This window comes from Heloderma suspectum, chromosome 2, assembly GCF_057233095.1.
Source record: "Heloderma suspectum isolate Gila_16-S chromosome 2, 16-S_ref, whole genome shotgun sequence".
In the NCBI taxonomy this organism is placed as follows: Eukaryota; Metazoa; Chordata; class Lepidosauria; order Squamata; family Helodermatidae; genus Heloderma; species Heloderma suspectum.
Window position 1 is genome coordinate 376926016 of NC_139459.1, and position 227468 is coordinate 377153483.

Here is a 227468-nt window from a genome sequence, read left to right on the forward strand (position 1 = left end):
TCCCTCGCTAATCTCAGCTCGTTCTCAGCTTTAGCCTTCCTGACGCCATCCCTGCCTGTACTCTTCCTTTGTTACTTGGCCTTCTTTCCACTTCCTATATATGTCCTTTTTTGTTTTCAGGGCATCTCTAAGTTTTTTGTGAAGCCGCATTGGCTTCTTCTGTTGTCTTCCACCTTTTCTTCTTGTTGGAATTGTTTGTGATTGTGCCTTGAGAATTTCCTTTTTTAAAAGCTCCCACCCATCTTGGACTCCTTTTCTCGCTAGCATCGCTTGTCGTGGGACCTTACTGATCATTGTTCTGAGTTTATTAAAATCAGCTTTCCTAAAATCCAGGGTACGCGTTTGGCGCGTTTGAGGGGAGATATGATAGCATTCTTCAAGTACTTGAAAGGTTGTCACAGAGAAGAAGGCCAGGATCTCTTCTTGATCATCCCAGAGTGCAGGACACGGAATAATGGGCTCAAGTTACAGGAAGCCAGATTCCAACTGAACATCAGGAAAAACTTCCTGAGTGTCAGAGCAATACGGCAATGGAACCAATTACCTGGGGAGGTGGTGGGCTCTCCCACACTGGAGGCCTTCAAGACGAGGCTGGACAGCCATTTGTCAGGGATGCTCTGACTTGGATTCCTGCATTGAGCAGGGGGTTGGACTCAATGGCCTTGTAGGCCCCTTCCAACCCTACTATTCTATGATTCTATGATTCTATGACTACACTCGGCTTTTGCTTCCCCTAGAACCAAGAACTCAAGTACAACGTGGTCGCATTCCCCCAGAGTTCCTGTAACTGCTACTTGATCCACTAAGTCATCTCTGTTGGTTAGGATCAAGTCAAGGATAGCCGATCCTCTAGTTCCTTCCTCTACTTTCTGTAGGAGGAAGTTATCCGCCATACAAGTCAGAAATTTCCTGGAGGGGCTATGTTTTGCAGAATTTGTCTCCCAACAAATATCGGGGAAACTGAAGTCCCCCATTACTACTACATCATGCTTCCTTAAAACATTGGCAATTTGCTTTTCAAAAGTTTCATCCTCGGCTTCTCCTTGACGAGGCATATGGTCAAGGAACACCTAATTATTTTGAATGAGTTCAAATCTTACTAGGGCGTTCACCATTTTCCCAATATACCTGTTGTAAACAAGTCAGAGCAAATTCTGCCTGCTGTGAAAGAATATTATTCAACTCGTGCTTAGCATTTTGCAGCTCTTGATAAAAGTTGTGCAGTAGGGGAAAATGGCAAACTGAGTTGAAGAGATTTCAACTTATTTAAAAACATCTGTTGAATTTGTTAAAAAAAAAATTGGTAAGAAGCATAAGCAATAATTTGACTGCTTATAAAAGCTTTACTGGCCTCCCACTCAATGGCACATGAACTTGCCGTACGCTCATTAGTATTAAAATACTCTGTCAGTTCAGCTAATATCTGAGTTTAAACTTCCCATCATTAAGTAGTGAAATGTTAAGGCACCAAAGACTGGGGGCCCTAGAGGTGTCAGAAAATTGCAGTTCCAAACATACTGGGGTGTGATCTGACACTACCAATCTTCAAATCTTTTATTTGACTACCAAAGATGTACAAATCAAGAAATAATCTAATATAAAACAATTATGGTGAACTGGTAAAATAAAATTATACGCTCTGTCAGCAGGATGTAAAATTCTCCAAGCATCAGTTAAACCATATTCCATCATGTATGCCTGGAGTGCCAGTCTCACAGAAGATTGGGTCTTAGGAGGAGGTCTACTCCTAACCAACAAAGGATCTAAGACTTCGATAAACCCCACCACAATCAAATAATTATAAGCGCAAAACAATCATGAAACATAACCAGAGAGTCAACATTAGGCCCATATACATTGATCACAACAATTTATTTATCCATATACTTCCCAACCAGGATAAAAAAATGCCGCTCAGTGTCAAGAATCACCCTCTGAACTGAAATAGAAAGTTGCTTACGAATTAAAATTGCAACCCCTTTATACCATGTTGAAGTATCTGTAACATAAACCGCACCAACCCAGTCCTTTCACAACATGTGTCCATCTACAGCCATCAAATGGGTTTCTTGTAAAAAGCTGTATCAACATTAAACTCTTTTAACTTAGAAAGAACTCTTTTCTGTTTATTTACATTTTGCAGCCCCTTGACGTTCCATGAAGTCACGTTAAGCATTGAAAAAGCAAAAGCAAATTCCTTGCTCCTCCTCCCAAACACATCTTTCCAGATTTGCAAAAAATAACTAAATTTGTATCACTTAAGTAGGATAACAAATACATTGTTAGTTTACATTTAGGACTAATCACTTCAAACATCATCAGAATAATTTTTAATATAGAAACTGAGAAACTTTTAAAAATTATTCAAAGGTACAAACAATAATTGAACATCCCCCCCAATAAAAATCAAATAATCCAACTTGTGTCTAAATCTTTTATATAATTCCAAAAATAAAGTGCCAAAAAACCCTCAACCAAAATAAAACAACTTTAACAAAAAGCTTTTGCCTTCCATTTGTGCTTATGAATGCATGCACAGAGAAAGATTACAAAGAGATTTAACCAGCAAGAAAAATAATAATAAAAAAGAATTAAAAAAACAAATGGGTATTTAAGGTAATGTTTTATCTGGAGAGAGAGAGAGAGAGAGAGAGAGAGAGAGAGAGAACACCTTATAAAACTATGTTCAATGTGATAATTACATATAACCTATGTTTAATCAAAATATGTAAATATTCACAAACAGACACAAATTATGTATGTGTGGTGATACATATGCAAGGGGGAAAAAGAACGAAAGAAAGCAAGACATAAAAAGGGGAAGAATAGAAAAAGAGAAAATAAAAACAAAACAAAAACAAAGAAGCAATAGAATGCGATACAATGAAGTCTGGCCTGTCACCAAGACTTGCTATCAGAAAACGCCAGTGCGAAGCCAAAACAAGACATGGAAATATTGGCTAGAAAACAAAAAAAACTAGCTGGAGATTCAAGAAGCTTAGGAAGACCGATCCTTGGTTTTACTTTTCAAGCTAGTGAGAAATGATTCTGTAATGTGAGAACATAAAATGTCTTCAGCTGGCCTTAAAAAAAAAAAGCAAAATGTAGCAGGATATATGATATGGTATTGCAAACTGATTTGATTTGCAAGATATCTCGTGCTGGTAAACTGTCTTCTAACAGCAATTTCTTTAGTATAATCAGGGAAGACCATAATCTTATCATTGGCTGGCCCCCAACGAAGCTCTCCTCCCTGCCTGGCTGTACGCAGCAGATATTCCTTACCGGAGGCACACAGAAACTGAACAATAATCAGCTCTGCTCTAGAACCTCACGCAGAACCAGGAACACAATAAGCACACTCAGTATCAAGTGGAAAATCAGAAGGCAGTGCCAATAACTCATGCAGAAATTTATCCATAAACTCAGCAAGATGGAGGTCTGTCGCCAACTTTCTAAGGCCAAGAATACACAGATTAGCTCTCCGAGCCACGGCTTCTAATTGAGAAATTTGTGCAGATAATGTGAGAAGCATCCATTGCAGTTTCATGAGCTTCAAGCAAATCGATTTTTGACTCCATCTGTTGAAAACAAACATCTATCAAATCTAAGACCCCTAAAGAGTATTGATGGAATCCTGAATCCATTTCAACTGTTCAAGCTGCTTTGACTGAAAAGATAACTGGGAAGAAATGTTTTTTATCATCAAAACAAGTAACTCTTCTCCCACAGTCGCAGCTTTAGAAACCTCTGCAAAGCGGGCCAATGGTGGCATAGGTGGTGTTCCAGACACTTAAAATAGTTTCTCCTGCCTCACACCTGTAAATGGAGTCAAAGAGCTGTAGGGGAGCTGTTATGTGTACTTCCTGGGAGAAAGGGTATTCTGGGAGTAAGGAACGCACTGCCACCATGACTCTGAGTATCCCACCTGATACACTGGGATCGGTACTCTGGTAAGCCATGGGTCGCGGGAGGGGAATTTGGAATTATGGCTGGACTCACGACAGAGTTGAATTGTTTGCTGGGAACCTCAGATGAGGTATCACTGTCAAAGGATCCCTCATGTTGCCCCAAGTCTATTGTGGGAGAGGGCTGTTCCAGACCATCAGACCCCTCCTCCTCCTCCGAAGACGTGTGCATGTGACGTCCTTGGTGGTATTGAAGGGCACCTCTCTGGTGGAATCTGTTTCCACACTCCAAGCATTGAAATGGCTTCTCCCCTGTATGAGTTCTTTGCTGGCACTTCAGGGCACTTCTGTCCCAAAATCTCTGCCCACAGTCCACGCACTGATATCGTTTCTCCTTTGTGTGCATTCTTTGGTGGTAATTGAGAGCAGACTGGGAATTGAAGCTCTTTCCACACTTGAGGCATGGATATTCTTTTCTCACCCGGTGAATAAACTGATGTGTTGTCAAGGCACCCTTCAGCCTGAAACTCTTTCCGCACTCCAGGCATGTAAATGGTTTCTCTCCTGTGTGAGTCGTCTGATGGCTGTTCAGGCTTTGCCTGTAACTGAAGCTCTTTCCACACTGCAAGCATTCAAATGGTTTCTCTCCTGTGTGAATTCTTCGATGACTGGCAAGGTCATGCTTGTCGCCAAAGCTTTTTCCACACTCCACACATTTAAATGGGTTGTCCTCTCTGTGAATTATCTGATGACGAGTAAGGCTGTGCCTGGTGAGGAAGCTCTTTCTGCACTCCAGGCATTTGAATGGTTTCTGCCCTGTGTGAATTCGCTGATGTGTTGTAAAGCACACCTTCCACTTGAAGCTCTTTCCACACTCCAGGCACTTAAATGGCTTCTCCCCGGTGTGAGTTCTTTGATGGGATTGAAGGGCACCATTCTGGCTGAAGCTCTTTCCACACTCCAGGCACTTAAATGGCTTCTCCCCGGTGTGAGTTCTTTGATGGGATTGCAGGGCACCACTCTGGCTGAATCTCTTTCCACACTCCAAGCATTTAAATGGTTTTTCTCCTGAGTGTATTCTTTGATGGACAGTAAGTGCCTCACTCCGACTAAATGCTTTTCCACACTCCAGACACTTAAATGGTTTCTCCCCTGTGTGCGTTCTCTGATGGCGGAGAAGGACAGAACTCTGCCTGAAACTCTTTCCACACTCAAGGCATTTATATCCTTTCTCTACTGTGTGGGTTTTACAATGATCATCCAAGGCTGACTTATGAGTGAGCGTTTTTCCATACACATATTTCTCCGCTCTCTTTTCTTTGGGTGCTTTTTGTTGTACCATAATTTCATGGTGGTCGGCATCAAAGACATTTATTCAACTCTTTATTGATTTGTTTTCCCTCCAGATTTTTCATCCCATATTGGTTCGCAACATTTTCTCCCAGGTCTGGCCACTTATTGCTTTCCTCTGACATGTGCTTTTTCATTTGTTTTCTCCCACACATCCCCGACTGAAAGCAAAACAGAAACAGAACATGAGTACAAAAGAGAAAGGTGCCTGCAACTTGGGGAATCAATTAGAAGGGAACACCTCAGTTCCCTAAACCTAACGAAACTTATCTCCAAAAGCAAGATCAAAAGCCACGACACCAAAGAGGTGCTCTGCCCACTGCAGAGTAAATCAAAATACTTTCCAAGGCCACATTCATTTCATTTCTGTGAGGCTGCTGCAGCATCCATACACTGAAATTCAGGAGTTTGCCCAATTCCTCCCAAGAAGGAACTTCTAGAACAAGGGAGAGGAGCAGCCCACAGCTTTACAAGGCCATGATCTAGGCAAGCCAAGAATTCACAGTGACTTTCAGGATCCATCTGAGCCATCTGAACTGCTTTTTGCACTTTCTGATCCCATCCACCTGCATCGTTCTCTTCCTTCCAAATCTGGCACCCAACATCCCGTCAATTAACTGGCTGATCTAAGGAATATACTATCAGGCAGAGGTGTATTGCTACCAAGAGAAAAATTATGGCTACAGTGTGAAGGATGCTAGGGAGTTGAGCTTCTTCACCGCAGGGATGTGGACTTTATATTTAAATGTAACTGTACCTTAATGATGTTTTGTGAATTTTCTATACTGCCATGAGAGAGCTCTTCTGTCGTAGATGTTAAGTATTTTAAAATCAATACATACAATGATATGCAAATGTTATGGTAATACAGTAGCCTACAGTCTTCTGGCATACTTACACCACTGCTCATTCTACGTTGAAAACATAACGTCCAAAATCTGAAAGTCAAAATCTCCTGGGAAAAGGATTTCCCCAGAGTTGCAGGGCCAGAAAACACCACTGCTTGAGATCTTGGACAATGTAGCTATAGTGGGCATTACAGAAACCTGGTGGAATGGAGAGAACCAGTAGGATAAGGTCATGTCTGGATATAAACCATACAGGAAGAACAGGGAAGGGCATACTGGAGGAGGTGTTGCTGTATATATCCAATAGAGCATAGCACAGAGCAGAGCAGAAAACCTAAAAGGGGCAGAGTCTTTCACAGAAGCATTGTGAGTGAGAATACCAGGCTCCAAAACTAGTTAAGTATTAGGAACATTAGCTCTGTTGTTTTAAATCTGTTATTCTATCTTAAAGCTCTGCATTGCTGCTAGGTTTTATTGTGCTTTGTACTTTTATCTTGTAGTACTAAGTGTTTACATTTTATATTGCATTTTATTATGTAATATAAGGTTTTAATTGTTGGGAATTGCTCAGAGAGCTTCAGTTATAGGGTGGTATAGAAATTCAATAAATAAATATGTAAGTAAATATCCTACCATCCCCCAGACCAGAAGGCTCAGGGTGATCTTGAAATGAAAATGAAATCAGGGAGGACTCCAAATGAGGAAGTGTTGTAATAATAATGGGTGTCTTCAATTACCCCCACATTGACCGGATAAATACATGTTCCAGTCACGACAAAGAAGTTAAATTTCTGGATGTCGTAAACGACTGGTAAAAAGAAAGTACAAAGTGGCGGGTCAAGGGGTTTAAAATGAGTAAGCACATAGGGATAAAATCTCTTGGATATGAGCTGACTTGGACAATGTTGTGGGGTCAGAAATCAACAGCAGGGTGTCCAGCAACTCTGCTTGCACAATTAAACTGGATTATTTTCTGCTTGTGACTACTGATAATGTGGACAAGCTGCTTGGTCTGGTCAAGAAGACAACTTGCCCTCTCAATCCCTGCCCATTCTGGCTTGTAGTCCAGGGAGAGGAGAGTGGGTAAAGCAATTTTTGCTATTATGAATGCCTACCTAAGGGAAGGTAATTTTCCATCATGTTTAAAAGAAGCAATTGTTAGACCGCTTCAACAATTTGTTTCCGAGCAAAATATAAAGTGTTGGTTCTTACCTTTAAGGCCTTACGTGGTCCAGGTCCAAGGTACCTTACGGAGCACCTTCTCCTCTACGTCCCAGTTCGCCACCTAAGGTCCTCTGAGGGCTGTCTGCTGCGGCTGCTTAATGTGAGACTGGCTGCCACATGCGAGAGGAGCTTCTTTTTGCCGCCTCTCAGTTGTGGAATGACCTGCTGGTTGAATGCGCCTGCTCTGACCTTGCTGAAGGTTTTTAAGCAGGCATTAAAGACGCTGTTATTCTAGCAGGCCTTCCCTTTTTAGAACTTTTGTTCCTTTTGCTGATTTTTGCGTGTTATTTTTAAGCAGTGCTTTTTTTTAATCTGTGTTTTATTGCTGGATTTTTTAAACAAATTGGTTTTAGTTCAAAGTTGTTTTTAGTTATACGCTGGTTGAATGTTTTATATAAATGGTTTTTAAAGTTTGCATATTGTCTTTTAATGTTTTAACTTTTGTAAACCGCCCAGAGAGCTTTGGCTAAGGGGCAGAATAGAAATATAAATAATAATGATGATAATAATAATAATGTACAGATCGAAGCGATTCTCCCACTCACAGCAGATGGAGAGGGACACGTGGGTGTTTTCAGGTGTGATTAAAACGATTCACGGAGCAAACCAGAGGAATCTGCCCAGGACGTCTTTACCACCAGCCCTGACGTCTTGCTGCCACGGAGGCCAAAGAAGGGCAGCCGAGCCCCTTCGGCCCCGAACCGAGGAGGAAGCACTCGCGCTGCCCGTGCGCAGCTCCCCGCGCGCGCTCAGGGAACCGGGCGGCCAGGACTGCCGGCGCCGCCGTCCGCGGGCGAGTCAGGCGCGCCCGTCGCGCGGCCCCTGCAGAGGCCCCCGGGGCCGGCGCTCCTTGCACCGCGGCGCCAGCCCGGGCGCCCGGGAGGCCCGACACACAGGCGCGGAGCCGCCAGCGCCGAAGTGCCGGCCGGGCGCGCCTCCAGCCCGGAGCGCCCAGGGAGCCTCGCCGGCGCAGCCCTCCCAGGGCGGGGCGGGGCACTTCCGCTGCCCCCCGCCCCGCGGACGGGCCTTCCGCCTCTCGGGAGGCGCCGCGCGGGCCCTCCAGCTGGGCGGGCTGCGGCCCGCGGGCTCCGGGCTCTCTCCCGGGGAGGCCGGCCGCGAAGCAGCCCTCCGGCCGCAGGGGGGCGGGAGGCGCTTCTCCTCCTCCCGCACAACTACCCGGGCGGAAGAGACCCGCGGACCGCCCAGCAGCCCCGTCCTTCGCCTCCGCCTGCCCGCGCCCGCCAGCTGCGCTAGACTGCGGCTCCCATCGCGCCCCGCCGGCGGGGCCGCCCGCCCTGAGTTTTAATCGCTTCGGCTGGCCGGGAGGGATGGGAATTGCGGTCCACCTATCCAGAGGGAAGGCCAAGTGGTCACAGCAGAGCGCGCCTGGCTGGCAGCTCCCGGCGCCCGAGGCTCAGCGAAGGGGGGCAGGCCAGGTTCTGCCCCTCAGCCCCCTCCCAAGGGCCTAGTGGCCCGCACTCCGGCTTTCCCTTCCTTGCGGGGGGCTGCAAGGCTCGTCCCTGTTTCCATTACTCGCCTGAACGGGCGGGGGCAGACAGGGGATACGTGGCTAGCGGGTGCGCCTGAGCCATTCGGGCTAAGCGCAGCCCTTCCAGTGCTGTTTTTTCTGGGAAGGCTTCGGAGGTTCTTTGCAGAGACTGGAGCCCGACTGTGGGAAGGTCCCATGCTCAGGAGGGTGTTGGGAAGAGCAAGATAAGGGAAGACAGCCTTTAACTGGGGGATAAGACTTACTCCCGCCCCCCAAACCTGACCGCATTAAAAAGGGCTTACCGCCCATGTAAAAGGCAAAAGAGCTCTCTCAAGGCAGTGTACAGAATTCAGAAAACATCCATAATTCACAACATGCTGAAGCAGAGAAACTCGCTTTCCTAGCATTCTTTACGCTGTAGCCCCCCTTTGTCTCTGCCTGGCAGTAACACACCTCTTGGCTTGATTGTGTATTCATTCGACCAGCATCAAGTATCAGGAAGCTGGGTCCCAGATTCGGTAGGATGAGGAGGATGCAGTGGGATGGCGCATGGCGCAACCACAAAAGAGAGCGCAAGACACAGTGCAAATGGAAGATGTGGCAGACAATGTTTGGACAACACAAACACCCGAAGAAGAGAGAGAGAACATACCCTGTGTGGAGAAAAACGTGTGCTTGTAAATCAAACCTGGGCGACCCACAGAGGAGAGAAACAATAGAAATGCCTTAACAGTCTACTTCCCTCACACAGGCCTTAGGAAGGGGTAGAACATAATTTCACTCCCCATTTAATAGGGGAATTTTTCTTGGTGGCTCCCTCCAGTCAGCATGGCTAACGGGAGATGTAGTCCAACACATCTGGAGGGAGGCAGGTGCAATATCTGGAACACTGCCAGCCCTTCAGAAGCAGCAGACCACTCTTCACCAGCATCCCTGAGCCAGCAGGAGTCCGCAGAATCCCAGAAGGGAAGGGGCACACTAGATGCATGCAGTGCAGGACTTCCCTAGGGATTCCTTGAAGGGGTGTTGGACCTCTTTCCAAGGTCCTGAGGGCCAAATTTAATTCAGAAGCCCTTGGCGCAGAGCAAAAGAAGCTGGCCAAAGATACGAATATATTTTGGCTTCCGGTGCGTTGTGCCAGTAACCAAGCCTTTGGGGAGGCACCAAGCCATTGGTGGAACTAGAGGCAGCACGCAGCCCGCATAGTGGCCACTGGCAGCCTTTCCCTTCATGAATTTGAGGTATCTACTCCATACATTTGCCCGAGCAGGAGAAATTGGTTTGACAAATGGTGGCTAGATCTTTTATACAAAGGCGCAAACATGGCTAGGAACAGGGCGTGTTTTGTCAAAGGCCTTTTCTGTATCCAAGGAAATGATGGCAGCCTCGTCTGTTCTTTCAGAGTTTAAGGGTGCAATCCTGTGGCTGCTAGTCAGTGACCTAACGGCCATTGGATAGGTTGGTTCCCTGAGAACCAACATACACCCCCTCCCTGTGCTGCCTCGTAGGCAGCGTGGATCGGCCCCACACTCTGTGCTCAGAAGAGCACGGAGTGGCAAAAACACGGTGTTCCTGGGGGCGGGGAGGGCGGAAGTGTCGGAATGCGTCGTCTGGCATCCACCCCTCCCCACTCCGACGTCCCACAGCTAGACAGTGCCAATGCACCAATCTTGCAGTCTTTTCTTTGACATAACAAAGGTGTAGAGACCAAAAGATCATCTAATCTAAAGCAATGATGGTAAACTGGTGAAATAAAAGTATACTCCCTGTCAGCAGGACGAAAAATTCTCCAACCATCCGTTAAACCATATTCCATCATATAAGCCTGGCGTGCCAGTCTCACCGCAGATTGGGTCTTAGGAGGAGGTCTACTCCTATCCAACAAAGGATCTAAGACCTCGTTAAAGTCCCCACCCACAATCAAATAATCTTAAGGGATATCAACCAGTTTAGCAAAACAACCATGAAATATAACCAGAGAATTAATATTAGGCCCATATATATTGATCATAGCAATTAATTTATCCATATATTTTTGTGAACCGCGCAGAGAGCTTCGGCTATGGGGCAGTATAGCAATATAATACATGAAATGAAATAATACATTTCCCAACCAGGATCAAAAAATGTCCCTCAGTGTCAAGAAACAGCCGTTGAACTGAAATAGAAAGTCGCTAATGAATTAAAATCACAACCCCTTTATGCCGTGTTGAGGTATCTGTAACATAAGCATCACCAACCCAGTCCTTTCTCAGTATGTGTCCATCTATAGCCATCAAATGGATATCTTGTATAAAGCCATACCAACATTAAGCTCTTTTAACTTAGAACTCTTTTCTGCTTATTTACATTTCGCAGCCCCTTGACGTTCCATGAAGTCACGTTAAGCATTGAAAAAGCAAAAGCAAATTCCTTGCTCCTCGGCCCAAACACATCTTTCCAGATTTCCAAAAAATAACTAAGTTTGTATAGCTTAAGTAGGATATCAAATACATTGTTAGTTTACATTTAGGACTAACCATTTCAAACATGATCAGAATTTTTATTATATAGAAACTGAGAAATTTTTTAACATTACTCAAAGGTATAAACAATAATTGAAAATCCCCCCCCATAAAAATCAAATCATCCAACTTCTGTCCGAATCTTTTATCTAATTCCGAAATGAAAAAGTGCTAAAAAAAAAACCCGCAACCAAATTAAAAAAAACTGAATAGAAACAAAAAATAGAAGCACTTGCCTTCCATTTGTACCGACATGCAACTGCAGTACTCAGCTAGGCTCCTCTCACATATTGAATGCATACACAGGGCAAGATTATGAACAGATTTATGCAGCATGAAAAATAATTTTAAAAAGAATTAAAAACAAATGGGTATTTAAGGTAATATTTTATCTGGGGGGAGAGAGAGAGAATGAACACCTTATAAATCTATGTTTGATCGGATAATTACATCTAACCTATGTTTAATCAAAATATCTACATACATATATACATCTACTTGTGATTATATGTATGGAAGAGGAAAAAAGAAAGAAAGGGGAAAAGAAAAGAAAAAGAGACAGAGAGAAAGGAAGAAGCAATAGAATGTGATACAATGAAGTCTGGGCTGTTGCAAAGACCGGTGCAAAGCCAGAACAAGACATGGAAATACTGGCTAGAAAACAAAAAAACCTAGCTGAGGATTCAAGGAACTGAGGTAGACAGATCCTTGGTTTTAATTTTGATGCCAGTGAGAAATGATTCTGCAGTGTCAGAACATAAAACACCTTCAGCTGGCCTTCGAAAAAATGCAAAATGTGGCAGGACATTTGATCGTTGTTGTTGTTGTTGTTCAGTCGTTCAGTCGTGTATTAAGATTGCTGGGAGAATTATCAACAACCTCCGATATGCAGGACATTTGATATGGTACTGCAAATTGATTTGCTTTTCGAGATTTCTCACCCTGGTAAAAGAGTCTTCTTCTATCAGCAATTTCTTTTGTATAATCAGGGAAGACCATAATCTTATCGCTTGCTGGCCCCCACCGAAGCTCACCTCTCTGCCTGGCTGTATGAAATAAATATTGATTTATTTATTAGATTTATTAGCTGCCCATCTGGCCAGCTGCCTGTCACTCTAGACGGTGTACAATATAAATAACAGCACAAAATACAACACATTTACATAATCAACTGAACAAAACAACATTGCTCTAAAAAACCCTAACCCACCCCAAATGCCCACCTGAACAGCCAGGTTGTCAAAGCTCAGCAGACGCTCATCAAAGAGGGGGCATGGCGGAGGTCACTGGGGGGGGGTTCCAGAGTGGGGGCCACCACAGAAAAGGCCCTTTCGCTAGTCTTTACCAGCCTAGCTGTCCTGGCTGATGGGACAGACAGTAGGCCGTCCGAAACCCATCTTGTTGAGCCATGTCCCTCGTGTTGTTGGAGGCGCTCCTTAAGATAGACTGGGCCAGAACCATATAGGGTTTTAAAAGTCAATACCATCACCTTGAATTGGGCCCGGAAAACAACCGATAAACAGTGTGACTCCTTCAGTACTGGAGCGATGTGGTCTCACTGACGGCTGCCTTTATTCAGGCGCGTTCTGCACCAGCTGCAACTTCTGTCTTCATGCGTAACTCTCAGTAGACCCTTCCTCCTGAGTAGGCCCTTCCTCATGTGTATTTCCTGGACGAAAGGGCATTCTGGGAGTCAGGAACACAGTGCCACCATGGCTCTGAGTATCCCACCTGATACACTGGGATCGGTACTCTGGTAAGCCATGGGTTGCGGGTAGGGAATTTGGAATTATGGCTGGGCTCACGACAGGGTTGAGTTGTTTGCTGGGAACCTCAGACGAGGTATCACTGTCACAGGATCCCTCCTGTTGCCCCAAGTCTATTGTGGGAGAGGGCTGTTCCAGACCATCAGACCCCTCCTCCTCCGAAGACATGTGCATGTGACGTCCTTGGTGGTATTGAAGGGCACCTCTCTGGTGGAATCTGTTTCCACACTCCAAGCACTGAAATGGCTTCTCCCCTGTATGAGTTCTTTGCTGGCACTTCAGGGCACTTCTGTCCCAAAATTTCTGCCCACAGTCCACACATTGATAGCGTTTCTCCCTTGTGTGAGTATTCTGGTGGTAAATAAAAGCAGACTGGCAACTGAAGCTCTTTCCACACTTGAGGCATGGATATTCTTTTCTCACCCGGTGAATAAACTGATGTGTTGTCAAGGCACCCTTTAGCCTGAAACTCTTTCCGCACTCCAGGCATTTAAATGGTTTCTCTCCTGTGTGAGTTGTCTGATGGCTGTTCAGGCTTTGCCTGTAACTGAAGCTCTTTCCACACTGCAAGCATTCAAATGGTTTCTCTCCTGTGTGAATTCTTCGATGAGTTGCAAGGTCACGCTTGTCGCCGAAGCTCTTTCCACACTCCACACATTTAAATGGGTTGTCCTCTCTGTGAATTATCTGATGACGAGCAAGGCTGCGCCTGGACAGGAAGCTCTTTCTGCACTCCAGGCATCTGAATGGCTTCTCCCCTGTGTGAATTTGCTGATGTGTTGCAAAGCACACCTTCCACCTGAAGCTCTTTCCACACTCCAGGCACTTAAATGGCTTCTCTCCGGTGTGAGTTCTTTGATGGGATTGAAGGGCACCATTCTGGCTGAAGCTCTTTCCACACTCCAGGCACTTAAATGGCTTCTCCCCGGTGTGAGTTCTTTGATGGGATTGAAGGGCACCACTCCGGCTGAATCTCTTTCCACATTCCAAGCATTTAAATGGTTTTTCTCCTGAGTGTATTCTTTGATGGACAGTAAGTGCCCCACTCTGACTAAATGCTTTTCCACACTCCAGACACTTAAATGGTTTCTCCCCTGTGTGCGTTCTCTGATGGCGGAGAAGGACAGAATTCTGTCTGAAATACTTTCCGCACTCAAGGCATTTATATCCTTTCTCTACTGTGTGGGTTTTACAATGATCATCCAAGGCTGATTTACGAGTGAATGTTTCTCCGCACACAGGGCATTTCTTCGCTCTCTTTTCTTTGGGTGCTTTTTGTTGTACCATAATTTCATGCTGGTCAGCATCAAAGACATTTATTCATCTCCTTATTTCTTTGATTTCCCTCCAGCTTCTTCATCCCCTCTTGATTCCCAACATTCTCATCCATGTCTGGCCATTTACTGCTTTCCTTGGACACCTGATGTGCTTTTTCATTTGTTTTCTCCCACACATCCCCGGCTGAAAGAAAAACACGAACAGAACGTGAGTACAAATGAGAAAGGTGCCTGCAAATTGGGGAATCAATGAGAAGGGAATACTTCAGTTCCCTAAACCTATCAAACGTATCCCCAAAAGCAAGATCAAAAGCCACGACACCAAAGAGGTGCTATGCCCACTGCAGAGTAAATCAAATACTTTCCAAGGCCACATTCATTTCATTTCTGTGAGGCTGCTGCAGCATCCATACAATGAAATTCAGGAGAGTTTGCCCAATTCCTCCCAAGAAGAAACTTCTAGAACTAGGGAGAGGAGCAGCCCACATCTTTATAAGGCCATGACCTAGGCAAGCCACAAGTTCCCAGAGACTTTCATGATCCTCAGTACTGAGCCCTGAGCCAGGACTCTCCATCTGAACTGCTTTTTGCACTCTCTGATCCCATCAACCTGCATCCTCCTCATCCTTCCAAATCTCACACCCAATATCCTGTTGCTGTGTATGTCCAATAGAGCATAGCGCTGAGTAGAAAACTTAAAAGGGGCAGACCGTTTCATAGAAACTCCTATTTAAACTCCTGTACTGCTGCTAGGTTTTATTGTGGTTGTATTGTTATATTGTGGTTTTAATGTTCTATATATTTTAAATTGTTTTATTGTCTGTTGTTTGGTTTTAGTTTTTGTGAACCGCCCAGAGAGCTTCGGCTATTGGGCGGTATAGAAATGAAATAAATAAATAAATAAATAAATAAATAAAAAGAAGCATTGTGGGTGAGAATACCAGGCTCCAAAACTAATTTAATACTAGGAACATTAGCTCTGTCGCTTTAAATATGTTATTGTATTTTAAATCTCTGCACGGCTGCTATTGTAATCTGTACTTTTATATTGTAGTATTTAGCTTTTTGATTTTATATTGTATTTTATTCCCCTTCATGGATCACTGCCTTGTTGTGGCGAAGGGGCTTGCGTAACTCAGTGGAGCCATAAGCTATGCCGTGCAGGGCCACCCAAGACGGACAGGTCATGGCAGAGAGTTCTGACAAAATGTGGTCCACTGGAGAAGGAAATGGCAACCCACTCCAGTATTCTTGCCAAGAAAACCCCATGGAACGTATCACAAGGCTACAAGATATGACGCCGGAAGATGAACCCCTCAGGTCAGAAGGTGTCCAATACTCCTGGGGAACAGCAGAGGGAATTTCCAAGTAGCGCCAAAAAGAGTGAAGCGGCTGGGCCAAAGCCGAAAGGACACTCAGCTGTGGATGTGTCTGGTGGTGAAAAGAAAATCCGATGCTGTAAAGAACAATATTATTTAGGAACCTGGAATGTCAGATCAATGAATCAAGGTAAGCTGGAGGTGGTCAAACATGAGATGGCAAAATTGAACATCGACATCTTGGGAATCAGTGAACTAAAATGGACAGGCATGGACAAATTTAATTCAGGTGACCATTATACCTACTACTGTGGGCAAGAATCCCTTAGGAGAAATGGAGTAGCACTCGTAGTCAACAAAAGGGTGGGAAAAGCAGTACTGGGGGACAATCTCAAAAACAATAGAATGATCTCAGTACGAATCCAAGGCAAACCATTCAACATCACAGTAATTCAAGTCTATGCCCCAACCACTGAGGCCAAAGAAGCTGAGGTTAATCGGTTCTGTGAAGACCTACAACACCTTCTAGAACTATCACCAAAAAAAGATGTCCTTTTCATCATAGGGGATTGGAATGCCAAAGTAGGAAGTCAGGAAATCACTGGGATAACAGGCAAGCATGGCCATGGTATACAAAATGAAGCAGGACAAAGGCTAATAGAGTTTTGCCAAGAGAACATGCTGATCAGAGCAAACACGCTTTCCCAACAGCTCAAGAGGCAACTCTACACATGGACATCACCAGATGGTCAATATCGAAATCAGATTGATTATGTCCTTTGCAGCCAAAGATGGAGAAGCTCTATACAGTCAGTCAAAACAAGACCTGGAGCTGACTGTGGCTCAGATCATGAGCTGCTTCTTGCAAAATTTTGGCTTAAATTGAAGAACGTAGGGAAAACCACTAAACCATTCAGGTATGACCTCAATCATATCCCTGATGAATATACAGTGGAGGTGAGGAATAGATTTAAGGGATTACACCTGATAGACAGAGTGCCTGTGGAACTATGGATGGAGGTCCGTAACATTGTTCAGAAGGCAGCAATTCAATCCATCCCAAAGAAAAAGAAATGCAAGAAAGCAAAGTCGCTGCCTGATGAGGCTTTACAAGTAGCTGAGGAAAGAAGGGAAGCGAAAAGCAAGGGAGAAAGGGGAAGATATATCCAACTGAATGCAGAGTTCCAGAGAATAGCAAGGAGAAACAAGAAGGCCTTCTTAAGTGAACAATGCAAAGAAATCGAGGAAAACAACAGAATGGGAAGGACTAGAGATCTCTTCAAGAACACTGGAGATCTCAAGGGAAAGTTTTGTGCAAAGACAGGCATGATAAAGGACAAAGAAGGCAGGGACCTAACAGAAGCAGATGAGATTAAGAAGAGGTGGAAAGAATACACAGAAGAACTATACAGGAAAGATCTGAATGTCCCTGATAGCCATGATAGTGCGGTCACTGAACTTCAGCCGGACATCCTCGAGAGTGAAGTCAAGTGGGCCTTAGGAAGCATTACTAACAACAAAGCTAGCGGAAATGACAGTATTCCAGCTGAGCTATTTAAGATCCTAAAAGATGATGCTGTTAAAGTGCTGCACTCAATATGCCAACAAATTTGGAATACTCATCAGTGGCCACAAGACTGGAAAAGGTCAGTTTACATCCCAATTCCAAAGAAGGGCAATGCCAAAGAGTGTGCAAACTACCGCACAATTGCGCTCATTTCACATGCCAGCAAGGTTATGCTCTAAATCCTACAAGCTAGGCTTCAGCAGCATGTGAACCGAGAACTAGCGGAAGTACAAGCTGGGTTTCGAAGAGGCAGAGGAACTAGAGATCAAATTGCCAACATTCGCTGGATCATGGAGAAAGCAAGAGAATTCCAGAGAAACGTCTATTTCTGCTTCATTGACTACGCTAAAGCCTTTGATTATGTGGATCACAACAAACTGTGGCAAATTCTTAAAGAGATGGGAGTACCAGACCACCTTACCTGTCTCCTGAGAAACCTGTACGAGGGTCAAGAAGCAACAGTAAGAACCGGACATGGAACAACCAATTGGTTCAAGATTGGGAAAGGAGTACGACAAGGCTGTATATTGTCACCCTGCTTATTTAACTTATATGCAGAGTACATCATGAGAAATGCTGGGTTGGATGAATTAGAGATCAGAATTAAGATTGCTGGGAGAATTATCAACAACCTCAGATACGCGGACAATACCACCCTAATGGCAGAAAGCGAAGGGGATCTAAAGAGCCTCTTGTTGAGGGTGAAAGTGGAGAGTGCAAAAGCTGGTTTAAAACTGAACATTAAAAAAACTAAGATCATGGCGTCTGGCCCCATCACTTCCTGGCATATAGAAGGGGAAGAAATGGAAGCCATGACAGATTTTATTTTCTTGGGCTCCAAGATCACCGCAGACGGTGACTGTAGCCATGAAATTAAAAGACGCTTGCTCCTTGGGAGGAAAGCTATGGCAAACCTAGACAGCATAGTAAGAAGCAGAGACATCACCTTGCCGACAAAGGTCTGTATAATCAAAGCTATGGTTTTCCCAGTAGTAACATATGGCTGTGAGAGCTGGACTATAAGGAAGGCTGAGCGTCGAAGAAATGATGCCTTCGAACTGTGGTGCTGGAGAAGACTCTTACAAGTCCCCTGGACTGCAAGGAGGTCAAATCAGTCAATACTAAAGGAAATCAACCCTGACTGCTCATTGGAAGAACAGATGCTGAAGTTCCAATATTTTGGCCACCTAATGCGAAGAGAAAAGTCACTGGAAAACACCCTGATGCTGGGAAAGGCTGAAGGCAAAAGGAAAAGGGACAGCAGAGGATGAGATGGCTAGATAGCATCACCAAAGCAATGAATACGAACTTGAGCACGCTCCGGGAGAGAGCAGAGGACAGGAAGGCCTGGCGTGCTGTGGTCCATGGGGTCACAAAGAGTCGGACACGACTTAACGACTGAACAACAACAATTTAGCTTTTCTATTTTCTATTGTATTTTATTATGTTATGGGTTTAATTGCTGGGAAATGCTCAGAGAGCTTTGGCTATTGGGTGATATAGAAATGTTGTAAGAAATGTACATAAATAAACTTGCTACCATCCGCCAGACCAGAATCCTCAGGGTAATCTTGAGATGGAAAATGAAGTCAGGGAGGACTCCAAATGAGGAAGCGTTGTAATAATGGGTGTCTTCAATTACCGCCACATTGACTGGATAAACGCCTGTTCGTCACGACAAAGAGGTTACATTTCTGGATGCTCTAAACGACTGTGCCCTAGAACAGTTGGTTATGGAACTGAACAGAGGGGAGGTGACTCTGGATTTAATCTTAAGCGGTGTCACCCAGGACTTTGTAAGAGATGTAAATGTGGTCGAACCACTTGGAAATTGTGACAACAGTGCTATCAGATTTAATATATGTCTATGTGGAAAATTGCCAAGGAATTCCAACACAATCACATTTGACTTCAAAAGAGGAAACTTCTCTAAAATGAGCTAAGTGGTCAAAAGGAAGTTGAACTGGGCAGGTCAAGGGAGTTAAAATGAGTAAGCACATAGAAGGACAAGCCCTGCTGAAAAAGAATCAACACAGCTTTCGCAAAGGGAAGTCCTGTTTCACTAGCCCCTTAGAGTTCTTGGAGAGTGTAAATAAATAAACGTACAGGGGAAATCCAGGATATATTACTTACTTGGACTTCCAAAAGGCTTTTAATGAAGTGCGTCACCAAAGACTCCTGAGCAACCTTAGCAGTCACAGAATACGAGCAGAGGTCCTCTTATAGAACAGTAACTGGTTAAAGAACAGAAAGCAGAGAGTAGGGATAAATGGTAAATTCTCCCAATGGAGGGAAGTAAATAGTGGGGTCCCACAGGGGTTTGTATTGGGACAATGCTTTTCAACTTGTTTAGAAATGCTTTAGAATTAGGAGTGAGCAGGGAAGTGGTCATGTTCGATGACACCAAATTATTTAGCGTGGTTAAAATAAAGAACAATTGTGAGGAGCTCCAAAAGGATCTCTCCAACCTGGGGGAATGGACATCCTAAGGGCAAATGCCAGTCAATGTAAGCAAGGGTAATGGGATGCACATTGGGCCAAAAAAACCCAACTTCAGGTCTAAGCTGATGGGATCTGAACTAGCCATGTCTGACCAAGAGAGAGATCTTGGAGTTGTAGTAGACAGCTTGATGGAGATATCAACCCTGCGTATGTTTGTTGTGGAAAAGGCAAACTCCGTGTTAGTCATATGTCGGAAAGGAATTGAAAGTAAAACTCTCTATATCATACTGCCCTTATGCAAACCTATGTTGCAACCACACTTAGGATACGGTATACAGTTCTGGTCATTGCATGTTTTAAAAAAAGATAGTGTAGAATGGGAAGAAGTGCAGAAAATTTCAACTAAAATGATCAAGGGGCTGGAGCAACTCCCATATGAGGGAAGGTTACAACAGTTGGGATTGTTTAGCTTGGAAAAAAGGAGGGTAAGAGGAGACATGATAGAGGTGTACAAAATTATGCATAGTATGGGAAAAGTGGATAGTAAAACATTTTTCTCCTTTTCCCATAATACTAGAACCTTGGGTCATCCCATTAAGCTGATCAGTGGGAGATTCAGGGCAGATAAAATTAAGTACTTCTTCACACAGTGCATAGTCAAACTACTGAATTCACTAACAGAAGATGTAGTGATGGTCACCAATTTGGGTGGCTTTAAAAGGGGGTTAGACAAATTCATGGAAGAGAAGGACATAAATGGCTATACATCCTGATGGCTCTATGGTAACTCCAGTATCAGAGGCAGTGTGCCTATGTACACCAGTTGCCGGGGAACATGGGCAGAAGGGTGCTCTTGCATATGTCCTGCTCGTGGGTTTCCCATGAGCAGCTGGTTGGCTACTGTGTGAACAGAATGCTGGGCTAGATGGACCTTTGGTTTGATCCAGCACATCTCTTATGTTCTTATGTTAACCCCACCACTCTTGAGTACGCATGCCTGGTTTAAACAGTCCAATGACCTGATTCTGAGCAGTCTGTTAAACAAATTGGTTGAGTTCAAATCGAAATGGTGGACACGTCAGATCACACCACTGAACAATCTCTGTATTAGGTTTTCTTTCCAGTTCCACTCCACAATGCACAGGCATTGTACTAATACTTTATATGCTTCTTTGCCGCTCTTTGGTAAAAACAGACGGCCAAGGCAATTCAAAATATTAATACCAAGAGCTCACTTAAGCGGGGTGGGCATGGCTTGGTCCCACGAGAGAGAGCATAATAGAACAGTTCCATTCCCTAGCTGCTTGTAGTTAGCACTTAAATGCGAGTCAAACCAGCACATTAAGCAAATGTGGTCTTCACAGCCTTATAAATCTTATCGGCTATGTCTAAAGAAATGGTATTCCATGTGCAGGGCCAGCTAGACAGGCAACGCTCACGAGTCTCCATGTGTGGATGAGATGGTGATGCAGGAAGAAAAGGTTCAGATTTGTAAGGCACCAAGTCCAAGAGTTCGCTGGCATGGTTAACCAGCAGTGTTAAAATATTTTGGCCACCTAATGCGAAGAGAAAACTTTCTGGAAAAGACCCTGATGCTGGGAAAGACTGAAGGCAAAAGGAGAAGGGGACGGCAGAGGATGAGATAGCTAGATAGCATCACCGATGCAATGAATATGAACTTGAACACGCTCCGGGAGAGAGCGCAGGACAGGAAGGCCTGGCGTGCTATGGTCCATGGGGTCACAAAGAGTCGGACACGACTGAACGACTGAACAACAACAACAAGAGAAAAGAGAGCTTCCTTCAGAAAATGGAAGTCTTGCCCAAGTGAGGAAAAGAAAAGGGAGCACAGCTTGCACAAAGGCGATGCAAGCAGGCAATAAGAGAGACAGTCGATGTTTGCACTGACCCTGCATTTCGCTAACCCTGCATGTAGCAAAGTGAAAGCAAGAAAAGCATGCAGACTGAAAGACTGGGAAAAAAACAATGCTGGGGTGAAAGGAGAAAAGAAATCCATGCCCCAGTCTTCAATGCCACTGGAAAAGCCAGATAAAACCAGAACGACAAGAACTGCTTGTCACACTGACAACTCACGCTCCTTGTTTTGCTTTGTGGTGCTCACCACCATCAGAACTATTATACAACTTGTCCTGCCTCTGCAGTGCTCTGAATCCAATCAGAATAAGCCATGACTGTACCGCCTTTTTTCATTGTATAAAAGCTTCGTTTGAATTGCAGATGTGGAGAACCTCCTTACAAGATTTTTATACGAATCTCCACATACATATGCTTCCTTTTCTTTCTTTTGTTTTCTTTGATTAAAGAGGCGAACATTCAGAATGAGCTGTGAAGGTTTCTTCGACAAACCTGGAGGCTCCACCAAGATAGCCAGGTAAGTGGAGCAATCCGTAGCTAGGGCAACCCCCTCCCCATTCTTCGGGACACTGAATAAGCGCCTATCTGAGGTCCTTTGAACCTCCCTGTCTCCCAGTGTGAGTTGCCAGTGTTATTGGATTTCACTACCGACTTTCGCGGCTATTGAGCTCTTGAGGCTCACGTTCACGTTCTTTTTTTCCTGTTTCTGTCTGTTTTTGTCTCGGGTCTATAACTGGGGAACTGTTCTGTTCTGGTTAACTGGGAGGATCTGTCACTGTTAAAGAGACCTGTCTTGTGTGGCCTACATCGTCCACTGTTGTATGATTGCATCCGATGGCCAAGTGGGTACCTCCTGGCAAGCCTGCGGTCTCGGACAAGCATCCTGCCTGCTGCCCTTCAAAAGCCCCGAGGCTAAAAGGAAAACATCGAGGAGTGCATGTTGAGTCTGGATTTAGGGCAGCCGCAACTGGAAATCGCCAAGTCCGCTTTTTCAGAACGCAAGGGCTCTAAATTTCAGCAAAGCAACCCTTCTGTGTCTCTGCATACGGCACCACTCTGGCGAACCGCAAAGCCCCCACCTTCTGTGTCTCCGAAGGTCCCTCTGGTTAATCTCATGGGGTCTGTTGGTTCAAAGGCGCGCCCTGTTTCTGTCCCTCCCAAAGGCACTCCAGCATGTTTTACTGCACACTTTATCGGAAGCAAACCTGCAAGTTTCTGGAAATCTGAATTTTTTTATACCCGAGACAACCCCAGTAAACCGTTTCCAGCTGAAGGAACCTTTGACATGGGCAAAGTTGTCCATCTCAGAGGAGCCTTAGGAAGCCACAAAAGAAAGACTGACTTCTAGCTAGTGTCCTGGGGAAAAAAAATTAACATAATTTTTAAAAAGGAAAAATGCAAAGGAATGTAAGCTTAGATACTGCTTAGCGTACCGCCGATGACCAGCACCCATGTTCCCGTGTTGTGGTTGATCTCCTTAAGAGAAAGCCATCCCATATCCCATGTAAAAGCAAACAAACTTAGTGGGGAAAAAGAAGGCCCTTGGAATCCTGAAGATGAAGAAGAGCGCTTCTTCTTTTGGTTCCAACAGGCTTGGAACGGGCAGAAACACCAAGCACAGCCTTTGCCCACAGCAAACTTCTGCAAGCCCCAGACATGTGCTGAATTGTGTGCTACTGTAAAAGATTTCCCTAAACCAGCAGGAGATCCCCAGACATTTCAGGAAGAGTTTGTTTCGGTATGTGAAACCTGTACTCCAGGCCCGTCTGATTTGTACCAGCTGTGTCTTCTTATTGCTCTCCCAGCTCAACTGAAGAAGTGGGCAGACGCAGCATAAGGAGACACCCCTGCCAGACCCCCCAAATCTCCCATCCACAGAAGCACATTTGGCTGCCTGTCAGATCATATGCAGGCAAATGGCTCAATCCATACTCACTGCTCTTACCCTTAAACTGGACTGGGTAGCTAATTCTGAAGTGCGAACAGAAACGAGATGAAACGAGATTTACAGGGCCAAACTCACTCAAGTCTTTAAAGCAATATTCAGGTGTTACTGGCCCTGACAAATAGCCCATCTACTCAGATGCGAAACAACAAAGCCAACAGGGTTTTGTTTTACACCTTTTCCCTGCCTTTTGCTTGCATCAAGGTACAGGGGAACGGGCTATTCTTGCCCCTCTTTTGCCCCTTTCTGATGTTTGTCAGGTAAATTTGAAAGTAAATGGACAAACCGCTTCCTTTTTAGTTGACACCAGTGCTTCAATATCTATTATACAGCCTTCTGTTTTTAACAGCCTGATTTCACTAACAAATAAAACTGTTCAAGCTGTAAGCCTTTTTAATCAGCCTGCTCCTCTCCCTATTATACAGCCCCCCCATATTATTAGAACCTTCTCTGTCGAACATTCTTTTCTGTTGTGCTCTACCGCTCCAAGGACTTACTTGCAAAACTGTTTCAGTCCCTATTCCCTAGTTTTCTCATGCTGAAAATGCTGTTTGAACTCTTAAGCAAGCTCTAGCAGCCGCCCCTGCTCTCCGGCCTTCCGACCTGAGGGGTTCATCTTCCAGCGTCATATCTTTTAGCCTTGTGATACGTTCCATGAGGTTTTCTTGGCAAGAATCCTGGAGTGGGTTGCCATTTCCTTCTCCAGTGGACCACATTTTGTCAGAACTCTCCACCATGACCTGTCCGGACTTACTTGCAAAACTGTTTCAGTCCCTATTCCCTAGTTTTCTCATGCTGGAAATCCTTAAGCAAGCTCTAGCAGCCACCCCTGCTCTCAGGCTGCCAGTTATTTATTTTATTTATTTATTTATTTATTGCATTTATACCCCGCCTTTCTCCCTCTCGCAAGGAACTCAAGGCGGCTTACATTATCCTCCTCCTCACCGTTGTATCCTCACAACAACAACCCTGTGAGGTAGGTTGGGCTGAGAGTCTGTGACTGGCCCAAAGTCACCCAGTGAGCTTCCATGGCCAAGTGGGGACTAGAACCCGGATCTCCCGGCTCCCAGTCCGTCACTCTCACCACTACACTACACTGGCGTTTTCACCCAAGAGCACAGGTCTAAATAACATTCTGTTGTCTATTTCGGTGTCTCTCTTGATCCAGGTAGTCAAGTTCTTTCTCCCTGTCTTTATGCAACTGAAACTGCAGCTTGACTGGTTTGAGCAGTCTGAAAATATTGTTCTTTATTCACCCGCAAAACTCATGGTCCCTCATGCTGGGGAATCTCTCCTTTTACAGTTTAGAACTCCAGCATCTTTTCTGTGCCAGGCTGATGATTTATGAAATCTCATTACTTTTTGTGCCTCATATTTCTGTTCATCGTTGTAGTTCTCTAGACCCCACTGCTCTCCTTCCTCTTCAAGATGAATGTAAATCTCATGATTGTGTTGCCTTAATGTCTTTATTTACGTAATCTAGACTTGATTTTTGACACTCCAATTTTAAATCCTAATCTGATTCTCTTTGTAGATGGCTCATGTCAGCCAGCCACTGATGAGACTTTGGTTTCTGACTATGCTGTTGTAACTTCTTATGAGTGCCTTGAATCAGCTCCTCTCCTTCAGGTCCGCTCTGCTTAAGTAGCTGAACTCTTTGTTCTCGCTCGTGCCTGCTATGCAGCTGAAGCCAAAACTGTCAATATCTATACTGACTCCCGTTACGCTTTTGGTGTCGTTCATGATTTTGTTCAACTGTGGAAACAACGTGGCTTTTTTTTACTTTTCCCAGTTCAGTTTTAAAAAAACCCAGTCCTTACGTTGTAGCTTTCTTTATGCTCTTTTCTTGCCTGCTCACCTTGCCATCATAAAATGTGAAGGCCATTCCAAAGCCTCCACCTTTGAAGCTAAAAGTAACTCGCTTGCTGACTGCCATGCTCCATGTTAAACGCCTTGCCCTGTCTGTTCCACAGCCCAAAGCAATTTTCCATGCCCTGATGGCTGACCTGTCTTCTGATTTTTCTCATTTAGCTGTCTTTCAAGCATTGGCACCAGAACATGAGAAGAAAAAATGGGTCTCTGCAAGTTGCCTTTGCACTATGACTCCCTCTGGTGTTCCCAAGATGGCCGCTTAGTAGCTCCCAGAGCGTTATAAAGAGGGGATACATATGACAATTCAGAAAGCTTGGTATGCTCCAAAATGTTTGGCTGCTGTGGCCCACGTCTGTACATGTTGCTCAGCCTGCCAAACCTATCACATAGGCTGGCTATGAATACATATTACTAATTGTTTGTGTTCTGAATGGACAGAAGCATTTCAAGGCTGCAAGTCAAGATGCCCTGACAATTCCCACCAAGACCAAAACTCTTCCAGTAGCTTTAGTGGCCGTGACAGCCACCCCAAGCAGACAATAGAGACTAAGTCCTCATGAAATCATTACAAGAACCCTAGTAAGAACACTCACTGCACCGCCCACTGTACCTGGTTTAAAACTAGCCCAAAATGAAATAGTCAAATATTGATGCATGCTGTTAGTAATTTTCATTCACAGGTTAAGAATGCACACCCGTCTGAACCAGTAAGCGAACAGTGTTACCCGCTTCAAGCTGGAGACTAGGTCTACATAAGGAAACACCAAAGAAAACCTGCCTTAGAACCACGGTGAAAAAGACCATACCAGATGCTGCTGGACTCCCACGCTGCAGTCAAGCTAGCAGGAATCAACTCCTGGATACATGCTTCCCAGTGTAAACGTGCGCCCACACCAAGGCTGGCACCATCTGATCCAGCCCCCAAAGAGACAACTTCAAGGGACAGGGACAGCACTCTCAAATGGAGTGATGCAACAAGGGTGTCCAGCCCAGAAGCAGATGGAAATTGCTGACCCAACTGGAGAACTCAGGATCCAGATCTGCAAAGCAGGTACCGGCAATCCTACCCCTGAAGCAGACAAAAGCAAGACACAGACAGCTAATCCCAAGACTGTCGGATAAAGAGGAATCCCAGAAGACTTGGAAGACTTTACGTTTTTAAGTGAATTGCTGACTGAGGGTTACACAACTAAAGAAATTTGTAATAACACACTAATTGATCAAGCCAAAAAAATAAACCAGATAATATATTCCGTCGTCTAGCAATACCTTGCATGATGTACTCCCAAAAGGAGGGAGACAGTTTTGCTCAATTTTGTTTTGTTATATTTCTGATATTGTCGAGCATATTTGGAGCGCTGGCTTATTTTGTTTTGCTTTAAGAAGAATCCAAGACTGACGGTTTTATCTAACGTTTACTCCTAAGTGCTCAGTGTATTCGTTCAATTTAAATACTGCAATCATGCATAGTTATTCTAGCAAAGTTATATTTATTGTTGTTCTGTGTGTCTGTTTCGCATTGACTCCTCAACTTTCACCAGAAACACCTTGGTACAGTTTTCCTTCAGAGTGGCAAGAGAGGTAAATCAGTCAAGTTGTTGGCAAGGTAATGAAACTCTCCAATTAAGTACCTGCAAGTGTATAATAAATTATAAGAAAAATGGAGCCAAGTCAGCAAATGGCACTTGGGTACAAAAGAAAACCCCACCTTCCACAGGCTTCTACTAGCAATGGATGATGTCTCACAAATGTAGTAAATTGTTTACAACACAAGCAGGTCAGTACTTTGCGTGTAGCAATAAGGATTATAAAAAACCTGCCTCCTCGCTGAATAAAGAACTGTTCTGAACGCTGTCTCAATGCCTGTCAATAGTCATTAATACATTACTTTCTGAAAAGGTGCATAATTATCGCAGGGCAGCCCAAGAAGAAATTGACTTCTAGAAGCCCATCGACTGAATCGTTTTGGAGAACTCTGTTTCCCATGATGGGCACTGCTGCCCGAATCAGGTCTGCTGCAATAAGATTACTGGCTCTAATCAACGTTTTGTCTAATGAAAATGTTTTGTCTTCCTCCCCCCAATAGAATGGATGAAAACTTTGCTGAGTTAAGTAATCACAGGACTGTTCTTTTTCTTTCTTTTGCATGTTTTTGTGCATCTTATGCTGTTGCTTGAAGCTCTGTCCTAGAAAGACTAGTAAATCTATACAATCTGCACAAATACGGTTAATGGCAATAAAAGAATTAGACAAGAGCCAAGAAGGAGAAGCAGAAGTGCAAAAGCTAACAGGCGTAAAAATCTGAGGCCGGTGGCCAGAGCATTCCAGGAGGGAATTGTGGAAAAAAATTCCAAGAGCTGGTAACCAGACTGATGCTTGCACTGACCCTGCATTTCACTAACCTCTCATGCAGCAAAGTGAAAGCAAAAAAAACAACATTCGGACTGAAAGTAAAAAGCAATGTCGGGCTGAAAGGAGAAAAAAAACATGCCCCAGGCTTCAATGCCACCTGAAAAGCCAGATAAAACCATAACAGCAAGAACTGCTTCTGACACTGACAACTAACACTCATTGTTCTCCTACCTGGCACCTCTTAACGATTCAGAAGTATTATACAACTTGTCCTGCCACTGTAGTCTTCTGTATCCAATCCATCTAAGTCATGACTGTGCCTTTTAAAACGTTTGTTGGAATTGTAAACGTGGAGAACCTCCTTACAAGATTTTTAGAGAAATCTCCCCATACGTATGCTTCCGTTTCTTTCTTTCGTTTTCTGTGAATAAAGAGGTGAATGCTCAAAATAAGCTGTGAAGTTTTCTTCCACAGTAGGTCCTGTTTCACTAACCTGTTAAGAGTCCTTTGAGAGTGTCAATAAACAAGAGTACAGGGGTGATCACCGCAGTAGACATTGCTTACTTGGACTTCCAAAAGGCTTTTGACAAAGTGTCTCCCCCAGACTCCTGAGTAAACTTAGCAGTCACGGAAAAAGAGGACAGGTCCCCTTATAGATCAGTAACTGGTTAAAGAACAACAACTGTACACCAGTTGCTGGGGAACATGGGTGCAAGCGTGCTGTTGCGCTGATGTCCTGCTTGTGGGTTCCTGCTCGACAGCTGGTTGGCCACTGTGTGAATGGAATGCTGGACTACATGGACCCTTGGCCAGATCCAGTGTGACTCTTTTTATGTTCTTTAAAGGTGATAACTGACAGTTTGATTTGAACTTGGATGCTTTGCATGAAAGAAGTCCTGGGTTCAATCCCAGCTAGTGTGAGGAAAGAATCCTGCCTGAAATGCTGGAGAGATACTGCCAATCATTGTTGACAATACTGGGTTAGGTGGACAAATGGACTGACAAAGTACTTTTCAACCGTTTCCCCTGATCGGAGGAAACGTCATACAGTATTGGAGTGATGTGCTTCAGATAATGCATTCCTGACACCGACCTGGTAGCAGCAATCTGCACCCATTTCAGTATAGAGACCCGCCTCAAAGGCAGCCCCACAGAGAGCATACTTCAGTAGCCAAACCTTAACCTTGGCAAGGGCTGTGTTGAAGTGTCAAAGAGCTCTGAGGAGGGAGGTTCTGTGAGGAATGCAGTGGATAACTAGGGGTATTTGCAGGAGAACCAAAATCCTTCTTTGGTGGGACCTAGAAGAGAAGCATTATTTTCCTCTCACAAGGAAGGGAAAAGGGATCCTCACTGAGGCCACGTGCCTCTATTCCTCCCTCATCTCTTCTTTGTACAGAGGGCCCCCTACCCTGGATCCAGCAGATCCCATTCCTCCTTGGAGGACCCCACGGTCACTTCCTCAAAGGACACTGTGAGCTGAAAGGAAAAAGAAAAAAAGAATGCATTCCTATCACACACACACACCACATCACCCCTGTCTACATGTTTATTGACACTCTCAAAGAACTCTGAAAGGTTAGTGAGACAGGACTTACCTTTGTGGAAGCCATGTTGATTCTTTTTTCAGAAGGGCTTGTCCTTCTATGTGCTTAATAATTTTATCTTTAATAATGCCTTCAACCTATTTACCCAGAACAGATGTTAAGCCCTGTAATTTCCCAGATCCCCCCTGGATCCCGTTTTAAAAATTGGTGTTACATTGGCCATCTTCCAGTCCTCTGGTATAGAGGCTGATCTTAGGGACATGTTGCCTGTTTTGGTTAGAAGATCAGCAATTTCATATCTGAGTTCTTTAAGAACTGTAGGATGGATACCATCTGGGCCCAGTAATTGATTTGCTTTCAATTTATCAATAAGGTTGAGAATGTCATCTTTTGTCACCACTGTTTACCTCAGTTCCTCACACTCCCTTCCTGAAAACATCTGTTCAGGCACAGGGATCTGTCCTATATCTCCTTCAGTGAAGACGGATGAAAAGAATTCATTCAGCTTCCCATTATCATCCAATGGTCTAACTGCCTCCCTAGCTGGTTTTTGTCAAGGGCTCCTTGGAGGCCTCTCTCAGTCTAATCCAGTAGCCAAGTCCAGACACAGACAAAGAGATTCTTATCAAAGCTTTATTCCTCTTTTACAACTTAACAACTCTACTGTTAGCAACTAGATATGAGCAGCAGAGTACCTATGCCCTAAGTTGGAACAGTTGGTCCCCGTTTGAAAGAGAATCACTGGCAGACCCTGAACTTATGGGCTAGGAAGAGTCCCTCCCCTTTTCCCTTGGATCCTCTGGGCGCAACCGTTGTTTGCGCGCCAACCGGGCACTACGCCTCCTTTCTGCGCCCTCCATTTGGCGCCGCTCCCTGCATCGGCGTCCAGCAAGTCTGCTTCCCGTGCTCTGTCACTCCCGGGACTGCTATCTATGCTAGGAATGTCGGTGGGAGGAATCTCTGTCAGCTGTTGGCCCTGGGAAGGATGAGCGTGCTCCTCTCCCAGGAGTGGCTCCTCTTCCTCAGAATCAGAACTACTCTGGGATTCTATGGGCTCAAGTGTCCACCCTGACATCATCCCCACTCCCATGAGGCACCCCCTCGTGCTCCTCCCCTGGGGCCCCGGGTTTGTGGGGGTACAGCTGGTGGAAGCGCCTCAGCAGCAACAGAGCATGCACATTTTCCGCGGGTTCCCAGGATCGCTCATCTGGCCCGTACCCCTTCCAGTCCACCAGATATTGCAAGCGGCCACGAGAAAGGCGGGAGTCCAGAATCTCCGCGACCTCAAACTCCTCCTCCCCCTCCACCAGCACTGGCGGCGGGGGGGGGGGAGCCGACTGAGCAATGAGGGTCGCCAGAAACCAGGGGGGACAGCAAGGACCGATGAAAAACAGGATGGATCTTCATGGAGGGGGGGAGAGCCAGGCGAAAAGCAACAGGGTTAATCTAGGACGTAATCTGGAAAGGCCCCGTGCAGCGAGGTGCGAGTTTCCTTGTGGGCGAGTGAGAGGGGAGGTATTGGGTGGACAACCAAACCTAGTCCCCCGCTTGCAGAGACGAACCCGGCTGGCGCCGCCTGTCCGCAGCAGCCTTGTAGGCTGTCTTGGCTTGCTCGAGGGAGTCCTGTAACAGGTGGTGTACCGCTCTCAACTCCTCTAAAAAGTCATGGGCCACTGGCACCGAAGAGGGAGCTAAGGTGGACGGGAAAGCCTTGGGGTGGTAACCAAAATTGGCAAAAAATGGCGTTTGGCGGGTGGAAGCATGGCAGGCATTGTTATAAGCAAATTCTGCGAGAGGCAGCAAGGAAAACCAGTCATCTTGCTGGTAATTGACATAACAGCGCAAATAATGCTCCAGAGTTGCATTGGTGCACTCGGTCTGATCGTCCGTCTGTGGATGGTGGGCGGAGGAAAGACGGAGCGTCACATGGAGCAACGCAAGTAGCTCCCTCCAGAATTGGGCAGTGAATTGGGCCCCCCTATACGAAATGAGACCCTCGGGCCATCCGTGGAGGCGGAAAACATGCACCAAGAACAGCTCTGCCGTCTCCCTGGCTGTGGGCAACCCAGAGCAGGGGATGAAATGGGCCATCTTAGAAAACAAATCCACAACCACCAGAATGGTGGTCTTACCGTGTGAGCGAGGCAAGTCAGTGATGAAGTCAAGGGAGAGCAGTTTCCAAGGTCCTGAGGGGGTAGGCAGGGGGTGAAGCAAGCCTGTGGGCTTGCCTGAGGGGACCTTCGCCCGCTGGCAGGTTGGGCAGGAGGCAACATAGGACTTGACGTCTTGACACACACGAGGCCACCAAAAATCCCTCATCACTCCGTGCAGGGTCTTGGCGACGCCAAAATGCCCAGCTGTGGGTGAGTCGTGGCACTGATGGAGGACCTTCTCGCGGAGGGGTCTAGAAGGCACATAGACCCGGCCAGAATGGTAAAGCAGGCCACCTCGCAAAAAGAAGGGGGTAGAGTGGGGGGGGCAGAGGCTAGCCCCAATTCCTCCACCGTTGTGTGAACAAAAGCATCCTGAGCCTGTGCAGAGAGAAGGAGCTCCTCCCAAGAATGAGGCACTGCAGCTGCCGCCAGGCCTTGCAGGGGAAGAATCGGGGGGGGGGGATTTTCCTCACTCCCTGGCTGGATGTCAGGCTTACGAGAAAGAGCATCCGCTTGTAGGTTGTCAGAGGCTTTCACATGGCAAATCTTAAGGTGGAACCGAGAAAAAAAAAGCAACCACCTAATCTGCCGCTGGTTTAAGGCACGGGCTGTCTGAAGATGTACAAGGTTGCGATGGTCGGTTCTAACTTCGACTGGGTGCTGTGCCCCCTCCAGGATATAACGCCAGGTCTCCAAAGCAGACTTGATGGCCAAGAGTTCCTTCTCCCAAATGGTATAATTCCTCTCAGACATGTTCAGCTTCCTGGAGTGGTAGGCGCAGGGTTGCAGCCCGCCGCCCTCCCAATCTGGCTGAAAGAGCACCGCCCCCACCGCAAAGTCAGAGGCATCAGTTTGCACTACAAAAGGCTTCCTGGGGTCGGGATGTAACAGGATCGGCTCAGAACTGAAAAGCCTCTTAAGTTCCTCGAAAGCCTGTTGGGCCGCTGCCGTCCAATGAAACGGAGATTTCTTGCCCTTAAGGAGGTCCGTGAGAGAAGAAGTCAGCCGAGCAAAACTGGGCAGGAACTTTCTGTAAAAATTAGCAAAACCCAGAAAATGTTGCAAGTCCTTTATGGTGGATGGAGCCTGCCAGGAGAGGACAGCCTGGACCTTTGCAGGATCCATCCTGATACCGTCAGGCGAGATAATGTAGCCAAGACAGTCCAAAGAGGTTAGATCAAACGCACATTTCTCCAGCTTGGCATAAAGATGGTTCTCGCGGAGGCGCTGGAGGACGGCGGAGACATGACATTAATGGGCGTGGGGTTCCTGAGAAAATATAAGTAAATCATCGAGATACACAATGAGGAAAGAGTCCAAATAGTCCCGGAAGATGGCATTCATAAAACGCGAAAATGTGGGGGGGGACCGAGGGCGAGCCCAAAAGGCATCACTAGGTATTCATACGCTCCATACTGGGTCCTGAAAGAGGTCTTCCCCTCATCCCCCTCCCAGATGCAAATGAGATTGTATGCGCTATGCAGGTTCAACTCTGTGAAAATCTTGGCTCACCCCAGGCGCTCCAGCATCTCAGGTATGAGGGGGAAGGGATACTTGTCAGGGATGGAGACTGAATTTAGATTTCTGAAATCATGCACCGGGCGGAGTTCTCCAGATCGCTTGGCCACAAAGAAGGTAGGAGCGCAGGCGGGGGAGGAAGACGGGCAAACGAAGCCGTGTTTGAGATTCTTGTCCAAAAACTCCTGCAGAGCTTGAAGTTCCGGCTCCGACATCGAATACAGTCGGCCAGCGGGGATGGTCGCCCCCTCAATGAGGTTAATGGCATAGTCAAAAGGGTGGTGGTGGGGAAGCCGGTCAGCCTCCTTCTTGTCAAACGCATCCCGAAAAGCCGCATACTTCTCTGGGAGGATGACGGTAGCTGAAGGCCTGCCCGAAGTAGACAAGGAGGGGGAGGAAAGGGTCAAGGCCTGGGCTGGGACTAGCACCTCCTCCGGGAGGCAACGCTCCTGGCAGTAAGGAGACGCAAACTCTACTTGCTGAAGCCCCCAAGAAATCTGAGGGTTGTGCTTAGAGAGCCCGGAAACACCCAGCACGATTGGGTATAGGGGAACCTTGGCTAAGTGAAACTGAATCTGCTCAATGTGGGACTGGGCGTGCAGAGTGAGCGGAACTGTAATACAGGTCACTGCGCCCGAAGAGGACGCCCATCGATGGTCTCCACTGCCGAAGGGGCAGGGTAGGAATCTTGTGGAAGAGGGCGAAGGTTTCATCCATGAAACTGGTCGTAGCCCCCGAGTCCACTAAAGCTAGGGCCTCCACCCCACCCCACTGGGAGGAGTGGAGATGAACATGCAACAGCAGATTGGAGGGGGGGGTTGGGGAAGGCACCCACCCGGTGGGGAACTGACCCCCACACTGGAGGCCCCCAACAAGCTTGGGGGCAGTCTCGTCAGGCCTGGGGATGAGGAGGAGGTGGGGGAAGGAGAGGAGGGGGAGGCAGCGGAGCTGTGGATTTAACTCAGCAGGTCTTGGTGAAATGCCCCAGCTTTCCACATCGAAAACATCGGCGCTCAGCTCGCTGGCGCTCAAGCTCCTCTGGCGGCAGTGAGGCTCGGGTAGCTCCCAGCTGCATCGGGGTCTCCTCCACCCCCAGCGCCAGAGCGGGGGGTGGGGGAGGGGGAGGAAACGTGGGGGAATGGGAGGAGGGAAATCCCGGCCCCTGGCACCCCGCCGGGTCTGCCAGCGCCCCTCCAGCCGGCTATCTATCTGGAGGCAGGTCTGGATGAGGTCCTCCAAAGTAGGCGGGCTGGGAGTGCGCACCGACTCATCCAAGATCTCATCGTTCAAACTGTCCAAAAACTGAGCCACTAGCTCATCATTCCAGTGTAAATCCTGCATCAGCAAGCGAAAAGTTGTAGCGTAGCTGGAAACTGAGTCCTTGCCCTGCCTGAGGCGGCGAATCTCCCGAGAAGCCGTCTGCGTGCGCAGGGGGTCACCGAAAAAACGGGCCATCGCTGTCATGAAACCTTGATAGTCTCCGAGCAGGGGGTCATTAGCGAGCAGGAGACCTGAAGCCCATCTAGCTGCCATGCCTGACAGTAGGTTAATGATGAAACTCACACGAACCTGTTCCGTCTGGAAATCCTCAGTCCAAAGACGCATGTACAGCTCCGATTGAGCCCTAAGAATCTGAAAAAGTCCTTTCTCACCAGAAAACTTCTCTGGCAAAGCCACCGGGCACTTGCAGCGGCGGGGAATCGGAGGTGGAGGGGGTTGAACAGGAGCCTGTAGATTCTGCACGGCAGACCCTGAACTTATGGGCTAGGGAGAGTCCCTTCCCTTTTCCCTTGGATCCTCTGGGCGCAACCGTTGTTTGCACGCCAACCGGGCACTACGCCTCCTTTCCGCACCCTCCATTTGGCGCCACTCCCTGCATCGGCGTCGCACGTCCAGCAAGTCTGCTTCTCGTGCTCTGTCACTCCCGGGACTGCTATCTATGCTAAGAATGCTGGTGGGAGGAATCTCTGTCAGCTGTTGGCCCTGGGAAGGATGAGCGCGTTCCTCTCCCAGGAGTGGCTCCTCTTCCTCAGAATCAGAACTACTCTGGGATTCTATGGGCTCAGTGTCCACCCTGACAGTTTTCTGCTTCTCATATATTTAAAGAATTCTGTATTGTTGGCTTTGATGTTGTTAGCGATATGCTCTTCAAAATTCTTTCTTGCCTCTCTTATTGACTGCTTGCATTGCCTTTATGCAAGCCTGTGCTCCCTGTTGTTTTCCTTGCTTGGGCAAAACTTCCATTTTCTGAAGAAAGCTCTCTTTTTCTCTAATAGCTCCCTTAATACTGCTCGTTAACCATGCCGGCAAACTCTTGGACTTGGTGCCTAACAAATCTGACCCCTTTCTTCCAGCACCACCATCTCATCCATGCATGGACACTCCTCAGCTTTGCCTGTCTAGCTGGCCCTGCACATGGAACAGGTAGCATTTCAGAGAAATCCACCTTGGTGGCCCTGGATTTCAACCTCCTACCTAGCAACCTCAATTTGGCTTCCAGGACCTCACAGCTACATTTTCCCACATCCTTGGTACCAACATGGACTACAACCACTGACTCTACCCCAGCACTATCTACTGGGCTATCTAGACGGCACGTGATAGCGGCAACCTTCGCGCCAGGCAAGCAGTTCACTATGTGATCTACACACCCATCACAAACCCAACAGTATATTTGTCTAATGATCAAATCTCCCACTACCACAAGCCCTCCTCCCCCTGGATGCACATCCTCGGTGCGAGAGAATATTTGCTCATCTTCCGAGGAACAGAAAAGATAATTTCCCTCTTCCTCAGAATGACACCCTCTTTCCCCAAGACCCGCATTCTCCGTGACAGCAGAGCAGCTGTCACTCTGCGAGTGGGACACAGCTAATAGGACCATGAAGGTCTCATCTACCAACCTCTCTGTCTCTCTTAGCTTCTCCAGGTCAGCAACCTTGGCCTCAAGGGAACAAACTTGTTCCCTGAGAGCCTAGAGCACCCACCCCTGACTTCTGTCCAGCAGGTAGATAGTCATACATGTGGCGCTTAGCGCAAACCCCGCTGGCTTTCTACCTTCATAACTGGTTTTTTACTTTGGTGGGTTTTCCCTGGAAATCATAGTTGTTTACTACAAGAAGGTGGGGAAATTATTTATAGTTATTTATTTACAGTTACATACTGTGAGTACGGAATAGGGAGGAAAGGGTGGCTACTAGGCGGAGGTCTTTTTCTGCTGTGGCACCCCAACTCTGGAATGAGCTTCCTAGTGAGGTTCGCCTGGCACCTACATTGTATTCCCTTCGGCGCCAGGTGAAGACCTTTTTATTCTTCCAGGCATTTTAGCATTCTAAACTTTTAGCTTTGCTGTTTTAAATCTGTATTTTAAACTCCTGCACTGCTGCTAGGTTTTATTGTGGTGGTATTGTTATATTGTGGTTTTAATGTTCTATATATTTTAAATTGTTTTATTGTGTGCTGTTTGGTTTTAATTTTTGTGAACCGCCCAGAGAGCTTCGGCTATTGGGCGGTACAGAAATGAAATGAATGAATGAACGAAAGAAAGAGCGGACTGCCCTGTTGCTAAACCTGCACAGCTGCTTAACTCACTTGTTCGCTGACGCTTTTTGTTCCTGGGGCTGAGATGCTTTGTCACTTGGGCTCCTCACGCTTGGACAGCTGGCTCCCTCACAAGTGTGCCTCCTTATATTTTGTTGTTGTTCAGTCGTGTCCGACTCTTCGTGACCCCATGGACCATAGCACGCCAGGCCTTCCTGTCCTGTGCTCTCTCCCGGAGCATGCTCAAGTCCATATTCATTGCATCAGTGATGCTATCTAGCCATCTCATCCTCTGCCATCCCCTTCTCCTTTTGCCTTCAGTCTTTCCCAGCATCAGGGTCTCTTCCAGGGAGTTTTCTCTTCGCATTAGGTGGCCAAAATATTGGAGCTTCAGTATCTGTCCTTCCAATGAGCACTCAGGGTTGATTTCCTTTAGGATGGACTGATCTGACCTCCTTGCAGTCCAGGGGACTTGTCAGACTCTTCTCCAGCACCACAGTTTGAAAGCATCAATTCTTCAGCACTCAGCCTTCCTTACAGTCCAGCTCTCACAGCCATACATTACTACTGGGAAAACCATATGGACCTTTGTCAGCAAGGTGATGTCTCTGCTTCTTACTATGCTGTCTAGGTTTGCCATAGCTTTCCTCCCAAGGAGCAAGCGTCTTTTAACTTCATGACTACAGTCACCGTCTGCGGTGATCTTGGAGCCCAAGAAAATAAAATCTGTCACTGCTTCCATTTCTTCCCCTTCCATATGCCAGGAAGTGATGGGGCCGGATGCCATGATCTTAGTTTTTTTAACGTTGAGTTTCAAACCAGCTTTTACACTCTCCACTTTCACCCTCAGCAACAGCCTCTTTAGATCCTCTTCGCTTTCTGCCATTAGGGTGGTATCGTCTGCATATCTGAGGTTGTTGATAATTCTCCCAGCAATCTTAATTCCGACCTGTGATTCATCCAACCCGGCGTTTCTCATGATGTATTCTGCATATAAGTTAAATAAGCAGGGCGACAATATGCAGCCTTGTCGTAATCCTTTCCCAATTTTGAACCACTCGGTTGTTCCATGTCTGGTTCTTACTGTTGCTTCTTGACCCTCGTACAGGTTTCTCAGGAGACAGGTAAGGTGGTCTGGTACTCCCATCACTTTAAGAATTTGCCACAGTTTGTTGTGATCCACACAATCAAAGGCTTTAGCATAGTCAATGAAGCAGAAATAGACGATTTTCTGGAATTCTCTTGCTTTCTGCATGATCCAGCGAATGTTGGCGATTTGATCTCTAGTTCCTCTGCCTCTTCAAAACCCAGCTTGTACTTCCGCTAGTTCTCGGTTCACATACTGCTGAAGCCTAGCTTGAAGGATTTTGAGCATCACCTTGCTGGCATGTGAAATGAGCGCAATGGTACGGTAGTTTGAACACTCTTTGGCATTGCCCTTCTTTGGAATTGGAATGTAAACTGACCTTTTCCAGTCTTATGGCCACTGCTGAGTGTTCCAAATTTGTTGGCATATTGAGTGCAGCACTTTAACAGCATCATCTTCTAGGATTTTAAATAGCTCAGCTGGAAGACTGTCATCTCCGCTAGCTTTGTTGTTACTAATGCTTCCTAATGCACACTTGACTTCACTCTCCAGGATGTCCGGCTCAAGTTCAGTGACTGCACTATCATGGCTATCAGGGACATTCAGATCTTTCCTGTATAGTTCTTCTGTGTATTCTTGCCACCTCTTCTTAATCTCATCTGCTTCTGTTAGGTCCCTGCCTTCTTTGTCCTTTATCATGCCCGTCTTTGCACAAAACAAAACGTTCCCTTGAGATCTCTGATTTTCTTGAAGAGATCTCTAGTCTTTCTCATTCTATTGTTTTCCTCGAATTCTTTGCATTGTTTATTTAAGAAGGCCTTCTTGTCTCTCCTTGCTATTCTCTGGAACTCTGCATTCAGTTGGAAATATCTTCCCGTTCTCCCTTGCTTTTCGCTTCCCTTCTTTCCTCAGCTACTTGTAAAGCCTCATCAGACAGCCACTTTGCTTTCTTGCATTTCTTTTTCTTTGGGATGGATTGAGTTGCTGCCTCCTGAACAATGTTACGGACCTCCGTCCATAGTTCCTCAGGCACTCTGTCTATCAGGTCTAATCCCTGAAATCTATTCCTCACCTCCACTGTATATTCATCAGGGATATGATTTAGGTCATACCTGAATGGTTTAGTGGTTTTCCCTACATTCTTCAATTTCAGCTGAAATTTTGCAACAAGCAGCTCATGATCTGAGCCACAGTCAGCTCCAGGTCTTGTTCTGACTGACTGTATGGAGCTTCTCCATCTTTGGCTGCAAAGGACATAATCAATCTGATTTCGATATTGACCATCTGGTGATGTCCATGTGTAGAGTTGCCTCTTGTGCTGTTGCAAAAGCATGTTTGCTATGATCAGCGTGTTCCCTTGGCAAAACTCTATTAGCCTTTGTCCTGCTTCATTTTGTACACCAAGGCCATGCCTGCCTGTTATCCCGATGATTTCTTGACTTCCTACTTTAGTATTCCAATCCCCTATGATGAAAAGGACACCTTTTGTTGGTGTTAATCCTAGAAGGTGTTGTAGGTCTTCATAGAACCGATCAACCTCAGCTTCCTCGGCCTCAGTGGTTGGGGCATAGACTTGAATTACTGTGATGTTGAATGGTTTGCCTCCTTATATAGACAGGCCCAACTGCTGCTACAGTGCAGGGCCTCATCTGAAAAGCAAGGGAGGCTGTGTGTGAGCTTCTGCAGCACTGGCGTTCAGCGGCTGACAATGTAGATCAGTTGATCCCCCAGGGAATGGTGATTCTTTTTTAGGAAAGAGGACTATTTAACAATAGTGAATGGGAGACCTATTGGGGGGAGAAGGGGAGGCTGTGGCTTGCAAGGCCTGCATCCTTTTTCTGTGTTTTTAAAAACTTAAACGATATATTGAACTTAAAAACCTGCTTTACTGAATGGACTGTTCTTTAAGGCCTAAAGCCTGAGCCTGAACTGAGCCCAAACGAAGCTAGCCAGCATTTTTTCCTGCTTTCAGCAGACTCCTGTTCTCCCTTCCCAAGCTTGGGGCTGGTTTAAAACACGCAGCTGAGGTTCTTTTCAACCTCTCAGGAGTCCCTGCCGTGAAAGGCTGCCAGGCCTCCAAGTTCTTGCCGCGGCCGAGCGGGAGACCCGGCCTCACGGGCCGCTGTGCACCTTGGTCCGGCCGGGGGGGCGGTATAGGACGAGCACGTGCGCCCCTGATGCCCTGCCGGAGCCCGTCCGCAAGGCGCCCCCATCCCTCCCCCCGCGAGGAAATGCCCCCCCGCAAAGCAAGGCCACGTCCGCCGCCCCCCGCCTACCTTCCGTGCCGTGGAGCCTCCGTCCCCTCAGGCTCCCGCTCCAGAGAGCCTCGCCGGGCGGATTCCCCTTCCGGAAGGCAACGGCGGGGGCGCTTCCGAGTGTCTCCCCGCTCCCCAATCGCGGAACTTCCTGCCTCTCTAGGAACCTCATCGCTGTCCTTTCGGCCCTTGGAGGACTGAAGGACGAAGCTGCCCCCCCGCTGAAGCCTTCGCGCGGGGGGGGGGGGCTCCTCTCTGGCTCCTTCGGCGCGGCGGCTCCTTCGCTCGGGGGCGGCGGGAGGGAGGCCGCGCTCCGGCTGCGGGGAGCCGGGGAGGGGGGCAGCCGGCGGGGCCTGTTCCCCTGCGCAGAAGCCGCGAGAGAGTCGCCGAGTCTGCCTGAAGGCCTCCGGCTGCCTCCGGCCTCCCCGCGCCCGGCGCCCTCCGCATGTGTCGCACTACAGCCCCCATCCTGCCCAGCCACGCTGTCGGGGAGACCCGAGAAGGGGAGGCCGCCCGCCCGCCCGCCGGTGGAAGCTGCGCGCAAGAGGGCGGGCGGACAGCCCCTGCCGAGGCTGGCGCTGGAGCGGGGCCACACCGCAGACCCGCTCAGGGCCCTTCGAGGGGCCCGGCAGCCCCCGGTCGCTGCCGCAGGACGCCTCAGGCCCACGAGCCCCTGCCTCTCCCTGGGGCAACGGAGGAGCCCCTCCGAGGCCTGGTCTGCGGAGCGCCTCCCCTGGGAACAGGCGACATCCTCCAGATGTCGGACTACAACTCCCATCCTGCCCAGCCATGCTGTTGGGGAGACCAGAGAAGGGGAGACCGCCCGCCCGGCGGAAGCTGCGCGCAAGAGGGCAGGCGGACAGTCCCTGCCAAGGCAGAGGCTGGAGCGGGGCCACACCGCTAACTCCACTCAGGGCTTCCTTCGAGGGAGGCCTGGCAGTCCCCAGTCGCTGCCGCAGGAAGGCCGCAGGCACACGAAACCCTGGATGTAGCATCTCTGTCGGAGGCACCTGGGGAATCCGTTGCAATGCTTGGTCTGCAGAGCTCCTTCCCTGGAAACAGGCAGCAGCCGCTGACGGACAGCAGTGGCAGAGGCCCTTCGTGACAGTCCCAGCCGCGCCCCTGCACAGCCACACCCCTTCTGAGACTGGTCAACCTTGTAAGATATACAGCCTTCAACGGGGATCCAGAAACGGTGCGGCTGAGAGCAAGGCAGGGGCATTTCAAGTGGATGTCTGAGAAAAAATGCAGGGGTGCTAAAATCTCTTTCACTCACTCACACACAAACATTTTAGGTTTTCAAAATATGATACTGTATGGAAGCTTCTCCCTCACTTAGCGTCAGGGAAGGAGAGGAGATTGCTGGAAGAGCCTGGCCCACAGCAGTAGGCTGGGAGTGGGAGGGACCTGGCTCTTAAAAAAAGTCCCAGGTCTTCGTCCCTGTGAGACTCTCCACCACTGCACCCCTGCTGACAGAAAACCATTTAGTGTTCTCACCTGAAAGGCCACTGCATCTAAGTCCAGTTGGACATGTGCATTGTTTAAAGCCAGGAAAGGGGGAGAGGAAGGCATAATGCCTTCCCTAAGTTGTAAGTCTATATGCTTACTAGTCCTCAGTGTGGTAACTAGAGGAAAACACTCCCCCGCCCCCAAAAGCTGACTGCACTAAATAAGAACTCCATGTAAAAGGCAAAGGAGCTCTCTCAAAGCAGAAAGCATCTATCATGCACAGCATCCTGAAGTAAAACTCGCTTTCCTAGCATGCTTTACGTTGTAGCCATCATTTGTCTCTTCCTGGCAGTAACACACCTCTGCTCAATTCATGGGACCAGCTACTCAAGTATCAGGAAGCTGGGTACCCAATGTGGTAGGCCTAGGAAGATGCAGTGAGGTGGGTGCATGGTAGAACAGTGCACAAGGTACCAGAAAAGAGTATTTATTTAAAATATTTCTTGGCCGCCTTTCAAGGCAGAAGCCCTCCCAAGGCGGCTTACAGTAAAATAAATATATCATGAATATATTTTGAGCCCCTTTTCCCATTGTGACCGTGCGTCAGGATTAGCCGGGCTGCACCCTCCAAAACCTCTCTTTCCTCCCCACTCTGGAGCTCACCCCCAAGTGTCTTTTTTCTTCTGAAGAGTTTTAGGGACTCCAATGGACTCAATCCCCACCTCTTTGACCTCTCCACACTCTGAAGCCCATTGCAAATCAGCCCGTAAATCGGTGCTGAGCCTCTGCTTAAGTCCAGTTCAAGGATATGAAAGTCCCGTCCCCCCCCCCCCCCCGGTCTGGATCACAGCTTTGGCTGGCTAGATCCAGTTTTCAGTGTTTGTGTTCAAAAAGAGGTAATGGATGTGAGGCATTTTAAAGAAAGCCATTTTAATTTAGGAAATGAACCAAAAGATAGCAGCTAGGCTTAAAATGAAAAGTAGCTTATGAAAGGGGAGGCAAGTCTCACCTTAAAACTGGCAACCATGAGCGCCTTTCTAGCAACTGTGTGTGTGTGTCTTTCTCTGTGGGTAGTAGATTATTGGGAAGAAAGGGGGAGGGAGCAGGGAGGAAAGTGCAAGTGGGTCAGACTTTTTACCCACTATAGTCCATTCAGAAGCATCTCTCCATCGTCCATTACTTGCTTCAGGGTAGTCTGAGTGACCCACTACACAAAGTGGGAGTCCATCACTGATGTAGCCCCCGAGCGTCTTCTCGGTAGGACAGGCCTGGGCAGACTTAAGCCTTGCAGGATCTAGGTTTTGTTTGCTTGCTTTATACTCAAACCCTGAGGCCCGCCAACCAGAGCCTGATGCAAAAGAGGTCACATACACTTGGAATTTAGGAAGTTGGAATCCAGGCAGTACTTTTGAGTACCAGAAATGAGTGAAGCAGCCTTTCTACACACAAGTCGACTCTGGATTCCTCCAAGCTTTCTTCATTTCAGCAGTAAAATTTAGGCTGTGCATGTATTGGATGTGTGTATCATTTTGTTGCTGCTATTGAACAAATAGGAGCTAGAACTCCTTGCCAAAATACTGCACATAATCCAGAGATCTACCAATGGATCCAGATCTATGTTTTGGCCACCCCTACTTTAGCATCCTGACAGTAGGCTCCTGTCTCCCAGAGGAAGGGCCCATTGCTGTGGGAGTCCGCTCAGGCAGGGGAGTTCTCTCTCTGGCTCTTTCAGTCCCTTTCATCCTCTTGACTCAGCTCTGCTGCAGCAATTATGTCCTGTGACACACTCCTCCTTCAGATTCCCCAAGGTGAAAGAGGCTGCATGTCAGGAAGTCAACACACAGATGCCAGCGGCTACACCTTTCTTCCGTCAGGGCAGTTTGTGTTGCAAAATTGGCAGTACATCCTGTGTGGCTCTTTCCAATTGCACTGGCCCAAGACAACTTAATGTCTGAGGAAGAAAACCCAAGTGGCATCTCCCTGGCACGTAGTAAAAATGCAGGTCCCTCCATTTCCAATGTTCAGGTGTGAGTGCCAATCTTTATGTAGCCAAAACAGAATCAAGAGGCTTGAGGGAGCCCTAATATTTACGGAAGTAGGAATAGAAAAAAATATTTAGGGGGGAAAACACAAGGGAAAATGCCCCAGAACAACCACGCTAGGACGGAGCGCGCTCAGTGGCAAGAGAATACTGACTGACTGTGGGGTGCAGGGACAGAGAAAAATGGCGAGAGGGGAAATGGAAATGAGTATTCTGGAGGACAGCACATCTGACTGACCAGAGCAGTGAACAGGAGCACAACCACGCTGCAACTGGTGCGAGTCAGTGACTACTGACCATGCTGGCTGGGGCTTATGGATATTGTAGTCAAAAATATCTGGTGGGTGCACCTCCATTTCAGTGAAGTACCTGACAATTGGTGTCCGTTTACAGTGTCCAAAATCTGCCATGTCAAGGGACCCACCTCACTTTGCCTCAAGGTAGGACACATTCGTGTATGTGTTTTCCTTCTAGTGTCACACTTTCCTAAGAGAAATCCAGTTTTCTCATAAGCGGACTGTGCATGGATGGCAACGGCTGGCTGGCAGCCAACTTTGATACTGTGAATCAGGTTGAGTGAAAACTGGGAGCACTGAAAGACAATCATCCCTGGACTGCAAGACAGATCACCATTAACCACGAAGCCATTGTGTGGCCCTCATGGTTTAATGAAGGTAAGGTTTGGGTTGTGCTTGTTTTAAAGGTTCCATCAGACCCCAACTAATCCTTCCTCTGCCCCCTTCCCTGCCACTGTGGAGCAACAGAATCATACGCGCAAAGATGGTTTCACTGTCATGCAGTTGTGCATCAGAAGCGCCCCCCTCAAAAAATGGGGCGGAGTCACTGGAAGTAGCGGTCCCACTGGCTCCATTCCACAAGGTGGGGGCAGATTCCAGGGAAGTGTTCACAGCCTCGCACATGGGTGGCTAAGCCTTTTTATGGCTGCAGTCCTAAACAGACGTACCCAGGAGGAAGTCCCATTGAAATCAATAGGGCTTACATCTAATGAGATGTGTAAAGGATTGAAGGGTTAGTTTCACACTCCGGTGCTTGGTTGGCCACTCTGCCAGAAGAGGTCAATGGCCAGGCCAGGTGCTCAGCACAGAGCTCCACTGGCCAGCTCCCAGCTCCCACTTGCTCTGAGAGGCGGAAGGGATGAGTGCCCAGTCCGCCTCCCCCTCCCCCCTGCAGATGCCGGGGGCCACTTGAACGTGGCTCCGCCATCAGATGGCTTTTCCTCTTGGGCTGAAAGATGGCACCTGCCATGCTCCAACCCAGTAGTGATTCCAGGCGAGGCCTTTGTTTGGCCATCGCCCTGCCTCTAACGTGGAATTTTACAGGTCCACACCACCTGGTCTTCCATCTGCAACCCCCCCATGTTTTCCCACAGTTTCTTTCATCTTTTTTCATTATCAGAAATTTTTTCATTACACCCAAAGAATGGAGAGAGAAAATATTCTGTTTGTAGAAAAACATGTGCTTGTAAATCAAACCTGGATGACCCACAGAAGAGAGAAACAACAGAAATGCCTTAACAGTCTACTTCCCTCACACAGGCCTTAGGAAGGGGTAGAACATAATTTCACTCCCCATTTAATAGGGGAATTTTTCTTGGTGGCTCCCTCCAGTCAGCATGGCTAACGGGAGATGTAGTCCAACACATCTGGAGGGAGGCAGGTGCAATATCTGGAACACTGCCAGCCCTTCAGAAGCAGCAGACCACTCTTCACCAGCATCCCTGAGCCAGCAGGAGTCCGCAGAATCCCAGAAGGGAAGGGGCACACTAGATGCCTGCAGTGCAGGACTTCCCTAGGGATTCCTTGAAGGGGTGTTGGACCTCTTTCCAAGGTCCTGAGGGCCAAATTTAATTCAGAAGCCCTTGGCGCAGAACTCCATTGGTGGCAGAGCAAAAGAAGCTGGCCAAAGATACCAATATATTTTGGCTTCCAGTGCAGTAAAAATAAATTTTCAATGAATTTTGTCAAAGGCCTTTTCTGTAGCCAAGGAACTGATGGCCGCCTCGTCTGTTGTTTCAGAGTTGAAGGGCGCAATCCCATGGCCGCTAGTCAGTTGGTTCCCTGAGAACCAACGTACACCCTCCCCACACTGCTTCGTAGGCAGCACGGATCGGCCCCACGCTCTGTGCTCAAAAGAGCACAGAGTGGCGAAAACAGGGCATTCCTGGGGGCAGGGAGGGCGGAAGTGTCAGAACGCGTCGTCTGGCATCCACCCCTCCACCACTCCGACTTCCCGTGGCTAGACAGTGCCAATGCACCAATCTTGCAGTCTTTTCTTCGACATAACAAAGGTGTAGAGACCAAAAGATCATCTAATCTAAAGCAATTATGGTGAACTGGTGAAATAAAAGTATACACTCTGTCAGCAGGATGAAAAATTATCCAAGCATCAGTTAAACCATATTCCATCATATAAGCCTGGCGTGCCAGTCTCACCGCAGATTGGGTCTTAGGAGGAGGTCTACTCCTATCCAACAAAGGATCTAAGACCTCGTTAAAGTCCCCACCCACAATCAAATAATCTTAAGGGATATCAACCAGTTTAGCAACACAACCATGAAATATAACCAGATAATCAATATTAGGCCCATATATATTGATCATAGCAATTAATTTATCCATATATTTTTGTGAACCACGCAGAGCTTCGGCTATGGGGCAGTACAGTAATATAATACATGGAAATGAAATAATACATTTCCCAACCAGGATCAAAAAATGTCCCTCAGTGTCAAGAATCACCCGTTGAACTGAAATAGAAAGTCGCTTATGAATTAAAATCACAACCCCTTTACGCTGTGTTGAAGTATCTGTAACATAAGCATCACCAACCCAGTCCTTTCTCAGTATGTGTCCATCTACAGCCATCAAATGGATATCTTGTATAAAGCCATACCAACATTAAGCGCTTTTAACTTAGAACTCTTTTCTGCTTATTTACATTTCGCAGCCCCTTGACATTCCATGAAGTCACGTTAAGTATTGAAAAAGCAAAAGCAAATTCCTTGCCCCTCCGCCCAAACACATCTTTCCAGATTTCCAAAAAATAACTAAATTTGTATAGCTTAAGTAGGATATCAAATACATCGTTAGTTTACATTTAGGACTAACCATTTCAAACATAATCAGAATGATTTTTATTATATACAAACTGAGAATTTTTTTTACATTACTCAAAGGTATAGACAATAATTGAAAATACCCCCCCAAATCAAATCATCCAACTTCTGTCTGAATCTTTTATCTAATTCCAAAATGTAAAAGTGCCAAAAAAAAAAAAAACCCAACCAAACCAAAACATCTAAACAAAAACAAAAAATAAAAGCTTTTGCCTTCCATTTGCACCGACATACAACTGCAATACTCAGCTAGGCTCCTGTCACATATTCAATGCATACACATGGCAAGATTACGAACAGATTTACCCAGCAAGAAAAATAATTTTAAAAAGAATAAAAAACAAATGGGTATTTAGGGTAATATTTTATCTGCCGGGGGGGGGGGGGGGCAGAGAGAGAGAGAGAGAGAGAACACCTTATAAATCTATGTTTAATGGGATAATTGCATCTAATTTATGTTTAATCAAAATATTTACATGCATATATACATCTACGTGTGTATGCAAGGGGAAAAAAGAAAGAAAGAAAAGAAAGAAAGACAGGGGAAAAGAATAGAAAAAGAGACAGAGAGAAAGGAAGCAGCAATTAGAATGTGATGCAATGAAGTCTGGGCTGTTGCCCAGACTTGCTATCAGAAAACACCGGTACAAAGCCAGAACAAGACATGGAAATACTGGCTAGAAAACAAAAAAAACCTACCTGAAGATTCAAGAAGCTTAGGAAGACAAGTCCTTGGTTTTACTTTTCAATCCAGTGAGAAAAGATTCTGTAATGTCAGAACATTAAATATCTAAGACCATAATCTTATCACTGGCTGGCCCCCACCGAAAATCTCCCCTCTGCCTGGCTGTACGCAGAAGGTAAATATTTATTTATTTATTAGATTTATTAGCCGCCCATCTGGCCGGCTACCTGGCCACTCTAGGCAGCGTACAATATAAATAACAGCACAAAATACAACACATTTACATAATCCAACTGAACAAAACATTGCTCTAAAAAATCCTAACCCACCCCAAATGCCCGCCTGAACAGCCAGGTTGTCAAAGCTCAGCAGACGCTCATCAAAGAGGGGGCATGGCGGAGGTCACTGGGCCTCCCAGAGTGGGGGCCACCACAGAAAAGGCCCTTTCGCTAGTCCTTACCAGCCTAGCTGTCCTGGCTGATGGGACAGACAGTAGGCCTTCCGAAACCCATCTTGTTGAGCTGTGTCCCTTGTGTTGTTGGAGGCGCTCCTTAAGATAGACTAGGCCAGAACCATATAGGGTTTTAAAAGTCAATGCCATCACCTTGAATTGGGCCCGGAAAACAACCGGTAATCAGTGTGACTCCTTCAGTACTGGAGCGACGTGGTCTCACTGACGGCTGCCTTTATTCAGGCGCGTTCTGCACCAGCTGCAACTTCTGAACCATCTTCATGGGTAACTCTCAGTAGACCCTTCCTCCTGAGTAGGCTCTTCCTCATGTGTATTTCCTGGACGAAAGGGTATTCTGGGAGTCAGGAACACACTGCCACCATGGCTCTGAGTATCCCACCTGATACACTGGGATCGGTACTCTGGTAAGTCATGGGTCGCGGGAGGGGAATTTGGAATTATGGCTGGGCTCACGACAGGGTTGAGTTGTTTGCTGGGAACCTCAGATGAGGTATCACTGTCACAGGATCCCTCCTGTTGCCCCAGGTCTATTGTGGGAGAGGGCTGTTCCAGACCGTCAGACTCCTCCTCCAAAGAGGTGTGTGTGTGAGATCTTTGATGGTATTGAAGGCCACTTCTCTGGTGGAATCTCTTTCCACACTCCAGGCACTTAAATGGCTTCTCCCCGGTGTGAATTCTTTGATGGGATTTCAGGGCACCACTCTGGCTGAATCTCTTTCCACACTCCAGGCATTTGAATGGTTTCTGCCCTGTGTGAATTCGCTGATGTGTTGCAACGTACACCTTCCACTTGAAGCTCTTTCCACACTCCAGGCATCTAAATGGCTTCTCCCTGGTGTGAGTTCTTTGATGGGATTGAAGGGAACCATTCTGTCTGAAGCTCTTTCCACACTCCAGGCACCTAAATGGCTTCTCCCCGGTGTGAGTTCTTTGATGGGATTTCAGGACACCACTCTGGCTGAATCTCTTTCCACACTCCAGGCATTTGAATGGTTTCTGCCCTGTGTGAATTCGCTGATGTGTTGCAAGATACACCTTCCACTTGAAGCTCTTTCCACACTCCAGGCACTTAAATGGCTTCTCCCCGGTGTGAATTCTTTGATGGGATTGAAGGGAACCATTCTGGCTGAAGCTCTTTCCACACTCCAAGCATTTAAATGGTTTTTCTCCTGAGTGTATTCTTTGATGGACAGTAAGTCCCCCACTCTGACTAAATGCTTTTCCACACTCCAGACACTTAAATGGTTTCTCCCCTGTGTGCATTCGCTGATGCCGGAAGACAGAATTCTGCCTCAAATACTTTCCACACTCAAGGCATTTATATCCTTTCTCTACCTTGTGGGTTTTACAATGATCATCCAAGGCTGATTTACAAGTGAATGTTTCTCCGCACACAGGGCATTTCTTCGCTCTCTTTTCTTTGGGTGCTTTTTGTTGTACCGTAATTTCATGCTGGTCAGCATCAAAGACATTTATTCCTCTCCTTATTTCTTTGATTCCCTCCAGCTTCTTCATCCCATATTGATTCCCAACATTCTCTTCCATGTCTGGCCATTTATTGCTTTCCTTGGACACCTGATGTGCTTTTTCATTTGTTTTCTCCCACACATCCCCGGCTGAAAGAAAAACACGAACAGAACGTGAGTACAAATGAGAAAGGCACCTGCACATTGGGCAATCAATGAGAAGGGAATACCTCAGTTCCCTAAACCTATCAAATGTTTCCCCAAAAGCAAGATCAAAAGCCACGACTCCAAAGAGGTGCTCTGCCCACTGCAGAGTAAATCGCATACTTTCCAAGGCCACATTCATTTCAATTCTGTGAGGCTGCTGCAGCATCCATACACTGAAATTCAGGAGAGTTTGCCTAATTCCTCCCAAGAAGGAACTTCTAGAACGAGGGAGAGGAGCAGCCCGCAGCTTTATAAGGCCATGACCTAGGCAAGCCACAAGTTCCCAGAGACTTTCATGATCCTCAGTGATGAGCCCTGAGCCAGGACTCTCCATCTGAACTGCTTTTTGCACACTCTGATCCCATCCACCTGCATCCTCCTCATCCTTCCCAATCTGGTACCCAATGTCCTGTTGCTGTGTATGTCCAATAGAGCATAGCGCTGAGCAGAGTAGAAAACTTAAAAGGGGCAGACCATTTCATAGAAGCATTGTGGGTGAGAATACCAGGCTCCAAAACTAACTTAATACTAGGAACATTAGCTCTGTTGTCTTAAATGTTACTGTATTTTAAATCTCTGCACTGCTGCTATTGTGATCTGCACTTTTATACTGTAGTATTTAGCTTTTCGATTTTATATTGTATTTTATTATGTTACGGTTTTAATTGTTGGGAAACACTCAGATCTTCGGCTATTGGATGGTATAGAAATGTAATAAATACATAAATAAACATGCTACCATCCCCCAGACCAGAATCCTCAGGGTGATCTTGAGATGGAAAATGAAGTCAGGGAGGACTCCAAATGACGAAGTGTTGTAATGATGGGTGTCTTCAATTACCGCCACATTGACTGGATAAATGCATGTTCCAGGCACGACAAAGAGGTTAAATTTCTGGATGCCCTAAACGACTGTGCCCCAGAACAGACGGTTATGGAACTGACCAGAGGGGAGGTGACTCTGGATTTAATCTTAAGCGGTGTCACCCAGGCCTTTGTAAGAGATGTAAATGTGGTCGAACCACTTGGAAATTGTGACAACAGTGCTATCAGATTTAATATATGTCTATGTGGAAAATTGCCAAGGAATTCCAACACAATCACATTTGACTTCAAAAGAGGAAAACTTCTCTAAAATGAGCTAAGTGGTCAAAAGGAACTTGAACTGGGCAGGTCAAGGGAGTGAAAATGAGTAAGCACATAGAAGGACAAGCCCTGCTGAAAAAGAATCAACACAGCTTCCGCAAAGGGAAGTCCTGTTTCACTAACCCCTTAGAGTTAGTGAAACTAACTGGATCGGTTCCAGCTTCTTCCTCCTGATGAAGTGGACAAGGTGCTTTCATCTGTAAGGCCGACCACCTGCTTACTTGATCCTTGCCCATCTTGGCTCATTATGAGCTGCAGAGAGAGACTGGGTGAAGGGATCAGGGCGGTGGTGAACGCCTCCCTTGAGGAGGGAGTGATGCCAACAGCCCTCAAGGAGGCAGTGATAAGACCACTCCTAAAGAAGCCCTCCTTGGATCCTCAAGTTCTGAACAACTTTTGCCCAGAATCAAATCTGCCATTTTTGGGCAAGGTGATTGAGCGGGTGGTGGCGGTGCAGTTGAAGGCACACTTGGAAGAAACTGATTATCTAGACCCATTTCAGTCGGGCTTCAGGCCTGGGCATGGGACAGAAACGGCCTTGGTCGCCTTGGTGGATGATATGAGGAGGGCTCTGGATAGGGGTGAATGCTCCTTCCTTGTTCTCCTCGACCTCTAAGCGGCTTTTGATACCGTTGACCACGGTATCCTCCTGGACCGCCTGGAGGGGATGGGCATTGGAGATACTGTATTGCGGTGGTTCCGGTCCTTCCTCTCCGGCAGGTACCAGAGGGTAGCACTGGGAGAGGAGGTTTCGGACCCATGACCACTTACTTGTGGGGTGCCACAGGGTTCCATCCTCTCCCCGATGCTATTTAACATCTATGTGAAGCCACTGGGGGCTATCATCAGGAGGTTTGGGGTGCAGTGTCATCAATATGCGGATGACACGCAGCTCTACCTCTCATTTAAATCTTCACCAAGGTTGGCCGTAGAATCCCTGTCCAAATGTCTGGAGACGGTGAGTGGCTGGATGGGGAGGAATAAGCTGAACCTGAACCCTGACAAGACCGAGGTACTTTTGGTGGGAGACAAGAGGAGGCTGGGGGATGTTGACCTGGTGTTGAATGGGGTACGGCTACCCTTGAAAGACCAGGTCCGCAGCCTGGGGGTCATTTTGGACTCCCAGCTGTCCATGGAGGCTCAGGTGTCAGCTGTGAGCCGGACAGCGCTGTATCAACTCCATCTGATACAGCGGCTGCGCCCCTTCCTTCCCGACCATCTGCTCCCATCAGTAGTACATGCCCTGGTCTCCTCTCGTTTAGACTACTGTAATGCGCTCTACGTGGGGTTACCCTTGAAGACGGTTCGGAAGCTGCAGCTGGTACAGAACGCAGCGGCTCGCCTGATTAAAGGCAGCCGCCGGCGAGATCACATCACTCCAGTGCTGAAGGAGTTGCACTGGTTACCAGTTGTTTTCCGGGCCAATTTCAAGGTGTTGGTTTTGACCTTTAAAACCCTATATGGTTCCGGCCCAGCCTATCTTAAGGAGCGCCTCCAGCAACACCAGACAGGCCGCTTAACAAGATCAGCCTCAGATGGCCTTCTCTCTGTCCCATCAGCCAGGACAGCTAGACTGGTGGGGACGAGGGAGAGGGCCTTCTCTGTGGTGGCCCCCACTCTGTGGAACTCCCTCCCTAGGGAACTCTGTCATGCCCCCTCTTTAATGAGCTTTCATCGTGCATTAAAAACGTGGTTGTTCAGGCAGGCATTTGGGGTGGGTTAGGGCATTTAAAAAAAAAAAAAATTTTGGTAAAATTTTATTGTTTTAAATTGTTTTATGGGGGTTGTACATCGCCCAGAGTGGCTGGGTGACAAGTCAGATGGGCGATTAATAAATTTAATAAATAAATAAAAAATAAATAAATAAAGAGTTCTTGGAGAGTGTAAATAAATAAGCGTACAGGGGAAATCCAGGATATATTATTTACTTGGACTTCCAAAAGGCTTTTAATGAAGTGCGTCACCAAAGACTCCTGAGCAACCTTAGCAGTCACAGAATACGAGCAGAGGTCCTCTTATAGAACAGTAACTGGTTAAAGAACAGAAAGCAGAGAGTAGGGATAAATGGTAAATTCTCCCAATGGAGGGAAGTAAATAGTGGGGTCCCACAGGGGTTTGTATTGGGACAATGCTTTTCAACTTGTTTAGAAATGCTTTAGAATTAGGAGTGAGCAGGGAAGTGGTCATGTTCGATGACACCAAATTATTTAGCGTGGTTAAAATAAAGAACAATTGTGAGGTGCTCCAAAAGGATCTCTCGAACCTGGGGGAATGGACATCCTAAGGGCAAATGCCAGTCAATGTAAGCAAGGGTAATGGGATGCACATTGGGCCAAAAAATCCCAACTTCAGGTCTAAGCTGATGGGATCTGAACTAGCCATGTCTGACCAAGAAAGAGATCTTGGAGTTGTAGTAGAAAGCTTGATGGAGATATCAATCCAGCGTATGCCTGTTGTGGAAAAGATCCATGTTAGGCATATGTCGGAAAGGAATTGAAAGTAAAACTCTCTATATCATACTGCCCTTATGCAAATCTGTGTTGCAACCACACTTAGGATATGGTATACAGGTCTGGTCATTGCACGTTTTAAAAAAAGATACTGTAGAATCGGAAGAAATGCAGAAAATTTCAACTAAAATGATGAAGGGTTTGGAGCAACTCCCATACAAGGGAAGGTTACCACGGTTGGGATTGTTTAGCTTGGAAAAAAGGAGGGTAAAGGGAGACATGATAGAGGTGTACAAAATCATGCATGGTATGGAGAACATGGATAGTACAACATTTTCCTCCTTTTCCCATAATACTAGAACCTTGGGTCATCCCATTAAGCTGATCAGTGGGAGATTCAGGACAGATAAAATTAAGTACTTCTTCACACAGCGCATAGTCAAACTACTGAATTCGCTAACAGAAGATGTAGTGATGGTCACCAATTTGGGTGGCTTTAAAAGGGGGTTAGACAAATTCATGGAAGAGAAGGCCATGAATGGCTATGCGTCCTGATGGCTCTATGGTAACTCCAGTATCAGAGGCAATGTGCCAGTGTACACCAGTTGCTGGGGAACATGGGCAGAAGGGTACTCTTGCACATGTCCTGCTCGTGGGTTTCCCATGGGCAGCTGGTTGGCAACTGATGGACCCTTGGTTTGATCCAGCACATCTCTTATGTTCTTATGTTAACCCCACCACTCTTGAGTACGCATGCCTGGTTTAAACAGTCCAATGACCTGATTCTGAGCAGTCTGTTAAACAAATTGGTTGGAGTTCAAATCGAAATGGTGGACACGGCAGATCACACCACTTAACAATCTCTGTATTAGGTTTTCTTTCCAGTTCCAATCCACAATCCACAGGCATCGAACTAATACTTTATATACTTCTTTGCCGCTCTTTGGTAAACACAGACGGCCAAGGCAATTCACAATATTAATACCAAGAGCTCACTTAAGCGGGGTGGGCATGGCTTGGTCCCATGAGAGAGAGCATAATAGAACAGTTCCATTCACTAGCTGCTTGTAATTAACACTTAAATGCGAGTCAAACCAGCACATTAAGCAAATGTGGTCTTCACAGCCTCATAAATCTTATCGGCCATGTCTAAAGAAACAGTATTCCATGTGCAGGGACAGCTAGACAAGGAAAGCTCAGGAATCTCCATGCATGGATGAGATGGTGGTGCAGGAAGAAAAGGTTCAGATTTGTAAGGCACCAAGTCCAAGGGTTCGCCGGCATGGTTAACCAGCAGTGTTAAGGGAGCTAGCAGAGAAAAGACAGCTTCCTTCAGAAAATGGAAGTCTTGCCCAAGTGAGGAAAAGAAAAGGGAGCACAGCTTGCACAAAGGCGATGCAAGCAGGCAATAAGAGAGACAGTCGATGTTTGCACTGACCCTGCATTTCGCTAACCCTGCATGTAGCAAAGTGAAAGCAAGAAAAGCATGCAGACTGAAAGACTGGGAAAAAAACAATGCTGGGGTGAAAGGAGAAAAGAAATCCATGCCCCAGGCTTCAATGCCACCGGAAAAGACAGATAAAACCAGAACGACAAGAACTGCTTGTCACACTGACAACTCACGCTCCTTGTTTTGCTTTGTGGCGCTCACCACCGTCAGAAGTATTATACAAATTGTCCTGCCTCTGCAGTGCTATGAATCCAATCAGAATAAGCCATGACTGTACCGCCTTTTTTCATTGTATAAAAGCTTCGTTTGAATTGCAAATATGGAGAACCTCCTTACAAGATTTTTATAGGAATCTCCACATACATATGCTTCCTTTTCTTTCCTTTGTTTTCTTTGATTAAAGAGGCGAACATTCAGAATGAGCTGTGAAGGTTTCTTCGACAAACCTGGAGGCTCCACCATTATAGCCAGGTAAGTGGAGCAATCCGTAGCTAGGGCAACCCCCCTCCCCGCCCTCCGGGACACTGAATAAGCGCCTATCTGAGGTCCTTTGAACCTCCCTGTCTCCCAGTGTGAGTTGCCAGCCTATCGGATTTCACTACCGACTTTCGCGGCTATTGAGCTCTTGAGGCTCACGTTCACATTCTTTTTTTCCTGTTTCTGTCTGTTTTTGTCTCGGGTCTATAACTGGGGAACTTTTCTGTTCTGGTTAACTGGGAGGATCTGTCACTGCTAAAGAGACCTGTCTTATGTGGCCTACATCGTCCACTGTTGTATGATTGCATCCGATGGCCAAGTGGGTACCTCCTGGCAAGCCTGCGGTCTCGGACAGGCATCCTGCCTGCTGCCCTTCAAAAGCCTGAGGCTAAATGCAAAACGTTGAGGAATGCCATGTTGAGTCTGGATTTAGGGCAGCCGCAACTGGAAATCGCCAAGTCCGCTTTTTCAGAACGTAAGGGCTCTAAATTTCAGCAAAGCAACCCTTCTGTGTCTCTGCATACGGCATCACTCTGGCGAACCGCAAAGCCCCCACCTTCTGTGTCTCCGAAGGTCCCTCTGGTTAATCCCATGGGGTCTGTTGGTTCAAAGGCGTGCCCTGTTTCTGTCCCTCCCAAAGGCACTCCAGCATGTTTTACTGCACAGTTTATCGGAAGCAAACCTGCAAGTTTCTGGAAAACTGAATTTTTTTTATAACCGAGACAACCCCAGTAAACCGTTTCCAGCTGAAGGAACCTTTGACATGGGCAAAGTTGTCCATCTCAGAGGAGCCTTAGGAAGCCACAAAAGAAAGACTGACTTCCAGCTAGTGTCCTGGGGAAAAAAATTCAACATAATTTTTAAAAAGGAAAAATGCAAAGGAATGTAAACTTAGATACCGATTAGCGTACCACCGATGACCAGCACCCACGTTCCCGTGTTGTGGCTGATCTCCTTAAGAGAAAGCCATCCCATATCCCATGTAAAAGCAAACAAACTTAGTGGGGAAAAAGAAGGCCCTTGGAATCCTGAAGATGAAGAAGAGCGCTTCTTCTTTTGGTTCCAACAGGCTTGGAATGGGCAGAAACACCAAGCACAGCCTTTGCCCACAGCAAACTTCTGCAAGCCCCAGACATGTGTTGAATTGTGTGCTAATGTAAAATATTTTCCTAGTAAAATATATTCCTCCAAGGACTTACTTGCAAAACTGTTTCAGTCTCTATTCCCTAGTTTTCTCATGCTGAAAATGCTTTTTCAACTCTTAAGCAAGCTCTAGCAGCCGCCCCTGCTCTCAGGCTGCCAGTTATCCAAAGCTTTTCATTCTGTTTTGCCATGAACGAGATAGATGTGCCCTTGGCGTTTTCACCCAAGAGCACAGGTCTAAATAATGTTCTGTTGGCAATTTTGGTGTCTCTCTTGATCCAGATATTCAAGTTCTTTCTCCCTGTCTTTATGCAATTGAAACTGCAGCTCGACTGGTTTGAGCAGTCTGGAAATATTGTTCTTTATTCACCTGCAAAGCTCATGGTCACTCACGTTGGGAATCTCTCCTTTTACAGTTTAGAACTCCAGCATCTTTTCTGTGCCAGGCTGATGCGTTATGAGATCTCATTACTTTTTGTGCCTCATATTTCTGTTCGTCGTTGTTCTCTAGACCCCACTGCTCTCCTTCCTCTTCAAGATGAATGTAAATCTCGTGATTGTGTTGCCTTAATGTCTTTATTTACGTAATCTAGACTTGATTTTTGACACTCCATTTTTAAATCCTAATCTGATTCTCTTTGTAGATGGCTCATGTCAGCCAGCCACTGATGAGACTTTGGTTTCTGACTGTGCTGTTGTAACTTCTTATGAGTGCCTTGAATCAGCTCCTCTCCTTCAGGTCCACTCTGCTTAAGTAGCTGAACTCTTTGTTCTTGCTCGTGCCTGCTACACAGCTGAAGACAAAAAATCTATACTGACTCCTGTTACGCTTTTGGTGTCGGTTTTGGTGTCGGTTTTGGTTTTTTAAACTGTTTAAATTCAGTTTAAAAAATACCCTGGTCCTTACGTTGTAGCTTTCTGTATGCTCTTTTCTTGCCTGCTCACCTTGCCATCATAAAATGTGAAGGCCATTCCAAAGCCTCCACCATTGAGGCTAAAAGTAACTCGCTTGCTGACTGCTACACTCCATGTTAAACGCCTTGCCCTGTCTGTTCCACAGCCCAAAGCAATTTTCCATGCCCTGATGGCTGACCTGTCTTTTGATTTTTCTCATTTAGCTGTCTTTCAAGAATTGGCACCAGAACATGAGAAGAAAAAATGTATCTCTGCAAGTTGCCTTTTGCACTATGACTCTCTCTGGCATTCCCAAGATGGCCGCTTAGTAGCTCCCAGAGCGTTATAAAGAGGGGATACATATGACAATTCAGAAAGCTTGGTATGCTCCAAAATGTTTGGCTGCTGTGGCCCACGTCTGTACATGTTGCTCAGCCTGCCAAACCTATAACATAGGCTGGCTATGAATACATATTACTAATTGTTTGTGTTCTGAATGGACAGAAGCATTTCAAGGCTGCAAGTCAAGATGCCCTGACAATTCCCACCAAGACCAAAACTCTTCCAGTAGCTTTAGTGGCCGTGACAGCCACCCCAAGCAGACAATAGAGACTAAGTCCTCATAAAATCATTACAAGAACCCTAGTAAGAACACTCACTGCACCGCCCACTGTACCTGGTTTAAAACTAGCCCAAAATGAAATAGTCAAATATTGATGCATGCTGTTAGTAATTTTCATTCACAGGTTAAGAATGCACACCCGTCTGAACCAGTAAGCGAACAGTGTTACCCGCTTCAAGCTGGAGACTAGGTCTACATAAGGAAACACCAAAGAAACCTGCCTTAGAACCACGGTGAAAAAGACCATACCAGATGCTGCTGGACTCCCATGCTGCAGTCAAGCTAGCAGGAATCGACTCCTGGATACAAGCTTCCTAGTGTAAACGTGCGCCCACACCAAGGCTGGCACCATCTGATCCAGCCCCCAAAGAGACAACTTCAAGGGACAGGGACAGCGCTCTCAAATGGAGTGATGCAACAAGGGTGTCCAGCCCAGAAGCAGATGGAAATTGCTGACCCAACTGGAGATTTCAGGATCCAGATCTGCAAAGCAGGTCCCAGCAATCCTACCCCTGAAGCAGACAAAGCAAGACACAGACAGCTAATCCCAAGACTGTCGGATAAAGAGGAATCCCAGAAGACTTGGAAGACTTTACGTTTTTAGGTGAATTACTGACTGAGGGTTACACAACTAAAGAAATTTGTAATAACACACTAATTGATCAAGCCAAAAAAATAAACCAGATACTGTGTTCCGTCGTCTAGCAATACCTTGCATGATGTACTCCCAAAAGGAGGGAGACAGTTTTGCTCATTTTTGTTTTGTTATATTTCTGATATTGTCGAGCATATTTGGAGTGGTAGCTTATTTTGGTTTGCTTTAAGAAGAATCCAAGACTGACGTTTTTATCTAACGTTTACTCCTAAGTGCTCAGTGCATTCGTTCAATTTAAACACTGCAATCATGCATAGTTATTCTAGCAAAGTTATATTTATTGTTGTTCTGTGTGTCTGTTTCGCATTGACTCCTCAACTTTCACCAGAAACACCTTGGTACAGTTTTCCCTCAGAGTGGCAAGAGAGGTAAATCAGTCAAGTTGTTGGCAAGGTAATGAAACTCTCCAATTAAGTACCTGCAAGTGTATAATAAATTATAAGAAAAATGGAGCCAAGTCAGCAAATGGCACTTGGGTACAAAAGAAAACCCCACCTTCCACAGGCTTCTACTAGCAATGGATGATGTCTCACAAATGTAGTAAATCGTTTACAACACAAGCAGGTCAGTACTTTGCGTGTAGCAATAAGGATTATAAAAAACCTGCCTCCTCGCTGAATAAAGAACTGTTTTGAACGCTGTCTCAATGCCTGTCAATAGTCATTAATACATTACTTTCTGAAAAGGTGCATAATTATCGCAGGGCAGCCCAAGAAGAAATTGACTTCTAGAAGCCCATCGACTGAATCGTTTTGGAGAACTCTGTTTCCCATGATGGGCACTGCTGCCCGAATCAGGTCTGCTGTAATACGATTACAGGCTCTAATCAAAGTTTTGTCTAATGAAACTGCGGAGGGTTTCCAAGTAATCAATGAAGTAGTAAGTATGATGAAGCAAATGGTGTTGCAAAACAAGATGGCTCTGGATTACATCTTAGTTCAACAAGGAAGTATGTGTGGGCTAACTGAAAGAGAATGTTGTTTTTACATCCCTAATGAGTCAAATGCCATTGCTTTAGGGGCTATGTGTAAGTCAAAGAGGAGCCCATGAAACTCACAGAGGCCAAGAAAAAGGTTAATGGGGTTACATAGATCCCCCCCCCCAATAGAATGGATAAAAACTTTGCTGAGTTAAGTAATCATAGGATTGTTCTTTTTCTTTCTTTTGCATGTTTGTGTGCATCTTATGCTGTTCTTGAAGCTCTGTCCTAGAAAGACTAGTAAATCTATACAATCTGCACAAATAAGGTTAATGGCAATAAAAGAATTAGAAAAGAGCCAAGAAGGAGAAGCAGAAGTGCAAAAGCTAACAGGCGTAAAAATCTGAGGCTGGTGGCCAGAGCATCCTCTTCTGAGATGCTTGGCCAAAAGGACGGAATTGTGGAAGAAAATTCCAAGAGCTGGTAATCCGACTGATGCTTGCACTGTCCCTGCGTTGCACTAACCTTGCATGTAGCAAAGTGAAAGCAAAAAAAAGCATGCAGACTGAAAGTAAAAAGCAATGTCGGGCTGAAAGGAGAAAAAAAAAACATGCCCCAGGCTTCAATGCCACCTGAAAGGCCAGATAAAACCAGAACAACAAGAACTGCTTCTGACACTGACAACTAACATTGTTCTCCTACATGGCACTTACTAACAAATCAGAAGTATTATACAACTTGTCCTGCCCCTGTAGTCTTCTGTATCCAATCAGTATAAGCCATGACTGTGCCTCTTAAAACTTTTGTTTGAATTGTAAACGTGGAGAACCTCCTTACAAGATTTTTAGAGGAATCACCCCATACGTATGCTTCTGTTTCTTTCGTTTTCTGTGAATAAAGAGGTGAATGCTCAGAATAAGCTGTGACGTTTTCTTCCACAGTAGGTCCTGTTTCACTAACCTTTTAGAGTTCTTTGAGAGTGTCAATAAACAAGAGTACAGGGGTGATCACCACGGTAGACATTGCTTACTTGGACTTCCAAAAGGTTTTTGACAAAGTGTCTCACCCAAGACTCCTGAGTAAACTTAGCAGTCACGGAAAAAGAGGACAGGTCCCCTTATAGATCAGTAACTGGTTAAAGAACAACAACTGTACACCAGTTGCTAGGGAACATGGGTGCGAGCGTGCTGTTGCGCTGATGTCCTGCTTGTGGGTTCCTGCTCAACAGCTGGTTGGCCACTGTGTGAATGGAATGCTGGACTACATGGACCCTTGGCCAGATCCAGTGTGACTCTTTTTATGTTCTTTAAAGGTGATAACTGACAGTTTGATTTGAACTTGGATGCTTTGCATGAAAGAAGTCCTGGGTTCAATCCCAGCTAGTGTGAGGAAAGAATCCTGCCTGAATTGCTGGAGAGATACTGCCAATCATTGTTGACAATACTGGGTTAGATGGACAAATGGACTGACAAACTGACAAAGTACTTTTCAACTGTTTCCCCTGATCATAGGAAACATCATACAGTATTGGAGTGATGTGCTCCAGAGAATGGATTCCTGACACTGACCTGGTAGCAGCAATCTGCACCCATTTCAGTATAGAGACCCTCCTCAAAGGCAGCCCCACAGAGAGCATACTTCAGTAGCCAAACCTTAACCTTGGCAAGGGCTGTGTTGAAGTGTCAAAGAGCTCTGAGGAGGGAGGTTCTGTGAGGAATGCAGTGGATAACTAGGGGTATTTGCAGGAGAACCAAAATCCTTCTTTGGTGGGACCTAGAAGAGAAGCATTATTTTCCTCTCACAAGGAAGGGAAAAGGGATCCTCACTGAGGCCACGTGCCTCTATTCCTCCCTCATCTCTTCTTTGTACAGAGGGCCCCCTACCCTGGATCCAGCAGATCCCATTCCTCCTTGGAGGACCCCACGGTCACTTCCTCAAAGGACACTGTGAGCTGAAAGGAAAAAGAAAAAAAGAATGCATTCCTATCACACACACACACCACATCACCCCTGTCTACATGTTTATTGACACTCTCAAAGAACTCTGAAAGGTTAGTGAGACAGGACTTACCTTTGTGGAAGCCATGTTGATTCTTTTTTCAGAAGGGCTTGTCCTTCTATGTGCTTAATAATTTTATCTTTAATAATGCCTTCAACCTATTTACCCAGAACAGATGTTAAGCTAACTGCCCTGTAATTTCCCAGATCCCCCCTGGATCCCTTTTTAAAAATTGGTGTTACATTGGCCATCTTCCAGTCCTCTGGTATAGAGGCTGATCTTAGGGACATGTTGCCTGTTTTGGTTAGAAGATCAGCAATTTCATATCTGAGTTCTTTAAGAACTGTAGGATGGATACCATCTGGGCCCAGTAATTGATTTGCTTTCAATTTATCAATAAGGTTGAGAATGTCATCTTTTGTCACCACTGTTTACCTCAGTTCCTCACACTCCCTTCCTGAAAACATCTGTTCAGGCACAGGGATCTGTCCTATATCTCCTTCAGTGAAGACGGATGAAAAGAATTCATTCAGCTTCCCATTATCATCCAATGGCCTAACTGCCTCCCTAGCTGGTTTTTGCTTCTGATATATTTAAAGAATTCTGTATTGTTGGCTTTGATGTTTCCTTGCTTGGGCAAAACTTCCATTTTCTGAAGAAAGCTCTCTTTTTCTCTAATAGCTCCCTTAACACTGCTCGTTAACCATGCCGGCAAACTCTTGGACTTGGTGCCTAACAAATCTGACTCCTTTCTTCCTGCACCACCATCTCATCCATGCATGGACACTCCTCAGCTTTGCCTGTCTAGCTGGCCCTGCACATGGAACAGGTAGCATTTCAGAGAAATCCACCTTGGTGGCCCTGGATTCCAACCTCCTACCTAGCAACCTAAATTTGGCTTCCGGGACCTCACAACTACATTTTCCCACATCCTTGGTACCAACATGGACTACGACCACTGACTCTACCCCAGCACTATCTACTGGGCTATCTAGACGGCACGTGATAGCCGCAACCTTCGCACCAGGCAAGCAGTTCACTATGTGATCTACACACCCATCACAAACCCAACAGTCTATTTGTCTAATGATCAAATCTCCCACTACCACAAGGTAGTGAGAGGATATTTGCTCATCTTCCGAGGAACAGAAAGGATAATTTCCCTCTTCCTCAGAATGACACCCTCTTTCCCCAAGATCCGCATTCTCCGTGACAGCAGAGCAGCTGTCACCCTGCGAGTAGGACGCAGCTAATAGGACCATGAAGGTCTTATCTACCAACCTCTCTGTCTCTCTTAGCTTCTCCAGGTCAGCAACCTTGGTCTCAAGGGAACAAACTTGTTCCCTGAGAGCCTAGAGCTCATTACGTAAAGCACCCACCCCCGACTTCTGTCCAGCAGGTAGATAGTCATACATGTGGCGCTTAGCGCAATACACTGGATAGTTCCCCCCTGCTGGCTTTCTGCCTTCATGACTGGTTTTTTATTTGGGTGTGATTTTCCCGGAAATCATAGTTGTTTACTACAAGAAGGTGGGGAAATTATTTAAAGTTATTTATTTACAGTTACTTACTGTGAGTACGGCATAGGGAGCAAAGAGCGGACTGCCCTGCTGCTAAACCTGCACAGTTGCTTAACTCACTTGTTTGCTGACGCTTTTTGTTCCTGGGGCGGAGACGCTTCGTCACTGGGGCTCCTCACGCTTGGACAGCTGGCTCCCTCGCAAGTGTGCCTCCTTATACAGACAGGCCCAACTGCTGCTACAGTGCAGGGCCTCATCTGAAAAGCAAGGGAGGCTGTGTGTGAGCTTCTGCAGCACTGGCGTTCAGCGGCTGACGATGTAGATCAGTTGATCCCCCAGGGAATGGTGATTCTTATTTAGGAAAGAGAACTATTTAACAATAGTGAATGGGAGACCTATTGGGGGGAGAAGGGGAGGCTGTGGCTTGCAAGGCCTGCACCCTTTTTCTGTGTTTTTAAAAACTTAAACGATATGCTGAACTTAAAAACCTGCTTTACTGAATGGACTGTTCTTTAAGGCCTAAAGCCTGAGCCTGAACTGAGCCCAAACGAAGCTAGCCAGCATTTTTTCCTGCTTTCAGCAGACTCCTGTTCTCCCTTCCCAAGCTTGGGGCTGGTTTAAAACACGCAGCTGAGGTTCTTTTCAACCTCTCAGGAGTCCCTGCCGTGAAAGGCTGCCAGGCCTCCAAGTTCATGCTGGATTCCCACCCCCCCTCGCGCCACATTCAGCTCTCTCTCGTAAGTTTGTAAGGGGCTATCCCTCTGAGATTTGGCTGGGCCCTTGCTTTGGCTTCAGCTCCTATCTCTCGAGTTTAAATGACTACCTGAGGCCCTTCAATAGATGGTCAAGTAATTGCACTCGCCTTTCCCTCGCACAGCTGCTTGACCCGCTTGGCTGCCGGCCTTTTGTCCCCGGGCTGAGACGCTTCGTCACTGGGGCTCCTCCTGGGCAGCCCTGACGTCTTGCTGCCACGGAGGCCAAAGAAGGGCAGCCGAGCCCCTTCGGCCCCGAACCGAGGAGGAAGCACTCGCGCTGCCCGTGCGCAGCTCCCCGCGCGCGCTCAGGGAACCGGGCGGCCAGGACTGCCGGCGCCGCCGTCCGCGGGCGAGTCAGGCGCGCCCCTGATGCCCTGCCGGAGCCCGTCCGCAAGGCGCCCCCATCCCTCCCCCCGCGAGGAAATGCCCCCCCACAAAGCAAGGCCACGTCCGCCGCCCCCCGCCTACCATCCGTGCCGCGGAGCCCTCCGTCCCCTCAGGCTCCCCCTCCAGGGAGCCTCGCCGGCGGATTTCCCTTCCGGAAGGCGGAGGGGGCACTTCCGAGTGCTCCCCCACTCCCCATCCGCGGAACTTCCTGCCTCTCTAGGAGCCAGAGCTCGGTTCGTCCAACCCTTGGAGGACATCTACCATGCACAGCATCCTGAAGTAGAACTCGCTTTCCTAGCATGCTTTACGTTGTAGCCATCATTTGTCTCTTCCTGGCAGTCACACACCTCTGCTCAGTTCATGGGACCAGCTACTCAAGTGTCAGGAAGCTGGGTACCCAATGTGGTAGGCCAAGGAGGATGCAGTGAGGTGGGTGCATGGTAGAACAGTGCACAAGGTACCAGAAAAGAGTATTTATTTAAAATATTTCTTGGCCGCCTTTCAAGGCAGAAGCCCTCCCAAGGCGGCTTACAATAAAATGCATAAATATATCATGAATATATTTTGAGCCCCTTTTCCCATTGTGACCGTGCGTCAGGATTAGCCTGGCTGCACCCTCCCTTGTTAGGACAACCCCCTCCAAAACCTCTCTTTCCTCCCCACTCTGGAGCTCACCCCCAAGTGTCTTTTTTTTTCTGAAGAGTTTTTGGGACTCCAATGGACTCAATCCCCACCTCTTTGACCTCTCCACACTCTGAAGCCCATTGCAAATCAGCCCGTAAATCGGTGCTGAGCCTCTGCTTAAGTCCAACTCAAGGATATGAAAGTCTTCCCCTGGTGTGGATCACAGCTTTGGCTGGCTAGATCCAGTTTTCAGTGTTTGTGTTCAAAAAGACGTAATGGACGTGAGGCATTTTAAAGAAAGCCATTTTAATTTAGGAAATGAGCCAAAAGATAGCAGCTAGGCTTAAAATGAGAACTAGCTTATGAAGGGGGAGGCAAGTCTCACCTTAAAACTGGCAACCATGAGCAACTGTTTGTGTGTGTTTCTCAGAAACTGTGAGAAACTGTGTTTCTCTCTGTGTCTAGTAGATTGGGAAAAAAGTGGGGGAGGCAGCAGGGAGGAAAGTGCAAGTGGGTCAGACTTTTTACCCACTATAGTCCATTCAGAAGCATCCCTCCATCGTCCATTACTTGCTTCAGGGTAGTCCGAGTGACCCGCTACGCAAAGTGGGAGTCCATTCATCACTGATGCAGCCCCTGAGCATCTTCGCAGTAGGACCGGCCTGGGCGGACTTAAGCTTTGCAGGTTCTAGGTATTGTTTGCTTGCTTTATACTCAAACCCTGAGGCCCACCAGCCAGTTGTTGTTCAGTCGTTAAGTCATGTCCGACTCTTCGTGACCCCATAGACCACAGCACGCCAGGCCTTCCTGTCCTGCGCTCTCTCCCGGAGTGTGCTCAAGTTCATATTCATTGCATCGGTGATGCTATCTAGCCATCTCATCCTCTGTCGTCCCCTTCTCCTTTTGCCTTCAATCTTTCCCAGCATCAGGGTCTTTTCCAGAGAGTTTTCTCTTCGCATTAGGTGGCCAAAGTATTTGAGCTTCAGCTTCAGTATCTGTCCTTCCAATGAGCACTCAGGGTGGATTTCCTTTAGGATGGACTGATTTGACCTCCTCGCAGTCCAGGGGACTCGTAAGAGTCTTCTCCAGCACCACAGTTCGAAAGCATCAATTCTTCGGCGGTCAGCCTTCCTTACAGTCCAGCTCTCACAGCCATACATTACTACTGGGAAAACCATAACTTTGATTAGATGGACCTTTGTCGACAAGGTGATGTCTCTGCTTCTTACTATGCTGTCTAGGTTTGCCATAGCTTTCCTCCCAAGGAGGAAGCGTCTTTTAATTTCATGTCTACAGTCAGCATCTGCGGTGAACTTGGAGCCCAAGAAAATAAAATCTGTCACTGCTTCCATTTCTTCCCCTTCCATATGCCAGGAAGTGATGGGGCCAGATGTCATGATCTGAGTTTTTTTAATGTTGAGTTTCAAACCAGCTTTTGCAGACTCCCCTTTCACCCTCAACAAGAGACTCTTTAGATCTGCTTCGCTTTCTGCCATTAGGGTGGCATCGTCTGCATATCTAAGGTTGTTGATAATTCTCCCAGCAATCTTAATTCTGACCTGTGATTCATCCAAGCCGGCATTTCTCATGATGTACTCTGCATATAAGCTAAATAAGCAGGGTGACAATATGCAGCCTTGTCATACTCCTTTCCCAATTTTGAACCAATTGGTTGTTCCATGTCTGGTTCTTACCGTTGCTTCTTGACCCTCATACAGGTTTCTCAGGAGACAGGTAAGGTGGTCTGGTATTCCCATCTCTTTCAGAAGTTGCCACAGTTTGTTGTGATCCACACAATCAAAGGCTTTAGCATAGTCAATGAAGCAGAAATAGACGTTTTTCTGGAATTCTCTTGCTTTCTCCATGATCCAGTGAATGTTGGCGATTTGATCTCCAGTTCCTCTGCCTCTTCCGAACCCCGCTTGTACTTCCGGTAGTTCTCGATTCACATACTGCTGAAGCCTAGCTTGTAGGATTTTGAGCATCACCTTGCTGGCATGTGAAATGAGCGCAATTGTGCGGTAGTTTGAACACTCTTTGGCATTGCCCTTCTTTGGAATTGGAATGTAAACTGACCGTTTCCAGCCTTGTGGCCACTGTTGAGTGTTCCAAATTTGTTGGCATATTGAGTGCAGCACTTTAACAGCATCATCTTTTAGGATTTTAAATAGCTCAGCTGGAAGACTGTCATCTCCGCTAGCTTTGTGGTTAGTAATGCTTCCTAAGGCCCACTTGACTTCACTCTCTAGGATGTCCGGCTCAGGTTCAGTGACCACACTATCATGGCTATCGGGGACCTTAAGATCTTTCCTGTATAGTTCTTCTGTGTATTCTTTCCACCTCTTCTTAATCTCATCTGCTTCTGTTAGGTCCCTGCCTTCTTTGTCCTTTATCATGCCTGTCTTTGCACAAAACGTTCCCTTGAGATCTCCGATTTTCTTGAAGAGATCTCGTTTTCCTCGATTTCTTTGCATTGTTCATTTAAGAAGGCCTTCTTGTCTCTCCTTGCTTTTTCTCTGGAACTCTGCATTCAGTTGGATATATCTTCCCCTTTCTCCCTTGCTTTTTGCTTCCCTTCTTTCCTCAGCTACTTGTAAAGCCTCATCAGACAGCCACTTTGCTTTCTTGCATTTCTTTTTCTTTGGGATAGATTGAGTTGCTGCCTCCTGAACAATGTTACGGACTTCCGTCCATAGTTCCTCAGGCACTCTGTCTATCAGGTCTAATCCCTTCAATCTGTTTGTCACCTCCACTGTATATTCATCAGGGATATGATTTAGGTCATACCTGAATGGTTTAGTGGTTTTCCCTACGTTCTTCAATTTCAGCTGAAATTTTGCAAGAAGCAGCTCATGATCTGAGCCACAGTCAGCTCCAGGTCTTGTTTTTACTGACTGTATAGAGCTTCTCCATCTTTGGCTGCAAAGGACATAATCAATCTGATTTCGATATTGACCATCTGGTGATGTCCATGTGTAGAGTCGCCTCTTGTGCTGTTGGAAAAGCGTGTTTGCTATGATCAGCGTGTTCTCTTGGCAAAACTCTATTAGTCCTTGTCCTGCTTCATTTTGTACACCAAGGCCATGCTTTCCTGTTATCCCAGTGATTTTTTGACTTCCTACTTTAGCATTCCAATCCCCTATGATGAAGAGGACATCTTTTTTTGGTGTTAGTTCGAGAAGGTGTGGTAGGTCTTCACAGAACCGATCAACCTCTGCTTCTTCGGCCTCAGCGGTTGGGGCACAGACTTGAATTACTGTGATGTTGAATGGTTTGCCTTGGATTCGTACTGAGATCATTCTATTGTTTTTGAGATTGTACCCCAGTACTGCTTTTCCCACCCTTTTGTTGACTATGAGTGCTACTCCATTTCTTCCACGGGATTGTTGCCCACAGTAGTAGATATAATGGTCACCGGAATTAAATTCTCCCATGCTTGTCCATTTGAGTTCGCTGATTCCCCAGATGTCGATGTTCAATCTTGCCATCTCATGTTTGACCACCTCCAGCTTACCTTGATTCATTGATCTGACATTCCAGGTTCCTAAACAATATTGTTCTTTACAGCATCGGACTTCCTTTCACCACCAGACACATCCACAGCTGAGTGTCCTTTCGGCTTTGGCCCACCTGCTTCACTCTTTCTGGTGCTACTTGGAAATTCCCTCTGCTCTTCCCCAGTAGTATATTGGACACCTTCCGACCTGAAGGGCTCATCTTCCGGCGTCATCTCTTTTAGCCTTGTGATACGTTCCATGGGGTTTTCTGGCCAGGAATACTGGAGTGGGTTGCCATTTCCTTCTCCAGTGGACCACATTTTGTCAGAACTCTCTGCCATGACCTGTCCATCTTGGGTGGCCCTGCACGGCATAGCTTATGGCTTCACTTTACAAGAAAATCTTTTGTGCAAAGACCCTGATGCTGGGAAAGACTGAAGGCAAAAGGAGAAGGGGACGGCAGAGGATGAGACAGCTAGATAGCATCACCGATGCAATGAATATGAACTTGAGCACACTACGGGAGAGGGCGCAGGACAGGAAGGCCTGGCGTGCTGTGGTCCATGGGGTCATGAAGAGTCGGACATGACTTAACGACTGAACAACAACAAAGGCCTAGTTACCTGCAGGAAGAGCTAGAAGCTAAAATATATTGGTATTTCTGGCTGGCTCCTTCTGCCCTGTCCACCACTGGAATGCAGCTCCCAAGGGCTTCTGTGGAATTAAATTTAAAGGTACATAGATTTGAGTGCATCAGTTTCATTGCAAGTGTATGAAATATACATATACGAAAACAGGGCTAAGAATTATCCATAGAACTATGCATTCGCAAGTGGCACCTATATAACCCCGGCTCCACTGTTGAAAGTGTGTCAGGTCCTCAGTCCATTGCATTACAGGAGGTGAGCATTTAAAAGGGCGCGGAGAATCCATTTGCATTGACCGTGCATTAAGTTATCTACCTGCTTCCTCGAAGTTAAGAGGACAAGTACATCAGTAAGTATTAAAAAGTGCTGCAATTCAAAGTTTATCTGTATAATAATATAAGAACATAAGAAGAGCCATGCTGGATCAGACCAAGAGTTCTTACGGTACTTAATTTTTGTGAACAACCCAGAGAGCTTCGGCTATTGGGCGGTATAGAAATGAAATAAATAATAGTCCAGGATTCTGTTCACACAGTAGCCAATCAGCTCCCCATGGGAAGCCCACAAACAGGAATGAGTGCAACAGCACCTTCCAACCCACGTTCCCCAGCAACTGGTGTACAGGCATACTGCCTCTGGTACTGGAGGTAGCATAGAGCCATCAGGACTAGTAGCCACTGACAGCCTTCTTCTCCAGGAATTTCTCTAATCACCTTTTAAAGCCATCCAAAGCCTCCTCCCCAAAAGAAGCAACTATTGGGCAATGCCAAGGCATATGGTTAAAAGAAGCATTAGCTGTGTGACACCTCCAGCGATTAGGCAACTTAGACAAATCCTTATTGAAAAGATGTTGCCGTGTCCAATGCACACAGAAGAATTTTGTCTAACTACAGCGGAACCTGAGATCCATAGTCGCTTCGGATACAGATGTAAAGTAGCCCTCCATTGATTGCCCCTCCCTATTCCATTCCTGGTTAAGACCCTGTGTATAAAATTTATTCACCAAGTATTTATTATTTTATTTTATTTACATTTATGTAATAGAATCATAGAATAGAAGGGTTGGAAGGGGCCTATAAGAGCATCAAGTCCAACCCCCTGTTCAATGCTGGAATCCGCTCCACATCTACACAGATTCCAGAGCAGTGAACAATAAAAGATAAAAAATAAGAATGTGCAAGAATAAAACCACATATTCAAAATAGTTATTTTTAAAATAACTATAACACCTGTGGCAAGCCAGTCAAGGAAGGCTTCCTGAATTCAAGATGTTTTCAGAAGGTGCTGGATAAAAAACAATGTTGATACCTGCCTGACCTCCAGAGGCAGGGAATTCCAGAAAGGGGGCCACCCCACTGAAGGGCCTTCTCTGGGTGGACTCCAATCCAGCCATAGGTCCATGTGGAACCACCAGGAGCATCCCCTCTGGTGACCTCAGTGATCAGGCAGGTTGATAGGGGAGGAGGCGCTGTCTCAGGTATCCTGCTCCCAAGTTGTTGAGGGCTTTATATACTAGTACCAAGGCTCACTAATAAATAAGCAGTCAGTGGATTTCCCTGAGCAACGGAGCTGCATGCTGAAAAGGGCCAGCTCCTGACAACAGCCGAGCCGCTGTGGTCTGCCCAAGCCTTAAGGGCAGCCCCACATAAAGTGCATTGTAGTGATCCAGCCTTGAGGTTGCTAGCACCTGTACCACTGTGGCCAAGCTGTCCCTGTCAAGAGAGGGGTGTAGCTGATGAACCAGCCAACGCTGGCAAAAAGTACTCCAAGGTACGATGGCCAAAAGAACCTCCAGTGACGGATCTGAGAGCACCCCCAGACTACACACCTGATCTTTCAACGGGAGTGGAATCCCATCCAAAATAGACGGTGAGCCCACCTCCCAGACCCAGGAGCCACTCACCCACAGGGCTTTTCTTGCCAGGATTCAGCTTCAGTTTATTGGCCCTCATCTAGCCCATGACTGAGTCTAGGCACTGATCCAGGACTTGTGCAGCCTCACCTGATTCAGAGCTGTGTATCGTCAGCACACTGACAGCACTGGGCTCCAAATCCCCTAATGATAAGTATTGCTAAACATGGATCATGCGTCGATATGAGTGATCAGCCTCAAGAAGTGCTCTGAAGCGGTAAATGCAGCTGGGCCAAACCTGGAGTCTAAGAAAGGTCGCAGTTGCAAGTATTGCCATTCAACCATAGCAGGCAAATCCTATTTGGCACACCAAGCCGAGAATGACAGAAAACCATCACCACCACTCACTAGTCGATCCAAGGAAAAAATCAACTTGTCCATCCTGTTCCATCACAAAAGACATCTTCATACCAATTTTTAAATTTGGGTTTCCCCACAGAGTCGATTTCTCATGACAAAATGGATCAAAACGTAACTGACGTGAGATTACGTGCTTCACCTCTCTAACACCGTAACTGTGGGAGGAACCCTCTGCGTTTGTGCCGAGAACCTAACGCCCTCCGTTTAGGGAGAGGATCCACGTTAGAAGATTCCAAAACGGACCAAGGTGGAAAAGCAGATCGAAGTGGAAAAGACCAAACTTGTGTACACATTAACAAAGAGACCTGATGATAGAAGCAGCAGCACCAAAAGGGATGAGAAAAAACAGCTGTAAGGCTGGAAACCAAAATCTCTCCTTTGGAAGAAGCAAGGGACAGGGAAAACTAAGAGTTTTCTAAAACTAAGAGTTTTTCCCTCAATAAAGGCCATTGTCGAAATGCCTTGGGAATTCAATTGGTACAGCTGTTCCTTTCTTTGATTTTGACCCTGATGATATGACCAATTCTGGAAAGCCAAGCCATCCTCTTTCCTTGGAAGCTGCATCCTTTCCAAGGATATTCGTGGAAGAAGGAACCCCACAAACTTTACGAAACAGAGCACTGAGTGTCAGGGTTAAACTGCGATTCTACTGCCAGTTTGGTGGAAGTTTGTCGAGGGAAGGGAGGGGCCGCCTTCTTCTCCTTTGTCTTGGGTTTGGCTTCCCCCCATGCATCTGCTGTTTCTCCAGGTGTCATGGAAAGCAGGGGAAGGGGTGGGGGGAAAACGCTTCTGTAAGTGGAAGGAAGGGGGGGATGTGACTTTTGCAAAATCCCCCTTTCTTCCACAGCCTGCAGTGTCACCTCCCACACTGTGCTAAAGGATCACCCAACACTTTACGGAACACTCAGGGGGTTCCAGGGGGCTGTAAAGGGAAGGCAGAATCTGTCAAAGTCAAGTCTCCCACTCTGCTAAATTATAAAACTTTCTGGTAACAGACAGAGTTGGAAATAAGAGGATAGCTAGACTGGTGGGGACGAGGGAGAGGGCCTTTTCTGTGGTGGCCCCCCCTCTGCAGAACTTCCTCCCTAGGGAACTCCGCCATGCCCCTTCTTTAATGAGCTTACGCCGTGCATTAAAAACGTGGTTGTTCAGGCAGGCATTTGGGGTGGGTTAGGGTAATTTTAGAAAACATTTTTATTGTAGAATTTTATTGTTTTAAACTGTTTTATTATATGCTGTACATCGCCCAGAGTGGCTGGGTGACCAGCCAGATGGGCGATTAATAAATTTAATAATAATAAAATAATCTATTTTTTACACATTGTTTGACAAAATTATGTCCTTAAAAGGAACCAGAGTATGGAAAAAGGGAATAATTAATCTAACCACCCACGGTTATTTAAAGCATTTGTACCGTGAGGCTTCTTTCATGTAAAGTAAGACATGAGCCCTGCCTCCAGCCCCTTTTATAATCCAGACACTTAAATAGCTGCTCCTGCCTCCCAACCGTAAATGGAGTCAAACAGCTCTAGGGAGCAGGAAACCAAGGAAAGTCTGGAGAACACCGAGAGCATATATTCTGGCTGACCCTGGTTTCGCAGTGGTATCTGAGGCTGCCTCATAAGTACACTGTTCCTCCTGAGTAGGCCCTTACAGATGTGTATTTCCTGGGCGAAAGGGTATTCTGGGAGTCGGTAGGCACTGCCACCATGGCTCCAAGTATCCCAGATGATACACTGCCCTTGGAGCTTTGGTGTGCCATGGGTGGAGGGAGGGGAATCTGGAATCACGGCTGGGCTCGTGACAGGGTTCAATGATTTGCTGGGAACCTCAGATGTGGCATCGGTGTCACAGGATCCCTCCTGTTGCCCCAGGTCTGCTGTGGGAGAGGGTTGTTCCAGAGCATCAGACTCCTCCTCCTCCGAAGAGGTGTGTGTGTGAGTTCCTTGATGGTACTGGAGGGCACCCCTCTGGCGGAATCTTTTTCCACACTTCAGGCATTCAAAAGGTTTCTCCCCTGGGTGAGTTCTTTGATGTGCAGTAAGGGTTCCCCTCTGACTGAAGCACTTTCCACACATCAAGCATTTAAATGGTTTTTCCCCTGCGTGAGTTCTTTGATGGTAAATGAGGTCCCTTTTTATGGAGAAGCTATTTCCACACCCTGAGCATTTAAATGGTTTCTGCCCTGTGTGAGTTCTTTGATGTGAAGAAAGGTTTTGCTTCCACCTGAAGCTCTTTCCAGACTCTAGGCATTTAAGCAGTTTCTTCTCTGTGTGAGTACTTTGATGTAACGTAAGAGACATTCTCCATCTGAAATTCTTTCCACATTCCAAGCATTTAAGTGGTTTACCCCTTGTGTGAGTTCTTTGGTGGTGATTAAGCGCAGAAGGGCAATTGAAGGGCAATTGAAGCCCTTCCCACACTTCAAGCATGGATATCCTTTTCCCGTGTGGTGAATAATTTTATGTGCTGTCAAGGCACCCTTCAGCCTGAAACTCTTTCCGCACTCCAGGCATTTAAATGGTTTCTCTTCTGTTTGAGTTGTCTGATGATTTATAAGGCTATTCCTCTGACTGAAGCTCTTTCCACACTGCGAACATTCCAGTGGTTCCTGTGTGTATTCTTTGATGTCTGGCAAGGTCGTGCTTGTTGCCGAAGCTATTCCCACACTCCAGACATTTAAATGTGTTGTCTTCTCTGTGAATTATTTGATGATGGGTAAGGCCATGCCGATAAATGAAGCTCTTTCCACACTCCAAGCATTTAAATGTTTTCTCCCCTGAGTGTATTCTTTGATGGATAGTAAGTGCCCCCTTCTGATTAAAGGCTTTTCCACACTCCAGAGAAATGGCTTCTCTCCTGTGTGAATTCTTCGATGTTTAGCAAGGTCATAATTGTCACTGAAGCTCTTTCCACACTCAGCATATTTAAATGGGTTGTCTTCTCTGTGAATCATCTGATGACGAGTAAGGCTACGACTGTCCATGAAGCTCTTTCCACACTGCAAACATTCAAATGGTTTCAGTTTCTCTCCTGTGTGAATTCTCTGATGTGTTGCAAGGCTCACCTTCCACTGGAAGCTCTTTCCACATTGCAAACATTCAAATGGTTTCTCCCCTCTGTGTATTCGTTGATGTGATTCAAGGGCACTCTTCCAGCTGAACCTTTTTCCACACTCCAGACATTTAAATGGCTTGTCTTCTCTGTGAATTATCTGATGACGAGTAAGGCCGTGCCGGTAAATGAAGGTCTTTCCACACTCCAAGCATTTAAATGGCTTCTCCACTGACACTGAGTGTATTCTTTGATGGATAGTAAGTGCCCCCTTCTGATTAAAGGCTTTTCCACACTCTAGAAAGATAAATGGCTTTTCAAAGTTCAGCAAGGTCATGCTTGTCATCGAAGCTCTTTCCACACTCCAGACATTTAAATGGCTTGTCTTCTCTGTGAATTATCTGATGACGAGTAAGGCTGTGCCTGGAAATAAAGCCCTTTCCACGTACAAGGCATTTATATTGTTTCTCTACCGCGTGGGTTTTACAATGATCATCCAAGGCTGATTTACAAGTGAACGTTTTTCCACACACAGGACATTTCTTCTCCCTCTTTTCTTTGGGTGTTTTTTGTTGTACCATAATTGCATGGAGGTCAGCATTCAGACATTTATTCTTCTCTTTATTCCTTTGGTTTTCCTCCAGCTTGTTCATCCCATTTTGATTCCCAACATTCTCTTCCATGTCTGGTCAGTCATCACTTTCCTCAGACACTTGATGTGTTCTTTTAATTTATTTTCTCCCACACATCTCTGCCTGAAAGACAAACAGAAACAGAACTTAAATGCAAAGAAGAAAGCCACTCACACATTAGGGAATTAATTTGATGGACTTAAAGAGAAAGGAACACCTCAGTTCTGTAAGCCTAATCCAACTTTATCTCCAAAAGTAAGATCAAAACCCACCACTCCAAAGAGGCGCTCTGCCCACTGAGGAGTAAATCAAAATACTTTCCAAGGCCACATTCATTTTAATTCTGTGCGGCTACTACAGCATCCGTACACTGAAATTCAGGAGAGTTTGCCCAATTCCTCCCAAGAAGAAACTTCTAGAACGAGGAAGAGGAGCAGCCTGCAGCTTTACAAGGCCATGACCTAGGCAAGCCAAGAGTTCCCAGACACTTTCATGATCCTCAGTACTGAGCCCTGAGCCAGGACTCTCCATCTGAACTGCTTTTTGCACTCTCTGATCCTATCCATGCACCCAATCCCACTGTGTCCCCCTCATCCTACCAAATATGGTAGCCAACGTCCTATCACTTGACTACTAGGAATATACTACCAGGAAGAAGTGTATTGCTACCAGGAAGAGACAAATGATGGCTATGGCGTGAAGGATGCTGGGAAGTTGAGCTTCTTCACTGCAGGAGTGTGGACTTTATAGTTAAATGTAACTGTACAATAAGGATGTTTTCTGAAGTCTGTACACTGCCTTGAGGGAGCCCTTTTGCCTTAGAGGCAAGTCATTTTAAATCAATACATATAATGATATGCAGATATTATGATAAGACAGGAGCCCAATTCTGGCAGACTTACACCACTGCTCACGCTAAACTGCATCCACGCATTTGGCTGCCTGGAATCGCTCAGAGATACATCTCATACCTTGAACACATAATGTCCCAGATTTGAACCCCACAATCTCCTGGGAACAGGATCTCCCCAGTGTAGCAGGGCCAGAAAACACCACTGCCTGAGATCATGGAGAACCTAGATGTAGCGGCCATTATGGAAACTGGTGGAATGGGGAGAACCGGGGGGATGCGGTCACCTCTGCATATAAACCCTACAGGAAGGAGAGGGAAGGGCGTCCTGGAGGAGGTGTTGCTGTGCATGTCAAAGACGGAATAGTCCTGAGCAGACTTGAAAATCTACAAGGGCCAGAGTCTTCCACAGAAGCGCTGTGGGTGAGAATACCAGGCTCCAAAACTAGTTAAGTTCTAGGAACATTAGCTCTGTGGTTTTAAATCTGTTATTGTTTCTTAAATCTCTGCACTGCTGCTAGGTTTTATTGTGGTTTGTACTTTTATATTGTAGTATTAAACTTTTACATTTTATATTGTATTTTATGATGGTTTTTTTGGTTTAATTGTTGTGAACCGCCCAGAGAGCTTCAGCTATTGGATGGTATAGAAATGTAATAAATACATAAATAAACATGCTACCATCCCCCAGACCAGAAGGCTCACGGTGATCTTGAAATGAAAATGAAATCAGGGAGGACTCCAGATGAGGAAGTGTTGTAACAACGGGTGTCTTCAATTACCCCCACATTGACTGGGTAAATGCATGGTCCGGACACATACCTTGAACACGTTAAATTCAAGGAGAACACAGAAGTTAAATTTCTGGATACCCTAAATGACTGTGCCCTGGAACAGGTGTGCAAGATGATCCATTGCGGTGCACAAGCCACCAGATAATGCAGCAGCCTCCTGCTGCCCTGATGAGCTGCCACGGTGTGCAACGATGGCGGCGGTGGCAGGATGGGACGAGAGCCCCATCCCACACTGGGCTCTCCCACACTGGTGGCGTTCAAGACGAGGCTGGAATCTGACTTGGATTCCTGCATTGAGCAGGGGGTTGGACTCGATGGCCTTGTAGGCCCCTTCCAACCCTACTATTCTATGATTCTATGAGCCGAGAGGGAAGCTCCAGGGCATTTCTCTCTCAGCTCCAGTCCTATCCTGCCTCTGCCGCAGCCACCGAGAGCAACTGCGCCAGTCCCTGCCAGGCACGAGAGAGGAAGCCAGTACCGGAGCAGCTGCCATCCTGCCGAAGGAGAGCGGAAAGGAGATTAACCCTCCCCACTCTCCTTCGGCAGAATGAAGCCAAGAAGAAAGCGCGTGTGATGACAGCTACGTCACCTATGGCAGCCATTAAGACCAAGTATCGAAATAAACCGAACTTAGAACCAGACCTTCGAATCGCAGCATCACAAAGTGTTAAACCAAGATTTTCAAACATAATGAAGCATATTCAATCACATTGCTCTGACTAAAGATTATTAATAACGATATTTTAGTGAGAGCAAAAAGGTTCTTTGTGCCATTAATAAATAAAATGTAAAAAAATTGAAATATTGTTCATTTCATCTTTAACTCATCGTTTTTAAATTTCTTTTTTTGTGCATGTCTTATATTGTACATAATATATTAGTACAGTAGTACATGTATATAATTTATAAATAAATATACATATATTGGGGATGCATGCTCAAGAAATTTTTACTGATATGGGTGCGCGATCAAAAATGTTTGGAGACCACTGGGTCATGGAATCAACCAGAAGGTGGGCAAACCTGAATTTAATCCTAAGTGGTGTCACCCAGGCCTTCGTACAAGATGTAAAGTAACAGTGTTACTTCCTTCCTGCGGGGGGAGGGGGGACCATATGCATGGGTCCACCCCCAGGAGATTGATGGAATCTAATGGATTTCTGAAAGCTCTTGGGGATTGTTCAGGAGAGAAAGCTGGTGATCCAGCCTCAGATGGTGGTGGGATAAGGAGCAGAGCCCCCCCCCGGCGATATCAACGGGTGTCCAGTATGTGAGAAGAGGGAGTCCTTCAGATAGCCTGGTCCCAAACAATTCAGGGGTTTAAAGGTGAAACTGACAGTTCGATTCGAGCTTGGATGCTTTGCATGAAGGAAGTCCCAGGTTCAATCCCTGGCATCTCCAGCTAGTGCTAACAAAGAATCCTGCCTGAAATGCTGGAGAGGCACTGCCAATCATTGTTGGCAATACTGGGTTGGCTGGACAAATGGCCTGACTCGGTATTTTTTAGACATTTCCTCTCATCATCGTAAATATCATGCAGTATTGGAGCGATGTGCTCTAGAGAGTGGATTCCTGACACCAATCTGGGAGCAGCAATCTGCACCCACTACAGTATACAAACCCTCCTCAAGGGCAGCCCCACAGAGGGCACACTGCAGCAGCCAAACCTGAACATTGGCAAGGGCTGTGGAACAGTGTCAAAGAGCTCTGAGGTTCTGTGAGGAATGCAGTGGATAACTAGAGGTATTTGCAGAAGAATGAAAGTTCCTCTTTGGTGGGACCTCGTACAGAAGCATGAATTATTTTCCCCTCACAAGGAAAGGAAAGGGGATCCTCACCGACAGGCCACACGCCGCTAATGTCCTTCAGATCTTCCTTGTACACAGAGCCCTTTACCCTGGATCCAGCACAGCCCACTCCTCCTCGGAGAAGCCCAGAGTCACCTCCTCAAAGAACACTGGAAGCTGAAAGGAAAAGAAAAAAAAAAGAATGCATTTCTTATGACACACACAGACAAACACAGGTAGCCGTGTTGTATTATTTATTTATTGCATAGATCTATATACAAGCGGGTTATCAAAGCGGCTTCCGGAAATGATAGAAACAGAAAAGGTAAGACTGAAAACATGGTAAATTAATGACTAGCCACCCATCCCCATGCCGGCTGGGGCACCCGGCAGGGAACGCCTGCATGAAGAGATGGTTCTTGAGCAGACCTCTAAAGGGCAAGACTGAAGGCACTGCCTCACGTCGGGGCGGCTGCGGCCACACTGAGCTTCCCAGCCAAGCATCCCCGAGGCGAACCGCAGCAGCCTGCGACGCCGCGGGACGTCCTCCCTGCGGACCGCAAGACCCAGGACTTCAGGCCCTCCTGAAAGAAAAATCCCCCTGCGCGTACACGGCCGAGGCGCGAAGAAACGGACCGTGCGGCGCGAATCCACGGGCCCGCGTGTTCCCGTGACGTACAGTCCGCTTCGTACCCCGACTCGAGCCTGGAGCAGCTGCGGCTGCCGGCTTGGGCGGACGTCGCGGGGGCAAACGCCGGCGTCTGACGCTCGCGGGCTCTCCCAGACGCCGGGGGGGGGCGCGCTTCGCCGCATGCCGCGTTGCTCGGAGCGCCGCGCGCGCTCCTCTCCCCTGCACGAGCGCCCGCGAGGGAGGGAGGGAGGCCGGCTGCGGGAGTCGCCGGCCCCGAAGGCCGCTGGCCGGGCGGGAGATGCCGGCCTCACGGGGCCGTCGTGCGTATCGCTCCGGGGGCGGCACCGGACGAGCCCCTGCGCCGCCTGGTGCCCCGCACGGCGCCCGGCTGCAGGGCGCCCCCAATGCCCCCAGGAAGTGCCCCCCACAAAGCAAGGCCATGCCCTGCGCCCCCTCCTACCTTCCGCGCCCCTGAGCCCCGCCGCCCCTCAGGCTCCCCCTCGTCCCTCGCCGGGGAGCCTCGCCGGGCGGATTTCGCTCCCCGAAGACAAAGGCGGGGGCACTTCCGAGCGTCCCCACTCCCCACCCGTGGAACTTCCTGCCGCTCTAGGAGCCAGAGCTCGGTTCACTTAACCCTCGGAAAACCGAGGGCCAGGAGCTGGGCGGCCTCTTTTCAAGCGGCCTCCATTCACAGAGTTCTGTGGGCTCCGGATTTTTCTCCCTTGAATGCACTGGGACAAAGGCCGGGAGGGGACCATCTTTTTCTCCTCCTCCTGAACAGAAGCCATGAAGGGAAGAGATTCGCAGAGTCTGCCAGAAAGCCCGTTCGTTCACTTCAGCCTCCCCCCAGCTTGGTGTTTTCCAGATGTGTTGGACTACAACCCCCATCACGCCCAGCCAGCGTGACTATCAGCTACAAGTTTTAACCGTTTTAGCTGACCATGCTGACTGGGAGTGATGGGAATTGCAGTCCAACATAACCAATGGGAAGGCTCAGTGGTTACAGCAGAGCATTCTTGACTGGCACCCCCCTCGCCCGTTTTAGAGGTTCAGTGAAGAGAGGCAGGCCAGGTTCTGCCCCTCAGTCCCCCTCCCAAGGGTTAAATGACCCGAACCCCGGTTTTCCCTTCCTTGCAAGAGGATGCAAGGCTTGTTCCTGGTGGCCAGAGAAGCACTCTCATAATACTAGAATCTGGGGTCATCGCATGAAGATGACTGGCGGGAGATTCAGGGCAGATAAAAGGAAGGACCTCTTCACACTGCACGGAATTCAGTATCACAAGATGTAGTGATGGCCACCAATTTAGATGGCTTTAAAAGGGGGTTGGACGCAGTCCTTCGGGGCTAGGCTGCCCATGGCTACTACTCCTGCTTGGGGGTTTCCCGTGGGCAGCTGGTTGGCCACTGCGTGAACAGAATGCTGGATTAGATGGACCCTTGGTCTGATCCAGCACAGCTGCTCTTATGTTCTTATATCTGCCTGGGCCATTCTGGCTAAGCCTACCCTTCCAGTGCTTTTTTTTTCCCCCTGGAGTGGATTTTTCCAGCCTGGCACAGATTCTCTGCAGAGAGGAGAGCCCCTTACTGTGGGATAGGTCCCATGATCGTAAGTGACGGCTGGCTCAGGAGGGTGTTGGGAACAGTGGCGAACCAGCCCCACCCCTAACCCTCCCACTCAAGTTCCCAGCAAATTGTGTGCACAGGCATACTGCCTCCGATATTGGAGGTACCCTGGAACTATCTGGACTAGAAGCCATTGACCGCCTTCTCCTCCAAGAATTTCTTTTAGAGCCATTCGAAGCCTCCTCCCCAAAAGAGGCAACCACTGGGCACTGCCCAGACATACGGTTAAAAGCAGCATTTGCTGTGTTACATCTCCAGCGGTCACCCAACTTGGACAGCCCCTTTTTAAATCAGATGCTGCTGGGTCCCATGCACACAAGATTCTTTTTGAAATACAGCAGAGCCTGAGATCCATAGTTGCTTCAGATACAGATACTAAAGTCGCAATCTAAATTGGGACAATCCAGTTCCCTATTCCATTCCTGCTTAAGACCTCATGTATAATATTCATTCACCAAGTATTTATTATTTACTTTATTTCATTTAATTTTAGTTACAATATTTCTATACATCTACACAGATTCCGGAATGGTGAAAAATAAAAGATAGAAGAAAAAATAAAACTCCATAATCAAAATTGTTATTTTAAAAAACAGAACACCGCTAAAAACCATGGCTGGTCAGTTAAGGAAGGCTGCCTGAAATAAGGATGTTTTCAGCAAGCGCCAGAAACAAGGCAGTATTAGCGCCTGCCTTACCTCCAGGCAGGGAATTCCACAGAAAGGGGGCCACTGCACTGAAGGCTCTTCTCCAGTGGACTCCAATCCAGCCATAGGTCCATGCTGAACCATCAGGAGCATCCCTTCTGATGACCGCAGTGACTGGGCACGTTGACAGGGGAGAAGGCACTCTCTCAGGTATCCTGGACCCAAGTTGTTCAGGGCTTTATACACTAGTGCCAAAACCTTAAAACTGGCCCATTAGCCAATAGGCAGCCAGGGCAGTTCCCTTAGCAAAGGGGCTGCAAGCTGAAAACAGGCAGCTCCTGACAACAGCCAAGCTGCTGCATTCTGCACTAGCTCCAGCCCCCAGACCAGCCTTAAGGGCAGCCCCACATACAGTGTACTGCAGTAATCCAGCCCTGAGGTTACTGATGCCTGTACTACTGTGGCCAAGCTATCTCTGTCTAAGAGAGGGTGTTGCTGATGAACCAGCTGAAGCTGGCAAAAGGTAGTCCAAGATGCTATGGCCAACAGAACCTCCAGTGACAGTGATGGATCTAAGAATACCCTCAGGTGACAAACCTGATCTTTTAAGGGAGTGGAACCCCATCCAAAACTGGCAATGAGCCCACCTCCCAGACCTGGGAGCCACTCACTCACAGGGCTTCCATCTTGCCAGGAGTCAGCTTCAGTGTATTGGCCCTCATCCAGCCCATGACTGAGTCTAGGCACTGATCCAGGACTTGCACAGCCTCACCTGATTCAAATGTCACAGGGAGACAGAGCTGTGTGTCATCAGCATACTGACGGCACTTGGCTCCAAACCCGCCCATGGTAAGTATTTCTAAGCATGGATCATGGGCCGATATGACTCAGGAAGTGCTTCCAATAGACTCTGAAGTTGTAAAAGAAGCCAAACCTAGAGTCTAAGAAATGTTGCATTTGTAAGTACTGTCATTCAGCCATAGCAGGAAAGTTGTATTTGGCACACCAAGCCAAGAATGACAAAAAGCCATTATCACCAGCCACTAGTTGATCCAAGGAAAAAAAGCAATTTGTCTGTCCAGTTCCACCACAAAAGACATTTTCATACCCATTTTTAAATTTGATTTTCCCCATAGAGTCGATTTTGCATGACAAAACGGATCAAAACGTAACTGACGTGACATTATATTCCTCACGACTCTTACAACATAACTGTGGGAGGAGCCCTCTGCGTTTATGCCGAGAATCTAGTGCCCTCCATTTAGAGCAAGGACCCACACACATTAGAAGATTCCAAAACTGACCAAGGTGGAAAATCAGATCGACGTGGAAAAGACCAAAATTTAGTTCACATCAACAAATAGGCCTGATGATAGAAACAAGATCTGGAAAGCCAAAACCACCTTCTTGATTTTGGAAGCTGGATCCTTTTCAAGGATATTCTTGGAAGGGGGAACCCTCCAAAACTTTATGAAACAAGAGCACTGAGTGTCAGTGTTAAACTAGGATTCAACTGCCACTTCGTTTGATGGTTGTCCGTGAGAAGGAAGAGGGCACCTTCTTGTCCTTTGCCTCAGGCAGAAAAGTGTCATGTGCTTGGCTAGCCCCTTCCCCCATACAACTGCACGTTCTTTGGGAGTCCCCATTAATACACTAGACGCTTCTGCAAGTGGAAAGAAGGGGGGATGTGACTTCTTGCAACATTCCCCTTCCTTTTATAGCCCAAGGTGTCACCTCCCATGCTGAGCTAGAGGATCACCCAACACTCCAGATAACGTTTAGGGGGTCCAGGGGACTGTAAAAGGAAGGCAGTATCTGTCAAAATCTAGTCACTGCTAAATTATAAACTTCCTATCCAAAGACCCAGTTGGAAGTAATCGGCTGGATCCAGTTGGGGCCTTGCATGCGCAGCCAGCCCCACTGGCACCAGTCCACTACGCCAAGGTCCGCTGGCCCCAGTCCACGTGTGACCACAACGTAGCACATCCAGGGGCAAGCACCAAAACAATCAAAATGCTGGTTCCTGGAATATGTAAGTTGCGCAAGCCCCCAATGGGATCCCATCCATTACAATGTATAAATAATATATTACATCCTTAAAAGGAATTATTAATGCAATCACCCATGTGTATTTAAATCATTTGTACTGTGAGCCTTCTTTGATGTAAACTAAGACATGCACTCTGCCTCAAGCTCCTTTAATATTCCAGACCCTGAAATAGTTTCTCCCGCCTCACACCCGTTAATTCGAGTCTTATAGCTCTAGGGGGGCTGGTAAACAAGGAAAAGTCTGGGGAATACTAAGAATGTATATTCTGTCTGACCCTGGTTCCACAGTTGTATCTGAGGCTGCCTCGTAAGTGGACCCTTCCTCCTGAGTAGGCCCTTACTTCTGTGTATTTCCTGGGCAAAAGGGTATTCTGGGAGTCAGGTAGGCACTACCACCATGGCTCCGAGTATCCCAGATAATACACTGCCCTTGGAGCTCTGGTGAGCCATGGGTGGTTGGAGGGGAATCTGGAGTTACGGCTGGGCTCGTGACGGGGTTGAATGGTTTGTCAGGAACCTCAGACGAGTTGTCACTGTCACAGAATCCCTCATGTTGCCCCAGATCTGCTCTGGGAGAGGGTTGTTCTGGGGTATTTGACTCCTCCTTTACCGAAGAGGTCTCTTTGTGAGTTCCTTGATGGTATTGTAGGGTATTCCTGTGGCGGAATCTTTTTCCACATTCCAAGCATTCAAAAGGTTTCTCCCCTGTGTGAATTCTCTGATGTCTAGTAAGGCAATCCCTTCGACTGAAGCACTTTCCACACTCCAAGCATTTAAAAGATTTCTCCCCTGTGTGAGTTCTTTGATGTAGTGAAAAGCGCGCCCTCTGACTGAAGCACTTTCCACACACCAAGCATTTAAATGGTTTTTCCCCTGTGTGAGTGGTTTGATGGCAACTGAGGCTCATTCTCATGCAGAAGCTCTTTCCACACTTCAAGCATTTAAATGGTTTCTGCCCTGTGTGTGTTCTCTGATGTGAAGAAAGATATGCCTTCCACCTGAAACCCTTTCCACACTCCAAGCATTTAAACGGTTTCTCCCCTGTGTGAGTACTTTGATGCAAAGAGAGGTATGCCTTCCATCTGAAACTCTTTCCACACTCCAAGCATTTAAACGGTTTCTCCCCTGTGTGAGTACTTTGATGTAAAGAAAGGTATCTCCTCCACCTGAAACTCTTTCCACACTGCAAGCATTGATATGGTTTCTCTCCTGTGTGAGTCGTTTGATGAAATGTCAAAGACTCTTTCAGACTGAAGCTCTTTCCACACTCAGCACATTGATATGGTTTCTCCCCTGTGTGAGTTCTTTGGTGGCGATTAAGATTACTACTCCGGCAGAATCTCTCTCCACACTCAGCGCACTGATATGGTTTCTCTCCTGTGTGAGTTCTTTCATGGAGATTAAGAGCAGATGGGCAATTGAAGCTTTTTCCACACTTCAGGCACTGATATTGTTTTCCCCCACTGTGAATAACTTTATGTCTTGTAAAGGCATTCTTCCAGCTAAAGCTCTTTCCACACTCCAGGCATTTAAATGGTTTCTCTCCTGTGTGAGTTGCTTGATGATTTGTAAGGCTTTGCCTCTGACTGAAGGTCTTTCCGCACTCCAGGCATTTAAATGGTTTCTCTCCTGTGTGAGTTGCCTGATGATTTGTAAGGCTTTGCCTCTGACTGAAGGTCTTTCCACACTCCAGGCATTTAAATTTGTGAGTTGCCTGATGATTTATAAGGCTTTTCCTCTCACTGAAGCTCTTTCCACAATGCGAACATTCAAATGGTTTCTCTCCTGTGTGAATTCTTTGATGTCTAGCAAGGTCATGCTTGTCGCTGAAGCTCTTTCCACACTCCAGACATTTAAATGGGTTGTCTTCTCTGTGAATTATCTGATGACGAGTAAGGCTGTGCCTGGACACAAAGCTCTTTCCACACTGCAAACACTCAAATGGTTTCTGTTTCTCTCCTGTGTGTATCCGCTGATGTGTTGCAAAGGTCACCTTCCATCTGAAGCTTTTTCCACACTCCAGGCACTTAAATGGTTTGTCCCCTGTGTGTATCCGCTGATGTAATGCAAGGGCACTCTTCCAGCTGAAGCTCTTTCCACACTCCAGGCACTTAAATGGCTTCTCCCCTGTGTGAGTTCTCTGATGGGATTGAAGGGCACCACTCTGGCGGTATCTCTTTCCACACTCCAAGCATTTAAATGGTTTCTCTCCTGAGTGTATTCTTTGATGGAGAGTAAGTGCCCCCCTCTGACTAAATGCTTTTCCACACTCCAGACAGTTAAATGGTTTCTCCCCTGTGTGCGTTCTCTGATGTTTGAGAAGTTCTGTACTGTGTCTGAAACTCTTTCCACACTCAAGACATTTATATCGTTTCTCTACTGTGTGGGTTTTATAATGATCATCCAAGGCTGATTTACGAGTGAACATTTTTCCACACACAGGACATTTCTTCGCTCTCTTTTCTTTGGGTGTTCTTTCTTGTACCGTACTTGCATGGAGATCACCATCCAGACATTTATTCCTCCCTTTATTTCTTTGGTTTCCGCCCAGCTTGTACATCCCTTCTCCATTCCCAACATTCTCTTCCATGTCTGGTCCCTTATTGCTTTCCTCGGACATGTGATGTGCTCTTTTATTTGTTTTTCTTCCACGCATCCCCGGCTGAAAGAAAAACAGAAACAGAACATGAGTGCAAAGAAGAAAGGCACTTGCAAATCAGGGAATCAACATGATGTCCCCACCCCTTTGAAGGGAACATTTCAGGTGCCTAAACCTAATCAAATTTTCTTTCCCCAAGTATAACCAGGAGCAACAACCCCAAAGAGAATTTATGTGAAAATGGAAGGCTCAAATCACAGCAGAGTTCATTTTAAAAGGTATGCATTGTCCTCCCCCATTGAGGAAAGCAGGCATGGAAAAGAAAAAGGCTCAGGGGCACATTCAAAAAGGCAACCTCTGCTTCAGCTTAGCCGAGTTCAAGATGCACAAAAGGAGGAGGTGCTCTGTCCACTGCAGAGTAAATCAAAATACTTTCCAAGGTCACATTCAGTTCAAGTCTGTGAGGCTGCTGCAATATTCATGCACTGGAATTCAGGAGTGCTTGTCCAATTCCTACCAAAACCCCCAATCTACAGTCAGGAAGAGGGGCAGCCTTCAGGTTTACAAGGCCATGATCTGGGCAAGCCAAGAGTTCACATAGACTGTCATGAGCCTGAGTACTAAGCCCTGAGCCAGGACTCTCCATCTGGACTGCTTCTTGCACTCTCATTCCTGGTTCTACCAAGGACCCATCCCACTGCATCCTCCTTATGCTACCAAATCTGACACCCAACTTCCTGTCACTTGACTGGCTGGTACAATAAATATACTATCAGGCAGAGGTGTATTGCTACCTGCAAGAGACAAAAAATGGCTCCAGTGTGAACATGCCAGGAAGATAAGCTTCTTATTTATTTCTTTAATTCATTCACAACATTTGTATACTGCTCCACATTTATAACAGATTCCAGAGTAGTGAATGTAAGAGGTAAAATAGTTAAAAAATAATAATAATAATCCTTCACTGCAGGAATGTGGATGTTACAGTTAAATGTAACTGTACATGAAGGATATTTTCTGAATTTTGTACACTGCCTTTAGAGGTTTCTTTTGCCATATAGGTTATTTGTCTTATATGTTATATTTGGGTTTTTTTAAATAATCAAATATAATTATATACAAATACTATGGTAATACAGTGGCCGAGACTCTTCTGGCAAATTTACACCACTGCTCATGCTAATCTGCATCCATGTACTTGGGCTTCCAGGAATCCTAATACTTTGCACACATAATGCCTGATCCAGCATGGCTCTCCTTATTTTCTTATGTTTAACACTGTCCTTCTGAGTAAGCATTCTTGGTTTAAATAGCCCAGCCATCTGATTCAAAGCATTTTTTTAAAACTAATTCCCTGGATTCAAGTAGAGAACGTAGACAGAGCAGATCACATCACAGAGAAATCTATTAGGTTTTCTTTCAATTGAGACACCACAACACACAACGCAACTAATACTTTACATATTTATTTGCCGCTCCTTGGTTAATGCAGTGTGCCAAGGCAGCTCACAATAATATTTCTACCAACAGCTCTCAATAAACAATCAGCCAAATAAAGAGCACCAAACACAGAGAGAAAACAAGAGAAATTTAGTATCAGCAGTAAAAACAATCCAGCATGTTAATACCCCATTGAAAGACGATAGTGTAGACCATCAAACTGATAACTGGAAGGGAAGGACAAGGAAGTCAACTCGAGATAGGGAGTTCCACAGGGCCACAGGCAAGAAGGCCCTGTTTCTCATACCCCCTACTCTGCCCAACCTAGCCTCAGATGGTGGTGGGATGAGGAGCAACGCCTCCCCTGGCGATATCAACAGGTCTCCAGTATCATGTGACAAGAAGGGGTCCTTCAGATAGCCTGGTCCCAAACAGTTCAGCGTTTTAAAGGTGAAACTGACAGTTTGATTTGAGCTTGGATGCTTTGCATGAAAGATGTCCCAGGTTCAATTCCTGGCATCTCCAGCTAGTGCTAGGAAAAAACCTTGCCTGAAATGCTGGAGCGCCACTGCCAATCACTGTTGACAATAATGGGTCAGCTGCATCAATCAAATGACTCAGTTTTTTTCAGCCTTTCCTGTGCTCATAGTAAAAATCAAACATCAAACAATATTGGAGTAACAGGCTCCAAACTTTGGATTGATTGATTGATTAATTAATCGCCCATCTGGCTGGTCACCCAGCTGACAGCTGAGAGTCCAAAATGACCCCCAGGCTGCGGACCTGGTCTTTCAAGGGTAGCCGTGCCACATTCAACACCAGGTCAGCATCCCCCAACCTCCTCTTGTCTCCCACCAAAAGTACCTCGGTCTTGTCAGGGTTCAGCTTCAGCTTATTCCTCCCCATCCAGCCACTCACCGTCTCCAGACATTTGCACAGGGATTCTACGGCCAACCTTGGTGAAGATTTGAACGAGAGGTAGAGCTGCGTGTCATCCGCATAATGATGACACTGCACCCCAAACCTCCTGATGATAGCCCCCAGCAGCTTCACATAGATGTTAAATAGCATCGGGGAGAGGATGGAACCTTGTGGCACCCCACAAGTGAGTGGCCACGGGTCCGAAACCTCCTCTCCCAGTGCTACCCACTGGTACCTGCCGGAGAGGAAGGACCGGAACCACCGTAATACGGTGTCTCCAATGTCCAGCCCCTCCAGGCAGTCCAGGAGGATACCGTGGTCAACGGTATCAAAAGCTGCTGAGAGGTCAAGGAGAACAAGGAAGGAGCATTCGCCCCTATCCAGAGCCCTCCTCATATCATCCACCAAGGCCACCAAGGCCATTTCTGTCCCATGCCCAGGCCTGAAGCCCAACTGAAATGGATCTAGATAATCGGCTTCTTCCAAGCGTGCCCTCAACTGCATCGCCACCACCCACTCAATCACCTTGCCCAAAAATGGCAGATTCGAGACTGGGCGAAAGCTGTTCAGAACTTGGGGATCCAAGCGGGGCTTCTTTAAGAGTGGTCTTATCACTGCCTCCTTGAGGGCTGATGGCATCACTCCCTCCTCAAGGGAGGTGTTCACCACCACCCTGATCCCCTCACCCAATCTCTCTCTGCAGCCCATAATGAGCCAAGATGGGCAAGGATCAAGTAAGCAGGTGGTCGGCCTTACAGATTAAAGTACCTTGTCCACTTCATCAGAAGGAAGAAGCTGGAACTGATCCCACAAAACCGGTTTGCCACAGACCGCCTCTTGCTCACTAACTGTATCCACAGCACAAGGAATAACACTCCTAATCCGATCAATTTTATCTGCAAAGTGCCTTGCCGAGGCCTCACAGGAGGCCTTAGAATGCTCCAGCGGTTCCGGAGCCACTGCACTGACCAGGCGGAACAGCCTCTTGGATTCCAGACACCAACCTGGCAGCAGCAATCTGCATCAGCCACAGTATACAATCCCTCCTCAAGGGCAGCCCCCCACAGAGCACAGTACAGTAGTTCAACATTAATGATGGCAAGACTGTGGAACAGTGTCAAAGAGCTCTGAGGAGGTAGGGTCTGGGACAAATGCAGTGGATAACTAGAGGTATTTGCAGGAGAACTAAGATCCCTCTTCGGTGGGACCTACAAGAGAAGCATTATTTTCCTCTCACAACGAAGGGAAAGGGGATCCTCACCGACAGAGGCCAAGTGATTCTAATCCTCCCTCATGTCTTCCTTTACACAGAGCCCTCTACCCTGGATCCAGCACAGCCCACTCCTCCTCGGAGAAGCCCAGAGTCACCTCCTCAAAGAACACTGGAAGCTGAAAGGAAAAGAAAAAAAAAAGAATGCATTTCTTATGACACACACAGACAAACACAGGTAGCCGTGTTGTATTATTTATTTATTGCATAGATCTATATACAAGCGGGTTATCAAAGCGGCTTCCGGAAATGATAGAAACAGAAAAGGTAAGACTGAAAACATGGTAAATTAATGACTAGCCACCCATCCCCATGCCGGCTGGGGCACCCGGCAGGGAACGCCTGCATGAAGAGATGGTTCTTGAGCAGACCTCTAAAGGGCAAGACTGAAGGCACTGCCTCACGTCGGGGCGGCTGCGGCCACACTGAGCTTCCCAGCCAAGCATCCCCGAGGCGAACCGCAGCAGCCTGCGACGCCGCGGGACGTCCTCCCTGCGGACCGCAAGACCCAGGACTTCAGGCCCTCCTGAAAGAAAAATCCCCCTGCGCGTACACGGCCGAGGCGCGAAGAAACGGACCGTGCGGCGCGAATCCACGGGCCCGCGTGTTCCCGTGACGTACAGTCCGCTTCGTACCCCGACTCGAGCCTGGAGCAGCTGCGGCTGCCGGCTTGGGCGGACGTCGCGGGGGCAAACGCCGGCGTCTGACGCTCGCGGGCTCTCCCAGACGCCGGGGGGGGGCGCGCTTCGCCGCATGCCGCGTTGCTCGGAGCGCCGCGCGCGCTCCTCTCCCCTGCACGAGCGCCCGCGAGGGAGGGAGCGAGGGAGGGAGGCCGGCTGCGGGAGTCGCCGGCCCCGAAGGCCGCTGGCCGGGCGGGAGATGCCGGCCTCACGGGGCCGTCGTGCGTATCGCTCCGGGGGCGGCACCGGACGAGCCCCTGCGCCGCCTGGTGCCCCGCACGGCGCCCGGCTGCAGGGCGCCCCCAATGCCCCCAGGAAGTGCCCCCCACAAAGCAAGGCCATGCCCTGCGCCCCCTCCTACCTTCCGCGCCCCTGAGCCCCGCCGCCCCTCAGGCTCCCCCTCGTCCCTCGCCGGGGAGCCTCGCCGGGCGGATTTCGCTCCCCGAAGACAAAGGCGGGGGCACTTCCGAGCGTCCCCACTCCCCACCCGTGGAACTTCCTGCCGCTCTAGGAGCCAGAGCTCGGTTCACTTAACCCTCGGAAAACCGAGGGCCAGGAGCTGGGCGGCCTCCCTTGACTGACGCTTGAACACGGGTTCCGTGGGCTCCTTCCCGGCTGCGGCTTTTTCTCCCTTGAATACGCTAGAAGGAGGCCGGGAGGGAAGCAGCCGTATGGAAGCGGGGGAGGTCGGCTGTGCTTCTCCCCTTTCTTCTCAGCAGAAAGCGTGAAGGAAAGAGATTCGCAGAGTCCGCCAGAAAACCCTTAGGTTCACTTCAGCCTCCCCCCGCCTGGTCCCCTCCAGTTGTGCTACACTACAGCTCCCATCATGCCTGATGCGTTCTCAGACACCTCCCCTGGCACACACCGGGCTCCCTGCCCACACATACAAGCTGAACACCCCACTGTCACCCACCCCAAATAGGCAAAACCCACAGGGAATGCATACCAATTCCCAGGCCACAGAAGCATCCTCCTCCACTCCCCTCGAGTCCCCACCCATTCCCCTTGCTTGGAGGACAGAGCTGTATGGGCCTTTGGCCTGGGCTGCACCCCTGAATCTCATCTGATTCCTCAAGTGCTGTGGGGAATGCTACCCCACTGCCAGCTGCTGTTCTTAATTGCATTTTACTGTGAAATGACAACAAAAGGAAAACATGTCACTGCTTGGATTTGAATATTATCACGTTCAGTGCACACATATGAAATAACTGCAGATATATAGAATGAAAATAGGGCTAAGAAGTATACATGAACTTCAACAGAAGCAGACCATGGAAGTATGCATTCACAATGGGCATCTATATACCGTCTGTTCAAACATTAAAAGCCTTGGTTCTCGGTGCCCTGCATTATAGGAGGTGAGCTTTTCTAAGTGTGCGGAGAAGACATTTGCATTGACTGTGTGTTAACTTCCAGGAAGCAGGTAAATAATTTAAGAGGGCATTTACACCAGTAAATATCAAAGACTGCTGCAATACAACGTTCATCTGTATAAGAACATAAAAGTCAGGCTGGATCAGCCCAAGGTTCCATTTAGTCCAGCATTCCGTTCACACAGCGGCCAACCAGCTGCTCACAGGAAACCCACAAGCAGGACCCAAATGCAATAATGCTCTCCCACCCAAATTCCCCAGCAAATCATGTACATACACATACTCCCTCTGATATTGGAGGTGCCATGGAGCTATCCAGACTAGTAGCCATTGAAAGCCTTCTCCTCCAGGAGAGCCAGCGTGGTGTAATGGCAAGAGTGTTAAACTAGGAGCTGGGAGATCCGGGTTCTAGTCCCCACTCGGCCATGGAAGCTCACTGGGTGACTTTGGGCCAGTCACACACTCTCAGCCCAACCCACCTCACAGGATTGTTGTGAGGATAAAATGGAGAGGAGGATGATAATGTAAGCCGCCTTGGGTTCCTTGCAAGAGGAAAAAAGGCAGGGTATAAACGCAATAAATAAATAAATTTCTCGAATGCCTTTTTAAAACCGTTCGATGCCTCCTCCTAAAAAGAGGCAACTTTGGGGCATTGCCCAAACATATGGTTAAAAGAAGCATTAGGTGTGCTATACCTCCAGTAATCAGCCGACAAACCCTTTTTAAATAAGAGATGCTACTGGGTCCTATGTATACAGCTGAATTTTTACTAAATACAGCAGAACCTGAGATCCATAGTTGCTTCAGATGCAGATGCTAAAGTGGCGATCCCAAATGGGACAATCCAGTCCCCTATTCCATTCCTATGTAAGACCCCAATTATTTATGATTTACTTTATTTCATCTCATTTTATTTACAACATTTATATACCACTCCACTTCTACAGAGATTCCGAAGTGGTGTATAATAAAAGATAAAAACTAAGGGGAAAAAACCCCTCCATATTCAAAACTGTTATTTTTAAAAACAGAACACCAATTCAAACTGTGGCTGGTCAGGTAAGGAAGCCTTCCTGAAATAAGGATGTTTTAATCAGGTGCAAGAAACAACAAAGTATTGGCACCTGCCTAACTTCCAGAAGCAGGAAATTCCACAGAAAGGGGGTTACCGCACAGAAGACTTCTTGGAGTGGATCCAAACCAGCCACAGGTCCATCTGGAAGCAACCAGAGCATGCCCCCTGATGACTGCAGTGACTGGGCAGGTTGAGAGGGGAGAAGGCGCGCTCTCAGGTATCCTGGTCCCAAGTTGCTTAGGGCTTTATACACTAGTATCAAAATGTTAAAACTGGCCCATTAGCCAATAGGTGGCGAGTACAGTTCCCTCAGCAAAGGAGTTGCATGCTGAAAACAGGCAGCTCCCAACAACAGCCAAGCTGCTGCATCTGCACTAGCTCCAGCTGCCGGACCAGCCTCAAGGGCAGCCCCACACAGAGCATACTGCGGTAATCCAGCCTTGAGATTACTAGTGCCTGTACCATTGTGGCCAAGCTATAGGAAAGGGTGTTGTTGATGAACCAGCCAAAGCTGACAAAAAGTAGTCCAAGATGCTATGGCCACCAGAACCTCCAGTGACAGTGATGGATCTGAGAGGACCGTCAGGCTACGAACCCCATCTTTCAAAGGGAGTGGAACCCCATCCGGAACAGACAATGAGGCCATCTCCCAGACCCGGGAGCCACTCACTCACAGGGCTTTTGTCTTGCCAGGATTCAGCTTCAGTTGATTGGCCCTCATCCAGCCCATGACTGAGTCTAGGCACTGATCCAGGACTTGCACAGCCTCACCTGATTCAGACAGAGCTGTGTATCATCAGCATACTGCTGGCACTTGGCCCCAAACCCGCCCATGCGAAGTATTTCTAAGCATGGATCATGGGCCGATATGACTGATCAGCCTCAGGAAGTGCTTCCGATAGATTCAGAAGGTGTAAACGCAGCTGGGTCAAACCTAGAGTCTTGCAATGTTGCATTTGCTGGTATTGCCATTCAGCAATAGCACACAAGTCGTATTTGGCACATCAAGCCTAGAATGACAGAAACCCATCATCCCCACTAGTCGATCCAAGGAAAAAATCAACTTGTCCATCCTGTTCCGTCACAAAAAGACATCTTCATGCCAATTTTTAAATTCGGGTTTCCCCACAGAGTCGATTTCGTGTGACAATGGATCAAAACGTAACTGACGTGACATTATATGCTTCACCTCCGTAACACCGTAACTGTGGGAGGAACCCTATGCATTTGTGCCGAGAATCTAGTGCCCTCCATTTAGAGAGAGGATCCATGTTAAAAGATTCCAAAACGGACCAAGGCAGAAAATCAGATCGAAGTGGAAAAGACCAAAATTTAGTTCACATCAACAAACAGGCCTGATGATAGAAACAAGATCTGGAAAGCCAAAACCACCTTCTTGATTTTGGAAGCTGGATCCTTTTCAAGGATATTCTTGGAAGGGGGAACCCTCCAAAACTTTATGAAACAGAGCACTGAGTGTCAGTGTTAAACTAGGATTCAACTGCCACTTCGGTCGATGGTTGTCCGTGGGAAGGAAGAGGGCACCTTCTTGTCCTTTGCCTCAGGCAGAAAAGTGTCATGTGCTTGGCTAGCCCCTTCCCCCATACAACTGCACATTCTCCAGGAGTCCCCATTAATACACTAGATGCATCTGCAAGTGGAAAGAAGGGGGGATGTGACTTCTTGCAACATTTCCCTTTCTTCTATAGCCAATGGTGTCACCTCCCACGCTGAGTTAAGAGGATCACCCAACACACCAGAGAACATTTAGGGGGTCCAGGGGACTGTAAAAGGAAGGCAGTATCTGTCAAAATCTAGTCACTGCTAAATTCATTAAATTAAATGAAATAGAGAATGGAAATACTGAATGATTGATGTAATCACACATGTGTATTTAAATCATTTGTACTGTGAGGGTTCTTTGATGTAAAGTAAGACATGTGCCCTGCCTCAACCTCCTTTTATAATCCAGACACTTTCTCCTGCCTCCCACCCGTAAATGGAGTCCAATAAGTCTGGGGGCCTGGTAACCAAGGAAAACTCTGGGGAACACTAACAGCATATGTTCTGGCTGACCCTGGTTCTACACTTGTATCTGAGGCTGCCTCGTAAGTAGACCCTTCCTCCTGAGGTGGCCCTTAGTCCTGCGTATTTCCTGGGCGAAAGGGTACTCTGGGAGTCAGGAAGGAACTGCCACCATAGCTCTGAGTATCCCAGATGATACACTGCGATTGGTGCTCTGGTGAGCCATGGGTCGTGGGAGGGGAATCTGGAATCACAGCGGGCCTCGTGACAGGGTTCAATGGTTTGCTGGGAATCTCAGACACGGCATCGGTGTCACAGGATCCCTCCTGTTGCCCCAGGTCTGCTGTGGGAGAGGGTCGTTCCAGAGCTTCAGATTCCTCCTCTTCCTCTTCCTCCGAAGAGGTGTGTGTGTGAGTTCCTTGATGGTACTGGAGGGCACCCCTCTGGCGGAATCTATTTCCACACTTCAGGCATTCAAAAGGTTTCTCCCCTGTGTGAATTCTTTGATGTCTAGTAAGGCAATCCCTTCGACTGAAGCGCTTCCCACACTCTGAGCATTTAAATGGTTTCTCCCCTGTGTGAGTTCTTTGATGTGAAATAAGGGTTGCCCTCTGAGTGAAGCACTTGCCACACACCAAGCATTTAAATGGTTTTTCCCCTGTGTGAGTTCTTTGATGGTAAATGAGGTCCCTTTTCATGAAGAAGCTCTTTCCACAAACCGAGCATTTAAATGGTTTCTGCCCGGTGTGAGTTCTTTGATGTGAAGTAAGGTTTTGCTTCCACCTGTAACTTTTTCCACACTCCAAGCATTTAAACGGTTTCTGCCCTGTGTGAGTTCTTTGATGTAAAGAAAGGGTTTGCTTCCATCTGAAACTCTTTCCACACTTCAGGCATTTAAATGCTTTCTCCCCTGTGTGAGTAGTTTGATGAAATGTAAGAGACCGTCTCCATCTGAAATTCTTTCCACATTCCAAACATTGATATGGTTTCTCCCCTGTGTGAGTGGTTTGATGTAATGTAAGAGATGGTTTCAGACTGAAGCTCTTTCCACACTCCAAGCATTGAAATGGCTTCTCCCCTGTGTGAGTTCTTTGATGGCAATTAAGGGCACTTTTCTTCCAAAATCTCTTCCCACAGTCCACACATTGATGTGGTTTCTCCCTTGTGTGAATTCTTTGGTGGTAATTAAGAGCAGACTGGCAGCTGAAGCTCTTTCCACACTTCTGGCATGGATATACTTTTCCTGCCTGATGAATAATTTTATGTGCTGTCAAGGCACCCTTCAGCCTGAAATTCTTTCCGCACTCCAGGCATTTAAATGGTTTCTCTTCCGTGTGAATTGTCTGATGACTTTTAAGGATTTCCCTCTGACCGAAGCTCTTTCCACACTGCAAACATTCAAAGGGTTTCTCTCCTGTGTGAATTCTTTGATGTCTAGCAAGGTCATGCTTGTCACTGAAGCTCTTTCCACACTCGACACATTTAAATGGGTTGTCTTCTCTGTGAATCATCTGATGACGAGTAAGGCTGGGCCTGGACATGAAGCTCTTTCCACACTGCAAACACTCAAATGCTTTCTCTTTCTCTCCCGTGTGAATTCGCTGATGCGTTGCAAAGCTCACCTTCCACCGGAATCTCTTTCCACACTGCAAACATTCAAAGGGTTTCTCCCCTGTGTGTATTCGTTGATGTGATTCAAGGGCACTCTTCCAGCTGAAGCTCTTTCCGCACTCCAGACATTTAAATTGGTTCCCTTCTGTGTGCATTATCTGATGAGTAGTAAAGCTTTCCTTGTGCTTGAAACTCTTTCCACACTCCAGGCATTTAAATGGCTTCTCTGTGGTATGAGTTCTTTGATGAACTTGAAGACCAGCCTTCTGGCAGTATCTCTTTCCACACTCCAAGCATTTAAATGGTTTCTCCCCTGAGTGTAATCTTTGATGAATAGTAAGAGCCCCCTTCTGACTGAATGATTTTCCACACTCCAGGCATTTAAATGGTTTCTCTCCTGTGTGAATTCTTTGATGTTTAGCAAGGTCATGCTTCTGACTGAAACTCTTTCCACACTCCAGACATTTAAATGGGTTGTCTTCTCTGTGAATCATCTGATGACGACTAAGGCTGTGCCTGGAAATGAAGCTCTTTCCACACTGCAAACATTCAAGTGGTTTCTCTCCTGTGTGAATTCGCTGATGTGTTGCAAGGCTCACCTTCCAGAAGAAGCTCTTTCCACACTCCAGGCATTTAAATGGCTTCTCTCCGGTGTGAATTCGCTGGTGTGTTGCGAGGCTCTTCTTACAGTTGTAGCTCTTTCCACACTCCAGGCATTTAAATGGGTTCTCACCTGTGTGAATTATCTGATGACTACTAAGGCTTTTCTTGTGCTTGAAGCTCTTTCCACACTGCAAACATTCAAATGGTTTCTGCCCTCTGTGCATTCTTTGATGTAAAGAAAAGGCCTCCTCCTTGTTGAAGCTCTTCTCGCACTCCAAGCATTTAAATGGCTTCTCCCTGGTGTGAGTTCTTTGATGGTACTGAAAGGCAGCCTTCTGGCAGTATCCCTTTCCACACTCCAGGCACTGAAATGGTTTCTCTCCTGAGTGTATTCTTTGATGGACAGTAAGTGCCCCCTTCTGACTAAATGTTTTTCCACACTCCAGACACTTAAAGGGTTTCTCCCCTGTGTGCATCCTCTGATGGGAGAGAAGGTCAGAACTCCACCTGAAATTCTTTCCACACTCAAGACATTTATATCGTTTCTCCACTGTGTGGGTTTTACAATGTTCATCCAGGGTGGATTTACGAGTGGGTGTTTTTCTGCACACAGGAGATTTCTTCTCTCTCTTTTCTTCAGACGTTTTTTGTTGTACCATAATTGCATGGAGGTGAGTATCAAAGACATTTATTCCACTCTTTATTTCTTTGGTTTCCCTCCAGCTTGTTCATCTCATATTGATTCGCAACATTTTCTCCCAGGTCTGGCAGCTTATTGCTTTCCTAAGACAGTTGATGAGGTCTTTTCATTTATTTTCTCCCACACATCCCTGTCTGAAAGAACAACAGAAACAGAATATGAGTGCAAAGAAGAAAGGCACTTGCAAATTATGGAATCAATATGATAGAATGAATTACAAGGGAACACCTCAGTTCCCTAAACCTAATTAAACTTTATCTCCAAAAGCACTGTCAAGAGCAATGACTCCAAAGAGATGTTCTGTCCAATGCAGAGTAAATCAAAATCCTTTCCAAGACTACATTCATTTCAATTCTGTGAGGCTGCTGCAATCCATGCACTGAAATGCAAGAGTGCTTGCCCAATTCCTCCCAAGAAGAAACTTCTAGAACGAGGATGAGGAGCAGCTTGCAGCTTTACAAGACCATGATCTAGGCAAGCCAAGACTTCACACACATTTTCATGATCTCCAGTACTCAGCCCTGAGCCAGGACTCTCCATCTGATCTGTGTTTAGCACTCTCTAATCCTATCAATGCACCCAATCCCACTGTGTCCTCCTCATCCCACCAAATATGGCAGCCAACATCCTGTCACTTGACTACTAGGAATATACTACCAGGCAGAACTGTATTGCTACCAGGAAGAGACAATGATGGCTACGGTGTGAAGGATGCTGGGAAGTTGAGCTTCTTCACTGCCAGAATGTGGATTTCATAGTTAAATGTAACTGTACATGAAGAATGTTTTCTGAAGACTGCCCACTGCCTTGAGAGCTCTTTTGCATTAGCGAGAAGTTGTTTTAAAACAATACATATAATGATATGCAAATATTATGATAAGACAGGAGCCCACTTCTGGCACACTTATATGACTGCTCATGGTAAACTGCATGCACGCATTTGGTGAATGCCCTAGTAAGATCCTTGCACTTCGTCTTGAACAGCACCAACATCAAAATGTTATTTCAGCTATTAAAGATGAGATTGGTAAGGTATATACTTCTCCTACAGATACAAACTCACAATTTTTAATGATTTATGTTGATCTCTACAGTACCGGTAATAAGGTATCAGTGCAAGATATGGACGCTTTTTTTTCTCAGATTCATCTTCCACGTTTAGATTCTTCACAACAACAGCTCCTTTTAGCTCCTTTGTATTTAGAGGAAATCATGAATGCAATAATGTACTTGAAAGGTTTCACAGAGAGAAAGGCCAGGATCTCTTCTCGATCATCCCAGCATGCAGGACACAGAATAACGGGCTCAAGTTATAGGAAGCCAGATTCCAGCTGAACATCAGGAGAAATGTCCTGACTGTTAGAGCAATATGACAATGGAACCAACGACCTAAGGAGGTAGTGGGCTCTCCCACACTGGAGGCATTCAAGATGAGGCTGGACAGCCATCTGTCAGGGATACTCTAACTTGGATTCCTGCATTGAGCAGAGGGTTGGCCTCAATGGTCTTGTAGGCCCCTTCCAACCCTACTATTCTATGATTCTATTAAAATGAATACTGGGAAATCACTCAGACCGGATGGATTACCAATTGAATGGTATAAAACATTTCTTTGCTTTTTAGCCCCAAAGTTGTATCACCTCTATAACCATATTTTTGAAGTAGGCTCCCTTTCTTCATCATTAAATGATGCTTATATTACTGTGATACCTAAGCCAGGCAAAGACCATACCTAATGTGCAAACTATCAACCTATATCATTAGTTAATGTGGATATCAAAATATTAACAGCAATCTTGGCCAATAGATTACAACAGGTCATGGTTGTATTGGTTAGACCAGACCAGGTGGGATTTATTAAAAACAGACAGGAGGCTGATAATCTTAGATTAGTTGTTGATCTGGTTGCTTTAAACTCTGAAAGAACTGATCAGGCAGCCTTCACTTCCTTGGGAGCAGAAAAGGCCTTCGACAAAATTCACTAGAAATTTATTTTTACTATATTGACTAATTTTGGTTTTCCTACAGAATTTCTGAAATGGGTTAACATTTTATACTCAGCTCCTAGAGTAAGAGTATTGACCAACGGTTTATTTTCAGCTTTTTTTCTAGGGCGGGGCACTAGAGAAGGTTGCCCTCTTTCCCCATTGATAGTTAATTTATGTTTGGAACCCCTAGCATCTGCTATTAGACAAAATAATAGTATTCATGGATTCATCCATTTTGGACTAGAATTTAAAATTAGTCTTTATGCTGATGATCTTTTGTTGTTTATCTCGAGACTCCAGTCGTCAGTTCCAGCTTTGATGAAATTGATTAATACCTTTGGTGAATTGTCCAGCTATTCAATTAATTGGTCAAAGCTGGAAATAATGCCTATTGGACACAGGATATACTCTAGTGTATTAGCCAATTGGCAATTTTGACGGTGCCCAGAGTTTATTACTTATTTGGGAATAATTATTCCTAGAGATATATCTCAAATGATTAGTTTAAATTTAAACAAGTTGATTAATGGTATTTCAAGAGATGTAGATAGATGGGCATCTTTAAAGTTGAGTTTATGTGGTAAGGCGAATACACTTAACATGAATACCATACCTCAATTATTTATGTTATATGAGGGATCCCTATACTTATACTTGGCAAATATTTCCAAAACCTCAATGCTTTGTTTTGTAAATTCTTTTGGGGTTCCCGTCCACCAACAATATCTTTAAAAAGGATGCAACTTCCTAGTAATGAAGGTGGGTTCAGTTTTCCAGATCTAGCTATGTACCATCAGGCCTATTTGCTGACCTCTACTAAATTTTGGTCTTTCCCAATCAAATTAGATTTTCCTCCGTGGTCAGTATTGGAATCTTCTTGTCTGGACCCTCTCTTTAAATGGATGGCATTAGGTTCTTGGCATATTAAGGTAGGCAGAGCTCCTCCCACAATTTTGGCAGTTAGGGAAGTCTGGCTTATAATGTCACTTCAATTACAGTTTGATCCATTTTCCCATGCCAAATTGACTTTATGGGGAAATCCAGATTTAAGAATTGGCAAGAAAATGTTGTTATGGCAGACCTGGACAGATAAGAGGATCTTTACTTTAGATCAATTAGTGTGGGGTTGATGATGAGTTTTTGGTATTTTCAATTTTGCAAGATCAATTTGATATGCTAGCTTCCAAGGAATGGCAGTATTTGCAATTGAAACATTTGTTGGTATCTGGATTTGGTCCTGCTGCTTTTACTGACTCAGAGTCTCCTTCACTATTGGCAATACTTATTGAAGCGGATCAGATGTATTGACCTACGATTCATGTTTATAGACATTTATTATTAATGAATAAATATGACACAAGTGGTTTACAGCAGGAATAGAACAGGGAAATGGAACATCCTATTTTGTTTAATCAATGGACTGCCGTTTGGGGGTCTGTCTCGAACATTTCAATGGATCTTCGGTTAAGCCTTATTCAGCGAAAACTTTTGTTTCAGGTCTATTGGACACCACAATGTCTTTTTAGTAATGGCTTGTCAAATTCAGCTAATTGTTGGAGGTGTAATGCAACGAATGCTTCATTTATTCATATGTTTTGGAAATGCCCAATGGCTGCCTCCTTTTGGGAGGAAGTCATTGTATGGATAAATTTTGTATTGGAAAGCTCTTTAATATTTACTGATGTAAATGTTCTCTTAAATTACTTACCTGCTTCTTGGAACGTAACACATCGTCACCATAAATGGATTTTTCATGCCCTTTTGCTTGCTAAAAAACTGATACTACGATATTGGAAAGATAAAAGCTCACTGCCTATAACACAATGAACTGAGGAGTTAACAATAGCAACATTTGAAAGAGTGGCATATAGGCGTAACTTGCAAATGGGCTTATATCCGGATGTTTGGTCTGCTTTTACCAAAGTTTATGTGTAACCTTTTTTTCCCTTCCTTTCCCCCCCCAAATATTGTAATGTTAGACACTGAGGATTTTGAATATGTTGTTGGTATTTTTATTTCACGGTTTTTTTCTTTTTAGGTGTTATAATGTTTTTCAGTTTGTTTTGTTTTGTAAAAAAAAAAAAATTCAGAATAAAAGATTGATAATAAAAATGCATGCATTCGGCTGCCTGGAATCGCTGAGAGATACATCTCGTACCTTGAACACATAATGTCCCAGATTCGAACCCCACAATCTCCTGGGAACAGGATCTCCCCAATGTAGCAGGGCCAGAAAACACCACTGCCTGAGATCTTGGAGAACCTAGATACAGCTGGCATTATGGAAACTGGCGGAATGGGGAGAGCCAGGGGGATACGGTCACCTCTGCTAGCATCACCGATGCAATGAATATGAACTTGAGCACACTCCAGGAGAGAGTGGAAGACAGGAAGGCCTGGTGTGCTATGGTCCATGGGGTCACGAAGAGTCGGACACGATTGAACGACTGAACAACAACAACAAAGGGCAAGGAAGGGTGTACTGGAGGAGGTGTTGCTGTGTATGCTCATGCTAAACTGCATCCACGCATTTGGCTGCCTGGAATCGCTCAGAGATACATCTCATACCTTGAACACGTCATGTGCCATATTAGAACCCCACAATCTCCTGGGAACAGGATCTCCCCAGTGTAGCAGGGCCAGAAAACACCATTGCCTGAGATCTTGGAGAACCTAGATACAGCGGCCATTATGGAAACTGGCGGAATGGGGAGAACCGGGGGGATGCGGTCACCTCTGCATATAAACCCTACAGGAAGGAGAGGGAAGGGCGTCCTGGATGGAGGAGGTGTTGCTGTGCATGTCAAAGACGGAATAGTCCTGAGCAGACTTGAAAACCTACAAGGGCCAGAGTCTTCCACAGAAGCGCTGTGGGTGAGAATACCAGGCTCCAAAACTAGTTAAGTTCTAGGAACATTAGCTCTGTGGTTTTAAATCTGTTATTGTACCTTAAACCTCTGCACTGCTGCTAGGTTTTATTGTGGTTTGTATTTTTATATTGTAGTATTAACTTTTACATTTTATATTGTATTTTATTCTATATCTTACCATTTTAATATTTGTGAAGCGCTCAGAGAGCTTCGGTGATTGGGTGATATAGCTGACAGTGACCGCTTCCCTCTTGAATTGTCACTGGCACAATTTTTCCCTCCCAATTTCTCCTAAATCATTAGATGACATAGAGTACTTGATACTCAGTAATAGGAGGCTAAAGTGGAATGGACAGATGACTAAGATTTTGAACTCCCTAGATTTTGCCATACTAAGGGAGAAAATCTTATTAGAAACAAGCAACATTATTGATGCTTATGAGAGTTTAATCATACAAATATGAACTTTAATGACTCCAACTAATATTATTAGAAAAGAGAAAGTTTAAGAGAGGGACATGGTTTGATGAAGACTGGCAGAACAGTAAGAAAAGACTTGCCGGGGATCTAAGGAAACTGAAGTTAAGGAGAAATGACAAAAGCCTTGCCCCTCAAATACAATAGCTCAACTATGGTACCCCTTCATGGATCACTGCCTTGTTGTGGCGAAGGGGCTTGCGTAACTCAGTGAAGCCATAAGCTATGCCATGCAGGGTCACCCAAGACAGACAGGTCATGGTGGAGAGTTCTGACAAAATGTGGTCCACTGGAGAAGGAAAAGGCAACCCATTCCAGTATTCTTGCCAAGAAAACCCCATGGAACGCATCACAAGGTTAAAAGATATGACGCCAGAAGATGAGCCCTTCAGATCGGAAGGTGTCCAATATACTACTGGGGAAGAGCAGAGGGTATTTCCAAGTAGCGCCAGAAAGAGTGAAGCAGCTAGGCCAAAGCTGAAAGGACACTCAGCTGTGGATGTGTCTGGTGCTGAAAAGAAGGTCCGATGCTGTAAAGAACAATATTGTTTAGGAACCTGGAATGTAAGATCAATGAATCAAGATAAGCTGGAGGTGGTCAAACAGGAGATGGCAAGACTGAACATCGACATCTTGGGAATCAGCGAACTAAAATGGACAAGCATGGGCGAATTTAATTCAGGTGACCATTAGATCTACTATTGTGTGCAAGAATCCCGTAGAAGAAATGAAGTAGCACTCATAGTCAACAAAAGGGTGGGAAAAGCAGTACTGGGGTACAATCTCAAAAACGATAGAATGATCTCAGTACGAATCCAAGGCAAACCATTCAACATCACAGTAATTCAAGTCTATGCCCCAACCACTGAGGCCAAAGAAGCTGAGGTTGATCGGTTCTTTGATCAACACCGGTTGATCGGTGTACAAAATGAAGCAGGACAAAGGCTAATAGAGTTTTGCCAAGAGAACACGCTAATCATAGCAAACACGCTTTCCAACAGCACAAGAGGCGATGGTCAATATCGAAATCAGATTGATTATGTCCTTTGCAGCCAAAGATGGAGAAGCTCTATACAGTCAGTCAAAACAAGACCTGGAGCTGACTGTGGCTCAGATCATGAGCTGCTTCTTGCAAAATTTCGGCTTAAATTGAAGAACGTAGGGAAAACCACTAAACCATTCAGGTATGACCTCAATCATATCCCTTATGAATATACAGTGGAGGTGACGAATAGATTTAAGGAATTAGACCTGATAGACAGAGTGCCTGAGGAACTATGGATGGAGGTCTGTAACACTGTTCAGGAGGCAGCAACTAAATCCATCCCAAAGTAAAAGAAATGCAAGAAAGCAACGTGGCTGTCTGAGGAGGCTTTAAGAGTAGCTGAGGAAAGAATGGAAGCAAAAAGCAAGGGAGAAAGGGGAAGATATATCCAACTGAATGCAGAGTTCCAGAGAATAGCAAGGAGAGACAAGAAGGCCTTCTTAAATGAACAATGCAAAGAAATCGAGGAAAACAATAGAATGGGAAAGACTAGAGATCTTTTCAAGAAAATCGGAGATCTCAAGGGAACGTTTTGTGCAAAGACGGGCATGATGAAGGACAAAGAAGGCAGGGACCTAACAGAAGCAGATGAGATTAAGAAGAGGTGGCAAGAATACATAGAAGAACTATACAGGAAAGATCTGAATGTCCCTGATAGCTATGATAGTGTGGTCACTGAACTTGAGCCGGGCATCCTCGAGAGTGAAGTCAAGTGGGCCTTAGGAAGCATTACTCACAACAAAGCTAGCGAAGATGACAGTCTTCCAGCTGGGCTATTTAAAATCCTAAAAGATGATGCTGTTAAAGTGCTGCACTCAATATGCCAACACATTTGGAACACTCAACAGTGGCCACAAGACTGGAAAAGGTCAGTTTACAGTACAATTCCAAAGAAGGGCAACGCCAAAGAGTGTTCAAACTACCATACCATTGTGCTCATTTCACATGCCAGCAAGGTGATGCTCAAAATCCTACAAGCTAGGCTTCAGCAGTATGTGAACTGAGAACTACTGGAAGTACAAGCTGGGTTTCGAAGAGGCAGAGGGACTAGAGATCAAATCGCCAACATTCGCTGGATCATGGAGAAAGCAAGAGAATTCCAGAAAAACGTCTCTTTCTGCTTCATTGACTACGTTAAAGACTTTGATTGTGTGGATCACAACAAACTCTGGCAAATTCTTAAAGAGATGGGAGTACCAGACCACCTTACCTGTCTCTTGAGAAACCTGTACGAGGGCCAAGAAGCAACAGTAAGAACCAAACATGGAACAACCGAGTGGTTCAAAATTGGGAAAGGAGTACGACAAGGCTGCATATTGTCGCCCTGCTTATTTAATTTATATGCAGAGTACATCATGAGAAACGCCGGGCTGGATGAATCACAGGTCGGAATTAAGATTGCCGGGAGAATTATCAACAACCTCAGATATGCAGACGATACCACCCTAATGGCAGAAAGCGAAGAGGATCTCAAGAGCCTCTTGTTGAGGGTGAAAGTGGAGAGTGCAAAAGCTGGTTTGAAACTCAACATTAAAAAAACTAAGATCATGGCATCTGGCCCCATCACAGAAGGGGAAGAAATGGAAGCAGTGACAGATTTTATTTTCTTGGGCTCCAAGATCACCGCAGACGCTGACTGTAGCCATGAAATTAAAAGACGCTTGCTCCTTGGGAGGAAAGCTATGGCAAACCTAGACAGTATAGTAAGAAGCAGAGACATCGCCTTGCCAACAAAGGTCCGTCTAATCAAAGCTATGGTTTTCCCAGTAGTAATGTATGGCTGTGAGAGCTAGACTATAAGGAAGGCTGAGCGCCGAAGAATGGATGCTTTCGAACTGTGGTGCTGGAGAAGACTCTTACGAGTCCCCAGCACTGCAAGGAGGTCAAATCAGTCCATCCTAAAGGAAATCAACCCTGAGTGCTCATTGGAAGGACAGATACTGAAGCTGAAGCTCAAATATTTTGGCCACCTAATGCGAAGAGAACACTCCCTGGAAAAGACCCTGACGCTGGGAAAGACTGAAGGCAAAAGGAGAAGGGGACGGCAGAGGATGAGATGGCTATATAGCATCACTGATTCAATGGATATGAACTTGAGCACACTCCAGCAGAGAGCGGAGGACAGGAAGACCTGGCATGCTATGGTCCATGGGGTCACGAAGAGTTGGACACGACTTAACGACTGAACAACAACTATGGTATGATTATAAAACTCTCCCTAAAGAAAAGAAACAAAGTTATTGAGGCACAGTGAAAAGAATTGTGGGATGCAGCAATTCAAAAGGATTTTCAGAAATTTTGGCATTTTGTTGCTCAAGGTACAAGTAATTTATTTTATTATTAAATTAAATTTTATTTTTTATTTATTATTAAATTTATTAATCGCCCATCTGGCTGGTCACCCAGCCACTCTGGGCGATGTACAACATACAATAAAACAGTTTAAAACAATAAAATTCTACAATAAAAACATTTTCTAAAATACCCTAACCCACCCCAAATGCCTGCCTGAACAACCACGTTTTTAATGCACGACGGAAGCTCATTAAAGAGGGGGCATGACGGAGTTCCCTAGGGAGGGAGTTCCACAGAGTGGGGGCCACCACAGAAAAGGCCCTCTCCCTCGTCCCCACCAGTCTAGCTGTCCTGGCTGATGGGACAGAGAGAAGGCCATCCGAGGCTGATCTTGTTAAGCGGCCTGTGTCTGGTGCTGCTGGAGGCGCTCCTTAAGATAGGCTGGGCTGGAACCATATAGGGCTTTAAAGGTCAAAACCAACACCTTGAATTTGGCCCGGAAAACAACTGAGAGGTAGAGCTGCGTGTCATCCGCATATTGATGACACTGCACCCCAAACCTCCTGATGATAGCCCCCAGCAGGTTCACATAGATGTTACATAGCATCGGGGAGAGGATGGAACCCTGTGGCACCCCACAAGTAGTGGCCACGGGTCCGAAACCTCCTCTCCCAGTGCTACCCTCTGGTACCTGCTGGAGAGGAAGGACCGGAGCCACCGCAATACGGTGTCTCCAATGCCCAACCCCTCCAGGCGGTCCAGGAGGATACCGTGGTCAACGGTATCAAAAGCCGCTGAGAGGTCGAGGAGAACAAGGAAGGAGCATTCACCCCTATCCAGAGCCCTCCTCATATCATCTACCAAGGCGACCAAGGCCGTTTCTGTCCCATGCCCAAGCCTGAAGCCCGACTGAAATGGGTCTAGATAATCAGTTTCTTCCAAGTAAGATAAATTACTCTCTAGAAGCATCAGTGCAAGGAAAGGACTGGGAGAAATATTTCTCTGAAATATAGGGCCCCCAAACTGGTGTGCCCTCACAAGTCCATCAAACTCTATCATTAGATCTCCCTGAAAGGCTAGATGTCACTTTCAATCAGATTGAGGGGATTATTGCAAGACAATCAGGTAAAAAAGCACCAAGAGAAGACATGATCCCCATGTAACTTTATAAGGTGAGGCCAGAGTACTGGATCCCTATTTTTGCAAAACTGTTTTCTTGTATAAACCACAGTAGCTGTGTACCAGAGGGGTGGAAGCTGAGCACCATTGCTCCCAAACATAAAAAGGGAGATAAGAGAGATCCAGCTAATTATAGGCCTATTAGCCTTCTAGAGGTTGCTTCCAAATTGTGTGCAGGTTCCTCCTTTAAAAGTAAGAAGAATGGGCAGACATGCAAAAAAAGATATCTGAAGTACAAGCTGAGTTTCAAAGAGGGAAGTCTACAGCCGATCTGTGTTCTGCGATGAATTTTCTGTTGTGTAAATATGTTCATAACATGAAGCAAAAGCTGTATGTTGCCTTCATTGATCTGAAGTTAGCATCTGATACAATTTCTAGACATTTATTATGGCAGAAATTGGAAGAGACAAACATAGACCGTCGTTTACTATTTCTTATTAAAACACTGTATACCGATACATCGGTGCAAGTTAAATTTAATCTGGCTGGCCATCTTACCTCTAAAATAAAAACTTTTGTTGGAGTTAAACAGGGACGCATTTTGGCACCTTTTCTGTTTAACTTTTACATTAATGAGATGGTTAAGGAAGTCTGCAGTTTGCCCCGGTTACAGTTCTTGATCAAAAACTTTCACTACTAATGTACGCAGGTGACCTAGTACTTGTATCTAGAACTCAGGTGGGACTAAGATGGCTTCTTGCAAAGTTTGGCTCATACTGTAAGATAAATGCTCTGTCCATAAATTACACTAAGAGACAGGTTGTTGTGTTTGGGAAGCATCCTAAAAAGCATGTCTGGCATTTGGCTGAATATATTATAAATCAAGTGAAAACATTTAAATATTTGGGACTGGTCTCTTCAGAAATAGCTTCCTAGAATGTACAGCTGTCAAATATTAAACTGAAGGCCTTTAGATCAGCTAAAGCTATTCTGAAATTTGCTGCCTCTAAAGGAGGAAACTTGGTAAATCCTGCTCTGTTTGTTAGGAAGCCAAAACAGTGGCCCAAATCCTCTATGATGCAGAGGTCTGGGGTACCTCGAAGGTGTCAGGTTTAGAACCCCCTTAGAATTACTCTGTTGGGCCTACCTAAAGATGTGCTATCTGCCATGGTTAGGTTAGAGACCTGTATGTTGAGTACCAAGAGCCAAATAGATAAAAGAATTATATGTTATTGGTTTAAGGTGCAACATATGAATATCACTAGGCTACCCAAAAAATGTTTAATTGAACTGACTAATGGATTACCTTTTAAAACATGGATACACCACGTTGCCCAATTTATGGTTAAATGTGGTCTCTCATTGACCAAGCTTAAAAATGTCCCATCAGATATACTGAAAAATATTATTAAGAGAACTATAACGGTTGTTACTGAAAAGGATTTAAACCCTATTTATACATCTACATACCCACCATTATATTTTAAACTTAGAGAGGCCTGTGAACGTGTAGATTATTTTACTGAGCTGACATTTGTACAAATCAGGAAAGCTTTCACAGAGTTATGATTAAATGTGATAGATACTGCTTATAAAGATGGGAGGTATATGGGTATTCTAGCAAATGAGCGTATTTGTATTGGCAGTTCTCCTGAGCCAGAGGACCTTGTCCATTATATTCTGTGCTACCCCTTATACAACGACCCAAGGGAATGATTTGTGGTACCCTTAATCGAAAAATCCTCTTACCAGAGTCCTTTGGATATGATTTTCTATCTCCTAGTAGATATGGATAAATATGTGACCTGGCATGTAGCTCTCTTTGCCACTGCTGCCAAGAAGATCAGAAAGAAATATATAGCAGAGATAGCCATCAATTGCAAAGAAGATGACTGTATTTGATTTACACCATATCGCTCATGGATCAATGAGAGATTATTTTTATATTGTTAAATTTTGTATACTATGTGCCATATTTATTATGAATTACCTTTATTGCTAAAAGCAGTAAGTCTTCACAATTTTATATATTTAAAATAGAATAAAATACAAATAGGACAATAAGCTAAAATAGAATACCGTAAAAATATTAAGATAAAATACAGTAAAAATGGGAAACAGAAATACAAGAGTAAGAAGACTATAAGAATGCAAGAACACATTAACTTGGCTCAAAAGCTCCTCAACAGGATACTAGGCCAACACATATAACGGAGAACGGAATTTATATGGACCCCACATTGGGATGTGTTATGGGTGCCTAGCTCTTAACTTACTTGCAGCCAGGCCAATTTGGCAACCAGAGCAGTAATATGTACAATATTATGAGCCAACAAAATACAAACTTCATCAAGGGGAGGTCAATTAGAAAAAGAGCTGAGAATGAATTCAAGGAATTTTTGTCTAGGGGAGGTATATAGAGGGTATCGTAGCAAATAACGTTGAATGTCCTCCACTACCCCTGAATCACAGATGCAGAGTATTTGGTGCACAGAAATATTATTAAATCTTCCTTCCAAATAGTTGAGTACATACACTGAACGCGCAGAGCTGTAAACGCTCTTCTGAGTGGCGGCAGGGTAAGGTTAGCAAAATAGAGCTCCAGCCCAAAATATGTTTTATATATTGGGTACCAAGGAGGGTATGCCATTTGAGCAATTGGATGTAGGTCCCACCGTTTGGAATCAAGGTGGATTTTTCCTTTAATGAGTTGTTTAACTCTATTAGAGACATAATCTGGTGGGGCTCCCATACTAAACCCATACGAACGGAGAATCGTACTGACTGAATTTGCCCAAGAGCTTTGGGCCAAAGATTGTAGTTGTTCTAGAAAACATTTTTGGGGGAGATGGGTATCACTCATACTAACCACAGCTCCAAATTGAGTGAATCCCAAACACGTTCTGGGAACATCAAAAATACAGAAATAGAACCGTGAATCTTGAAGAGTCACTGATACCGCAACGGTCTCCCTGGGCCGAAATATACCTAAAATCTGAAGTAGTCGCCAAACATACCTGAGGTTATCAGCACTGACAAATGTCAACAGTTAGCAAATATTGGTTCTTCACGGGATATGCTCCCCCAGAAATACTTTTCAGTATTTACAAAATGTGCCTGACATTTCTGGATGTCAACAGCTAGCAAATATTGATTTTTCACAGTAATAGGTTCCCCCCAAAATACTCTCTTGGACAAAAGGGTTATGTATGTCTTATAATTTTACGTTTTTCAGAGCGGCGCACGCGCTGCTCTGCCCTGCGCGACAGCCCAGCGAGGGAGGCCGGCAGCGAGAGTCACCGGCCCCGAAGGCCGCTGGCCGAGCGCCGTGGCCGAGCGGGAGATGCCGGCCTCACGGGGCCGTCGTGCATATTGGCCAAGTTATTGGACAAGCCCTTGCGCCGCTTGATGCCCCGCACGGAGCCCGCCTGCGAGGCGCCCCCCATTCCCCCCCAGGAAATGCCCCCCCAAGCAAGGCCACGCCCTCCGCCTCCCTCCGCTCCCCTCCTACCTTCCGCGCCTCTGAGCGCCTCCGTCCCCTCAGGCTCCCGCTCCTCCCTCGCCGGGCGGATTTCCCTTCAGGCAAAGGCGGGGGGATTTCCGAGAGCCCCCCGTCCGTTAATGGCACTTCCTGCCTCTCTAGGAGCCGGAGCTCGGTTCATTTAACCCTTGGAGGACTGAGGGCCAGGAGCTGGGCGGCCTCCTTCCAGCAGCCTCCATTCGCGGAGTTCTGCGGGCTCCGGTTTTTTCTCCCCGGGCTGGTCCCCCCCGGCAGCGAAGCAGCCCTCCGGCTGCAGGGAGGCGGGAGGCGCTTCTTCTCCCTCTCCTGCAGAAAATCCCTGAATGGAGGAGATTCGCAGGTTGCCAGAAAACCCTTTCCTTCACCCCAGCCTCCCCGCGCCCGGTGCCCTCCAGCTGTGTTGGACTACAACTCCCATCACGCCCAGCCGGCGTGGCCACCAGCCATGAGTTTTAATCATTTTGGCTGACCATGCTGACTGGCAGTGATGGGAACTGCAGTCCCACATATCCAAAGGGAAGGCCGAGTGGTCACAGCAGAGCGCGCTTGGCTGGCAGCTCCCGGCGCCCGAGGTTCAGCGAAGGGGGGCAGGCCAGGTTCTGCCCCTCAGCCCCCTCCCAAGGGCCTAGTGGCCCGCACTCCGGTTTTCCCTTCCTTGCGGGGGGCTGCAAGGCTTGTCCCTGTTTTTCCATTACTTGCCAAGAAGGATGTGGGCGAAGAGGCACTCTCATAATACTAGAACCTGGGGTCATCGCATGAAGATGACCGGTGGGAGATTTAGGGCAGATAAAAGGACCTCTTCACACTGCACTACGGAATTCACAACCACAAGATGTAGGGGTGGCCACCAATTTGGATGGCTTTAAAAGCAGGTTAGAAACATTCCATGAGGGCAAGGGTACCAATGGCTACTAGTCCTGATGCCTCAATGCTACCCCCACTATCAGAGGCAGTGATTCTATGTATACCTGTTGCTGGGGAACATGGGTGAGAGGGTGCTATTGCCCTCATGTCCTGCTTGGGGGTTTCCCCTGGGCAGCTGGTTGGCCACTGCGTGAACAGAATGCTGGATTAGATGGACCCTTGGTCTGATCCAGCACAGCTGCTCTTATGTTCTTATATCTGCCTGGGCCATTCTGGCTAAGCCTACCCTTCCAGTGCTTCTTTTTCCCCCCCTGGAGTGGATTTTTCCACCCTGGGACGGATTGTCTGCAGAGAAGAGAGCCCCTTACTGTGGGATAGGTCCCATGATCGTAAGTGGCGGCTGGCTCAGGAGAGTGTTGGGAACAGTGGCGAACCAGCCCCACCCCTAACCCTCCCACTCAAGTTCCCAGCAAATTGTGTGCACAGGCATACTGCCTCCGATATTGGAGGTACCCTGGAGCTATCTGGACTAGAAGCCATTGACCGCCTTCTCCTCCAGGAATTTCTTTTAGAGCCATTCAAAGCCTCCTCCCCAAAAGAGGCAATCACTGGGCATTGCCCAGACATACGGTTAAAGCAGCATTTGCTGTGTTACACCTCCAGCAGTCACCCAACTTGGACAGCCCCTTTTTAAATCAGATGCTGCTGGGTCCCATGCACACAGGATTCTTTTTGAAATACAGCAGAGCCTGAGATCCATAGTTGCTTCAGATACAGATACTAAAGTCGCAATCTAAATTGGGACAATCCAGTTCCCTATTCCATTCCTGCTTAAGACCCCATGTATAATATTCATTCACCAAGTATTTATTATTTACTTTATATCATTTTAGTTACAACATTTCTATACATCTACACAGATTCTGGAATGGTGAAAAATAAAACAAAAAATAAAACTCCATAATCAAAATTGTTATTTTAAAACCGCTAAAAACCATGGCTGGTCAGTTAGGGAAGGCTGCCTGAAATAAGGATGTTCTCAGCAAGCACCAGAAACAAGGCAGTATTGGTGCCTGCCTGACCTCCAGAGGCAGGGAATTGCACAGAAAGGGGGCCACTGCACTGAAGGCTCTTCTCCAGCGGACTCCAGTCCTGCCATAGGTCCATGCTGAACCATCAGGAGCATCCCTTCTGATGACCGCAGTGACTGGGCACGTTGACAGGGGAGAAGGCACTCTCTCAGGTATCCTGGACCCAAGTTGTTCAGGGCTTTATACACTAGTGCCAAAACCTTAAAACTGGCCCATTAGCCAATAGGCAGCCAGGGCAGTTCCCTCAGCAAAGGGGTTGCAAGCTGAAAACAGGCAGCTCCTGACAACAGCCAAGCTGCTGCATTCTGCACTAGCTCCAGCCCCCAAACCAGCCTTAAGGGCAGCCCCACATACAGTGTATTGCAGTAATCCTGTCTTGAGGTTACTACCACCTGTACTTCTGTGGCCAAGCTATCTGTAAGACAGCATGTAGCTGATGAACCAGCCAAAGGTGGCAAAAGGTAGTCCAAGATGCTATGGCCAACAGAACCTCCAGCGACAGTGATGGATCTAAGACTATCCTCAGGCTACAAACCTGATCTTTCAAGGGAGTGGAACCCCATCCAAAACTGGCAATGAGCCCATCTCCCAGACCTGGGAGTCACTCACTCACAGGGCTTCCATTTTGCTAAGAGTCAGTGTATTGGCTCTCATCCAGCCCATGACTGAGTCTAGGCACTGATCCAGGGCTTGCACAGCCTCACCTGATTCAGATGTCACAGGGAGCCAGAGCTGTGTGTCATCAGCATACTGACGGCACTTGGCTCCAAATCATAGAATCATAGAACAGTAGGGTTGGAAGGGGCCCATAAGACCGTCGAGTCCAACGCTCTGCTCAATGCAGGAGTCCAAGTCAAAGCATCCCTGACAAGTGGCTCTCCAGCTTCATTGTGAATGCCTCCAGTGTGGGAGAGCCCACTGCCTCCCTAGGTAATTGGTTCCAGACCCTCCCATGGTATATATTTAGAAACATGGATCATGGGTCAATCTGACTGACCAGCCTCAAGATGGGCTTGCAATAGACTCTGAAGCTGTAAAAGCCACTGGGCCAAACCTAGAGTCTAAGAAATGTTGCAATTGCAACTACCACCATTCAGCCATAGCAGGAAAGTCGTCTTTGGCACACCAAGCCCAGAGTGGGCACACCAAGCCCAGAGTGGGCACACCAAGCCCAGAGTGGGCACACCCCCCACTAGTTGATCCAAAGAAAAAATCAATATATCCATCCAGTTCCACCACAAACTACATTTTCGTACCCATTTTTAAATTTGGCTTTCCCCACAGAGTTGATTTTGCACGACAAAGTGGATCAAAGCTTAATTGGCCTGACATTATATGCCCCACAACACCGTAACTGTGGGAGGAACCCTGTGTGTTTGTGCCGAGAACCTAATGCCCTCTATTTAGAGAGAGGATCCATGTTAGAAGATTCCAAAACTCACCAGATCTAGGTGGAAAATCAGATCTAAGTGGAAAAGACCAGAATTCTGTACATATCAGCAAATAGGCCTCATGATATAAACAAGATCTGGAAAGCCAAAAAAACCTTCTTTCCTTGAAAGTGGCATCCCTTTCAAGGATATTTGCTATGGCGAGAAACCCCTTCCCCCCAAAACGTTACAAAACAGAGCATCAGTGTTAAACTAAGATTCAACAGCCAATTTGGTCGACATTTGTCATTGGAATGGAAGGGGGCACCTTCTTGTCCTTTGCCTTAGGTAGAAAAATGCCTTGGGTCTCTACCCCCATACATCTGCACATTCTCCAGGTGCCCCCGTTAATACATTAGAGGATTCCACAAGTGGAAAGTGGCAGGCAGGGTGGGAGAATATGACTTTTGCAATGTTCCCCTTTCTTCTACAACCCACGGTATCACCCCCCACACTGTTCTAGAGGATCAACCAAAACTCTAGAGAACATTTAGGGGGTCCGGGGGGTGTAAGAGGAGGGCAGAATCGGTCAAAATCAGGTCTCCCACTTTGCTAAATTATGCAGCTTTCTGTCAACAGAAAATTTAATATATTCTTTTATGCATTGACAAAATTATGTCCTTAAAAGGAACCAGAGGATGGAAATACTGAATGACTAATATAATAACACGTGTGTATTTAAACCATTTGTACTGTGAGGGTTCTTTGATGTAAAGTAAGACATGTGCCTGCCACAGCCTCCTTTTATAATCCAGACACTTTCTCATGCCTCACACACATAAACAGAGTGTGATAGCTCTAGGGGGGCTGGTAACCAATGAAAGTCTGGGGAATGCTAAGAGCATATATTTGGGCTGGCCCTGGCTCCACACTTGCATCTGAGGCTGCCTCATAAGTACACCCTTCCTCCTGAGGTGGCCCTTAGTCCTGCGTATTTCCTGGGCGAAAGGGTATTCTGGGAATCAGGAAGGAACTGCCACCATAGCTCTGAGTATCCCAGATGATACACTGCGATTGGTGCTCTGGTGAGCCATGGGTCGTGGGAGGGGAATCTGGAGTTACGGCTGGGCTCGAAACAGTGTTCAATGGTTTGTTGGGAACCTCAGACAAGGCATCGGTGTCATAGAATCCCTCCTGTTGCCCCAGGTCTGCTGTGGGAGAGGACTGCTCCAGAGCTTCAGACACCTCCTCCTCCAAAGAGGTGTGTGTGTGTGTTCCTTGATGGTACTGGAGGGCACCCCTCTGGCGGAATCTTTTTCCACACTTCAGGCATTCAAAAGGTTTCTCCCCTGTGTGAATTCTTTGATGTCTAGGAAGGCAATCCCTTCGACTGAAGCGCTTTCCACACTCCAAGCATTTAAAAGGTTTCTCCCCTGTGTGAGTTCTTTGATGTGAAATAAGGGTTGCCCTCTGAGTGAAGCACTTGCCACACACCAAGCATTTAAATGGTTTTTCCCCTGTGTGAGTTCTTTGATGGTAAATGAGGTTCCATTTCATGCAGAAGCTCTTTCCACAAACCGAGCATTTAAATGGTTTCTGCCCGGTGTGAGTTCTTTGATGAGAACAAAGATTTTGCTTCCACCTGTAACTTTTTCCACACTCCAAGCATTTAAACGGTTTCTGCCCTGTGTGAGTTCTTTGATGTAAAGAAAGGGTTTGCTTCCATCTGAAGCTCTTTCCACACTCCAGACATTTAAACCGTTTCTCCCCATTGTGAGTATTTCGATGAAATGTAAGAGACCGTCTCCATCTGAAATTCTTTCCACACTCCAAGCATTGATATGGTTTCTCCCCTGTGTGAGTGATTTGATGTAATATAAGAGTTTCTTTCACACTGAAGCTCTTTCCACACTCCAAGCATTGAAATGGCTTCTCCCCTGTGTGAGTTCTTTGATGACGATTAAGGGCACTTCTATCCCGAAATCTCTTCCCACACTCTATGCATTGATATGGTTTCTCCCCTGTGTGAGTTCTTTGGTGGTAATTAAGAGCAGACTGGCAGTTGAAGCTCTTTCCACACTTCTGGCATGGATATCCTTCTCCCACCTGATGAATAGTTTTATGTGCTGTCAAGGAACCCTTCAGCTTGAAACACTTTCCACACTCAAGGCATTTAAATGGTTTCTCTTCTGTGTGAGTTGTCTGATGACTTTTAAGGATTTCCCTCTGACCGAAGCTCTTTCCACACTGCAAACATTCAAAAGGTTTCTCTCCTGTGTGAATTCTTTGATGTCTAGCAAGGTCATGCTTGTCACTGAAGCTCTTTCCACACTCGACACATTTAAATGGGTTGTCTTCTCTGTGAATCATCTGATGACGAGTAAGGCTGTGCCTGGACATGAAGCTCTTTCCACACTGCAAACACTCAAATGCTTTCTCTTTCTCTCCCGTGTGAATTCGCTGATGTGTTGCAAAGCTCACCTTCCACCGGAATCTCTTTCCACACTGCAAACATTCAAAGGGTTTCTCCCCTGTGTGTATTCGCTGATGTGATTCAAGGGCACTCTTCCAGCTGAAGCTCTTTCCACACTCTAGGCATTTAAATGGTTTCTCTCCTGTGTGAATTCTTCGATGTTTAGCAAGATCATGCTTCTGACTGAAACCCTTTCCACACTCCAGACATTTAAATGGGTTGTCTTCTCTGTGAATTATCTGATGACGACTAAGGCTGTATTTGGAAATGTAGCTCTTTCCACATTGCAAACATTCAAACGGTTTCTGCCCTCTGTGCGTTGTTTGATGTAAAGAAAAAGCCTCCTCTTGGTTGAAGCTCTTTCCGCACTCCAGACATTTAAATGGTTTCTCTCCTGTGTGAGTTTTTTGATGTACTTGAAGGGCACCCCTCTGGCGGAATCTCTTTCCACACTCCAAGCATTTAAACGGTTTCTCTCCTGAGTGTATTCTTTGATGGAGTGTAACTGCCCCCCTCTGACTAAATCCTTTTCCACACTCCCGACAGTTGAATGGTTTCTCCCCTGTGTGCGTTCTTTGATGGGAGATAAGTACTGTACTGTGCTTGAAACTCTTTCCACACTCAAGGCATTTATATCGTTTCTCCACTGTGTGGGTTTTACAATGTTCATCCAAGCTGGATTTAAGAGTGAGTGTTTTTCTGCACACAGGGGATTCCTTCTCTCTCTCTTCTTCAGGTGCTTTTTGTTGTACCATAATTGCATGGAGGTCAACATCCAGACATTTATTCCTCTCTTTATTGATTTGGTTTCCCTCCAGCTTGTTCATCCCATATTGATTCCCAACATTTTCTCCAAGTCTAACCACTTATTGCTTTCTTCAAACACTTGATGTGGTCTTTTCATTTATTTTCTCCCACACATCCCCGGCTAAAAGAAAAAAATAGAAACAGAACGTGAGTGCAAAGACAAAAGGCACTTGCAAATTAGGGAATCCATTTGATGGAATCAATTAGAAGGGAACACCTCAGTTCCTTAAACCTAATCTAACTTTATCTCCAAAAGTAAAGCCAAGAGCAATGACTCCAAAGAGATATTCTGTCCACTGCAGAGTAAATCAAAATGCTTTCCAAGGCCACATTCATTTCAGTTCTGTGAGGCTGCTGCAATCCATGCATTGAAATGCAAGAGTGCGTGCCCATTTCCTCCCAAAAAGAAACTTCTAGAACAAGGAAGAGGAGCAGCCCACAGCTTTACAAGGACATGATCTAGGCAAGCCAAGAGTTCACACAGACTGTCACGATCCTCAGTACTTAGCCATGAGCCAGGAATCCCACACTGGGCTGCTTTTTGCACTCTCTAATCCCATCCATGCACCCATCCACCTGCATCTTCCTCACCCTTCCAAATCTGGCACCCAACATCCTCTCACTTGACACTGGTCCAAGGAATATACTACCAGGCAGAGGTGTATTGCTAAAAGAAGGGACAAATGATGGCTACAGTGTGAAAGATGCTAGGAAGTTGAGCTTCTTCACTGCAGGAACGTGGACTTTATAGTTAAATGTAACTATACAGTAAGAATGTGTTCTGAATTTTGTACACTGCCTTGAAAGAGCTCTTTGGCATTATAGGTAAGCTCTTTTAAATGAATTAATATAAGTAAAAGCAAATGTTATGGCAATATACTGCCCCAGACTCTTCTGGCACACTTACCCCACTGCTCATGCTTAATTGCAGCCACACATTTTGCTATCTGGAATAGCTCAGGGTTAGAGCATACATAACTTGAATTAGACCCCCAGAATCCCTAGACAAAAGATCTTCCCAGTGTAGCAGGGCGGGAAAACACCACTGCCTGAGATCTTGAAGAACCTAGATACAGCGGCCATTATGGAAACTGGTGGAATGGGGAGAGCCAGGGGGATACGGTCACCTCTGCATATAAACCCTACAGGAAGGAGAGGGAAGGGCGTCCTGGAGGAGGTGTTGCTGTGCATGTCAAAGAGGGAATGGTCCTGAGCAGACTAAAAAAACCTACAAGGGCCAGAGTCTTCCTCAGAAGCGCTGTGGGTGAGAATATCAGGCTCCAAAACTAGTTAAGTACTAAGAACATTAGCTCTGTTGTTTTAAATCTGTTATTGTATCTTAAATCTCTGCACTGCTGCTAGGTTTTATTGTGGTTTGTACTTTTATATTGTAGTATTAAGCTTTTACATTTTATTTTGTCTTTTATTCTGTATCATACCGTTTTAATATTTGTGAACCGCTCAGAGAACTTCAGCTATTGGGTGGTGTAGAAATGTAATAAGAAATGTACATAAATAAACATGCTCAGGCCAGAAGGCTCAGGGCAATGATGAAAAAAGGAAATCAGGGAGGACTCCAAATGATTTAATTCTAAACGGTATCGCCCAGCCCTCGGTACGAGATATAAATGTTGCTGAACCAACTGGGAACAGTGACAACAGTGCAATCAGATTTAAGATAAAATTGCCTGGAATTCCAACACAGTCACATTTTACTTCAAAAGAGGAAACTTCTCTAAAATGACGGAAGAGGTAAAAAGGAAGTAGAAAGGGACAGGTCAAGGGGGTTAAAATGAGTAAGCGCATAGAAGGACAAGCCCTGCTGAAAAACAATCAACATGGCTTTGGCAAAGGTAAGTCCTCTCATTCTACCCTTTAAGAGTTCCTCTTATGGATCAGTAACTGGTTAAAGAGCAGAAAGCAGAGACTAGGGATAAATGGAATGAAGTAAATAGTGGGGTCCCACAGGGATCTGTATTGGGACCAATGCTTTTCAACTTATATATAAGTGATTTAGAATTAGGAGTGAGCAGGGAAGTGCCTGTATTGGCCCCAGGCCTGTAACCAAGTCACCTGTAGGTTTAGAGGGGCCTAGAGATCCATAACGCTTTGCTTAGGTTCATTATTAGTGCAATTCCTTTGCTAGTGGGCCTCTGAGCGCGTGAGATGAGTGAAAGGTCAATAGCAGCGGCCTCACCACATTCCATGCTAACGAAGGGTAGCATCTTATCAGGGCCTTGTATGTGCCTGGGAAGTGAGGCTATGTTTATGCCAAGCTGCAGGTGTCTGTGCTGGGAAAGTTTCCTTCTGAACAAGCACTGTTAGTCTATGCTGGGAATGAAAGCTAATTAACGCTTGCTGTTGTCATGCTGCCTCACTGCTAACATGTATGGTATAAAACCCATTTTACCCCATGGCTCTGGGTTCAGAGAAGCTGTCTGATCCAACCACTGGGTATGCCTGTGTGCTGATTGTACTCAGTAAAGTATCTCCTTGTAAGTAAACCTGAATCTGATTTATCACTATCTTGGCACATCTAAATTAAGAGTTCGAAGTCTACTGCAGGGGCAATACAGTGCCCAAATTTGATGACACCAAATTATGTAAGCAAGGGTAAAGGGATGCACATTGGGGCAAAAAATCCCAACTTCAGGTCTAAGCTGATGGGATCTGAACTAGCCGTGACTGACAAAGAAGGAGATCTTGGAGCTGTGGTAGACAGCTCAATGAAGATATCAACCCAGTGTATGCCTGTTGTGGAAACAGGAAACTACGAATAGGTATTAGTAGGAAAGGAATTCAAAGTAAAACTGCCAATATCATACTCCCCTTATACAACTCTATGGTGCAACCACACTTAGGATATGGTGTACAGTCCTGGTCACCACACATTAAAAAAAAGATACAGTAGAACTGGAAAAGTGCAGAAACGGGCAACTGACATGATCAAGGGGATGGAGCAACTCTCATATGATAGAAAGTTATAACAGTTTGGATTGTTTAGTTTGGAAAAAAGAACTGTGACGGGAGATATGATAGAGGTGTACCAAATTCTGCATGGTATGGAGAAAGTGGATAGCAAAATATTTTTCTCTGTTTCTCATAATACTAGAACCTAGGGTCATTCCACGAAGCTGATTGGTGAGAATTCAGGAAAGAAAAACAAAGTATTTCTTCACACAGCACTTAGTAAAACTATGGAATTCGCTACCAGAGGACGTAAGGATGGCCACGGATTTGGATGGCTTTACAAGGGGGCTAGACCAATTCCTGGAGAAGGCTATCAATGGCTACTAGTCCTGATGGCCCTATGCTACCTCCAGTATCAGAGGCAGTGTGCCTATGTACACCAGTTGCTGGGGAACATGGGCAGGAGACTGCTGTGGCAATCACATCCTGCTTGTGGGTTTCCAGTCGACAGCTGTTTGGCCACTGTGTGAACAGAATGCTAGACAAGACAGACGCTTGGTCTGATCCAGCAGGGCTCTTCTTATGTTCTTATGTTGACCTTGGCCACTCTGAGTAGACATTCCTGGTTGAGACAGCCCAATGCTCTGATTCTGAGCAGTTTCTTCAACAAATTGGCTGGACACAGCAGATCACATGGCAGAATATCTATCTTTCTGGTTTTCTTTCCAATCGAGACTCCACAATGTACAGGCATCAAACTAACACTTTATATAGTTCTTTGCCACTCCTTGATCAATGCAGTCAGCCAAGGCAACTCACAATAATATTAATATCAAGAGCTCATGTAAAACAGGCAAATAAGGAGCACCAAAAACAGAGAAAACAAGAGGCATCTAGTATCAGCAGCAAAAACAATCCAGCATGTTAATAGCTCACTGAAACACAATGGACTGCACTATCAAACTAAGAATTGGAAGGGAAGGACGAGGCAGGCTTCCCGGGATAGGGAGTTACATAGGGCCACAGACAAGAAGGCCCTGTCTCTCATACCCCCTACTCTGCCCAACCTAGCCTCAGATGGTGGTGGGATGAGGAGCACAGCCTCCCCTGGCGATATCAACGGGTCTCCTGTATCATGCGAGAAGAGGGAGTCTTTCAGATAGCCTGGTCCCCAAACAGTTCAGGGCTTTAAAGGTCATAACTCACAGTTCGATTTGAGCTTGGATGCTTTGCACGAAAGAAGTACCAGGTTCAATCTCTGGCATCACCAGCTAGTGCTACGAAACAATCCCGCCTGAAATTATGGAGATCTGCTGCCAATCTCTGCTACCAGTACTGGGTTAGGTGGAGCAATAGGATGAACTCAGGATTTTTAGCTGTTTCCTCTGATTGTAGTGAACATCAAATAGTATTGGAGTGGATTCCTGGCACCAACATGGTAGCAGCAATCTGCACCCACTGCAGTATACAAACCCTCCTCAAGGGCAGCCCCACAGAGGGCACACTGCAGTAATCAAACCTTAACGTTGGCAAGGGCTGTGGAACAGTGTCAAGGTGCTCTGAGGAGGGAGGTTCTGTGGATAACTACAGGTACTTGCTGGAAAACTAAAATCCCTCTGTGATGGAACAGGGAAGATAAGCATTAATCATTTTGCTCACACAAGGAAGGGAAAGGGGATCCTCACCGACAGAAGCCACATGCCTCTAATCCTCCCTCGTGTCTTCCTTGTACAGACGGCCCTCTACCCTGGATCCAGCACAGCCCGCTCCTCCTTGGAGAAGCCCACAGTCCCCTCCTCAAAGGGCACTGGGAGCTAAAAGGGAAAAAAAGAAAAAAATGCATTTCTCATCACAAAAATATACCGATAGTTATGTCCTTTTATTTATTCTTTTCATAGATTGATATACCACTTTCCAGTGGGCTATCAAGCTGGCTTGCACAAATGATAAAAACAGAAAATATAACACCAAAAACAAAGTAAATTAGGGAGCAATCCTATGGCCGCTACCTAGCAGCTAGACAGCCATAGGATATGTCGGTTCCCTGAGAACCATCTTCCCCCCCTTCCCACGCTGCCTCGCAGGCAGCTCGGAATGCCCCTGCGCTCCACACTCAGGAGTGCAGAGCAGCAAAAACAGGGCATTCTGGGGGGCGTTCTGGGGCAAGGAAGGTGGAAATGCTAGTACGACACATCCAACGCGTCACCCAGCAGCTGCTTCCCTTGCTCTGCCTTCCTGCAGTTAGACAAGACGAAATTGACTGTCTAGATGCAAATGCAGGGTGGCTGAAGAGCAGAGGGGACAATCCCCTCCGCGCTTCTCCTGCCCTGCATTGGATAGGCGGTCACCTCCAAGTTCGGAGGCAGCCACCTATCCTGGTAGGATTGCTCCCTCCATCACCAGTCAGCCAACACCATGCTGGCTGGGTCACCCTTCAGAAAAAGCCTGCGGATGTCTCACAGCCAACACAGAAGCAGCTTGCCTCACGTCAGTGGGGAGCGTGTCCCAGAGGGCAGATGCTGGGACACTAAGCGCTCTCTTACAGCAGCTCCTGAGGTGACCCTTAGGAACAACATAGCAAGCTGCCTTACACTGAGCCTGACCATTGGTCCATCTGGCCTAGTATTGGCCACACTGATGGGCAGGGCCTCCCCAGGGTTTCAGGCAGGAGTTTTTCCAGCCCTACCTGGAGATGCCAGGGATTGATCTGGGCCCTTCTACATGCAAAGCAGGGGCTCTACCAAGGAGTCATGGCCTCTTCATCAAGATGAAATGGTTAGATTTTGTGGTTTCGGATACCTGAACTATTGTGTTCTTTGCATTACTTTTGTAAGTTGTAACTCATTATAATCTTTAAAAATTCTGTCTAAGAAAAGTTTAGGACTCATATCCTATAAAAATATATTTTCTGATCCATGTTTATATAAACCTGTGTTTACTATGGATCAAATGTTGGTCTTAAGTCTAAGTTACTTGGGTTCAGATCCTTGCTCAGCCGTACAGCTTACTTATCTCAATGGGTAACCTAACCTGTTGCAAGGATAAAATAGGATAAACCTGTGTATTCTGCTCTGAATATTTTGTGGAAAGGATGGGAGATATATATATATATATATATATATATATATGAATTTTAAAAATCATGATCATATTTAGGGCTGTCACTTCATTAAAGAAATCTTAATTATTTACCCATTTTTAAAAATTGTGTTCTGCTTCTCTTCTACTAGGGAACTTAAAAGTAGCTAACATAGGATACAAAAATAATCACAACACTGTCATAACTGAAGTCCGAATCAGCCCCGTTAGTAGCCACGGATATAGACAGAACATACTTCAGTGACGGGTTAAGAAGAGACTTTACTGGATATATAACAAGCTTACATCTCAAGGTAAGTTGGCGGAGGTCAGCCTGATGGTCAGCATCACTTGCAGGAGGAAGTAGGAAGAATAGGAGAGTAGAGGGAGGAGGCAAGGAAATGCTATCTCCAAGAGATCCCCTCCCATGTGACTCAGGTACATATTAATCCTTCAAGTTCAGGTTAAGTGACTCATGGCCCTAGTCCCTCCAACAAAAGCAACACAATAAATATTAGAATCCAGCTTATCAGCAGAACAAAATTCCCACCTCCTCAATGGCCTCTTTAAAGAGAAAGGTCTTTGCCTGGAGCTGGAATGCATATAGTGATGAGGCCATATGGGCTTCCCTAGGAAGGGCACTCCAGAGTAATGGTGCTACAACTGAAAAGGCTCTGTTTCTTGTGCCCATCAAACCTCAACCAATGGGAGTCCTAGAGCTGGCACTCAGATGTCAAATGAAGTGCATGTGAGGGAACATATGACACCAGGCAATAGTGAGAATTCGGCCCCAAGCCATGTAGGGCTTTAAAAGTAAGGACAAGCATCCTGAACTGAGCCTGGAAACAAACAGGTAACCAGTGCAAATCAAACAGGACTGGAGTGAAATGCTCCATCTGACCTGTCCCACAACAAATTCAATTCACTCAATATGCGTTTGCGTATGAAATATTTCCTTGATTTTTATGATGTCAGAAGTTCTCCACCCGAAGACCGCAAGGTCCATCCCTTTGAAAAAGCCAAACAAGATCTTCATCAGTCCTCAGAAAAGGAAGATCCACAGTCCAAGACATCTGGAGGGCAGCACTGCGCGGACCTCCTCCTCCACGGTGCCCGCCCCCCCTTTTTCCGAGCGTGCTCTTCCGCCCACACCACGAGGTTTGCTCTGCGCCAACCCACGCTCCTGCCCCCCCCCCCCGCCAGGGCTGGGTGGATCTCCGAGTGGATCCACCAAGCAAGCACGCAAATCTTCGGGCCCCGCTTGGCGACTGGGCTGCATGGACCCAGCCCCCCACCCCGGCCCCGCTACGACTCCGAGAGGGGAACTGGGGGGGGCTTTTCCCTCCCCCCAAATACTGCCGCCTTCCTCCCTCCCCCCCCCCGCAGCGCAGCCCGCTCACCTCGCGGCCCCGCCCCCGCGGACCGGCCTCCCCCTCCGCGCAGGGGCTCCTCGCCACGCCGAGCCCCCTTCCGGGAAGGCGGGGGCACTTCCGAGCATCTCCCCCGCCCCGATAGCGCAACTTCCTGCCCCTCTAGGAGCCACCGCTCGTTTCACTTAACCCTTGGAGAGCTACGACGCCCGTTCGCGGAACCTTTAACCCGGGTCGGGCACGGGTCACCGACGCTTTCGCGCGAGTTCCGCGGGCCCCTCCGGGGCTGCGGCTTCTTCGCTGGGGGAGGCCGCGAGGGGAGCCGCGCTCCGGCTGCAGGGGCGGTGGGAGGCCGGCGGGGCTGTTGCTCCTTCCCCCGAGGAGGAGCCGGGAAGGGGAGAGATTCGCAGAGCCGCCAGAAACCCCGTTGCTTCCCTGTTGATCTGTGCTGAGCTGGCCCGGTTGCACCGCCGCTTGTCAGGACCAGCCCCTCCGCATCCTTCCGTTCCTCCCCGCTGTGGAGCTCACCCCCAAACGTGTCTTCTGAAGAGTTTTAGGGACTCCAGGTGACTGGATCCCACCTCTTTGACACACTGAGAAGCCCATTATTGGGAAGAAGGGCGAGGGGAGGGAGGAAAGTGCAAGTGGGTCAGACTTTTTACCCTCTTGTGGCCCCTTCAGAAGCATCTCTCCATCGTCCATTACTTGCTTCAGGTAGCCTGAGTGACCCGCTAGGCAGTGAGGGAGTCCATCCATCACTGATGCAGCCCCTGAGCGTCTTCTCTGTAGGACAGGCCTGGGCGGACTTGAGCCTTGCAGGATCTAGGTTTTGTTTGCTTGTTTTAATAAAACCCCGAGATCCACCAACTAGAGCCTGATGCAAAAGAGGCCACACACTCAGAATTGAGGAATTTGAAATCCAGGAAATATTTTAGTGCCAGAAACGAGTGAAGCACTCAGTCCTCCTACAGATAAATCCACTCCTGGTTCCTCCAAGCTTTCTTCATTTCAGCAGTATAATTTAGGCTGTGCCTGAAATGGGGAAAGGAGGAGCGCCCACTCCGCCTCTTTCTCCCTCTCCCACCTGCAGATTTTGTCTTGGGCTGAAAGATGGCACCTGCCGTGCTTCAACCCAAGGGTGATTCCAGGCGAGGCCTTTGTTGTGCAATCGCCCTGCCTCTAACACGGAATTTTACAGGAGGTACACACCCGCTGAACATCAGGAAAAACGTCCTGACTGTTAGAGCGATAGGAAACTGGAACCAATTACCCAGGGAGGTGGTGGGCTCTCCCACAATGGAGGCATTCAAGATGAAGCTTGGCAGCCATCTGTCAGGGATGCTTTGACTTGGATTCCTGCATTGAGCAGGGGGTTGGACCTGATGGTCTAGTAGGCCCCTTCCAACCCTACTGTTCTATGATTCTACCACATGGTCTTCCATCTGTAACCGTCCCATGTTTTCCCACAGTTTCTTACATCTTCTTTGCCAGAAGAAAAACTCAAGGCGAAAAAGCTGAATAGCTGCACTGTGCATTCTGAGTGGTAGCCTTCAGTCTGGAAACACTCCAAGAGAAAAATCCAGCCTCCAGCATGGATCCCACAAGTTTTTGCAGCACAATTCCTATGCTGGGAGCCTGGGTGCCTTCGCTGTGTCAGCAGCCTTTTTGCTAGCTGGTCTCCTGTGTGCTTTGGGCATTTTGCCTTTGCTGGATCCAAGGGAAATGCATCCACCTGTGAGGTTTGAATTTTAATTTATACCCATGACCCCTCAGTTGATCAGGCTGAGGGGTTTGGGATCTTTTGAGGTGGAAATGGGACACACACAACCAATGTAGGTGAAAGAAATAGGAGATTTATTGACAATAAACAGCTGAGCCTCCTCAGAGAGATGCAAACTATCTGAGGCTTAAGAGGCAGTTCACCTCTTAGTTACAAACTTAGTTACAAATACCTCAAGGACCTACATGCTCCTTAGTCACAACCAAGCAAATACTTCAAGGAACTATACGCTTCTTGGTCACAACGTAGTTACCCAAATGCAGCCTTAAATGACTAAATATACAGTTAGTCTGTTTGTTACACAGCTTCCCTACAGCCAAGCTCACACCACAGCCTGCTGACTGTGTAATGGGCATGCCATTTCAGCCAGGCTCAAGCCAGAACCTGCTGTCTGTATGAAAACCTCCAAAACAGTATGACAGTGCAAAGATAACTGCACCTTATCTATGCCCTGGACGGTAAAATCCTATTCCCTGAATTCTACCCAGCACATACTCACCACACACTGCAAAGCATTTGACACATGTCCTGTGGATTGAGGGTACTGTTGGTATGTGCACATACAATGATCCAGATACAAGATGCCCCTCCTGAACACTGGCAGGCTCAGGGGTTTTATCCGCTTTTCCTTCGTTGGGGCCTATGGCATCAAAGAGGGGTTCTGTGTGTTCTTTGTTGATCCCAAGTTCCAAGACTGATGGTTGTGACTGACAGATTGACACATCCTTCTGACTCTCCAACATCTCTCAAGGTTGTAAAGTACTGTTCTTTGTTATTAAAACATTGTTGATATCCCTCTTTATTGGCCCATCTCCATCTTTTGTAACTGATACTTTGGCAATCTTCAGCACATACCAAAACACCCCCATTAGGCCTTTCTGCAATAAAACCATCCACTCTCCATTCACAGTCTTCCCCACGCCCCCCTTTCCTTCCTTTCCTGACCTGGGCTAGAATGTTTCCATTGACACCCAAATGTTTTGGCTAAAAGGATTCACTCAGAATATTTACAATTCAAGTTGCATTCAGGGTCAAGCTTTGCATACATCCTTTTAGTTGCACACTGCATTTGTTACATTTCAACATGAGATCAAGAGTTCTACAAGGTTATCTACTAGGAGTAGGGAGAGAAGCAACCTTTATTGACAAAAATCAAAAGTGGATTTAAGAGATTAATATAAGTGATAAAAACTTAACAATTTAAGGGAAATATATGTGGATATAAGGAAATATGGGGAAGACAACAGGAAAAACAGGAAAAATAAACTCACATTGTGTCACACCCCCTCCCACCCCATCCTACTACTACCTCTAGAGTTTTCTGAGCAGTAAATACTAAATCTAAATGTGGTTTTGTTGTTGTGAAGGTTGGTGTTGCACTTTAGACAGGGACAGTGTGCAGCTTGCTTTGCCTGTGAGACCAGCAGCTTTACTTGACCTCCAGCCTCCACCATCCACCCAGAGATGGAGAGATTCTGCAGTCCAAACCACTATGTGTTTCATTGTTTTTACTGTGCATTGTTAGCATTTAAGTGGTGTGGTAACAGCTTAATGAAGGGTGAAGAACCTCAGGCCTGGAAGCCAAACGCTGGTTCCCTGGAGTGGCCCACCCCCTTCCGCTATCCACTGATAGTTTGAGGTCACTTTTCTCCCAGTTTCTCGCCATTCAAATGCCTCTCCTAAAGCCTAGTTACTGGCAGGAAGACGTTTAAGTTACAACATGCTGGTTTTTCTGGCTGGCTCCTTTTCCCCTGCCCACCACTGGAATGCACCTCCCAAGGGCTTCTGTGGAATTAAATTTGGCCCTCAGCCTGAAAGAGGTTCAGGAACCCTATTGTAATATGTTCTCCGGGAGGGAGGAGACCTTTGAGCACAGCGCCCGCGAGTTCCGGCAGAGAGCCCCTGGCTTGGCTCTCCAGAGCCCCAAGAGGGCTGGATTTCCCCACACTGGACAACTGTAGTTCACACAATTCCTAAGGGAGTTTCTGCACTGCATGCTTCTAGTTTGTTTGTCCCTTCTGGGTTCAGGTAGGCTCCTGCTGGCTCAGGGAGGCTTGTTCAGACTCCTCTGCTGCTCCTAAAGGACTTGCAGTGTTCCAGATATTACACTAGCCTCCCTCCAGACGTGTTGGACCAGAGCTTGCATTGGCCTGCTGACTGGGCATAACGGGACCTGCAGTCCAACACCTCTGGAGGGAGCCGGCTTGGGGAAGATTCTGATTATACAACAGTAAAGAAAATTTCCCCTAATTAAATGGGGCCTGAAACTTGTATTTCCACCAAAGTCCTGAGAGGGAAAGAGAATATTAAAATGACTGTTACAAAAGAGGCAGCACTGAGGTTTGTGCATTTGTGTTTGGAGGGGAGGGAGGAGCGTGGAAGGGGAGCTTGAGGGAATGGACACAGACTAATTCCCCACACCCAGGCAACAAAAGCACAAACCCCATTCCCCCCCCCCCATTCCCGTTGCTTGGAAGACAGAACTGCATGGGCCCCATGGCTTGGCCTGCAGCCCGTAAAGTAACCTGCTGCCCTCAAGTGCTGTGGAGAATGCTACCCCACTGCCAGTGCTGCTGTTTTGAATTACATTTTGCTGTGAAATGAGGAAAGGAAAAATGTCACTATCTAGATTTGAATATCTCAGTTTTAACCCATGCATACGAAATACAAATGAAAATAGGGCTAAGTATTGTCCACAGAAGTACGTATGCGCAAGTGGCATCTGTACACCACCTGTTCAAATGCTGAAAGTGTTGTTAGGTCCTCAGTCCATTGCACTGAAGGAGGTGGGCATTTAAAAGGAGGTGGAGAGTCCATTTGCGCTGACCGCGCATTAACTTCCAGGAAGCAGGTAGATCATTTACAAGGGCATTTACATCTGTAGATATTGAAGAGTGCTGCAATGCAAGGTTTATCTGTATAATAAGGTAAGAACATAAGAAGAGCCCTGCTGGATCAGACCAAGGGCCCATCTAGTCCAGCATTCTGTTCACACAGTGGCCAATGAGCTGCCCACGGGAAACCCACAAGCAAGGCATGTGCACAATAGCACCCTCCTGCCCATGTTCCCCAGCAACTGGTGTACGTAGGCACACTGCCTCTGATACTGGACTGTAGAATATATCCATCAGGACTAGTAGCCATTGAGAGACAAATTCCTGGAGGAAAGGCTAACCCCCTTTTGAAGTCATCCAAAGCCTCCTCCCCAAAAGAGGCAACCACTGGGCATTGCCCAGACATATGGTTAACACAAGCATTAGCAGTGTTACACCTCCAGCAATTGGCTGACTTAGACAAACCCATTTTAAAGAGATGTTCCAGGTCCAATGCACACAGAAGAAACATTTTTGCTAAATACAGCAGAACCTGAGCTCCATAGTCACTTCAGATACAGACGCTAAAGTGGTGATCCATTGATCGTCCCACCAGTTCCCTATTCCTGGCAAGACCCTGTGTATCATGTTTATTCACCAATGATTCATATTTCATTTTATTTTATTTTCAACATTTATATACCACTGCACATTTACACAGATTTGGGAGCAGTGAACACTAAAAGATAAAAAAATAAGAGGATAGAAGAATTAAACCCCATATTCAAAAGTCATTTTTAGAAACAGAACACCTCTAAAAACCATGCCTAGCCAGTTAAGAAAGGCTTCCTGAAATAAGGATGTTTTCAGCAGGAGCCCACAAGAATACACATTGCTGGGCCCAGCCTGACCTCTAGAGGCAGGGAATTCAATCCAGCCATAGGTCCATGAGGAAGCACTAGGAGAATGCCATCGGATGACGTCGGTGACCAGTCAGGTTGATAAAGTGGGAGGTGCTCTCTCAGGTATCACGGTCCCAAGTTGTTTAGGGCTTTATACACTATTACCAAAACTTTAAACATGATTCAAGTAGCGAGTAGGCAGTAAGTGAAGTTCCCTCTGAAAACGGGCAGCTCCTGACAACAGCCAAGCTGCTGCATTCTTCACTAGCTCCAGCTTCCGGACCAGCCTCAAGGGCAGCCCCACATAGAGCGCATTGCAGTAATCCAGCCTTGAGGTTACTAGTGCCTGCACCATTGTGGCCAAGCTATCCCTGTCTAGGAGAGGGTATTGCTGATGAACCAGCCGAAGCTGGCAAAAGCTATGAGCTGCTATGGCCACCAGAGACTCCAGTGACAGTGATGGATCTCAGAGTACCCCCAGACTATGAACCTGATCTTTCAAAGGGAGTGGAACCCCATCCAGAACGGACAATGAGGCCATCTCCCAGACCTGGGAGCCACTCACTCACAGGGCTTTTGTCTTGTCAGGATTCAGCTTCAGTTGACTGGCCCTCATCCAGCCCATGACTGAGTCTAGGCACTGATCCAGGACTTGCACAGCCTCACCTGATTCAGACAGAGCTGTGTATCATCGGCATACTGATGGCACTTGGCCCCAAACCCACCCATGCTAAGTATCTCTAAGCATGGATTGTGGGCCAATATGACTGATCAGCCTCAGGAAGTGCTTCCGATAGACTCTGAAGCTGTAAACGCCAAACCTGCATTTGCTATTACAGCCATTCAGCCATAGCAGGCAAGTCGTATTTGGCACACCATGCCAAGAATGACAGAAACCCATCATCCCCACCCACTAGTCGATCCAAGGAAAAAATCAACTTGTCCATCCTGTTCCGTCACAAAAGACATCTTCATACCAATTTTTAAATTTGGGTTTCCCCACAGAGTCGATTTCACGTGACAAAATGGATGTCAGGGTGGACACTGAGCCCATAGAATCCCAGAGTAGTTCTGATTCGGAGGAAGAGCAGTCGCTCCTGGGAGAGGAGCGCGCCCCTTTTCCCCAGGGCCCGCAGCTGACAGAGATTCCTCCCACCAACATTCCTAGATTAGAAAGCAGTCCAGGGAGTGACCCAGCACAGATAGCAGACTGGGTGGATGCGCGGCGCAGACACAGAGAGCGGCACCAAATGGAGGGCGTGGAAAGGAGGCGTAGCGCCCGGTTGGTGCTCAAAGAACGGTTGCGCCCAGAGGATCCAAGGGAAAAGGGGAGGGATTCTCCCTAGTCCATATATTCAGGGGTCTGCCAGTAATTGCCTTTCAAACGGGGACCAACTGTTCCAACTTAGGGCATAGGGATGCTGCTGCTGAGATCTAGTTGCTACCTGTAGAGTTGTTAAGTTGTAAAAGAAGAATAAAGCTTTGAAAGAATCCCTTTGTCTGTGTCTGGACTTGGCTACTGGATTAAGGAGCCCTTGACAATGGATCAAAATGTAACTGACGTGACATTATGTGATTCACCTCTTTTAACACTATGTGGGAGGAACCCTGTGCGTTTGTACCGAGAACCTAATGCCTTCCATTTAGAGAGAGGATCCACGTTAGAAGATTCCAAAATGGACCAAGGTGGAAAATCTGATCTAAGTGGAAAAGACCAAAATATTGCACACATCAACAAACAGGCCTCATCATATAAACAAGATCTGGAAAGCCAGAACCACCTTCTTTCCTTGGAGGTTGCATTCTTTTCAAGGATATCTTGGAAGGCAGAAGCCCCTAAAACTTTACAAAACAAAGCACTGAGGGTCAGGGTTAAACTAAGATTCAACTGCCACTTTGGTCGAAGTTTGTCTGTGGGAAGGGAGGGGGCACCTTCTTGTCCTTTGCCTCAGGCAGAAAAATGTCATGCACTTGGCTAGCCCCTCCCCCCATGCATCTGCTCATTCTCCAGGAATCCCCATTACTATACTAGATGCTTCTGGAAGTGGAAAGAAGCAGGGATGTGACTTTTGCAACATTCTCTTGTCTTCTACAGCCCACGATGTCACTTTCCAAGCTATGCTAGAGGATCACCCAACACTCTACAGAACATTTAGGGGGAGTCCAGGGGGCTTTAAAAGTCAGGAGTATCTCTCAAAGTCATGTCTCCCACTCTGCTAAATTATAAAAGTTTCTGTTAACAGACACAGTTGGAGATAATCAATTTTTTACACATTTGTTACACATAATTGTTTAACAAAATTACATCCTTAAAAGGAACCACAGTATGGAAACAGGGCATTATTAATCTAATCACCCATGTATATTTAAATCATTTGTACTGTGAGGCTTCTTTGATGTAAACAAAGACATGCGCCCTGCCTCAACTGCCTTTTATACTCGACACTTAAAACAGTTCCTCCTGCCTCCCACCTGTAAATGGAGTGAAATAGCTCTAGGGTAGCTGTTAACCAAGGAAAAGTCTGGGGAACACGGAGAACGTATATTCTGGCTGACCCTATTTTCGCACTTGCATCTGAGGCTGCCTCTTAAGTAGACCCTTCCTCCTGAATAGGCCCTAACTCATGCGTATTTCCTGGGTGAAAGGGTATTCTGGGAGTCAGGTAGGCACTGCCACCGTGGCTCTGAGTATCCCACGTGATACATTGCCCTTGGTGCTCTGGTGAGCCGTGGGTGGTGGGAGGGGAATTTGGAATCATGGCTGGGCTCATGACAGGGTTCAATGGTTTGCTGGGAACCTCAGACACGGCACCGGTGTCACAGGATCTCTCCTGTTGCCCCAGGTCTACTGTGGGCAAGGGTTGTTCCAAACCATCAGACTCCTCCTCCTCCAAAGAGGTGTGTGTGTGAGTTCCTTGATGGTACTGGAGGGCACCCCTCTGGCGGAATCTTTTTCCACACTTCAGGCATTCAAAAGGCTTCTCCCCTGTGTGAATTCTTTGATGTGAAATAAGGGTTGCCCTCTGAGTGAAGCACTTTCCACACATCAAGCATTTAAAAGGTTTCTGCCCTTTGTGAGTTCTTTGATGGTAAATGAGGTCCCTTTTCATGTAGAAGCTCTTTCCACACTCCAGACTTTTAAATGGTTTCTGCCCTGTGTGAGTTCTTTGATGTGAACAAAGGTTTTGCTTCCACCTATAACTTTTTCCACACTCCAAGCATTTAAACGGTTTTTGCCCTGTGTGAGTCCTTTGATGTAAAGAAAGGGTTTGCTTCCATCTGAAGCTCTTTCCACACTTCAGGCATTTAAACCGTTTCTCCCCTGTGTGAGTGGCTTGATGTAATGTAAGAGACCGTCTCCATCTGAAATTCTTCCCACACTCCAAGCATTTAAGTGGCTTCTCCCCTGTGTGGGTGGTTTGATGTAATGTAAGAGACAGTTTCAGACTAAAGTGCTTTCCACACTCCAAGCATTGAAATGGCTTTTCCCCTGTGTGAGTTCTTTGATGGCAATTAAGGGCACTTCTATCCCGAAATCTCTTCCCACACTCAACGCATTGATGTGGCTTCTCCCTTGTGTGAGTTCTTTGGTGGTAATTAAGAGCAGACTGGCAGTTGAAGCTCTTTCCACACTCCAGGCATTTCAATGGTATTACTCCTGTGTGAGTTGTCCGATGGATTTTCAGGTTTTGCCTGTAAATGAAGGTCTTTCCACACTGCAAACATTCAAATGGTTTATCTCCTCTGTGAATTCCTTGATGTCTAGCAAGGTCGTACTTATCACAGAAGCTCTTTCCACATTCCAGGCATTTAAATGGGTTGTCTTCTCTGTGAATTATCTGATGACGAGAAAGGCTGTGCTTGGAAATGTAGCTCTTTCCACACTGCAAACATTCAAATGGTTTCTGCTTCTCTCCTGTGTGAATCCACTGATGTGTGGCAAAGCTCATCTTCCACCTGAAGCTCTTTCCACACTGCAAACATTCAAAGGGTTTCTCCCCTGTGTGTATTCGCTGATGTGATCTAAGGGCACTCTTCCAGCTGAAGCTCTTTCCACACTCCAGACATTTAAATTGGTTCCCTTCTCTGTGCATTATCTGATGAGTAGTAAAGCTTTCCTTGTGCTTGAAACTCTTTCCACACTCCAGGCATTTAAATGGTTTCTCCCCTGAGTGTATTCTTTGATGGACAGTAAGTGCCCCCCTCAGACGAAATAATTTCCCACACTCCAGGCATTTAAATCGTTTCTCTCCTGCGTGAATTTTTCGATGTTTAACAAGGTCATGCTTCTGACTGAAACCCTTTCCACACTCCAGGCATTTATATGGGTTGTCTTCTTTGTGAATCATCTGATGTCGCCTAAGGCTGTGTCTGTAACTAAAACTCTTTCCACACTGCAAACATGCAAGTGGTTTCCGTTTTTCTCCTGTGTGAATTCTCTGATGTGTTGTAAGGCTGACCTTCCACCGGAAGCTTTCTCCACACTGCAAACATTCAAATGGTTTCTCTCCTGTGTGAATTCGCTGATGTGTTGTAAGGCTCACCTTCCAGAAGAAGCTCTTTCCACACTCCAGGCATTTAAATGGCTTCTCTCCGGTGTGAAGTCGCTGGTGTGTTGCAAGGCTCTTCTTACAGTTGTAGCTCTTTCCACACTCCAGGCATTTAAATGGGTTCTCACCTGTGTGAATTATCTGATGACTACTAAGGCTTTTCTTGTGCTTGAAGCTCTTTCCACACTGCAAACATTCAAATGGTTTCTGCCCTCTGTGCATTCTTTGATGTAAAGAAAAGGCCTCCTCCTTGTTGAAGCTCTTCCCGCACTCCAGGCATTTAAATGGCTTCTCCCTGGTGTGAGTTCTTTGATGGTACTGAAAGGCAGCCTTCTGGCAGTATCCCTTTCCACACTCCAGGCACTGAAATGGTTTCTCTCCTGAGTGTATTCTTTGATGGACAGTAAGTTTCCCCTTCTGACTATATGCTTTTCCACACTCCAGACACTTAAATGGTTTCTCCCCTGTGTGCGTTCTCTGATGGGCGAGAAGGACAGAACTCCACCTGAAACTCTTTCCACACTCAAGGCATTTATATCGTTTCTCCACTGTGTGAGTTTTACAATGTTCATCCTGGTTGGATTTATGGGTGAGTGTTTTTCCGCACACAGGGGATTTCTTCTCTCTCTTTTCTTTGGGTGCTTTTTGTTGCACCATAACTGCATGGAGGTCAGCATTCAGACATTTATTCCTCTTTTTATTTCTTCGGTTTCCCTCCAGCTTGTTCATCCCATCTCCATTCCCAACATTCTCTTCCATATCTGGTCCCTTACTGCTTTCCTCAGACACCTGATGTGCTTTTTCATTTCTTTTCTCACACACATCCCAGTCTGAAAGAAAAACAGAAACAGAAAGTGAGTGCAATGAAGAAAGACACTTGCAAATTAGGGATGGAATCAATTAGAAGGGAACACTTCAGTTCCCTAAACCTAATCAAACTTTATCGCCAAATGTAAGGTCCAGAGCAACAACTCCAAAGAGGTGCTCTGCCCACTACAGAGTGAATCAAATTCTTTCCAAGGCCACATTCATTTCCACTCTGTGAGCCTGCTGCAAGCCATGCATTGAATTCAGGAGAGTTTGCCAAATGCCTCCCAAGAAGAAACTTCTAAAACAAGGAAGAGCAGCACCCCGCAGCTTTACAAGGCCATGATCTAGGCAAGCCAAAAGTTCACACAGACTTTCATGATCTCCAGTACTCAGCCTGAGCCAGGACTCTCCATCTGATCTGCGTTTTGCACTCTCTGATCCCATCCACCTGCATCCTTGTCATCCTTCCAAATCTGGCACCTAACGTCCTGTCACTTGACTGGCTGGTCCAAGAAATATAGTACCAAGCAGAGGTGTATTGCTACCAAGAAGAGAAAAATTACAGTGTGAAGGAAGCTAGGGTGGGTGAGCTTCTTCATGGCAGGAATGTGGACTTTATAGTTAAACGTAACTGTACATTAAGGATGTTTTGTGAAGTTTGTACACTGCCTTGAAAGAACTCTTTTGCTTTAGAGTTATGTCCTTTTAAATCAATACATATAATGATATGCAAATGTTATGGTAATACAGTAACCTCGAGTCTTCTGGCACACTTACACCACTGCTCATGCTAAACATCATCCACACATTTGGGTACCTGGCATCGCTCAGAGATGGAACCCAGGCTTTGGACACATAACATTCCAGATTTGAGCCCCAGAATCTCTTGGGAAATGGATCCCCCCAGTATAGCGGGACCAGGAAACACCACTGCCTGAGATCTTGACAACCTAGCTATAGTGAGCATGGTGGAATGGAGAGAATCAGTAGGATATGGTCATCTCTGGATATAAACCATACAGGAAGAACAGGGAAGGGTATACTGGAGGAGGTGTTGCTGGAGATCCAGGTTCTAGTCCCCACTTGGCCATGGAAGCTCACTGGGTGATTTTGGGCCAGTCACAGACTCTCAGCCCAACCCACCTCACAGGGTTGTTGTTGTGAGGATACAACAGAGAGGAGGAGGATAATGTAAGCCACCTTGGGTTCCTTGCAAGAGGAAAAAAAGGCGGTATATAAATGCAATCAATCAATCAATAAAATATCCAATAGAGCATAGCACTGAGCAGAGTAGAAAACCGAAAAGGGGAGATTCTTTCACAGAAGCACTGTGGGTGAGAATACAAGGCTCTAAAACTAATTTAATACCAGGAACATTAGCTCTCATGTTTTAAATCTGTTAGGGCGCAATCCTATGGCCGCTAGTTAGCAGCTAGACAGCCATAGGATAGGTCAGTTCTCCGAGGTCGATTCCCAGAGAACCAACCCCCTCCTGTGCTGCCTTGTAGTCAGTGCGGATTGGCCCCAGGCTCCACGCTAGTAAGAGCGGTGCAGATCAGTGAGAATGGGTCATTCCCACGAACAGGGCAGGGAGGTCGGAAATGCCAGTACGACACATCCTATGTGTCGTCCGGCCTCCACTTCCCGCACTCCAAGATCCCGCTGCTAGACAGCTGAAATTGGCTGTCTAGCCATGAAAGCAGGGCAGCGGGAGCGAGGAGGAGATCCACTCCTCACCACTCTTCCCGCCTTGCACTTGATAGGCGCTCGCCCCCAGGGTTGGAAGTGACTGTTGATCCACATAGGATTGCTCCCTTATTGTATTTTAAATCCCTGAATTGCTGCTAGGTTTTATTGTGGTGTGCACTTTTATATTGTAGTATTGAGATTTTACATTTTATATCATATTTTATTTTATATCTTACCATTTTAATATTTGTGAACCGCACAGAGAGCTTCGGCTATTGGGTGATACAGAAATGTAATAAGAAATGTACATTAATAAACATGCTAACATCCCCCAGACCAAAATGCTCAGGGTATTCTTGAGATGGAAAATGAAATCAGGGAGGACTCCAAATAATCCTAAGCAGTGTCGCCCAGGACTTCATAGGAGATGCAAATGTTGTTGAACCAATTGGAAACAGTGACAACACAGCAATCAGATTTAATATAAAATTACCTGGGAATTCCAACACAATCACATTTGGCTTCAAACTTCTCTAAAATGAGCTAACTGGTAAAAAGGAAGTATAAAGGGGTGGGTCAAGGAGGGGAATGAGTAAGCACATAGTAGGACAAGTCCTGCTGAAAAAGAGTCGACATGGCTTTCGCAAAGGGAAGTCCTGTAGCAAACATCAAATAGCATTAGCATTAGAGTGGATTAGTGGCACCAACCTGGTAGCAGCAATCTCCACCCACTGCAGTATACACACCCACCTCGAGGGCAGCCCCCTGGACAGCACACTGCAGCAGTAAAACCTTAATGCTGGCAAGGGCTGTGGAACAGTGTCAAGGTGCTCTGAGGAGGGAGGTTCTGTGGATAACTACAGGTATTTGCAGAAGAATGAAAATCCCTCTTTGGTAGAATGGAGAAACGAACCATTCATCATTTTTCTCTTACAAGGAAGGGAAAGGGGATCCTCACCGAGACAGGCCACATGCCTCTACTCCATCCTGCCTTCCTTGTACACAAAGCCCTCTTCTCTGGATCCAGCAGAGCCCCTCCTCCTTGGAGAAGCCCACAGTCAACTCTTCAAAGGATGCTGGGAGCTGAAAGGGGAAAAATGCATTTCTCATCACAAAAATATACTGATAGTTATGACATTTTATTTATTCTTTACATAAATTGATATACCACTTTCCAGTGGGCTAGCAGGCTGGCTTGCAGAAATGATAAAAACAGAAAATGTAACACCAAAAACAAAGTAAAGTAATCACCACTCAGCCAACACTGTGCTGGCTGGGTCACCCTTCAGAGAAGGCCAGCAGACATCACAACGTCAAGCCTGAAGAGGCCTGCCTCGTGTCAGTGGGGAGCGTGTCCCAGAGGGCGGATGCTGGGACACTAAGCGCTCTCTTACAGCTGCTCCTGAGGTGACCCTTAGGAACAACATAGCAAGCTGCCTTACACTGAGCCTGCCCATTGGTCCATCTGGCCCAGTATTGGCCACACTGTCGGGCAGGGCCTCCCCAGGGTTTCAGGCAGGAGTTTTCCCAGCCCTACCTGGACATGCCAGGGAGTGATCTGGGCCCTTCTGCATGCAAAGCAGGGGCTCTACCAAGGAGCCATGGCCTCTTTGTCAAGATGAAATGCTTAGATTTTGTGGTAAATTGTGTTATTTGCATTACTTTTGTGAGTTGTGACTCACAATTTTTAAAAATAATGTCTAAGAAAAGTTTAGGATTCGTATCCGATAAAAATATACTTTCTCATCCATGTTTGTATAATCCTGTTCTACTGTGGATCAAATGTTCGTCTTAAATCTGGGTTACTTGGGTTCAGATCCTCGCTCAGCCACACAGATTACCTCACCACCTCACCTCACCTGTTTCAAGGATAAAATGGGATGAACCTGTGTATTCCACTCTGAATATTTTGTGGAAAGGATGAGATGCATATATGAATTTTAAAAATTGTAATCATATTCAGGGCTGTGACTTGATTTAAAACATCTTAGTTATTCACCCACTTTTTAGAATTCTGTTCCGTTTTTCCTCCACTAGGGAACTTAAAGTTGCTAACATAGGATGCAAAAATAATCACGCCAGTGTAAAAACAACACAATAAATATTAGAATCCAGCTTATCAGCAGAACAAAATTCCCAATTCGGGAGTGCATTCCAGAGTAATGGTGCCACAATTGAAAAGGCTCCGTCCCTAATGCCAACAAACCTCAGGCAATGGGAGTGCTGCAGCAGGACCTCAGATGTCAAATGAAGGGTATGTGAGGGAACATATCGAGGCAGTACTGAGAATTCGGCCCCAAGCCATGTAGGGCTTTAAAGGCAAGGACAAGCATCCTGAACTGAGCCTGGAAACAAACAGGTAACGACGCAGCTCAAGCAGGACTGGACTGAGATGCTCCATCCGACCTGTCCCACAACAAATTCAATTCACTCAATATGCGCTTGCATATGAAATATCTCCTTGTTTTTTATGATGCATGCGGCACTGTCAGACGTTCTCCACCCGAAGACCGCAAGATCCAGCCCTTTGAAAAAGCCAGACACAGTAAACAAGATCTTCATCAGTCCTCAGAAGAGGAAGACCCACAGCCCAAGACATCTGGAGGACAACAGGGTCAGGAAGGCAGCACTGCGCGGACCTCCTCCTCCACGGTGCCCGCCCCCCTTTTCTGAGCGTGCTCTGCCCCCCCACACACCACGAGCTTTGCTCTGCGCCAACCCGCGCCCCCCCCCCGGGGGGGTGGATCTCCGAGGGGATGCAGCAATAGCGACCACGCACATCTTCGGGCCCCGCTTGGCGACTGGGCTGCACGATCCAGCCCCCCCCCCATGACTCCGCAAGGGGAACTGGGGGAGGGCTTTTCTCTCCCCCCCCCAGCAACACATCTCCCCCTCCCCGCCGCGCAGCCCGCTCACCTCGCGGCCCCGCCCCGCGGACCGGCCTCCCCTCCCCGCGGGGGCACCTCGCCACGCCGACTCCCCTTCCGGGAAAGCGAAGGCGGGGGCACTTCCGGGCGCCTCCCCTCCCTGATTGCGCGGCTTCCTGCCCCTCTAGGAGCCGCCGCTCGTTTCGCTTAACCCTTGCGGGGCTACGACGCCCGTTGGCCGACCCTTTAACACGGGTCGGACGCGGTCCCGGACGCTTTCGCCTGGGGTCCGCGGGCGCCTTCGGGGCTGCGGCTCCTTCGCGGGGGGAGGCCGGGAGGGGGGCCGCGCGCGGGCGGGGGCGGGGGCGGGGGCGGGGGCTGTTGCTCCGAACAGCAGCCAGGGAGGGAGGAGATTCGCGGGGCCGCCAGGAACGCCGTTGCTGCCCCGCCTGGGTCGGACTGCAAGTCCCAGCATCCGCAGGCGGCGCGGCCCGCGGCCCCGCGCGGGCTCCGACGCGCCCCCATTTGGGGCCCTGTGTGGCTGGAGCCCGAGCCGCCCTCCCCGGCCGGCCGGCGGGAAGCTCCGTTCATTGCGCTCCGCCTCCTCCGCGCCCCACGGCGAGGGAGCCGGCTGGGCAGACGGCGGCGGCCCCTGCGGAACGAGGCCGGACGCGGCTAGGGGCAGCGCGGGGCGCTAGAGACGAGGCGGGATCCCCCGCTGAGCCCCGTTCTTGCTGCGGCCGCCCGTCGGGGCTGCCCGGGTGCACCGCCGCTGGCCACGACGAGCCCCTCCACGTCCTTCCGTTCCTCCCCGCGGCGGAGCTCACCCAGACGTGTCTTCCGAAGAGCTTTAGGGACTCCCGGTGACCGGATCCCGCCTCTTTGACCTCCCCGCGCTCAGAAGCCCGTCGCTAACCGGGGCCGAGCCCGTGCTGAAATCCAGCGCGAGGACACGAAAGCCCTCGCCGCGCCCGCGTCGCAGCTTCGGCCGGATAGACCCAGTTTTCAGTGCTTGTGTTCAAGAAGAGGTAAGGGATGTGTGAGGCATTTTGAGGAAAAACGGTTGTTGTCTAGGAAATGAGCCCAAAGCCAGCCGCTAGGCTTAAAATGAAAAGTAGCCTATGAGGGAGGAGGCAGGTCTCACTCTGGTGGCCATGAGCACCTATGTGTAGGAGATTATTGGGAAGAAAGCAGGGGAGGGAAGAACGTGCAAGTGGGTCGGACTTTTTACCCTTTATGGTCCCTTCGGAAGCGTCTCTCCATCGTCCGCTATGGTCCCTTCGGAAGCGTCTCTCCATCGTCCGCTATGGTCCCTTCGGAAGCGTCTCTCCATCGTCCGCTATGGTCCCTTCGGAAGCGTCTCTCCATCGTCCGCTATGGTCCCTTCGGAAGCGTCTCTCCATCGTCCGCTATGGTCCCTTCGGAAGCGTCTCTCCATCGTCCGCTATGGTCCCTTCGGAAGCGTCTCTCCATCGTCCGCTATGGTCCCTTCGGAAGCGTCTCTCCATCGTCCGCTATGGTCCCTTCGGAAGCGTCTCTCCATCGTCCGCTATGGTCCCTTCGGAAGCGTCTCTCCATCGTCCGCTATGGTCCCTTCGGAAGCGTCTCTCCATCGTCCGCTATGGTCCCTTCGGAAGCGTCTCTCCATCATCTATTAGTTGCTTCAGGGTAGCCTGAGTGACCCACTAGGCAAAGTGGGAGTCCATCCATCATTGATGCAGCCCTCGAGCATCTTCTCTGTAGGACAGGCCTGGGCGAACTAAATCCACTCCTGGCTCCTCCAAACTTTTTACTCCAAACTGTGTGTGAAATTTCAGCATTTCACACACAGCCTCCCTTGCTTTTCAAATGAGACCCTCCAATCAGATTCACTGCAGCAGGAGTAGGACCTATCTATATAACAAGACACGCTTGCAAGAGAGCCAGCTCTCCAAGCACGAGGAGCCCCACTGATGAAGGGTCTCAGCCCCAGTGACAAAGTATCAGCAAATAAGCGAGTTAAGCAACTGTGCGAGTTTAGGAACAGGGCGAGGAAGCCAGGACAGTTGATTCTTTCCTTCCTATTCCATACCTACAGTAACTATAAATATTATTTCCCCACCTCTTTGTAGTAAACAACTGTCTTCCAGGGAAAACACACCCAAATAAAAAACCAGTTATGAAGGTAGAAAGCCAACAGTGGGGTGGGGGCTATCCAGTCTATTGCACTGAGCGCCACATGTACAACCATCTACCTGCTGGGACAGAAGTCGTGAGTGTGTGCTTGGTGTAATGAGCTTCTGGCTCTCAGGGAACAAGTTACTTCCCTTGAGGCCAAAGCTGCTGACCCAGAGAAGCTAAGAGAGACAGAGAGCTTGGTGGATGACACCCTAAGGGACCTATTAACTGTGTCCCAGGATGACAGCTCCTCTGCTGTCATGGAGAATGCAGGTCTCGGGAAAGGAGGATATCATTCTGAGGAAGTGGGAAATGATCCCTTAGAAGGCACCCATTGCTCAGAAGATGAACAAATACTCTCTTGCACAGAGGATGTGCCTCCAGGAGGAGGAGGGCTTGTGATAGTGGAAGATTCCATCATTAGACACATAGACAGCTGGGTTTGTGTTGGGCGTGTAGACTGCATGGTGAATTCCCTGCCTGGTGCGAAGGTTGCAGATATCACACACCTAGATAGCCTACTAGATAGCGCTGGGGTGGAGTCAGTGGTCATAGTCCATGTTAGTACCATTGATGTGGGGAAATGTCATGAGGTCCTGGAAGCCAAATTTAGGTTGCTAGGTAGGAGGTTGAAATGCATGGCCACCAAGGCGGCCTTCTCTGAAATGCTACCCGTTCCATGCACAGGGCCAGCTAGACAGGTATAGCTGAGGAGTCTCCATGCGTGGATGAGACGGTGGTGCAGGGAGGAGGGGTTCAGATTTGTTAGGCACTGGGGAACATTTTGGGACAAGCCAGGCCTGTACAAGAGGGATGGACACCACTTGAACCAAAATGGAATGAGACTGCTGGCACTAAACATAAAAAAGGGTGGTAGAGCAGCTGTTAAACCCTGGGGGAAAGCCAACAAGAGCTGGGAAGCATCCAGTTCAGGTTAAATCATCCCAAAGGGATAAAGATGAAAATGTTTTTGATTACCCAAATGTAGAAGAGGAGAAAAATAGGCTAGGAGTACATGGTAGAACATAATAGCCAATCAAAGGGGCCAACGTCCTATAGCAAAAGATGTCAAGAGGCATCTGGGGAGGGATACCATGTATAGGTGTTTTTATGCAAATGCTAGAAGCTTCTAAGCCAAAATGGGAGAGTTGGAGTGCTTGATTTTAAAGGAAAACCTGGATATAGTGGGCATTACAGAAACATGGTGGGGTGGAGAGATCCAGTGGGATATGGCCATCTCTGGATATAAACTCTATCAGAAGGATGGGGAAGCTCCTACTGGGGGAGGTGTTGCCCTGTACATCAAAGTGTTGAGCGGACTAGAACACCTAAAAGGGGCAGACTGTTTCATAGAAGCATTGTGGGTGACAATACCAGGCTCCAAAACTAATTTAGTGCTGGGAACATGAAATTGTCCCCCAGGCCAGAATGCTCAGAGTGACCTTGAGATGGAAAACAGAAATCAGGGAGGCCCCCAAACAAGGAAGTGTTGTAATAACGGGTGACTTCAGTTACCCCCACACTGTTTGGATAAACGCATGTTTCAGCCAGGACAAAGAAACTAAATTTCTCAATAACCTAAATGATTGTGCCCTAGAACAGTTGGTCATGGAACCAACCAGAGGGGAGGCAGCCTTGGATTTAATCCTTAGTGGTGTCACCCAGGACCTAGTACAAGATGTAAATATTGTCAAACCTATTGGAAACAGTAATCGCAGTTCTATCAGAGTTAATATATATTTAAGTGGAAAATTGCCCAGGAAGTCTAACACAGTCACATTTGACTTTAAAAGAAGAAACTTCTCTAAAATGAGGAAACTGGTGAAAAGGAAGTTAAAAGGGGGAGTCAAGAGGATTAAATCCCTTCAAAATGCTTGGAGATTACTCAAAACCACAGTAACAGAAGGCCAGCTAAAATGTATACCACAGGCTAGGAAACATAGCACCAAGTCCAAGAGGTGGCCAGCATGGTTAATGAGCACTGTTAAGGGAGCTAGTATAGACAGCTTTCTTCAGAAAATGGAAGTCTTGCCCAAGTGAGGAAAACAAAAGGGAGCACAAGCTTGCACAAAGGAGATGCAAGCAGACAATAAGAGATGCAAAAACACATTTTGAAGACCATATCGCTCACAATGTCAACACCAACAACAAATAATTCTTTAAATATTTCAGAAGCAGAAAACCAGCTAGGGAGGCAGTTGGAGCACTGGATAACAAACAAGTTAAAAGGACAAGGGTCCATTAGATGGTGATGGAGTTAAAGGAGGAATGAAGGAGGACAAGGAGATTGCAGAGAAGCTGAATGAATTCTTCTCATCTGTCTTCACTGCAGAAGATATAGGACATATACCTGTGCCTGAACGGATGTATTCAGGGAGGGAGTCAGAGGAACTGAGGCAAATAGTGATGATAAAAGATGACATTCTCAACCTTATTGATAAACTGAACGCAAATCAATCGCCAAGCCCAGTTGGTATCCATCCTAGAGTTCTCAAAAGAACTCATATATGAAATTCTGATCTTCTAACCAAAATAGGCAACATGTCCCTAAGATCAGCCTCTATACCAGAGGACTGGAAGATGGCCAATGTAACACCAATTTTCAAAAAGGGATTCAGGGGGGATCCGGGAAATTACAGGCCAGTTAGCTTAAAATCTGTTCCAAGTAAACTGGTTGAAGGCATTATTAAAGATAAAATTAGTAAGCACATAGAAGGACAAGCCATGCTGAAAAAGAATCAACACAGCTTCCGCAAAGATAGGTCCTGTCTTACTAACCTTTTAGGGTTCTTTGAGAGTGTCAATAAACATGTAAACAGTGGTGATCCAGTAGACAATGTTCACTTGGACTTCCAAAACGTTTTTGACAACGTCTCTCACCAAAGACTCCTGAGCAAACAGAAGTCATGGAATAAGAGGACAGGTCCTTTTATGGATCAGTAACTGGTTAAAGAACAGAAAGCAGAGGAATAAATGGGAAATTCTCCCAATAGAGGAACTAAATAGTGGGACCCCACAGGGATCTGTATTAGGACCAATGCTTTTCAACCTATTCATAAATGATCTGGAATTAGGAGCGAGCAGCGAAGTGGCCAAGTTTGCTGACGACACCAAATTATTTAGGGTGGTTAAAACACCAAGGGATTATGAACAGCGCCAAAAGGATCTCTCCAAACTGGGAGAATGGTAATCTAAATGGTAAATGTGGTCCAATGTAAGCAAGTGTAAAATGATGCACGCTGGGGCAAAAAATCCCTACTTCAAGTATAACCTGATGGGATCTGAGCTAGCGGTGACCGACCAAGAAAGAGATCTTGGGGTTGTGGTGGACAGCTCAATGAAGATGTCAACCCAGTGTGCGGCTGCTGTAAAAAGGCGAACTCCATGTTAGGCATAATTAGAAAAGGAATTGAGAATAAAACTGCCAACATCATAATGCTCCTATACAAATCTATGGTGCAACCACACTTGGAATACTGTGTCCAGTTCTGCTCACCACACCTAAAAAAAGATATTGTAGAGCTGGAAAAGTTGCAGAAAAGGGCAAATAAAACGATCAAGGGGCTGAAGCATCTCCCCTATGAGAGGTTACATCAGCTGGGATTGTTTAGCCTGGAAAAAAGGAGGGTAAGGGGAGACACAATAGAGGTGTACAGAATAAGGCAAGGTGTGGAGAATGTGGATAGGGAAACTGTTTTCTCCCTGTATCATAATAGTAGAACCTGTGGTCAACCTGTGGATGCTGATTGGTGGGAGATTCAGTACAGATAAAAGGAAGGACTTCTTCACACAGTGCGTAATTAAATTTTTGCTATTTGCTATCACAGGACGTACTGATGGCCATCAATTTGGATGACTTTAAAAGGGGGTTAGAGAAATTCCTGGAGGAGAAGGCTATCAATGGCTACTAGTCTTGATGGCTGTGTGCTACCTCCAGTACCAGAGGCAGTCAGCCTATGTACACCAGTTGCTGGGGAACATGGGCGGGAGGGTGCTGTTGCGCTCATGCCCTGCTTGTGGGTTGCTGGTCGACAGCTGGTTGGCCAGCGTGTGAACAGAATGCTGGACTAGATGGACCCCTGGTCTGATCCAGCAGGGCTCTTATGTTCTTAAAGATAACAAATAAAAGGACAGAAGAATAAAACTCCATATTCAACATAGTGGTTTTTTTTTTAATAACAGAACACCTCTATCAGTTGTTTTCCAGGCCAAATTCAAGGTGTTGGTTTTGACCTTTAAAACCCTATATGGCTCCGGCCAAGCCTATCTCAAGGAGCGCCTCCAGCAACACCAGACAGGCCACTTAACAAGATCAGCCTCGGATGGCCTTCTCTCTGTCCCATCAGCCAGGACAGCTAGACTGGAGAGGACAAGGGAGTGGGCCTTCTCTGCGGTGGCCCCCACTCTGTGGAACTCCCTCCCTAGGGAACTCCACCATGCCCCCTCTTTGATGAGCTTCCGCCACGCACTGAAAACTTGGTTATTCAGGCAGGCATTTGGGGTGGGTTAGGGTATTTTTAAATAATGTTAATTGTGTAATTTTACTGTTTTAAATTGTACTGCTGTACATCGCCCAGAGTGGCTGGGTGGCCGGCCAGATGGGCGATTAAGAAATTTAATAAATAATAATAAAACATGGCTACTCAGTTAAGGAAGGTTTCCTGAAATAAGGATGTTTTCAGCAGGCACAACACAGTATTAGTGCCTGCCCCCTCCAGAGGCAGGAAATTCTATAGGAAGGGGGCCACCCCACTGAAGGCTCTTCTCCTGGTGGATTCCAGGCAAATGCCCTCAGATGACCTCAGTGACCAGGCAGGTTGATAAGGGGGGAGGTGCTCTCTCAGGTATCGCAGTCCCAAATTAATTAGGGCTTTATACACTATTACCAAAACCTTTAACATGATGCAAGTAGTGAATAGGCAGTAAGTGACGTTCCCTCTGAAAATGGGCAGCTCCCGACAAAAGCCAAGCTGCTGCATTCGGCACTAGCTCCAGCTTCCGGACCAGCCTCAAGGGCAGCCCCACATACAGCGCATTGCAGTAATCCAGCCTTGAGGTTATAGACACCTGTACCATTGTGGCCAAGTTATCCCTGCCTAAGAGAGGGTGTAGTTGATGAACCAGCCGAATGTCCCATGGCCACCAGAACCTCCAATGACAGTGATGGATCTAAGAGTACCCCAGACTACGAACCTGATCTTTCAAAGGGAGTGGAACCCCATCCAGGACAATGAGTCCATCTCCTGGACCTGGGAATGACTCGCCCACAGGGCTTCCATTTTGCCATGATTCAGCTTCAGTTTATTGGCCTTCATCCAGCCCATTACTGGGTCTAGGCACTGATCCAGGACTTGCACAGCCTCATCTGATTCAGATGTCACAGGGAGACAGAGCTGTGTGTCATCAGCATACTGACGGCACTTGGCTCCAAACACGCCCATGGCAAGTATTTCTAAGCGTGCATCGTGGGCCGATATGCCTGAGGAAGTGCTTCCAATAGACTCTGAAGCTGTAAACGCAGCTGGACCAAACCTAGAGTCTAAGGAATGTCGCAGTTGCAAGTACTGCCATTCAGCCATAGCAGGCAAGTCGTATTTGGCACACCAAGCCTAGAATGACAGAAACCCATCATCCCCACCAAGTCGATCCAAGGAAAAAATCAACGTCCATCCTGTTCTGTCACAAAAGACATCTTCATACCAATTTTTAAATTTGGGTTTCCCCACAGAGTCGATTTCACGTGACAAAATGGATCAAAATGTAACTGACGTGACATTATGTGATTCACCTCTCTAACACCGTTAACTGTGGGAGGAACCCTCCCTGTTTGTGCTGAGAACCTAAAGCCCTCCATTTAGAGGGAGGATCCACGTTAGAAGATTCCAAAACTGGCCAAGGTGGAAAATCAGATTGAAGTGGAAACGACCGAAATTTAGTTCACATCAACAAACAGATATAAACAAAATCTGGAAAGCCAAACCCACCTTCTTGATTTTGGAAGCTGCATCCTCTTCAAGGATATTCATGGAAGGGGGACCCCCACCCCACCCCCCAACTTTACAAAACAGAGCACTGAGTGTCAGTGTTAAACCAAAATTCAACTTCCACTTTGGTCGGCATTTGTTTCTTGTCCTTTAACTCAGGCAGAAAAATGTCATGTGCTTGGCTAGCCCCTCCCACCATGGATCTGCTCATTCTCCAGGAATCCCCACTAACAGATGCTTCTGTAAGTGGAAAGAACGGGGGATGTGCTAGAGGATTACCCAACACTCTACAGAACATTTAGGGGGCTGTAAAAGGAGAGCAGAATCTGCCAAAGTCAAGTCTCCCACTCTGCTAAATTATAAAATTTTCTGTTAAGAGACATAGTTGAAAGGAATATCTTTTTCACATATTTTCTGACAAAATTATGTCCTTAAAAGGAACCAGAGTATGGAAACAGGGAATTATTAACGCAATTACCCATGTGTATATTTAAATAAATTTGTGCTGTGAGGCTTCTTTGATGTAAACGAAGACATGCGCCCTGCCTCAAGCTCTTTTTATACTCCAGACACTGAAATAGTTTATCCTGTGTCGCATCCGTCAATGGAGTCAAATAGCTCTACGGGAGCTGTTAACCAAGGAAATATCTGGGGAACACTGAGAGCATATATTCTGGCTGACCCTGGTTTCCCAATTGTATCTGAGGCTGCCTTGTAAGTAGACCCTTCCTCCCGAGTAGGCCCTTACTCGTGCGCATTTCCTGGGTGAAAGGGTATTCTGGGAGTCAAGTAGGCACTGCCGCCGTGGCTCTGAGTATCCCAGATGATACACTGTAATTGGTGCTCTGGTGAGCCGTGGGTGATGGGAGGGGAATCTGGAATCACGGCTGGGCTCAAGACAGGGTTCAATGGTTTGCTGGGAACCTCAGACAAGGTGTCACTGTCACAGGATCCCTCCTGTTGCCCCAGGTCTGCTGTGGGAGAGGGTTGTTCCAGAGCATCAGACTCCTCCTCCTCCGAAGAGGTGTGTGTGTGAGTTCCTTGATGGTACTGGAGGGCACCCCTCTGGCGGAATCTTTTTCCACACTTCAGGCATTCAAAAGGTTTCTCCCCTGTGTGAATTCTTTGATGTCTAGTAAGGCAATCCCTTCGACTGAAGCGCTTTCCACACTCCGAGCATTTAAATGGTTTCTCCCCTGTGTGAGTTCTTTGATGTGAAATCAGGGTTGCCCTCTGACTGAAGCACTTGCCACACACCAAGCATTTAAATGGTTTTTCCCCTGTGTGGGTTCTTTGATGGTAAATGAAGTCCCTTTTCATGAAGAAGCTCTTTCCACACACCGAACATTTAAATGGTTTCTGCCCGGTGTGAGTTCTTTGATGTGAAGAAAGGTTTTGCTTCCACCTGTAACTTTTTCCACACTCCAAGCATTTAAACGGTTTCTGCCCTGTGTGAGTCCTTTGATGTAAAGAAAGGGTTTGCTTCCATCTGAAGCTCTTTCCACACTCCAGACATTTAAATGCTTTCTCCCCTGTGTGAGTGGCTTGATGTAATGTAAGAGATCGTCTCCATCTGAAATTCTTCCCACACTCCAAGCACTGAAGTGGCTTCTCCCCTGTGTGGGTGGTTTGATGTAATGTAAGAGACAGTTTCAGGCTAAAGCTCTTTCCACACTCCAAGCACTGAAATGGCTTCTCCCCTGTGTGAGTTCTTTGATGGCAATTAAGGGCACTTCTATCCCGAAATCTCTTCCCACACTCAACGCATTGATGTGGCTTCTCCCTTGTGTGAGTTCTTTGGTGGTAATTAAGAGCAGATGGGCAAGTGAAGCTCTTTCCACACTCCAGGCATTTCAATGGTATTACTCCTGTGTGAGTTGTCCGATGGATTTTCAGGTTTTGCCTGTAAATGAAGGTCTTTCCACACTGCAAGCATTCAAATGGTTTATCTCCTCTGTGACTTCCTTGATGTCTAGCAAGATCATGCTTGTCGCAGAAGCTCTTTCCACAGTCCAGACATTTAAATGGGTTGTCTTCTCTGTGAATTATCTGATGACGAGAAAGGCTGTGCTTGGAAATGTAGCACTTTCCACACTGCAAACATTCAAATGGTTTCTGCTTCTCTCCTGTGTGAATCCGCTGATGCGTGGCAAAGCTCATCTTCCACCTGAAGCTCTTTCCGCACTGCAAACATTCAAAGGGTTTCTCCCCTGTGTGTATTCGCTGATGTGATCTAAGGGCACTCTTCCAGCTGAAGCTCTTTCCACACTCCAGACATTTAAATTGGTTCCCTTCTCTGTGCATTATCTGATGAGTAGTAAAGCTTTCCTTGTGCTTGAAGCTCTTTCCACACTCCAGGCATTTAAATGGTTTCTCCCCTGAGTGTATTCTTTGATGGACAGTAAGTGCCCCCCTCAGACGAAATAATTTCCCACACTCCGGGCATTTAAATGGTTTTTCTCCTGTGTGAATTCTTCGATGTTTAACAAGGTCATGCTTCTGACTGAAACCCTTTCCACACTCCAGACATTTAAACGGGTTGTCTTCTTTGTGAATTATCTGATGACGACTAAGGCTGTGCCTGGAAATGAAGCTCTTTCCACACTGCAAACATTCAACTGGTTTCTGTTTCTCTCCTGTGTGAATTCTCTGATGTGTTGCAAGGCTCACCTTCCAGGAGAAGCTCTTTCCACACTGCAAACATTCAAATGGTTTTTCTCCTGTGTGAATTCGCTGGTGTGTTGCGAGGCTCTTCTTACAGTTGTAGCTCTTTCCACACTCCAGGCATTTAAATGGGTTCTCACCTGTGTGAATTATCTGATGACTACTAAGGCTTTTCTTGTGCTTGAAGCTCTTTCCACACTGCAAACATTCAAATGGTTTCTGCCCTCTGTGCATTCTTTGATGTAAAGAAAAGGCCTCCTCCTTGTTGAAGCTCTTCCCGCACTCCAGGCATTTAAATGGCTTCTCCCTGGTGTGAGTTCTTTGATGGTACTGAAAGGCAGCCTTCTGGCAGTATCCTTTTCCACACTCCAGGCACTGAAATGGTTTCTCTCCTGAGTGTATTCTTTGATGGACAGTCAGTGCCCCCTTCTGACTATATGCTTTTCCACACTCCAGACACTTAAATGGTTTCTCCCCTGTGTGCGTTCTCTGATGGGTGAGAAGGTCAGAACACCACCTGAAACTCCTTCCACACTCAAGGCATTTATATCGTTTCTCAACCGTGTGGGGTTTACAATGATCATCCAAGGCTGATTTACAAGTGAACGTTTTTCCGCACACAGGGGATTCCTTCTCTTTCTCTTCTTCAGGTGTTTTTTGTTGTACCATAATTGCATGGAGGTCAGCATCCAGACATTTATTCCTCTTTTTACTTCTTCGGTTTCCCTCCAGCTTGTTCATTCCATATTGATTCCCAACATTTTCTTCCATGTCTAGCCACTTAGTGCTTTCCTCAGACACCTGATGTTCTTTTTCATTTCTTTTCTCACACACATCCCAGGCTGAAAAGAAAACAGAAACAGAAAGTGAGTGCAAAGAAGAAAGACACTTGCAAATTAGGGAATCAATATGATGGAATCAATTAGAAGGAAACTCCTCAGTTCCCTAAACCTAATCAGACTTTATCGCCAAATGTAAGGTCCAGAGCAACAACTCCAAAGAGGTGCTCTGCCCACTGCTGAGTAAAACAAAATACTTTCCAAGGCCACATTCATTTCAATTCTGTGAGCCTGCTGCAAGCCATGCATTGAATTCAGGAGAGTTTGCCAAACGCCTCCCAAGAAGAAACTTCTAAAACGAGGAAGAGCAGCACCCCGCAGCTTTACAAGGCCATGATCTAGGCAAGCCAAAAGTTCACACAGACTTTCATGATCTCCAGTACTCAGCCTGAGCCAGGACTCTCCATCTGATCTGCGTTTTGCACTCTCTGATCCCATCCACCTGCATCCTTGTCATCCTTCCAAATCTGGCACCCAACGTCCTGTCACTTGACTGGCTGGTGCAAGGAATATAGTACCAAGCAGAGGTGTATTGCTACCAAGAAGAGAAAAATTACAGTGTGAAGGAAGCTAGGAGGGTGAGCTTCTTCATGGCAGGAATGTGGACTTTATAGTTAAACGTAACTGTACATTAAGGATGTTTTGTGAAGTTTGTACACTGCCTTGAAAGAACTCTTTTGCTTTAGAGTTATGTCCTTTTAAATCAATACATATAATGATATGCAAATGTTATGGTAATACAGTAGCCTCAAGTCTTCAGGCACACTTACACCACTGCTCATGCTAAATACCATCCACACATTTGGCTGCCTGGGATCGCTCAGAGATAGAACTCAGACTTTGGACACATAACGTCCCAGATTCTAACCTCAGAGTCTCTTGGGAAAATGATCTCCCCAGTGTAGCAGGACTGTAAAACACCACTGCCTGAGATCTTGACAACCTAGCTATAGTGAGCATGGTGGAATGGAGAGAATCAGGGGGATACAGTCATTTCTGGATATAAACCATACAGGAAAGACACGGAAGGTGTACTAGAGGAGGTGTTGCTGTGCATGACCAATAGGGCATAGCACTGAGTAGAGTAGAAAACATAAAAGGGGCAGATTCTTTCACAGAAGCACATGGGTGAGAATACCAGGCTCCAAAACTAATTTAATACTAGGAACATTAGCTCTGTTGTTTTGAATCTGTTACTGTATTTTAAATCTCCGCACTGCTGCAATTGTGGTCTGTACTTCTATATTGTAGTATTAAACTTTTACATTTTATATTGTATTCTATTCTATTTCTTAACATTTTAATATCTGTGAACCGCTCAGAGAGCTTCGTCTATTGGGTGGTATAGAAATGTAACAAAGAAATAAACAAACATGCTACCATCCCCAAGACCAGAATGCACAGGGTGATCTTGAGATTGAAAATGAAATCAGGGAGGACTCCAAATGAGGAAGTGTCCTAGTAATGGGAGTCTTCAATTACCTCCACATTGTGGAATCGACCAGAGAGGAGGCAACAGTGGATTTAATCCTAAACGGTGTTGCCCAGGCCTTCGTACGAGATGTAAATGTTGTTGAACCAAATGGAAACGGTGATAACAGTGCAATCAGATGTAATAAAAAATTGCCTGGGAATTCCAACACAATCACATTTGACTTCAAAAGAGGAAACTTCTCTAAAATGAGCTAGGAGGTAAAAAGGAAGTAGAAAGGGGCGGGTCAAGGGGATTAAAATGAGTAAACACATGTGTCAAGAATGGAGGCCTGCTCTCTGCCAAGGGAATAGGCCGGGCTGCCAGGTCTGAAATAACCTGGAGTTAGGCGTTATCTAACCATCTCCTGGCTCTGCAGCTCAAGGCCAGGCTCTGTCCATGTTAATTGGGAAAGAGATAAGAACAGGAAAGAGCTGGGTTTGGTGGGAAGCTCCTGCCCTTTCTGAGGTGAGGGTGGTGTGCCCTGGGGCTGAGCTTTGGATGGCCATCTGAATTCTGCCTTGAGTTGCTAGGGCTGGGCTTTGAAGGGGGGGGCTGGGGAAGAGGCAGACCATCTGTTGCCTCAATGGGTTTTCGGGTGTGTTGCAGTCTAGAGACTATCCTGAAGGCCCATACTTCCAGGATAGACCAGCTAGCTTTATTGTTTTGTTCTTGGTGCGCTCAGCACTTTTGAGCATTTACCTATGTGTAATTTTGTTTGTAATTTCCTGTACAACCAACCACCTCTCCCTTCCCTACTCCATTGTTCCTAAAATCAAAGAATAGTAGGGTTGGAAGGGGCCTATAAGACCACTGAGTCCAACCCCCTGCTCAGTGCAGGAACCCAAGTTACAGCATCCCTGACAGACAGCTCTCCAGGTTCATCTCGAAAGCCTCCAGTATAGGGGAGCCCACCACCTCCCTAGGTCATTGGTTCCACTGTCATATTACTCTAACAGTCAGGACGTTTTCCCTGATGTTCAGCCAGAATCTGGCTTCCTGTCACTTGAGCCCCTTATTCCGTGTCTTGCATTCTGGGATGATTGAGAAGAGATCCTGGCCTTCCTCTCTGTGACAACCTTTCAAGTACTTGAACAGCGCTATCATATCTCCCCTCAGTCTTCTCTTCTCAAGACTAAACATGCCCAGTTCTTTCAGTCTCTCCTCATAGGGCTTTGTTTCCAGTCCTCTGCTCATCTTCGTTGCCCTCCTCTGAACCATCTCGTTTGTCTGCATCCTTCTTAAAGTGTGGTGCTCAGAACTGGACACAGTACTCCAGATGAGGCCTAACCAGTGCTAAGTAGAGGGGAACTAGTAGTTCACATGATTTGGAAGCTATACTTCTATTAATGCAGCCCCAAAGAGCATTTGCCTTTTTTGCAGCCATGTCACATTGTTGGCTCATATTCAGCTTGTGATCTAAACAATTCCAAGATCCTTCTTGCTTGTAATATTATTGAGCCAAGTATATCCCACCTTGTAACTATGCATTTGGTGTCTTTTTCCAAGGTGCAGAACTTGGCATTTATCCATATGAAATTTCATTCTGTTGTTTTCAGCCCAGCACTCCAGCCTATCAAGATCACGTTGAATTTTGTTTCTGTCTTGCAGGGTATTAGCTTTCCTGCCCAACTTTGTGTCATCTGCAAATCTGATCAGCATTCCCTGCACCTACTCCTCCAAGTCATTAATAAAAATGTTGAAGAGCACTGGGCCCAGGACTGAGCCCTGCAGTACCCTGGTTGTTACCTCTCCCCAGTTTGAGAAAGTCCCATGGATAAGCACTCTTTGAGTCCGATTCTGTAGCCAACTGTGGATCCACCGGATCGTTGTTTCATCTAGCCCACTTTGAGCTAGTTTGTTAACCAGGATATCATGGGGCGCTTTGTCAAAAGCTTTGCTGAAGTCAAGGTATATTATGTCCACAGCATTCCCACAGTCCATAAGGGAGGTTACCTGATCTCAGATTCATCTGGCAGGACTTGTTCTTGACAAATCCATGTTGGCTTCGAGTAATCACTGCATTGTTTTCAAGGCGCTTACAGATGGATTGCTTTATCTGCTCCAGAATTTTCCTAGGGATTGATGTCACACTGACTGGTCTGTAGTTCCCAGGTTCCTCCTTTTTTCCCCTTTTTGAAGATAGGGACAACATTAGTCCTCCCCCAATCATCTGGCACTTCACCTGTCCTCCATGATTTCTCAAAGAGAATAGACTGGTTCTGAAAGTTTTTCTGCCAGTTTCTTTATTACTCTGGGATGCAGTTCATCTGGCCCTGGAGATTTGAACTCATTCCAAGTAATTAGGTGTTCCTTGACCATATGCCTATCGATCTCAAGCTGCAATCCTGCCCCTTCAGCCTGTACTTCGCCTTTGCCAGGGGGTCATAGACCCTCTTTTGGGAGAAGACTGAGCCAAAGTTGAAATTGAGCACTTCTGCCTTTTCTTTATCATCTGTTATCATTTTGCCATCCCTATTTAATAGTTGAACCACCATTTCTTTCCTCTGTATTTTACTACGCACGTATCTGAAGGAAGCCTTTTTGTTGCTTTCAGCATCCCTCGCTAACCTCAGCTCCTTCCCTTTAATAAACTTTTTCCCAACTTATAGTTGGCATGGTGTGTTCTTCATAACTTCAGTGCTAATTTCAGTGCCTATTGGCCAGGGTGGAAGGCTACTGGGTTTTTGTGGGGATTTGTAGCCAAGTTTGGCCTGTCCTACCTTGCAGGGTTGTTGGGTCTAGGCCCAGCGATCCTTCACAACACAGAAGGGCAAGTCCAGCTGAAAAAGAATCCGCATGGCTTTCACAAAGGTAAGTCCTGTCTCACTAACCTTTTAGAGTTCCTCTTATGGAACAGTAACTGGTTAAAGAGCAGAAAGTCGAGAGTAGGGATCAATAGTAACTTCTCCCAATGGAGGGAAGTAAATAGTGGGGACGCACAGGGGTCTGTATTAGGACCAATGCTTTTCAACTTGTTTATAAATGATTTAGAATTAGGAACGAGCGGGCAAGTGGCCACGTTTAATGACATCAAATTATTTAGGGTGGTTAAAGCAAAGAGCAAGTGTGACTAGCTCCAAAAGGATCTCTCCAACCTGGGGGAATGGACATCCTAACGGCAAATGCCATTCAAAGCAAGCAAGGGTAAAGGGATGCATGTTGGGGCAACAAATCCCAACTTCAAGTCTAAGCTGATGGGGTCTGAACTAGCCGTGACTCACCAAGACAGAGATCTTGGAAACAGCTTGATAAAGGTGTCAACCCAGGGTACACCTGGGTCTGAACTAGCCGTGACTCACCAAGACAGAGATCTTGGAGATAGCTTGATAAAGGTGTCAACCCAGTGTACACCTGTTGTGGAAAAGGCAAACTCCGTGTTAGGCATAAGTAGGGAAGGAATTCAGAGCAAAACTTCCAATTTCATGCTGCCCTTATACAAATCTATGGTGCGACCACATTTCAAATAGCATGTGCAGTTCTCGTCACCACACATTTAAAAAAGGGTATTGCAGAATTGGAAAAGTGCAGAAAAGGGCAGCTAAAATGATCAAGGGGTTCGAGCAACTCCTGTATGAGGGAAGGTTACAACAGTTGGGATTGTTTAGCTTGGAAAAAAGGAGGGTAAGGGGGGGACATGATAGAGGTGTACAAAATTCTGCATGGTACGAAGAATGTGGCTAGCAAAACATTTTCCCCCCTTTTTCATAATACTTGAACCTGGGGTCTGTCCATGAAGCTGAATGGTGAGAGATTCAGGATAGAGAAAAGGAAGTACTTCTTCAAACAGCACATAGTCAAAGTACTGAATTCGCTATCAGAAGATGTAGGGATGGCCACCAATTTGGATGGCTTTACAAGGCGGTTAGACCAATTCCTGGAGAAGACAATCAATAGCTACTTGTCCTGATGGCCCTATGCTATCTCCAGTATCAGGACAGTGTATCTCCAGTATCAGGACAGTGTGTCCAGTTGCCGGAGAACATGGGCAGGAGACTGCTGTGGCAATCATGTCCCACATGTGGATTTCCCATGGCAGCCGGGAGGCTACTATGTGAACAGAATGCTGGACAAGATAGACCCTTGGTCTGATCCAGCAGGGCTCTTCTTATGTTCTTATGTTAACCTCGGCCACTCTGAGTAGACATTCCTGGTTGAGACAGCCCAATGATCTGGTTCTGAGAAGTTTGTTAAACAAATTGGCTGATGTTCAAACAGAGAGATGGTGGACACAGCAGATGGCACCACAGAATATCTACCTATTTGGCTTTCTAGTCAGTTGGGACTCCACAATGCACAGGCATAAAACTAACACTTTATGTAGTACTTCGCTGCTCCTTGATCAATGCAGTCAGCCAAGGCAACTCACAACAGTATTAATACCAAGAGCTCACGTAAAACAACCATCAGGCAAATAAGGAACACCAAAACAGAGAGAAAACAAGAGGCATCTAGTTTCAGCAGCAAAAACAATCCAGCATGTTAATAGCCCACTGAAAGACGATAGACTACACTATCAAACTATGAATTGGAAGGGAAGGACGAGGAAGGGAAGGATAGGGAGTTGCACAGGGCGCTGTCCCCTACTGTGCCCAACCTAGCCACAGATGGTGGTGGGATGAGGAGCAGAGCCTCCCCTGATGACTACAATGCGTGTCCACTATCATGCAAGAAGACTGAGTCCTTCAGATAGCCTGGTCCCAAACAGTTCAGGGCTTTAAAGGTCCATTCAGGACCATTCAATTTGAGCTTAGATGCTTTACATGAAGGACGTCCCGGGTTCAATCCCAGGCATCACCAGCTAGTGCTACGAAAGAATCCTGCCTGAAATATGGGAGAGCCGCTGCCAATCATTGCTGACAATACTGGGTAAGATGGACCAGTGGACGGACTCAGGATTTTTCAGCTGTTTCCTGTGATTGTAGCAAACATCAAATAGCATTAGAGTGGATTTGTGGCACCAACCTGGTAGCAGCAATCTCCACCCACTGCAGTATACACCCCCTCCCCTCGAGGGCAGCCCCCCGGAGAGCACACTGCAGCAGTAAAATCTTAACGCTGGCAAGGGCTGTGGAACAGCGTGAAGGTGCTCTGAGGAGGGAGGTTCTGTGGATAACTACAGGTATTTGCAGGAGAATGAAATTCCCTCTTTGGTAGAATGGAGAAGAGAAGCATTCATCATTTTCCTCTTACAAGGAAGGGAAAGGGGATCCTCACCGAGACAGGCCATGTGCCTCTACTCCATCCTGCCTGCCTTGTACACAAAGCCCTCTTCTCTGGATCCAGCATAGCCCCCTCCTCCTTGGAGAAGCCCACAGTCAACTCTTCAAAGGACGCTGGGAGCTGAAAGGGGGGAAAAAAGGAAAAAATGCATTTCCCATCACAAAAATATACCGATAATTATGTCCTTTTATTTATTCTTTTCATAGATTGATATACCACTTTCCAGTGGGCTAGCAGGCTGGCTTGCAGAAATGATAAAAACAGAAAATAACACCAAAAACAAAGTAAAGTAACCATCAGTCAGCCGACACTGCGCTGGCCGGGTCACCCTTCAGAGAAGGCCAGCGGACATCTCAACATCAAGCCTGAAGAGGCCTGCCTCACGTCAGTGGGGAGCGTGTCCCAGAGGGCGGATGCTGGGACACTAAGCGCTCTCTTACAGCTGCTCCTGAGGTGACCCTTAGGAACAACATAGCAAGCTGCCTTACACTGAGCCTGCCCATTGGTCCATCTGGCCCAGTATTGGCCACACTGTCAGGAAGGGCCTCCCCAGGGTTTCAGGCAGGAGTTTTCCCAGCCCTACCTGGAGATGCCAGGGAGTGATCTGGGCCCTTCTGCATGCAAAGCAGGGGCTCTACCAAGGAGCCATGACCTCTTCGTCAAGAAGAAATGCTTAGATTTTGTGGTAAATTGTGTTATTTGCATTACTTTTGTGAGTTGCAACTCACAATTTTTAAAAATAATGTCTAAGAAAAGTTTAGGATTCGTATCCAATAAAAATATACTTTCTGATCCATGTTTGTATAATCCTGCTAACACAGGATGCAAAAATAATCACACCAATGTAAAAACAACACAATAAATATTAGAATCTAGCTTATCAGCAGAACAAAATTCCCGATTCAGGAGAGCATTCCAGAGTAATGGTGCCACAATTGAAAAGGCTCCATCCCTAATGCCAACAAACCTCAGGCAATGGGAGTGCTGCAGCAGGACCTCAGATGTCAAATGAAGGGTATGTGAGGGAACATATCGAGGCAGTACTGAGAATTCGGCCCCAAGCCATGTAGGGCTTTAAAGGCAAGGACAAGCATCCTGAACTGAGCCTGGAAACAAACAGGTAACGACGCAGCTCAAGCAGGACTGGACTGAGATGCTCCATCCGACCTGTCCCACAACAAATTCAATTCACTCAATATGCGCTTGCATATGAAATATCTCCTTGTTTGTTATGATGCATGCGGCACTGTCAGACGTTCTCCGCCCGAAGACCGCAAGATCCAGCCCTTTGAAAAAGCCAGACACAGTAAACAAGATCTTCATCAGTCCTCAGAAGAGGAAGACCCACAGCCCAAGACATCTGGAGGACAACAGGGTCAGGAAGGCAGCACTGCGCGGACCTCCTCCTCCACGGTGCCCGCCCCCCTTTTCTGAGCGTGCTCTGCCCCCCCACACACCACGAGCTTTGCTCTGCGCCAACCCGCGCCCCCCCGGGGGGGTGGATCTCCGAGGGGATGCAGCAATAGCGACCACGCACATCTTCGGGCCCCGCTTGGCGACTGGGCTGCACGATCCAGCCCCCCCCCCCCATGACTCCGCAAGGGGAACTGGGGGAGGGCTTTTCTCTCCCCCCCCCAGCAACACATCTCCCCCTCCCCGCCGCGCAGCCCGCTCACCTCGCGGCCCCGCCCCGCGGACCGGCCTCCCCTCCCCGCGGGGGCACCTCGCCACGCCGACTCCCCTTCCGGGAAAGCGAAGGCGGGGGCACTTCCGGGCGCCTCCCCTCCCTGATTGCGCGGCTTCCTGCCCCTCTAGGAGCCGCCGCTCGTTTCGCTTAACCCTTGCGGGGCTACGACGCCCGTTGGCCGACCCTTTAACACGGGTCGGACGCGGTCCCGGACGCTTTCGCCTGGGGTCCGCGGGCGCCTTCGGGGCTGCGGCTCCTTCGCGGGGGGAGGCCGGGAGGGGGGCCTGTTGCTCCTTCTCCCGAACCGAAGCCGTGAAGGGAGGAGATTCGCAGCGTTTCCTCTCCCGGCTCCTCCGAGCTTTCCTCTCCGCAGCAGTAAACTTTCGGCTGTGCGTGCGTGGGGTGCGGTGTCATTTTTCTGGCGGCTGTTAGACGAGCAGGGGACAGAATCGCACGCCAGACCACTGCTCATGATGCAGAGATCTTCCGGCGCATCCAGATCCGCGTGTTGCCTTCCTCTGCGTCAGGGTCCCAATCTGCAGACTGCCTTTGTTTCAGAGGAAGGGCCCATGGATGTGGGAGCCCCTCAGGCAGGGCAGCTCCTCTCTGGCTCCTCCGGCCCCCTTCTTCCTCTTGACCCGGCTCTGCTGCAGAGATGATGCGCCGTGGGGCACCCCTCCTTCAGCCCAGCACCCCGGGGCGAAAGAGGCTGCACGTCGGGGAGTCAGCACACGGATGCCAGCAGCTACACCTCTCTTCTGTCAGGGCGGATCGCATTGGGAAATCGGCAGTACATCCTGTGTGGCTCTTTCCAATTGCACTGGCCCAAGACAACTTAATGTCTGGGGAAGAAAACCCAAGTGGCGCCTCCCTGGCACATAGTAGAAATACAGTTCCCTCTATTTCCAGCGTTCAGGTGTGAGTGCCAATCATTATGAAGCCAAAACGGAATCAAGAGGCTTGAGGAAGCCCAGGGTTTTACAGAAGTAGGAACAGGAAAAAAAATATTTAGGGGAAAAAAATCCTAAGGGGGGAAAATGCCCCGGAACAAGCGAAGTTACGACAGCCCACGCTCAGTGGCAACAGAATGCGAACTGAGTTGGGGGGGCAGGGACAGAGAAAACTGGGTGGGAAGGGAAATGCAACTGTGTCTTCTGGAGGGGGGCATGTCTGATTGACTAGAGCAGTAAATAGGAACACAACCACACTTTAACTTTTTGCTGCAAGTCAGAGTAACTGATTATTGACCATACTGGCTGGGGCTTAGGGATGTGGTGGTCAAAAACATTGGGAGGGGGGGGACACTTCCACCTCAATCAAGAATCAAGCACCTGACAATTGCTGTCCATAAATGGTGTCCAAAATCTGTCATGTCAAGAGACCCACCTCACTTCATGACAGGTCACAATTCTTGCATATGTTTTCTCATGTGTTTCACACTTCCTTAAGAGAAATCCACTTTTCACATGCTTACATGAGTGGGCTGTACATGGATGGGAATAGTTGGCTGGTCAGGTTTGGTTTGGGGGGTTTTAAAGATTCCATCAGGCCCCAGATAATCCTTCCGTTGCCCCCTTTCTTGCCACTGTGCAGCAACAAGATCATATGCACAAAAATGGTTTTAATGCCATGCAGTTATCCATCATATATTGGTATTTCTAGCCGGCTCCTTCTGCCCGGTCCACCATTTGGCCCTCAGGCTGAACGAGCTTCAAGAACCCTATTGTAATATGTTCTCCAGGAGGGAGGAGACCTTTGAGCACAGCGCCCGCGAGTTCCGGCCGGGAGCCCGTGGCTCGGCTCACTAACGCCGGACGAACCAGGGGCTCAAGAGGAAAGGGAGTTTCTGCACTGCATGGTTCTAGTTTGTCCCTTCTGGGTTCCTGTAGGCTCCTGCTGGCTCAGGTAAGCTTGTTCAGACTACTCTGCTGCTACTAAAGGACTTGCAGCTTTCCAGTTATTACACCTGCCTCCCTCCAGATGTGTTGGACTACTACTACCATTGGCCCCGCTGGCTGGGCGTAATTGGAACTGCAGTCCAACACTCCTGGAGGGAGCCAGGTGGGGAAAAGTCTTGTTATAAGACAGTAAAGACATTTCCCCCCAATTAAATGGGGACTGAAATACATTTTCACACCTCCTAATGCCTGTGAGAGGGAAAGAGAATAGTGAGAGGAAAGTTACACAAGTCACAATACTGAGGTTTGAGGGTTTGTGTCTGGAGATGAAGGAGGAGCCTGGAATGAGAGCTAAAGGGAATTGACACAGACTAATTTCCCCCGCCTCCTGCAGCAACAGAAGCACAAACCCCATTCCTGCTCAGCCCTCCCCCATTCTCCTTTCTTGGAGGACTCTGTATGGGTCCCATGGCTTGTATGGGCCCCATGGCTTGGCCTGCAGCCCATAAACTAGCCTGCTGCCCTCAAGTGCTGTGGAGAATGCTACCCCACTGCCAGTGTATCTGTTTTTAATTACATTTTGCTGTGAAATAACAAGAAAGCAAAAGGAAAAGAATGCTACCTAGATTTGAATACCTCAGTTTCAATCCATGCAGATGAAATACAGATATGAAAATAGGGCTAAGTATTATCCACAGAAGTACGTATGTGCAAGTGGCATCTGTACACCACCTGTTCAAATGTTGAAAGTATTGTTAGGTCCTCGGTCCATTGCATTGAAGGAGGTGAGCATTTAAAAGGAGGTGGAGAGTCCATTTGCACTGACTGTGCATTAACTTCCAGGAAGCGGGTAGATAATTTAAGAGGGCATTTACATCTGTAGATATTAAAGAGTGCTGCAATGCAAGGTTTATCTGTATAATAAGATAAGAACATAAGAAGAGCCCTGCTGGATCAGACCAAGGGTCCATCTAGTCCAGCATTCCGTTCACACAGTGGCCAACCAGCTATCGACCAGGAACCCACAAGCAAGGCATGAGCGCAACAGCACCCTCCTGCCCATGTTCCCCAGCAACTGGTGTACATAGGCATACTGGTTCTGATACTGGAATGTAGTATATATCCATCAGGACTAGTGGCCATTGAGAGACAAATTCCTGGAGGAAAGGCTAACCCCCTTTTAAAGTCATCCGAAGCCTCCTCCCAAAAAGAAGCAACCACTGGGCACTGCCCAGACATACAGTTAAAAGAAGCATTTGCTGTGTTACACCTCCAGCAATCAGCTGACTTAGACAATCCCTTTATTAATAAGAGATACTGCTGGATCCCATGCACACAGAAGATTTTTTTCTAAATACAGCAGAACCTGAGCTCCATAGTTGCTTCAGAATCAGATGCTAAAGTGGTGATCCATTGATCGTCCCACCAGTTCCCTATTCCTGGTAAGACCCTGTGTATCATGTTTATTCACCAATTATTCATATTTCATTTTATTTTATTTACAACATTTACATACCGATCCATATCTACACAGATTTGGGAGCAGTGAACACTAAAAGATAAAAAAAAAATAAGAGGATAGAAGAATAAAACCCCAGAGAGCTTCAGCTATTGGGTGGAATAGAAATGAAATAAATAAATAAATGTTAAAAATTGTTATTTTTAAAAACGGAACACCTCTAAAAATTGTAGCTGGTCAGTTACGGAAGGCTTCCTGAAATAAGGATGTTTTCATCAGGTGCAGGAAACAAAGTATTGGCACCTGCCTGACCTCAGCAGACAGGGAGGTCTATAGAAAGGGGGCCACTGCACTGAAGACTCTTCTCTGGGTAGACACCAATCCAGCCATAGTCCATGTGGAACCACCAGGAGCATGCCCTCTGATGGCCTCAGTGATGGGGCAGGTTGGTAAAGAAGGAGGTGCTCTCTCAGTTATCCTGGTCCCAAGTTGTTTACGGCTTTATACACGAGTACCAAAACCTTATACATGGTTCAAGTAGCAAATCGGCAGTAAGTGAAGTTCCCTCTCGGGCAGCTCCTGGCAACAGCTGAGCTGCTGCAGTGTACACTAGTTCCACCCTCCGGAGCAGCCTTAAGGGCAGCCCCATATAGAGTGCATTGCAGTAATCCAGCCTTGAGGTTGCTAGTGCCTCTACCACTGTGGCCAAGCCTAGGAGAGGGTGTAGGTGATGAGCCAGCTGAAGCTGAGAGCCAGTGTGGTGTAGTGGCAAGAGTGTTGGACTGGGAGCTGGGAGATCCGGGTTCTAGTCCCCACTCGGCCATGGAAGCTCACTGGGTGACTTTGGGCCAGTCACACACTCTCAGCCCAACCTACCTCACAGGGTTGTTGTTGTGAGGATAAAATGGAGAGGAGGAGGATAATGTAAGCCACCTTGGGTGCCTTGCAAGAGGAAAAAAGGCGGGATATAAATGCAATAATAAATAATAAATAAAAGGTACTCTGAGCTGCTCAGGCCACCAGCAACAGTGATGGAACTAAGTACCCCCAGTCTACAAACCTGTTCTTTCAAGGGGAGTGGAACCCCATCCAGAATAGGCAATGAGCCTCTCTCCCAGACCTGGGAACCACTCACCCAGAGGGCTTCCGTCTTGCCAAGATCCAGCTTCAGTTTATTGGCCTTCATCCAGCCCATTACTGGGTCTAGGCACTGATCCAGGACTTGCACAGCCTCTTCTGATTCAGATGTCACAGGGAGACAGAGCTGTGTCTCTGCAGCATACTGACAGCACTTGGCTCCAAATCTCCTCATGGTATTTCTAAACATGGATCATGGGTCGATATGACTGATCAGCCTCAAGGAGTGTTTCCGATAGATGCTGAAGCTGTAAAAGCAGCTGGGCCAAGCCTAGATTCTAAGAAATGTTGCAGTTGCAAGTACCGCCATTCAGCCATTGCAGGCAAGTCACAAAGGCAAGTCCTGCTTCACTAACCTTTTAGAGTTCTTTGACAGTGTCAATAAAAATGTAGACAGGGTGTTCTGGTAGACATTGTTTACTTGCACTTCCAAAAGGCTTTTGGCAAAGTCCCTCACCAAAGACTCCTGAGAAAATTTAGCAGTCATGGAATAAGAGGACAGGTCCTCTTATGGATCAGTAACTGGTTAAAGAAGAGTGACCGGAGACTAGGAATAAATGGGAAATTCTCCCAATAGAGGAAGTAAATAGTGGGGTGCCACAAGGATCTGTATTGGGACCAATGCTTTTCAATCTGATCATAAATGATCCGGAATTAGGAGTGAGCAGTGAAGTGGCCAAGTTTGCCGATGACACCCATTTATTTAGGGTGGTTAAAACAAACCTCTCCAAACTGGGAGAATGGGCATCTAAATGGCAAATGCGGTTCAATGTAAGCAAGTGTAAAGTGATGCACGCTGGGGCAAAAAATCCCAAGTATAACCTGATGGGATCTGAGCTAGCGGAGACCGACCACGAAAGAGATCTTGGGGTTGTGGTGGACAGCTTGATGAAGATGTCAACCCAGTGTGCGGCCGCTGTAAAAAAGGCAAACTCCATGCTAGGCATAATTAGAAAAGGAATTGAGAATAAAACTGCCAATACCATACTGGCCTTATACAAATCTATGGTGGAACCACACTTGGAATACTGTGTCCAGTTCTGCTCACCACACCTAAAAAAAGATATTGCAGAGCTGGAAAAAGTGCAGACAAGGGCAACAAAACGATCAAGGGGCTGGAACATCTCTCCTACAAGAGGTTACAACAGCTGAGATTGTTTAGCTTGGAAAAAAGGAGGGTAAGGGGAGACAGGATAGAGGTGTACAAAATTATGCATGGTGTGGAGAATGTGGATAGGGAGACATTTTTCTCCCTCTCTCAAAACACTAGAACCTGAAGGGGTCATCCTATGAGCTGATTGGTGGGTGTTTCAGGACAGATAAAAGGAAGGACTTTTTCACACAGTGCAGAGTTAAGCTATGGAATTTGCTACCACTGGATGTAGTGATGGCCACCAGTTTAAATGGCTTTAAAAGGGGGCTGGACAAATTCCTGGAGGAAAAGGTTATCAAAAGGTCTGATCCAGCATGGCTCTTCTTATGTTCTTAAAACATAACACAGGAAGGCCCAGGTTAGCCAGAATGGCCCAGGCAGATATACTAGCCACATAGATCCTCTTTGGCCACATCCTGATTGCCAAGTAATGGGAAAAACATGACCAGGAATCAGCCTTTCAGCCTCTCAGAAGGAAGGGGAAAGGTATCCTCACCGACAGAGGCTACGTGTCTCTAATCTTCCATCATGTCTTTCTTGTACAGAGGACCCCCTACCCTGGATCCAGCAGAGCCCACTCCTAAAGGTAGTAAGGCCACAGCTCAGGGGTAAAGCAGCTGCTTTGCATACGGAAGACCCCAGGTTCAGTCCCCAGCATCTTGAAGTAGGGCTGCAAAAACTCCTGCCTGAAACCCTGGAGAGCTGTTGACAGTACTGGGCTAGATGGGCCCATGGTATATGGTAGCTCTCTTTGTTTTAATGCCCTTATTTGAACTTATCCTCTCATGCAGTGCTAGGCAAGATTATACCCCAGCTCCTTCTGCTTTATGGCTGGCGTGGTCTGACCTCCATATCCATGTAGAGATCGAAGCAATTCTCCCTCTGAAAGGAGAAGATAGGGAGGGATACTTGGGTATTTTCAGATGTGATTTAAAGGGTTCATGGGAGCAAACTAGCGGAATCTGCCCATGACATCTTTGCCGGCAGCCCTGACATCTTGCTGCTATAGAAGCCAAAGAAAAGCAGTAAAGCTCCTTTGAGCCTATAACCAAAAAAGAAGCATTCAGGCTGTCCTGTGCATGTCTCCCCAATGGGAGCTCATGAAACTAGACTGGTTAGTATTTCTGGATCTGCCTTTTGTGTCGATCGTGCTAACGTTTGGTGAATTAAAGACATACACAACCGAGCCTTGAAGAAACAGAACATATTGACTTGAGTTAATATACTCAATGTGTTTCTGCAATATACAGTCTTCTTCAGAGGAATTTATACGTATGTGGGAAAACAAAGAAAAAGTGTTTCTCTGCCTTCACAGCTCCAAGCTGGGTGAAGCCCATACTCATTCTGGGAATGTCCAAAATACAGAAATAGAACCGTGAACACTGAAGAGTCACTGATATCTCACCTGTTTGCCTGGAGCTAAATGTACCTCTAATTTGAAGTATTTGCAAAATTTTCCTGAGGTTATCAGCATTTACAAATGTCAACAGTTAGGAATTATTGATTTTTCACAGTAATATGTCCCCCCAGAAACACTTTCAAGTATTCGCAAAATTTTCCTGAGGTTGTCAGTATTTACTATTAGTCAGCGAACGTTGACTCTTCGTGCTAATATGTTCCCCCAGAAACACTCCGCTGGAAAAACCATTATGTATTTCGCATCATGTTACATTTTTCACCGTGACACACATGGCCCTCTCCCTTCACAAGCAGCCAGCAGGGGGAGGCCAGGCTGCGGGGGTCACCAGCCTTGAAGGCCGCTGGCCGAGCGCTGTACCCGAGAGGGAGATCCCAGCCTCACAGGGTCATTGTGAATACTGGTCCAGGGGTGGAATACGTCAGGCACGTTGCCTTCCGCAAACTGGTGCCCTCCAGATGTGTTGGACTCCAACTCCCATTGGCCATGCTGGCTGGGGATTGTGGGAGTTGTAGTCCAGCACATTTGGAGGGTGCTAGGTTGGCGTGCAACCAGCACGGATCTCCTCTTTCACGGAGTCCCTTTGTTTTCTGCCCCACTCCGATTAAGCAAGACCATTTGCTCCAGCTTCTGTCCCCGTTTGCCTCCAGCCAAGAAGCCTCACCAGGCAGATTTCGCTTCCTGTGCCTCTCCCCGCACCCCCCCCATTGAGGAACTTCCTGCCTCTCTAGGAACTCAGTTAATTTAACCTCTGGAGGACTGAGGGGCAGAAGCTGGGCTGCCCCCCTTCCAGCTGCTTCCCTTCACTGAAGCTTTGACACTGGGAGATTCCAGGGAAGGAAGCTGGGATGTAAAAACGTAACTCAGCCCACCCTGTCACGATGGTGTCCTCCAGATGTGTTGGACTGCAATTCCCATCATGCCCAGCTAGCATGCTCAATGCCCACACTGGTTGTGAATGATGGGAATTATAGTCTAACACAACTGGAGGGAGCCAGGTGCGGGGGGAGGGGAGGCTGAAGTGAAGCAAAGGGGTTCCTGGCGAATCTCTTCCCTCTGTTGCTTCTGTTCAGGAGAATCAGAACAGTAGGGTTGGAAGGGGCCCATAAGACCATCGAGTCCAACCCCCTGCTCAGTGCGGGAATCCAAATCAGAGCATCCCCGACAGATGGCTGTCCGGCCTCGTCTTGCATGCCTCCAGTGTGGGAGAGCCCACCACCTCCCTAGGTCATGGGTGCCATTGCCGTATTGCTCTAACAGTCAGGACGTTTTTCCTGATGTTCAGCCGGAATCTGGCTTCCTGTGACTTGAGCCCATGATTCTGTGTCCTGCATTCTGGGATGATTGAGGAGAGATCCTGGCCTTCCTCTCTGTGACAGCCTTTCAACTCCTTGAAGAGCGCTATAGAATAGAAGGGTTGGAAGGGTCCTATAAGACCATCGAGTCCAAACCCTGCTCAATGCTGGAATCCGCTCCACATCTACACAGCTTCCAGAGCAGTGAACAATAAAAGATAAAAGATAAGAATGTGCAAGAATAAAACCACATATTCAAAACAGTTATTTTTAAAATTTCTATAACACCTGGGGCTGGCCAGTTAAGGAAGGGAATGTACTGATGGAAGTACAGCTGCAGCCTCAGTTACAGAATCCTAGAATAGCAGGGTTGGAAGGGGCCTATAAGACCGTGGAGTCCAACCCCCTGCTCACTGCAGGAATCCAAGTCAGAGCATCCCTGACGGATGGCTGTCCAGCCTCATCTTGAACGCCTCCAGTGTGGGAGAGCCCACCGCCTCCCTAGGTAAGGAGGAGAAGCCCAGCCGGCTGCCCACCTCCCCTGCAGGCCGAGTGCGGCTTCCCTCCCGGCCTCCCCCGAGTGAAGAGCCGCAGCCCCGAAAGAGCCCACAGAACCCGCGCAAAAGCTTCAGTGAAGGGAGGCAGCTGGAAGGGAGATCCAGACAGCCAGTGTGGTGTAGTGGTTAGAGTGCTGGACTGGGAGTCAGGAAATCCGGGTTCTAGTCCCCACTCGGCCATGGAAGCTCGCTGGGTGACTTTGGGCCAGTCACAGCCTCTCAGCCCAACCCACCTCACAGGGTTGTTGTTGTGAGGATAAAATGGAGAGGAGGAGGATAATGTAAGCCGCCTTGGGTTCCTTGCAAGAGGAAAAAAGGCGGGATATAAATGTAATGAATAAATGAAATAAATAAGGGAGGCAGCCGAGCTTCTGTCCTTCAGTCCGCCAAGAGTTAAAAGGACCGAGCTCTGGTTCCTAGAGTGGCAGGAAGGTCCACAATTGGGGAGGGCGGGAAGAGGCTCGGAAGTGCTCCCCGCCTTTGTATTCTAGGAAGGGACGTCGCCCTGGTGGGCTCCCTGCGAGGAGGGGCGGCCGGGCCGAGGAGAGGACGGGGCAAAGAGGTGATGGCTTGCCGGGGCCGAGGAGGAGGAAGGAGGCAGCAGTGTTTGGCCTGCGGGGAGGGTTGCGGGGAAGAGCAAAGCCCCCCCAGTTCCCCCTTCGGAGCCGTAGGTGGTCTTTCGGGGGCTTGGCAGTCCGGCCGCCAGATGGGGCCCAGAGATTTGTCCGGCTGCTGTGGCACGATCCACTCGAGATCCAGCCAGGCCCTGTGGGGCAGGGGCGGGGTATGGAGAGGGCGTCGCGGGGAGGCTTGGTGCGGAGCAAGCCCTCTTCCTTGGTTGTGCAGGGAGAGGAGGAAGAGCGCCACAGAACAAAAGGAAAGGAAAAAGAAGGGAAGGAGCACCTTGGAGGAGGAGGTCTGTGCTGTTCAGCCTTTCCCCAAATGTGTTGGACCACCATTCCCATAATCCCCAGCCAGCATGGCCACGGCGTAGAGGGTTTTTTCTTTTATGAGGACTAACGAAGATCTTGTTTTACCGGTATTGTTTATTGTGTTTTAATTTTTCTAAGCGATGAAGAGGAAGAGAACCTCTGACTGTGCCGCATGCTCCTGAGGTTCGCCTCAGGAGTCCCTGTAACAGAGCACTTGGTGTCTCAGCAGCGGCCCTCTGGCACACGCTCCCCGTTGACATGAGGCAGGCCTCTTCAGGCTTGGTCTTAGACCTCTGCTCCAGGCCCAGCGCTTCATGCCAGATTTCCCTAAAGGGTGACCCAGCCAGTATGGTGTTGGCTGACTAGTGATGAGTTAAATGTGCTTTTATTATTATGTTTTCCATGTTTCTCATTTCTGTAAGCTGTTTTTATAGCCCACGGAAAGCGGCATATAAATCTGCATAGTAAATAAATTAAGTAACACGACTACTTGTATTTTTCGTGATGAGAAAGACATTATCCCCTCCCCTTTCATTTTGCAGTGCCTTTGAGGAGGTGGTTGTGTGTTTCACTAAGGAGGAATCAGCTCTGCTGGATCCAAGCCAGGAGTATCTGTACAACAGTGTTGTGATGGAGAATTTGGGGCACATGGCCTCTCTCGGTGAGGATCCCTTTTCCTTGAGACAGGCTGAAAGGCTCGTTCCTGTTATTCCCATTCCTTGCCAGAAAGGATTTGTCCAGAGAGGAAGGATGTAGCTAGTTAGTCTCCCTGGACCATTGTAGCCTAGCCTCCCTGTGCTATTTTTTTCCAGCCTGGAAAGGAGTTAGGAGAGCTTGGATTTGCAGCGAGGGGAACCCCTAACTGTGGGATGGCTCCCATGCCGGAGCTGTAAGAGGAGGCTGTCATCTGGAAATAGTGGGATGGTCTAAGTGGATTTCTTTCTAGGTTGGGGCTTCCTTTCAGTTAGGACCTTAGACATATCAAACTCTGTCTTACCTAAAAATAATGGGGCTTTCTGAGACAGCTGGGGGATTTTCAGGATTCACTTCTGTGTCCCTCAGAACAGACTGAGTTTTGAAGCTTTTAGTTCTCGAAATATCTCTAGTTCTCTTTTGCATTTCTGACAGCAACTCCCTCCTCAGAGCTCTTTGACACTGTTCCACATGCCTTGCCAATGTTAAGGTTGGCCTACTGCACTGGGCTTTATGTGGGGCTGCCCCCAAGGAGGGTTCATATACTGCAGCTGGTGCAGATCGTGGCTGACAGGCTGGTGTCAGGAATCCACTGTTCGGAGCACATTACTCCCAATATGAATTGATGTTTACTACAAGCACAGGAATGGCTGGAAAACACTGAGTCAGTCCATTGGTTCAGCTAACCCAGTATTGTCAACAGTGATGTTGGACTCGATGGTCTTATAGGCCCTTTCCAACCCTACAACTATTCTATTCTGTGACTGGCAGTGGCTCTCCAGCATTTCAGGCACAATTATTTCCTAGTCCAAGCTGGAGATGCCAGGGGCTCAACCCAGGACTTCTTTCACGCAGAGCATCCAAACTCAAACTGAAGTGTCAGTTATCACCTTTAAAGCCCTGAACAATTTGGGACCAGACTGGCAGTTGACACTGGCTGGCAGCACTTCTCCAAGATAGTGTATTCCAGCCCTGCTGCATTGAGGGGGGAATGAGGAGGTCCACTTCCTCCATTTCTTCTTCCTGAGCTCAGCTAAAATGAACTGGAAGATGCCTGTTTGAATGTCCCTGTTAACGTCTTTATTTCTCATGCCTGATTTCTTCAAGGGGGGAGGGCAATGTATAACTTTTAAAATGAACGCCGCTGGGACTGATGCCTTCATGGTTTCCTTTAAATTTTCTTGGGCAGCCATGGTGGTCTTGATGTTACTTGTTCAGATAAGGTTTGCTTAGGTTTAGAGAACTGAGGTGTTCCCTTCTAAGGAACATCAAGAGGATTCCCTGGTTTGCAGTTGCCTTTCTTCTCTGCATTCACATTCTGTTTCCCACTTTGTTTCAGCTGGGGATGTGTGGGAGAAAACAAATGAAAGAGCACATCAAGTGTCTGAGGAAAGCTATAAGTGGCCAGATGCGGAAGAAAATGTTGGGAATCGAGACTGGGTGAACAAGCTGGAGGGAAACAAAAGAAATAAAGAGAGGAATAAATGTCTGGATGCTGATCTCCATGCAATTATGACACAACAAAAAACAGCAGAAGAAAAGAGAGCTAAAAAATGCCCTGTGGGCAGAAGAACGTTTGCTCATAAGTCAACCCTTGATGATCAGGGGGAAAGCGACGGAGCGGAGAGACGATATAAATGCCTTGAGTGTGGAAAGAGTTTCAGGCAGAGTAGAGTTCTTATATCTCATCAAAGAACACACACAGGGGAGAAACCATTCAACTGTCTGGAGTGTGGGAAAGCATTTAGTCAAAAAGGGGCACTTACTATCCATCAAAGAATTCACTCAGGGGAGAAACCATTCAAATGCTTGGAGTGCGGAAGGAGTTTCTCCCAGCGTGGTGCCCTTCAAGTTCATCAAAGAACTCACACCGGCGAAAAACCATTTAAATGTCTGGAGTGTGGAAAGAGCTTCAGGCAAGCCTCAATCCTTAATTCCCATCAAAAAACTCACACAGAGGAGAAACCATATAAATGTCTGGAGTGTGGAAAGAGCTTCAGTCAGGCCTCTCTCCTTAATTCCCATCAAAGAACACACACAGATGAGAAACCATATAAATGTCTGCAGTGCGGAATGAGCTTCAGACAGAACTCAACTCTCATTTCTCATCAAAGAATTCACACAGGGGAAAAACCATATAAATGCCTGGAATGTGGAAAGAGCTTCAGCCGGAAGTATGACCTTACTTCTCATCAGAGAATTCACACAGGAGAGAAACCATTTGAATGCTTGCAGTGTGGAAAGAGTTTCCGTCTCAAGCCAAGCCTTACTAGTCATCAGAGAATTCACGCAGAAGAGAACCCGTTTAAATGCCTGGAGTGTGGAGAGAGCTTTAGACAGAAATATGCCCTTGTTTCACATCAGATAATTCACACAGGACAGAAACCATTTGAATGTTTGCAGTGTGGGAAAAGCTTCATTCACAGGCAAAGCTTTACTAGTCATCAGAGAATTCACACAGGAGAAAACCCATTTAAATGTCTGGAGTGTGGAAAGAGGTTCAGGCGGAAGGATAGCCTTACTGCACATCAGAGAAATCACACAGGAGAGAAACCGTTTGAATGTTTGCAGTGTGGAAAGAGCTTCAATCGCAGGCATAGCCTTACTAGTCATGAGAGAACTCACACAGGAGAGAAACCATTTACATGCCTACAGTGTGGAAAGAGCTTTAGGCAGAGCTGTGCCCTGAGAGCGCATGAAATAATTCACATTGGGGAAAAACTATATAAATGCCTGGAGTGTGGAAAGAGCTTTAGACGGAAGTATGCCCTTAATTCCCATCAGAGCATTCACACAGGAGAGAAACCATATCAGTGCTTGGAGTGTGGAAAGAGATTCTGCCAGAGTAGTGCCCTTAATTGCCATCAGAGAATTCACACAGGGGAGAAACCGTACAAATGCTTGGAGTGTGGAAAGAGCTTCAGTCTGAAACCGTCTCTTATATTACACCAAACCACTCACACAGGGGAGAAACCATTTAAATGCTTGGAGTGTGGAAAGAGCTTCAGTCGGAAGGCATACCTTTCTTTACATCAAATAACTCACACGGGGGAGAAACCATACAAATGCTTGGAGTGTGGAAAGAGCTTCCGGCTGAGACAAACTCTTACATTACATCAAAGAACTCACACGGGGGAGAAACCATTTAAATGCCTGGTATGTGGAAAGCGCTTCAGTCGAATGGCATACGTTTCTTTACATCAAAGAACTCACACAGGAGAGAAGCCATTTAAATGCCTGGAGTGTGGAAAGGGCTTCAATCGAAGGGAATACCTTACTGCACATCAAAAAACTCACATAGAGACCTCTTCGGAAGAGGAGGAATCTGATACCCCAGAACAGCCTTCTCCCACAGTGGACCTGGGGCAGCCTGAGGGATCCTGTGACAGCAATGCCTCATCTGAGGTTCCTCACAACCCCTTCAACCCTATCTCAAACCCAGCCTTGATTCCAGACTCTCCTCTCACCTCCCACGTCTCAGGAGAGCACCAATGGCAGTGTATCAGGTGGGATACTCAGAGCCATGGTGGGAGAGCTCACCTGACTCCCAGAAGACCTTTTCGCCCAGGGTGTAATCATGAGGAAGGGCCTACTCGGGAACAAGGGTCTACTTATGAGAAGGAAGACCCAGCTGTGATTACTAGTGAGGCTTACTCAGCTGCACCTGCTGAACCAGGGTCAGCCAGAATACAGGCTCCCAATGTTCCCCAGACTTTCCCTTTGTTAACACCTCCCATAGAGCTATTTGACTCCATTTACAGGGTCGAGACAGGAGCGGCTATTTAAGTGTTTGGAGATTAATGGGAGCTTGAGGCAGAGCATGCGTCTTATTTCCCATCAAAGAAGGTTCGCAGTACAAATGATTTACATGGTTCAGCTTTAATCCATGAGGCGATTCCTGCATTGAGCAGGGGGTTGGACTCGATGGTCTTATAGGCCCCTTCCAACCCTACTCTTCTATGGTTACATCACATTAAATAATATATGTGAGGGGAGAATCAGTAGAAATGCTCCTCATATTGCAAAGGCTGTTTTCATAAAATTGGCTTTAACAGACATCAGAGGATTCACTTTGGGGAAAGCCCAAGGAATGTTCTGTTTCTAGTAAGATCTTCTGCAATAGATCAAAAAGTTATGCACGTGTGTTTGCGTGGTTATATGTCACAAACACACACACACACACACACACAGACTGTGGAAATGCACTTTAGTGAGTAGAAACCTAAGTGCAAATCAAATAGCCTGCATGGAAGAGAAATCATTGAAATGCATAGACTATAATGGCGGGTGGAGTTGCAACTGAATGTACAGAGCCTTTATTAAAGAAAATGAAATACTGGAATATGAGAGAAAAATTAAGCCCTACTACAAGGAACTAATCAGTATGTAACTTAAAGAGTAGCTTCCTTTGCAGTAAAGGATTCCAGCCTTTGAAAGAGATATTTGGAATCCATCTCACTTAACTATGGTGGCAATTCTGAGCTTTGAGAACATAAAGCGTGTTGACATGCATCTCCTCAATTTTTCAGTTTTATTGCTTTTAGAAACCTTTTAATCTTGGTTCTTAGTCTTGTTTATTAAAGCCCAAATATTAAATGCTGTCCTATGTATAATTTCATGAGGCATTTTAAAATGTATTTTATTTTTTTCTCTTTTAATATGATGTGGATCTATGTTTATTTGTATGTAGAATTGTAAATGCATTTACCTTGTTCTCTTTGATAAGGTTTTCGGACTAATTCAATACACTCTATACTGTTCTACATCTGAGAAACCATATGAATGCCTGGTGTGTGGAAAGGACTTGGAATGAGTATTCACCAGACAGGTTCATGATTAGAATAATAATTATCTGTTTCCATCTGCTTCTATCCAACTGCATTCTCCATTGGCAGAAGGCTTTTTGATCTGGGGGAGTGGCAGAGTTGATTTTCACAGATCCTTCCCTCCCCTGCTCCCTCCTAAATCTCTTCTAGATTGTTGGATGATCCTCTTGCATAGTGTGGGAGGTGGTGGAAAGGAGCAAAGAAGAAAGGCGAAAGTGGTGGAAATCACATCTCCACCCTCCTCCACTTACAGAAGCCTGTGATGTATCAATGGGGCACCTGGTACAGGAATAGCTGCCCTTTAACCTCTTTGGGTCTGAATTCATTTATGGCTTTAAAAGTGAGTACCAGCACCTTGAATTGGGCCCCCAAGTGAGCAGGCAGCCACATTGGACATGCAAATAATTTTTATTTATTTATTTATTTATTAAATTTATTGCCCATCTGGCCGGTCACCCAGCCACTCTGGGCGATGTACAACAATAAAAACAATGTACACAATAAAATTCAACATTAAAAACATCACATTTCTAAAATTACCCTAGCCCACCCCAAATGTCTGCCTGAACAACCATGTTTTTAATGCATGGCGGAAGCTCATTAAAGGGGGGGCATGGCAGAGTTCCCTACGGAGGGAGTTCCACAGAGGGGGCCACCACAGAAAAGGCCCTCTCCCTCGTCCCCACCAGTCTAGCTGTCCTGCCTGATGGGACAGAGAGAAGGCCACCACAGAAAAGGCCCTCTCCCTCGTCCCCACCAGTCTAGCTGTCCTGCCTGATGGGACAGAGAGAAGGCCATCCGAGGTTGATCTTGTTAAGCGGCCTGTCTGGTGCTGCTGGAGGCGCTCCTTGAGATAGGCTGGGTCGGAGCTATATAGGGGTTTAAAGGTCAAAACCAACACCTTGAATTTGGCCCGGAAAACAACTGGTAGCCAGTGCAGCTCCTTCAGCACTGGAGTGATGCGATCTCGCTGGCGGCTGCCTTTAATCAGGCGAGCCGCCGCGTTCTGTACCAGCTGCAGCTTCCGAACTGTCTTCAAGGGTAACCCCACGTAGAGCGCATTACAGTAGTCTAAACGAGAGGAGATCAGGGCATGTACTACTGATGGGAGCAGATGGTCGGGAAGGTAGGGGCGCAGCCACCGTATCAGATGGAGTTGGTGCAGCGCTGTCCGGCTCACAGCTGACACCTGAGCCTCCATGGACAGCTGGGAGTCTAAAATGACCCCCAGGCTGTGGACCTGGTCTTTCGAGGGTAGCCATGTCCCATTCAACACCAAGTCAACATCCCCCAACCTCCTCTTGTCTCCCACTAAAAGTACCTCATTCTTGTCAGGGTTCAGCTTCAGCTTATTCCTCCCCATCCAGCCACTCACCGTCTCCAGACATTTGCACAGGGATTCTACGGCCAACCTTGGTGAAGATTTGAACGAGAGGTAGAGCTGTGTGTCATCCGCATACTGATGACACCGCACCCCAAACCTGCTGATGATAGCCCCCAGCAGCTTCACATAGATGTTAAATAGCATCGGGGAGAAGATGGAACCCTGTGGCACCCCACACGTGAGCAGCCACGGGTCCGAAACCTCCTCTCCCAGTGCTACCCTCTGGTACCTGCCGGAGAGGAAGGACCGGAACCACCGTAATACGGTGTCTCCAATGCCCAAGCCCTCCAGGCAGTCCAGAAGGATACCGTGGTCAACAGTATCAAAAGCTGCCGAGAGGTCGAGGAGAACAAGGAAGGAGCATTCGCCCCTATCCAGAGCCCTCCTCATATCATCCACCAGGGCGACCAAGGCCATTTCTGTCCCATGCCCAGGCCTGAAGCCCGACTGAAATGGATCTAGATAATCGGCTTCTTCCAAGTGTGCCTTCAACTGTATCGCCACCACCCGCTCAAGCACCTTGCCCCAAAATGGCAGATTCGAGACTGGGCGAAAGTTGTTCAGAACTTGGGGATCCAAGGAGGGCTTCTTTAAGAGTGGTCTTATCACTGCCTCTTTGAGGGCTGATGGCATCACTCCCTCCTCAAGGGAGGTGTTCACCACCGCCTTGATCCCCTCACCCAACCTCTCTCTGCAGCTCATAATGAGCCAAGATGGGCAAGGATCAAGTAAGCAGGTGGTCGGCCTTACAGATGAAAGTTCCTCGTCCACTTCATCAGGAGGAAGAAGCTGGAACCGATCCCACAAAACCGCTGTGCCACAGACCGCCTCCTGCTCACTAACTGTGTCCACAGCGCATGGAATACCACTCCTAATCCGATCAATTTTATCTGCAAAGTGCCTTGCCAAAGCCTCAGAGGAGGCCTTAGAATGCTCCAGCGGTTCCGGAGCAACTGGACTGACCAGGCTCCGGACCACTTGGAACAGCCTCCTTGGACAGCACTCTGCAGACGCGATAGAGGCAGCACAATATTCCTTTTTTGCTGCCTTCACCGCCACGTGATAGGCTGAAGATACAGCTCTAGCCCGTGTCTGATCGTCTTTGGAGCGAGACTCCCGCCACTGGCGCTCTTGCCATCCCACCTCCTGTTTCAGAGCTCGTAACTGCGGACTGAACCATGGTGCAGTCCGAGCCCTGTTCAGGGGGAGAGGGTGTTTTGGAGCCACCTGATCTAATGCCCCAGTGATTAAACCTTGCCATACCAGTAAAAAAAGTTATCTGTTCTATTCTGCACCAATTGAAGCTTCTGAGTCATCTTCAAGGGCAGCCCCACGTATAGCACATTGCAGGCACCCTTCTGGGGGACTTCTCACAGTCTTACTGTGCTGACAGCACTGTGTAGGTTTGGGGGTTTATACTGGCCAAACCCAAGATATTTTTCTGCCTGAGGCAAAGGGCACAGGGCACCCTCTTCCTTCTAATATACAAGGCCAGAAATATTGGAGCTAGGATAACTGTTTTGGCAGTTGGCCTCCGTACACCACCACATTGAAGTTGAAAGGAGACACACCCAGATGGGAGTGAAGTCAGGACTTTCAGCTGTAATTCAAGGGGTTGCACAAAAGTGGGGCACTAACCATTCAGGAAGTGCAGCCAGTGGCATACACACACACCCATCGTTGGTGGCTCATAAGTAATGGAAGGAATGGCTGACAAGCAGCTGCACGGCCAGGTGTGGCCTGTTTCCTTGGTGCCCCATGACCAATCAAGCAGATAAAAGGCCTGGAGGTGGTTCTGAGTGTTACATTTGCATTTGGTAGCTGTTCACTGGAACCCCCAACATGAGGTCCAAAGAGGTGTCCATGTGAGCGAGGGAGGCCATCATTAGGCTGATGAAACAACATAAACCCATCAGAGAGATAGCAAAAGCATTGGGAGTGGCCAACACAACAGTTTGGAACATCCTGAAAAAGAAGGAATTAACTGGCAAGCTCAGCAACAGCAAAAGGCCTGGCAGACCACAGAAGACAACTAAAGTGGATGACCGCAGAATTCTGCTCATGGTGAAGAGGAATACCCTGCAAGAGGCTGCAAAGTTGGGCCCAAAGAGCCTCTTGGTTTTTTATGATTATTGCATGATCCTCTTTGAACTTGGAGGGTAGGAGGGAAAGCAAAGGTAGCCCTATTCATAAGAAAAATCCGTATTAAGGTAGTACCGTTACTAGGCTGACCAAAAGGTCACCAAAAATGTCTAAGCTTTCTAGATCTCCAGATCTCTTCATCTTGGCTTCATGGGCAAGTTTATGCTGGGAAGGAGCACGTCTTGGGTGCCACCTTTTTGAAGGTCAAAGCTAAGAAGCAGTACACATAGATTTGGATTTGGCAGGTTGAACAAAACACACCCAGGCAAACAAATTCCCCAGAAACAGGTTCAGATCTTGGGAAATCTTAACTACATGCCTGATCGGTTGACATTAATTGGTTTATGAAAGGGAGAACAGGGCCATTTCACTAGCCCTGCTGAAGACCTCCCTCATGAAGGCATCTCCTCCCTCATCACCAGCAGCCCTGAACTGAGGGAGATGAGAAGGAAAGCAGAGTCATTCCCCCAGTCCTGCTAAGGGCGCAATCCTCTCAGGATAGGCGGCCGCCCCCAAACTCGGAGGGTATTTTGCAGGGTATTGTGTTAGAACAACCTGTGTTAGAATGCTGTGTTAGAACAACCAGACTGGAGAAAGCTGGCTGGGGAATGTTGGGCATTGTAGGGCTTTTTGCTGTCTAAACATGCACAGGATTGAACCCTAAGCCTTTTAATTTGGAATCTGGGCTTTGCCTTTATGTTTCGGACATCTGAAGGATAATCCCCACCCCAGCTTTCGGCAAGCCAGTTATTCATTCAGACCACCTGCTTGGTGTAAAAGGGAGGGAAGGGAAAACAGATTGGACTCTGTCCTGTGGTGACTGGGGAGAGTTTGCCAAGAGGCATCCTACAGGCAGCCTTAGATTAATTTTCATTTGTTCGGGAAATGTAGAGCACAATCCTATGCATTTTAGACAGAAAAAAGACCTACAGCTCCCAGCATTCCATTCCATGCTGGCTGGGGAATGCTGGGAGTTGTAGGACTGCACCCGCAGAAGTATTGTTGCTCCTATGAAGAGAATACACCAAAACCCAGGGGCCTGGCAGAGATATCGTATCGACATTTAATTCATACCACAGATGCGAAAGACAGAGAAAAATTCTATTTTACTTTTCCTTTGGACATAACAAGTGTGAGTTAATACACAACATGAGGAGCAAAACACAACAACCCTACTGTGGAAGTTAAATCTGACTTTCAAAAGCTTGTGACAGCTGACAAAAGCTGTCTCAGAACCAGAGCAAGTGAGGTGTACAGTCCTTCTGCACCCTGCCCCATTTCTGAGCATGCGTTTGTATATACATTTTCTCACAACTAAACAAAAACCACAGAACAGAGATGTTTAATCTATAGCATTTTTAACAGTGGAACGCCTAACACTATTATTGAACATTAACAAGTTGTGACCTAAGCAGCTTCCTCCAACCTGGTGCGCTCCAGATGTGCTGGACTACTATTCCCATAATCCCCCAGCCCTCACTATATTTAATTCCTCAGCAAAGCTGGCTGGGGAAATTATAGGGAGTTGTAGTCCAAAACATCTGGAGGGAACCAGGTTGGGAAAGGCTGACCGAAGGTAATGTTTACATGTTATATTTTGAGTTATACATTTCCTAAGTTAGGTTTACCATTAACCGCTTTCAACCCTGTTCATTCCAACACCATTTAGCTTCAAACAAGACAATTTATTTCCTTCTTACAGGAAGATCACTGCTAATTTCACAAACATTCTTTACTGACTCCGCCTTATCTAAGGAGTTGTTCTTCTTTTAATCCTAGTGAGGTCTAGGGGGACACTGATCACCCACCTCTGACAGCAGGAGATTAGGGGAAGAGGTGAGCAGGACAACGTTGAAAGACAAGACCCATATTTTTCATTAGTCTCTATGACAGCTGTGCTCTCTCTTTTGCATTCCATACATTATATCTTTTCATTCCAGTATGGGTTCTTATTTATTTTTAATTTTATTTATTTTAAATGTCAGCATTTATAGGCCATTATGCCTTGCAAGGCGGCTCCCAACATGTTAGGTTGTATCCAATGTTAGTCCTACATAGAGACAACCCATTGAAATGAGTGGGACTTAAGTTAGACTAACACTGGATACAAACCCATAGGATTGGATCGAGGGCTAGGTGCATGTGATGGGGATGGATTCCCTCCTGCAAGCTGACTTCCCCGCCCCCTCCTCCCCCACAAACATTAGACCAAGCGCCAGGGGACCTTTCTGAATAGGATGAGATCTGGTGTGCTGCTGAGGGGAAGGGGGGTCCCCCAAAATCAGGCAGAGGCAACTTCTGGAAACTGGGCAGAGACAATTGCCCAATTTCCGCTATTGCTGAAGCTCTTGCCAAACCCCACACATGGATATTGTTTCTCCCCTGTGTGGAAATGTTAATGTCGAGTAAGATGTTGACTCTGCCTTTCTGTTCTCCATCTATCTCAATGGTTTCTCCCCCTGTGTGGGCTCTTTGATGTGACGTAAGGTTCCTGTTGATACGAACGCTCATTCTACATGCCATACATTTACATGGTTTCTATCTTGCGTGGGTTCTTTGACATATACTAAAGTAAGGTGCTGACTCTGTCTCCTTTCACACTCTATGCATTTATATGGTTGCTCCCCTGTGTAGTAACTCAGATGTGTAGTAAAGTGTTGACTCTGACTGAAGCTCTTTCCACACCCCACACAGATGTAGGATTCCTCTGTGTGGTTTCTTTGGTGTCTGTGAAGGCTTCCATTACGGCTGTAGCTTTTCCCACACTCCATACATTTATAGGGTTTCTCCCCTGTGTGGGTCGCTTGATGCGTGGTAAGGATGGATTTCTGCCCGAAGCTTTTCCCACACTCCAGGCATTTATAGGGTTTCTCCCCCGTGTGGGTTCTCTGGTGTCTCTTAAGGCTTCCGCTACGGTTGAAGCTTATTCCACACTCCATACATTGATACGGTTTCTCCCCCGTGTGGGTACGGAGATGTGCAGTAAGAGTTCCACTGTCGCTGAAGCTCTTTTCGCACTCCACACATTTATATGGTTTCTCCCCTGTGTGGATTATGCGATGTCTACTGAAGTCTGATTTATATCTGAATATTTTCCCACACACAGGACACTTTATCCCTCTCTTTCTTTGGAAATCTTCTTGTGGAATCAGGAGTTCATGGATGTCATCACCCTGAGAGGCAGAGGACTTCTTCCCATTCTTAGATTGGTTTCCCTTGTGCCGTTTTGGTCTCCTTTGATTTTCAAATGTCTCTTTTTCCACTTCGTTCTTGGTTGTGCCTAATGAAACCTCCGAGGGCTCCCTATCATTCTCGCTGTCCTGCTCATCAGCTGCTTGGGAAAAAAAGAAAAAAGAAAATCCTATTAGGAATTCAGGGCAGAAACTGGGGAGATAATCAGGGGCCAAGACCAATTAGCTGCTTCTTTTAACTTTAACATCCTCAATATTCTCCCCTTTCCTCTGTGTTTTCCATGGTGAACCGAAACCTAGGTTACCCTCCAAATGTTGTCTCGGACAATAACATGAATTAATTTCTGGTCTATTTCCCACTTGATTTCACTAGGCATAGATGTGTGTGTGCTTTTCCTCCTCGGATACAACTGTGGTATTAATTTCCACAACTGATAATGAGAAGGAGGGGGGGGTAAAAAGAGAACTGCAGCAAGGCTGGAGAAAAAGAGAGACCAAACTGGGGAAAGCTTGCTGCTCTGAGGTTCCTTAAGTTGGCCACAGACAAAAGAGTAGATCAGGGGTCCCCAAGTGTTTTTGAGTCACTGGGCACATTTGGAATTTTGAGAGTGGACCAATTCGCATGATCCCTGTAGCCCACCATGGCTTATTTTGAATATTCAACTCCTGGCATGGGGTTGCCATGGTTTGCCGTGGCATCCAAATCTGAGTGGCATGGCTTGCTGGAAGGGGAAACAACCCTTCAATAACCCTACAACAAGCCATGGGTTATTGGAGGGTTGTTTCCCCCTCCCTCCAAGCCATGCTGTCTGGGTTTGGATGACACGACAAGCTGCGGCTGAGGCCTGAATACTGGCATCCACGGGCACCGTGGCTGGTCGTGGCTTAAATAAGCCACGGGGGGCTGCAGTGATTGTGCGAACCAGGTCACAGTGTTGTGAGCACTTTCACAAAATAGCTGCCATAAAGGGGGCTTGCATCATAGATGTAGCCAGTCACAGAACACCTATTTTCCAGAAGGGAAACTGCTGAGACGAAAACAAAAGCCATTTGCCCAAGAAACAAAAGTACAAGGCAGAGGTATAAGTTCCAAGTCACAAAACCGCTCCTTGGGACCCACAGTTTTCTGCTCCAACATCCTTTCACTGAAGGTATACTGCAGTTGGCCAAGAAGCCGAGTGCAAAGCAGAGCACAGATCTGAGCCCCAAATGCTAAATCACAGATTTGCTCTCACGAAGCACAACAAAATACTCATTTTGTAGAAGGAAAAGTGATGATGCTCAGAGAAATACCCAGCCACACACACACACAAAACTAAGGCGACTCCCCCCTCCCCAAACTCACACAAACAAACCAGTCAAAACAGACCACACACGCATGACCAGGGAAAACACACGATCAACAAACTAGCTAACACACAGGCTAACCCCTTTTTTCTCTCTCTCTCTCTCTCTCTCTCTCACACGCATGCACGCACGGACGCACACCATAGGCAAAACACCCCCATACTTCCCCATTACCCCCTTTAGCCCCCTAGGGTGCCCCCTAACCCCCTCTAGCTTTGTGTTTCTTTTTTCTGGTGGCTGGCCATGCTTCATACAAAACAGAAAAAACAAAGTCCCCAATAACAGCTCAGAACAAACACCCAAGGTGCACGAGACCCAACAGAACTGCACTAGACCCATAGGATATTTTTTATACAATGTTTATAAATGAAGCACCTGATGGTACACAGCAAATAATACCAGCAGTGAATATTTATAACAGTCATTTGTTATAGTCTTAGTTGTTATGACCTTGATAGGACTGTTACAAATGGTATACAGGCACTGCAAATATTCGTATTTATTCACACCCTGTATTGACGTGTACCATCAAGTGCTTTATTTATAAACATTGTATAAAAATATCTTATTAATCTAGTGCAGTTCTGTGAGGTCTCTTGCAGCTTGTGTGTTCGTTTTGAGCTGGCCATGCTGCAGCTGCACGTGCCATTTTGATTTTCTAAGAATCCTTCTGGGGCCTATGTGAGGACCAGGGGCATTCTTAGAAATAAAGATGGCATGGAGGCTGGCATTCCACTTTGAAGCCAGCCAGCCTGGTGTTCGCTTTGTTATGGTTTTCATGTTAAAAAAAAAAAGCCCTTTAAAGCCTTACACATCTCAAGACCAAACTACCTGACAGAAGGCCTCTCCCACACTACTGACAGAAAGCTTCACCCAACATGAACTGACCTGTACACTCCGCTCTGCATCTAAGGAGCCTTCAGGAGCTTCACCTAAGGAGCTCCAGGAGCCTTCTCTGACGGAAGCTCAGAGAGCAGCAACGAGGGAGAGGGTCTTCTCAGTGGTGGCCCCCCATTTTGGAATAATCTCCCTGATGAGGCCCACCTGATGCCAATATTGTAATCTTTTCTGCACCAGGTTAAAACCACCCTCTTCTCTCAGGCATTTGGCAGAATATAAGGAGTCTCTTTCATTGTATCTGGCTGATTGTTTTAGATATATGTCGTTGTTGTGTATGCTATTTGTTCTATGTCATTATGAGAATGGTTTTATACTTCATATAATGTATTTTAATGGTTTTTAATTTTTGTGAACCACCCAGAGATTCGGCTATGGGGCAGTATGGAAATACAATGAAATGAAATTTTAAAATTCAGGAGGGGCAGGGAGCCTGGCAGGTATTAATGGAAGCATCTGTGGGCCCCATGTTAGGGACCCCAGGAGGATGTGGTCAGATACAGTGGCAGCCCAAGCCCAACATGATACACTCTGTGCTGCTTAATCTTCTGAAGACGATTGCAGGGAGACATAATAGCAGGGAGATATAAGATCTGAAGGGCTGAAATGGAACAGACTTATTCTCTGCCACTCCAGTGGGTAGGACTAGAAAGAAGTGGCAGGGAAGCAGATTTTGGCTAAACATTGGGGGAACTAGTTAGAATTGGCAGGGAAGTGGATTTTGGCTAAACATTAGGGGAACTAGGTAGACGTGGCAGGGAAGCGGATTTTGGCTAAACATTAGGGGAAACTTTCCCAACATAATTGGTGTTCCTACAGTGGATCAAGCTACTTCAGGAGGTGATGCGCTGCAGGTTGGGCACCACTGCCCTAGCATCTATTAGTCAAGGAAAAGTGTCCTTACCCACAGAGGACATGTTCCCATAATTTTCCAGCATAATGTCCTTGTTCAGAGCAGTTCGGCCTGGATCCGGGAGATGTCACTCCTCCCTCCACCCGGGTGAAATACACAAAAGTCACCAGCCGCTGAAAGAAAGGGGAAAAAAAACATTCTCTGAAAAACTCATTTGGTGAAATTCTCGACTCAGAAATAATCTCCGCTGCATCCACCATTGCCCCCAGATTGAGAGAGGAAGCGATACCAAGGTGGCGTAGTGGTTAGAGTGTTGGACTGGGACGACCCGGGTTCTAGTCCCCACTCAGCCATGAAGCTCACTGGGTGACTTTGGGCCAGTCACAGACTCTCAACCTAACCTACCTTGCAGGGTTGTTGTGAGGATGAAATGGATAGGAGGAGGACCACGTAAGCCGCTTTGGGTTCCTCGCAAGAGGAAATAAGGCAAGATATAAATGTAAGAATACTTTTTTTAAAAAGGGTGAAGAGGGAGAAGCAGAGAAAGCAAACTCAGGCACCAATTCTTAAAGCTGCATTGTTCTTATAGTGATCAGTTAGGACAGAAACCGGGAAAGGGGCCAAAAGGAGCTGGTCTCTCGGCAGAGTTCCCTACTTCCCTTCTTTCCCTCTGCTCCACAGCAGTCCAGCAGCTCAGTAATTTTACATCACAGACTTGTTGGTTTTACGGGGGCCCCTTTGGATGGCTCTGTGTACTAGTTCAGCTGTGAAACACACAGAAAGCATTTCTGTTCTCCCCACCCCACCCCAACATTCCACGCTTTATGACTGCCACATTTCTGATGTAAGAACAAAACAGACAAGAAATACTGTTTGCCAACCATGATAAAAAAAAGAAAAGTAAAGAAAAACACTCTGAGCGTGTGCAGTTCCACATATTTTGAGCTCACTTCAATCATAGCGCCATCAGGAGCACAGGAATGGAGCTTGTGTCCGCTGCCTTGATGCTAAACGCATTTACGAAGGGAGAAGCATTGTTTCGTTGTAGGAAAAAGGATAATATATTTTTAAAGTAAAAATAATAACATGAGCATCTGTAGCCATGTACATGTCCTCCCATCCGACTATAGAAGAAGAAAAAAGAAGGCTCTGGCGAGCAGCATCAGCCCCAGTGACCATGGTAGGCCAGCGGCTGTTAGCTGCGGCTCCCATCACCTGCCACTCTCTGGGTGGTAATTTCTGGCTCCCAGGGCTGTGGGGGCCCTAGACTCTTGCCCTGAGGTCCAACCTGGCTGCACCATTGCTCTCCAGCCTGATGGAATGGCTGCTGCGAGGCAACAGCTGAAGGACAGAAAAAGGCAACGGCAGTGTAAGGCGGATTAATATGCATGTTTAGACGGAAGGTTGTAGGACTTTAAAAAAGAAGAAGATTTTAACTGTTCTTTATTTCATTTCCATTACAACACATGCACATTATCTACCTGTACGACTTTGTTCAACAGATGCATAATAAACCATACAACAGTTTACAAGTTATCCATGCTATTAACAAGGATAAGACGTACATATTTTATTCTTAAGAACAAATGTATAACCTAAGCTAAACTTTTGCTGCGGTTTTTTATGTCTGAAAACACGCATTACAATTTGTTAATCCATACACCTTCTTATTGTTATTTTAGGGCGCAATCCTATCCAGATAGGCATCCGCCTCCGAACTTGGAGGCGACCACCTATGCAAAGAAGCACGGAGGGGATTGTCCTCTCCGCGCTTCTCCTGCCCTGCATTTTTGGCTAGACAGCCGATTGCGGCTGTCTAGCCGTAGGGGGGCCGAAGGAGGAGGCTGCTGTATGACACGTGTTGTACAGGCAGCTACGATCTTCCCACCTTGGAACGCCCCCAGACATGCCCCTTTTTGGCCGCTCTGTGCTCCTCTTGCAAGCACAGAGGACGGGGCTGTTCCACACTGCCTCCAAGGCATCACGGAACTGGGGGGAGGTCGGTTCCCAGATAACACAATATCTTATGGCCATCTAGCCACTGTCTAGCAGCCATAGGATTGCTCCCTTAATCATGTATAGTACCTTCTTGTGTTCTACGATATCCAAAGAGTTTTGTAGTAAGAGGGAACACTCCATCCTTTCACTGCATTTGTTTAAACAATAAAACTGTACTATTCTTCCGTAAAACTGTCCTTTTTCCTTTGTCCTTTTGCTAATTTAATATTTGTCAATTTTTCTAATTCTAATAACATAATCTGCCATACTCTGTTGTACTCTGTTGTACCAGAGATGACTCGGGCGGTTGACACGATCGCACCCAAGCGCCCTCTCCCTCTGAGCAGAGCCCAGCCAGCTCCTTGGTATACACCTGAGCTGAGGGCAATGAAGCAAGAGGGGAGACGGCTAGAACGCAGGTGGAAGAAAACTTGTGCTGAGTCTGACCGAACACAGGTAAGAGCCCACTATCGAGCCTACTCTGTGGCGGTGAGGGTGGCAAAGAGGCAGTTCTTTTCCACCAGCATTGCATCTTCTCAGTGTCGTCCGGCGGAGCTTTTCCGAGTGGTTCGCGGCCTGTTACATTCTGGGCCAGGGAGAGAGACAGTGGAACCCTCGGTAGCATGCTGTGACGAGTTTGCGCGGCACTTTGAGGATAAAGTCGCTCAGATTCGTCATGAATTGGACACCACCATTAATGCAGTTCCATTGGTAGAGGCGTTCAGAGCACCGTCTGGTCCAGTTTTATTGGATGAGTTTCAGTTACTGAGGCCTGAGGATGTGGACAAGGTGCTTGGCCAAGTCCGATCGACCACTTGTGTGCTTGACCCTTGCCCTTCATGGCTTATTAAATCAAACAAGGAGGGGTTGTCCGGCTGGGTCCAGGAGGTTGTAAATTCCTCCTTGAGAGAGGGAGTGGTGCCTGCTGCTTTAAAAGAGGCAGTAATTAGACCACTCCTGAAAAAGCCTAACCTGGACCCAGAGGATGTTAACAATTATAGGCCAGTGGCCAACATCCCCTTCCTGGGCAAGGTGCTTGAGCGGGTGGTTGTAGGACAGCTCCAGGCAATCTTGAATGAAACGGATTATCTAGATCCATTTCAATCGGGCTTCAGGCCTGGTTTTGGAATGGAAACTGCCTTGGTCGCCCTGTGGGATGACCTCTGCCGGGAGAGGGACAGGGGGAGTGCGACCCTGTTGATTCTCCTGGACCTCTCAGCGGCTTTCGATACCATCGACCATGGTATCCTTCTGGATAGGTTGTCTGGGTTGGGAGGTGGAGGCACTGCACTACAGTGGTTCCGCTCCTACTTGGATGGCCGATTCCAGAAGGTGGTGCTGGGGGATTATTGCTCTGTGCCATGGCAATTGTGCCATGGGGTTCCACAGGGCTCTATTCTATCCCCCATGCTGTTTAACATCTACATGAAACCGCTGGGGGAGGTTATCCGGAGGTGTGGGCTGAGGTGCCATCAATATGCGGATGACACCCAGCTCTACCTCTCTTTCTCATCAAAACCAGGTGAGGCAGTGGCTGTTCTGAACCAGTGCCTGGGCACGGTAATGGACTGGATGAGGGCTAATAAACTGAAACTCAATCCAGACAAGACGGAGGTACTGTTAGTGGGTGGTTCGTCTGCCCGGCTAGGTGATATTCAACCTGTTCTGGAGGGGGCTGCACTCCCCCTAAAGGATCAGGTTCGTAGTTTGGGGGTGCTCTTGGATCCAGAACTGTCACTTGAGGCACAGGTGAACTCAGTGGCACGGAGCACTTTTTATCAGCTTAGGCTGGTATACCAACTACGCCCTTATCTGGACAGAGATAGCCTAGCTACAGTTATCCATGCTCTGATAACTTCTCGTCTGGATTACTGCAATGCGTTATACGTGGGGCTGCCTTTGAAAACAGTCCGGAAACTTCAGCTGGTCCAAAATAGGGCAGCAAGATTGTTAACAGGGACTGGCCTGCGAGCTCATATTACGCCAGTACTTTTCCAGCTGCACTGGCTGCCAGTCCATTTCCGGGCCCGATTCAAAGTGCTGGTGTTAACATTCAAAGCCCTTAACGGCTTGGGGCCAGGTTACCTGAAGGATCGCCTCCTCCCATATGTGCCTGCCCGGACCTTAAGATCATCATCAGCGGCCCTTCTCCGTGAGCCCCTGCCAAAGGAAGTGAGGCGGGTGGCTACTAGGAGGAGGGCTTTTTCTGTTGTGGCACCCCGGCTCTGGAATGAGCTCCCTAGTGAGGTTCGCCTGGCGCCTACATTGTACTCCTTTCGGCGCCAGGTGAAGACCTTTTTATTTTCCCAGGCATTTTAGCTTTCTAAATTTTTATCTTTGCTGTTTTAAATCTGTATTTTAAACTCCTGTACTGCTGCTAGGTTTTATTGTGGTTGTATTGTTATATTGTGGTTTTAATGTTCTATATATTTTAAATTGTTTTATTGTGTGTTGTTTGGTTTTAGTTTTTGTGAACCGCCCAGAGAGCTTCGGCTATTGGGCGGTATAGAAATGAAATAAATAAATAATAAATAAATAAATTATTTAAGTGAGATTCCTTTTAGATATTTCCATTTGCTGACTATCAACAATCTAGCTGCAGTTGTAAGAAATCTTATGTTTTATGTAATAAATTCTCACTATTACCTTGAAATATTCCCAGTAATGCTAATTCTGGTGTTTTTGATATTTTGTCCTGTTATTTTACTAATTTCTACAAAAACAAAGTCCCATATGTAGGACTTTTTTCTGACTAAACATGCATAGGATTTTGCCCTTACTCTCTCTGCCCTTATGCTACCCATTCTGCATTCCCATTTGGTGAATAAAAGCCAAAGACATTGGCAGAACCTCAACGTAATGCTAAGCTACTGTGGGTTAATTTCTCTGTGGGGCTTAGCGGAATGTGCCCGGTGCCATTTTGAATTGGCAACTTGCAGTAGTTCGTTGTTGTGTCAACCCAGCATCCTGGGTTATTTGAGGGGGTAGACAATGCACTATTTTGGCCACCTAATGCGAAGAGAAAACTCTCTGGAAAAGACCCTGATGCTGGGAAAGACTGAAGGCAAAAGGAGAAGGGGACGGCAGAGGATGAGATGGCTAGATAGCATCACCGATGCAATGAATATGAACTTGAGCACACTCCGGGAGAGAGTGCAGGACAGGAAGGCCTGGCGTGCTATGGTCCATGGGGTCACGAAGAGTCAGACACAACTGAACGACTGAACAACAAAAAGACAATGCACAAATAATCCATAGTTTGTTTTAGGGTCACCTGAGGGTTTTCTAACCCCTCAAACAACCCATGACGCTGGGTTCACACGACAAGGCAAACCACGGCAAACAGTGGCACCCACAGATGCCTGGCATGACGCAACAGCCCCCACAGCTAAATTAAGCCACAGCGGACTGTCGTGTCATGCGAACTGACTATGGGCATTATTACTAATGCCCAGAGTATGGGAAACAAACAGAACGAACTTCAACTCTTAATACAGGAGGGAAATTATGACTTGATAGGTATAACTGAGACTTGGTGGGATGACTCTCATGACTGGAATACAGCAACTGAAGGATATAACTTGTTCTAAAAGAACAGGAGGAACAGAAAGGGAGGTGGGGTTGCACTGTATGTGAAAAATACATATCTCTGCACAGAAAGGGAGGAGGAGGAGCTTGGTAGCCCCATCGAGAGCATCTGGATCAAAATAAATGGAGCAAAGAATAAAAGGAACCTGGTGGTCGGAGTCTACTACCGGCCACCCAACCAAGGAGAAGACGAGGATGAAACTTTTGAAAAGCAAATAGCCAATGTTTTAAGGAAGCATGATGCAGTAGTAATGGGGGACTTCAATTTCCCCGATATTTGTTGGGAGACAAATTCTGCAAAACATGGCCCCTCCAGGAAATTCCTGACTTGTGTGGCGGATAACTTCCTCCTACAGAAAGTAGAGGAAGGATCCAGAGGATCGGCTATCCTTGACTTGATCCTAACCAACAGAGATGACTTAGTGGATAAAGTAGCAGTTACAGGAACTCTGGGGGAAAACAACCATGTTGTACTTGAGTTCTTGGTTCTAAGGGAAGCAAAAGCCGAGTGTAGTCAAACGCGTACCGTGGATTTTAGGAAAGCTGATTTTCATAAACTCAGAACAATGATCTGTAAGGTCCCATGGCAAGCAACACTAACGAGAAAAGGAGTCCGAGATGGGTGGGAGCTTTTAAAAAAGGAAATTCTCAAGGCACAATCACAAACAATTCTAACAAGAAGAAAAGGTGGAAGACAACAGAATTAGGCAATGTGGCTTCACAAAAAGCTTAAGGATGACCTGAAAACAAAAAAGGACACATATAGGAAGTGGAAAGAAGGCCAAGTAACAAAGGACGAGTACAGGCAGGTAGCACAGAATTGCAGGGATGGCGCAGGAAGGCTAAAGCTGAGAACAAGCTGAGGTTAGCGAGGGATGCTAAAAACAACAAAAAGGCTTTCTTTAGCTACGTGCATAGCAAAAGGCAGAGGAAAGAAATGGTGGTTCAGCTATTAAATAAGGATGGCAAAACAAGAACAGATGACAAAGAAAAGGCAGAGGTGCTCAATTCCTACTTTGGCTCAGTCTTCTCCCAAAAGCTCAGTCTTCTCCTGGCAAAGGCGAAGTACAGGCTGAAGGGGCAGGATTGCAGCTTGAGATCGATACGCATATGGTCAAGGAACACCTAATTCCTTTGAATGAGTTCAAATTTCCAGGGCCAGATGAACTGCATCCTAGGGTCATAAAGGAACTGGCAGAATAACTCTCAGAACCGCTGTCTATTCTCTTTGAGAAATCATGGAGGACGGGGGAAATGCCAGATGACTGGAGGAGGGCTAACGTTGTCCCTATCTTCAAAAAGGGTAAAAAGGAGGAACCTGGGAACTACAGACCAGTCAGTCTGACATCAATCCCAGGGAAAATTCTGGAGCAGATGATAAAGCAATCCATCTGGAAGCACCTTGAAAACAATGCTGTGATTACTTGAAGCCAACATGGATTTGTCAAAAACAAGTCCTGCCAGACAAATCTGATCTCATTTTTTGATCAAGTAACCTCCCTTGTAGACCGTGGGAATGCAGTAGACATCATAAACCTCGACTTCAGCAAAGCTTTCGACAAAGTGCCCCATGATATCCTGATGAGCAAACTAGCTCAAAGTCGGCTAGATGAAACAACGATCCGGTGGATCCACAGTTGGCTACAGAATCGGACTCAAAGGGCGCTTATCAATGGGACCTTCTCAAACTGGGGAGAGGTAACGAGTGGGGTACCACAGGGCTCAGTCCTGGGCCCAGTGCTCTTCAACATTTTGATTAATGACTTGGAGGGGGAGGTGCAGGGAATGCTGATCAAATTTGCAGATGACACAAAATTGGGAGGGATAGCTAATACTTTGGAAGACAGAAACAAAATTCAACGTGATCTGGATAGACTGGAGCGCTGGGCAGAAAACAACAGAATGACATTTAATAGGGATAAATACCATGTTCTGCACCTAGGAAAAAGAAACCAAATGTACAGTTACAAGATGGGGGATACGTGGCTCAACAACACTACAACCAAGAAGGATCTTGGAATTGTTGTCGATCACAAGCTGAATATGAGCCAACCATGTGATGTGGCTGCAAAAAAGGCAAATGCTATTTTGGGCTGCATTCATAGAAGCATCGCTTCCAAATCCCAGGAAGTACTAGTTCCCCTCTACTCAGCACTGGTTAGGCCTCATCTGGAGTACTGTGTCCAGTTCTGGGCACCACACTTTAAGAAGGATGCAGACAAACTGGAGAGGGTTCAGAGGAGGGCAACAAAGATGATCAGGGGACTGGAAACAAAGCCCTATGAAGAGTCTGAAAGAACTGGGCATGTTTAGCCCTGAGAAGAGAAGACTGAGGGGGGATACGATAGCACTCTTCAAGTACTTGAAAGTTTGTCACAGAGAATAAGGCCAGGATCTCTTCTTGATCATCCCAGAGTGCAGGACACGGAATAATGGGCTCAAGTTACAGGATGCCAGATTCTGGCTGAACATCAGGAAAAACCTCCTGACTGTTAGAGCAATACGACAATGGAACCAATTACCTAGGGAGGTGGTGGGCTCTCCCACAGTGGAGGCATTCAAGACAAGGCCGGACAGCCATCTGTCAGGGATGCTCTGACTTGGATTCCTACATTGAGCAGGGGGTTGGACTCGATGGCCTTGTAGGCCCCTTCCAACCCTACTATTCTATGATTCTATATGTATTCATGAGGGTTTATGTACTCAGTGTGATTCCCAACAGACAGCGTTCATCAGAGGTATTTATATAACTATCCAAGAAAGCAAAAAAGAAGAAAAGAAATAAAGGATGGAAAATATCTCTCTGTAACCACAGCTACAAATTTTGTGGATCACAAACTAATTTCATGAATACCCCAACCTACAGAAATATATCCATGAATACTTGAAAAAACAGGGGGAAAAGATATCTGATTTGAGAATATTCACAAATTTTACCAGGAGTTCTTAGCACTTGTGAATATCATCTAGCAAATTTTATTCAGGGTAAAATATGTTCACAGATACAAGCTGTTGGCAAAATGAAATATAGTCCCTCTCTGTAATATGAGCAGATTATTATTTTTATTTTTTCCCTCACTTCTCCAAGGAGTTCAGGGTGGCAACCATGGTCCTCCCCGTTTTATCCTCACAACACCCAGTGAGGTAGGCTGTACTGAGAAAGTGACTGGCCCAAAGTTACCCAGTGAGCTCTGTAGTCAAGTGGGGATCTGAACCAAGATCTCTCCCCTTCGAAGCCCAATGCTCTAACTAACTTTCCCGAACCTGGGGCTCTCTGTATGTTTTGGACTTCAACTCCCATCAGCCCCAGACAACATGGCCAATGGCAAGGAAGGCTGGCCACTGGAGTCCAAGACTTCTGGAGGACAGCAGGTTGGGGAAGAACATGAGAAGATTCCTGCTGGATCAGACCAAGGGTCCATCTAGTCCAGCATTCTGTTCACACAGTGGCCAACCAGCTGCCGACCAGGAACCCACAAGCAAGGCATGAGCGCAACAGCACCCTCCTGCCCATGTTCCCCAGCAACTGGTGTACTTAGGCTGACTGCCTCTGGTACTGGAGGTAGCACACAGCCATCAGGACTAGGAGCCATTGACAGCTGTCTCCTCCAGACATTTATCTAACCCCCTTTTAAAGCCATCCAAATTGGTGGCCATCACTACATCCTGAGGTAGCGAGTTCCATAGTTTAACTCTGTGCTTGTGAAGACGTCCTTCCTTTTATCTGTCCTGAATCTCCCACCCATCAGCTTCATGGGATGACCCCAGGCTCTAGTATTTTGACAGAGGGAGAAAAATGTCTCCCTCTCCACATCCTCCACACCATGCATAATTTTGTACACCCCTATCATGTCTCCCTTTACCCACCTTGCTTCCAAGCGAAACAATCCCAGCTGTTGTAACCCTCCCTCGTAGGGGAGATGCTCCAACCCCTTGACCACTGTAGTTGCCCTCTACAATATCTTTTTTTTTTTCCTCATCTAACCACGACATCACACATACTCTCCTTCCAGCCCACCTTTCAAGGTTGTTGTGACCGGTATCGTGCGATGCCGCTTAGGGGGCCGTGTTGCGGCGGGATAAGCTCGGACCCTGTGGGGGCGCCTTCCCTCTGTTTTGTGAGAGGCCTCCCACCCCCCACGGGAAAGCCTGCTTCCTCCCCGCCAAGGCCCGCTTGGTGCCTCCCCCCCAATCCCAGGGGGTCTGGGTTGATCTCCAAGGGGCGGGGGGTCTTCAAGCAAGATGCCGCAACAGAAGCCACTTTGCAGCTAGGCTGCATGGATCAGCCCCCCACCTATGACCCCAAGAGGGCGGGGGGGCTCCTCCCTTCCCCCCCCAGCAAACTCTCCTCCCTCCCTCCATCCCCCCAGGGCTGCCGCTTTACCCCCGTCTCCTGTCCCCGGCACACGACAACCTCCCCTCCTCGCCAAGGGACCTCACGAGGCCTCTTCCCCCTCCGAGGACAGGAAGGGAAGTGCATCCCGGACCCGCCCTCCACCCCCAGTTGACCATTTCCTGCCTCTCTAGGAACCACAGCTCGGTTCATTTAACCCTTGGAGGACTGAGCGGCAGAAGCGGCCTGTCCCTCGCTCTCTCCCACGAGCACTGAAGAACGGAAGAGTCGGGCCAGTGGAGGCTGGTGGCTCAGATGTCAGTGGGGCGGTAAATCCGCTCTGGGTTTCAGCCAGAACCAGTCAGAACGCTAAGGGAGCTGTCCGGAGTGCTGAACCCTGTCCGCAAAATGGGATCAGGACCTTGGAGAGCTCCTTTGGAGTTCAGACCGGTTCTGACGGAAACCCAGAGCGGATTTACCTCCCCACTGAGTCATGCTGGTTGTCAGACTGAAGGCTTCTCTGTTCCATGTTCACACCATGGGCAACCTGTGGGTACTGCCACTGGTTTTTATTCATTTTTATTATTCATTTATTCATTTTTATTATTACGCTTTTATACCGCCCAGTTGCAGAAGCTCTCTGGGCAGTTCACAACAATTAAAACCAGAAAATGCAACGTGACAAAATACAATAGGAAGGCTTAAAAGCTGAGAACGAAACTAAATGAAACAAAACCTTGCAGCAGTGCAAAGATCCTATATGAGGGTCAAGCAGCAACAGTAAGAACCGGACATGGAACAACCGATTGGTTCAAAATTGGGAAAGGAGTACGACAAGGCTGTATATTGTCGTCCTGCTTATTTAATTTATATGCAGAGTACATCATGAGAAACGCCAGGTAGGATGAATCACAGGTCGGAATTAAGATTGCCAGGAGAATTATCAACAACCTCAGATACACAGACGATACCACCCTAATGGCGGAAAGTGAAGAGGATCTAAAGAGCCTCTTGTTGAGGGTGAAAGTGGAGAGTGCAAAAGCTGGTTTGAAACTCAACATTAAAAAAACTAAGATCATGGCATCTGGCCCCATCACTTCCTGGCATATAGAAGGGGAAGAAATGGAAGCAGTGACAGATTTTACTTTCTTGGGCTCCAAGATCACCACAGATGCTGACTGCAGCCATGAAATTAAAAGACGCTTGCTCCTTGGGCGGAAAGCTATGGCACACCTAGACAGCACAGTAAGAAGCAGAGACATCACCTTGCTGACAAAGGTTTGTATAATCAAAGCTATGGTTTTCCTAGTAGTAACGTATAGCTGGGAGAGCTGGACTATAAGGAAGGCTGAGTGCAGAAGAATTGATGCTTTCGAACTGTGGTGCTGGAGAAGACTCTTACGAGTCCCCTGGACTGCAAGGAGGTCACATCAGTCCATCCTAAAGGAAATCAACCCTGAGTGCTCATTGGAAGGATAGATACTGAAGCTGAAGCTCAAATATTTTGGCCACCTAATGCGAAGAGAAAACTCCCTGGAAAAGACCCTGATGCTGGGAAAGATTGAAGGCAAAAGGAGAAGGGGACGGCAGAGGATGAGATGGCTAGATAGCATCACGGATGCAATGAATATGAACTTGAGCACGCTCCGGGAGAGAGTGGAGGACAGGAAGGCCTGGCGTGCTATGGTCCATGGGGTCACGAAAAGTCCGACACGAATTAATGACTGAACAACAAAGGACGCAATCCTATGCATGTTTAGACAGAAAAAAGCTCCTACAATTCCCAGCATTCCCCAGCCAGCCATATTGTTAGAAAAAGACTGTCCTCTTAATCTTTGGCTGTCAGCTCTTTGCTAGACCTTTGAGCTATTAGTCATAATTATGAGCCCACCGGACACATGTCCAGTGGCAGTGTACATCTGTTAAAAAGGGGAAGTCTGGTGAGACAGTCACATAAGCATAATCAAAAATAAACATGTTGACACAGTCGTGCTCTAAGGAGTCAGCTAACGGCTCAGTCAGTTGACATGTCTTGTGGCTAACAGAAAATTGTAAAGGGGAGGGGGTATAAAAAGACTTATGCTTGCTTAGCTCAGGGTCCAGACTGCTGACTGCTCTGCACCTGTTTTGCAAAACGTTCAATAAAATAGTGTTGGATCCACTGCTGCCTGTCTGGCATCCTTTCTTTCAACCAGAAGCAAGAACTTTTTATCTAACAATTTGGTGCTGTGACTCAGATCCTGCTTCGGGGCGTGTCCCCTTTGCGCTGAACCGAGGGGCCGCGGAGGAAAAGTGGCCACAGGCAGTTGTTTACACTGCCTTCTCCTCACGACGGCGGCGGCAAAAGCGCTTGGGGACCAACGCCGGAGGAGGAGGGAGACGTGATCACTCCTTTTAGGCACCGGCAGTGGATCAATAAAGCAGCTGGACGCAGCTGCGGGCAGGACAGAAGAGGCTTTTGGGGTAAGTGAAACAGCTTACATTAGGGGATAAATGCGGGACGGTGGTGTGTTTGTGATTGTGTGAGACGCCTACTGGCGAAGCGAGTGAGGAGCCCCGATCTGCATTTCCCTACCCCGGAGACGGACTGGGTCAGAGGAGGGCGAAGCGCGAGAATTGTTGATTGAAATCCCCACCGTCATGGGCGGGTCCCAATCCAGGCCTACAGGAGAGTCCCATATGCCCTTGGAGTGTTGTTTGCGCAACTGGTCACATTTTAAGCAAGATTATAGAACTAAGATGACAAAGGATCGCCTTGTCCTTCTTTGTGCCCGGGAATGGCCGGTAGTAGAACCCAAATGGCCACCCGAGGGGTCTTTTGACCCAACCCTGGTATCTGCTGTGCGTATAATAGTAACACAGAGGGGAAGTTGAGACCAGTTCCCCTATATCGATTCATGGGCGACCTGCGTACCCCTTGGCGGCAAGCCCGCTCCGTGGGTTGTCAAATGCATGTCTCTGGCCCCTCCCGTGATGGTCAATAAGAAACCAACCATCCTTGCGGGGGCATGGGCCAGGTTTAGAGAGGAACACCCCCAGGCAACTGAGGATGAGACGGCAGCAGCTCTGCCCACAGGATGGCCCGATTGGGGGGTAGCCATGGCGGCACAGAGACAGCTACATGCTGAGTATTTTCAGTTCGTTTTAGCGGGCATGAAGCAAACCGCGCGGGGGGTCCCCAATTTGCAAAAAGTCCTGACTTTAAAACAAGACAAAAACGAACCTCCTGCCGTGTTCCTCCAAAGGCTAAGGGAAGCCTTCGCCAAGTATACTGATACTGACTTGAAGGACCCAAATAATTTAAGGATTCTCACGACTCAGTTTGTGGGAAATAGTTGCCAAGACATCAGAAAGAAGTTGCAGAAAGTTAAGAGAAGATTGGTGGCTGACCTAAGTGTTTTAGTAGAGCTCAGAAAGTTTATGAAAGACAAGAGGCAAGCGAAGCTCCTCGCTGCGGTTCTCAGACCCAACAAAGGAGGAGCTAAGAAGAGAGGAAAAGGAGGGAGGAAGGGGTCCTCCCTGAGAAAAGACCAGTGTGCCTTCTGTAAGAAAATTAGGCACTGGAAGCGTGACTGTGAAGCCTTGAAGCAAAAAGAGAGAGAGGAGGGTGTGGAGGGGGGGGGCAGAAAGGATTTTGCATGAACAAGAAAGAGACTAAGACAGACCGGGGCCCAGCCCCCTCTGAGCCGTCTCTGAGGCAAAGATGGGACCCCATAGTCAAAATTAAAGTTGGGGGCTGCTCCTACGATGCCCTTGTAGATACAGGGGCCGCCCTGTCCATCCTCCCCCCTTTGTTGTTGTTGTTGTTCAGTCGTTCAGTCGTGTCCGACTCTTCGTGACCCCATGGACCATAGCACGCCAGGCCTTCCTGTCCTGCGCTCTCTCCCGGAGCGTGCTCAAGTTCATATTCATTGCATCCGTGATGCTATCTAGCCATCTCATCCTCTGCCGTCCCCTTCTCCTTTTGCCTTCAGTCTTTCCCAGCATCAGGGTCTTTTCCAGGGAGTTTTCTCTTCGCATTAGGTGGCCAAAATATTGGAGCTTCAGCTTCAGTATCTGTCCTTCCAATGAGCACTCAGGGTTGATTTCCTTTAGGATGGACTGATTTGACCTCCTTGCAGTCCAGGGCACTCGTAAGAGTCTTCTCCAGCACCACAGTTCGAAAGCATCCATTCTTCGGCGCTCAGCCTTCCTTATAGTCCAGCTCTCACAGCCATACATTACTACTGGGAAAACCATAGCTTTGATTAGACGGACCTTTGTCGGCAAGGTGATGTCTCTGCTTCTTACTATGCTGTCTAGGTTGGCCATAGCTTTCCTCCCAAGGAGCAAGCGTCTTTTAATTTCATGGCTACAGTCACCGTCTGCGGTGATCTTGGAGCCCAAGAAAGTAAAATCTGTCACTGCTTCCATTTCTTCCCCTTCTATATGCCAGGAAGTGATGGGGCCAGATGCCATGATCTTAATTTTTGTAATGTTGAGTTTCAAACCAGCTTTTGCACTCTCCTCTTTCACCCTCAACAAGAGGCTCTTGAGATCCTCTTCGCTTTCTGCCATTAGGGTGGTATCGTCTGCATATCGGCGGTTGTTGATAATTCTCCCAGCAATCTTAATTCCGACCTCTGATTCATCCAACCCGGCATTTCTCATGATGTACTCTGCATATAAGTTAAATAAGCAGGGTGACAATATGCAGCCTTGTCGTACTCCTTTCCCAATTTTGAACCATTCGGTTGTTCCATGTCTGGTTCTTACTGTTGCTTCTTGACCCTCGTACAGGTTTCTCAGGAGACAGGTAAGGTGGTCTGGTACTCCCATCACTTTAAGAATTTGCCACCGTTTGTTGTGATCCACACAATCAAAGGCTTTAGCGTAGTCAATGAAGCAGAAATAGACGTTTTTCTGGAATTCTCTTGCTTTCTCCATGATCCAGCGAATGTTGGCGATTTGATCTCTAGTTCCTCTGCCTCTTCTAAACCCAGCTTGTACTTCCGGTAGTTCTCGGTTCGCATACTGCTGAAGCCTAGCTTGTAGGATTTTGAGCATCACCTTGCTGGCATGTGAAATGAGCGCAATGGTGCGGTAGTTTGAACACTCTTTGGCGTTGCCCTTCTTTGGAATTGGAATGTAAACTGACCTTTTCCAGTCTTGTGGCCACTGTTGAGTGTTCCAGATTTGTTGGCATATTGAATGCAGCACTTTAACAGCATCATCTTTTAGGATTTTAAATAGCTCAGCTGGAGTACTGTCATCTCGGCTAGCTTTGTTGTTACTAATGCTTCCTAAGGCCCACTTGACTTCACTCTCAAGGATGTCCGGCTCAAGTTCAGTGACCGCACTATCATGGCTATCAGGGACATTCAGATCTTTCCTGTATAGTTCTTCTGTGTATTCTTGCCACCTCTTCTTAATCTCATCTGCTTCTGTTAGGTCCCTGCCTTCTTTGTCCTTTATCATGCCCGTCTTTGCACAAAACGTTCCCTTGAGATCTCCAATTTTCTTGAAGAGATCTCTAGTCTTTCCCATTCTGTTGTTTTCCTCGATTTCTTTGCATTGTTCATTTAAGAAGGCCTTCTTGTCTCTCCTTGCTATTCTCTGGAACTCTGCATTCAGTTGGGTGTATCTTCCCCTTTCTCCCTTGCTTTTCGCTTCCCTTCTTTCGTGAGCTACTTTTAAAGCCTCATCAGACAGCCACTTTGCTTTCTTGCATTTCTTTTTCTTTGGGATGGATTTCGTTGCTGCCTCCTGAACAATGTTACGGACCTCCGTCCATAGTTCCTCAGGCACTCTGTCTATCAGGTCTAATCCCTGAAATCTATTCCTCACCTCCACTGTATATTCATCAGGGATATGATTTAGGTCATACCTGAACGGTTTAGTGGTTTTCCTGACGTTCTTCAATTTAAGCCGAAATTTTGCAAGAAGCAGCTCATGATCTGAGCCACAGTCAACTCCAGGTCTTGTTTTTACTGACTGTATGGAGCTTCTCCATCTTTGGCTGCAAAGGACATAATCAATCTGATTTCGATATTGACCATCTTGTGACGTCCATGTGTAGAGTCGTCTCTTGTGCTGTTGGAAAAGAGTGTTTGCTATGATCAGCATGTTCTCTTGGCAAAACTCTATTAGCTTTTGTCCTGCTTCATTTTGTACACCAAGGCCATGCCTGCCTGTTATCCCGGTGATTTCTTGACTTCCTACTTTAGCATTCCAATCTCCTGTGATGAAGAGGACATCTTTTTTTGGTGTTAGTTCTAGAAGGTGTTGTAGGTCTTCATAGAACCGATCAACCTCAGCTTCTTCGGCCTCAGTGGTGCAAAATAATGACGTGCAGGCCATAAATATTCCTAGAATACTGGGCAGCACAGATTTTCTGTTACATGCATTTCACATTTCTTTTATACAAATTTCGTTTCTTTTTGTAAAAGCGGTACGAAGAAAAAAAAAACATATTCCAATACTGAGTAATTATGTACAATTAGTAAAACTAAGACAATTCTTAATTAAAGGGGGAAGGGATTGCTCCTTTGATTAAGGCAAGTAGACAAAAAAATGTTCTGTCATTATAACCCTCAAAAATCTATTGCTTATACAAATGACACCTCTTGAGCTAATATCCTTTTTATTCCAGTTTTTGGTAAAAGAGAGATCATATATTTTTGTCAAATTTTGGTGAAAATTACTGATGCATTTTATTCTGGCTTACTGGGGAAGGGTGCCTTTCATTGGTTTGGTGAGGTTCTAAGCAGCGGGACAAAAGTTATTAAGATTTACCTGCCCCATTAAAGCCTATGGCAGCAACTGCTATCAAAAGTTATGTCATGCATGGTCGGTATCATTCTAAAGCTAGAATGCAGCCACTACTCCTCTGTTTTTGGATGGATTCTGTGTTGCAGAGGAAATCTAGTGGATTCTATCTGCAATGCCTATTCATTTAATTATAAATGTGACTTCATAAGGTCAGACAACACTACATGTTTCTACATGACAGCTCCTGATGTATGCAGCTAGCAGGCACGGGTCAACTCACAGGAGGATTCCTCTTGCAAAACAGTCAGGCCAAGATGCAGTACTGCAGTAAGGCAGAACAGGACCAGGACAAAAAGGGGCATCTTTGCTGCTTCCAGGCACTTGATCCTCCCCATCTGGATTTGGACCTGAAAGACCAAGGGAATGTATGAGTGCAGTGTGTGTGTGTGTGTGTGTGTGTGTGTAAGGGGGCTAAGTTGTAAGCAAGCCCAATTTGGGACACTGCACAGCATTATCACTGACCACAGGGTTCTGACTTTGCCCCTGTAGTTGAGAGCGTGTAGCCACAGCTGACTTCAGGCTATTTAAAAGTTCAATATATTCAAAATTATATTTTAAAACTTCAGTAGGAAAAAAATTGTTAAACAAATTAAAAGATGCCATGCAGGAAATATTATGATATGAGTGTTTTCTAGAGAAAAGCAAATGCAAAAGAACATCACATGCAGAGGTAGAATGTGAAACTTGCAATGATTACAGAGAAAATCCATGTTTACCCATGAATCACATGAGCTACCATGCTAAGATTAGGCTGCAAAGTAGACTGCGGTTTAGCTCTTGTGAAGGCCTATTAGGGAGCAATCCTATGGCCCCTGGACAGCATCAGGGGGTTGTTGTTGTTCAGTCGTTAAGTCGTGTCCGACTCTTCGTGACCCCATGGACCATAGCACGCCAGGCCTTCCTGTCCTCCACTCTCTCCCAGAGCATGCTCAAGTTCATATTCATTGAATCGGTGATGCTATCTAGCCATCTCATCCTCTGCCGTCCCCTTCTCCTTTTGCCTTCAATCTTTCCCAGCATTAGGGTCTTTTCCAGTGACTTTTCTCTTCGCATTAGGTGGCCAAAATATTTGAGCTTCAGCTTCAGTATCTGTCCTTCCAACGAGCAGTCAGGGTTGATTTCCTTTAGGATGGTCTGATTTGACCTCCTTGCAGTCCAGGGGACTTGTAAGAGTCTTCTCCAGCACCACAGTTTGAAAGCATCAATTCTTCAGCGCTCAGCCTTCCTTATAGTCCAGCTCTCACAGCCATACGTTACTCCTGGGAAAACCATAGCTTTGATTATACAAACCTTTGTTGGCAAGGTGATGTCTCTGCTTCTTACTATGCTGTCTAGGTTGGCCATAGCTTTCCTCCCAAGGAGCAAGCATCTTTTAATTTCATGGCTACAGTCAGCATCTGCGGTGATCTTGGAGCCCAAGAAAATAAAAGCTGTCACTGCTTCCATTTCTTCCCCTTCTATATGCCAGGAAGTGATGGGGCCAGATGCCATGATCTTAGTTTTTTTAATGTTGAGTTTCAAACCAGCTTTTGCACTCTCCTCTTTCACCCTCAACAAGAGGCTCTTGAGATCCTCTTCACTTTCTGCCATTAGGATGGTAGTGTCTGTGTATCTGAGGTTGTTGATAATTCTCCCGGCAATCTTAATTCCGACCTGTGATTCATCCTACCTGGCGTTTCTCATGATGTACTCTGCATATAAATTAAATAAGCAGGACGACAATATACAGCCTTGTTGTACTCCTTTCCCAATTTTGAACCAATCGGTTGTTCCATGTCCGGGTCTTACTGTTGCTTCTTGACCCTTACTGTTGCTTCTTGACCCTTACTTGACCCTTACTTGACCCTTACTTGACCCGGGTCTTACTGTTGCTTCTTGACCGTACAGGTTTCTCAGGAGACAGGTAAAGTGGTCTGGTACTCCCATCTGTTTAAGAATTTGCCACAGTTTGTTGTGATCCACACAATCAAAGGCTTTAGCATAGTCAATGAAGCAGAAATAGACGTTTTTGCTTTTGCCATGATCCAGCGAATGTTGGTGATTTGATCTCTAGTTCCTCTGCCTCTTCGAAACCCAGCTTGTACTTCCGGTAGTCCTCGGTTAACATTCTGCTGAAGCCTAGCTTGTAGGATTTTGAGCATCACCTTGCTGGCATGTGAAATGAGCACAATGGTATGGTAGTTTGAACACTCTTTGGCGTTGCCCTTCTTTGGAACTGGGATGTAAACTGACCTTTTCCAGTCTTGTGGCCACTGTTGAGTGTTCCAAATTTGTTGGCATATTGAGTGCAGCACTTTAACAGCATCATCTTTTAAGATTTTAAATAGCTCAGCTGGAGTACTGTCATCTCGGCTAGCTTTGTTGTTACTAATGCTTCCTAAGGCCCACTTGACTTCACTCTCGAGGATGTCCAGCTCAAGTTCAGTGACCGCACTATTGTAGCAGCCATATCGGGGGTCAGACTAAGTAGCCTCATGCAGTCTCATGCTTCATGTTCTTGCTGAGCTCTTTCTCCCTTGAATATATTGTTGTAAGCTGACGAGACACAGGAATTCCTTATCTTGTCAAAGGTCATACAATTGTATATCTTGTTCTCTGCTGTTCTCTTCTGTTCTCTCCTTATCATGGCTACCCTATAACCCAGTTCTTGTATTATAAACAATAGTGCTAAGAGAAAAAATGTTGAGGATTGCAACCCCATGCGGGAGGGGGAGGAGGAGCCGTTTCATATGTGTCACAATGTCTATAAAACCAATGTGCTAATGTAAATCGGGGCTTCTGGCTCTTTGGAAATGATTCCAGCCTTAAGCCCGCGCGTTAAATAAAGAATCTCTTTTTCCTTCACTCCGTGGTCTCTCTGACTCTGGGTTCTGCAACACTATCATGGCTATCAGGGACATTCAGATCTTTCCTGTATAGTTCTTCTGTGTATTCTTTCCACCTCTGCTTAATCTCATCTGCTTCTGTTAGGTCCCTGCCTTGTTTGTCCTTCATCATGCCCATCTTTGCACAAAACGTTCCCTTGATATCTCCGATTTTCTTGAAAAGATCTCTAGTCTTTCCTATTATATTGTTTTCCTCAATTTCTTTGCATTGTTCATTTAAGTCTCTCCTTCTTGTCTCTCCTTGCTATTCTCTGGAACTCTGCATTCAGCTGGATCTATCTTCCCCTTTCTCCCTTGCTTTTCGCTTCCCTTCTTTCCTCAGCTACTTGTAAAGCCTCATCAGACAGGCAGCCACTTTGCTTTCTTGCATTTCTTTTTCTTTGGGATGGATTTCGTTGCTGCCTCCTGAACACTGTTACGGACCTCCGTCCATAGTTCCTCAGGCACTCTGTCTATCAGGTCTAATCCCTGAAATCTATTCCTCACCTCCACTGTATATTCATCAGGGATATGATTTAGGCCATACCTGAATGGTTTAGTGGTTTTCCCTACATTCTTCAATTTAAGCTGAAATTTTGCGGTAAGAATTTCATGATCTGAGCCACAGTCAGCTCCAGGTCTTGTTTTTACTGACTGTATAGAGCTTCTCCATCTTTGGCTGTAAAGTACATAATCAATCTGATTTCGATATTGACCATCTGGTGATGTCCATGTGTAGAGTCGCCTCTTGTGCTGTTGGAAAAGAGTGTTTGCTATGATCAGCGTGTTCTCTTGGCAAAACTCTATTAGCTTTTGTCCTGCTTCATTTTGTACACCAAGGCCATGCTTGCCTGTTATCCCGGTGATTTCTTGACTTCCTACTTTAGCATTCCAATCCCCTATGATGAAGAGCACATCTTTTTTTGGTGTTAGTTCTAGAAGGTGTGGTAGGTCTTCATAGAATCAATCAACCTCAGCTTCTTCAGCCTCAGTGGTTGGAGCATAGACTTGAATTACTGTGATGTTGAATGGTTTGCCTTGGATTTGTACTGAGATCATTCTATTGTTTTTGAGATTGTACCCCAGTACTGCTTTTCCCACCCTTTTGTTGACTATGAGTGCTACTCCATTTCTTCTAAGGGATTCTTGCCCACAGTAGTAGATATGATGGTCACCTGAATTAAATTCGCCCATGCTTGTCCCTTTTAGTTCGCTGATTCCCCAGATGTCGATATTCAATCTTGCCATCTCATGTTTGACCACCTCCAACTTACCTTGATTCATTGATCTTACATTCCAGGTTCCTAAACAATATTGTTCTTTACAGCATCGGATTTTCTTTTCACCACCAGACACACCCACAGCTGAGTGTCCTTTCGGCTTTGGCCCAGCCGCTTCACTCTTTCTGGCGCTACTTGGAAATTCCCTCTGCTCTTCCCCAGTAGTATATTGGACACCTTCCGACCTGAGGGGCTCATCTTCTGGCATCATATCTTGTAGCCTTGTGATACGTTCCATGGGGTTTTCTTGGCAAGAATACTGGAGTGGGTTGCCATTTCCTTCTCCAGTGGACCACATTTTGTCAGAACTCTCCACCATGACCTGTCCATCTTGGGTGGCCCTGCACCGCATAGCTTATGGCTTCACTGAGTTACGCAAGCCCCTTCGCGACAACAAGGCAGTGATCCATGAAGAGGAAGGAAAGGTTCCTCCTGTGCAAGCACTGGGTCATTACTGACCGCTAGAGGGATGCCTGCTTATGCTGGCATTTTCATGGCAGACTATAGCGGGGTGGTTTGCCATTGCCTTCCCCAGTTGTGACTACCTTTTCCCCAGTATGCTGGGTATTCATTTTACTGACCTCGGAAGGATGGAGGGCTGAGTCGACCTGAGCCGGTTACCCGAGACCCAGCTTCTGCTGGGATCGAGCTCAGGTCATGGGGTGAGTTTCAGTTGCAATACTGCTGCCTACCACTCTGCGCCACATTTCAAAGTCCCAACTCCGAGGTAGGAGACAGAGCTCTGACCTCAGAGCTGGGGATCCGCGATTCAGGTTTCAGTCAGAACCAGTCAGAACTCTAAAGGAGCTATCCAAGGTGCAAAGCACTCAGAACTCCTTTAGAGTTCTGACTGAAACCCAGAGCGGATTCACTGCCCCACTGACATCAGAGCCACCAGCCTCCACTAGCCTGTATTACACCCAGTGGGTTTCATAGCAACTTCCCCCTGGCATGACTTCACTGAAATCTTACATGTGGCACAGCGGTGAAAGTGAACTCAGGAAGTAGAAAGAATGACGATGATCAAAAAGTAGTAGGGTGGTGTACAACCATTAAAAACAGTAAAACTTTCAAACAAAAAACAAGAACATTTAAAACAGTAAAGCATTAAAACTACGTAATTTAAAAAGCTTAATTAAAAAGATGCGTCTTCACACCCTTTCTTAAAGCCAAGACAGTGAGGGCCATTCATAGTTCTTCATTGTGCATTCCATGAGAAACACAGGACAAGGCCCTCTCAAGCATGCCCAACAAATAGGCCCCTGCAGTTAAAGTCATAACAGGCTTCCAAGGGCTCCCAAATTCCAACCTCTGGCCCCGATTTTAACCGTCTGTTCAGCAATCAGAATAGCTCTGATTCTGACAGCTACCTGAGGACATAATGATGGTGACAAAGTAAGCTTCCTTTGCTGTCATCACTGCCGCATAGGGCCAATAACATGCTGTCACTGGCATTTGATCACATACGTTACTTGTGCTGAAGGAGTTGTTTAGCTGTTCATAGAATCATAGAATAGTAGGGTTGGAAGGGGCCTACAAGGCCATTGAGTCCAACCCCCTGCTCAATGTATGTATTGTGTGTGTGTGTGTATGTGTGTGTGTGTGTGTATATATATATATGAAGACAGGGTGGACAACACTCATGCTATGTTCTGGATGTAACTCCTGCTGCCTCTCCCGATGTGCTGTGCCCCCACCCCACATTTGTGGGGCATCCCCTTCCCCAAAATTTAATATTTTAAAAAGGAAGAAGAAATGGTGTCTGCAGAGCACTACTGAGAACCCAATGGGTCAAGCTTGCAAGTAAGCTAAATTTACCCCTGTTAAATTTGCTCTGTAGTGCTACAGATGCCATTTTGTTTTCTTACTTTTTTTCCCTTCGGTGCCCTGTGGACAGTGGCCTGAGGGAGTAGGTCCTGGGGACCAAAATGGCCCCTGGAACTCTCAAAGTTGCCCACCCCCGAATTAAAAGAATAATTTGCTCCTGGCTCTTGTGAATTTGTTTCTTCACGGAAGGTAGGCCAAGCACAGCTGTCCCAAGGGTAATCCACATCGGAGGAGGGAGCCACTCTTGGGAATTTCCACAAACATGTTTTCTCCAGTTGTGCATAAAGCCGCATAGAGACTTCAGGATTATAAGGAGTTATTTATAAGGAGTTACTCTCTTTATAATTGTCAAAATCACAGTGATTTGATAAAAACTCAGGAGATTCCCACCCCCAATTGCCTTTGACAGAAACATCACAATAGAGAGCAACATGAGGTGACATCTTGCATGTGAGCCTGAAGGGATGGGTGCATATTTATCTTCTGTGCCACTGAGGTTGAGGACAGTGGACGAGGACTGTGTGGGTGTGACATTTTCTTGCTAGCATCCCCTTCAGATGTAGAGCTCTAGATGAACTCCATCTGCATTAGAAAGCCACTGGAGTCTTGGTCTGGCATGAGGGTTTCACTGCTTCTGAGGAAGCGGACATGGAGTTGAAAGCAGCAGTCAGAAAGCAGTTGTCTCTGCTGGGCATACTGGCAATAATTCTTCTGCTGCCACCCCAGGCAGCCTGTGGGATGTTCATGGCCAAATGCCCCTTGACGCTGAAAAGGGAGGGACTAGAATCACTTAATCATTATTACAGGCCAGGAGACCACCACATTAGTGGGGTCATCTCTGCAACAGGTGCTATGTTTCTACCCTATGCTTTCAACATGGCCCCCTCCATCAAACTGTACTGGTAAGTCAATATTTGTGTGACTTATGGCTACTCCACTTGCTACTGATCTCATGAGCTCAGTTGTCCCTAATTACCTTCTTCCTTCTTGGTTTTCCAAATACAAAAGGCAGGAGGAGTGCTTTCCCCTACGTCAACACCACCACCACCACCTGCCACAAATGCCCATTAAGATTTGGGGCTGAAAACAGACTGGCAGGTAGCACGGATCACAGAGCATTGGTGTAATATGGTCCTATCAACCAGTTCTCATTAACAATCTCGTTGCCCTATTTTGGACCAGCTGAAATTTCCAGACAATATTCAAAGGCTGCCCCAGATATAATGCATTGCAGTAGTCCAAGCAAAGGGTTACCTAGAGCAAAAGGTTACCAGTAGCTAGGCTATTTCTGTCTAGATAGGGTCGCGGTTAGTATATCAACCTAAGCTGGCAAAAGGTGCTCCGTGCCACCAAGGGTACCTGTGCCTCCAGTGACAATGTAGGATCCAAGAGCACTCCCAAATTATGAACCTGATCCCTTAGGGGGAGTGCAACTGTTATAGAAATTTCAGTTGTAATATGTCTGTTATCCCATGATTTTATAAGCTAGGCTATGTCTATTCTACCTCTGTTTGAGATTGCCATGCTAAACGAAGACACAGCGCCTTATCAGAGACTCAGTAATGCCAAGAATGTGTTTACTAGAGTACAAGGCTACCTCTCTGCGCATGCCTAGATATTGCTGCCTGTTTTTTGTTTCCCTCTCAGCTAGACAAAGAGATTAGTACAGCGCAAGCGTAAGACAGCCCCCAAAGGCCTTGCCTATAAAAACTTTTGGATCACATCACTTAATTGTGACCTTTGTTGGAGCGTTAGCCCCAAGGGTTGCCTTATTCTGCAGAATAAAATCGTGTTGGACCAGATCTCTGCCTCCTCTCGTTCTTGGTAAACAAATTGGAAAGTCTACCAGGGAAAAGAACACAATTTTTGTAACACAACCTCCTCCAGAACAGGTTGGACATCTCTTAGCCAGGCAGAGAAACCACACATTAACAGTACCTCCATCTTGTCTGGACTGAGTCTCAGTTTATTGGCCCCTGCAGGGCTCATGTAATGGGGTGATCTAAAAAATGCATGCACACTGATTTTCTGGGATGCTGAGTGGTGCAGGGATAAAGCTGAGAAGGTGACAGGGGAAACTCTGGAATGAGGCCTACTGTTGTTATCACACACAGACTTCAAATCAAGTAACAAGGCAGAAATCTCAAAAGAGATACAGAACAGATCACTGAATGCTGAAGAGACTGCAGCTCAAGTGAAGTCATGACTGTTTTAATAGTGCTTTCTTAGCCCAGGAAAGTCAGAGGCCTACGTGCTGTGACTAAAGCCTTACTGAGAATGAAACAAGACCCATAATGCTTGTTTAGGCTCCTCCCTCTTGACCTCTATAACTGGCATTCAGCTTCTAGTCTCCTTGCAGTCCTTTTGCTGGATATAACTGCTACCTATTATAACATCTCCAACATCATATTTGTTGAGAGAACATGCCAGTAACGTGAAGATAACTGCTAAAACTAAACATGTAGAACATTTAACTTGGAAGTAGTATTTAATACAAAATCTGCGTATTGTTTCCCCTTCATGGATCACTGCCTTGTTGTGGCGAAGGGGCTTGCGTAACTCAGTGAAGCCATAAGCTATGCCATGCAGGGCCACCCAAGACGGACAGGTCATGGCAGAGAGTTCTGACAAAATGTGGTCCACTGGAGAAGGAAATGGCAACCCACTCCAGTATTCTTGCCAAGAAAACCCCATGGAACGTAACACAAGGCTAAAAGAGATGACGCCGGAAGATGAGCCCCTCAGGTCGGAAGGTGTCCAATATGCTACTGGGGAAGAGCAGAGGGTATTTCCAAGTAGCGCCAGAAAGAGTGAAGCGGCTGGGCCAAACCCGAAAGGACACTCAGCTGTGGATGTGTCTGGTGGTGAAAAGAAAATCCGATGCTGTAAAGAACAATATTGTTTAGGAACCTGGAATGTCAGATCAATGAATCAAGGTAAGCTGGAGGTGGTCAAACATGAGATGGCAAGATTGAACATCGACATCTTGGGAATCAGCGAACTCAAATGGACAGGCATGGGCGAATTTAATTCAGGTGACTATCATATCTACTATTGTGGGCAAGAATCCCTTAGAAGAAATGGAGTAGCACTCATAGTCAACAAAAGGGTGGGAAAAGCAGTACTGGGGTACAATCTTAAAAATGATAGAATGATCTCAGTACGAATCCAAGGCAAACCATTCAACATCACAGTAATTCAAGTCTATGCCCCAACCACTGATGCCGAAGAAGCTGAGGTTGATCGGTTCTATGAAGACCTACAACACCTTCTAGAACTAACACCAAAAAAAGATGTCCTCTTCATCATAGGGGATTGGAATGCTAAAGTAGGAAGTCAAGAAATCACCGGGATAACAGGCAGGCATGGCCTTGGTGTACAAAATGAAGCAGGACAAAAGCTAATAGAGTTTTGCCAAGAGAACATGCTGATCATAGCAAACACTCTTTTCCAACAGCACAAGAGGCGACTCTACACATGGACATCACCAGATGGTCAATATCGAAATCAGATTGATTATGTCCTTTGCAGCCAAAGATGGAGAAGCTCCATACAGTCAGTAAAAACAAGACCTGGAGCTGACTGTGGCTCAGATCATGAGCTGCTTCTTGCAAAATTTCGGCTTAAATTGAAGAACGTCGGGAAAACCACTAAACCGTTCAGGTATGACCTAAATCATATCCCTGATGAATATACAGTGGAGGTGAGGAATAGATTTCAGGGATTAGACCTGATAGACAGAGTGCCTGAGGAACTATGGACGGAGGTCCGTAACATTGTTCAGGAGGCAGCAACTCAATCCATCCCAAAGAAAAAGAAATGCAAGAAAGAAAAGTGGCTGTCTGATGAGGCTTTACAAGTAGCTCACGAAAGAAGGGAAGCGAAAAGCAAGGGAGAAAGGGGAAGATATACCCAACTGAATGCAGAGTTCCAGAGAATAGCAAGGAGAGACAAGAAGGCCTTCTTAAATGAACAATGCAAAGAAATTGAGGAAAACAACAGAATGGGAAAGACTAGAGATCTCTTCAAGAAAATTAGAGATCTCAAGGGAACGTTTTGTGCAAAGACGGGCATGATAAAGGACAAAGAAGGCAGGGACCTAACAGAAGCAGATGAGATTAAGAAGAGGTGGCAAGAATACACAGAAGAACTATACAGGAAAGATCTGAATGTCCCTGATAGCCATGATAGTGCGGTCACTGAACTTGAGCCGGACATCCTAGAGAGTGAAGTCAAGTGGGCCTTAGGAAGCATTAGTAACAACAAAGCTAGCGGAGATGACAGTATTCCAGCCGAGCTATTTAAAATCCTAAAAGATGATGCTGTTAAAGTGCTGCATTCAATATGCCAACAAATCTGGAACACTCAACAGTGGCCACAAGACTGGAAAAGGTCAGTTTACATTCCAATTCCAAAGAAGGGCAACGCCAAAGAGTGTTCAAACTACCGCACAATTGCGCTCATTTCACATGCCAGCAAGGTGATGCTCAAAATCCTACAAGCTAGGCTTCAGCAGTATGCGAACCGAGAACTACCGGAAGTACAAGCTGGGTTTCGAAGAGGCAGAGGAACTAGAGATCAAATCGCCAACATTTGCTGCATCATGGAGAAAGCAAGAGAATTCCAGAAAAACGTCTATTTCTGCTTCATTGACTACGCTAAAGCCTTTGATTGTGTGGATCACAACAAACTGTGGCAAATTCTTAAAGTGATGGGAGTACCAGACCACCTTACCTGTCTCCTGAGAAACCTGTACGAGGGTCAAGAAGCAACAGTAAGAACCGGACATGGAACAACCGAGTGGTTCAAAATTGGGAAAGGAGTACGACAAGGCTGCATATTGTCACCCTGCTTATTTAACTTATATGCAGAGTACATCATGAGAAATGCCGGGTTGGATGAATCAGAGGTCGGAATTAAGATTGCTGGGAGAATTATCAACAACCTCCGATATGCAGACGATACCACCCTAATGGCAGAAAGCGAAGAGGATCTCAAGAGCCTCTTGTTGAGGGTGAAAGAGGAGAGTGCAAAAGCTGGTTTGAAACTCAACATTAAAAAAACTAAGATCATGGCATCTGGCCCCATCACTTCCTGGCATATAGAAGGGGAAGAAATGGAAGCAGTGACAGATTTTACTTTCTTGGGCTCCAAGATCACCGCAGACGGTGACTGTAGCCATGAAATTAAAAGACGCTTGCTCCTTGGGAGGAAAGCTATGGCCAACCTAGACAGCATAGTAAGAAGCAGAGACATCACCTTGCCGACAAAGGTCCGTCTAATCAAAGCTATGGTTTTCCCAGTAGTAATGTATGGCTGTGAGAGCTGGACTATAAGGAAGGCTGAGCGCTGAAGAATTGATGCTTTCGAACTGTGGTGCTGGAGAAGACTCTTACGAGTGCCCTGGACTGCAAGGAGGTCAAATCAGTCCATCCTAAAGGAAATCAACCCTGATTGCTCATTGGAAGGACAGATAATGAAGCTGAAGCTCCAATATTTTGGCCACCTAATGCGAAGAGAAAACTCCCTGGAAAAGACCCTGATGCTGGGAAAGACTGAAGGCAAAAGGAGAAGGGGACGGCAGAGGATGAGATGGCTAGATAGCATCACCGATTCAATGAATATGAACTTGAGCACGCTCCGGGAGAGAGCGCAGGACAGGAAGGCCTGGCGTGCTATGGTCCATGGGGTCACGAAGAGTCGGACACGACTGAACGACTGAACAACAACAACAACAACAACAACTGCGTATTGTTTAGGTGGTTCGATATGACTGTGTGCTTTTCACAAGGTCACTGTGTACAGAAATATCTTGATCCTGCATGTTGTTGCTGTTCTGTGCTGGTGATGCAGTTGTATGTGTCTCTTGATTTCGAGGTTCAGGATCAGGAATCCGGCATGCATCTGCACGAGCATATGGAATGGCAGAATAGTCCTGCATATCATCATCCACCGCATCTGAGGTGTCCTGGAGTCCTCGAGGCCTCATAAGATGGATGAACATGCGATTCTGTTGTTAAGACGGTCCATTAACTTCAATAATATAAGAGCGGAGACTTATTTTTCCCATGCAAGTTCCTTTTGTCCAGGGTTGTTTAGCCTTGAGAAGAAGATGAAGGGAGATATGATAGTGCTGTTGAAATACTTGAAAGGCTATCACAGAGAGGAAGGCCAGGATCTCTTGATCATCTCAGAGTGCAGGACACAGAATAATGGGCTCAAGTGACAGGAAGCCAGATTCCGGCTGAACATCCTGTCAGAGCAATACGACAATGGAACCAATTACTTGGGGAGGTGGTGGGCTCTCCCATGCTGGAGGCATTCAAGACGAGGCTGGACAGCCATCTGTCAGGGATGCTCTGACTTGGATTCCTGCACTGAGCAGGGGGTTGGAATCGATGGTCTTATAGGCCCCTACTATTCTATGATTCTATGATTGTCTTGATGAAATAACTGGACATGTACAGAATCTCTAATGTGCAGTGCTGGTAACTCTTTTGCATCCCTGTCATAGTAGGTTTTAGTTTTACTGTGTTTGTGTTGCAGTTGGTCTGTGCCTTTGTTGCAACTTTAGATTTCAATAATGCAAGGGATGTGGGCACCAAGGATCGTGCGTGTCTGGACATAAGTCTTTGCAGTGGGGTGCTAGTCATGCCAGCAGTGGGAGTATTTCTCCACTCCAGAATAGCTTGCCAAAAGTTTTCTTTATTTCTTGTCGTTTTATTTAAGAGAGTTTTTGCAGCGTTGACAGCTGATTCAGCTTTGCCATTAGATTGGCTGTTGTAGGGAGATGATGTTATGTGGTGAAAGTCCCAGTCTTTTGAAAATCTGGCAAATTCTTTGCAGGTGAACTGTGGTTCACCATCCGAAATCACACAGTCAGGTATGCCTAGTCTGCTGAAATGGTTCATAATTATTTCTATTACTTTTGCTGATGTGGTATCTGGCAGTTTATCCACTTCCCAGAAATCTGAATAGTAGTCTTCTTGAATTAGATAACTGCTGCAGTTTTCTGTGAAGAGGTCCTTTCCCACCTTGCTCCATGGTCTGTTAGGAATGCTGTGTATCACCAGTGTTGGTGAAGTCACTTCTGTTGACTTGCTTGGAATTCAGCACATGTATCACAGTTGCTTACAAGGTCTCTGATGTCATTAGCATTGTCATTGGCCAGTATATCACATCTCTAGCTTTCCTCAAACATCCTTCTATTCCAGAATGACTATGATGTATTCTTGAGAATATGTCTTTCTTCATGGTCTTTAGAATGAATATCCGTTGTCCTTTGAATATGATGCCATCTTGGACACTTAGTTCATCGCAATAGTTCCAGTACGCGCAAGTGGACACTGGAGTTTTCTCCTGGGTATCTGGCCAATCTGCTAAAATAACAGAGATCAATTCTTGTAGCTCTTTGTCCTGGAAACTGTTTTCCTGGACTCTTCGAAGTCCTTGCAGTGAGACGGGCGAATAAGCAGCTTGATTAATGCTTTCTAGTGCCTCTTGTGTTGTTGTGCTTCAAGGGAATTGAGTATCTCATAGTCTTGCTTGTCAGTGGGCCTTTCTTGTGGCAAGGGTGCCCTGAACAGGAGATCTGCTATGTACATCTCAGTTCCTTTTTTATATTGTGCATCCAGGGTATAGCCTTGTAGCCTAAGAAGCGTGCATTAGAGGCGTTTTGGAACTGATAATAATGATTTCTTAAAAATAACTTCTAGAGGCTTATGATCGTTGTCAACCCTGATGGATTTCTTTTCTTTTTTTAATACTTTTTATTTATTTTTGTCTTTATAAATGAAATAAACATTCATTATTTAATAACCAACAACCTGATCAATAACTACAATCTCCCAACAATACAATATTCTTAGGAGGACACAAAAATAATGAAAAGGAGAAGAAAGGAGAAGAAAGGAAAAGGGATTTTTTTTCTTTTTTAAAGGGTTAACTATAAACTCCAATACACATGGGCTTCAGATTCCATTCTACTTTAAAAACTATACTTATAACATTAGCAATATTACAATTTAATAATCAACCTTACATTTCAATATCATATCATCAGTCTTATAGCAAGGAAGCAGGCCTGCAGTTCATTCCCAGTAACCATATATTACCCTTAAGTTAATAGTAACTTAATAGTAATAATAGTAATAGTAATAATAAAGTAATAGTAATAGTAATAGTAATAGTAATAATAATAATAATAATAAAGTAATAGTAATAGTAATAAATTATTAATTAATAATAATAAATAATAATATAAATAATATAAATAATAAATAATAATAATAATAATAAAGTAATAGTAATAATAAAGCTTAACAGTTTAACCAACCAAAAATCTTACTAAGTAGTCTTATAGTAAGGATGATGATGATGATGATGAAATTATAATATTATATAATAATAAAGCTTGGAAGCAACCTTACAACAGTCAGTAATATATTTTATACTAGATATATAAATGAGTGTGCACAATACACCCTCAAACAATATATTTAAATACAGCATATATCCATTTTTGAGAATGAGAATTTAAAGAAAAATAAAAAAGAGAAGAAAAATGAAAGAAAGCAAACGAATATATGTATAATCAGTTATCTCTGGCCTAGCCTGAATCATGCAGACTAAACATAGACAGTTAACAAAACTTGTTTAAAGATTCCAGTTCATGGGGCTGGAACAGAGATCTCATGCATTTTTACGTTCAGCCATGCTTCCGCCATTTCATGATTTAGGAACTTGTTCATCTGACCTTCAGAAACAATGCAAAATGTAGCAGGATATTTTAAGTGATATTGTAAATTCATTTGTTTTGCCAGATTTTTCACCTTGATGAATTGCCTCCTTTTATCAGCCACCTCTTTGATGTAATCTGGAAATAATATAACTTTATCTTGTTTCCAAAGAAGACTTCCACCTTCTCTTGCCAAATGCAGGATATAATTCTTTGTGGAGATTCTTGCAAATTGGACTATAATCGTATAGCCAGTCCCTTTAGCATTTGGCACACGAAATGCCCGCTCAGTATCAAGTAAATAATCAGATGACACAGGGAGTATCTCATGCAAAAGCTTGTCTACAAAGGTAGGCAAATTTACATCACTAGGCAAATTTTTAATACCAATAATACGTACATTGGATCTGCGCGTGAAGGCCTCCAGTTGGGAAATTCTGAAAGGGAAATTTTTGAAAAAAGTTGTGTCGTAGTTTCGTTCGTTGTCAGCCTATCTTGCAGCTCGTTAACCTTCGCCTCCATTTTTTGCCAAGTGTTAATTAAATCCACAGTCCCTTGCAGGGCGGTGATCATTCTCATCTGTGCTCCCTATAACCAGTCTGTCTCTAATCAATTCTTCTTTCAAAGTGTTATATGCACATGAATGCCATTTTCCGCAATTTAACAATATATTGATTTATGGTTTCATCAGGTTCTTGTGCACATTTGTTAAATAGGTAGCATTCATATATAACATTTCTAGTAGGCTCAAAATGCTTTTGAAGGACTTCTAGTAATTTGGATGGATCTTGTCTGTCTGCTGCTAGAATATCAAAGTGCTGCTGGAGCAAATGACATTCTTTCCCAATCACTGATAGTAATGTTGCAACCCTAATCCCTTTATCTTTACCATCCAATCCTGTTGGAGATTCACTTCTGACACCATGTTTTAATAGTGCTTTCTTAGCCCAGGAAAGGCAGAGGCCTATGTGCTGTGACTAAAGTAGGGCTGTGCACCACCTTGTTACGAAGCCTGAATAACAAGGCGAAGCGGGCATGTTCGGAGAAAAATCCTTGTGATATGAAGCGGGTCAGAGAAGTACTGAGGTGCCCCCCCCCCACAAAGTGCCTCCTCTGCCTTGATTATTTGGAGCTCTAATTAATGCCTGAGTAGTCCAGACAGGCTGTCTCCAAAATGTATCAACTTCTGAAAGCTCACGTGGAGGGGCATGAGGAGGAGGAGGAGGAAGGAGGGGGAAGGCGAGTGCAGGAGGAGGAGGCAGTGTGCTTTGGCGAATAAGAACTCTCAGCCAGAACCGACACCGGCAGTCCCCAATCAGAGAGAGTGATGGAGGAAGGCGGTGTATATACTTTGTCGAAAGGCTGTGAACGGTTATTGCGCTAGCTGTTTCTTTGGGAGAGGGCTGGTGTATGGGAAGATGATCGTGTCTGTGTGCGTGCACGCGTGCCTGTGCATTCCTTGGAGTTGTTCCTTCAAATTCTTCATTTTTGACCACCATTAGGCTTTCCTCAATATTTAAATCAAAAAGAAGCAGCTTGGTTGTAGTGGGATCGCTCCATCACTCCTTGCTTATCCGTCTCCTTTGGGATGCTGTCTTTGCAGCACCCATTCCAGCCACCTTCTCCTGTTTCTTTCTACCTCCAACTAGTTTGTTATTTGTGTTAGATAGATTCATCTCTCCTTTCCATATTTTTTCATACTAACATAGCTTTTCCTCACTCATTGCTGCTATGCTCCCCATTCCTGTGTTTGTTTGTTTATGTCACTTTTGGACTTTGGAAAAGGCTGCGTTTGTTGTCTAAGGACAACCCTCACTTCTGCTTTCTCCATTCTATTTTCTTGTCATTTTTTTGACTGTCAACTCTGTCTTTTAGATTTTTAAAAACGCAGTCTTATTTCGATTTTTAAATGCAAACATTGACTTCTGGGCATGCATTGACTTCTGGCCCTCCCCCCCCTTTAAGTCATATTCAAGCATTTAATGTTTTCTTTCTTTCTAAAGTCTTAAAGAAAAGCATATTATAGCAGCCTACGTGTGTAGTCCCCTTCATGGGTCACTGCCTTGTTGTGGCGAAGGGGCTTGCGTAACTCAGTGACACCATCAGCTATGCCGTGCAGGGCCACCCAAGACGGACAGGTCATGGTGGAGAGTTCTGACAAAATGTGGTCCACTGGAGAAGGAAATGGCAACCCACTCCAGTATTCTTGCCAAGAAAACCCCATGGAACGCATCACAAGGTTAAAAGATATGACGTCGGAAGATGAGCCCCTCAGGTCGGAAGGTGTCCAATATACTATTGGGGAAGAGCAGAGGGTATTTCCAAGTAGTGCCAGAAAGAGTGAAGTGGCTGGGCCAAAGCCGAAAGGACATTCAGCGGCGGCTGTGTCTGGTGGTGAAAAGAAAGTCCGATGCTGTAAAGAACAATATTGTTTAGGAACCTGGAATGTCAGATCAATGAATCAAGGTAAGCTGGAGGTGGTCAAACATGAGATGGCAAGATTGAACATCGACATCTTGGGAATCAGCAAACTAAAATGGACAAGCATGGGCGAATTTAATTCAGGTGACCATTACATCTACTACTGTGGGCAAGAATCCCTTAGAAGAAATGGAGTAGCACTCATAGTCAACAAAAGGGTGGGAAAAGCAGTACTGGGGTACAATCTCAAAAACGATAGAATGATCTCAGTATGAATCCAAGGCAAACCATTCAACATCACAGTAATTCAAGTCTATGCCCAACCGCTGAGGCCGAGGAAGCTGAGGCTGATCGGTTCTATGAAGACCTACAACACCTTCTAGAACAAACACCAAAAAAAGATGTCCTCTTCATCATAGGGGAGTGGAATGCTAAAGTAGGAAGTCAAGAAATCACCTGGATAACAGGCAGGCATGGCCTTGGTGTACAAAATGAAGCAGGACAAAGGCTAATAGAGTTTTGCCTAGAGAACATGCTGATCATAGCAAACACTCTTTTCCAACAGCACAAGAGGCGACTCTACACATGGACATCACCAGATGGTCAATATCGAAATCAGATTGATTATGTACTTTGCAGCCAAAGATGGAGAAGCTCCATACAGTCAGTAAAAACAAGACCTGGAGCTGACTGTGGCTCAGATCATGAGCTTCTTATTGCAAAATTTTGGCTTAAATTGAAGAACGTAGGGAAAACCACTAAACCATTCAGGTATGACCTAAATCATATCCCTGATGAATATACAGTGGAGGTGAGGAATAGATTGAAGGGATTAGACCTGACAGACAGAGTGCCTGAGGAACTATGGACAGAGGTCCGTAACATTATTCAGGAGGCAGCAACTCAATCCATCCCAAAGAAAAAGAAATGCAAGAAAGCAAAGTGGCTGCCTGTCTGATGAGGCTTTACAAGTAGCTGCGGAAAGAAGGGAAGCGAAAAGCAAGGGAGAAAGGAGAAGATATATCCAACTGAATGCAGAGTTCCAGAGAATAGCAAGGAGAGACAAGAAGGCCTTCTTAAATAAACAATGCAAAGAAATCGAGGAAAACAATAGAATGGGAAAGACTAGAGATCTTTTCAAGAAAATCGGAGATCTCAAGGGAATGTTTTGTGCAAAGACGGGCATGATGAAGGACAAAGAAGGCAGGGACCTAACAGAAGCAGATGAGATTAAGAAGAGGTGGAAAGAATACACAGAAGAACTATACAGGAAAGATCTGAATGTTCCTGATAGCCATGATAGTGCGGTCACTGAACTTGAGCCGGACATCCTAGAGAGTGAAGTCAAGTGGGCCTTAGGAAGCATTAGTAACAACAAAGCTAGCGGAGATGACAGTATTCCAGCTGAGCTATTTAAGATCCTAAAAGATGATGCTGTTAAAGTGTTGCACTCAATATGCCAACAAATTTGGAACACTCAACAGTGGCCACAAGACTGGAAAAGCTCAGTTTACATCCCAATTCCAAAGAAGGGCAATGCCAAAGAGTGTTCAAACTACTGTACCATTGCACTCATTTCACATGCCAGCAAGGTGATGCTCAAAATCCTACAAGCTAGGCTTCAGTAGCATGTGAACCAAGAACTACTGGAAGTACAAGCTGGGTTTAGAAGAGGCAGAGGAACTAGAGATCAAATCGCCAACATTCGCTGGATCATGGAGAAAGCAAGAGAATTCCAGAAAAACGTCTATTTCTGCTTCATTGACTACACTAAAGCCTTTGATTGTGTGGATCACAACAAACTGTGGCAAATTCTTAAAGAGATGGGAGTTCCAGACCACCTTACCTGTCTCCTGAGAAACCTGTACGAGGGTCAAGAAGCAACAGTAAGAACCGGACATGGAACAACCGATTGGTTCAAAATTGGGAAAGGAGTATGACAAGGCTGTATATTGTTGCCCTGCTTATTTAATTTATATGCAGAGTACATAATGAGAAACACCAGGTCGGATGAATCAGAGGTCGGAATTAAGATTGCCGGGAGAATTATCAACAACCTCCGATACACAGACGATACCACTCTAATGGCAGAAAGTGAAGAGGATCTAAAGAGCCTCTTGATAAGGGTGAAAGTGGAGAGTGCAAAAGCTGGTTTGAAACTCAACATTACAAAAACTAAGATCATGGCATCTGGTCCCATCACTTCCTGGCATATAGAAGGGGAAGAAATGGAAGCAGTGACAGATTTTATTTTCTTGGGCTCCAAGATCACCGCAGATGCTGACTGTAGCCATGAAATTAAAAGACGCTTGCTCCTTGGGAGGAAAGCTATGGCAAACCTAGAGAGCATAGTAAGAAGCAGGGACATCACCTTGCTGACAAAGATTCGTATAATCAAAGCTATGGTTTTCCCAGTGGCAACGTATGGCTGTGAGAGCTGGACTATAAGGAAGGCTGAGCGCCGAAGAATTGATGCGTTCGAACTGCTTTTCTTTAGTTCTGCTTTTCTTTAGTTCTTGTGTGCATGTGTACGTGCTAGATTGTTGTTCCACCAACACTATGCATCCCAATTTCAAGACAGTGTTGAGAAAGCACAAGACACATAGTATTTATATTAATACCTTCTTATTCCAATAACACTCCACTGTGTGGCAAAGCAATCCAGAGCGATATAAGATATATCTGGGGTGTTGGCAGGGGCAGATGTGGAGAGAAGTTACAGCTCTTGGCTTTGGGAGTTTTCCTGGAAAATCTCGAATTTCACCTGTCCTTAGCACACAAGCCGGTGGGCCAAACTGCCTGGGCTTTGGGGGGTACAATGCCCTTGAGGGTGGCTGGGAGAGGCCAAGGTGTCACATGCGTGTGTGGAAACAGGGAGAAGTTACAGCTCTTTGCTTTGACAGTTTCAGTGGAAAACATCAGATTTTAACTCCACCTAGCACAAAAGCCACTGGGCCAAACTGTCTGAAGTTTTGCAGGTGGCCTCCTCTCCAGGGGCTTGGAGAACTCCCCAATGTTCTTGCCTGTATCTTAAAAACTAAAAAAGTTATGACTGTTTGTGTTTTCCCATGCAAGTCAATGGGAAAATGCCAAAAGCGGGTGAGCCAGATATCCAAATCTCACTTCGGATTCAGATCCGAGTTGGAGCGGAGGGGGTCCGAATGGGTCCAAAGCAGATAGGGGTAACTTCTGAGGATCCAAAGTGGATCGAGGGGTCCATGCACAGCCCTAGACTAAAGCTTTATTGAGAATGAAACAAGATCTGCAGCACTTGCTTAGGCTTCTCCCTCTTGACCTCTGTACTAGAGCTCAGCTTCTAGTCTCCTTGCAGTCCTTTTGCTGGTTATAACTGCTACCTATTATAACAATGATGATGCCCCCACACACTCAGTCTCTCTCTCTCTCTCTCTCTGTCTCACACACACACACACACACACACACACACACACCGTTCTTTGCTTCCTAATTTAGAGGCTGGGTGTTCCATGTTAGCACGAATATATCCAACCATTCTCAACCGTTAAACGTGGCAAGGATAATCAAAGCTACTGCTTTCACTTTCACTTAATGAAATATTTGAACACTTTATTGGATTTAGTTGTTGTTAAGTGTTGCACATGTGGCATGCCTAATTCCAGGACTGGAACACACATCTGGGTGGAGGTTGCTTTAAAATCAATGATGGCTATTGGCTCTGAAACAAGATAACTACCTCTACCCATCTGCTGCCTCAACACACACAAACCTGTATGTGGGGATTGGCAGTTAGCCAATCAGTGTTAGCATAAAGAAAGATCTAGAAATTATATCCAGAGCTTTGTATTGCCTAGAAAGATTTGTGGAGTCAAAGAGACAAGAATTGAATGATATGTTATTTTCTTTGAATGCACGATGATGTGATATGTATATTTTTTTCAGGAAAGGACCCACAAAGTACTGGAACATCCTGTCTTTCCTTTTGGCCATCCAGGAAGTCAACCAGAATCCCAGACTCTTACCCAACATCACCCTGGGTTATGACATCCAGGACAACCATTTTGATGGAAGAATGACTTCTGAGGCCTTGGAAGACCTGCTTTCTACTGGACAGGCGAATGTTCCAAACTACAGCTGTGGAAAACCAAACAACCTTCTGGCTCTTCTTGAAGGAGCCAGCTCTGAAAACTCCATCCAAATTTCAACTATGTCTAGCATATACAAAATCCCACAGGTAGGGATGGAGGAGGGTGGAGCATTTGAAACTGAGGCTAATTCCACTTCGTAGTCTCTTCACAGAACTCAAAAAGTGGGAAGCAGATGTCAAATGTGAGACTGGAGACAAACAATAGTTTTAAAAGTGTGCTACAAGTAGTTTGAGGGAGGTTTCACCTCTCCAGGTGGACAGATATGCATCTTTCTTTTCTCACACTGACCTCTCCACTCAAATGGGTTTTTCAGAATTTCAAAACCATTGTCCTAGTTGCAGAGATACAGGGGCAGAGCTCAGGGACAGAGAGCCAGCATGCTGTAGTGGTTAGTGTGTTGGACTGGAACTTGGGAGATCTGGATTCTAGTCCCCTCTTCTAGTCTATACTTTCCCAGGAGTAAGTGCCATCGAAGACAACCTTCCCAGGAGTAAGTGGCATCGAAGACAACCTTCCCAGGAGTAAGTGCCATCGAAGACAAGGGCCCCATCTACATGGACACATTTTATGATGCAATTCCATTTAAAGCCATGTTTTCATGGATTCGAACTTGTTCCTACTGTGGCATATGTAGGCGGTAAAGTGGTGTATACATTTTTAAAAATTTGCTTTCACGGGGCAAATGGCACCTGAAACCACATTAGTTTGGGTGGGTGGAGTCCTGCTAGTAGAATGGAACATCATCAGCTGTGTAGCTGCGGTGCAGCGAGTGAGCAGAGGGTTGCTCTCTGCCCCTCTCCCGGCTTTGTGCCCAGTGAAGTGCAAGTGAAGGCAATTAGTTACTTCTGAGTAGACCTGTTTAGCCCACTTCTCTCCTCATGTCCACCCTTTCTCTGCAGGAGTAAAGGTCACTTGGGGGCAATCACCTTTTAAACTCATTAAAGTTATGCAGGTCAGGAGATCTAAACAACAGGCAAAGGAATTCTCCTGACCCCTCTCTCTGTTCTTGTACTCGGCCTGATCTCATCTGATCTCAGAAGCTAAGCAGGGTCAGCCCTGGTTAGTACTTGGATGGGAGACTGCCTGGGAATCAGACTTCCTGCATTGAGCATCGATGCTCTTGTAGGCCCCTTCCAACCCTATGATTCTATGAAACATTTCTATGAAACCTTAACATCATACAATCTTAAGCACAAGTATATGTAAAGTGCAATTGAAGGCAGTGAGTTTTTTTCCAAGTAGACATGTTTAGCCCACTTCTCTCCTCGTGTCCACCCTTTCCTGGCGGGACTAAGGGTCACTTGGGGGCAATCTCCACTCCTTCGCATCATCAAAGGTGCTTTTAAGCCAAGTGGATGTAAAAAAAAGAAAAGAAAAAAGAAGGAAACTGTCCCTGTCATGGCGTACAAAGTACCCTATCTGCCGTCTGCGCTGACAGAGCAAGGCTACACGTATCAGACAGGTTACACCATTCAGAGCGGAGCGGTTACTGCCGTAGTACCTGAGAATTGGAACCCCGAAAAGGGGGTGGGTGCTAGATCTGTTTTAAAATTACTTGCTGGAGACTCGGGGAAGGACAGAATGGAAGCAGCAGATCCCCAAGTGTCAGTTCAACACTTGAAACCCTGGGGATAACCTTGCTCAGGCAGCAACCTTGCTCCCTCGTTTTGACAGCCCTAAGTGCGCACCTTCGCAAGGCCAAAAAAGAAGAAGCCGGGGAACGAAAAGGGGTCCTGATCAGAGTGGGGGAGGGGAGTGGGATGGGCAGACAAGAAGGCTGCTGCCGCAAAGGACGCTGGGATACCGGCTCGAGGACTGAGGGGGAAGAACAACCTGCACCTGTCGGGCGCACGAGCCACGCAGCGTGGCTTGTTCACGGAAGTAATCTGTCTAGATTATGTACAAAAAAGGGATGTCGTGTCAAGCGAAGCCTCCCACTTCTGGCCAAATTTCAGAAATATCTGATGTAGAACTGATGTATATCTGATGCATTACTCTGAGGGGTTATAGAAGCTGGCCCAGTTCACATTGACATCCACTGGAAGGGGTCCCATGGGAGGAGGCGCAAGGTGTGGGCAGAGCAAATAGGGAATCGCCCTACCAAAGATCCTCCTTACAATAGGTGGAGGACTATCTATTGTGGCTATTTACAGTAGATAGTATCTATTGTATCTCCATCATAACAACCAGGATCTCTCCAGATATTAAGACATTTGGATCTGAAACAAAAGAAATCACCAGTCTCTTCCTTTCTATGCCAGGTCACGTATACTTTTGCTTCTCATGTTCTGAGTGATAAAGCTCAGTTCCCACTTTTCTACCAGATGATCCCCAAGGAAGGAACCCAGTACCCCGGGATTGTCAAAGTGCTCCTGCATTTCACATGGACATTGGTTGGTCTCGTTGCTCCAGACACTGACGACGGAGAGAGGTTCATGAGGACGCTGACCCCTGAGCTCATCAGGAATGGGATTTGTGTCATTTTCTCACAAAGCATCTCAGGACTGTATACAAAACAAGTGCAGCTCCATCCTTCTTCAGTCCGCAAGTGGAGACAAGTCAATGTCTTTATTTACTACGTGGAGGCTAGTTCCTTCTTAGATGGGATACACATTATACAACAAACAGTAGAATTCGTTATAAAACCCATTGTAGGCAAAGTCTGGATCACAACAGCTTTGTGGGACGTCACCTTAGAGCTGATGTATAACGACCTGTCTTTCCAACATATCCATGGTATTTTTTCCTTCTTTATCCAGACAAATAAAAGGACCAAATATGATGATTTTGAGCTCTTTTTCTTTGCTATGAAGCAGTTTTGGGATAAAGCATTTAATTGTTCCTATTCAAAGCATGCATTGTCTGTGAAAGGCTGGAGAAGATGTACACAGAATGAGAACCTGGAAACACTGTCCTGGGAGGTGCGTGAAAGAATTCTGTCTCTAGACAGCTACAACATTTACAACACCGTCCAGGCCGTGGCCCGTGCCTTAGATGCTGCTTATTCGTCCAGATCCAAGAGGATGGTGGTGGAGGGTGGAGACATGATGGATGTTCAGAGGGTACAGCCATGGCAGGTATTCCCGTTTCCACCACAGATATTTCTGCCAAACATGACTATCTAACTGTACAGTTCCAGAATCATTGACTTCAGAAAATGTCAAGCACTGTGTTGAGGTGAAATGTTGCGTATGTGTGAAGCAAACCCAGTTGCGATACTCCCTGTGCGGGTCCTTCTTTTTGCCCCCTTACACCAGCCTCAGAGGACTCAGCCTATCTGGTCATTGGGTGGAATCCAACGGGATGCTTATGTCCCTGCCGATTCTCTTGTGCCCCATAGGTACTGTTACACAACCGGTGGATCTCCTCGATTCTGTTGCGCGAGCAGGACCCACCAGTCGCACAACAGAGATTTAGCACTTCCCAAAGGAAGCCCTGAAATGGGTGGAAACGCTCGTTTCTCAATTGGAACAGGTTGGCGGAGCTTCCTCATGCGCGCTCTGCCAACCTGTCCCGTTCTAGAAATGAGCATTTTCGCTCATTTTTGGTTGCCCCAGAAGCACTTCGTGTTTGTTCTGCAAGCGAATGGTGCTGCTTGTGGACAGGAATTGGAAGGGTATAAGAGAATCGGTGGGGGCATAAGCACCCCACTGGATTCTACCCATAGCCCTCGGCACTGGACTAACCCCCTGCGTCTGCAGTGGCCTACTCCCTCTACTCCATCAGTGGAGCGAGGCATCGAGGTCCCTCTCTGAGAGCCTTCCTGCATCCTGACTGGGCCGCCACTTCGGTGCCCGCCTGGTTCCACTGTGGCACCTCGCTTCCTCCCCTAAGCTCCCTCCTTTGTCTGCAGGAGTGTGTTTGTTGCTGGAAACCATACTAGGTGTCGGGATGGCTCACGTGCCGATAGTGTTTTCTGTTGTCTTGTAATATCGTCCCAGGTGGCCCTTTCTCCCATTGGTTTCTATCAAACTTATTTTTTTGTACTATATACAGCAGTATTTCATGTATAGTGTCAAGAACAGCAGCCAGGTTACCAGTTTCCCCTCTGGTTGCCTCAGCCGTAGGGCTAGGCCCAGCTAGCATGTAATGATGTAACCACCTGTGGACACGCTATCTCGAGGTGGCTTGGGCAGCTCCCATGCTCAAGGCCAGGGCTAGGCTCTGCCAACTGGGATAAATGATTACAGCTGGACTTTGGTGAGAAAATCCAACTCCCTTCACAGGGAGAAGCATGTTAGCACTGGCCTGGGATTGGCTGCCTGAGGTCTGCCCTAAGTCGCCAGGGTCTGAGAGATAAAAGAGGTGATGGAGGATGGCTCAGTTGTCTCCCATCTTAGTGTGCAAACTTGTGAGCTGGTGCATTCTTGAACCCTGGCTGGGACACCTGTCCTGGGAGACCCTTACTCTGGTAACACATAGGATAGGTCAGTTAGTGTTTTATTGGGATATTGTATCAAAGGTTCTCTGTAACCTTTCGT

At 46.5% G+C, this 227468-nt stretch overlaps 8 protein-coding genes, 2 long non-coding RNA genes and 1 pseudogene across 23 annotated transcripts; 4 read left to right on the forward strand and 7 right to left on the reverse strand.

Moving 5' to 3' along the window:
• Positions 1–5425: 5425 nt before the first annotated feature.
• Positions 5426–62736, reverse strand: LOC146356273 (uncharacterized). Its single transcript, XM_084831869.1, has 3 exons — positions 62617–62736; positions 48230–49234; positions 5426–14297 (listed from the first exon to the last, which is right to left on the reverse strand). The coding sequence occupies exons 2-3, from the start codon at positions 49161–49163 to the stop codon at positions 12934–12936; spliced, it is 2298 nt and encodes a 765-aa protein (XP_084687995.1). The 5' UTR covers positions 49164–49234; positions 62617–62736; the 3' UTR covers positions 5426–12933.
• On the forward strand, positions 39830–58761 carry LOC146356274 (uncharacterized). Of its 3 annotated transcripts, none has more exons than XM_084831798.1 (2): positions 39830–54808; positions 57598–58761. In XM_084831798.1, exon 1 carries the CDS (start codon positions 51243–51245, stop codon positions 52158–52160), a length of 918 nt encoding a protein of 305 aa, XP_084687924.1. In that variant the 5' UTR covers positions 39830–51242; the 3' UTR covers positions 52161–54808; positions 57598–58761. The 3 variants fall into 3 exon arrangements, with proteins under 3 accessions (XP_084687924.1, XP_084687923.1, XP_084687925.1); XM_084831797.1 differs by lacking the exon at positions 57598–58761 and adding an exon at positions 57076–57536; XM_084831799.1 differs by lacking the exon at positions 57598–58761 and adding an exon at positions 55076–55122.
• LOC146356275 (uncharacterized) lies at positions 60270–79044 on the reverse strand (annotated as a pseudogene). The gene is made up of 4 exons (XR_014787285.1): positions 78956–79044; positions 77916–78041; positions 63789–74556; positions 60270–62822 (listed from the first exon to the last, which is right to left on the reverse strand). The product of XR_014787285.1 is annotated as an uncharacterized LOC146356275 (transcript).
• Positions 79045–79330: 286 nt separating this feature from the next.
• Positions 79331–89126, reverse strand: LOC146356276 (uncharacterized). The gene is made up of 2 exons (XM_084831404.1): positions 89036–89126; positions 79331–85476 (listed from the first exon to the last, which is right to left on the reverse strand). The coding sequence occupies exon 2, from the start codon at positions 85468–85470 to the stop codon at positions 83152–83154; it is 2319 nt and encodes a 772-aa protein (XP_084687530.1). The 5' UTR covers positions 85471–85476; positions 89036–89126; the 3' UTR covers positions 79331–83151.
• On the reverse strand, positions 89073–97070 carry LOC146356277 (uncharacterized). Its single transcript, XM_084831274.1, has 2 exons — positions 91375–97070; positions 89073–89163 (listed from the first exon to the last, which is right to left on the reverse strand). Exon 1 carries the CDS (start codon positions 97068–97070, stop codon positions 94311–94313), a length of 2760 nt encoding a protein of 919 aa, XP_084687400.1. The 3' UTR covers positions 89073–89163; positions 91375–94310.
• Positions 97071–112146: 15076 nt separating this feature from the next.
• On the reverse strand, positions 112147–124549 carry LOC146356278 (uncharacterized). Of its 6 annotated transcripts, none has more exons than XM_084831401.1 (4): positions 124419–124514; positions 123325–123506; positions 121600–121754; positions 114382–117151 (listed from the first exon to the last, which is right to left on the reverse strand). In XM_084831401.1, exon 4 carries the CDS (start codon positions 117048–117050, stop codon positions 114732–114734), a length of 2319 nt encoding a protein of 772 aa, XP_084687527.1. In that variant the 5' UTR covers positions 117051–117151; positions 121600–121754; positions 123325–123506; positions 124419–124514; the 3' UTR covers positions 114382–114731. The 6 variants fall into 6 exon arrangements, with proteins under 6 accessions (XP_084687528.1, XP_084687526.1, XP_084687529.1 ...); XM_084831399.1 differs by having other exon boundaries at positions 114732–117151; positions 121626–121754; positions 123325–123499; XM_084831402.1 differs by lacking the exon at positions 123325–123506 and having other exon boundaries at positions 112147–117151; positions 124419–124505.
• Positions 124550–129041: 4492 nt separating this feature from the next.
• LOC146356279 (uncharacterized) lies at positions 129042–135192 on the reverse strand. Its single transcript, XM_084831280.1, has one exon. It carries the CDS (start codon positions 135190–135192, stop codon positions 132472–132474), a length of 2721 nt encoding a protein of 906 aa, XP_084687406.1. The 3' UTR covers positions 129042–132471.
• A 4734-nt stretch (positions 135193–139926) lies between these two features.
• Positions 139927–156519, forward strand: LOC146356280 (uncharacterized). The gene is made up of 2 exons (XR_014787304.1): positions 139927–140838; positions 140994–156519. It is a non-coding gene; the product is annotated as an uncharacterized LOC146356280 (long non-coding RNA).
• LOC146356281 (uncharacterized) lies at positions 147633–161042 on the reverse strand. 4 transcript variants are annotated; one of them, XM_084831259.1, is made up of 4 exons: positions 159105–159589; positions 158132–158257; positions 156217–156268; positions 147633–151446 (listed from the first exon to the last, which is right to left on the reverse strand). In XM_084831259.1, exons 2-4 carry the CDS (start codon positions 158201–158203, stop codon positions 148685–148687), a joined length of 2886 nt encoding a protein of 961 aa, XP_084687385.1. In that variant the 5' UTR covers positions 158204–158257; positions 159105–159589; the 3' UTR covers positions 147633–148684. The 4 variants fall into 4 exon arrangements, with proteins under 4 accessions (XP_084687385.1, XP_084687384.1, XP_084687386.1 ...); XM_084831258.1 differs by lacking the exon at positions 159105–159589 and adding an exon at positions 159814–161042 and having other exon boundaries at positions 148678–151446; XM_084831260.1 differs by lacking the exons at positions 156217–156268; positions 159105–159589 and adding an exon at positions 159814–161042 and having other exon boundaries at positions 148678–151446.
• An 8168-nt stretch (positions 161043–169210) lies between these two features.
• On the forward strand, positions 169211–182050 carry LOC146356282 (uncharacterized). 3 transcript variants are annotated; one of them, XM_084831303.1, is made up of 3 exons: positions 169211–169656; positions 170215–170333; positions 171705–182050. In XM_084831303.1, exons 2-3 carry the CDS (start codon positions 170303–170305, stop codon positions 174149–174151), a joined length of 2478 nt encoding a protein of 825 aa, XP_084687429.1. In that variant the 5' UTR covers positions 169211–169656; positions 170215–170302; the 3' UTR covers positions 174152–182050. The 3 variants fall into 3 exon arrangements, with proteins under 3 accessions (XP_084687429.1, XP_084687430.1, XP_084687428.1); XM_084831304.1 differs by having other exon boundaries at positions 169212–169302; XM_084831302.1 differs by having other exon boundaries at positions 169239–169302; positions 169587–170333.
• Positions 182051–196919: 14869 nt separating this feature from the next.
• Positions 196920–225768, forward strand: LOC146356283 (uncharacterized). Its single transcript, XR_014787312.1, has 3 exons — positions 196920–197387; positions 222782–223073; positions 225249–225768. It is a non-coding gene; the product is annotated as an uncharacterized LOC146356283 (long non-coding RNA).
• Positions 225769–227468: the final 1700 nt, after the last annotated feature.

Coding starts and splice junctions, on each gene's coding strand:
- LOC146356273 (XM_084831869.1), bottom strand. CDS start 49,163: ATGGAAGAGAATGTTGGGAATCAATATGGGATGAAGAAGCTGGAGGGA. Junction 14,298..48,229: donor GAGATTCCACCAGAGAAGTG/GCCTTCAATACC, acceptor CTCGTAAATCAG/CCTTGGATGATCATTGTAAA.
- LOC146356282 (XM_084831302.1), top strand. CDS start 170,177: ATGAGAAAGACATTATCCCCTCCCCTTTCATTTTGCAGTGCCTTTGAG. Junction 170,334..171,704: donor GGGGCACATGGCCTCTCTCG/GTGAGGATCCCT, acceptor ACTTTGTTTCAG/CTGGGGATGTGTGGGAGAAA.
- LOC146356279 (XM_084831280.1), bottom strand. CDS start 135,192: ATGGAAGAGAATGTTGGGAATGGAGATGGGATGAACAAGCTGGAGGGA.
- LOC146356278 (XM_084831402.1), bottom strand. CDS start 117,050: ATGAACAAGCTGGAGGGAAACCAAATCAATAAAGAGAGGAATAAATGT.
- LOC146356281 (XM_084831259.1), bottom strand. CDS start 158,203: ATGCTGGATCCAGAGAAGAGGGCTTTGTGTACAAGGCAGGCAGGATGG. Junction 156,269..158,131: donor GAGGCACATGGCCTGTCTCG/GTGAGGATCCCC, acceptor TTTCCACAACAG/GTGTACACTGGGTTGACACC. Junction 151,447..156,216: donor TCTCCAAGATCTCTGTCTTG/GTGAGTCACGGC, acceptor TTTTCTTTTCAG/CCTGGGATGTGTGTGAGAAA.
- LOC146356274 (XM_084831798.1), top strand. CDS start 51,243: ATGCTATTTAACATCTATGTGAAGCCACTGGGGGCTATCATCAGGAGG.
- LOC146356276 (XM_084831404.1), bottom strand. CDS start 85,470: ATGCGTGGAAGAAAAACAAATAAAAGAGCACATCACATGTCCGAGGAA.
- LOC146356277 (XM_084831274.1), bottom strand. CDS start 97,070: ATGGTACAACAAAAAACGTCTGAAGAAAAGAGAGAGAAGAAATCTCCT.